The 288,358-nt window shown below is 40.5% G+C and overlaps 1 protein-coding gene across 1 annotated transcript; it reads left to right on the top strand.

Annotated features, from left to right (window-relative positions):
* Positions 1–70,567: 70,567 nt before the first annotated feature.
* On the top strand, positions 70,568–286,694 carry LOC126248666 (early endosome antigen 1-like). Its single transcript, XM_049949885.1, has 16 exons — positions 70,568–70,724; positions 105,656–105,803; positions 114,739–114,824; positions 137,806–137,854; positions 192,798–193,014; positions 194,795–194,977; positions 228,882–229,038; positions 229,111–229,376; positions 230,076–230,223; positions 242,237–242,455; positions 250,724–251,065; positions 251,158–251,379; positions 255,036–255,221; positions 266,932–267,073; positions 282,428–282,603; positions 285,730–286,694. The coding sequence occupies exons 1-16, from the start codon at positions 70,683–70,685 to the stop codon at positions 285,952–285,954; spliced, it is 2,808 nt and encodes a 935-aa protein (XP_049805842.1). The 5' UTR covers positions 70,568–70,682; the 3' UTR covers positions 285,955–286,694.
* The last annotated feature ends 1,664 nt before the right edge of the window (positions 286,695–288,358 follow it).

Here is a 288,358-nt window from a genome sequence, read left to right as displayed (position 1 = left end):
TTTGGTTATAATGGGATCCGCAGCACGCGGTACGATAAGTGTTGATTACCACTTGAGCTGCTGTTGTGAATAACGTGTTTGTGGACTAGTAGTCAACGCCACGTAGCGCGAACGCAAAGCTATAATATCAAACCCATCCTTTTCCTTCATCTTCTAAGCCGTATACCGTCTGTCTGCTAACGGCACCAGTCTGACAGAAGGTAAGAGACAGTTTCGTTCATTTTCTAACCAGCCAGCATTACAAAAATCTTGTGGAAACATGTTTGTGATTGGGTTCATGGGTGTCTGTCATGGTAAGACCAATTTCAACGCCATCTGCCAGCGGCCACTTGATACAGACCGGCGTCCGCCCAAGTGATGGCGACGCATTAGGCGTAGATCCTGTGATCTCCATCGGACTTTTCCGTTCTGGAATTAGTAAGTATAACATAATACAATGTTTCAGCATGTTCCGTGGCGATTTTGCATGGCATGTTGCTATAAGCGTATTTAATTATCGTCTTATTTTGTTCGAGTTTATAGTGTAGCTCGTGCCATGACAATTTGAATATTTCTCATTTTTGACGTCATAAGGAGTGTCGTTGCTGCATTAGAAAACGGACTCTAAAGCGGAGTAACTGGTAACATTTGTGCAGCGTGTTCTGTTTGTGTTTAATAAAAGGGTGATAGCAGTGGAGGCAATTCGAAACACCTGTGCACTGTATGGAAAGAGTACTATCGAGAAAGTCAAGTTGTATCGTTTCAAGAACTATCGTTTTGAGGTAACTTAATCACCAGATTTAGAAATACATACAGGAGTTGATGATGGACGTTTCTGCCATTTACTACTATGGTGTGCGACAGTGTATCCGGCAGATGTGACGACCAATTAACTATTATGCGACACTTGCCTTTAGTAGTCATATTGAAGTTAAAAGAAAGGAAGGAGGATTACGGTACAACGTCTCGTCGAAAACGAACTGGGAAGGATGGGAAGGAAGTCGTCTGTGCCGTTTCGAAGGATTGATCTTGGCATTTGCCGTAATAGATTTAAACAGACACCATAAGCCTAAATCAGTTAGACTGACGCTGACGATTTGCTATGTTATACGGCGCGCAGACCACAGCCGCCACAGTGGTATAACAAGCTTGATAGAAGACAGATTAGAAGATGTGGTGGTATTCTCCCAAACTACCGATCGAATTACACATTCCAGAATGTAACTGCTGTTCAAATGGCTCTGAGCACTATGGGACTTAACATCTGAGGATCTGAGGTCATCAGTCCCCTAGAACTTAGAACTACTTAAACCTAACTAACCTAAGGACATCACACACATCCATGCCCGAGGCAGGATTCGAACCTGCGACCGTAGCGGTCGCGCGGTTCCAGACTGAAGCGCCTAGAACCGCTCGGTCACGCCGGCCGGCTGTAACTGCTGTCTACGTGCACAAAGTTTCAAAAATCGTTGACACGCAGTGATAAGGGAATTAATCTGCTTGAAGAGGCGTGTTTGGAATACGGCATTGCATACACAAGAAATAAAGATCTTCTAGGACGTTACGCTGCAGACTGAATTTTAGCTGATAAAGCCAGGATAATACGTGCAAGAATGGATTTTGGTTTAGGACAGCGCACTGCGGCATTTGCAGTCGAAAAAAACATTCACTGTAAAATTAAGTTTGGCTTGGGTGCGAACTTCAAGCAAGTTACGAACGCTGTCGTGTGCTGGAGAAGAAGAAGAAGAAGAAGAAGAAGAAGACGATGAAGACGAAGAAGAAGAAGAAGCCAGGGCGTAGGATGTTTAAAAATCTGTATCTTGACAGCGATGTCTGCAGCTAAAACTGCCCTGAACCATAAAGGACCCGTTAAAGCATCCCGGGCTATGCCGATACCCAAAGACATCAGGCAGAATTATCCCCTTCCTCATTTTTGCCCTCGCAGGTCTCTCAGCGAGGAGTTCACTGGCGAATGCTGCTGCGGCTATTGCAAGAACACTCAAGAACGCACAGAACTCCCAGGAGCAGCTAGAGGAAGCATGAAGACATAACCGCATGATGGAAGCAGCAGCCATTGGAATAGGAATCCATATAAGAACGAACTAGGTCTTCCCATAAAAAAAGTCCTTCGCCTTCCTACGGGATAGAGCGCTTACAAATAGAAATCTGCTCAAGTGTCTTAGGAAAACTTTCAGCATTCCAATATTTCGTGGTGTGTTTATGCGAGATAAATCACCGAAGACTATGTGGAAATCCAGAGAATGTGGTATTGTGGATTTAGATGGAGAACTATGAACCCACTCAGGGGCATATGTTAAAAAAAATACAAATAACGTCTACTGTCTCGACTCATTTGGTGGCCTGCAACTTCTGGAAGAATTACAACGATACATCAGTAGCAGAAGACGAGTGTTCTACATTTTTCAACGCTATCGAGACTTTAATACATACCTGTGTGGTCATCTATGAATCATGCCCCTCCTAAAGCCGTCGGCACACGGTCCGTGGTGTCGAACGTCAATGTTGAGCGTGCCGACTTCAACGTGCTGCTGAACGTTCAGGAACGATGCGACTTGTGCCTCCGGTATGTCGGCCCCAACGTGGTATACGCGATCGCAGCGCACCCCAGCGGCAGTTGTGGGATGTTTCTAGCTCGTAAATCACACAGTTTACTCAACGCGCACGCGTAAAACTCCCACGTTAGCTCTATTAAAACGCACATTTCCTCATCTGTCCATATGCTAGTCACGTTATTCTATATGCAATACACACAAATAAGAACTTCAATACCCATGTACATGTTTTCAAACAAAAAAGAAAGTACCATACCCAATCAGTAAGGACACAGGCTTATAAAAGTTTCGTTACAAACAGTGCCACACAAATTTGCAGTAGTTCTCCACATAAGATAAACATTATTTTACCGTTCCCACATTTTACTAAAACCATAAGGTCATTCTTACTTGATCAGTGTTCCTACCCAGTAGCAGAATCTTTACAACATGTGAATTGCGAAACTTAAAAGGAAAAGGAACAAAATATCTTTATACAAGTAGCTCAAGCTGTCCTGTAGATTAAGCCAATCGAACGAACTCACTCCTAAAAAAAAAGTAAACTTATATTTACGTAACATCAAATGTTGTGGTGTATACGTACATAAAACTAATAATAAAGCATCAGAACCTATTAAAAACGCGAATGTTAGAACAATATATATATATATATATATATATATATATATATATATATATATATCGACGTTGCAGGACGCGAGTCACTACTATATTGACGCTACTCACTACGCTAAACAGACAACAAACCATTTATGGCCAATCCTAACATCTTGCCACTTGCTAAAAGCCTTAATCGTAGCTATGTTACTAACTGAAATTTAATTATAATAAATTCTACCACGAACAATGTGTTTTTGGTTGATCCTCAGTATGTCGCCGCCTTCAGATGGCATACTCTCATAATACGCAAGTTACAATAATTCTTTTGCCACGATTATGATGTTTCCCATTATTTTATTGCAACTAATCACACGGTTAACAGTGGGTTTTCGAGTGATTCTCAATTTGTAGGTGCTCAGAAACCGCATATATACATATAGTCTTGAACTGAATGCCAATATGACGCATCACAGTTCTGTGCTGAAGGGAGTGGCGTGCATGTGACGTAGGTGGCGTTGTGCTATCCGATTGGTCAACGCTCAGACGCAGAATATGTGACATGCTAGATATTGCTCTGCACGTTCGGAAAGAGTGCCGAACGTACTATTCCACGCTACGACGTCAGAAACTCTACACGAAGAACGCTCAACGTTCAGATGCACAGTCCGTGTGCCGACGGCTTAACGTTTACAAAGAATGGTGTATAAGGAGATGTACTAAACATCCATTCACCAGTTGAGGATCAGATGCATTATCCTATAACCTGACTTTAAAAGAACAATCGTCAGTATTACATACGAATTACTTCCCACCAATTGATTTAAGCACTGGAAAATGGAGAATTGCGCTGACTGGGATGGAGATATATAACAGCATCTCGAAAATCTTGGAGGGTAACAATAAACTGCATCTGGAAATTAATGGTAAAAAAATGTGGAAATTGAACCCAGTGTATTAGATACTGATGATTTAAACGAAGTTTTATAACAGTCTGGAAAAGGGATCGAGTTAGTGAATGCCGGCCAGTGTGACCGAGCGGTTCTAGGCGCTACAGTCTAGAACTGCACGACCGCTACGGTCGCAGATTCGAACCCTGCCTCGGCCGTGGATGTGTGTGATCTCCTTAGGTTAGTTAGGTTTAAGTAGTTCTAGGGGACTGATGACCCCAGAAGTTAAGTCCCATAGTGCTCAGAGCCATCTGAACCATTTTTTGAGTTATGTGTAAACATCAATTCACTTAAATGACACAAAAGGGCAGTGAACGCAACAACTGGCTTTAACTGCTAAGACACAATAGCACAGGTTTTGAAGAAGGATTCTAAGTTTAGTAGCCCTGCATCAGGCGAAACCCATGAGTTTTGAGTTCTCGTACAGATAAGTGATTCAGACTGAAATAAAACTTACTTTAATATCGATAACTAATTAAATACGTGTATTAACATGTTCTTTAAGATTACCATTGAAGGTTCCACTTTGCGTATTTTTCCAGAAACGCATAAAGGTCATAAAGTAGAGTTACTGCCATACTTTTGTTTACGTTTAGGCGCAGTGAATATAAAGAATCCCATTTAATTGTTCTTTTTTTTCTTTCCAATAAGTACAACACATCCCTTCATTGTTTTAATTCTTATTTGCGAAACATACAGTTGTGAGTAGTCCTAATTTTCGTAAACATGTTTTCTAGTTCGGAAATTTAACTGACTTATTCTCAATAACGTATTATTTTTACCACGAGTGAAAAGCGTTTGACTTACCATATAATTGTTAGCTCTTGGGTCTGGTGTGATGGATGCAGTAGTTTTTCCCTCTGGGGTAACAGTAGTGGCGTGGGAATTGGGATATTTATAGCAGAAATAGGAAGATAGTGGAACAAGAGGGAAAAATCGCTGCACTTCATGCTGAGTTAGGTCAGAATGGGAAAATTCTGGACAGGTTAAGGAGGGAGAAAAGTAAAGAGACGTAGGACGTGTTAGTGGGTAATAGAAGCAACAGCCTTAGAACTTTGTCAGACAGCTTTGTGCTGTTGCTTCAGTTAGAAACTGACGAGCCTCAGGCAGACTCAGGCATAGACAGCGTACAACAATCTTTCAGTGGAAAACTGAGGAAGACTATAGGGAAGTCACCAATGAAAGAGAAAATTTCGTTGGTAGGTAGTTCTCATGCCACAGGTGTAGGCCAACTTCTGCAGGATGAATTAGGGTCAGAATACCAAATCACCAATTTTTTTAACCTAGTGCTGGACTGGGTCAAGTGAAAGAAGATTTAGGTTCACTCTGTAAAGACTTTACCAGGGAAGACACTGTGGTTATTGCGGGTGTGCCAGACAACAGTACTGACAGAGATCCTGGGTACAATTTGGAGTATAACCTGGTAAAGATTGTTTCAGCATCGAGACATACCAGTGTGGACTTTGTGTCTCTTCTGAGACGCTATGACCGACCTCACTTGAACTCTGCTTTCAGGAGAGTTAATTTGAAGTTGGAACAGCTGGAATGTCTGGTGTCACATATTGGTGTGGTTCCTGTTGGTTCTCTCAGTAAGTGGTACTGGGCATGGCCTATATATATCTCAATAGGAAAGATAAGAGTAAACTTGTTGGGCCACTATCAGGAAATTTAAGGAGGGTGGAGGGGGGTGGAGGGGAGATGCTGCTATGAGTGGTAACATACCAGTGGTTACAGATGTTGGAGCAGGAACTTTTTAGGATAGATGGGAAAGAAAGAAGTCAAGTTCTAACAAAGGCTGGGATTGAAGAGAATCTTCAGTTTGAGAAAGAAACTAAACAGCATAATTCTGGTACAATGGATCAGCAAACACAGCTGTTGGTTAAAAATGTTCACCAGTCAGAGGAAATTTTATTTCCATCCCATTTTATCTCAGTCAGTGTGAAATTCCAACAATCTTTAGTGCATCGAAATATTCGAGGGCTAAAAATAAAATTAATGAACTACTTAAATGCAATTATGAATTAGGGTCATCCAACCCTGTTGGCATAATCTATCTCTCTAAATTTCATCTGACCACAGATACAGATGTGATAAGTGTTGCAGAATTTATATTAGTTCTCACTTTTGTAGGGAAGAAATGGAGGATGAAGGAGTTGCCACATCGATCAGGAATTGCTGTAAATTTAATAACATAGACATTAATAAATTTTGCTGAGAGCAACATATGGAAAAATTTCATAATAAATCATGGATAATAGTAAGTGTATACCAAGCATCAACAGCTAATTTTAATCTGTTCATAAATCACTTTAAATCTCTATTGACCTATTTAACAAAAAAATAGTGAAATGGAAATGGCTCTGAGCACTATGGGACTCAACTGCTGAGGTCATTAGTCCCCTAGAACTTAGAACTAGTTAAACCTAACTAACCTAAGGACATCACAAACATCTATGCCCGAGGCAGGATTCGAACCTGCGACCGTAGCGGTCTTGCGGTTCCAGACTGCAGCGCCTTTAACCGCACGGCCACTTCGGCCAGCAAAAAAATAGTGGTTGCTGGTGATTTTAATCTATATGTTCTTGAAAACTCTTCCACTAAGAACGTATTGCAGTCAGTAGCATTGTCAGTCGGCTTATTTCATACTGTTAACTTTCCAGTTAGAATAGCTAAGGGCTCAAAGATGGCCATTGATAATATTTTTACAGAAATGCCTAATGAACAAAATTATATTATAAAATCAATAATAAGTAGGCTTTCAGACCATGAGATGCAGTTAATCATAATCAGAATTTTTATTGTCTCATAACATACAGAGTTAAATCACAAGACTTAATGTACAGGGGACTTGTCAACACTGCAATTACAATTTACATGTATTACAGAAACAATAATTATCAATTTATAATTTACAGAGACTATGTATAGCCTAACAACAGTATTACTGTAAAAAGAGAGAATCATTATTACACTCACTTATTAGACATAAAACTTCTAAGCTTAATTAACAAAACGTTTCAGCCACTTGCTGTCTTGCTCAGATTGTCATATTATCATTAAGAAATTCTTCTAAGGAGTAATATCATTTCTGTACTAATAATTGTTGCAGTTTTTGCTTTAGTTGCCCCATCTCCAAGCTGAGAATTTGTTTCTTTTTTAACATGTTGTAAATTTGTATACCCATTTGTTCTGGGGCTTGTGCAAACAGTTTTAACCTATGAGTGGGAAGCATGAAATTCTCCTTGTTCCTAGTACTGTATTGATGTTTAAAGTTATCGTCTATGAATAATTTGGAGTTTATGAATACAAAAATAATCAGTTCATAAATGTACAAAAATGGAGCACTTAATATTTTTAAATTTCTTAACAGTGGGCGACAGGATACTCTCAGTCTCACACTAGACATATTTCTAAAAATTCATTTTTGTAATTTTATGATTCTAGTCATTTTGCTTGTGGCTCACCAAAAAAATAATGCCATACCTTATTTCTGATTCCAAGTAGCTACGGTAAACTATTTATCTTGTCTCCATGCTAGTTGAATATGACAGTACCTCCATTGCAGATGTCAGACTGTTTCATTTACTTCGCTAAATACTTTATGTGTGAAGACCAGGATAGATTTTGGACCAAATGCATGCCTAAAAATTTAACACAGTCCGCTTCTATCAGTTCTTGGTTTCTAAGACTAATGTGGAATTCTTTTACCTTAGAGTTTTTAGATTTAAACTTCCGCTAAAATTAGCCCAGATTAGAACAAAGTCTATAAAAAAGCCATATATTACTTAAGAAATAAAGGTATCCTGTAAGACAAAAAGGAAACTATAAGATAGTAATACAGACATCAAAGAAAATGCATTGTCATAAAAGAATAAGCACATCAGATAACAAAGAAAAGTCAATATAGGACATAGAGAAGGAAGAGACTGGTAAAACAGTGATGAAGAGGAGCACATAGCATTAAGAGTAAATGATACATTGGTAACAGATGTGTGCAGTGTTGCTGAACTTCTCAACAAGCACTTCATAACTGTTACTGAAAAGATGGGTTACCCTGCTCAGTAAATGCTGCCATGGAATATCTCACATCAGTCGCTACAAATAACTACAATGATATGAGTACGACTCTTCTAACACCAGCAGTAGTAGTGTCCACCACAAAATCCTTAAAATAAAAAGAATCCAGTGGTTATGATTATATATCAACTAAGTTGATTAAACACTGTGCCTCTGAGTTATGTGACATTTTAAGTTATTTGTGTAACCAGTCTTTTCTCACTGGAACATATCCTGAATGGTCGAAATATGCAGAAGTTAAGTCTTTGTATAATAATAGATATAAAGAAATACCATCAAACTTCTGTCCAATTTCACTTTTGCCCACATTCTCAAAAGATAATATACGGTCGTCTTCTTGACTGTCTGACCACAAATAAAATATTATCCAAATCACAATTCGGATTTCTTAAGGGTTCTGATATTGAGAATGATATTTACACATACAGTGAGAATGTAACCTGTAACATTTATACTTAATCACTGTACTTACAAGTAAATATTACGATCATGGTCTCAGTTGAATGACATTCAACAATGAGTGAAGTATCGGAGATACACCCTGCTAACGGATGTGGCTCTGGAAATATAAATATCGTTACCATTCTTATGACTTGACATACTCTTCCCTTTGCTATCACAGCATTCCACGTCAAATCCATAAATTCCCTATGACTGGACATAGTCATTTCCTTTGCACATATCGAAACACAAACTCATACTTTATAAGCCTGATGCTCAAGGCGAACCTATCACGCATCCCCTACTACTAAGTATAATACTTCACCAGTAACTGATTGCTGGCGATACGAAATAATACTGAGCGAAAATCAACGATTGGTGGACATGTCTCATAAGTTTTTCTTGCGAGTGGTACCACTGTGTCTTAGAAAGAGAGACGTAATCGTCTTACAAACCACTAGATAATTTTAAAAGAACATGACCATTTTACTATCACAAGCAGTCCTGCTTCTACAGGTGCACACAAGTATCCATGTTAAAAGCTATACTGGCTTTATAAATCGAGGTATGGAATTACCTCCAAATGAATTGGTTTTTCCAGACAAATACAGCTACATTGAATACACACCAGCAGTGTGCTTACATGTAGCCCACGATGCAACCTCGTCATAAAATTGCTGAATTTTGAAAGTGATTCGACTAAGGAACGTGGTGATGATGATGATGATGAGTCCGATACTTCTTTACAGAGAGTAGGGGAGCGACGCGGGAGACCCGCGCCGCCTTACTAGGCAAGGTCCTAGTGGAGGTGGTCTGCCATTGCCTTCCTCCGACCGTAATGGGGATGAATGATAATGATGAAGACGACACAACAACACCCAGTCATCTCGAGGCAGGAAAAATCCCTGACCCCGCCGGGAATCGAACCCGGGACCCCGTGCTCGGGAAGCGAGAACGCTACCACGAGACCACGAGTGGTATGAAACCGCTATTTGCAACTCCCTCACGCCGCCACTAGATGTTTCTCCAGTATTTGTAACGTATTCTGTCTCAATACCATGTCACAGGTTCTACAATATATCCACTGGATTATAGGCGATGGTTGATTGAGAAGGATCACAAACAGTAGATGGTGTACTGATTGAGGTCATAAGAAATGTACACAGCCTTCTCAGATCTCTAGTGTTACGCTATCCGCTAGAAATGATGTCTCTGATTTGGAGTCATGTCTTTCCATTCAACCACATACCTGCGTTGGACCCTATGGAAAAGTCCTTTAATGATTACAGCCACTAGTGAATCATATTTCTGGCACTCTCATACCTCGGAACAGGCCACCTTTCTCGAATCTATCTGCTACAGTAAAATTCCAACATGGTTTTAGGTAGTCCCTACGCATCTTGTAACTGCTGCCATTTCTGCAGCTTTGTGCATGTGTTCGATCCAATATAAGTAGGAACTGAGCAGAAGTCAGAGAGAGCCATATCCACCACCTTCTGCCACCCGTGTAGAAACAGAGTGACCTCAGTTAGTGTGACAGGAGTATGTTTTGACCATTCGGTGGAAATGGGAATAAGTTGTTGTAGCTCTGCCAACAGTGTACGATGTGTAAGGTCAGTGCCAAACAAAGCCTGCTCCTGCAGCACAAGATAGTACAAAAGAGAGTAAGGGAACTGGGAGGAGGACGAGGATTTTGCTACTGCGTTGTGGTGTGTCCGAAATTACATACAGATACTACAGTCCGAAGCTGATCTGCATCCCTTAGGGCCCATTCGCGTCTATCACACCAATATGCTATCTTCGTTATTCTGAACCATACAACAGAGAAGAATTATGAACTATAAAAGCTCCACTAACTTCATCCGATAGAGAACTGGATAAGACTTTTACTACATCTCTCTCCTTCCATATATCGGAAACAAATACCATCTGCGTGCTGGCATCGAGCACATGTGACAATCCTATTAAATATAGAGGTATTGATCCACTGTACAGACCAGTTTAAAGTTTCATCACATGTACTGTAAAAGGATGACCGTATTCCACAAACTCTACTATAAGTCAGAGAGACCCCCCCTGTGACTCTGTATCATTGTTTGAAACATTGTTTTTTTTCTGTTGTAACACGCCTCGTGCACATCCATACATTCTGTTTTTTCTGACACAACTTTGAGGTCTGTGTCAGGTTCTAAACGGACATTAACACTTTCTGATCCATTGCTTCTCACAGAAAACTAGACGTTGCACAGTATAAGCCATGTTGTTACTGCTGCTGTCATAAAACACCACACACACTGGATGATTTTAAATAAAAGACAGTTACAACTTAAAGAAAATGGAAGAGTTTGGCGGTGTTGTGAAGAGTTTCCAAACTGCAGTCCGAAAGTGATTGATAACCTCTACATTTAAACTCATCTGTCACAATGACGGAATAGCTGATGGCTCTGCGTTCCATTTTCACTGATTCCTCATACCGCTGTCACATAAGCGATCACTGCTTCGGTGCTAGCCATTCCCAGAAGGTGTTGCCCCTCCACCAAAACTCTTTCTCCAACTCAAACAAGCGATGTCAACCAATCATTATGTGGTAACCAACGGTGTACCAGTGGATGGATGGGGTGGAAAAGACACCCTCAATGTACTCTAATAATAAGCATCACAGTTGAAAGTGCAGACAATTTTAGAAATTTTACAGTAATTTCTACACCGACCAATGAAGCGATAGCATGTTTCCCCAATTTCAGTATCATAGCTAAACTGCCCCTTCTCTACTTTGCGAGTGTCATTGCGAATTTAGATAGGAGACTGTGCAGTACGTCCATTCATTGTTAATTCTCGAACACATACATCATTAAAGTATACCAGACAGTGCTCTACATAGTTCTAACATCTTGCGCATAGTGCATAATTTACAATCTATCTCTATGTGGATGGGAGTCACAGAGCATTCTCGCAGTCTTAGGATAAAATTAGAGACTGAAAGATCCCCTTGCACTGTCTTTGACCAGCCCACCCTGCAGCGCCATTACCGATTTAATCGGCAGCCGACCAGATGTAGACTGCTACACTCCACGTCTCGTGACTGAATGGAGCTTGCCAAGTCCTACCTGTCCAAGTGCACAAGATTTCTCCAGATGCACCCATGTCGAGGAGGTTAACACTTCTTATCGATGTATAGTAACAGATTTCAAAGTGTTGTGTTGTAATAGCAGACGGTTAAGAACAACAAGAAACAGGTGATTTTTATGCACGATGGAGCTCCATATGGGTGGAGTTTGTAGCATTTTACAGAAATCAACTACGCTATCAATTTTAAAGTTTTGTTCTAGTGTCTGCGATCAGTACCAGGAGGGTATTGGTAAGAGATAACATAAACACTTGCACTCCTAAGGCTACACAGTTCTGCACTTAAAACAGGCTATAATGATAGATCGCTTGAGTTTCTGTCCTATCAGTCGTGTGGAATGCAGCGCTGTTAATATTCCAATGTAAGAGATATATTTCCATTGCATGACATACATCCTTCTTGCAGGTTTCTCTACTATAAATTATGGCAACGTACTGTAAAACGAAAAAATTACTTCCTTAAAACCGTGGCTCTGTGTGATACATGCACAATATAGCTTTACAGAGATGTATAGCGTCCACTGTCCACATCCGATCATGGTTCAGAAATTATACTGTGCCCACATCAGTCCTATATAAAATGAGTGTTAGTAATGGAGAATACCTCTTACAAGGAAACAAATAAACGCATAGCAGCAGCGTGCAACATGTGAAATTACAAGTCATGCCGCCGCTAACTCTGTAAATAGCACATCTGTCAAGCAGATGTATACATGGGGATTGCAGTGTCTCACAAACACCTATTGGTAACTTAGTTATGAAACTGAAGTATCGATTTTACACCAAAGATGCGATAGGGGAATGGAGTGCATCGCGTAAATCTTCGTTCGTTTAGAGGAATGTGTCACGTTTCATCACATGTGAGATGGAAGTCCTCTGATGACCCAGAGGTTTATTGTTAACGATCACAAGTAGACACTGCTCTAAGACCCACACAGAACAAGCGGTTGTATACGAGTCGAACACAGGCTATGTCATACAACTGATGATTCCTGACATAACATCAGGAAAAAATTGTCAACTGACCTGCAACAACTTCTCTCTCTCTCTCTCTCTCTCTCTCTCTCTCTCTCTTTCTAGAATGCATCATCAGTCTACCATCAAACAGTACCTCGCTACAACACCATCTCAACCAACCACTCCATCCACTCTATGTCATCCTTTAACACAGATGCAACTAAGTTTAGAGGCAGATGGTTCTCTGTCTTCCTGAAAGGCGTCAAATACAGTATTCAACTCGCGTGTATCACTGTTACCTCAATAGACATACAGTAGAATGCTGCCTCAACGTAAAAAAGTGACTGTTTCCCTGGTTCCCTTCGCTTCCATGTCGACGTTTTCTCGGATTCCTCTTGCTGTAGCATTCTTGTTCCCATGCACAAACTGTTCTGCGCCAACCAGAAGACATGCAAGTACTTCCTCAATTTCCCCACATTTCAGTGTATATACTCTCGATTTATACGTGTTTCTCGCAATTCCATCGATTTTATGTCAGTTCTACCCATGCAATCATGACATAACCTCTCATTCCATGTTCTAAAATTGCTTGTAAATGTAGTACAGCTGCCAGCCAGCTTGAAGGAAGAGGTGGCGGTCGGATGACTTAGGTTAGTGGAGGTAGCCCAAGTGACCTATTTTTACGCCGTTTTCTTAGGTTAGTGGAGGTAGCTGTGGTGTATTGCATTTTCCTACTGGAATTTGAACTTCTCGCCATTTTCTTTGGGAGGGGAGTCGGGAGGGCATGGATGTGTGTGATGTCCTTAGGTTAGTTAGGTTTAATTAGTTCTAAGTTCTAGGCGACTGATGACCTCAGAAGTTAAGTCGCATAGTGCTCAGAGCCATTTGAACCATTTTGTGTATCACGGAGAGATTTACTATTGAAATTTTGGGACAGCACTTTTCAGGAGAAGTCGGACAACATATTACTTCCCCCCACATACATCTCGCATATTGACCACGATGAGAAAATTCGAGAAATTAGAGCCAATACAGAGACTTACCGACAATCATCCTTCCCACGCACTATCCGCGGGTGGAACAGGATTGGAGAGATCAGATAGTGCTACCGAAAGTACCCTCCTCCAGACACCATTAGGTGGCTTTCGGAGTATGAAGTCGATGTAGATGTGAAGGCCTGTAAAAGATAGAGGACCTGTCTGATGACATGATAGAAGAAGAAATGAGAATCGATATGGAAGATATTGTGGACCCAGTATTTTAATAAGAGCTCAGCACAGCTTTCGAAGACTTGTGATCAAATGATGCAGAATGGAATTTCTTCGAAATTTATAAAATCGTTGGGGGAAGTGTCAACCCAACTGCTATTCAAGTCGATTTGTATAATCTATGATACTTGAGATATATCATCAGATTTTTCGAAAAATATCATCCACACAATCCTAAAGATGAAGGGACAGATAAGTGTGAGAATTACTGCACAATCATCTTAAAAATTCATGCATCCAAGCTGCTGGGTGGAAAAGAAAGCTTGAGGATCTCTTACATGATGATCATTTTAGCTTTCGAAAAGCTTAAGGCACCAGAGATTCAGTTCTGACATTGCGATTAAAAGTGGAAGAACAGCTTAATAAAAATCAGCACGATAGGATTTGTCGACCACAAAAAACGGTTGACAACGTAAAGTGGTGTAAGATGTCGAAATTCTGAGAAAAATGGGAGTAAGCTATAGTGGCAAGCAAATAATGTATAACATTTACGAGAACCTAGAGCGAACAGTAAGACTGGGAGACCTAGAAGAAATAATGTCGGGAATAAAAAAAGGGTTCAATAGTAGGATTAAAATTCAGGGTGAAGGTATATTAAAGATGAGATTCAGTGATGAACATTGTCAACCTCAGTCACACGGGAGGTGAGTTACCTGTTGAATGGAATGAACAGCCTAATGAGTATATAATATGGACTGGGAGTAAACCAAGGAAAGACAAAAGTAATAAGCGAGTAACAGAAATGAGATCAGCGATAAACTTAACATCAAAATTGGGGGCCATGAAGTAAAAGAAGTGATGGAATTCTCCTACCGGTACCTTAAAAGCAAAATAACTCATTACAGATGAACCAAGAAGGATATAAAAAGCAGTCAGAGAGACTATTCCTGATCAAAATAAATCTACTAGAATTAAACATAGGCCTTAATGTACGTTTGGAATACAGTATTGTATGATAATTAATCATGGACCGTAGGAAAGCAGGAAAAGAAGAGAATCGAAGAGTCTGAGATTTGGCGTTGTATAAGGATACTCAAAAAAGGTGAAAAAATATGTGTTTGAAATCTTATGGGACTTAACGGCTAAGGTCATCAGTCCCTAAGCTTACACACTACTTAACCTAAATTATCCTAAGGACAAACTCACACACCCATGCTCGAGGGAGGACTCGAACCTCCTCCGGGACCAGACGCACAGTCCATGACTGCAGCGCCTTCAGACCGCTCGGCTAACCCGCGCGAAAAAAAAAAGGTGAACTGATAAGATAAGAGATGAAGAGGTTCTCTGCAGAATCGTTGAAGAAAGGAACATCTGGAACATGTGCTGGCGTACACTGGCGCCAGGACAGCACGCGGCATAGATGTTACGAGAGTATCGTTAGAGACTAACGACAAGACTCAGCCGCCGGTACTTAGGATCGCCGCGGCAGACCGGAGGGCCAGTTTAGTCAATTAGTTCGAGCCTATTAACATTGAGGCTACATGGACTATACAGAATAGAGCTTGTACCACAGCACATGGAAACTTAAGTAGCTCTTTGCTTATGAATAAAGAACCTAGTTATTAATTGCGTGCAGTTTGTGTAACAGAACGAGGATACCAGTCACCAACCAACATCCTCTCCTTGCTTCCCATGGTACAGCTCTACAGAGACAACGAGACGACATAATAGCAGCTAAAGAGAATACAACAGTGGCGACGAGAACATTTCAGTGACAAAGAATGTGCTTGCTTCTCTTGTGTTTCAGATTGCAGGGGTTTCTAATGGCAAATTTGTTGTCGTGCTCTTGCATGTATTCCAGGAGAGGAGCCGCAGAACTTATCAAATTTCTCTTTTAAGACGCTTTGCTTGCTTGTTTTTTCCTATAACGTATTTGTGTAAACCATGGCTACCCTGCACCCTCCACTCCCTGCCCCCGCGTCACAGACGCAGACGGCCAATGTGATGGATCTAACACAAGGTTTCAGTTTCAGAACCAACAAAGTACTGCCTTGCTGACGACGGTACGTCAACTTCTGGCTGCACAAGCAACAGCGGCCGCACAACCGACCGAACGACACGCCCAACAAGTGCTGCAGCCCAACATACCTACGTTCCGGCAATTTAAAACACAGAAGAGGAATGGCACGAATATCTGATACAGTTCCAAGCTCATTGTGCAGTTCATCACGTTCAAGATACTATGAAGCTAAAATACCTTCTTTCGATTGCGGGGTCCCCAGTGTTCAGGTTAATACAAAAACTATTCCCAACTGCGCCTCCCGGCGAACTCAGTTATGTCGAAGTTCAAAATGGTTCAAATGGCTCTGAGAACTATGGGACTTAACTTCTGAGGTCATCAGTCACCTAGAACTTAGAACTACTTATACCTAACTAACCTAAGGACATCACATACATCCATGCCCGAGGCAGGATTCGAACCTGCGACCGTAGCCGTCGCGCGGTTCCAGAATGTAGAGCCTAGAACCGCTCGGACACTCTGGCCGGTTATGTCGAAGTAATCACTACATTAACCGAGTACTATTACCAGCCAGTTCAAGTAGCTGCAGCCAGATATCAGTTTTTTCGTTTGCAGAAAAAGCCGGAACAGACGTACCGTCAGTGGCATACAGAATTAGCGGGCACGACTAGGAAGTGTAAATTTAAGTGTAGTTGTGGAAACTTTTACAGTGGCCTCATGATTCGAGACCCTATAACATTCAATGTCCCCGATAGTAAAATTCGGGAACGGTTTCTAAAGTACTCTGATCCTTCACTTCCCCAAGCGTTGCAAATCTTAGAGCAACATGATTCGGGTGCCATTTCGGCCGACAAGTTTGACCTGGCCCCGGTTTTTCGGGTCGAGTCGCCCCTTGCTCGCGACCGCCCCAAGCAGCCACAACACCGAGGCGTACACAGCCGCGCGGACAGCCTCGAAAACATGTAAACAGACCGGTGAACTTAGTGCAGTCATACCCTAGATGTTTTGCTTTCCATCACGTAACGCAACGTTACACGTGTGGGAAAAAAGGCCATGTCCAAGCAGTTTGCAACAGCACAAACACTCCAATTTTGGGCGCTCACAGAAAAAAAAAAAAAAAGAACAGGCTCGTGCACATGCAGTGAACGTTGTTTTCCAAACCTGCAACAGGTTCTGTCTAACAAACGTCAGATTCAGGTTGTGCCTAACTTTCGCCTTAGTGCAGTGTAGCGACGTTCTAACATGCTATTTGTCTCATTAAGCATTGCTGGCCGTCGCGTGAACTTTCCGTTAGAATCAGGTGCCTCAGTAAGGTGCTTAATCGTGCCACGTACGAACAGTTAGGCTCACCACCCCTTTCTAAATCTAGCAAGCACCTCACTGCTTACAACGGACACGATATTCCAGTGCTTGGACAGTCTAGTTTGCCTGTCATATCCGGCCGCTGTGGCCGAGCGGTTCTAGGCCCTTCAGTCCGGAACCACGCTGCTGCTACGGTCGCAGATTCGAATCCTGCCTCGGGCATGGATGTGTGTGATGTCCTTAGGTTAGTTAGATTTAAGTAGTTCTAAGTCATAGGGGACTGATGACCTCAGATGCTAAGTCCCATAGTGCTTAGAGCCAGTTGAACCAGTTGCCGCCGGTCGGAGTGGCCATGCGGTTCTAGGCGCTACAGTCTGGAGCCGAGCGACCGCTACGTTCGCAGGTTCGAATCCTGCCTCGGGCATGGATGTATGTGATGTCCTTAGGTTAGTTAGGTTTAATTAGTTCTAAGTTCTAGGCGACTGATGACCTCAGCAGTTGAGTCGCATAGTGCTCAGAGCCATTTGAACCATTCTGAACCAGTTGCCTGCCATATGCAAATCTCGCACCTAGACATTGAGTTTTACGGTGTTGAAATCAAGAGACAGTGCGAACGTTTTCGGTTTAGATTCCTTTGATCTGTTTGGCCTTAACATCCAAGACTATGTACTTCCCATATCGGCTCTTGATCCGAAAGTCAATGTAGCTAGCTTGCTTAAAGAATTTCCTGAAATATTTTCCGAAGGATTGGGAAGAGCTAATAACTTTGTAGCGCATGTTACATTGAAAGACAACGCACAGCCCAGTTTTTTCCAAGCCCGCCCTGTCCCCTTTGCCTTACGAGACAAAGTAGCCAGCGACTGAAAGAATTGCAAGATAATGGTGTAATTGCTCCCGTTAAAGCTAGTTAGTGGGTAAGTCCTCTAGGTTTGTTGCCTAAGCCTTCTGGCCGCATTCGCATTTGTGTTGATTTCAAGTGTCTACAGTCAACCAACAGACAGTAGCTGACACTTATACTTTTCCTCGCCTTAAGGAACTCATGGACAGGCTTCGTGCAGGACGTTACTTTTCTAAGATAGATTTGCGTGATGCCTATTTGCAAATTCCACTGGATGAAGAATCACAGAAAGCGTTTGTTGTAAATACACACGTATGACTGTTCAAGTATTTACGTTTGCCCTTCGGCAGTTCTTCTGCACCCGCCATTTTTCAACGTTACTTGAAACAGCTGACTGCAAAATTGCCACTTTGTTCAAATTACCTTGACGATATTGTTATCTCAGGTCGTACACCAGAGGAACACATTGCCAATTTGCGTGCTCTTTTTCGAGTGTTGTCAGAAGCAGGACTCAAGTGTCGTCTCGAAAAGTGCGACTTTTTTCAAACTGAACTACAGTACTCAGGTCATTTGATAAACTGTCAGGGTGTACACTCCCTCCAAACCCATTTGCTTGCAATCCGTGACCTGCCTTTCCTCGCAATGTGTCTGAACTGTAGTCAGTTCTAGACAAGATGACATACTACATTCGGTTCAAATGGCTCTGAGCACTATGGGACTTAACATCTGTGGTCATCAGTCCCCTAGAACTTAGAACTACTTAAACCTAACCTAAAGACATCACACACATCCATGCCCGAGGCAGGATTCGAACCTGCGACCGTAGCAGTCGCGCGGTTCCGGACTGAGCACCTAGAACATACTACATTCGGTTCATACCGAATGCGGCTCAGTTCGCGGCTCCATTGCATCGCTTTCGTCGCAAACATGTGCATTTTGTGTGGTCTAAAGACTGCCAAGACGCATTTCAGAAACTCAAAAATGCTTTGCTTAGTGACAGATGTTTAGTACGTTTTGACCCTGCAAAGCCAATAGTTTAGCAAGTCGACGCTTCTTTCTACGGAATCGACGCTGTGCTTTCGTACAGAATTGATGCACAAGACAGACCTATTGCTTTTGCTGCAAAGTTGTTAACTGAAACTCAATGCAATTTTTCTCAAACTGAAAAAGAAAAATGGTTCAAATGGCTCTAATCACTATGAGACTTAACATCTGAAGTCATCAGTCCCCTAGACTTAGAACTACTTAAACCTAACTAACCTAAGGACATCACACACATCCATGCCCGAGGCAGGATTCGAACCTGCGACAGTAGAAGAATCGCGATTCCCGACTGAAGCGCCTAGAACCGCTCTGTCACAACGGCCGGCCTGAAAAAGAAGCCCTTGCTATTGTGTACTGTGTGACAAAATTCCATCACTATTTGTATGGTTGCGAGTTCTATTTAGTAACAGATCATAAGCCATTGCAGTCCTTGTTTCATCCGACAAAGCCGGTTCATAAGCGCACTGCTCAAAAATAGCATAACTGGGCTTTTCTGCTTTCGCAGTATCAGTATGAAATTGTGTATAGACCTGGGGCAAAGATGGCAATGCCGACGCTCTATCTCGCCTTCCCATTGGCCCAGACTCTGATTTTGATGCGTCTGCCGTATCTTGTTGCCAAACCGATGCGCAAGACACTGAATTGCTGGAATCTTTTCCCTTGAACCACAGAAAAATTACACAGGCCACGGAAGCAGGCAGACCCAGGCCTCAAGACTTTGTTTCATTACACTTGCACGTGTTGGCCTCGTTCATTGAACAGTATCCAGAACTCACTTGAGCGGCGATATGTTGCACGTCGGCATAGCCTTTCAGTTCAACAAAGTGTGATTCTAGTTCAAAATGTCAGCGGACCATCCCGTGTGCTTATTCCCAAAGTGCTACAAAAGAATGTATTGCGATTGCTCCCTCAAGGACATTGGGGAATTGTTCGAACTAAAAAATGGCTCTGAGCACTATGCGACTTAACTTCAGAGGTCATCAGTCGCCTAGAACGTAGAACTAATTAAACCTAACTAACCTAAGGACATCACACACATCCAATCCCGAGGCAGGATTCGAACCTGCGACCGTAGCGGTCGCTCGGTTCCAGACTATAGCGCCTAGAACCGCACGGTCACTCCGGCGGGCGTTCGAACTAAACAGTTAGCGTGTCGGCACTGTACTTGGCAGTGCATTGAACAGATGACTGCACAGCGTCGCGCATACGCAGAGAACCAATCCGCTCCACCACAGACATTCTCAGCTTGGCATAAGACTGAATCGCCATGGCAGCGAGTGCACGTAGACTTTGCTAGCCCATTTTGTAACACTTGTTGGCTCAAAGTGGTAGACTCTTTTAGCAAGTTCCCATTTGCGGTGCCTCTGAACTCTACCATGTGACATACCACCATTCAAGCGTTGCCCTCAATATTTTGCATCGAACGTTTGCTGTAAGTACTTGTGTCGGACAACGGACCACAGTTCACTTCATGTGACTTTGAACAGTTTTGTGAATACAATGGCAGTCATCGTCTGACAAGTGTTACAAACTGGAAAATCACAGAACAATTAGATACAGCTCTCAACTGGTAGAACATATAATAGACATTAAAATCCCTGACACAGAAACATTGCTATCCTGTAGAAAGTATGTACAGTTACATCCATGTTAATGAAATCATAAAAATAACTGAAGAAAACCTGAAAACACACAACCAGCTACCTTATGAACACAAAGATGAAACCATAAAATTACTACAGTTAATAATACAACAAAATTATTTTGAATTCAATCACGAATACTACATACAAGAAGGAGGTTTACCCATGGGCTCACCTATCTCAGGAACAGTAGCCAACATTTTCATGAATCACATAGAAAAACTAATATTTGAAGTCATAATAACAAAGAAATGGCTACAACGTCATCTACTGGTACAGATACATGAATGACATAATATGAATGGGAGATGAACCTAAAAACAGAATGCAGCAACTACACAAAGACATACTGTACACAAAAACATAAAGTTCACAATAGAAGATGAACAAGAAAACTCTCTCAACCCTTTAGACATAACCATAAAAAAAGACGATAACAAACACATTCGAGCTATACATAAAACCTACAACAAGTGACATTATGTTAAATTAAATTTCAAACCACCCACAGAACCACAAACAAGCAGCAGTCAGATACATATTAAACAGGATGAACAGTATCCCCTATACACTTCTAATTACCAAAAAGAGTTAGCCATTATAGGACAAATAGCATTAAAAATGGACACAAACATACAATGGTAGAAAAACTAAACAAAAAACAAAGAGACAAATAAGGAAGAAAATTAACCAAGCACACTAACTCGTACAACTTGCACTAGCACAAAAAAATTGCATACAATGACCTACCACAACAAATTCACTCATAAAATAGGAAACATATTCAAAAAACAAGGCATAAGCATTGCTCACAAATCAAACAATTCCACACACATAAGCACATCCCAAAACTGAAATCAAAACTAGACAGATACCAGCAATGTGGTATCTATCATATCAGATGCAGACATTGTGAGAAGATATAATTGGAATGACTGAAAGGACATTTGACACAAGATATAAAGAACACACCAGAGCATTCAAATATGGTACACGACATTCAAAATTTGCGGAACATCTACAATAAGAACACCATAGACCAAGAAATATTGAAAACGATATCAATATCATAAAAATCACTAAAGACCAACACCTCCTTCCTATCCAAGAAAATTTCCGCATACAAATGCATTAACACAAAAATAAACAGTTGCTCAATGACCAGATAAATATTGCAAACCAAACTCTATATAGAATAATTGATGAAATCACATGAAAAAGAAAAGAGACTTTTCCATCCTTCTCCCCCTCCCACACTCCCACAACAACCCCCCCCCCCCTTGTCCCCACTCACAGTTTCATTTCACCTCTCACTTCTCACCTTCTCCTCTAACCCTCACTCCATCACACTGCTATATACTTATGTCCACTCATCATGGATTCTCCTCACAAAAAAATCTCCATCGCTGTTCCTTCTCTACTCTTACACAGTGTATAAATACACAGAAACATACTTAAATATAATTACACACATACAATAATTTAATTTAAAAAAGAATATTTGTAGGTCAAAGACAAAATAGTGGAAAGGTAATGTTGGCAACACTACAAAACACAAATATCAACACATACTTGGAGTACGAAATGAAACAGAATACAGTGGTGTGCATAGAAGTGTGTTGCGAGAAATGGATAGTGCTGCAGAACATCCAAAAAGTGGACGAAAATTACCAGTGTCTAACATAGAAAAACAGCGACTTGCTAGCAGCCGGCATTTTTCCGATGTAAGCGAGAAAGCAGCCGAAAAATCATTGTAAGTACAAACCAACCTATTTTTAACGAACTGTTTTTCGATCGAAAAAGTAAATCAAAATGTAAATAAACGTAATTACAGACCACTGGTGATTCTTTACCTCAATAAAGCGGAACGATTCTGGTGAAAAGATAACGCATTTTTGTAGTTGCAACGACAGATCAAAAATGCCCTCATTAATTATAAAGCAACTATGGACACAAATGAAGAATTTAATGTCGCCTTGTCAAGCATTTCCAATTGGCTTCTACTACCATTTTAAGAAGATTCACTTTAATTTGTATAAAATAGTTGAAACCATCAAATTCAATAACCATCGTAAACGTAATGATCTTATGGCTAAATACATAAATATAATGATCAAAAACAGTTCGAAAGCAACAAAACTTGTCAGACAGGCCGCTAAAAATGCCTGACTGAAACTCGAATTTAAATCGCTATATACAAAGAAATATTTGGATTCCGTAGAAATATTGGAACACGTGAGGCAATACTGACCCTACGACTTATCTTGGAAACTAGATTAAGGAAAGGCAAACCTACGTTTCTAGCATTTGTAGACTTACAGAAAGCTTTTGACAATGTTGACTGGAATACTCTCTTTCAGATTCTGAAAGTGGCAGGGGTAAAATACGGGGAACGAAAGGCTATTTACAATTTGTACAGTAACCAAATGGCAGTTATAAGGGTCGAGGGGCATGAAAGGGAAGCAGTGGTTGGGAAGAGAATGAGACAGGGTTGTAACCTATCCCCAATGTTATTCAATCTGTATATTGAGCAAGCAGTAAAGGAAACAAAAGAAAAATTCGGAGTAGGAATTAAAATCCATGGAGAAGAAATAAAAACTTTGTGGTTCGCCGATGACATTGTAATTATGTCAGAGACAGCAAAGGACTTGGTAGAGCAGTTGAACGGAATGGATAGCCTCTTGAAAGGAGGATATAAGATGAACATCAACAAAAGCAAAACGAGGATAATGGAATGTAGTCGAATTAAGTCGGGAGATGCTGAGGGAATTAGATTAGGAAGTGAGACACTTAAAGTAGTAAGGGAGTTTTGCTATTTGGGGAGCAAAATAACTGATGATAGTCGAAGTAGAGAGGATATGAAATATAGACTGGCAGTAGGAAGGAAAGCGTTTCTGAAGAAGAGAAATTTGTTAACATCGAGTATAGATTTAAGTCTCAGGAAGTCATTTCTGATAGTTCAAATGGTTCAAATGGCTCTGAGGTCTATGGGACTTAACATCTGTGGTCATCAGTCCCCTAGAACTTAGAACTCCTTAAACCTAACTAACCTAAGAACATCACACACATCCATGCCCGAGGCAGGATTCGAACCTGCGACCGTAGCGGTCACGCGGTTCCAGACTGAAGCGCCTAGAACCGCACGGCCACAACGGCCGGCTATTTCTGATAGTATTTGTATGGAGTGTAGCCATGTATGTAAGTGAAACACTGGCGATAAATAGTTTGGACAAGAAGAGAATAGAAGCATTCGAAATGTGGTGCTACAGAAGAATGCTGAAGATTAGATGGGTAGATCACATAACTAATGAGGAGGTATTGAATAGGATTGGGGAGAAGACGAGCCTGTGGCACAACTTGACTAGAAGAAGGGATCGATTGGCAGGACATGTTCTGAGGGATCACCAATTTAGCATTGGAGGGCAGCATGGAGGGTAAAAATCGTAGAGGGAGACCAAGAGATGAATACACCAAGCATATTCAGAAGGATGTAGGTTGCAGTAGGTACTGCGAGATGAAGAAGCTTGCACAGGATAGAGTAGCATGGAGAGCTGCATCAAACCAGTCTCAGGACTGAAGACCACAACAACAACATACAAAGAAACAGACATTAAACGAAAAATTATATGAAATTCACCTTCAGCTAGTACAAAAATTAAATAATCCGGCTATTTTTGCTTCCATTGTGGAAAAAGTCGAAAGCTGCACATGCAGAGCTATAAACGAAATGCGACTAAAGCATAATATGTAAATTGAAAATCTCAAATTGTGCCACACGAAACCCCACAACAGCAAACACATTCACACACACAGTTTCTATCCTAAGGTGGACAATCTTACGGATGTAACACTAGATGAAAATGAAAAATAGCTCTTATAAAAAAGTCTAAAGCACAATGTTGACTCACCAGAAAATGAACAACATAGACAAGATCTCATTATATAATCTGAATATATTCTCACTATAGAAGAAAAAAATGAAAACAGTAGTGTAAACATGGGGCTAACTAGAGAGTTAATAAAATAAGAAAGTAAAAACATAGCAACACTGATTAAAAAAGAAAACAATAATTTCAAAAAAATTATGATGAAACACAGCTTAAAAAGTTAAAGAAAGAACTGCAAACAGAAAATGTCATTATAACAAAATCTGACAAAGGTAATAGTGCTGCCCTCTTGAAAACAAAAGAATACATTGAAAAAACAGAAGAATTCATCAGCAAAAACATCACAAAAAAGTTAAAATCAAACCCAACTTACAGATTTGAAACACATGTTAAAACACTAAGTAACGTAGACTACACATTTACAGACAGAGAGAATCCGAGACTTGTACAAAAAAAAAAACTCAAGCCCACAACATGAGATGTCAACCAAAGGTCCATAAAGAAAATTGTCCAGTCAGTCCAATAGCAAATTTCAGAGCAACTCATACACACTGTAACACCCCAAGAAACCCGAAAACCCAAATAAGAATTTCAACATAATTTAAAGTTTGGAACAGTGTTATCCTGACAGGTATGACAACTTTCACAATAATATAACACCTTAAGGTTTTTATGAACACCAGTTTCAATAATTACTGAGTATGTCATGATATAAAGGTAGAAAGAAAGAAAGGTTATTTTTAATTAGCTGTCAAACATCTCAGTAATAACTGCAAATCATTACGACGAAATTTAAGTCCAAAGTAATATGTTGGTCAGAGATAACATTTATTGTGAAAGAGAGTTGTAAACGCGGCGAAAAGGAAATTCAGTGGGTCTACAATGCTCGTTCATGGAAATCTTAGTCGCTTGCTGGCTTGCTTGTTATCAAGTCGTGAGAATGCACCGTTTGTTATAGTACTACAAACGGAACGCTACGAGATCGTTTCTATTTTAAAAAAAGTACTATAGCGTGATAGAGATGCGCGTACTTTGTTCTCAGTTATTCTGACTTGAGAACTTGAACTGAAGTGATATTCTGATAGTGTACGACGAGTTAATGAACTGTAATTATTGTAGATAGTTGGACTCAACCTTCATTAAAGTGAACAGTTACAACGAAGAATGTACATAGTATCAAAAACTGCAATACCTGATTAGCCTTGAGTAGGAAACATTAATACAGGGCTTAACAACTGGCCGGTTTTGAGCGCGAGTACTCGCGTCTGCTCAGGCACATGCTCGCGAGCAGGTGCAAGGTCGCTGAGTAGGGAGGGAGGGGAGGGAGGGGAAATGCGTGCGCACGTTTGAATGTGATCTCGCGTTCTTAGCAGATTTAACTAGCCATCTGAATGCTTTGAACATTTTACTACAAGGTAAAAATCTGCTACTTACTCATTTCATAGATCGAATACGAGCTTTTAAAATGAAATTGACACTTTGGGTGAGTCAGCTGGAAACAGGAAACCTAGCTCATTTTCCTAAATTATCATCCATGCAAGATGTTCACAAAGACTGTGAACGTTATTCACATAGTTTAGTTGATCAGCGCTTTCGAGATCTGACAGCACTAGACAGTGATTTTGATCTGTTCTCTCCATATTCAGCGAATATTTAAAAGATTCGTCCGGAGCTGCAGCAAGAAATTATTGACCTGCAGTGTGACAGAGAATACAGAGACAACTTTCAGAACAAGAAAAACATTTTGGAATTCTACAGACACTTCCCTCAGGATAGATTTCCTCGTTTGCACAAACTGGCGGCTACAATAATATCAATGTTCGGTTCCACGTATGTTTGTGAACAACTGTTCTCTGCAATGAAATGTAAGAAGACACGCTTGAGAAACGAATTGTCTGATCGACATTTAAACTGCACGCTACGCCTAAAATGCACAAGAACAATTACTCCGAACATAGACGCAATGGTAAAGGCAAAAAGTACAAGATAACCGAGAATCCCACACTTCAGTGACACCTTTTATTGTGTAACAGTTCACAAATTAATGCGAATGTAGAGGCATACACTAAGCTAATAAAATTATGTGGCACGTGTACATTCTCCTTTATTTGTTTCATTTGTCGCAGTAATAATTCGTGAGTGATATCCCCGCAGGTGGCCGCGGATTTACATTGACTGGCGGCAGCTGTTGTGTGCCCCACATGACTTTCCCCACTTTCCGCTCTGGTCCGGTAGTGGGGGTAGCGTGTTCGCGCTACTCCGTGCTCACGCCTCGCTGCTCACAGCTTGCTCCGCGAGCACGTATGTTGTGAAGCCCTGCATTAATACGACCACACGAAGATAATACAAAAACGCCGATTGTAAAAGTTGTCGTAATTGTCACGATCACCGACCTGAAAAGAATCGTAATTGATCTGATGCATCGGTGTGCGTTTGGTGTGATGATTATAAACTAGCTGCTAAGAAGGAAAAATAAAAATTGTTCATCAGTAATGGAAATCTCATGTGTTGGCTCCATCATAAAATTGAACTGTGTGGTAGTTGATGAGCAAAATTAATTAACTGTAATATTTTAATTGAAAGAGTGACTTGATGAACATTGAGCATTCAAAGGAGTGTTTTGCCGAAATAATATTACGACGCATTATAGATTATCTGTGCATTTGCGTCGTACCGTAGTTAACAATTCTTCCTAGCAACGTAACAATAACTACTGATACTGAACCGCAAATGAATTTTTCCTTACTTCAGTGGTGTGAAACGACGCCGGTGATGAATGATTCACTCGTTACTGCAATAACTAAGCTGAGAAGACTGTGCGGACTCGCAAACGGACTTTTATACATTACGCGAGGAACAATTTTCTTTAGAGTTTTTCAGGTGCTCTTCCACATTATCTGAGGGGGACAACCATCACTGCGCGTCGCGTCTCCATTCCACCGAGCGAGCTGTAGCAGTAGCGGCTCAACATCAACAGTGACAACAAAAGCGGAGAGGGGACATCACATCATTCTGGCACCTACAACGCTGGGCCTGACGACGCCAGTTGCTATCTCATCTAGAAGACGACGCAGAGCCTGATGACGCTAGCCAACAAATTATCGAGCGGGCGACGTAGTATTCGACGACGACATTTATACATTGTCTGTCCACAGAACAGGATTCAACGACGCCGGAAGACACATTGTCCAACGCTTCACACTAATTACGAGAGCAGAGACAACGGGTGGAACTGACGCCTCTACAGCTGCAAGGCGAGGTTTAACTCTTAATGATTTCGAGAGATCGACTGGGAGAGCGACGCAGTGCATTGCAGAGCTGTTCGAGAACACGACAGTAGCTGCCACCAGAGACGAGAACAACGACACAACAATCTCAAATAAACGAGAAACCGTAAGCACTCAACAGAATAAGTGATCATTCAAATATCGTACAGTTGAGTATTTTACCATAGTGGTAATATTGAACATTCATTGTGCTTGCGTTATGTAGAAGTAAAGTAGTGGTTGAAATATTGTAATAATAGTAGACTGTAGCAAACAAGAGTTACCATCATGTCTAAAAGAAAGATAAGATTACGTAGTGACACTGATAAAATCATTCCCAAATCGGGGGAAGGTAGTAGATCAATAGTCAATGTAGGAGGAGAAACCTTTACAGAATCAGATAAAGTAATTACTCCTAGTGTATCGGGTGTTGGAATAGGAAGTAAAGTTGTGGAGTTAGCAGATAATAATAATTCTGATACTAAGGAGGAAGTAGGTCACGAATGTATGATGAGTGTCGCACAGACCAGTTCCGGAAGTGTCGATGTACTCAGTGATATATAAGCAAAATTAAATATATTGGGTGATATGAATGCTAAAGTCAATGAACAGCAAGCAATATTAAATAGTAAATTCTGTGACGTAGATAAAAGGTTAACTGAACAACAAGCTAAGTTAGAAACTAGATTATCTAACGTAGATGCTAAGATAGTGCAGCAGCAAGCTGTTATTGAAGCCAATTTTAGGGAACAACTACAAATCTTTGAAAATAAATTTGCCAAACAGCAGGGTGAGGTAGCTAATAAAATTGAGGATGTTGAATCTAGACTAAGTAAATGGGATAAGGAGGAAGTAAAAATTATCGACCGTATAGATAAAATACAGGAAAGTGTCGGATATTTTATCAGAGCAATTTGGAATAGTATCAGAAAGTATTAATTCATTGGCAGAAACTAATAGTAATATTAAAGATCGTTTAAGTAAAATAGAGACTAACTCAGCTAAAAAGATAGATAATTGCCTATTAGGTCAAAGCAAAAAGTTCGAAGAAGATCTCTCTGAGTGGATAGAGCTTAAGACCGTAGAGATTGACGATAAGATGCGATCCACACTTGAGACTGCACAGAATGTAGTGGAAGAACAGGCCCAGAAGGGTAACGAGTTAATAAATACTTTTGTTAATGAATTTAAACAAATTGAAAATAAAACTTTTGAAGATTGTGTCGAGAGACATAACTCAAAAGGTAGTTTTCCGCGAACATCCGAGCAACAATTTGGTAGTGACTCTAAACCAGAAAATGAAAATATACGTAGCCAGTCAAAATCTAACTGCGAGAAGAAACGTCCGCGAATACAAATTAGCGCGTATACCAGTGAACCGTTTGAAATAAACACACAATCGGATATAGAGGCTGATCCCTATGTACAACGGAGTTGTATTTCTTCATTAAAGGTTGAACACAGTATTTTCAAGAGTAGACAATTCCCAGTTTTCTCTAGTGACAAGAATAACATAAACCAAAAGGTATTTATTAATTCTTTTGGACCGAGTTTGACAATATCTAATTCATAGTAGCTAAAATTGTAGGAGAAGCTGCATTGTGCGCCGCTGAAATAAGCGAAACCCGCAATACATGCTCCGAGTTAGAGAAACTATTCTCAGCAAAATATTGGTCATTAAGTCGACAAGAGCGTTTACGTAAAGAGGTTTATCAGCCTGAGTTTTACAATCCAAAGAAAGAGACCTTAAGACAATATTTTGAGCGTTATTTTAACATGTCAAGATATTGTACTAAAGCAATTTCGAGTCGTGAAGTCATTATATATTAAAAGGAAGATTATCGTTCAATATAAGAGAGAAACTTATTCACGTACCTGATAGTGATGTAGAGCAATTTCTATCCTTGATAGATTCAATTGGTATGTTCATCTACATCTATACTCCGCGAGCCACCTTACGGTGTGTGGCGGAGGGTACTTATTGTACCATTATCTGATCCCCCCTTCCCTGTTCCATTCACGAATTGTGCGTGGGAAGAACGACTGCTTGTAAGTCTCCGTATTTGCTCTAATTTCTCGGATCTTTTCGTTGTGATCATTACGCGAGATATATGTGGGCGGTAGTAATATGTTGCCCATCTCTTCCCGGAATGTGCTCTCTCGTAATTTCGATAATAAACCTCTCCGTATTGCGTAACGCCTTTCTTGAAGTGTTCGCCACTGGAGCTTGTTCAGCATCTCCGTAACGCTCTCGCGCTGACTAAATGTCCCCATGACGAATCGCGCTGCTTTTCGCTGGATCATGTCTATCTCTTCTATTAATCCAACCTGGTAAGGGTCCCATACTGATGAGCAATACTCAAGAATCGGACGAACAAGCGTTTTGTAAGCTACTTCTTTCGTCGATGAGTCACATTTTCTTAGAATTCTTCCTATGAATCTCAACCTGGCGCCTGCTTTTCCCACTATTTGTTTTATGTGATCATTCCACTTCAGATCGCTCCGGATAGTAACTCCTAAGTATTTTACGGTCGTTACCGCTTCCAATGATTTACCACCTATGGCATAATCGTACTGGAATGGATTTCTGCCCCTATGTATGCGCATTATATTACATTTATCTACGTTTAGGGAAAGCTGCCAGCTGTCGCACCATTCATTAATCCTCTGCAGGTCTTCCTGGAGTACGTACGAGTCTTCTGATGTTGCTACTTTCTTGTAGACAACCGTGTCATCTGCAAATAGCCTCACGGAGCTACCGATGTTGTCAACTAAGTCATTTATGTATATTGTAAACAATAAAGGTCCTATCACGCTTCCTTGCGGTACTCCCGAAATTACCTCTACATCTGCAGATTTTGAACCGTTAAGAATGACATGTTGTGTTCTTTCTTCTAGGAAATCCTGAATCCAATCACAAACCTGGTCCGATATTCCGTAAGCTCGTATTTTTTTCACTGAACCTAAGTGCGGAACCGTATCAAATGCCTTCCTGAAGTCCAGGAATACGGCATCAATCTGCTCGCCAGTGTCTACGGCACTGTGAATTTCTTGGACAAATAGGGCGAGCTGAGTTTCACATGATCTCTGTTTGCGGAATCCATGTTGGTTATGATGAAGGAGATTTGTATTATCTAAGAACGTCATAATACGAGAACATAAAACATGTTCCATTATTCTACAACAGATTGACGTAAGCGAAATAGGCCTATAATTATTCGCATCTGATTTATGACCCTTCTTGAAAATGGGAACGACCTGCGCTTTCTTCCAGTCGCTAGGTACTTTACGTTCTTCCAGAGATCTACGATAAATTGCTGATAGAAAGGGGGCAAGTTCTTTAGCATAATCACTGTAGAATCTTACGGGTATCTCGTTAATGGTGGACGCAAGACAATGGCAAAACAACAGCAATAATTATTATTCTAGGAATAATGGAGGTAATTGTCAATGGAGTCAGAATAAGCAGAATAATAATCATCCTCCAGACTTCAACCTAAATAACAATAATCCTCAAAACGGTAGTGGACAGATAGTTCATGTGCCAAAGTATAATCAGAATTGGAATGCGAATTACAATTATGCGTAGAAAATAATAATCGAATGGCAGGACCAAGTGGTTTTCAAAGGGTGAATTTGGTATCAACGAGTTGATGAACTTGAATTATTTGAGATATTATAGTTGGACTCAACCTTCATCAAAGTGAACAGTTACAACGAAGAATGAATATAGTATCAAAGACTGCAATACCCGATTAGCCTTGAGTAGGAAACATTAGTACGACCACACGAAGATAATACAAATATGCCGATTGTAAAAGTTGTCGTAATTGTCACGGACACCGAACTGAAAAGACTGCAATACCTGATTAGCCTTGAGTAGGAAACATTAATACGACCACACGAAGATAATACAAAAACGTCGATTGTAAAAGTTGTCGTAATTGTCATGATCACCGAACTGAAAAGAATCGTAATTGATCTGATCCATCGGTGTGCAAGTGGCATGATGATTATAAACTAAATGCTAAGAAGGAACAATAAAAATTGTTCGTCAGTAATGGAAATCTCATGTGTTGGCACCATCATAAAATTGAACTGTGTGGTAGTTGATGAGCAAAATTAATTAACTGTAACATTTTAATTGAAAGAGTGACTTGATGAACATTGAGCATTGCCGAAATAATATTACAACGCACGAAAGCAAGATAGCATTATAGATTATCTCTGGATTTGCATTGTGCCGTAGTTAACAATTCTGCCTAGCAACATAACAATAATTACTGATACTGAAACGAAAATGAGTTTCTCCTCGCTTCAGTGATGTGAAACGACGCTGGTGATGAATGATTCACTCAATACTGCAATAACTAACTAACTGGGCATAGTAAATCATCATAAAACCATAACAGACAATTAAAATCAGCAGTTCGCATTGCTGAGAAGACTATGCGGACTCGCAAATGGACTTTCATTCATTACGAGGGACAATTTTCTTTAGAGATTTCCAGGTGCTGTTTCACGATATCCAAAGGGAACAACCATCACTGCGCGTCGCGTCTCCATTCTACCGACCGAGCTGTAGCTGTAGCAGCTCAACATCAACAGCGACAACAAAAGGGGAGAGGGGATGTCACAATACCTACTAGCGAAACAAATGCAATCACAGCTCACCCAGTATTATAAACTAGAAAATCATAGAACAATTAGATACAGCTCTCAACTGGTAGAACATATAATAGACATTAAAATCCCTGACACAGAAACATTGCTATCCTGTAGAAAGTATGTACAGTTACATCCATGTTAATGAAATCATAAAAATAACTGAAGAAAACCTGAAAACACACAACCAGCTACCTTATGAACACAAAGATGAAACCATAAAATTACTACAGTTAATAATACAACAAAATTATTTTGAATTCAATCACGAATACTACATACAAGAAGAAGGTTTACCCATGGGCTCACCTATCTCAGGAACAGTAGCCAACATTTTCATGAATCACATAGAAAAACTAATATTTGAAGTCATAATAACAAAGAAATGGCTACAACGTCATCTACTGGTACAGATACATGAATGACATAATATGAATGGGAGATGAACCTAAAAACAGAATGCAGCAACTACACAAAGACATACTGTACACAAAAACATAAAGTTCACAATAGAAGATGAACAAGAAAACTCTCTCAACCTTTTAGATATAACCATAAAAAAAGACGATAGCAAACACACATTCGAGCTATGCATAAAACCTACAACAAGTGACATTATGTTAAATTAAATTTCAAACCACCCACAGAACCACAAACAAGCAGCAGTCAAATACACATTAAACAGGATGAACAGTATCCCCTATACACTTCTAATTACCAAAAAGAGTTATCCATTATAGGACAAATAGCATTAAAAATGGACACAAAGAAACAATGGTAGAAAAACTAAACAAAAAACAAAGAGACAAATAAGGAAGAAAACTAACCAAGCACACTAACTCGTACAACTTGCACTAGCACAAAAAAATGGCATACAATGATCTACCACAACAAATTCACTCATAAAATAGGAACATATTCAAAAAACAAAGCATAAACTTTGCTCACAAATCTAACAATTCCACACAAAAGCACATCCCAAAACTGAAATCAAAACTAGATAGATACCAGCAATGTGGTATCTATCATATCAGTTGCAGACATTGTGAGAAGATATACATTGGAATGACTGAAAGGACATTTGACACAAGATATAAAGAACACACCACAGCATTCAAATACGGTACATGACATTCAAAATTTGCGGATCATCTACAATAAGAGCACCATAGACCAAGAAATATTGAAAACGATATCAATATCATAAAAATCACTAAAGACCGACACCTCCTTCCTATCCAAGAAAATTTCCACATACAATTGCATTAACACAAAATAAAAAGTTGCCCAATAACCAGATAAATATTGCAAACCAGACTCTATATAGGATAATTGATGAAATCACATGAAAAAGAAAAGAGACTTTTCCATCTTTCTCCCCCTCCCACACTCCCACAACACCCACCCCCCCTCGTCCCCACTCACAGTTTCATTTCACCTACCACTCCTCACCTTCTGCTCTAACCCACACTCCATCACACTGCTATATACTTATGTCCACTCATCATGGATTCTCCTCACAAAAAAATCTCCATCGCTGTTCCTTCTCTACTCTTACACAGTGTATAAATACACAGAAACATACTTAAATATAATTACACACATACAATAATTTAATTTAAAAAAGAATATTTGTAGGTCAAAGACAAACTAGTGGAAGGGTTATGTTGGCAACACTACAAAACACAAGTATCACCACATACCTGAAGTACGAAATGAAACAGAATACAGTGGTGTGTATAAAAGTGTGTTGTGAGAAATGGATAGTGCTGCAGAACATCCAAAAAGTAGACGAAAATTATCAGTGTCTAACATAGAAGAACAACGATGTGCTAGCTGATGGCATTTCCCAATGTAAGCGAGAAAGCAGCCTAAAAATCATCGTAAGTACAAACCAACCTATTCTTAACGAATTGTTTGTCGATCGAAAAAGCAAATCAGAATGGTAAATAAACTTAATTAGAGACCACTGATGATGCTTTACCTTAATAAAGCGAAACGCGTCTGGTTAAAAGAATAACGCATTTTTGTAGTTGCAACGACAGATCAAAAATACGAATTTTAACGAATATGTGTGGGAAAGATTGCCAAACATAAGTTTTTTGGTAAGAAATGCACTAGCTATGGGTGAGTTTCATGTTTTAATGATGGTGTACAAAGCAGGAAATTTGTTTTAGGGAAAATGGAAATTAAGCACAGAGTGAACTGCGTCATAGCTTTGTATGCGATAGACAGAGAGTTTGTAGGGAAAGCAGATAAATCGTTTTTGGATGTGATAGAATCAAGGAGAGTGCATTGTAGGAATGAGAAAAGGAAGAAAACTGATTTAGAAAACGAAAAAGAAAGTGCTTATGGTTCTGGAGAGCTCTAAAACAATGCCAAATACAAGCAGAAACCTAAATAGCAATTTTCCGCAAAACACAAATTTCTGTAACTTGGTACATGTAACATCCAAAATAAATATCCTGTTACTTTCAAACTTGGTATGCTTATTAAATACAAACTCATTAATGCAAAACTCTAGAATTTTCCGAATCTATTAAAAACTATGGTAAAAACTGAGATAATTAACTATAAAATGTTTCTAAACATGAGGTTTAAAATGTAACAGCTCTTTCAGTTTTTCATAAATTAAATAAATTCTAGAGTTTAATACACCTGTAAGTATGGTTTGTATGCTGTGCAAACTTCATCAAAGAAACTCTCTTACTTATGAAGAAAAGTGTAGCTGTAGCAACAAATGCAGCCAATAGTAAGTGAAAAAATGATGAAATTTCACATGTAAAAAAATTATTTTGTTATCTTTTTTAACTTCCACTGCTATGAGTGTGAATCCTGAATCACTTCTGGTCATGCTGACAAAGTTTTATGAACTTCTTTGTAAAAGTATAGACAGTGGAAATTAAAATGTCCTGTCGTGCCTCTCCTGCTCCAAGTCGGCCCGTTTGTCGTCCTACCCCCTTATCTTTCTTCGAGTGTTTCTCATACCTTCAATTGCCTGATGAAATTAGTATTAGTGGTTATCAGCAAATTGTCGTACAACTTCATCAAAGTTTTGAGGCAAGGTTTCATGTCATGTGATGTCTGCAAAACAGATTAAAATTGTTTAGCACACCAGTTACAGTTCTACCAGATATTGTTCATTGAGAAATGCAATTAGAACTAATAGATTTGCAAAACAGCACACTGCTCAAGAGCAGATATTACAACACCACAAATTTCGTAAGATGCTATCGCGATCTTTATGCAGAAGATTTTCCCAAATTACACAGCCCCCAACTGACATCATACCTATGTTTGGCTCAACATATGGTTGTGAACAACTGTTTTCTATAATGAAGAGAGAAAAGACCGAGCTGCACGACCCAACACTTAAGAGTATTCTGCATCTTTTGGCAGCTCGAGGACTGACACAATATTTCATTAATCGTGAATAAACAGAGATGTATTTCTCAAACTAAATAAAATGTTCGTATGTTTGGCTTGTATTAATGTTTTTTTTATTATAATCAGTGCACCCTATATATCCTTGTACATGGTTTCCTCCATAGCCAGTGTTTTGCGCCCAGTGCTGCATGTAAGCTGCTTACCCAGCCCTGTCCACCTGTGACATAGCGTGTGTGTGCGCAAGCTGTTTACCTCATTCCTGCTGCCATTGCCCCTGACTGCTCGCAGCTGAGCACTCGATACGGTACAGCGTGGTTTAATGGATGCATCTTACTGCCCAGAACACATCTCCCATTACCTCCATATCACTTCCATTGATATACGTCACCTCTCATATTATTCACATTAAATTGTAGATAGTTCAAGCTATCTCCACTACTTCTTTGTGACTGGTAACACTGCCTCTGCACATCTCCTGCACATCCACAATTAAAACATTTTACATTCGACAAAAACATTATCATTCGATCCTTGACACATGTTGACAAATCGATTTCCTCATACTCTAATGCTAATTCTAACTGCTGCATGGGGATCCTTAGTCACACCAGTACTCACCCTCCTAGACATCTCTGGTGACAAACCTCTCGGAAAAACATGAAGCTCACGTTATTTGGCTTCCTGTAGCAATACTTTGTTTACCTACACACTCTGCATTAACTCATAAGTATGTACATTCAGTTCCCTAATCCTATCTGCAAAATCTTCAACTGCTTCATTATGCCTCTTGCAAAACACACTCAACCACTCATGGAAAAGCTGTGCATTGTTTTGTTTCCTATATCTTTGATCCAATCCTCATCTGGGTTATTCAAAAGTCTCTGCCTTGTACATCACCTCTGTGCACCACACAGACTTCACATCTCCCGATAAACGTAATCTTGCTATCTGTAATAATTACCTATTTGACCAACCCCATACGTCAGCTTATGATCTCAGATCCTACACAAACGCTAACACATCCTCAGACAACCTATCAGAAAAGGGGGAAACAAGTTATCAACAGACACCTCTATTCTCTCATTTTTCCCTGCCAACTTTTTTATCTGAAACCACTGTATCTGCCCTTAATTGAGAGCTACCTGAATCACCAATGACTGTATAGCCCTCTCACTGGTGACACCTAGTGTCTATGATTTTGCTGTTAAAACACTGTTACTAATTTCTATGACTCAGAATTAATAATCTAAAACAACACATAAATAATAATTCACCTATAGCCCTGATAGAACACTCCATGGCTACGTGCACTATCAACCTGCTTCTTTTGTCTAATGATGAGCCAACTGGACTCTCTACAGTGTCTAGTCATGTGCCCAGAATGATTACACCTAAACAAAAAACTGTTACAGACTCGATGAAAGGGGCAGAAAGTATTGGAACAACCTGTGTTCTAGCACAAAGTACCGTAAGCCAAGATGGAGACCGTGACGTCACACACACACCCCCAGGGACGTCAATCAAGATGGCGGATTTTGGCGGGAAGTTTGAATTTTGGCGGGAAAGTGCCACGCCCCCGTCGCCCAGAAAAATGGCGGGAAGTTCAAATTCCAACATGATAATGCGTCACACCTAAGAAACTCGAGGGAAGATAGGTCACTTGCGCTTTCGCTACCAACCTAAGAAAATTGTGGGAAAGAAAGGACACTTGTACTAACCACAGCCACCCATTCGGCACTTCTTCCTATGAACTGGCGCCAAGTTTGAATTCTGGCAGTAAAGAAAGGTCACTTCTGCTTTCGCTACCAATGTAAGAAAATTGTTGCAAACGAAGCACACCACGTTACCACCTCTTCCTAGGGGTTGTTGGTAAAAGGACTCAGCCTGCACTAGGCTGATGGAGAGGGTAACGAATGTACTTAATTTATTTGGGGTGGGGGGGGCAATTTATTTAGGGGTGGACTATATTATTCACAGAACACACGCTCTGACATGTCCCACAGCATACAGACCTGCAAACTATTCCTACATAAATCGTGTATAAGACTCTACACACACATGTTTGCTAATTGTAAACAGTAAAAAATAACCCATTGCACAGCCTACAGACATGTAAACCGCTCGTAAATAATGCAATACATTTACGACCACATAGCCGAAAAAACCAGAGGTTGTAGAGAGTTTCAGGGAGAGCATAAGGGAACAATTGACAGGAATAGGGGAAAGAAATACAGTAGAAGAAGAATGGGTAGCTCTGAGGGATGAAGTAGTGAAGGCAGCAGAGGATCAAGTAGGTAAAAAGACGAGGGCTAATAGAAATCCTTGGGTAACAGAAGAAATATTGAATTTAATTGATGAAAGGAGAAAATATAAAAATGCAGTAAATGAAGCTGGCAAAAAGGAATACAAACGTCTCAAAAATGAGATCGACAGGAAGTGCAAATGGCTAAGCAGGGATGGCTAGAGGACAAATGTAAGGATGTAGAGGCTTGTCTCGCTTGGGGTAAGATAGATACTGCCTACAGGAAAATTAAAGAGACCTTTGGAGAGAAGAGAACCACTTGTATGAATATCAAGAGCTCAGATGGCAACCCAGTTCTAAGCAAAGAAGGGAAGGCAGAAAGGTGGAAGGAGTATATAGAGGGTTTATACAAGGGCGATGTACTTGAGGACAATATTATGGAAATGGAAGAGGATGTAGATGAAGATGAAATGGGAGATAAGATACTGCGTGAAGAGTTTGATAGAGCACTGAAGGACCTGAGTCGAAACAAGGCCCCAGGAGTAGACAACATTCCATTAGAACTACTGATGGCCTTGGGAGAAACAGTCATTACAAAACTCTACCATCTGGTGTGCAAGATGTATGAGACAGGCGAAATACCCACAGACTTCAAGAATATTATAATGATTCCAATCCCAAAGAAAGCAGGTGTTGACAGATGTGAAAATTACCGAACTATCAGTTTAATAAGTCACAGCTGCAAAATACTAACGCGAATTCTTTACAGACGAATGGAAAAACTGGTAGAAGCGGACCTCGGGGAAGATCAGTTTGGATTCCGTAGAAATGTTGGAACACGTGAGGCAATACTAACCTTACGACTTATCTTAGAAGAAAGATTAAGAAAAGACAAACCTACGTTTCTAGCATTTGTAGACTTAGAGAAAGCTTTTGACAACGTTAACTGGAATACTCTCTTTCAAATTCTGAAGGTGGCAGGGGTAAAATACAGGGAGCGAAAGGCTATTTACAATTTGTACAGAAACCAGATGGCAGTTATAAGAGTCGAGGGGCATGAAAGGGACGCAGTGATTGGGAAAGTAGTGAGACAAGGTTGTAGCCTCTCCCCGATGTTATTCAATCTGTATATTGAGCAAGCAGTAAAGAAAACAAAAGAAAAATTCGGAGTAGGTATTAAAATTCATGGAGAAGAAGTAAAAACTTTGAGGTTCGCCGATGACATTGTAATTCTGTCAGAGACAGCAAAGTACTTGGAAGAGCAGTTGAACGGAATGGACAGTGTCTTGAAAGGAGGATATAAGATGAACATCAACAAAAGCAAAACGAGGATAATGGAATGTAGTCAGATTAAATCGGGTGATGCTGAGGGGATTAGATTAGGAAATGAGACACTTAAAGTAGTAAAGGAGTTTTGCTATTTAGGGAGTAAAGTAACTGATGATGGTCGAAGTAGAGAGGATATAAAATGTAGACTGGCAATGGCAACGAAATCGTTTCTGAAGAAGAGAAATTTGTTAACATCGAGTATAGATTTAAGTGTCAGGAAGTCGTTTCTGAAAGTATTTGTATGGAGTGTAGCCATGTATGGAAGTGAAACATGGACGATAACCAGTTTGGATACGAAGAGAATAAAAGCTTTCGAAATGTGGTGCTACAGAAGAATGCTGAAGATAAGGTGGGTAGATCACGTAGCTAATGAGGAGGTATTGAATAGGATTGGGTAGAAGAGAAGTTTGTGGCACAACTTGAATAGAAGAAGGGATCGGTTGGTAGGACATGTTTTGAGGCATCAAGGGATCACAAATTTAGCATTGGAGGGCAGCGTGGAGGGTAAAAATCGTAGAGGGAGACCAAGAGATGAATACACTAAGCAGATTCAGAAGGATGTAGGTTGCAGTAGGTACTGGGAGATGAAGAAGCTTGCACAGGATAGAGTAGCATGGAGAGCTGCATCAAACCAGTCTCAGGACTGAAGACCACAACAACAACAGCCAGACAACTCTTAAATAATAATAATAATAATAAATCCATTTAAAAAATCGTCAAGAGGAGATGTTAACTGTACCTTGTCCGGTATCAGTATGTAGCAGCAGTGGTAAAATTTAATTTTAGTTAAACTGGTAAATATCTTCCTTGCTTCCAACATTCTTGTGAATCTCGTATGTATTTGATAATGTGTAGGCAACTTTGCTTGGGTCGGGTGCGGGGGCTCATATTGGTGTGGTTCCTGTTGATTATCTCAGTAGGTGGGACTATAACAGGCACGACCTACATCTCAACAGGAAAGGGAAGGGGAAACTGGCTAGGGTAATGGCAGGAAATTTAAGGGGGGGAGGCACTGCCATGAATGGTAAAATACCAGTGGTTACGGGTGTTGGAGCAGCACCTTTTTTAGGATAGGTAAGACAGAAAGATGTCAAGTTCTACGAGGGGTCAGGATTGAAACAAATCTTCAGTTTAGGAAAGAAATTAAACAGCACAATTCTAGCACATTGGATCACCAATCACAGCTGTCAATTATAAATTTTCACCAATCGCCAGAAATTTTATCTCCACCAAGTTGTATGGTGGTGGTTGTTAGTGTTTAACGTCCCATCGACAACGATGTCATTAGAGACGGAGCGCAAGCTCGGGTTAGGGAAGGATTGGCAAGGAAATCGGCCGTGCCCTTTCAAAGGAACCATCCCGGCATTTGCCCGAAACGATTTAGGGAAATCACGGAAAACCTAAATCAGGATGGCCGGAGACGGGATTGAACCGTCGTCCTCCCGAATGCGAGTCCAGTGTGCTAACCACTGCGCCACCTCGCTCGGTCCCAAGTTGTATCTCAGTCCTAGGTAATTGCATTGATGAATTAAAGTCACCCAACCCAGTTGACATAATCTGCCTCTCTGAACACCATGTGACCACTGGTAAAGGAACTAGGCCTAAGCACAATGAGAAACTCAGACAGGAGAGTACTGCAAATGTTAGAATAAGGAAAGGTTCTCATAAAAGTATAATTAAAAATAATGTAAGTATATTTCATCAAAATATTGGGAGTTTAAAGAATAAAGTAGATGAGCTTCTGGTTTGTTTAGAAGATTTAGAAGCTGAGAATGAAATAGATATACTATGCCTGTCTGAGCACCACATTGTTACTGATATGGATAAGGTAAATGTAAGTGGATATAAGCTCTCTGCACATGTAATGAGAGAAAATATGGAGAAAGGAGAAGTTGACATATATGTCAAAAGTTATCATTGTGCAAAAAGTATAGAAACAAAAAAGTTTTGTGTAGAGAAACATATAGAAGCATGTGCCTGTGAGCTTAAATTAAATAAAGGCACATTTATAATTGTAACTGTATATAGGTCCCCATCAGGAAATTTTCATCTATTTCTGAAAAATTTGGACTCCTTGTTGTGCTATCTGTCAGATAGGGGGAAGCAAATTATTATTTGTGGGGACTTCAATGTAGATTCTCTGAAAGAGGGTAATAGGAAAAATGACCTTGAAGTATTACTCGGTTCTTTCAATTTGACACCCGTTATTGATTTTCCTACTCGGTTGGTAAAAGATAGCAGCTCACTGATAGATAACTTCTTTATAGACCAAGATAAGTTTAACCAGATAAATGCTCAGACTGTTGAGAATGGTCTTTCTGATCATGGTGCACAGCTAGTTACAATATATGACATAGCTCCATTCAGCAATACTAAACAGTCCTCCAAAGTAGTACGTTCAGTCAACGCTTTAACAATTGCAAATTTCAGGGAAAGCTTACAGGAGTTAGACTGGGATGAGGTGTACCGTGAACCTGATGCCAATTTAAAATATAATTTATTTCATGACATTTTTGTAAATGCATTTGAAAACTGCTTCCCCAAGAAAATAGTTAAATATACTCGTAAGAAACCTTCTAACAAACCATGGCTTACTAAGGGTATAAAAATATCTTGTAACCGGAAAAAGGGAAATGTATCTGACAGCAAGAAAGAGTAGTGACCCAGAAACTATCAAACATTATAAAAACTACTGTGTTATATTAAGAAAAGTTATTAAAAAATCCAGGAGTATGTGTATCATGTCTGAAATCAGCAACTCTGATAATAAAATTAAAACAATTTGGATTATTATTAAAAGAGAAACAGTTCAACCAAGAGCAGAGGAAGACAGTATTACCATCAAAAAGAATGAAAACTTTATGAACAAAAAGTAAGAAGCTGAAAATGTTTTTAATAATCATTTTCTAAATGTTGTGGATATAGTAGGATCCAGGTGTTCATTAGAAGATGCTAGGCTGTTAATGGAAGAGGCCATACCTATGCAATTTGATACAATTGAAATCTCACCCACTTCTCCCTCTGAAATTAGGAAAATAATAAACTTGCTTAAAAGCAAAAACTCACATGGAACTGATGGCATTTCCAGCAAAATACTAAAAGCTTGTCCTCAACAGATAAGTAAGATTCTCAGCCACCTGTGTAATATCTCTCTGGAGCAGGGCATTTTCCCTGATAGACTGAAATATGCTATTGTTATACCTTTGCATAAAAAGGGGGATGGATCTGATGTCAACAATTACTGTCCAATCTCCCTTCTAACAGCTTTATCCAAAATTTTTGAGAAAGTAATGTATTCAAGAGTAGCTTCACATATCTGTAAAAATAAAGTACTAACAAAATGTCAGTTTGGTTTCCAGAAAGGTTTTTCAACAGAAAATACCATATATGCTTTCACTAAACAAATTTTGAATGATCTGAACAACCAAACACCACCCATTGGGATTTTTTGTGATCTCTCAAAGGCTTTTGATTGTGTAAATCATGAAATTCTGCTAGACAGGCTCAAGTATTGTGGCATGAGTGGGACAGTGCACAAATGGTTTAATTCGTACCTAACTGGAAGAGGGCAGAAAGTTGAAATAAGTAGTTCTCATAATACGCAAAGATCAGCACATTCCTCAAACTGGGGAACTATCAAGAATGGGGTTCCACAAGGGTCGTTCGTGGGTCCTTTGTTGTTCTTAATACACTCCTGGAAATGGAAAAAAGAACACATTGACACCGGTGTGTCAGACCCACCACACTTGCTCTGGTCACTGCGAGAGGGCTGTACAAGCAATGATCACACGCACGGCACAGCGGACACACCAGGAACCGCGGTGTTGGCCGTCGAATGGCGCTAGCTGCGCAGCATTTGTGCACCGCCGCCGTCAGTGTCAGCCAGTTTGCCGTGGCATACGGAGCTCCATCGCAGTCTTTAACACTGGTAGCATGCCGCGACAGCGTGGACGTGAACCGTATGTGCAGTTGACGGACTTTGAGCGAGGGCGTATAGTGGGCATGCGGGAGGCCGGGTGGACGTACCGCCGAATTGCTCAACACGTGGGGCGTGAGGTCTCCACAGTACATCGATGTTGTCGCCAGTGGTCGGCGGAAGGTGCACGTGCCCGTCGACCTGGGACCGGACCGCAGCGACGCACGGATGCACGCCAAGACCGTAGGATCCTACGCAGTGCCGTAGGGGACCGCACCGCCACTTCCCAGCAAATTAGGGACACTGTTGCTCCTGGGGTATCGGCGAGGACCATTCGCAACCGTCTCCATGAAGCTGGGCTACGGTCCCGCACACCGTTAGGCCGTCTTCCGCTCACGCCCAAACATCGTGCAGCCCGCCTCCAGTGGTGTCGCGACAGGCGTGAATGGAGGGACGAATGGAGACGTGTCGTCTTCAGCGATGAGAGTCGCTTCTGCCTTGGTGCCAATGATGGTCGTATGCGTGTTTGGCGCCGTGCAGGTGAGCGCCACAATCAGGACTGCATACGACCGAGGCACACAGGGCCAACACCCGGCATCCTGGTGTGGGGAGCGATCTCCTACACTGGCCGTACACCACTGGTGATCGTCGAGGGGACACTGAATAGTGCACGGTACATCCAAACCGTCATCGAACCCATCGTTCTACCATTCCTAGACCGGCAAGGGAACTTGCTGTTCCAACAGGACAATGCACGTCCGCATGTATCCCGTGCCACCCAACGTGCTCTAGAAGGTGTAAGTCAACTACCCTGGCCAGCAAGATCTCCGGATCTGTCCCCCATTGAGCATGTTTGGGACTGGATGAAGCGTCGTCTCACGCGGTCTGCACGTCCAGCACGAACGCTGGTCCAACTGAGGCGCCAGGTGGAAATGGCATGGCAAGCCGTTCCACAGGACTACATCCAGCATCTCTACGATCGTCTCCATGGGAGAATAGCAGCCTGCATTGCTGCGAAAGGTGGATATACACTGTACTAGTGCCGACATTGTGCATGCTCTGTTGCCTGTGTCTATGTGCCTGTGTTTCTGTCAGTGTGATCATGTGATGTATCTGACCCCAGGAATGTGTCAATAAAGTTTCCCCTTCCTGGGACAATGAATTCACGGTGTTCTTATTTCAATTTCCAGGAGTGTATATATTAATGACTTGCCATTCTATATTCATGAAGAGGCAAAGTTAGTTCTCTTTGCTGACGATACAAGTATAGTAATCACACCTGACAAACAAGAATTAACTGATGAAATTGTCAATAACGTCTTTCAGAAAATTACTAAGTGGTTCCTTGTAAACGGACTCTCACTGAATTTTGATAAGACACAGTACATACAGTTCCGTACAGTGAATGGTATGACGCCATTAATAAATATAGACCTTAATCAGAAGCATATAGCTAAGGTAGAATATTCCAAATTTTTGGGTGTGTCCATTGATGAGAGATTAAATTGGAAGAAACACATTGATGATCTGCTGAAACGTTTGAGTCCAGCTACTTATGCAATAAGGGTCATTGCAAATTTTGGTGATAAACATCTTAGTAAATTAGCTTACTACGCCTATTTTCACTCATTGCTTTCATATGGCATCATATTTTGGGGTAATTCATCACTGAGGAATAAAGTATTTATTGCACAAAAGCGTGTAATCAGAATAATAGCTGGAGTCCACCCAAGATCATACTGCAGACATTTATTTAAGGATCTAGGGATATTCACAGTAGCTTCTCAGTATATATACTCTCTTATGAAATTTGTTATTAACAACCAAACCCAATTCAAAAGTAATAGCAGTGTGCATAACTACAATACTAGGAGAAAGGATGATCTTCACTATTCAAGATTAAATCTAACTTTGGCACAGAAAGGGGTGAATTATACTGCCACTAAAGTCTTTGGTCACTTACCAAATAGTATCAAAAGTCTGACAGATAACCAACAAGTATTTAAGAAGAAATTAAAAGAATTTCTAAATGACAACTCCTTCTACTCCATAGAGGAATTTTTAGATATAAATTAAGAAAAAAAGAAAAAAACAACACAAAAATATTAAAAATATAAAAAATATAAATAAAAAATAAAGAAAAACAAAAAAACACAAAAAATAAAGTTGTTATATTAACTTAAGTATGTTCTTAAATTAACCTAATTATGCCATGTATTGGAAAATTCTACTCGTTCCACATCATTACGAAATATCGTATTCATGATCCATGGAACTAGTATTAATCTAATCTAATCTAATCTAATTGTCAGTGTAATTTAGCGATCTGTGCAAAATAACGACAGAAAGCCCCAGAAAGGTGGATGGTGCTTCGATGCCGGCTGCATCACTAATTTGGCATGTACGAGGGCTATCCACAAAGTACATTACGTTTTGAAATTAAAAATAAGTAAAGTATTGGAAAATTTTTAATTATATACAGATGAAAGCCACACTTAAATACTACGTTTCTGCATAGTTGCCATTTAAATTAAGGCACTTATCGTAGCGATGGACGAGCTTGGAAATTCCTTCGTCGTAAAATTCGGCCGCCTGCGCCTTCAACCACGTGGTTACCTCTTCTTGAAGCTGTGCGTCGTCATCTAAACGCTGCATAGCCAACCACTTCTTCATTGCTGGGAATAAGTGGAAGTCGCTCGGTGCCAGGTCGAGACTGTACGGCGGATGAGGAAACAACTCCCACTTAAAAGATTCGAGAACTTCACGAGTGGCATTTGCCGTGTGGGCCCGGGCGTTGTCATGAATCAGCAAGATCTTTGAGCCCAACTTTCCCCTGCGCTTGTTTTGTATTGCTCTTCTGACAAGGGAACCTCCCCATCGCACCCCCCTCAGATTTAGTTATAAGTTGCCACAGTGGATAGACCTTGAAAAACTGAACACAGATCAATCGAGAAAACAGGAAGAAGTTGTGTGGAACTATGAAAAAATAAGCAAAATATACAAACTGAGTAGTCCATGCGTAACATAGGCAACATCAAGGCTAACGTGAGCACAGGAGCGCCGTGGTCACGTGGTTAGCGTGAGCAGCTGCGGAACTAGCGGTCCTTGGTTCAAGTTTTCCTTCGAGCAAAAAGTTTAATTTTTTATTTTCAGACAATTATCAAAGTTCAGGCACTCTCACATAATCAACTTCGCTCTCCAAAATTCCAGGACATGTTCAGATTTGCTTGGACATATGCAGGATTTGACGGTCTACACACGGAAAAATTTGAAAACGTAAAAAACATATGTTTTGACAGAGCACAGAGAAAAGTGTGCGAGTGTGAGACTTTTGGATTCATTTCTTGCGGTTTATGTGACAAACTCTTATGTTTTTATCACTTTTTTGGGAGTAATTATCACATCCAAAAGAAACCTAAATCGGGCAACGTAGAAGAATCTTTTTACCCATTCGCCAAGTTTACAAGTTAGGTGGGTCGACAACATATTCCTGTCATGTGACGCACATGCCGTCACCAGTGTCGTATAGAAAATATCAGACGTGTTTTCCTGTGGAGGAATCGGTTGACCTATGACCTTGCGATCAAAAGTTTTTGGTTCCCATTGGAGAGGCACGTCCTTTCGTCTACTAATCGCACGGTTTTGCGGTGCGGCCGCAAAACACAGACACTAAACTTATTACAGTGAAGAGAGACGTCAATGAACGAATGGATAGATCATAACTTTGCTAAAATAAAGAAAACTTTTTCGCTTGAGGGGAGACTTGAACCAAGGACCTATCGTTCCGCATCTGCACACGCTAACGGCGTGACCATGGCGCTCCTTATCTGGGAATGTCCATGATGTTGCCTATCTTCGCGTGGACTACTCAGTTTGTATATTTTGCTTATTTTTTTATAGTTCCACACAACTTCTTCCTGTTTTCTCGATTGATCTGTGTTCGGTTTTTCAAGGCCTATCCACTGTGCCAACTTATAACTAAATCTGAGGGGGGTACGATGGGGAGGTTCCCTTGTGAGGTTGTGCAGAGTTTGGCAATACCTTTGACTGTTTATTGTAGTGCCAGTAAATCCACAAAAATCACACATTTTCTGTCCCAAAAGACAGTCGTTACGTGGTTGAAGGAGCAGGCGGCCGAATTTTACGACGAAGGAATTTCCAAACTCGTCCATCGCTACGATAAGTGACTTAATTTAAATGGCAACTATGTAGAAATGTAGTATTTAAGTGTGGCTTTCATCTGTATATCATAAAAAAAATTTCCAATACTTTATTTATTTTTAATTCCAAAACGTAATGTACTTTGTGGATAGCCCTCGTACATTCGATAAGAGCCAATCAGAATTCTCGGTTGATTGTGGTGGGATATAGGAGGGAATATTTGCGTATGTTGAGAGCTGGAAGGGTACCACATTAGGAGTGTTGGGAAGAGTGAATTCGATGTTATTTTCGTAAACAGGTTCAGTCATGGGAAGAATTTCCGTGCACACAAGCTGAGACATTTAGAAAGTGAGCATTAACTATTTCTGGGTCATTATACACTTTCCGCGATGTTGACATGGGTGTTATTTTTTTACAGAGCCATGTGACGTAAGAATAACGTTGAGAACGTTTTAAATGGCGAGTCGTCACGCTGGAGGTCGGGTACGTGTGATTGAACGAGTGTGTCAACATGCTCTGTGCTATTCTGCCTTCAATGGTGAAGACAAGTGGCGCCTGGAGATGCCTCCAATATAAGACTGGCGTGAACGCGCTGTGGAATGCTATGACAGTACAACGGTGACTGTATAGTGGCATGCAACTTTCAGAGGTGTTTGACGACGCTCGTGGGACCCGAGCTGCAGCTGCCTCACTTCGCGGTGGTATGTATCTACGCGAGGTGAAGCGTCAGTCAAACGTCACTTATGGTTCGTTATAATCGCTAAGGGGAAGCAGGTTGTGCTATTGTGGAATGGAATTCTGCAGCGTCTTCGCTGGCCCGCAGTTAGAGTGAGGGTAGCGAGGAACATCACACACGCGCAGTTCTGCTTGGATTGCACGCTATGTAAATAAGCCCCCGGTCATTAACGACGCTTACATACAACTTTGGCCTGCGTTCGGCTGCAGCTCGCGGTTGCGCTTGAGGGATACGTCACTTATTGCTACCTCCTGTGTACTCTAATGGACAGGGGGTGGTGGACTGTGCTTGCACACGTTGATTGCATTATTTCGGGAGCGGGTCTGTAGGCCGTGATATGCGTTATTTGGACAGTTTACGAGTACTTAGCGTGTCTACACATCACTGTGCTGTATTATTTATGAGCAGTTTGCAGCTGTGTACTGAAATTATTTCGTAAAATTAGGAGTTGTTTTCGTATCTGCAGACTGTGCATTGTGACGCCAAACCATTTTCCCTCACCATCTTAGTTTACTTCACGAAAAGGATGACAGCATCCTCTGTTGCTGGTACTGAGTACTGGACCTCGTGAAGAACACACTGTTTGCCGCCATCAGGGATAACTGTACTTGCGTCATCAGCTGGTGTCACGGAGGCGTCCTCTGGTGGCGACAGACTGTACTAAGACAGTTGGGGCCTGGAGCTCGTGGTGAATGCACTAGGTGGCGCCATCTTAGATTACGCTTGCGTCATCACCAGACGTCACTAGAGTGTCCTCTAGTGGCATAGATATGAACTAAGTCAGTTGGGCTCTGCATTCAGTGGCGAACACACTGGGTGGTGGTGCTGCCTCTAATTCTTTGGATGGATTATTATTATTATTATTTAAGAGTTGTTTGGCTATATGGTCGTAAATGTATTGCATTATTTACAAGTGGTTTGCATGTCTGTAGGCTGTGCAATGGGTTATATTTTACTGTTTACAATTAGCAAGTGTGTGTGTGTAGAGTCTTATACACGAGTTATGTAGGAGTAGTTTGCAGGTCTTTATGCTGTGGGACATGTCAGAGCGTGTGTTCTGTGATAAATATACTCCATCCCTAAATAAATTGCCCCCCCCCCCCCAATAAATAAAGTACATTCCATCCTCTCTCCATCAGTGCAGGCTGAGCCCTTCTATCAGCAACCCCTAGGAAGAGGTGGCAGTGTGGTGACTTAGGTTGGTGGTGGTGGTGAGCTTCACTTGCTACAATTTTCCTTTCTTTACTGCCAGAATTCAAACTTGGCACCAGTTCGTAGGAAGAAGTGCCGGATGAGTGGCTGAGGTTAGTACAAGTGTCCTTTCTTTCCCACAATTTTCTTAGGTTGGTAGCGAAAGCACAAATGACCTGTCTTCCCTCGATTTTCTTAGGTGTGACGCATTATCATGTTGGTATTTGAACTTCCCAGCTTTTTTTCTGAGCGACGGGGGCATGGCACTTTCCCGCCAAAATTCAAACTTCCTGCCAAACTCCGCCATCCTGATTGACATCACTGGGGGTGTGTCTGTGACGTCACGGTCGCCATCTTGGATAACGGTTCTTTGCGCTAGAATGCAGGTTGGGGTTGGGTGACGTCATCGCCGCCATCTTGGATGACGTCACTGCCGCCATCTTGGATGACGTCACTGGGGGTGTGTCTGTGACGTCATGGCCGCCATCTTGGATAATGGTACTTCGTGCTAGAATGCCCAAGCAAATTTCACTATGTTCAACACACAGGTACTAGCCACTTATGTCTAGAATTCCGCTTCGGACACAACTCCGAAGAGTGCAGCTGCACTCAAGGGTGAGTGGTGGTGGTAACAGGCTGGAGGACCCAGTGGAAACCCTGCTGATAACAAAGATGACTTTTATTCAGTCTCGCTACATTTTTGTCATGACTTGGTGAGGCAAAACGCACCTCAGTCTGATGTCTTTGGCCAACGGTGACATATGGGTGGTGGCTTTTGCCCCAATGAGAGGATGCTGTGTAGGCTCCCCACAATGCTGATGGCAGGCTCATAGGTATCTAGTGGTCTCTGTAGACCATGATTGCAGCATAAGCAGCGTGCTACTGCTCCATCAGTGATGATGCCTGGGATGGCCCCTTGGCTACACATACAGCCACCACAGTACCGTTTGAACACTGCTGTACATGAGATTCAACCCACTGCTCCCTGGCGGAAGTCATATAGTGACTGGTGGTGTGATACTAAGTCCCAGGGGGAACTCACTGCAGGTGGCTGCAGATGTGGATGGCAGCTGGCGATGCTGTGCCACCAAGTGCCATGAGGAAATTAGTGTTGGTGGCAGCAGGTGCAGCCTGGTCTCAAGCCCATGGCTGCTTCTTGCAATAGCGAGTTGCGTCACTGTTCAGCATGGCCTTGATGTTGTGATGGTGCTGTTCGGCTCTGGTGATGGGAAGTGCTCCTGACTCGAAAGTCAGAGGTATTTATATTGCACCGAGCCGCATTTGTTTCAGTAAAGCCTGGTACCTACTAATGTTGCCTATGACAAGAGGCTTGTCATGGTGTAATGACATAGACTTGCCCACTATTATCATTACCACTGTGTGGTGCAGCTCTCTGCTGAGTATGGCTAGTTTCATATCACAATCCCCTTATGTGTATGTGATTCAGACCCATATATCACACGTATGGCGACTACTGATGCAATACATCACGGTCCTTCTCACTACTTCTCATTACTTTTGATAAAACTCTTCTTACTCTTGCTAAAATATTAGGTAGCGACTGTACCGTATGTGACTGTTCATAGCAATGTTAATTTAACGTAGTATTATTATTCATATATCCATAAATTATTGTAATTAACTAAATTTCTGACATGTCTCCTACACACAAAACAAACGAGCTGCAAAAGTGTTTCATGATTTGAATAAAGCATAATTTACAAGAAAAGGCAAAAAAATGAATCCAGGTCAATCAATAATGCTGAAAAACATCCAGAATACACCCAATAACAGCGTGCAACCTAATTAATCACAGTTTATGACGTTGAAAACTAGAGCATTGTGTACAGCTGTTTGAATTAGCTTCTTTCTGAATCTGTTTTCAGCTTTCCCACAGATGTATCGTTAACTAAAGCAGCTAATTATTTTATAAAACCTAAGTGTAATGATACTAATTTATAGTTTTGTATATGATTGTGCCATTCTCATTATGGAATAGTTACACTGTTTATTGTTAAACTTTTTCTGGGAACGTTTATTACAAAATTGTTCATATTAGATAACTGAGAGTCCATGACTGACTTTGTTTAAGCTACTGGCCTTATCTGGGATACTAATAGGAGAACAAGATATTTTTTATTTCATGTAATGACAGGAATTTTTTTCCTCTGTTGGACCTACTGCACATAGAATAATCTCATTTTCAGTTAAGATTACTTTTCCTTTCAGTTATAATTAATTTCAATTAAAAATAGTACTGTAGTTGTATAATATTCATGACTTCGATGGTACTCTGCTTTCTACAAATAAGTTAAAGTTTCTTATCCAGATTTTTGTTAAAATTTTGTTGAAGTCCCTGCTTAACTTTAATTCACTTTCATAACTTTGACTATATCTTTAAATCTTTCTACAATGTCAAAAAGCTGCATTTTGTTCCATGCCACATTAACACTCTGTGGCTATCAGATGATTTCCTTAAACCCTGTGTTATCAGTGACTGAAATAGTTCGACCTGTCATTTTCTTCACTGTTTGCATAACACCAAAGTAATATCTGTCATCAGATAAAATGATGCAAACTGTCTGTTTACATAATTGTGGGGTACCTTTCCTCAGTTTCATTTTATTAGCATACCTCTGAAACCCTCCCCCCATGAACCATGGACCTTGCCATTGGTGGGGAGGCTTGCGTGCCTCAACGATACAGATAGCTGTACCGTAGGTGAGAGCACAACGAAGGGGTATCTGTTGAGTGTTGAGAGGCCAGACAAATGCGTGGTTCCTGAAGATGGGCAGCAGCTTTTCCAGTAGTTGTAGGGGCAACAGTCTGGGTGAGTGGCTGATCTGGCCTTGTAACACTAACCAAAACGGCCTTTCTGTGCTGGTACTGCGAACAGCTGAAAGGAAGGGGAAACTACAGCCGTAATTTTTCCCGAGGACATGCAGCTTTACTGTATGGTTAAATGATGATGGCGTCCTCTTGGGTAAAATATTCCAGAGGTAAAATAGTCCCCCATTCGGATCTCTGGGTGGGGACCACTCAGGAGGACATCGTTATCAGGAGAAAGACAACTGGCGTTCTAAGCATCGGAGTGTGGAATGTCAGATCCCTTAATCGGGCAGGTAGGTTAGAAAATTTAAAAAGGGAAATGGATAGGTTAAAGTTAGATATAGTGGGAATTAGTGAAGTTCGGCGGCAGGAGGAACAAGACTTCTGGTCAGGTGAATACAGGGTTATAAATACAAAATCAAATAGGGGTATTGCAGGAGTAGGTATAATAATGAATAAAAAAATAGGACTCCAGGTAACCTACTACAAATAGCATAGTGAACGCATTATTGTGGCCAAGATACACACGAAGCCCACACCTACCACAGTAGTACAAGTTTATATGCCAACTAGCTCCACACATGACGAAGAGATTTATGAAATGTATGATGAGATAAAAGAAATTATTCAGATAGTAAAGGGAGACGAAAAGTTAACACTCATGGGTGACTGGAATTCGATAGTAGGAAAAGGAAGAGAAGGAAACGTAGTAGATGAATAGATGAATATGGAATGGGGGCAAGAAATGAAACAGGAAGCCGTTTGGTAGAATTTTGCACAGAGCATAACTTAATCATAGCTAACACTTGGTTCAACAATCATAAAAGAAGGTTGTATACATGGAAGAAGCCTGGAGATAGTTGAAGGTTTCAGATAGATTACATAATGGTAAGACAGAGATTTAGGAACCACCTTTTAAAGTGTAAGACATTTCCAGGGGTATATGTGGACTCTGACCATAATGTATTGGTTATGAACTCTAGATTAAAACTGAAGAAACTGCAAAAAGGTGGGAATTTAAGGAGATGGGACCTGGATAAACTGAAAGCACCAGAGGTTGTAGAGCGTTTCAGGGAGAGCATAAGGGAACAATTGACAGGAATGGGGAAAAGAAATACAGTAGATGAAAAATGGGTAGCTTTGAGGGATGAAATAGTGAAGGCAGCAGAGGATCAAGTAGACAAAAAGAAGAGGGCTAGTAGAAATCCTTGAGTAACAGAAGAGAAACTGAATTTAATTGATGAAAGGAGAAAATACAAAAATGCAGAAAATGAAGCAGTAAAAAAGGAATACAAACGTCTCAAAAATGAGATCAACAGGAAGTGCAAAATGGCTAAGCAGGAATGGGTAGAGGACAAATGTAAGGACGTAGAGGCTTACCTCACGAGGGTAGGATAGATGCTGCCTACAGGAAAATTAAAGAGACCTTTGGAGAAAAGAGAACCACTTGCATGAATATCAAGAGCTCAGATGGAAACCCAATCCTAAGCAAAGAAGGGAAAGCAGGAAGTGTGCTCCCTGCCGCCGTTGGATAAGCAGCTGCCAGCAGAAGTCGTATACTCCTAGCTCACTTATTTGTTACATAGTTTAATTCTTAATTTCTTTACGTGTTTTTGGTACTTGCATTGTTTAATTCATAAATTTCGGGCGTATTATAGTATTTGAGAGTTGTAGCATCGCGTTTTAGTACCTGAATAGTGTAAAATCGCGTAGGCTCCTTCCGCCGCCGAGCAGTGTGTCAGCAGTGCCCAAGTAGCAGCATTACTGCATTTACTAGGCAATCTTGTATTTTAATAACCATTTAAATTTTGTGCCGATTTGTTTGTGCTCCCTGTAGATTAGTTCAGACGTTCCTTGCACAACAGTTTTTAACATGGATAGGGACTGCAACTGCTGTGTTCGGATGCAGGCTGAGTTGGCATCCCTTCGCTCCCAGCTTCAGGCAGTGGGTTGCTTCGGTCACACAGCTTGAGGCTGTTGCCAATGGGCATTACTGTGGGGGTCCGGATGGGGGTTTGTTGGGGACGGCCAGCTCGTCCCACGCATCCCCCCATTGGACTACGACTGTGGCTGCCCGGGATACTGCCCACATTGAGGCTGATACCTCACCTGTGGTAGAGTGGGAGGTCGTCTCGAGGTGCGGCAGGGGGCGAAAGATATTCTGGAGGGCTGAACGGAAGGCCTCTCCAGTTTGTCTGACGAACCGGTTTCAGGCTCTGTCTCCGGCTGATACTGATGTTCGGCCGGAGATGGCTGCTTGTCCTGTTCCAGAGGTTGCCTCTCAGTCTGCAAGATCCAGGCAATCGCAGAGGGTGGGCTTACTGGTAGTTGGGAGCTCCAACGTCAGGCGCGTAATGGGGCCCTTAGGGATATGGCAGCAAGAGAGGGGAATAAAACCAATGTGCACCCCGTGTGCATACCGGGGGGAGTCATTCCAGACGTGGAAAGGGTCCTTCCAGATGCCATGAAGGGTACAGGGTGCACCCATCTGCAGGTGGTCGCTCATGTCGGCACCAATGATGCGTGTCGCTATGGATCAGAGGAAATCCTCTCTCGATTCCGGTGGATATCTGATTTGGTGAAGACTGCCAGTCTCGCTAGCGGGATGAAGCAGATCTCACCATCTGCAGCATCGTCGACAGGGCTGGCTGCGTACCTTTGGTACAGAGCCGAGTGGAGGGTCTGATTCAGAGGCTGAGACGGTTCTGCGACCGTGTGGGCTGCAGATTCCTCGACTTGCGCCATAGGGTGGTGGGGTTTCGGGTTCCGTTGGATAGGTCACGAGTCCACTACAGGCAGCTAGCGGCTACACGGGTAGCAGGGGTTGTGTGGCTTGGACTGGCCAGTTTTTTAGGTTAGATGGCCTCGGGCAAGTACAGAAAGGGCAACAGCCTCAAAGGCTGCGGGGCAAAGTCAGGACATGCGGGGACCAAGCAGCAATCGGTATTGTAATTGTAAACTGTCGAAGCTGCATTGGTAAAATACCGGAACTTCAAGCGCTGATAGAAAGCACCGAAGCTGAAATCGTTATAGGTACAGAAAGCTGGCTGAAGCCAGAGATAAATTCTGCCGAAATTTTTACAAAGGCACAGACGATGTTTAGAAAGGATAGATTGCATGCAACCGGTGGTGGCGTGTTTGTCGCTGTTAGTAGTAGTTTATCCTGTAGTGAAGTAGAAGTGGATAATTCCTGTGAGTTATTATGTGTGGAGGTTACACTCAACAACCGAGCTAGGTTAATAATTGGCTCCTTTTACCGACCTCCCGACTCAGCAGCGTTAGTGGCAGAACAACTGAGAGAAAATTTGGAATACATTTCACATAAATTTTCTCAGCATGTTATAGTCTTAGGTGGAGATTTCAATTTACCAGATGCAGACTGGGACACTCAGATGTTTAGGACGGGTGGTAGGGACAGAGCCTCAAATGACATTATACTGAATGCACTATACGAAAATTACCTCGAGCATTTAAACAGAGAACCTACTCGTGTAGATAACATCTTGGACCTACTGATAACAAACAGACCCGAACTTTTCGACTCTGTAAGTGCAGAACAGGTAATCAGTGATCATTAGGCCATTGCAGCATCCCTGAATATGGAAGTTAATAGGAATATAAAAAAGGGAGGAAGGTTTATCTGTTCAGCAAGAGCAATAGAAGGCATATTTCAGACTACCTAACAGATCAAAACGAAAATTTCTGTTCCGACACTGACAATGTTGAGTGTTTATGGAAAAAGTTTAAGGCAATCGGAAAATGCGTTTTAGACAGGTACGTGCCGAGTAAAACTGTGAGGGACGGGAAAAACCCACCGTGGTTCAACAGCAAAGTTAGGAAGCTACTGCGAAAGCAAAGAGATCTTCACTCCAAGTTTAAACGCAGCCAAAACCTCTCAGACAAACAGAACCTAAACGATGTCAAACTTAGCGTAAGGAGGGCTATGCGTGAAGCGTTCAGTGAATTCGAAAGTAAAATTCTAGGTACCGACTTGACAGAATAGTTCTGGTCTTACGTTAAATCAGTAAGTGGCTCGAAACAACATAACCAGACACTCCGGGATGATAATGGCATTGAAACAGAGGATGACACGCGTAAAGCTGAAATACTAAACACCTTTTTCCAAAGCTGTTTCACAGATGAAGACCGCACTGCAGTTCCTTCTCTAAATCCTCGCACAAACGAAAAAATGGCTGACATCGAAATAAGTGTCCAAGGAATAGAAAAGCAACTGGAATCACTCAACAGAGGAAAGTCCACTGGACCTGACGGGATACCAATTCGATTCTACACAGAGTACGCGAAAGAACTTGCCCCCCCTTCTAACAGCCGTGTACCGCAAGTCTCTAGAGGAACGGAGGGTTCCAAATGATTGGAAAAGAGCACAGGTAGTCCCAGTCTTCAAGAAGGGTCGTCGAGCAGATGCGCAAAACTATAGACCTATATCTCTGACGTCGATCTGTTGTAGAATTTTAGAACATGTTTTTTGCTCGAGTATTCTGTCGTTTTTGGAAACCCAGAATCTACTCTGTAGGAATCAACATGGATTCCGGAAACAGCGATCGTGTGAGACCCAACTCGCTTTATTTGTTCATGAGACCCAGAAAATATTAGATACAGGCTCCCAGGTAGATGCTATTTTCCTTGACTTCCGGAAGGCGTTCGATACAGTTCCGCACTGTCGCCTGATAAACAAAGTAAGAGCCTACGGAATATCAGACCAGCTGTGTGGCTGGATTGAAGAGTTTTTAGCAAACAGAACACAGCATGTTGTTATCAATGGAGAGACGTCTACAGACGTTAAACTAACCTCTGGCGTGCCACAGGGGAGTGTTATGGGACCATTTGCTTTTCACAATATACACTCCTGGAAATGGAAAAAAGAACACATTGACACCGGTGTGTCAGACCCACCACACTTGCTCCGGACACTGCGAGAGGGCTGTACAAGCAATGATCACACGCACGGCACAGCGGACACACCAGGAACCGCGGTGTTGGCCGTCGAATGGCGCTAGCTGCGCAGCATTTGTGCACCGCCGCCGTCAGTGTCAGCCAGTTTGCCGTGGCATACGGAGCTCCATCGCAGTCTTTAACACTTGTAGCATGCCGCGACAGCGTGGACGTGAACCGTATGTGCAGTTGACGGACTTTGAGCGAGGGCGCATAGTGGGCATGCGGGAGGCCGGGTGGACGTACCGCCGAATTGCTCAACACGTGGGGCGTGAGGTCTCCACAGTACATCGATGTTGTCGCCAGTGGTCGGCGGAAGGTGCACGTGCCCGTCGACCTGGGACCGGACCGCAGCGACGCACGGATGCACGCCAAGACCGTAGGATCCTACGCAGTGCCGTAGGGGACCGCACCGCCACTTCCCAGCAAATTAGGGACACTGTTGCTCCTGGGGTATCGGCGAGGACCATTCGCAACCGTCTCCATGAAGCTGGGCTACGGTCCCGCACACCGTTAGGCCGTCTTCCGCTCACGCCCCAACATCGTGCAGCCCGCCTCCAGTGGTGTCGCGACAGGCGTGAATGGAGGGACGAATGGAGACGTGTCGTCTTCAGCGATGAGAGTCGCTTCTGCCTTGGTGCCAATGATGGTCGTATGCGTGTTTGGCGCCGTGCAGGTGAGCGCCACAATCAGGACTGCATACGACCGAGGCACACAGGGCCAACACCCGGCATCATGGTGTGGGGAGCGATCTCCTACACTGGCCGTACACCACTGGTGATCGTCGAGGGGACACTGAATAGTGCACGGTACATCCAAACCGTCATCGAACCCATCGTTCTACCATTCCTAGACCGGCAAGGGAACTTGCTGTTCCAACAGGACAATGCACGTGCGCATGTATCCCGTGCCACCCAACGTGCTCTAGAAGGTGTAAGTCAACTACCCTGGCCAGCAAGATCTCCGGATCTGTTCCCCATTGAGCATGTTTGGGACTGGATGAAGCGTCGTCTCACGCGGTCTGCACGTCCAGCACGAACGCTGGTCCAACTGAGGCGCCAGGTGGAAATGGCATGGCAAGCCATTCCACAGGACTACATCCAGCATCTCTACGATCGTCTCCATGGGAGAATAGCAGCCTGCATTGCTGCGAAAGGTGGATATACACTGTACTAGTGCCGACATTGTGCATGCTCTGTTGCCTGTGTCTATGTGCCTGTGGTTCTGTCGGTGTGATCATGTGATGTATCTGACCCCAGGAATGTGTCAATAAAGTTTCCCCTTCCTGGGACAATGAATTCACGGTGTTCTTATTTCAATTTACAGGAGTGTATATAAATGATCTAGTAGATAGTATCGGAAGTTCCATGCGGCTTTTCGCGGATGATGCTGTAGTATACAGAGAAGTTGCAGCATTAGAAAATTATAGCGAAATGCAGGAAGATCTGCAGCAGATAGGCACTTGGTGCAGGGAGTGGCAACTGACCCTTAACATAGACAAATGTAATGTATTGCGAATACATAGAAAGAATGATCCTTTATTGTATGATTATATGATAGCGGAACAAACACTGGTAGCAGTTACTTCTGTAAAATATCTGGGAGTATGCGTGCGGAACGATTTGAAGTGGAATGATCATATAAAATTAATTGTTGGTAAGGCGGGTACCAGGTTGAGATTCGTAAGGAGGGTCCTTAGAGAATGTAGTCCATCAACAAAGGAGGTGGCTTACAAAACACTCGTTCGACCTATACTTGAGTATTGCTCATCAGTGTGGGATCCGTACCAGATCGGGTTGACGGAGGAGATAGAGAAGATCCAAAGAAGAGTGGCGCATTTTGTCACAGGGTTATTTGGTAACCGTGATAGTGTTACGGAGATGTTTAGCAGATTCAAGTGGCAGACTCTTCAAGAGAGGCGCTCTGCATCGCGGTGTAGCTTGCTCGCCAGGTTTCGAGAGGGTGCGTTTCTGGATAAGGTATCGAATATATTGCTTACCCCTACTTGTACCTCCCGAGGAGGTCACGAATGTAAAATTAGAGAGATTCGAGAGCACACGGAGGCTTTCAGACAGTCGTTCTTCCTGCGAACCATACGCGACTGGAACAGAAAAGGGAGGTAATGACAGTGGCACATAAAGTGCCCTCCGCCACACACCTTTGGGTGGCTTGCGGAGTATAAATGTAGATGTAGATGAAAGGTGGAACGAGTATATAGAGGGTCTATACAGGGGCGTTGTTCTTGAGGACAATATTATGGAAATGGAAGAGGATGTACACTCCTGGAAATGGAAAAAAGAACACATTGACACCGGTGTGTCAGACCCACCATACTTGCTCCGGACACTGCGAGAGGGCTGTACAAGCAATGATCACACGCACGGCACAGCGGACACACCAGGAACCGCGGTGTTGGCCGTCGAATGGCGCTAGCTGCGCAGCATTTGTGCACCGCCACCGTCAGTGACAGCCAGTTTACCGTGGCATACTGAGCTCCATCGCAGTCTTTAACACTGGTAGCATGCCGCGACAGCGTGGACGTGAACCGTATGTGCAGTTGACGGACTTTGAGCGAGGGCGTATAGTGGGCATGCGGGAGGCCGGGTGGACGTACCGCCGAATTGCTCAACACGTGGGGCGTGAGGTCTCCACAGTACATCGATGTTGTCGCCAGTGGTCGGCGGAAGGTGCACGTGCCCGTCGACCTGGGACCGGACCGCAGCGACGCACGGATGCACGCCAAGACCGTAGGATCCTACGCAGTGCCGTAGGGGACCGCACCGCCACTTTCCAGCAAATTAGGGACACTGTTGCTCCTGGGGTATCGGCGAGGACCATTCGCAACTGTCTCCATGAAGCTGGGCTACGGTCCCGCACACCGTTAGGCCGTCTTCCGCTCACGCCCCAACATCGTGCAGCCCGCCTCCAGTGGTGTCGCGACAGGCGTGAATGGAGGGACGAATGGAGACGTGTCGTCTTCAGCGATGAGAGTCGCTTCTGCCTTGGTGCCAATGATGGTCGTATGCGTGTTTGGCGCCGTGCAGGTGAGCGCCACAATCAGGACTGCATACGACCGAGGCACACAGGGTCAACACCCGGCATCATGGTGTGGGGAGCGATCTCTTACACTGGCCGTACACCACTGGTGATCGTCGAGGGGACACTGAATAGTGCACGGTACATCCAAACCGTCATCGAACCCATCGTTCTACCATTCCTAGACCGGCAAGGGAACTTGCTGTTCCAACAGGACAATGCACGTCCGCATGTATCCTGTGCCACCCAACGTGCTCTAGAAGGTGTAAGTCAACTACCCTGGCCAGCAAGACCTCCGGATCTGTCCCCCAATGAGCATGTTTGGGACTGGATGAAGCGTCGTCTCACGCGGTCTGCACGTCCAGCACGAACGCTGGTCCAACTGAGGCGCCAGGTGGAAATGGCATGGCAAGCCGTTCCACAGGACTACATCCAGCATCTCTATGATCGTCTCCATGGGAGAATAGCAGCCTGCATTGCTGCGAAAGGTGGATATACACTGTACCAGTGCCGACATTGTGCATGCTCTGTTGCCTGTGTCTATGTGCCTGTGGTTCTGTCAGTGTGATCATGTGATGTATCTGACCCCAGGAATGTGTCAATAAAGTTTCCCCTTCCTGGGATAATGAATTCACGGTGTTCTTATTTCAATTTCCAGGAGTGTAGATGAAGATGAAATGGGAGATATGATACTGCGTGAAGTGTTTGACAGAGCACTGAAAGACCTAAGTCAAAACAAGGCCCAGGGAGTAGACAACATTCCAATAGAACAACTGATAGCCTTGGGTGAGACAGCCCTGGCAAAACTCTACCATCTGGTCAGCAAGATATATGAGACAGGTGAAATACCCTCAGACTTCAAGAATATTATAATAATTCCAATCCCAAAGAAAGCAGGTGTTGACAGATGTGAAAATTACCAAACTATCAGTTTAATAAGCCACGTCTGCAAAATACTAACACGAATTCTTTACAGACGAATGGAAAAACTGGTAGAAGCCAACCTTGGGGAAGGTCAATTTGGATTCTGTAGAAATGCTGGAACACGTGAGGCAATACTGACCCTACGACTTATCTTTGAAAATAGATTAAGGAAAGGCAAACCTTCGTTTCTAGCATTTGCAGACTTAGGGAAAGCTTTTGACAATGTTGACTGGAATACTCTCTTTCAAAGTTTGAAGGTGGCAGGGGTAAAATACAGGGAGCAAAAGGCTATTTACAATTTGTACAGAAACCGGATGGCAGTTATAGGTGTCGAGGGGCATGAAAGGGAAGCAGTGGTTGGGAAGGGAGTGAGACAGGGTTGTAGCCTATCCCCGATGTTATTCAATCTGTATATTGAGCAAGCAGTGAAGGAAACAAAAGAAAAATTCGAAGTAGGAATTAAAGTCCATGGAGCAGAAATAACAACTTTGAGGTTCGGCGTTGACATTGTAATTCTGTCAGAGACAGCAAAGGACCTGGAAGAGCAGCTGAACGGAATGGACAGTGTCTTGAAAGGAGGATATAAGATGAACATCAACAAAAGCAAAACGAGGATAATGGAATGTAGTCGAATTAAGTCGGGTGATGCTGAGGGTATTAGATTAGGAAATGAGACACTTAGAGTAGTAAGTGAGTTTTGCTATTTGGGGAGCAAAATAACTGATTATAGTCGAAGTAGAGAGGATATAATATGTAGACTGGCAATGGTAAGGAAAGCGTTTCTGAAGAAGAGAAATTTGTTAAGATCGAATATAGATTTAAGTGTTAGAAAATCGTTTCTGAAAGTATTTGTATGAATTGTGGCCATGTATGGAAGTGAAAAGTGGACGATAAATAGTTTGGATAAGAAGACAATAGAAGCTTTCGAAGTGTGGTGCTACAGAAGAATGCTGAAGAGTAGATTGTTAGATCACATAACTAAAGAGGAGGTATTGAATAGAATTAGGGAGAAGAGAAATTTGTGGCACACCTTGACTAGAAGAAGGGATCGGTTGGTAGGACATGTTCTGAGGCATCAAGGGATCACTAATTTACTATTGGAGGGCGACGTGGAGGGTAAAAATCGTAGAGGGAGAACAAGAGATGAATACACTAAGCATATTCAGGATATAGGTTGCAGTAGATACTGGGAGATGAATAAGCTTGCACAGGATATATTAGCATGGAGAACTGCATCAAGCCAGTCTCTGGACTGATGACCACAACAACAACACCTTTGAAAGGTTCGGTAGTGTATTTATACGTAGATTTCAGAAGATTAGATTAGAGTAGATTAATGCTAGTTCCATGAATGATGAATACGATATTTCGTAATGTTGTGGAACGAGTCAAATTTTCCAATGCATGACATAATTAAGTTAATTTAACAACATAATTAAGTTAATATGACAACTTTTTTACCTTAATTTATATCTAAAAATTCCTCTATGGAGTAGAAGGAGTTGTCGTTCAGAAATTCTTTTAATTTCTTCTTAAATACCTGTTGGTTATCTGTCAGACTTTTGATACTATTTGGTAAGTGACCAAAGACTTTAGTGGCAGTATAATTCACCCCTTTTTGTGCCAAAGTTAGATTTAATCTTGAATAGTGAAGATCATCCTTTCTCCTTGTATTGTAGTTATACACACTGCTATTACTTTTGAATTGGGTTTGGTTGTTAATAACAAATTTCATAAGAGAGTATATATACTGAGAAACTGCTGTGAATATCCCTAGATCCTTAAATAAATGTCTGCAGGATGATCTTGGGTGGACTCCAGCTATTATTCTGATTACACGCTTTTGTGCAATAAATGCTTTATTCTTCAGTGATGAATTACCCCGAAATATGATGCCATATGCAATCAATGAGTGAAAATAGCCGTAGTAAGCTAATTTACTAAGATGTTTATCACCAAAATTTGCAATGACCCTTATTGCATAAGTTGCTGAACTCAAACGTTTCAGCAGATCATCAATGAGCTTCTTCCAATTTGGAATATTATACCTTAGCTGTATGCTTCTGATTAAGGTCTATATTTATTAATGGCGTTATACCATTTACTGTACGGAACTGTATGTACTGTGTCTTATCAAAATTCAGTGAGAGTCCGTTTACAAGGAACCACTTAGTAATTTTCTGAAAGACGTTATTGACAATTTCATCAGTTAATTCTTGTTTGTCAGGTGTGATTACTATACTTGTATCATCAGCAAAGAGAACTAACTTTGCCTCTTCATGAATATAGAATGGCAAGTCGTTAATATACACTCCTGGAAATTGAAATAAGAACACCGTGAATTCATTGTCCCAGGAAGGGGAAACTTTATTGACACATTCCTGGGGTCAGATACATCACATGATCACACTGACAGAAACACAGGCACATAGACACAGGCAATAGGGCATGCACAATGTCGGCACTAGTACAGTGTATATCCACCTTTCGCAGCAATGCAGGCTGCTATTCTCCCATGGAGACGATCGTAGAGATGCTGGATGTAGTCCTGTGGAACGGCTTGCCATGCCGTTTCCACCTGGCGCCTCAGTTGGACCAGCGTTCGTGCTGGACGTGCAGACCACGTGAGACGACGCTTCATCCAGTCCCAAACATGCTCAATGGGGGACAGATCCGGAGATCTTGCTGGCCAGGGTAGTTGACTTACACCTTCTAGAACACGTTGGGTGGCACGGGATACATGCGGACGTGCATTGTCCTGTTGGAACAGCAAGTTCCCTTGCCGGTCTAGGAATGGTAGAACGATGGGTTCGATGACGGTTTGGATGTACCGTGCACTATTCAGTGTCCCCTCGACGATCACCAGTGGTGTACGGCCAGTGTAGGAGATCGCTCCCCACACCATGATGCCGGGTGTTGGCCCTGTGTGCCTCGGTCGTATGCAGTCCTGATTGTGGCGCTCACCTGCACGGCGCCAAACACGCATACGACCATCATTGGCACCAAGGCAGAAGCGACTCACATCGCTGAAGACGATACGTCTCCATTCGTCCCTCCATTCACGCCTGTCGCGACACCACTGGAGGCGGGCTGCACGATGTTGGGGCGTGAGCGGAAGACGGCCTAACGGTGTGCGGGACCGTAGCCCAGCTTCATGGAGACGGTTGCGAATGGTCCTCGCCGATACCCCAGGAGCAACAGTGTCCCTAATTTGCTGGGAAGTGGCGGTGCGGTCCCCTACGGCACTGCGTAGGATCCTACGGTCTTGGCGTGCATCCGTGCGTCGCTGCGGTCCGGTCCCAGGTCGACGGGCACGTGCACCTTCCGCCGACCACTGGCGACAACATCGATGTACTGTGGAGACCTCACGCCCCACGTGTTGAGCAATTCGGCGGTACGTCCACCCGGCCTCCCGCATGCCCACTATGCGCCCTCGCTCAAAGTCCGTCAACTGCACATACGGTTCACGTCCACGCTGTCGCGGCATGCTACAAGTGTTAAAGACTGCGATGGAGCTCCGTATGCCACGGCAAACTGGCTGACACTGACGGCGGCGGTGCACAAATGCTGCGCAGCTAGCGCCATTCGACGGCCAACACCGCGGTTCCTGGTGTGTCCGCTGTGCCGTGCGTGTGATCATTGCTTGTACAGCCCTCTCGCAGTGTCCGGAGCAAGTATGGTGGGTCTGACACACCGGTGTCAATGTGTTCTTTTTTCCATTTCCAGGAGTGTAGATTAAGAACAACAAAGGACCCAAGACTGACCCTTGTGGAACCCCATTCTTGATAGTTCCCCAGTTTGAGGAATGTGCTGATCTTTACGTATTATGAGAACTACTTATTTCAACTTTCTGCCCTCTTCCAGTTAGGTACGAATTAAACCATTTGTGCACTGTCCCACTCATGCCACAATACTTGAGCCTGTCTAGCAGAATTTCATGATTTACACAATCAAAAGCCTTTGAGAGATCACAAAAAATCCCAATGGGTGGTGTTTGGTTGTTCAGATCATTCAAAAGTTGATTAGTGAAAGCATATATGGCATTTTCTGTTGAAAAACCTTTCTGGAAACCAAACTGACATTTTGTTAGTACTTCATTTTTACAGATATGTGAAGCTACTCTTGAATACATTACTTTCTCAAAAATTTTGGATAAAGCTGTTAGAAGGGAGATTGGACAGTAATTGTTGACATCAGATCTATCCCCTTTTTATGCAAAGGTATAACAATAGCATATTTCAGTCTATCAGGGAAAATGCACTGTTCCAGAGAGCTATTACACGGGTGGCTGAGAATCTTACTTATCTGTTGAGAACAAGCTTTTAGTATTTTGCTGGAAATGCCATCAGTTCCATGTGAGTTTTTGCTTTTAAGCAAGTTTATTATTTTCCTAATTTCAGAGGGAGAAGTGGGTGAGATTTCAATTGTATCAAATTGCATAGGTATGGCCTCTTCCATTAACAGCCTAGCATCTTCTAATGAACACCTGGATCCTACTATATCCACAACATTTAGAAAATGATTATTAACAGTGATCAACAGTTCTTTTTAAACACATTTTTAGAACTTGTATAGTCACTTTATGAGCTGAGAAACTATATTATGTCATTTGCTGTAGTACTTATGTATAAGACTGTCCATAAATTTCTGATTGATCGCTGTTTCACTCGTTTTTCCATTTCAATAGTCTCATGTAGAGTGGATATAACTGCTCCTGCGAGATTAATACATTAACTAGTTGATTTCCTTCATTACAATCGCTTTGGTCAATCTGAAAGTTCCTTTAAAGAGCCCTATGAGAATTTCTAAATACAAAGAAATATGTCTTATTGCTTTTTTTCGTGTACTGTCAAAAATAGTTTCTTGCTGGTAATTCACACAGGAAACATAGGATTTTTATATACTTTATGCACATCTATGACTGACATTGAAGGTACTAAGCGATGTCATATATTTCCATTGGTCCTCAAAGTACATTAAAAACGTTTATTTTTGTATAAACAAAAAATTGCTGAAAAATGTTCTGTATATTAAAATAAAAATGGTTTCCTTTTCTGTTAATTCACATATGATATTCACAATTTTGCCTAGACAGTCCATTCTTTTGAGAGTTATTTGTTTCCCTAGGACATAAACTCTGAAGAGCCAAAGAAACTGGTACACCTGCCTAATATCATGTAGGAACCCCGTGAGGATGCAGAAGTGCCGCAACACGACATGGAATGGACTTGACTAATGTCTGAAATAGTGCTGCAATGAACTGACACCATGAATCATGCAGGGCTATCCATACATTCAGAAGAGTACGAGACGGTGGGGATCTCATCTGAACAGTATGTTCCAAGGCATCCCAGATATGCTCAATAATGTTCATGTCTTGGGAGTCTGATGGCCAGGAGAAGTGTTTAAATTCAGAACAGTGTTCCTGGAGCCAGTCCGCAGTAATTCTGGACGTGTGGGGTGTCACATTATCCTGCTGGAATTGCCTAAGTCTCTCAGAATTCACGATGGGAAAGAATGGATGCAGGTGATCAGACAGGATGCTTATGTATGTGTCACCTGTCAGAGTATATCTATACATATCGGGAAGCCTGCCGAAGTGGCCGTGCGGTTCTAGGCGCTGCAGTTTGGAACCACGAGACCGCTACGGTCGCAGGTTCGAATCCTGCCTCGGGCATGGATGTGTGTGATGTCCTTAGGTTAGTTAGGTTTAACTAGTTCTAAGTTCTAGAGGACTAATGTCCTCAGAAGTTACGTCCTATAGTGCTCAGAGCCATTTGAACCATTTTGAACTTATCGGGAGTCCCATATCACTCAAACTGCTCATGCCCCACACTATAACAAAGCCTCTACTAACTTGAAAGGTCCCCAGCTGACATGCAGGTTCCATGGATTCATGAGGTTGTCTCCATACCTGTACACGTCCACCTACTCGACACAATTTGAAACGAGACTCGTCCAACCAGGCAACATGTTTCCAGTCATCAACAGTCCAATATTGGTGTTGATGGACCCAGGTGAGGCGTAAAGCTTTGTGTCGTTCTGTCATCAAGGGTATACGAATGGGCCTTCAACTCCAAAAACCCATATTGATTATGTTTCGTTGAATGGTTGGCACACCGACACTTGTTGATGGTCCAGCATTGAAATCTGCAGCAATTTGCGGAAGGGTTGCACTTCTGTCACATAGAACGATTGTCTTCAGTCGTCATTGGTCTTGTTCTTGCAGGATCTTTCTCCAGCCCCAATGATGTTGGAGATTTGATGTTTTACCGGATTCCTGATATTCACAGTACACTCGTGAAATGGTCATACCAGAAAATCCTCACTTCATAACTACCTCAGAGATGCTGTATCCCATCGCTCATGTGCTGACTTTAACACCATGTTCAGACTCACTTAAATCGTTATAACCTGCCATTGTACCAGCAGTAACCGATCAAACAACTGCTCCAGACACTAGCTGTCTTACATAGGCATTGCTGACAGCAGTGCTGTATTCTGCCTGTTTACATATCTGTATTTGAATACGTATGCCTATACCAGTTTCTTTTGCGGTTCAGTGTATATGCCCTGCCTGAACTTCAACAGTTATTCAATATGCAGATGTGCTACTTAAGGCTTTTACATTGTGATACAGTAATGTTAAGGCATTCATATATTCTATGTCCGCACAAGACTTACCATAGAAATTTTCTGGAAATTTTTACAATAGCACAACGTTTAGAGATATTGTTTGTCTTTCCTTGCTCAAAAAGTGGCATCTTACTATTTTTTCTATTGTGTCTGCCTCAGTAGTGTAGTGTTAGTGTTACTGCCTACCGTGTGGGGGCCTGGGTTCGATTCCTGGCAGGGGACTTCGTGTTGTGTGTCCTTCATCATCATTTTTATCATCATTGACTCGCAAGCCGCCGATGTGGCGTCACCTAAAAAGGACTCGCAGTACAGTGGCCGAACTCCCCAAAATGGGGCCTCCTGGTCAACAATGACATACGATCATCATCTAATGATTATGTTGATCACTTCATACTGTTGTGTCTGTCTCTGTTAAAATTGCCATATTTTTTATGAAGCACATGTAAGTAACACGTTTAACCCAAAATCTTTCTCATAGTAACATGTATTGCTATAGGGATAAACGGAACATAGAACTAATTGATTAATTTATAATCCATCATTCAATGAGATCTCCATTCATGGTAACCACTATGACAAATACCACCAACAGGGATGGGATTTGTAAATTTTTCAGGATTATTTCATAATTTACTTATGTATTGGTTACCTAAATTGTCATATAACTGAGTAATATTCAATTTCATGTGTCTAAAGTGTGAAAAAATGAACTCATACTTCTAAAAACCAAATAAGTTTCATCTATTTTGTTAAATATTTAGCCTGAAATTTGTGAAATAATTTCTCCCAGATTTTTGGTGACTGACCCACATTGTGATTTCTCAGTTTTTACATGACTTTTCTGATATGAAAGAGTGTTCTAAAGACTAAGATGTATGTTCAAAGGAAATATTTTGTACCAGAATATTAAAAATTAGGTTCATTCGCCAAAATACAGAAATCAAATCAAAAAATGAAAAGAAACTTGCCTTCAAAACGAAAAACCAACAATTTTAAAAATTATTTATATCAAAAAAAGTATCATATCAAAAATAGAACAATTGTTACAAAATCCATGGTAATTATTTTAAGTCAGTATTAACATCCTACTGAAACAACACAATTCAATTCTGGTATACTGAAGAAAGTTAACAATACAGGTGGCGTTTCATTTTTGATTATATTCTTCCATTCATATTCTGAGGAACCTGCTTTCACAGTCCCTTTCAAGATTATCCTACACTTCTCAATACAGGTAGTAGTAGATCCTTTCATATCATCAGCAGGCAATTTCTGTACCATGTATCTAACATACATAAATTTACCTCAGTTCAATGCCTCCTTCTATTATGATGTTTTATGAATGAAGTTTTCAATTTATACATAACTGAGTATTTCAGTCAGATTATTATATCCCATTTTCATTTCTTCAAGTTCAGTTGAATCATCACTATAATTCCAGACTACAGCTTTCATAGGATGTCCAGCGTTATTGTTTGGCTTTCCTTTGTTAGAATCTTTCCTAAATACTCCGTTCACAGCCTTGCCATGAATCTTAACTACTTCAAAATCGCTACATTTCCTCTGTAGCTCTATTAAGTAGATATGTGCTACACTTCATGGAATCTGAAATCGAATTTTGCTTCACATTTTCCCAAATGTTTTCTAGTAACTTCTTTAGAAGAGAAGAGAACCCGTCTTTACGATTTACGTATATTCCAGGACAGATGTCATCCAATTATAAATGCGAAATTACCTCTTTCACTTCTTTCTCACGTATTGATTTATTAGAGAAACATTACGTTTCTGTATTAAAACACAAGCTGACTGTTGCTACCTCTAGTGGAAACTTCCAAAAATTTAAATATTTTCTCCAAAAAAAAAAGGTAACTCTATCATCTAACTGAGTGCTGGTTTGAACACCACAGTGCTTTACTACAACATGGTCCTATTGGAAGTGATATACTGTTAGCTCCTTCCAACTATAAAATGTTCAACATATGTTCTAGAACTCATGGAACAGCGTGAAAATCAGAGTTCCTCTCAGATTTGCCCCGAAAAAATTATATTTAAAATCACGCACAGTAAAGCAAAGTTATCAGTATGACCAATCTCACCTAAGTTAATGGTAGTGTTTTGTTGAAAACCACTCCAAGACATATAGTGAGTGATAACAAAAATTTTATATTAGTTGAGAAAGTACGTCCATGGATTAGAGTGGATTCCATCTTGTTCCACATGAAAAGAAAAAAATGATAGAAGTCGTATAAAACTGCCGGTTTGTAGACATTGTTAGATAAATTTCATCATTCCAAAATAAAATACAAGTGTACGTTTACAAAAAGAAATTAACGCAAGCTGGGAGAAATATATGGATATACACGTCCTTTATTCTGTAAGATATGGAACTAAAACTGATACTACTCTCAGTGATATAGTTATCAGAAGTACACAGAGATAAACAGTAAATCTGATCGAATTCTGGAATCTGTTGAAGAAAAGTTACGGCGAGGGCAGTAGAGAGAGACGTCTTCGGAGGACAGTTGGAGCACATAAAACGTCAAAAAAATTTGGATTGTGTAACCATGTTTTTATCGTTGTTGTAATTAGTACGCAACAATATGAATAGTAACATCTTTGACAATTATATATCTGAGCAAGTGATCACTGGTTTGAGCGCTCATTTCTGATGTTTGTAAAAGACTCTGATCGGAGTGTACTGTCACTTGTTTGCAATTGTAGTGTTTGAAATTGATTGGTGTGTTTGATGTGTACAGATTGTGAAAAACAATGTTTGATATAAAGAACATAGTTAACAGGATAAGAGACAGGGTAAGTTAAGCTTCAGGTTTTATACTGGTGTGTCGTTTTACAATTTTACACTGTGTTGACATGATAGAATATTTAATACCTTGAATCGATGCTTAGCACAGAACTGTTTTATTGTACATAAATAGAAGCCATAATGATGCACATTTCAGTCGACACTGTAACTATCTATTACAAACACGATGAAAACCGTACCGCAGGTAGGCGTTGCCTGAAAGGCTGGGTGTTACTTCTGACCTTTGCGAATAAAATGGTTTTTCTGGGGCAACCTCTTTAAAGTCAACATCTGTATTTTACACACCCTTTACGAAAAATAAATTAAAATGTAGGTAACAGTGATGTTGGCCTATGTTTGTCGCCTGCATCCATCCCCCCTACTCTTGTAGACGCATCTCTATTGTATACTCACGTCCATATGCAAAAAGGCTTGCCTGAAACGGTATGTTACCCAAGGGCATTGCTGATATAGTGTACCTCACTCTGCAGTTTGCTACATGTCTGCTTGTTTCCTCTGGTGAATATGAACTGGGACAGCATATGATTTCATTTCTAGTTCTGTATTCTCAGGGATGTTCTTAATGTGCATTTCCATGACAAATTTTCTCCATGCCATAGGAGCACCTCAGTCTTAGCTCCAGCGTGTGTGTTATATGTTTGGCTAGTTTGATTATGCTGTAACTTAATGTATCATCACTGTTGTGATTAAGTTAACAATGACGCACACTGTTCTGTCTGTGAGGCACCTGCGACTACAGCCTATTTTTCTGGTATTGTCTACAATCTTGCGTCTCACTTGCCCCTGCTGTTCAGTACTTTGAAACTGCATGTACAATAATCCTGCTATTTAAAAGCCAGAAAAATTAGAAGTTCTGAACCTAACACCTGTTGACATTGAAAAATCTTTACACCCCAGGCTGGAAATATCTAGCAGTAAAATTACCTTTTTCCTTATGATCTTGTGAATTGTCCTTCTGCAGATAGTGATGCAAAGATTTGACTAGTCATCAGGAGAAACTATGTTTGAATCATATTGGGCCATCCTTATGTAAGGTGTGCTTCAGTGATTTTAGACATTGCGCAGATAGTTACTTCAAGGATGCAGAGCATGCTCATTTCCTACTGACACTGCCATACTGTGTATCAGAATGATGCATAATTGTCGCTGATGAAATCTCCGCATAATTATCGCTCATGAATTCTCCACACATTCAGTGATTTGAGTCGTGTGGCTACATGGTATCCGTTAGGTCACTTGCATAGTTACGAGGAGTTTGTCATCCCTGCTTAATCAGTAGATGGGCCCCACAATTGCAGATTACATGTAGAGAGAAACGGACATCCTTTCATTTCGTTTATTCATTAATATACAATTTACATTGTATGATTGTTGTCCAGTGTGTGTGCAATGCTTACATTTTCATAAAATATGAAGGCAGTATTTCTTTATACATGCCCAATATTTATGTAGTGTGCAGTTCAAGAATTTACACCATATGCAGAAATATATTGCATGCAAAGGAAAAGTCATGCATGTCACTGCAGTACATCCCATACACACTTATTATATATGTCACTGGAAATTTGTTTTACATTTGTTTTGTTTATATGCTTGGTGGCACTTTTTTGTGTGAAAAACCTCACTTAATTTATGTTGTCTCTCTGTCTTATTTCAAGCCTTTGGTTGCAAATATGCTAATTGTGTGGTTCCTGTATTGGGTTCACAGAAGTCTCTGTTGAATGGTGCTGTACTGTTTGTCATTAAAATGAGAATTATCTCATAGATGTAGAAACTAGGCACAATTAATATGTTGAGTTCTTTAAATAGGCCTATAGGTTTACAAGATTCCCAATTTTTTTTTTTCTGCACCTTTTTAAGCTTTGAAATTCTTTTAGAATGTACATCTGTTGCTTCTCACTACATTGGTATACAGAACAAAATATGTGGTAAGATGTGTCTACAGTACATTTAAAGTAAGCATCCTGTATTCACTGTATATGACATTTTCTCCATCAAAAATATGTTTGGACTTACTTCTTGAGTAGATCTTGTCAATGAGCTTCTTGTATTCAGTAATTCATCCCTCTCTATTCCCAAGAACCTATTACAATCAACGGGTCGACAGAAGCGTCCGATCCCACGCGTCGGCTTTGACCCGTGACGTAAGGGTGTTGTCGTGTGTGACGTCATGACGGCGCGGAGTTTGGTTTGAGTGTGGCTGTCTCCAGTTCTGTTTTATCTTATTTTATTTACTTTTCTGATCTGTTCGTTCTATCTTGTGAGATTTTTTTTTAATTTAAAAACACTTATTACTTACTTTAATTATCTGTTTCCTCCAATTTCTGTTTTAGTTTATTATATTTATCTTTCTGATCTGTTCGTTCTATCCCGTGAGGGTTTTTTTTTTTTTTTTTTTTTTTTTTTTAAGACAAAAAACACTAATCAGCTACTGAAGCATCTTTATCTTCTATGGGTTGCAGGGGTTACGACCCCTGGGGAGGTGGGTGGGTATTCATGCATGGCTGTCTTCCCTTACACGTTGTAGCTACGCAAGGTGTCTAAATTTGTTTATATTTAGTTTGCCCCCCACCCAAAACACCCCATTTCCCGCGCTTGTCCCGTTATTGTCATTAGGCTTCTTGTGGAAAGTGTGTGTGTTTGTTTTTGTCTCCGCCATATTTGTGACATCATGGGTCAAAGCAGATGGGCGGGATCGGACGCTTCCGTATTTCCCAATCAACTTCTAGGTCTTAACCCCAATTCGTAAGAATAAAATTATGCGTATTGTCAATTCTGTATGCTTGAATTTTTTTCTGTATATTGTTTTCTTTTCATTTATGAATAGATTATATTTCCTGAAATATATTTCTACATTTGCATGCCCTCAGTGGTTTGCCTTTCCATATCCTTTAACAAGTCACTTCACGTTAGTAGGGATTTATACTCATCATACAGAGTTAATGGATAAATAGGGTTATTTAATACTAGTCATCAGCTTGGACAAGTGATAGGAATCATACAACAAACATTGTAAACAACATAAACCTTTTGACAGTGCTAATAGCTGAACACTGAGTAGAAGTAGATGTTCATTGCAGTAAGAAATAGAATGCATTTTTATGCACAAATATTAGTTTTATTTATCTGAAAATTCAAAGCTTCCTTAGCTTTAATGCGTATAATATGTTATCTTAACACATAATTAATTAATTAATCTATCAGTCATATTTCATAGGGCCTTGTGAACCAAAGTGAGTTGGTCATGGCACAAGTCGGTGCATAGTTTGCAGAATGCTAATTAGAGAATTGACAAAGAAAGAACTAATAAAACAAAAAATTGTGAGAGTGTATACAAATAACACAATTCAGAGAGAAGTTCTTAACTACTGTGAGGATCTTCTGTACAGAATATGGAAGTGGTGTGCCAGAAGGAAACCTTTAATCTTGGATTTGAATACCTGTGGTTTATTGCTCAGTTTATTTCCGTTCTGCTGGAAGCTTAATGAAAGTGAAACCTGCTCAATAAAGCACACCTTTCTGCGCAATGTTTAAGGAAGTGTTAGCAAAGTGTTTATTATTTTTCTATCTAGTGTTCACTGAATGAGTGTTGCATTACTTTCTGTATGAGTCAATATTGTCAACAACAAATTCCATGACAGAATATGTGTACAGGGGTTGCAGTGTTAGAGTTTCACAAAAGGTGAACAATGGTGTTCATGAAGTTTATGTACTGACATTGCAGATCAGTTTGACCTCTCATTTCTGGGCTAAGAATATTCTTGGTAAATGCACAGAGTTGCCTCAGAATATAAAACAATACAAGATAATAGAGTGAAAGTAAGCAAAATAAACAAGTCTCTGTGTTTCAGTGTCGGAGACAGTCGAGACCATTCTTATGGTGAAGAAGAAGGTTCTGTACAAGCTCTTCAACATGATACTACCAAGAAAGTCTTCCCTCCAACATCTGTCCAAAGAATTTAAAATGTTCAACTTTACTGACTGACAAACTTCAGAAAATAGAATTTCACTTTTACAAGAGTTCATTGTAAGCAACTGTTGCATTGTGTTTTGCTACAGTTAAGTGTTAATTTATTCTCTTAAAGTCACACGCTGATGTTGCTGACTACCCTATTAGCTACATCATTTACATTACATTCCATGTCTTTCACATTAACACCTGTCATTTGCAAAGTGAACAGTTTTTGTGTTGTATTTAGTGGCAAATTGTTGACATACATGTTGGTTAAAACATGTAAGGATGTTGCAGGATAGGTTATGTTGAAAAATAAATGTTAAGAAAAAAAATCGATTCCATGTGCGATTTCCGAGTTAATTGGCATTAAATGTAGCCAATCAGGCAGTTGTGCACATACATTCAAGTGGTGTGCCTGATACAATTACTGTTAGTTGTTTGCATAGTGTAGATTATAACGTACTAGAGTGCTCAGCCTTTGACTTAGGTTCGATCCTTAATACCATCCCATGTCCAAGTTTTGTATACTCTCATGTTCAGTTTTAGGAAACCAAACAAGAGACATTTGGCAACACTGTCTCTGGCGAGCCGCATGAATTTGCGCACCTAACAATCTGGTTAGCTAACTTCAATTCTAATTAACTTGGAAGCATCACAATGTATTGAATTTATTTCTTAACTATTATTTCTCAGCACAACAAACCCACCAGCACCCTTAAAAGCCTCGCATTCAGGAAGACGATGGTTGAAATTCACGTCCAGCCATATCCTGATGTAGGTTTTCAGTGATTTCCGTAAATCGCTTCAGGCAAATGCCAGGATGGCTCCTTTGAAAGGGCATGGCTGACTCCCTTCCCCATCATTACCTAATCAGATGGGACTGATAACCTTGATTATTTGGTCCCCTCCCCCTTATCTACCAACTGTTTGTTGACACTATAGGACAACGTCCTGCTTCCTACTTTCCAGATATGAAATTAACCATTGTTGAGATTTTGACCCTAATCCCATAATGTTACAATTCATACAAATAGATTTTATGGACCTCACATTCTTACGTTTCTTCATTCATTGAATGTTGTTGCTCATTATTATTGATCTGGTACTGCTGTGATGTTTCAGTGGATATATAACACTTTCATTGATCTACAGTGTGTAGAATGTTGACTTCAGCAGTAAAAAACGAGTTACATGACTTTTTTGTTTTGAAATATAGCGAATAGGTACCTTTCCTTGTTGTTCTTTCAGTGTGTAGGCTGAAGTCTAGTTTCATGCAGCTCTCCACCCTAGTCTATCCTGTGCAAGTCTCTTCATCTGTAAATAATTATTGTAACCTAGGTCCTACATCCATATGAAACTACTTTGTGTAGACGAATCCTTTTCTACAATTTTTAGTCCCCACACTTCACTCAATTACCAAATTAATGTTTCATTGATGCTTCAGGATGTTTCCTACCAATGAATTCCTTCTTTTAGTTAAGTTACGTCAGAAATTTATTTTCTCCCTGATTTGATTCAGTACCACCTCATTAATTATTCAGTCTACCCATCTAGTCTTTGGCATTCTTGTTTAGCACCAAGTTTTAAAAGCTTCTATTATCTTCTTGTCTCAGCTGCTTATTGTCAGTGTTCCACAACCATAAGATTGTGTACTCCAGACAAATACCTTCAGAAAAGAATCCTAACACTTCAGTTTATGTTCAGCATTAACAAATTCTTCTTTTTTAAGAAATTATTTTATTGTCTTTGTCAGTCTGTATTTTATATCCTATCTATTTTGGTCAGTGTCAGTTATTTTGCTGCGTAAATAACAAAACACTTTTTAAGTTTCACGTCATTTACTACTTTTTGCTACTCCTTTCCCAATATACTTTCTTCAACCTCACTTGATTCATTTCTTCTGTATTCCAGTACCCTTCTTTTTACTTTTGTTAGTATTATTCTTATACCTTACTTTTCAAGTCTCCATCTCTCTTCAAAGTCATTGGGTAACATCATACATTTCTCTGGAAAGCAAACTAATCAGATCTTCCTCTAGGCCATTTTCTGCCAGTCCTTTCAGCTTTCTGTGGATAATTCAAGTTAGTATTTTGCAACCATGATGTGCTAAACTGATTATTAAGTAATACTGGAACCTGTTTTTTTGGAATTGTAGTTGTTATAGAATATTTACTGAATGATCTTTACAACTTCGATGATGTATATTTCAGAAATAGGGATAAGTAGGAAGGTGCACTTTGCGGCATAATGTTCTCACACATCCAAACTATTAGTAGCCTTTAACAGACTTCAGTGTGTGTGCCATTTGTAGCACGTGGGATATCTGAGCAATATTCCAGTTCCTAGCATGGCCTCATTAACATGTACAATTGTTGCTCTAATTTGAGCTTGCAGTCCTGCTGGTCGACCTTCAGGGTCTGGTGGACAGAATCCATCACCAAGTCCCAAAGAGAAAAAAAATCTAGTGGGGTTGTGCCTGAAGACCTTGGGGTCTAGGAAATGAGTCCTCCTCTGCTGATCCAGTGGCCTGGAAATGTGTTTCTAAAGCTTTCTTGATGATCGAGGCACAGTGAGTAGGGGCACCATCCTGCTGCAGCATGGTGCGAGGTTTCAGTTATTCAACCCATGGAAATGCAAACTGTTCCAGCATGTCCAGATAAACAGTTGACTCCTCTGCAAAGAAAAAAAGATCCACCACTCAATCATGAAACAGGTCACAGTAGTAAACGCCTAGAATAGGGCCAGGTATGATGGGAACAGAAGAAGTTGTGTCAGCTGTTTGTGTTAGGCAGCCAATGAGAGAGCAGCAGGCAGACGACGTGCTTCAAAGTAATACATTCGGAATAAAGAGTGAAAAATTGCTGTAAATTTGATAGCTCCTTGCTTGAGTCACTCCTATTTAAACTGTGAGCTAGTATCTGCAAACCAAGGACAGTGTCGCAACCCATGATATATTAAAAAAAAAAAACAGTGGAATATTTCTCTGCTATGTGTTGCTATGCAGTCAATCTGCATGAGCACACTGAGTAAGTGGTTCAATGTTTTTTAGTTTAATCATGGGAGAAGGTAGGTGGATCAATGTTTATTAATATATTGAATGAAAGACTCTGTTGTTAATAACCATTGATTCACCTACATTCTCCCATGATTTAATTATAAAACATTGAACCACTTGGTGTGCTCATCCAGATAGATTGCGAAGCCATTTCACCACCACATTAGATACGGTTTTGTGTCTCTGAAATCAATTCTTGAGACATGCAGTAATGGATTATGTTGCTGTGCAGAACTAAATCACTTGGATCAGTCCACTTTATAGTACTTGTAGCCATTATCACACACAACATTTCTCTTGAAACTCACTGATAAACCAAAAAACAGCAAACAAGACAGTGGTTTCAATGTTGTCACAAGAAGTACATTGCTTCACTTCACACCCTCTCATTGGTTATGTCAAAGAATCATCCCACTGGTTCTGCAAACTGACTTGTTGCCAACTTATGAGCAGTAGATAAACACCACCGTGACTACTGCTGGGCCACATATTGACTTCAGCCAGCACGTATTTACCATTTCACACAATTTCCATGCTAAAGTGGAGGTTCTCAGACCCCCAGATTCTCATATTGAGTTGGTTTACCTTCCCAGTCACATGAAAGCCAGTTACATCCATGAACATCACCTTTTTCTGATAGTCTGGAGCATTGTTGATTATACTCTGATTCTCAGCTGCAAATGCTTTAAGTGCTCTGGTCATCAAGTTGAAGTGCTTGCAACAACTGCACCTTGTAGACATCAAACTTCCATCTCTTGTGCAGCATCCTGTGCAACGTGGTTGGTGGTAGTTGCAACTGTCGAGAGACTTGAGGGAATGATTTGGTTGTGCTTTGGACAAATGTCTGTTGCACCCATTCCACAGCTGCATCACTTGTGCTCAGATGCCTAGAACTTGTTTTCCTCATGACATTTCCATATTTCTTGGACCTCCCGTACCACTGTCTGATGGTTGGACACGATGGTGGTGTGCTTCTGTAATGTGTGCAGAAGTTCTGCTGGGCCTGGCAGATTTGGTCTCTATCGACCATTCCACTAAATAAATAAATACGAGATCAAAGCTGTTTTTGAACAGCCTGTATTTTTATTGGTATGAAGGTATCTCAGCTGTCTCATATATCTTACATACTACATTGAATAGATGGTCACTTCTCCCAAAGATCTTAATAATTCTGAGAGGATGTTTACTACTCTAGGGACCTTGTTTCGACTTGTGTCTTTCAGTGCGCTCCCATCTCCTTTCCATCTGCTTTCTCTTCCATTTCTCAGTACTCTCTTCAAGTTTGTTTCCTGTGTATAGCCGTTCTATATATTCCTTCCACATTTTAGCCTTGCCTTCTTTGCTGACTGCTTGATGTTCTTACAGCTGCTTCTTCTTTCTCCAAGTGTTTCAATTTTCCCAGAAGTAAAACTTCAACCAGTAAAGATCGCTGTTGTACAGCATTTATTGTGATGACCAATTTCAGCAAACTACGTCACCATCATCAGATCTTCTGGAGTTCATCACAGATTTACTGAAATGTACTGCAAGAAGATCTGATGATGACAATGTAGTTTGCTGAAACCAGTAATTACAATAAATGCTGTACTCTCACGATCACGTGGAATTGCGATGGTTTTTTCCACTACCTGGCTAAGCTTTACACCTGCTTTCTGCATTGTCCTACAGGAAACATGGTTCCCGGCAATGCGGACCCCTGCCCTCCATGGTTATAAGGGATATTATAGGAACCGTAGTGACTATAATAATGTCAGGTGGAGCTTACGTCTGGGTCCTGAACCCGGTATGGCTCTTGAAGCTGTAGCTGTCAGGATTAGGATGGCGCAGGAAATAACTGTCTGCAATGTATATCTTCCTCCAGATGATGCAGTACCCCTGAACATATTGGCTGCACTGATTGATCAATTCCCTAAACATTTCCTACTTTTGGGATATTTTAACGGACATAATCCCTTGTGGGGTGGCGCCATGCTTACTGGCCGAGGTAGGGAGGTCGAAAATTAACTGTCACAACTCAACCTTTGCCTCTTAAATACAGGTGGCCCCACACATTTCAGTCTGGCAAATGACACATATTCGGCCATTGATCTCTCTGTTTGCAGTCCTGGCCTTCTCCCATCTATCCACTGGAGAGCACATGATGACCTTTGTGGTAGTAACCACTTCCCCATCTTCTTGTCACTCCCCTGGCGTCATGCCCACGGACGCCAGCCCAGATGGGCTTGGAACAAGGCAGACTGGGAAACCTTCACCTCTGCTGTCACTGCTGAATCTCCCCCAAATGGTGCCATCAATGTTGTCATTGAGCAGGTCACTACAACAATCATTTGTGCAGCGGAAAACGCGATCCCTAATTATTTAGGGTGCCCCCGTCGAAAGACAGTCCCTTGGTGGACGCCGGAAGTTGCCGAGACAATTACTGAGCGTCAGCAAGCTCTACAGTGACATAAGTGGCACCCCTCCCTAGAGCACGTAATAGCCTTTAAGCAGCTCCATGCCTGTGTTTGACAGGTTATAAAATGATGGAAACTGGAATGTTGGGAGAGGTACGTGTCGACCATTGGGTGCCATACGTCACCTTTCTAAGACTGGAAGAAGATCGGACATCTTTTTGGGTACCAGACCCCAACAGGTGTCCCTGGCATTAACTTCAATGGTGTGTTATCTACCGACACACTTTACTGAGCACTATGCTCAAGCCTCTGTGTAGGAGAACTACCCCCCCCTTCCCCCCCCATCCAGCCTTTTGCTCCCTCAAACGGTGGATGGAAAGGAAAGTCCTCTCGTTCACTACATGCCACAGTGTACCCTATAACACCTTATTTACAGAGTGGGAGGTCCTTAGCACCCTTGCACATTGCCCTGACACAGCTCCTCGGCCAGATCAGATCCACAGTCAGATAATTAAACATCTCTCATCTGACTACAAGCAACATCTCCTTGTCATCTTCAACTGAATCTTGTGCAATGGCGTCTTTCCATCGCAATGGCGGGGAGCGCCATCGTTTCGGTGCTCAAACCCAGTCAAAACTCGTTTGATGTGGATAGCTACCAGCCTATCAGCCTCACAAACTTTCTTTGTAAGCTGCTGGAATGTATGGTGTATCAGTGGTTGTGTTAGGTCCTGGAGTCACGTGGCGTACTGGCTCCATGTCAGGGTTGCTTCCGCCAGGGTTGCTTTACCACAGATAATCTTGTGTCCCTCGAGTCTGCCATCCAAACAGCCTTTTCCAGACACAAACATCTGGCTGCCATCCTTTTTGACTTATTTGAAGCATACAACACGACCTGGCGACATCATATCCTTGCCACATTGTATGAGTGGGTTCTCTGGGGCCCACTCCCGATTTTTTTCCAAAGTTTCTTGCCACTCCGTACTTTCCGTGTCCAAGTCGGTGCTTCCCATAGTTTCCCCCGTATTCAGGATAATGGTGTTCCGCAGGGCTCCGTATTTAGTCTCTCTCTCTATTTTTAGTGGCTATTAATGGTCTAGCAGCAGCTGTAGGGCTGTCGGTCTCACCTTCTCTGTATGTGGATGACTTCTGCATTTCGTACTGCTCCTCCAGTAGTACTGAGGTTGCTGGGCAGCAACTACAGGGAGCCATTCACAAGGCGCAGTCATGGGCTCTAGCCCAAGGCTTCCAGTTTTTAACCGCGAAGTCGTGTGTCATGCATTTCTGTCAGCGTCGCAGCATTCGTCTAGAACCAGAATTCTCCTTAATGACGATCCACTCACTGTAGTGGAGACATATCAATTGTTAGGACTGGTTTTCGATGCTCGATTGACTTGGCTACCTCACCTTCGTCAGCTTAAGCGGGAGTGCTGGCAGCACCTCAGTGCCCTCCGCTGCCTGAGCAACGCCAGCTGGAGTGCAGATTGCTCTATGCTGTTGCAGCTCTACAGAGCCCTTTTTCAATCCCGCCTTGACTATGGGAGTCTGGTTTATGGTTCGACGGTGCCCTCAGTGTTGTGTTTACTCAACACAGTGCACCACTGTGGTGTTTGCCCAGCGACGAGAGCTTTTAGAACGAGTCCAGTGGCCAGTGTCCTGGTGGAGGCTGGAGTTCCTCCATTGAAGGTTAGGTGTGCACAACTGCTTGCCAGTTATGTTGCACACATTCGTAGTTCTCCTGCACATCTGAATTACCATCTCCTTTTCCCAACCACGGTGGTTCATATCTCGCATCAGTGGCCCAGCTCAGGGCTTAGGATTGCGGTTCGCATCCAGTCCCTTCTGTCTGAACTGGAATCCTTCCCATTACCACCTCTCCTCGAGGTCCATTCACGTATGCCTCCATGGTGTACACTTAGGCCGCATCCTTTGGTAGCGCCCATCCAGGAGTCAGTCTATGCCCTGGAATGGTCCCATCATTCAATGGTGTTTGTGTGGACCCCAGGACATGTCGGAATCCCAGGTAACGAACTTACCATTAGGCTGGCCAAACACCAAACAGGCTACGTGGAAACTGCTTCTGGAGATGGGCATCTCGGAAATTCAGCTGCGTTCTGTCTTACGCTGCAGGGTTTTTCAGCTTTGGGAGACAGAATGGCATAACAGTACGCAGAACAAACTGGGTGTCATTAAGGAGACTAAAAATGTGTGGAAGTCTTCCATGGGGTCCTCTTGCAGGGAATCAGTTGTCCTTTGCTTGCTACGCATTGGCCATACGTGGCTAACATATGGATACCTCCTCCGTTGTGAGGACCCACCTCGGTGTCGCTGTGGCTCACAAATGACGGTTGTCCACCTCTTGCTGGACTGCCCACTTTCAGCCACTGTACGGCGACAATGCCTCAACAGCAGCTTTAGTTCTACGTTTTATTTGTGATGGTGGGTTTTATCATTTGATCTAAGTTATAGCACATATCCTTTATCCCCATGTGTCCTCCACCCTAGTGCTTTTAGGGTGGAGGTTTTAATGCGTTTCAGAGTGGCTGTCTTCTCCTTTTTATTCTCATAGTCAGCCAGACATGGTAGTCAGCACTCTTGTTTTGATGTCTTCTACGTGTTTCTTGCGTCTCTCTGTGGTTTCCATCTCTGGTTTTGTCCATTTTAGTGTTTGTTGCCCTTCTGTCATTCTTGCGGTTTTCTCCTTTCTTCCAGCTGTGTTTTGTATGTCGTGATTATTTTACTCCCACCCTTGTGGAAGTATTTTAATCTGAACGAGGGACAGATGACCTAGCAGTTTGCTCCCTCTGCCCCTCTTTTAAACCAACCAACCAATTACATTTTATGAGCAGTGCTGTCCATGTCAAAAATTGTTTTAATATCTCCTGTGGTGCTTCATTCAGCATATTGAAAAAATATTGAAGGATAGACATTTTTAATTGTTTACCCTTTTAGTATCTGCAGCAGGCATGAAAACATTGCCACTCAACACGGTTGGTATAGATACAGTACTTCATGGGCCGATGGTGGCTTTGTAACAACCAGGGAAAGGAACCCAGTGAGAGGAATGAACTTCCCATGCAAAATGATCTGTGGGGAGAAGAGTATCCAAACCCACATAAATATGCGTATGGCAATATATTCACCGTGCGGCTGGTGCAGGTAACTAATGACTAAGCGCATGACAACAGTTGGCACAAAGCATGAGGCGAGGTTTGCAGCTGTTTAACTCTGACCATTGGCCTGCTCTGCTGACTGCCATTCGCAAGTAAACAGTCAGTCAATCAGTGGGTCTGCCCATACAACATGATGCGTGCGCCCTCCATGGCGAGTATCCAAACTGTTCCTCTGCTCTACCCATGCAAGCTCATCTGCCTTCATCGCTATGTCCACTGGCAGGCTACCAAAGCACTATAAAAGCTGTTAAGTAACTTTTGGCTGTCTAGTGTCAGGCTCTGCCCATTTTCACAAGCCATGTGTTTTGTATTTGGGATCTACTTGATGTCAACAGTTTTGTTTATGTCAGCACCCTTTAGATGTAGTTCACATATTCATTATCCAACAAGATCTGATCCATGTGACAACAGTATTGCACATATGATGGGGAATTTGTTCTCATTGGAATTCACTCCAACAAGAACAGATTCTGATCCATGTGACAACAGATCATGCTGAATAATGAAGATCTGAGCTACATCTAAAGTCTGATGACATAAATACAACTGTCCACACCAAGTGTATCCCAAACACAAAACGCATGGCTTGTGAAGATGGGCCAAAGCCCAAAACTAGTCATCCAGTAAACAATTAGCAGCTTTAGTGCAGACAATTAAAAATATGTTTTCTTCACTATTTTAGAGCTACAAGACATGGCATATTAAAAACCTTTATATTTGTGAAACTTGATGAAACACGCACCACAAATCAGTGTTTGTTTGTCATTTGTTCTGTTAATCATGGTTTTCAAGGATCTTGGACAGATCAGTAGTACTCAAGGAATTGCCAGATGTGGGTTCTGTAAATAAAGCTCGTTTATAGAAATCCCTTTTTAATGTTCCTTCAGTGAGACTCAGTTTTTTTTTGACAACTAGATGTAAGACGCTGTTCCATCTTTATTTACTGTAGAGGATATAATTAAAAATTTTCAACTTTTCATTTTCTTTAGTGATTTACCACATTATTTAGTTCAATAATTCAACCTCTTCTTGCATGTTCATACACATATGCTAAATTTGCATATATTGAGCATGAAGTACTGTACCTTTGTACAAAATACTGATCATGGGCAAATATTTTATGTTTTGCAGCAGTTTCTGCTAACATCACCTTTCTGTGAACGGTCTCAGAGGTGCTATTAGTATTACTTGCTACATGATTTTTACAACATGCTTTGTAGTGTGTGCTAGGAAGGTTTGAGTTCAGACAGACATTCTGTGCTCTGTGATCATATGAAACTGTATCATATGGTTTCTTGATTTGAAGAAACTTGCCATCATTTTGTGTGATGTCATGTACAGACTTATAGTGAATGACTTGGATGAGCAAAGGTTTGCATGATTGCAGCTATTGGAATTAATGCAGATTTCTAAAAAGGAGTTGTGTGGTCATCAAACTACTCATTGTATGTGAGCACAAAGTGTGTTCCATAATACCACAGTGGACTGCATCTCAAAAATGCACCCTGCCAATCATTTTGCAGGAAAATGCTCAGGCAAATATGGGTGTGACTGATTTGTTCGATCGATGGAACTGGGAAGTGCTGTACTGCACACCACACTCCCCAGACTTAAACCCTTGTTACTTCAATTTGATGCTTAAATTGAAGGAAGTGCTTCATGGCATCCATTTCAGAATTGTTACAGAGATTCATTGAGCAGGAGACCACTCCACTTATATTATCAACACAATTGGCATTGCTAAGAGTATCCTACGACTTCCATGTCACTGGCAGTGGTTTGTGCAAAATGCTGGTGACTACTCTGAATAACATTAAAACTCTGAAACTTGTATCTACTGTATTTAAGTTGTAAATAAATAGTCACCACTATTGAAGTTTGAACCTTCGTAAAATAATGTTGTGCTATACTTTATACCGGCACTACTTAGTGGTCATTTCGTTTTGCTGTTTCACTCCACGGTGCTTTTTCGGGGAGCTGTCACTTTACATCATATGTGAACATTCAAATTATTAACTTATAACTGTATGTGCAGTATGCCATTCTGGTAGGTGAATCTGAACTTTACTTCACTTTGATAATGTATCCAATGCGCAGGGATACAGGATTTGTTTGCTGACACGATAGGAGAAAAAAAAAAATGAGCATTGATTGTGAAGCCATAGAGGATCCAGTATTAGTCATTTTGGCAGTGTTTTAGAAGACCTGCAGTCAAACAAGGCAAGCAGGGCAGAAAGTATTCCATTGGAATTTCTAAAATCATTGGGGGAAATAGCACTCAAATGACAATTCAAGTTAGCGTTTGTAATCTATGAGAGAGGAGACAAACCATTGACCTTTCAGAACAATATTATCCATACAATTTTGAATATATCAAGGGTGGATAAATGAGGAAACTATTGCGTAATTAGTTTAATAGGTAATGTCTTCAAGTCACGGGCAGGAATAATACACAGAATACTGGAAAAGAAAGTTTGAGGAGCTAGTAAATGATGATCAGTTTGGTTTTAGGGAAGGTAAAGATTCCAGAAAGATATTTTTGAATTTTTTGATAATGCAGGCAAGAGGCAATTCCATAGGATGTGTAGACCCAGAAAAAGTGTTGGACAATGTGAAACAGCACAAGTTGTTTGAAATTCTCAGAAAAAGAAGTATAAGCTGTAGGACAAGATGGGCAATATGCAATATGTACAAGAAACAAGAGGGAACTAAAGGATTGAAGACCAAGAGAGAATTACTCAAATTAAAATTGGTATAAGGCAGAGATGTAGCATATCTGCTCTACTGTTCAACTTACATATTAAAGAAGTGATGAAGGAATTAAAAGAAAGTTTCAGAACTGGAATTGAAATCTAGTGTGAAAGGAAATTGATAAGATGTGCTGTAGACATTGCTACATTCAAGACCTGCTGAATGGAATGAACAGTCCACATATAACACAGAATATAGATTGACAGTAAACAAAAGAAAGAGGATGAGTAGCATAAATGAAATTAGTGATAAACTTGTTTAAAGGCATAGAGGAATATTTTGCGTGGTATTGCAGCAAGCTATAGAGGGGTTAGTCTCTTATGCCAGTTCAAAACTTTGTTCAATTTTGAGAATTTTGACCAAAGATGGTTCCAAAAGTCTTATCATCTAAGTACTTACTTCTGTTTTGGGTATGTAGTAATAAACCAGTCCTTGATTAGGAAGTCAACATTCAATTGCTTGCATTGTCCATTTGCACACACACAATTGCGAAGTTGACTCAATCCTTTAAGCACAAGTACCTAATCATGGTAAGAGTTATTGCAATTTTTGACAACAATAGCATAAGTATTCATTATGCAGCTATAATACTCTCCAAGACTTCATTAATCTTGGAGGACGACAAGCTATTGGGATTGTCAACGGGCTTCAGTATCCTAAGAAGGTACACTACTTCATGAGATGAGCTCGACAAAAATAACTATTTTTGTACATCAGAATTATTTACCTTGCAAGCAGTGAAATTATGTATGTGAGCTCGACAAAAATAACTGTTTTTGTACATCAGAATTATTTACCTTGCAAGCAGTGGAATTATGTATGTTTGTATGTTGTTGGTACATGTACTTTTGGCAGTCCTCAGCGTCTTCTTGAAATGATGGGAATGGTGGAACCATAGATGTCAGCAAGGATGTTGCAGACTGTGCTATGAAATATTGCTGTTAACATGACCATGTGCTGATGGTGTTACTTCTCTTGAGCTATGAACTGTTTTTGTAACAAGGCTATTTGTTGATACCAGGAATTTGAATATCATTTTTTCCATTGTGTAGCACTTTGGTTTGTACAATCTCATCACCATTGTAGAAATGTGGTACATTTTTTTTTTTTTTATGGAACACTATACACAAGGACAGTTTGCACAGAGTAAAAGTCTAATGCACAGAACAAGGTCCAGATGTAGTCATTGGTAAACAGTAAACAAGAACCTGGCCAATACGGCAAACCATAGCAAATTTGTAGAAGCACAGTAGCAGTAGTTAGATAAAACGTTACTGGTAAACTTGCTGCATCAAATTTGGATGAAATCCCAAAGCTTTTAATGACTATGGCCATCATCATCATTGCCAGAGGCTATATGTCTGACTTGTGAAACTGGCAACGCTCCCACTTTTATGCCCAAAGGATGACATTTGATAGACTTGATTATGTCATTGTGACATCATGGAAATTGTGCATATTGAGGTGGCACCCTCTCTGTCCATAGATTGTTTGCACTCTCTGTCCAGCATTCTTACCACATCACCACTCACATTAAGCGTTAAACTACGAAAAGTCTTCCTCTGTGTTCTTTCTTTATCAAGTGCATGCCTTGCTAAGTGCATGGCTGTTGTCTCTATTGAAGTTTTTATCACAAATTCTAATTTCCACTGTGCTTCTCTAATCACGGAATCCAAATAGTTGGAAACATGGACCAGTATCTTCATGTGCTCAAACATAAGCTTGTTTTTACTTAACAGGCCATGCTCAGACACTGCTAATTTTTCAAAATTCCTGTACTTATAAAAGTTGGAGCCTTGCTAGTTTCACAACAGTCTGACATACTACCTTATGACCCTGACGGAGGTAGCCATTGAAAGCTTGGAATTTTATCCAAATTTGATGTGGGAAGTTTTCCAAGAACTTTTTATCCCAAGGCTCCACCATCAAAGACTTCATAGCTGTAGCTGTACAGTAATTATTGTCAGAAGAACAGCCAAATCTTAACTAGTGAAACTTAAGAGTATCAACATGCACATCTGCTGGAGCTTGCCTTCTTACACAATTGTGGAGACCATGGGTGCCAAGCTATCTGTCTGCTGCATAGAAGTCCACTATCAGTGCATGTATGCAGAATTGAGTGCCACCTGAGTGTAATCTGTCAAATTTTGTCGTTTGCATTGAGGAGCTAATGGATGCAGCACATATAATACACACAGATTTTGTTGCGATGTGCCCAGATATGATTGATCAAGCATAACAACACCTTGTGCTGTTAAATTAGGACTATCAGACATGAACATTTTTAATATAGTCAATCATTTCACTTTCGCAAGGTCCTGGGACAGACAACTAGTGCTCGGTGATACAAGCATTGATCAAAAAGTTTCTGTTAGAGGTCATTGGTGTGACTTATGTGCAATCCAGCACAACTCTGATTCGGGTATATAAGCACTAACATGTAGGCAAGGGGTTAATGTGGCCTTCGAATGGAAACATTTTGATTGATCTTTACAGATAGGACAGAAGCTACTACTTGAGAAAACAATTTGACCGAAAAAGTGCTGTTCAATAGTTTTTTCTATCACAAGATTCGATTCATTTGATTATTTGATGTATTGCTCTGTGGAAGAGATTATTGCTGTTGCTGACATTAACAATTCGTTGCTGATATTGTTCTTAATGTAAGTCCTTTTTTGTCTACTTTTGTTCACTGCATTACATTTGCTCATATTGAGTCCAACTGGCAGTAAATGCATGGAGTTTAATTTCCTTCAAGTCTTCTACGCTTAAACAGAAGATTTATAGGGGTACCAACTCTCTATAATTAACAACACTGTATGTGAACTGTGTTGGAGAGCTGCTACTGATGTCTGCCAAGTTATTAATGTATATTGTGCACTTTGTAGTCATGTAATGCTTTTTTCAAGATAAGAGCTGCTGTCGCATTTGTTTCTAATTTACAAGAAATTCCCACCCATTCTCATATCCATCCAAATACTTCATAAGCTTATGACCTGATTCGTAATACTTTTTCTGGTCTCAGCGATACTAATCTAAATAAAATAATTTGTCAGGCCCTATGGGTAAGATACTTATTTGAGCAGCTTTCTGCCCTGAGGTGACTAGATGGTTCGCTCTTGCATACACAGTTGTGTGCATGATAAATTTTATCACTATGGCTGCCATCAATTGTTGACTGCATACTTAGAGCCACAGCATTCATTGTAAGGTATCATTAATCACACTCATGCAATGTCATTACAACAGTATGTCTGCAAGCACAAGTATATGTAGCATTATTTTTGAGACATTCTTGATGCGTGTTTTCAAACAAAACAAATTCACAGACTGAAACAGTTTGAGATTAATCTGTTCCAGTAAAGAACTATTAATGACAAAAAGGAGCAAAGATGTAAACTTAAGTGATTTTTTGCTGCTCAGAAGAATAGTGTAGCTTTCTTTCCTGCAAAGCAAATAAAAGTTTGTTGCAAAGATAGTTTATGAACAACCATTATTCCCTTCAAGTAATTAAAAAGAAAAAAAAATTCCTGGAGCTGGCAAGAATACCAGATGGCAGTCATCACTGTCAACTTGGCGCAAAAGGAAATATTCAAAGTTAAGCGACACATTTGTCTCATTTTTACAATATGGTACTAACAATTGCCACATGAAGCACATACCAGTAGGGTATAACTGTGCTGGGACATTTCAAACAACAGAAAACGATAGCCTCCTTGTTGCCACTGTTATAAGCAACATTTTAGATCTCTTAATTAGTGATGAATGTGCTTTTGGACCCATTCGTTCCAAAACGAGCCAGGTGGCACAGTGGTTAAGACACTGAACTTGTATTTAGGATGAGACTGACTGAAATCCCCCATATATTAATCCAGATTCAGATTTTCTTATTAATCTCTAAATTAGGGTGAATATTGAGGTAGTTCCTTTGAAATAAACACATTGGATTTCCTTCCCAATCATGTTCAGTTTAAACTTGCACTCAGTCTGTAAAGACCTCATCATTGACAAGATCTTTCCCCTCCCTTGAAAAATCCACATTGGTTTTAACAAATGAATTGTTTAGACTTAAGCAAAGACATTTATTTCGGGTGCAACCTCTGTTCTTAAATTCTGTAGCTACTGCATCAGTCGGCAAATCCCTATTACATACACTCCTAAAACTGAAAGTTGCTTGTACTCACTTTCAGGTAAAAGCAATAATACGACCTGTTGAGTTGGGACAGTAAGTGGGAAGTTTTTGAACCTAGTAATAATTCTGTGATGTGTCATTGGCATGAGATTGTAGTTGCTTTTAATCTTTATATACAGAAGTGAAACATGGACAGTTAAAGAGTTTAGACAAGAAGAGATTAGAAGCTTTTGAAATGTAGTACTACAGCAGAATGCTGAAGAATAGATGGGTAGATCACATAACTAAAAAGGAGGCACTGAATAGAATTGGGAAGAAACAAATTTGCCACAACCTGACTAGAAGAAGGGATCGATTAATAGGACACATTCTGAGATGACAAGGGATCACCAATTTAGTATTAGAGGGAGGCAAAGAGATGAATACCATAAGCAGATTCAAGCAGATATAAGTTGAAGTAGTTATTCATAGATAAAGAGATTTGCAAAGGATGGAGAGCTGCATCAAACCAGCCTTTAGACTGAAGATCATGACAACAACAACTACTACTACTACTACTACTGCCATCTGGATCACACCTTTAATTTAATTCTGTAGTGGACTGTTAAGGGGATACGGAATCGGATTTTGGGTTAAAAAATCGAATTTTTTTTTATTGGCGTATTATATTCTGCCATGTTTCCTCTTTAAAATGACGTATCATACATAGCTCTACTACAATTATAACTATTTTATTTTTATATATTTGTGAGATCGGGTATTGCGCTTTAGTTATACACGTCTCTCGTGGCTGACCATGAACTTTTTGGCAGTACCTTTAAAGTGACATGAATTCAAATATCCCGGTTTCCAGCGACTATTTATACACTAGTTGCCCGAAAATGTTTCTCTCTGGTTTCCTCAAGTTACTCTTTGACTTTGTGGCGGGACTGTTTTGTAAACAGTGTGATATAAGAAAGTAGTTGTTGTTGAGTTATTTCGTATTTAGTGCTTCATTTTTCGCAGTGAAAATGCCTAGAGCTAAAGCAAAAGTATTTAAAAAGCGTGTGAACTGGCAAAAGAAAAGAAATAATGATTCATTAGCAAAGCAAAGCAGTTCATCATCATCACTGTTGGAAAATGTGAATCCACTTATTACTGATTTGCCGAACAAACTTACACCAAATGAAAACAGTGCTTCTCATAAAAAACTAAGAGATTTGGAAGAGAAATATAATTTACTTGATAGAGGGAATGAAGTTTTTGAACTCATTGATACGAATATATTGTGTGAAGCTCTTGAAAACAGTTTGTGCTGCAAAAAATGTCATGGAAACGTTTCTCTGAAAGTAGAATCCCATGTTGGCCTGGCTGCCCAGTTTAATTTAATATGCAGTGTTTGTAAATACAGCTGTAAGTTTCCAAGTTCGGTTTCAGTAACTGTAAATAATGGATACAAGAAAACTGAACTTTATAGTGTAAATATTAGGTTAGTTTATGGATTGCGAGCAATTGGTAAGGGCAAAGCAGCTGGTGATATGCTATGTGGTGTTCTAAATCTTCCAAGTGCACCTTCAAAGTTTGAAGCTTACAATTATGTACTAGGATCTGCAGTTGAAGATGTAGCACAGAAGTCAATGCAGGTTGCTGTGGAAGAAGCAGTGGAAGAAAATGACGGCAGTCGTGACCTCACAGTGGCGTTTGATGGCACGTGGCAGAAAAGGGGCCACACCTCCAACAATGGTGTTGTAACAGCAACTAGTGTTGATACTGGCAAGGTTATTGATGTTGCAATAATGTCTAAATACTGTAGGTGCACAGGCAGGCTGAAAAATGAACACAGTGATGACTGTATTGCTAATTATTATGGTAGTAGTGGTGGCATGGAGGTTGCTGGGGTGAAGAAAATTTTTCATCGCTCTTCACAGTGGTATAATGTTCGCTATGTCAAATATCTGGGAGATGGTGACTCTAAAGCATTCAAAGAAGTTTTGGAAAGCAAACCATATGGGAACAGTGTAAATATAAGCAAACTTGAATGTATAGGACATGTGCAGAAGAGAATGGGTGCCAGGCTGAGAAGGTTAAAATCAGTTATGAAAGGGAAAAAACTAGATGATGGGAAAACCTTGGATGGCAGAGGAAGATTGACTGATTCCATAATAGACCACATTCAGAACTGCTATGGCCTTGCAATCAGGCAAAATACAGGCAATCTTGAAGAAACGAGGAGAGCTATATGGGCTTTATATTTCCACACCGCATCCACGGATGAGCATCCACAACATGGTTTGTGCCCCAAAGGTGAAAACAGCTGGTGTAAATACAATAGGGGACTAACAACAGGAGAGAAATACATTCACCACCACAGTCTACCATCAGCCATCATGGCAGAAATAAAGCCCATTTTCAGAGATCTGGCTGACAGAAGTCTTCTGATGAAATGTCTTCACGGAAAAACGCAGAACCCCAACGAGTGCTTGAATAGTGTGATATGGCATCGTCTCCCAAAAACAGTGTTTGTCGGAATTAATACACTACATTTTGGTGTGTATGATGCTGTGGCAACCTTCAATCTTGGAAATATAACTAAATGCCAGGTCCTTCAAAAGTTGGGTATGTGTGTTGGTTCCCGTACGGTACGTGCTATGTTCTTTTTAGATCAGCACAGACTAAGGCATGCTGATAATATAATCAAGACATTAGTGAAAAAAGCAAGACAGGTGCAGAGGGGTGCCAAAAGAAGACTTGAAGATGATTATGAAGACTGTGAAGGGGGTATTAGCTACGGATCAGGAATGTTTTAATCTTCTTTCTCCGTTTCCCGTAAGTTTACTTTTTACTTCATCTAGGAACATTATCTCAGGTACTGGTCAACCTAGAAGTCTGAAATTTTTATGACGTAGTGACATAGGTCCCTATTACATACTGAAACAACGATTTTTTAATTACTTGATTTACAAAAGACTTAGGGGTGATAGTCTAGTAAAAAGCGATGGAAAAAATTTACTTAAAAATAAATGTACAATATCTCTGTAAGAAAATACTTTGACAATAAACTGTTGTTTCAGTATTGTTGTAACATATGAATGCACATACAGTAAAATTTTTACCTCTCTGTCTCCAGTAGTTTGTGAGAAAATGTTCCCTATAGTAGGCATATATTAACATTGCGGGGATAGGTGATTCCGTATCCCCTTAAGGCAGCCAGTCCACAGTGAAGTAGCCGAAAGGGCATGCGTCAACTCACGCCGTCTGGCGTTAAGTCTGGAACAGGATTCGTAATGAATGTGATAAAGAAAAGAACGTAGCTACTAGAACACTTAACTTTTATATCGTCCTTTGGTATACAGCATTCTTGATGATAGAAGTGAGACTCTTTAGATTCATGAAGTAACTAATGGCGCCTTGCTAGGTCGTAGCCATGGACTTAGCTGAAGGCTATTCTAACTGTCTCTCGGCAAATGAGAGAAAGGCTTCGTCAGTGTAGTCGCTAGCAACGTCGTCGTACAACTGGGACGAGTGCTAGTACGTCTCTCGAGACCTGCCTTGTGGTGGCGCTCGGTCTGCGATCCTGACAGTGGCGACACGCGGGTCCGACATGTACTAATGGACCGCGGCCGATTTAAGCTACCACCTAGCAAGTGTGGTGTCTGGCAGTGACACCACAAATTCCAGTCATGTAACATATTTTGGCAAACAGGCATCACAACTAGACTCTTTATTAATGGTAATGAGGGTATGCATCCAAGTATATTGGATGTACTGCTCATCACTAAATCAGGAACGTATGTATAAATGAATTTAGAGACAATGGTAATGGTTAGATCTTTCAGGGTTTGCTATAACCATTCCACTATGTAGTTTGTGCTGTGAATTTCAGCCTGCTCTGATATGATGGCTGCAGTATTCCACTGTACTTAACACTGGCTCTGAGCATCAGTATCACACTGTGACAGAGTGGACACATTGTATGCTGTCACTGGAATATTTTATGTATGAGATCACTAGTCTAAAAAGGTACATAGTCAAAAAATACCCGAGCTACTCAATCAAGCAGTAGTATTGAGAGTATACCCGTAACTCATAAACATCGTGTAAAAGTATTGTGTGAGGTAAATAGAGATATGCCATTGGAGGAAAAGGATCCAGTTCTAATTGTCATAGGGGTTGATTGTAAATGTGTTGAATTTCAGTGTTGTTGCACACAATATTTTTAAATGTTTGCATAACAGAGATAGGAGAAAAACTACCTCCAGAGATCCTAACAGCATTAACACACAGAAAACTGCATGAAGGAATACACAAAAAGACAGTTGGCAAAGAACACAGTAAAGAAAGCTGCAAGAAAATGACACAATAGCCAATCAAAATCCGTGTACAAAAAATCTGCAAAGGGGGAGTGAGAGGAGACAAACTGAAATGGAAAGTTCCTCTGATGCTTCTTCTGCCCCATTCTCTTTCCTTGGTGATCTTCTCTGACTGCAGATTAGAAGCTGCATGCCTGCTTCATAACTTCCACTTGTAAATGGTGATGGGAATGACATGAATGCAACTGCTGTATGAATGCTGCTCATATGGAATCCATGGATGAGGAGAGCACTGTTCCTTGCATATAAACAAAAGAAATAGAGACCTTATGTGACCACAAACAAGCACTTTTTGGATTAAAGATGACATCATGACAAATGCCTCATGACAAATTCCACCAACTACACAGTAACACAGGGAAAAACTAAACGTGAGGAAACATTGTGTTACTCTTCTCAAGGTGGAATCCCAAAATATATTCTCTTTTTGTATCTTTACTATGTTTACTTTCATGAAATCTGATTGCGTTGTTGTTGCTGCTGCTGTTGTTGTTGTTGTTGTTGTTGTTGTTTTAATCATTTGTGAATCACATTTACGTGTTGTAGTGTTACAGTTTAAGAACAAAAATAATAATTCATATACAGGCAGCTAAGATAGGTCAACCAAAATATATCAAGAATATGTAAATATATCAAAATGCCATTTTTCTAAGTTATGGTGAACAACATAGTGAATTTTCTGACATATGCAAGTAATTTTTAACATTTATGTCTACCAAATTATGACAACTTTTTTATACAGGGTGTTACAAAAAGGTACGGCCAACCTTTCAGGAAACATTCCTCACACACAAAGAAAGAAAATATGTTATGTGGACATGTCCGGAAATGCTTACTTTCCATGTTAGAGCTCATTTTATTACTTCTCTTCAAATCACATTAATCATGGAATGGAAACACACAGCAGCAGAACGTACCAGCGTGACTTCAAACACTTTGTTACAGGAAATGTTCAAAATGTCCTCCGTTAGCGAGGATACATGCATCCACCCTCTGTCGCATGGAATCCCTGATGCGCTGATGCGGCCCTGGAGAATGGCGTATTGTATCGCAGCCGTCCACAATATGAGCATGAAGAGTCTCTACATTTGGTACCAGGGTTGCATAGACAAGAGCTTTCAAATGCCCCCATAAATGAAAGTCAAGAGGGTTGAGGTCAGGAGAGCGTGGAGGCCATGGAATTGGTCCGCCTCTACCAATCCATCGGTCACCGAATCTGTTGTTGAGAAGCGTACGAACACTTTGACTGAACTGTGCAGGAGCTCCATCGTGCATGAACCACATGTTGTGTCGTACTTGTAAAGGCACATGTTCTAGCAGCACAGGTAGAGTATCCCGTATGAAATCATGATAACGTGCTCCATTGAGCGTAGGTGGAAGAACATGGGGCCCAATCAAGACATCACCAACAATGCCTGCCCAAACGTTCACAGAAAATCTGTCTTGAAGACGTGATTGCACAATTGCGTGCGGATTCTTGTCAGTCCACACATGTTGATTGTGAAAATTTACAATTTGATCACGTTAGAATGAAGCCTCATCCGTAAAGAGAACATTTGCACTGAAATGAGGATTGACACATTGTTGGATGAACCATACGCAGAAGTGTACCTGTGGAGGCCAATCAGCTGCTGATAGTGCCTGCACACGCTGTACGTGGTACGGAAACAACTGGTTCTCCCTTAGCACTCTCCATACAGTGTCGTGGTCAAAGTTACCTTGTACAGCAGCAACTTCTCTGACGCTGACATTAGGGTTATCATCAACTGCACGAAGAATTGCCTCTTCCATTGCAGGTGTCCTCGTCATTCTAGGTCTTCCCCAATCGCGAGTCATAGGCTGGAATGTTCCGTGCTCCCTAAGACGCTGATCAATTGCTTTGAACGGCTTCCTGTCGGGACACCTTTTGTTCTGGAAATCTGTCTCGACACAAACGTACCGTGCCACGGCTATTGCCCTGTGCTAGTCCATACATCAAATGGGCATCTGCCAACTCCACATTTGTAAACATTGCACTAACTGCAAAACCACATTCGTGATGAACACTAACCTGTTGTTGCTACTTACTGATGTGCTTGATGATACTGTAGAGCAATGAGTCGCATGTCAACACAAGCACTGAAGTCAACAATACCTTCCTTCAACTGGGCCAACTGGCGGTGAATCGAGGAAGTACAGTACATACTGATGAAACTAAAATGAGCTCTAACATGGAAATTAAGCATTTCTGGACACATGTCCACATAACATCTTTTCTTTATTTGTGTGTGAGGAATGTTTCCTGAAAGTTTGGCCATACCCATTTTTAACACCCTGTATATTTCAGTGGAACAGTACAACTTTTTTCTGATCATTTCAAAGAGCCTTCAGAGGACTTCAATGGCTTAACAAATGTTTAGCATGATCATGTAGTAACAAGACATGAGTAGTACAACAGAAACCTCTGCCCCCTGCGCCAAACAGAAGTAAACATGCAACTAATGTAAAATTTGTGTGCTGTTCCCTATTGTGACTGTCATCAAGTGCTCAAATTATTGACCCTCAGCATTGCTCGAATGATTGACCTTGAGCAATGCACTAATTATTGACCTTGAGCATTGATACCTACTGTAAAGCAATTTTGTACAGACAAGTCTGTACACTGAATTCCATCTCTTGGCAAAACGGGGACCAACAATGTGATTCTTGTAAAACCTGAACCTCCCATTGACGGACCAAGGTTAATGTTTATCCAATTCACAGCCAGTGTGGATTTTCAATCGATAAGGAGTGCATATTGTGGAGACTGATTTGCTCTGGTTCACAAATGATGCTTCATCTGCCTCATAGTGACATGTGAATTGTGTGTTAGTGCTGCTAAAATGTTAGTTGCATTTCTCTTATCAGTTACTGTTCTTTTTCATTGGGCATATTCTCCATATTTATAGTTCCCTGCATCTCTTTTCAATAATGTTTGCGAAGACATATTGTGTGAGCTTGGAATGATTAAGATACTTTTCAGCATATAACCACAGTACTACGCTAACAGTTAAGCAGTATTTACCATAAATGAAAACCATATCCACTTTTTCACATATCATACATTGTGAAAGTCTGAATAGCTTCGTGAGCAAGTTGTGTGATTATCGCAACACCAGAGCAGAGATTTCTGGGATTAAAGGGTGCAGGTAAACATGCAAATTGTATCTGAGTCACATGTCTAGTGACACCTGGAATAGCAGGCAAACACCTCCAGAATCTCCTGTCCTAACAATGGGACTGTGGTTTGCAGTTCTGTTGCCCTGTTGCTACATGGTATTTTATTCTTCTTTATTCATCCAGGGATCATATCTGTGGTGAAAGATTTTCATTATAATACAGCAAATATAAAGAAGTCAAATATATTCATATGTACAATATGTAAGAACATTTTTACAAGAGTACAGCAGGTGTTTGGCCATGACCTTGCTGGCATTTGCCTGAAGTGATTCAGTGGAACCCTGTAAAACAGGTGAGGATGGCCAGTTAGAGAAAATCCCATCCTCCAAATGTGAGATCAGCGTCTGAACAACTTCACTGCCTGATTTGGTTGGTCCATTCTTTTGATTACAAACAGTTTACACAAGATAATTTATTAAAATAGTCTTACACTGCTTCTTCAAATATCCCTATGCTATCAGTGCACACATTATGGAACATGTTGGTAACTCTAGAACTGCAAATATGCTGGTATACCCCTTGCACTACCTTCAGTTTTTTCAGAAAACACTCCAGGTCCATAAACATGCTACTGTGGCCCATGCATCTCCATGCCCTCTCTCCATTGCATCTGGAAAACTGCATCAGCGTCATGTAATGAAGAATGAGGTGATGAACATTCTTAGTAGGGACAAGCTATGTAGCAAGAAAGGAAACAAACGGCTTACTGATCTCATTCAAAAGAAGACTTCATGAGCTGAGAAGCACTTTTGTGATTGTCGTCTTTGTTCAACATTGTCACAACTTATGACTGACTGGTCATGCATAAAAAGTGGAAAGTGCAAATAGAGATACAAAAGATATATACAATATTTAAAAATTTAACATTGGTTGATATAAGCTGTGTAGGAAGAAGAATCTACACAACCCGGGTCTACAATTCAACATTTTACAGAACTTAGTAATAACACAGATTCTAGAAATGATAAACCAGAAGTTGCATGTGCAGTGTAATGTTATAGAGGTCATTTCTCTCAATAACAAAAATGGCAAGTTCTTGGGAGAACAAATAATGAAATGCCATGTCAGTGAAGCAATACATCTGCAGGATAAGAGTGAATTTTTGGACAAGGTTTTTTTTTATTTTTTTAATTCAGTGAAAGAAATAGGAGACACACTTAACAAACCAGACATTAGTCCATCTGAGTTACTGTCCCAAAATTGGGGTAGACAGTCACTAAATACAAGCATGCTAACCTTCTCCGAAGTATCGCCTAGATTTGTACAAGGGGTCATAAAACAACTGAAATCATCTGATAGCTTAGATATATATGGCATATCATGCAACCTGCTAAAAAAAGTGTGTGATTGCATTCTGTACCCTTTAACCCATTGCATAAACAAGTGCTTACTTGAGGGATATTTTCCTGATGAGTTAAAACTGTCTAGGATCATCCCAGTATACAAAAAGGGAGATAAAGACTCTCCATCTAGTTACAGGCCTATTTCAATAGTATCCGCATTATCCAAGGTAATAGAATGCATCATGTACCAACAATTATCATCTCACTTTGAGAATCTTTGAATAATTAATGCTACACAATATGGGTTTAGGAAGAATCTGTCGACCATTGATGCAATCAACATGGTAGTCAGTTACGTCCTCGAAGTTTTTGAGAACAAAGGCTTTGCTCAGGTCTCATTCTGTTACCTAAGCAAGGCCTTCGACTGTGTTGAGCACACACCACTACTAGAGAAACAAGAATTCTACGGCATCAAACGAAACAGTTTCAGACTGTTAAAAGCTTATCTCAACAACTGTAAACAGGTAGTTTGTGTTGGTAAGGAAATGTCAAACATAGAAAATGTTAAAGTAGGTGTGTGCCTCAGGGACCTGTATTGGGCCCCTTCCTGTTTCTGATAATGATCAATGACCTCCCCTCGTTTATTATATCCACCACTGTATTGTAGGCAGATGATATGACTTTTCTTGATAGCAGTAACAATCTTAATGATCTTAAAACCTGTGCTGAAAATACACTCACACAGCATATTGGTTCAGAGCAAATGGTTTCCTGCTAAATGAAAATAAAACTGAGTAGATAATCTTCACTCTAAGAGACAAGCCACTATCTGATGACCCTAGTTCTGTTAAATTCCTGGGAGTTTATTTAGATGAACAGTTATACTGGGGCCAACATGTAAACTATATTAGTACTAAGCTATCTAGAGTAATTTATTTATTAAGACAACTCAGAAATTGTGTACCTGAAACATACATCAGATCATCTTATTTTGCATTTTTCCAAAGTATAATATCCTATGTCATTATCTTGTGGGGTAACTGTAGTCATATACATGACATCCTATTACTGCAGAAGAAAGCCATTAGGATAATTACAAATTCTTCACATGAGGCTCACTGCAAACCCTTATTTACTAAACAAAAAATTATGACAGTAATAAACCTCTATATATACAATGTCTTAATCTTTACGAAGAAGAACCTACAAGATGTGAAACGTAGAGAAATTGTACATTGTTACAACACAAGAAGCATCAAACACGCATACACGCCTTACCACAGATTATCAAAATCAATAAATAGCTATGAAGTCACAGGACACAAACTATTTAATAAGCTGCCACATGCTATACAGGATCCTCCTGAACATACATTCAAAGAAAGACTGCATGAATGGTTTATTGCCCATCCGTTCTATGATATCAATGAATTCTTCAACTATAAAATGCAGTAATCCAACAGATGACCCACTGTACATTTATTGTAATATAAGCTAAAATATTTCAGTAGTCAATACCTTATCACACTGTATTATAAATTGTATCTTCATTTGACATTGTCAAATGCTGTAATGGCCTAAAGACAATAAAATCTTTTATTATTATTATTATTATTATTATTATTATTATGTGCACTATTGCTATACTAGATCATTCCAATGGATGTGGTTCATATGTGCCACACAGAGACTTAAATTCACATGAGAATTATCCATCATTTTTGCATTATAACGTGCAAAGCTTACATACCAAAGTAGATGCTTCTGAATCCTTTATCACAAGATTGGATCCACATGCAGTTAGTGTTACAGAACACCACAGATCAGTAGATGACATTCATTATTTCAAAATAGAAGGTTATAGTGTAGCAACATTGATTGCATCAATGGTCGACAGATTCTTCCTAAACCCATATTGTGTAGCATTAATTATTCAAAGATTCTCAAAGTGAGATGATAATTGTTGGTACATGATGCATTCTATTACCTTGGATAATGCGGATACTATTGAAATAGGCCTGTAACTAGATGGAGAGTCTTTATCTCCCTTTTTGTATACTGCAGAGCACATAATAAAAGTGGTGGTGTTCCCATTTACTCCAGAAAAAAATAAACTTAACCACCACATAAGAAGTGCTGTGTGTGAACAAGTAGTGTATTGACATATAGTTCGATATTACAGTGCTCAAGTTCGTATTTAGCTCAATTTGTTTCTTTGTTGTAGGTGTGTGTAGTTCCACCTTCAGAATTTTTTTATATTTTCCTGACGTCATTTAATATAGTTTACAGTAAATAAAGATCAAGTCGTGGAAGTGTAAATCTTGTCATACTTGGGAGATACAGACATCAATGCTGTACATGACTTGTCAAGAAAGCAAACGTTTCCTGTATTATCTGGCTAAAGATCTACTTGGACTAGTACCCACTAGAATAGTTAATACACACAATAGTTCAGTTGATAATGTTATAACAAATTATGATCCCATCATCTCACCAGATATAAATTGTCACCTCTCAGTCCCTAGTGCTCAAATGTAATATCAAATTCAAATCAATAAAAGTGTATGATCTTAAGATAATATAATCTGAAAAGAACATTGCCATGCTAAGACATAGTTTAAGCTGGGACTCTTGGGAATCAGTTATTACTACTGGGATCAGTAATAAATGAAATGTTCTATGAATTTCTGACTATATATATTCCCATTAAAAGAAGTGAACATCAATTAAAAAATCCATCTTTATAATCTGTGCCATTAGATGTTAAGACAGAAAATCTAATGGAAATCTATATACCCTGCACAGACCAACAAACTCAAAGTTATATAAAGAACTGTACAAGCAATGCAAATGACAATTCTGCAAAGAAGTCAGGATATTGAAAGCAGAAAGAATGAGTCAACATATACAAAGCTCAGATAATGTTTCAAATTCTTGCTGCTCAGTTGTAAATAAAATTAGAAACAATTTAGTAGGAACTAAAATAAATAAAGTAGAATTAATTAAGTGTGAAAAATGGTAAAATATTTGATACCTTCTAGTTAGCAATATTTTAAATGATTGCTTATAGATACTGTCGAAAGTGAGGTCTGCATGAAACCAGGTGCACGACACACAGGGGCTGGACAAAAATATTGAAATAACGCGAGAAATGTGTGCTTGAACATAAATACACATGCTAGCCAAACCTGCAGGTTGTGTTGTATTGTGCCATGAATGGCACCTGTGCAATGTCTTCAATATGCTGCAAGTGTCAGTCATGGTCAGAACAGTGTCCTGTGTAGTTGTGAGTGCATTATGTAAGATCTAAGTGAATTTGAACATGGGCAAATTATAAGTGCTCATAAGGTGGCTGCTTCCATAAACAAGGGAACTGATGTGTTTGACGTTTCAAGAGGCACTGTATTGAAGAGTTATACTGTAAACAGGAAAAGTGTAATGTGTTGAATGGTCTTGACAAATGTTCATTGAAGAGGATTGTGATGAAAAATAAAACTACGGCAGCAAAACTTGCTGCAGAATTGAATGTTGCACTTATGAACCCTGCCAGTACCAAAACAACACGAAGGGACCTCCTTAAGCAGGGAATTGCAGGATGAGCTAGAATTCCAAAATCACTCATGGGTGATGTAAATGCTCTTAATAGAAAAGCATGGTGCCAAAGCAAAATAACTTGGTCTATGGAGTAATGGTAGAAAGTTATTTGGGCTTGAAAATATGGTGGGGGTTCAGTGATAACTTGGGCAGCCATATCATGGTATTCCATGGGCCCCATGGTTACTCTGCAAGGCCACATTACTGCCAAATATTATGTGACCATTTTGGCTGATCAGGTTCATCCCATGGTACAGTGTTTGTTCACCAAGTGTTCCACGGTAACAGGGCTCCTGCTTGCATAGTCCAGGACTGGTTTTGTGAGTATGAGGATGAATTGTTACATCTTCCCTGCCAACCACAGTCACCAGATCTCAATATTGTTGAGCCTTTGTCTTCAGCTTTGGAATGAAAGGTGTGTGATGCCTATCAGCCTCCATCTCTGTTACCGGAACTTGCCAATATTTTTCAGGAAGAATAGTTTAAGATTACCTTGGAAACCATGCAGGACCTGTATTTATTCATTCTAAGATGACTGGAAGTTGAACGCCAAGGGGTTTCCTACACTGTATTAGGGATGGCAATGTGTTGCATTGGTGGTATTTCCACATTGTTGTCAACACATGTACATTTGAGTCCACTAATGAACAGACATGCAGTATCTGTAGTATGTACTGACGACATTCTGCAGCTAATTAATAGTCTCAGAAATAAAAACTAAACAGGATTAGATGAAATTTTTCCATTTCTATTGAAGAAATGTAAAAATGAGCTAGTGAAACCATTAGTTCATATAATAAGCTGTGTTACTGAAGACAGTAAATTCCTTGACAAGTTGAAACTGACTGTTTTCAAACCCTTACACAAAAAATAAAAATAAAGCATATTCCAAATTACAGACTCGTTCTCCTAAACTCAACATTAACATACTGACTGAGAAAATAATGTTGAAAAGCAACTTGGAATATTACAAAACTACTGACACATTAGGTACTTTCCAGCATGGTTTTGGAACAGCACTAAATCTGCAGCAGTACATTTTGTCCATTATGTGCTTAAAAAAATAAAATAAGAGTTCGAAACAGCAATAGTATTCCTCGAGCTTTCCAAAGTGTTCAACAGAGTACATCATTCTGCATGGTTATCAAAAATTGTGGTGAGTGGTGTCACTGGCAAACTCGTGCATTTACTAAAAATCTATTTAAGTCAGGCATCTGTAAACAGAAAGAGGAGATGATAAAGAATAAGTTTTGGTTTTGGATTATTATATCTTTCTTTGTCTTACGGAATAGTACTTTGATGGCAGGACCTGACAAAGTAATATGAAAAGAATTTTCATACTGTAGAAGAGAGTCTTGAGGATTGTAGTGAAAATGAAACAAGAAACATATTGCTAAAGCCTATTTACTAGTTTTAATATGATTACAGTTTGTGCCATACATACGTTGCAAACCATTAAGCTAGTAAAAGAAGACAGTAAGGTCACAAATAGTGACATAAAAATTCACAACCATGACATGAGGCATGAAACAGGCTTAAATATGGTTAAGAGAAGATTATCTTTACCAACAAAAAGCCAGTTTATCAAAGGAGCTGTTTTTCATAATTTGCTACAAAATGATCTCAAGATGTTGACAGAAGATACTTTTAAAAAGTGACTTCAGTTATGGCAATGGCTTATCCATAAATGTCTGTATAACTTGGATATATCATGAAAATAATGCAAGCAACAATCCTTTTCATTATGGAATTAATTATTGTTGTACTGTGTGAATTATTGAAATGTAGAATGTCTCAAAAAAGCCCTTCTGTGTGCATGTTGTAATTTGCATATTGTTGACATTGCCACTGCATGTAAAATTGTGTGTTATGATTAGAAAAATAAGTTTAGTATTCAGATCTAAAGGACTAGCAGTCAGTTGCAAAAATCTAATTTACTGTGGATACGCATGTAGACTATAACATAGTCATCATCGGTGCATTATCAGAAGAGTCACACCTGTACCACCAACATTTCATAGTATAAAACTGTGAAAAATGTTGTGTTGTTTGTCACAAGTTTATACTCTGACATGTTGGTACCTGTGTGACTGACGGTAATGCACCAATGATGACTGTGTTAGTGTTGAAATGTAGATCTGCAATAAATTATGGACTTTTGCAACTGACTAATGTCCTTTAAATTTGAATATTCGACGATTGCTATGCACAGAGGCACAGTGGATTCAAATTTAGTTAAAATTTAGTATTATTTAGCGGTCATCAGTGTCGAAAGCCTTGGACAAGTATAAGAATGTGCCTGTAATGTACATGTCTTTCTCAAGAACCTAAAGTGTAATGCATCAGTTGTAACATTTGCATTCAGGTTGACTGAATAAAATTCCTGACTTAAAGGGTTCTTCAGTTTTCTATAATTTGAATGTCACACTTCTTTTAGTAAAGTAATACTTTTCGCTTCACGCTAAAGAGTATTGCCCATTTTCTAACATTAGATTTTTTATTCGATTAAAATATTAATCTTGTCAAGTTTTGCAGTGAACCTTAGACAATCTTTCTTCGCTGTATTCAGCAATGGTTTTTTTTATTAATGCAGTCATTAGTTACAAATGCCATTTGCACAGTTACAGTTTATGGGTATGTTTTCTCATACAGCAGCATTGGTGCCACTCAATTTGCCTAGTGTTTCAATACTCCCGCAGATTTCCAATTTTCTTTTGTGTATGAAAGACACACATATTACTTCAGTGATTTGTAGTTCCAAATGGTTCTGAATTTAATTTGCAAATTCCATGTAAATTTCACATAAACTAAATTTACAGTATGTTGTACCTGCTGACACATAAACCAGACCTACATATAGAGTCTGTCTTCCACATTCTAATGTTATTACGCCTTGCTGCAAGTGAAAGCTCTTTTTGTGATTGATTTGATTTTGCCTGTTTTCATTTTTTGTCTCAGTTTGCTCACAACTTCCAGTGTCACAATTTGCTAATAATATAGACAACATTTCAGTTCTCATGTGTTCTTTGTTGTAGGGTAGAGAATCTAATCCAGATTCTCCAGCACATGGGAAGGAAGATGCTGTGGGAAGCAGACAGGCAGCAGAAGGCTTACTCTGCCCATCATGCATGGAAGCATTTACATCAGTGGAAGCCTTGAGGAGCCATTATGAAAGTACCCATGGTACTGTGTCATGTTTTATATTATCTGATCCATCAAAATGAACAGTTCAATTCATGTTCGTATAATGTTTGTAAAATTCATAAAACAGTGTTTTCTTTGAATGGTTGCTGTCCTAATGTAGACTTCAGCAGTTTGATGCTTTGTGCTCAACAGTGTCAAAGATTATATGAAATGTAAATTGATTACTAGAGCCAGCATCACAATAATTGATTAAATAGAATCAAAACCGCTGTTGCGGTTTGGCTATCTTGTAAGAATGGTTGATGACAGGTGGCCAAAATGAATTTGGAAATGAACTCCCTGAGGTGAAGGAAGATAGGATGCCCAAAAAGAACATGAAAGGAAGTTGCTACACGACAGGCTCGAGAACTCGAGGAAGGAGACTGGCTGAATAGCAAGATGTGGAGAATATGTAACAGGAGCCAGCAGCAACTAAGAAAACACTTGTAATATGATGATGAGAATACATATTGTATTAATGAAGAATGACAATAATAGCCGGCCCCATCAGCTGGAGACAGTATGTTTTTGTGTGTGTGTGTGTGTGTGTGTGTGTGTGTGTGTGTGTAGTAGAGTAGCAATCTGTCCATTTCGTATTGTTATTATTCCATCATGGACTTTCCATTGTTTAGTAATAACTAACTGAAATAAAGAAAGAATCCAGAATTTTTGGAATTAACGTTGCTTGTTTAATGAAACAGAAGGAAAGCTGTACTTGGCATGTGAAAAGATGGATAAAATACTCTTAACACAGGGTAAAGGAACCCTAACATAGATAGACTGGAAAGAAAGAGCATAAAATGCCAGTTGTGAACTGATCAAAGAGGATAGATATACAGTCAGAGAGTACCGAGATTGTGCTAGGTGAATTTATAAAAATTATAAATAGGGGTCACCTGTGATAGTTGCGATCATAAAAATTAGGAAGCTGAATAATGGGCAGATATGAAGAATAGTTGTAGGATGTGGCCTATAGACAGGTCACAAAAAAGGAGAGGACTAATAATAATAAAATTACTTTGTTTGAAGTAGCAGCTGGAGAAGAAAAGACAGTCCACCATTTAGTCCTGAAGCCAATTGTATAGAACAAAGAGAAACAAAAGAGAAGGGTGTAAACAGTGAAAGAATGAGAGACTACATTCTAGTTCACAGATAAAATCAAACTATGGAAAGTCCAGGTTGGAATATCAACAATATTATGAAAAGGATAGATCGCTACTTACTGTAAAGATGACACATTGAGTTGCAGACAGGCACAATGAAAAGACTGTTGCACACTGAGCTTTTGGCCTGAGTCTTCAGAAAGGAAACACACATAACAGGCACACATTCACTCATGCAAGCAGACTTTATGCGCACGGTCTCTGGCTGTAGCAGACAGAGATAGTGATTGTGTGTATGATGTGTGCTTGCTTGAGTGAATGTGTGTGTGTGTGTGTGTGTGTGTGTGTGTGTGTGTGTGTGTGTGTGTGTCCTTTCTGAAGAAGGCTTTGGCCAAAAGCTGGCTGTGTAACTGTCTTTTTGTTGTGCCTGTCAGCAACTAGTTCACAGACAGCCTGTGAACATGCAGGACACTTAAACTTGAACTTGGTGATAATATATGAGTAGTTATCTACAGAAAAAAGTGCTAAACTAGTTTGTGGAACTCCTATACAGAATAGAAAGTGCATGTTAAAGGAAGCCTTTTTACCTGAATTTCACACACTTTAAGTTTACAGCCAAACTACTCCTCCTCTGCCTGTTGCAAATGAAAGCTGTACAGTGTTCTATGCAGTTGTCGTGGAAGCATTATCAAAGTGCAAATAATTTTTTTTCTGTCTTGTGTTTACTGATTGTATGTTGCAATATATTTTTAATGTTGACGTTCTGGTATGACAGCGTCAGAATACTAACAATGTAGGAAAAGATGGTTTGCTACTTACCTTAAAGATAGCATGTTAACTTGCAGGCAGGCACAATTAAAAAGACACACATAAGCTTTTGGCCACATCCTTCGTCAGAACAAGAAAGAGAAACAGATATCATTCATTCACACAAGCAAGCACACCTCACATACACATGACCTCCAACTCTGGCAGCTCGGACCAGAATGCCAGTCATAAGGTCATTCTCAGATGGGACTTCTTGCAGGCATCACAAGCTGTCATAGACTGTGGAAGATCGGAGCTTCAGATTCGTGTAGCTATTCAACAAGCACTTATAACAAAGACTGTGCTGAGCTGTTGTATGCCATTGAAGACATTATTATCCTGCCACCATCAGTGAGATGAGTTCCAGTTATCAGTCAAGATACTCATTAAATTGTGAAATATTCATTGATTGCAGAAAGCTACTCAGGCTCACAAAAGAAATTGAGCTGTCGGTGACAATAATATGCATTGTAGGTGGTCAAAGAGAACTTTTGATCACTAACTGTCACAAGCAGTCATGTAGATATATGTACGAGATGTGTGAGAAAAGTAATGAGACATATTTTTTATCTATCAAAGTTTTTATTTTTTTCAAACAATATTGTCCCATTTAAAGTAGTTCCCTTTGGTAGGTATACACCTGTGGAGTCATCCCAGTCTATGTAGCAGTGCTGAAAGGCTTCATCTGGTAGGGCATTTAACAAGTTGGTCACATTCTTTCAAATGTTTTCCAGAGTCCCAAACCGACGTCCTTTTACAACATTTTTCAGTTTCGGGAAAAGAAAATTGTCACAAAAACTCAGATCAGGTAAATAAGGGGGCTGTGGAACAGCGGGAATGCCTTTTGATGTCAAGTGATGATGGAAGTGGCCGTGTGACATGCGGCATTGTCATGATGCAGTGTCCACTTGGCTATAATGACTGGTTTCAGTTGGTCCACCTTTTTCCTAAGCCTTTCAGGGAAATCTTTGAAAACATTTGATTGACAGTGTGTCCCAGGGGAACAGTCTCAAAAGAGCACACACATGTTCAATGTTTTCAGTGACGAAAATGTAGATTTTTGATGTTGTAGGTCACTCTGACTGAGAGTCATCTTCAGCTTGTTCTCGGCCTTCCAGAAGTGATTTGTGCCAGTGAGAAACTTGTGCTCTTGATAAGGCATGTTTCCCATAGGCCTATTTCAACTTTTCAATGGGCACATGAACATATTTACCAAGTTTAACACAAAACTTGATGCATAACTTTGCTCTAAATCCCATTGTTCCATTTCGTAACACACAACAAAAACACATTTTCGTAACACACAACAAAAACACAACTTCATTGATGGCAATCTCAAAAATCGGTGATAGCTATATGGAGCTGAAATTTGGCCTGAGCATCTGGAAGGGATGAGCACACCAGTGTACACAAGTAGAAAAACATGGTGTTGCCATATCGCTTGCATTGCTGTTGGTCTCATTACTTTTCTCACACACCTCATATATGAAGACAGCTGAATTGGCCCAGGAAGATGAGCCTAGTGTCAGTGACAAAAAAAAATCATACTCCGTTACCACTGCATGCATTGCAGGTGAGGAAGCTATTACCAAACTGTATATGGGATCTTGCCTGATTGAGGAGCAACATTAGCGAGTAATAATTCCACATCAATTTTTTTATATTTTAAGATCTGGAGTAGGGGAAAAAACAGCTCAAGTGGCCCATGTTAAAGCACTATATCAACACTGGGGACCATCCACCAATTAGCCAGCACTTATATAGGATGAGTCACTAACTATTGTCACCAAGAATAACTCCAAAAGTATGTGGTGATGGTGGTGGTGACGATGATGCTGATGATGATGATGATGATGATGATGATGATGATGATGTCCCATACTCCGAGGAGCGTGGGGGACGATGCGGAAGACCCGCACCGCTATACTAGGCAAGATCCTAGCGGAGGTGGTTTGCCATTGCCTTCCTCCAACTGTAACGGGGATGGATGATGATGATGATGATGATGATGATGATGGACAAAAGTTGCATTTAAATGTACGACGTGTAGGATGAGTACGTTGAGGATATCTTTCAGCGTATAAGTCTCTAGCTCTCACTGAATTTCGTTGGCATTCTGCATAAATGAGAAGCATATCGACTTGTGCTTCGAAGGAATGCATCATTCACTTCTGGTTGATTCAACGATACTAGTCTTATCATTCCTATTAGTGTTGTGTTGCGAAACTGTGGAATGGTGCTTACATGTCAATGGCACGTTAGATGAATGCACTGTATTCAGCAAATATTTACTATTTGCATGGTATACAAGAGAAAATTGTCAGAGCATGTACTTGGATACGTTCCGAAGTGGTAAGGAATACCATTCAGTCCATGATAAGATGAGTGCAGCACTGCTTTGATACCAATGGTCATCACTTCAAACACCTTCTGTAAGTGGACGTTCATGCCACCTCTTTGACCTTTATTGACCTTCAAAGACCTTACTGTTACACATCATTGGATTTGTCTAGATAGCTGCTATCAGAAAATAAGTACCAAACTATAGCATCCCATTTAGAAAAACAAAGTTGACCTTCATATCTCTTGATGTGACCCCACCTAGCAACAAAAAAAATCAACGTCATATTATGGCCCCCGTGGTCCCATGCACCTTTTGTCCCACAAACTTTTCAGCTACTGTCATACTTTCAGAGTTATTCTAGGTGGAAATAGTTAGTGACTCACCCTGTATAGTGTGTCCCATCTGAACAACGAATAATCCATAAGTGTAGAAAATGTTGCAAGATAGAATCATTGAACCTTCAGAAAGCCCTTGGACATCTCTTGTGCTCCTTGGGAAGAAGAAGAAGAAGAAGAAGAAGAAGAATGGCACATGTAGTGTTTCTTCCTCAACTACCATTGATTGAACAAAATCATGAAGAAAGATATCTTTATTAGAGAACATAAACTGATTTGCGAAAATCACAGTAATAACCTTTATTGTCGAAACCAGTTTTGGTCATCTGTGTTAGCATCTTCAGATCCTGACAGACAGTTTATTGCATATTTCTTAAAATAGCAATAACAGGACTACTGCCATTTTAAGAAATGTGCACTAACTTGTCTGTCGAGATATGAAGAGGATAACACTGATTACCGAAACTGGGTATAGAGAATAAAGGTTATTGTTAGTGATCTTGACAAAGATCACCTCTTGCAGCTCAAACTGAGTAAGCTAAATGATCTCTATCCATTGCCGCATGTTGATGATGGCACCCTAGTCAGCTTAAAAGGAGCAAAGTATTTCTGAACTATGGACATACAGAAAGGCTACTGGTAGTTTGAGGTTGACAAGGCTGACAGGGAAAAGACTGCCTACATAATTAATGTTATGCCATTTGAACTGTGTGATGCTTCAGCAGCTCTCGAACGTATGGAGGACCACCTCTTCGACATCATCTTAAGTGGATGACATGCCTTTGCTGTCTAATTCAAAATGTCAGTTTTTTGAAGTCATTTGAACAACCTCTAGGCCGACTGACAACTGTGTTTCATTGTGTTCAGAGTGCAGGTCTCCACCTGAATCTGAGAAAGTGCCTCTTCATTTCCTGAGAAATAAAAAGCATTGGTATCCAGCTAATGGCAGTGGAGTCTATCCTGACCCAGAGAAAATAACATGCAGTCACAGATTTTCAGATTCCTTGGCACGTTCATGATGTGACAAGTATTCTTGGAATGTGCTCGTACAGTGGGTAATTTCTAAAGGTCTTTTGTATAAAGGCACATCCCTTGCAAGAACTACTGCAGGGAGGCGCCAAATTTTGCTGGATCAATGTGCAGGAAAGATCTTTCTTTGTCCTGAAGGAGGCACTAGCTTCTTCTCCAGTCCTGGCACTGTATGATGGGAATGCCGAGACAAGACTTCACATTGATGCTAGCAGTGTCGAGATAGGTGCAGTTCTTGTGCAGAATTAGGAAGATGCTGAAAAGATGATAACTTGTGCTTGCGGATTACTCTCCAAGTCTGAGATGAACTGCTCCACAACCTAGAAAGAGTGGCTTATTGTTGTTTGGGCCATCGACAAGTTCTGCCCATATTTATTTGGCAAACAATTCACCATTGTGATAGACCACTGTTCTCTGTGCTGGCTAACTAGCCTGAAGGATCTGGTGGGTCAACTGGTGAGATGGGCTCTGAGGCTTTAGGAATATGACCTCACAATGGTATACGAACTGAAGTGCAAACACAAGGATGCCAACTGCCTCTCAAGGAATTCTTTGGGGAACACAGCAGCATAGTGGAATCCCAAGTCATCACTGCATTTAATGACATTGCTGCTGAACAGAGGGAAGATCCACCATTGCTGAAAGCCATAGAAGCCTTGGAGGAGGAGAAACTGACCAAAGGAGGGTTCCAATTAATAAATGGAACATAATATAAGAGGAAATGTGATCAGATGGAGCAGAAATGGTTGTCATCATTCCAGCTATCCTGAAGTTATTCCAGACGCTCCAACATCTGGTGACCTGGGATTCATGAAGACTCTAGACAGAATCGGAAGCAGTTATCACTGGCCAGGCCCCTTCCAATCTGGTAGGTAATAAGTGAGCCATCATAAGGAATGCCGGTGATGGAAGCATGTCCCGTAATTACCTGCAAGACGTCTGGTACCAATACTACCTGCAGCAGCGCCGTTCTGCCAAATTGGAATCGACCTGTAGGGGGGGTTCCTGAAGTTGACAAACAGGAATTGTTGGATAACAGTCTGCACTGCCTCACATCCAACACTGTCACCAAAGCTATGCCAATTAAAGAAGCTATGATAACTGCTAGGTTCCTGGTAGAAGACATCATTTAGATGAACGGAGCAAGCCTGTGTGGTGATCCCTAATTGTGTAAAGGTTTTCAGTCAAGACTAGTGTCAGAGGTAATTTCATGTTGCGACATCACCCCCTGGATGTTAACTTCCTACTGCACACCGATGAATGGCCACACAGGATTCTTTAATAAAACACTAGCAGATATGCTCTTCATGTGTGTTGATGTCAAACACAGAGACTGAGATACAGTCCCGTTGTGACATTTGCATACAACACAGTGAAGAAAGACACTACAGGCTTCCTACTGTTCTTTCTGCTCCACTGTCACAAGGCCGAAACAACAATGGATACTCTGTCACATTTCAGCCTGACAATACTCAAGCCCTCATCACCAGGACCAAAGTAGCAAGGCAACTGGCTCACATATGGACCCTGGATGCCTAGGAGAAAGACTGAGAGTGTTATCATGCAAAGCACGGGCCAGTGAGATACAGCCCAGGGGACTTTGTAAGGATTTTCATGTCCCTGCAGGAAGTAGGACTATAGGAAAGGTTACTAAAGCGATACTTTTGTTTTGAGGCTGTATTGTATCCTTAGTCTTTTGTCAGATGTCAAGTATAAAGACAAGGATGATGATCCTTCATCATTAAGACAAAAATTCAGAGACACTTTCTGTGTTCTCTGTATAACACTGTACTATAATTCTGAGGCACAGATCGATGGGATGTTCAAGGGACTGAAGATTCATTTTATGACCACAAAGCTTCAGTGGGGGAGTATACCTTCTATACTCATTGTCGTGAATGCTCAATGACAACTTGCAGAATGTGGGATCTGCCAGTGCTACCATACAGAATACCATCTCACTGTAGTAGGCCTCAGTAAGAATTTCTGAAAGAGCGGGTCACTATTTTTATCCAGTAGAAGGAAGGAGCCTGCTGCAAACTGCTGTGCATGCGTTGTGATGTAGTGGTTAGCGTCACTAGCTGGCGTGCTGTGGGTCACCAGTCCGAAACCCAACCACCAGCAATTATTTGTTATTTATCATTTCTGCAAGGTTCTCAAAATATGTTGTGCTTTTAATTTTTATACATTCTGGAATATTCAATGTTTGTGTAAACAGCAGGCTACGCTGTCCAGGAGCTCAGTTCTTTTCTAGTTGTACATTGGTGTTCATAATAAACATGCCTATCTGCACTAAGTGTTGTCTTTCATTGATGGCCTTGCTTTCAGGTTTGGGCTTAAGTATGGTTATGATTTGACAATATTTTAAGCATGAGATTGATTAGTCAGTCTGTTCATGGCTCTAGGAAGCCATCTAGTTAGTTTATCACCAAAGGTAGTAAGTTTCACGTTTTGCAATGATTATGCTGGAAACATTACGTAAAAAGAAATATTTTTATTATTATACTTAGCATCTGGAAACAATACGTAAAAAGAAATGTTTTTATTATTATACTTAGTATGAAGACATATCATGATTTTTGGCTGCAAAGCTTATTCATATGCAAATACTTTCTGAAATAGTACTCTTCGTACATTTTGATGAAACTTTTTGGTAGTTACATGACACTAACTTCTGTTTTGGTGATGAAGGCAGTCCAGGACAATGAACAAAACAGTTTTCAGAATCCAGGGGTAAAGCAACAAGCAGCATTTCCCTCACACCAGGATATGTAGATGAATTTATGAATAATTTCTGTCATATGACTAATGCTTTCATAATTCTGGTCAGCTGTTGGACATTTATTTCCTGTTACTTTTTACTTTAGGCAGTTTACTTTCTCACCACATTATAGGAATGTGTTCTGTAGGTAACATGTCACATACCTGAACTACTGATATAACGTAAATTTTAGACAGACTGAGCAAACAGCTTTCACTTAAGACAACAGTTCTCCATTGCTCCTCCGCAGATCAATATGTGTTGTGCATTTGATCATGTGGGATGGAATGTGATACTGGTAGGTGTTATATTCCACCACATACCATGCTGTGGTTTGTGGGAGTATGAACGTAGATGCAGACGAATAAAAAAAGGTAGCAAACAGCACCCTCAGATATACAGCATCTTTTAGGTTTAGCAATATAAATGTAAATGAAATTATATAATGTTGAGCTATCCCTTATAATAATTATTGACATTTTACCAAGATTATCATAATTAATTGAGATTTTAAATTTACTGAAGACTATATGATCTGTCTTTCTTCTCTTATTAGCTGAGTTACTGGATACCACAGTACAGCCAAATGATACACGCTTTGAGACACTACATGAAGAAATTGGAGAAAAGTGTAGCAGACAGGTATTTTCAAAATATATATCTTAAGATAGCTGAATAATGTTTAGCATATGGCATGCTACTAATAAAGTTTAGTAAATATCATTAGTGTCAAATGGGTCACCATTCTTTTTTTATTTTAGTGGCTATGAATAATATTTTTCCAATAGTTTTGGATTTTGGATTTCAGTAATTCGCTTTCATTGTGAATCTCTTTTAATGCTTTTGAATTCAAGTGTGGTTAAAGAACAACAAATCATTCACTAGATATGAGGAAGAAATATCTGTATGTTATCATAAAGTTATAGCTTTACATCAAAGTTAGCCATTTTTTTCCACTTTGTGTAAGCTACTTTTATGGCAAACATTCCTTATCAAAAACAGTGTTTTCCCTTATGATTCTGTAACCATTTAGATACTATATCATATGTTACTGTTCAAAATAACATTGTCATCACTTGTAATTTCATAATATTCACTCGTTGTAACTGAAGGTAATTTATTTATTTAGTACTGAAATATAAATATTATTACAGTAATATACATAAATTACCTTGTGGATAACATCAGAAGTTCACTGAGGCTTTTTGCAGATGAGAGGTTGTAACAATGGGAAATTGTACTGAAATGCAGGAGGATCTGCAGTGAATTTATGCATGGTGCAGGGAATGGCAATTGAATCTCAATGTATACAAGTGTAATGTGCTGTGAATACATAGAAAGAAACATCCATTATTATTTAGCTACAATATAGCAGGTCAGCAACTGGAAGCAGTTAATTCCATAAATTATCTGGGAGTACTCATTAGGAGTGATTTAAAATGGAATGATCATACAAAGTTGATTGTCAGTAAAGCAGATGCCAGACTGAGATTCATTGGCAGAATCCTCAGGAAATGCAATCCGAAAACAAAGGAAGTAGGTTACAGTACACTTGTTCGCCCACTGCTTGAATACTGCTCACCAGTGTGGGATCCGTACCAGATAGGGTTGATAGAAGAGATAGAGAAGATTCAACGGAGAGCAGCGCGCTTCGTTACAAGATCATTTAGTAATCGCGAAAGCATTACAGAGATGATAGATAAACTCCAGTGGAAGACTCTACAGGAGAGGCGCGCAGTAGCTCGGTACGGGCTTTTGTTGAATTTTCAAGGACATACCTTCACCGAGGTGTCAAGCAGTATATTGCTCCCTCCTACGTATATCTCGCGAAGAGACCATGAGGATAAAATCAGAGAGATTAGAGCCCACACAGAGGCATACTGACAATCCTTCTTTCCACAAACAATACGAGACTGGAATAGAAGGGCAAACTGATAGAGGTACTCAAGGTACCCTCCGCCACACACCGTCAGGTGGCTTGTGGAGTATGGATGTAGATGTAGATGTAGAATTGCTCATTGAACCATTATCATCAGTGTATACCTAATTCTCTTTCCTGCTATCTCCCCTCCCGCCCAATCCTCCCCACCTCTTACTTCACTAACATTTTCCATTTCTCTTCTTTCCCTCTAATATTTTTACTTCCCCCCCCCCCCCCCCTCTCCCCAATAATGGCCTGTGCCCAATACAATATGGCTCATTGCTGAGAAGAAACCACTTACTGAAATTGTACGTAGATGCTGCAGCTCGCCTGTGGCTCAGTGACAAGCAAGTTACTGAAACCAGGCACTACAGCACCCAACATTATGTGACATTTGCAGAACCCACACCACATGCTTCAGTTTGTATAAATACTGGTCATCTGGCCAGGCTGATCATCAGATCAGAAAGTCAATTCAGTGGCTGCTGTAGTGTGGATTTCTACCGTGATGCTGCCACTGTGCGACCATCACTCTGACAGGCCTGCTGCCAGGAGGTCGAGCCAGAGCCTAGATAAGCCAAGGGTGAAACTGAGGCCCTCCAAGCCACCAGACCACCGGGTCTCTGGTAATCCATTGAGGACAGTCTGACAGCAGCCAGACATGAAGTACTTGAGTAATGAAAATTGAAACTGACAGCTGTATTGTAATTCAGACGTAATTTATTCAAAACATGCTACCAGGCCCCTGTATGTGGAAACATACATAGCATGATGGTAAAATATAATGACTGTACTGACAGAAAAAAATCACAGTTTATGACTAAAATGGGAATAAATCACATCAAGGTCTGAAACCTAGTATACAAATATTGTTGAAGTTGGATGTTACGAATGTTGGCAACATTGTTTTATGCCCACTACATATCCTGGAATTAGTAGAAACATCGGTGACTTGTTTCATTGTTACTTTGGAGATGTTGCATATTTATGGCCTGTTACTTACACAAGCTACACATATGTTATGGAAATGTGTTTGTGGACCGTAGGGATATGACTGGGTTGCTGTTTAATAATATCATCAGAGCATCTGTTTGTAGTTTTTGTGACTTCAATGCTATTTATATACTAGGTTTTAGACTTTGATTTACATTATAAAACGTTTAAGCAATATAAATTAGATGCTGAAATTTGTTTTGTTTGGGTACTGAGAGTATATTTTTATTATGTAATTTTATAATGTGATTTATCCCCATTGTATTCATAAACTTTGATTTTTGTTGTCAGTACTGTCATTATACTTTATCGTGCTATGTATGTTTCGATATACAGGGGCTTAAAGCTGACACTTTTTTGCATGGAAACTGGTAATATGTTATGAATAAATGATGTGTGAATTACAATAGAGCTGTCAGTTTCAATTTTTATTATTCAAGTAAACCACTGTGTGTCTGCCAGCTGCGCCACCTCACACCACAGCTGAGTCAGCACTGTTGGCCACCTGAGTATGCGTACATCGAAAGGTACTCTGCCGCCAAGCTGAGCTAGATCTAGCAAAAGCTGATTGTGTCACTTTTACACCGAGGACGATTGGCACACTACCACACTGCCTACTACTGTATAACGTGGCCATGAGCCACCAATACACTCTGTGTTGGTAAGTAAATAAAAATTTCTGCTGACAAAAATCTTTATTTGATTCACACTGACTCACCAGCTACCACCAGAGAATACCCATACCTGTTAAAAGTAGTGTCAGAAGTAGAATTTAAACCCATTCCCACACAAGTGGACTTGTAACAGGAGTGAGCAGTCTGTTGTGGAGGTTAATGGGACTCGGTGAGTCAGACAGAGGTTGTCATTGGCAGAAACCTTTATTTACATCCCAACAGTGTGTAACGGTGGCTCACGCCGATGTCAGTGCTGGCTGGACAATGAGGCATTGTACCTATGTTCCGCCTGTAGTGGAGACAGCCTGCTGTTGCTACATCTATCTCAGTTCGACAGTGTGGGAACCTTCTACATGTACATCTACACCTCCAGCTATGTGACTACTCTGCAAATCACAATTAAGTGCATGACAGAGGGTTCATTGAACCACCTTCAAGCTATTTCTCTGCCATTCCACTCTCGAACGTGTAGGAAAAATAAACACTTTAATCTTTCTGTGCCAGCTCTGATTTATTTTGTTGCAGTGATCATTTCTCCCTTTGTAGGTGGACACCAGCAAAATTGAAATGCACACCCAGTACGGAAGGACAAAAGGTGTGTGTGTGTGTGTGTGTGTGTGTGTGTGTGTGTGTGTGTGTTTGTTTGTTTGGGGGGGGGGGGGGCAGATGGCTGGTAAGGCAGATGGATGATAATCTTCGAGCTGGTTTGTTGGACACAGTGGTCCCAGAGTGGAAAGCCACTGAGCTCTCTTTAAAATTTATTTTATCGTCAGAGCACACAGTGCATGTATCAGTATTTGAGCAATACAGGAGAAGGCATACATTATTAAAAACATTTCTTTCCAATAAAACAAAGCATCAGGATAGTTAATTCCAAAGACCACTACAATTAGAGCTCTTGTGTTAGGAAAAACAATTTCCGTTAAATAGCTTATATTAAGTTTCTTGACTTCAATAAGTTCTAGGCAGTTACTCTTTTCTCAGAAGAATTCAGGTCCACTAATCCCAAAGAGCTGCCTCAGTTCTAACTCCACATAACTTTACAAATAGTTTGTTAGAATTCTGTATCCTAAATGGGTGCGACTGACCAGTGAAACAGGTAATAAAATATTAATAGAAAACAATATAACATTAAGTAAGCATTTGTAACTGACCAGTTAAACAGTTTGCTTTAAAATTTAAAGCAAATAACACAGCATCAAACAAGTAACCATTACTGCCCAGGAGGCCAGCTTACTTAAACAGTACCAGGCGTGGTTTTACAGAGAGAATGCCCAGTAGGCAGTGGTAGTCTATGAATACGAAAATATTTCTTAGACACAGATGGGTGTAACTGATGAGTAGAAGAAACAGTTAAATCCAATCTTTCTGAGAAATCTATGATAGTCTTAACCAAGTAGTACTCGTACATGGCACGCCAACTCTGTCAGCTTACACAAAGTGAAAGGCAGCATTTTATGTCACCTTTTCCAATTGACAATGCCTTCCCACACTGTACAAGGTAATTTCTGGAGCTGGGCAAATCAGAGAGAGCACTATGACAGAAAAATGCTGTTAGATTAAGCATAATATACATTGCCCATTTGCCACAAGGCCATTAATGAAAGACACTCTGAACACAATTGCGTTTAACATAGAAACTGCAAGTTACATCAGTGCCTTTCAAAATTTCAATACTAACTTAAGCATGGGAAAACAGAGGACACACTTGGCTTCACACTTCCCTTCACACTTCCCTCCCCTTCGCAGCTGAAAGATGATTTAAGTCTTAAACATAGACTAAGGTTATGACAAGCTCAGCAAACATCAAGGAACTCCTTTATAGAGTTCACAGATGCTCACAGGTGAGGCACAGTCAAAGCCAGATCGCAACCTTTGTTACAACTTGGCGCTAAACCTGACACCAGAGCCACAATCCCTGTGCCAGCAGACTTCCTTGGTCCGCTGCATCTCTTCCATTGACAGTGGCCACCCATCTCCCCTTACACTATCCTCCACTATGGACATGTACACAATGCCGATCCTCAAAGCTGGCTGCTGGCAACATGCTCTCAGTTCATTACAGCCACCTCTCTTCGTCTATCTGGTCTCACTTCAAACTTTATACTCACCACACAGCTCACACCCTCTGGCCTGCAGCAACGCATCAATATCTTTGCCTTTGTCAGTCATCGCCGGGCAAAACCAATGAACATGGATCAAAAATATTTTTGCATTCAGAAGAGAAATTTGGTGATTGGAATAATGTATTAAGATCCTGCCACAATGAAAAATGCCTTTGTTTTAATGAATGCCACCCCAATTTGCATATATCATATCATATTATATTATATCCGTGACACACTCTGCCTTACTTTGTGAAGCTTGAAATTTACAGTGGACTTCAATGTGAGATGATGTTCATGGTTTCCACAGTGAAATTCTGTCTTGAGATCTGGCAGGAAATCCAAAGATATTCTGGTTGTACGGAAAGTACACCAGCGGCAAGACACAATCAATACCTTCACTGCAGAGTAGCAATTGTAGTATCACCTATGATAGTGCCACTAAAGTGGTTACTAAAAACAGTTTTCTAAAAGTCCATCATCAAAGAATACAAAGTAAATGTTCTAGAAATTGAATCAAGAACAGCTGCCAACGTGAGTAACTTAGAAGTTCATGTCCACAGCATAGTGAAGCAGCTTAAATCACTTAATAAAGGCAATTCCATCAATCCATATTTTATACCAATTAGGTTCCTTTCAGAGTATGTTGTTACAATAGCTCCATATTTAGTAATCATACACAACAGCTCATTCAACAAAAGATCAATACCTAAAGACTGGGAAGTTGTGCAATCACACCAGTACTAAAGACAATAATCTGCTGAACTGCAGCCCTGTATCACTGAAATCAATTTGCAGTAGGATTTTATAACATTCTGAATTACTTTTAAGAAAACGATTTATTCACAAATAGCGTGGACTCGGAAAAGATCATTCTCGTGAACCACAACTTGCTCTTTATTCACACAAAGTAATGAATGCTATTGACAGCATATGCAGCAGACCGAGGAAGTCTGCTGGCACAGGGCTTGTGGCTGTGGCAGTAAGTTTAGCACCAAGCTGTAGCAAAGGTTGCGATCTGGCATTAACTGTGCCTGGTCTGTGGAACTGCAGTAAGTATTCTTGACCTTTATAAAGGAGTTCCTTGATGTTCGCCAAGCTCGTCATAACCTTGCACTTTGTAATGTGACTGTGTTTATGATTTCACGTCAGAACCATCACAGTTCATAGTAATTGGCAGCAAGTTATCAGGTAGAACAGAAGTGATATGTGGCATTCCCCAAAGAACTGTTATAAGCCCTATGCTTTTCCTGATCTATACGAATGTTTTAGGAGACAATCTAAGCAGCCCTCATGGATTGTTTGCAGATCATGCTGTCACCTTGTAACATATGCGTACTCAGGCAGGTGGCCAATGCTGGCTCAGCTGTGGTACAAGGTACCACAGCTGGGCTTGACCGTAGTTTATGCTGGCTGGCTGATTTGTGCATCTGCTGGTGGCAGAAGCCCAGTAGTTCGGTGGCTGGGAGGGTCTCAGCCCGACCCTCAACCCATCAAGGCAAGGACCCTGTGGCAGACGCTCTGGTCAAGTTGACCAGAATGAGATTTCCACTCTGCAGTGGAGTGTGCGCTGATATGAAACTTCCTGCCAGATTAAAACTGTGTGCCGGACCGAGACTCGAACTTGGGACCTTTGCCTTTCGCGGGCAAGTTCTCTACAAAAGAGCCCGCGAAAGGCAAAGGTCCCGAGTTCGAGTCTTGGTCCGGCACACAGTTTTAATCTGCCAGGAAGTTTCATATCAGTGCACACTCTGCTGCAGAGTGAAAATCTCATTCTGGAAACGTCCCCCAGTCTGTGGCTAAGCCATGTCTCCACAATATCGTTTCTTTCAGGATTGCTAGTTGTGCAAGGCTCGCAGGAGAGCTTCTGTAAAGTTTGGAAGGTAGGAGATGAGGTACTGGCAAAAATAAATCTGTGAGGACAGGCTGTGAGTCGTGCTTGGGTAACTCAGTTGGTAGAGCACTTGCCCGCTAAAGGCAAAGGTCCCAAGTTCGAGTCTTAGTGTGGCACACAGTTTTAATTTGCCAGGAAGTTTCTTGGTCAAGTTGATGTTTGCCCAGTGGCAGCATCATGATGGAAGGCCACAATACAGCCAGTGCATAACTGATTGAATGAACACCCTGGCCAACATTCTGTATTTATACACACCAAAGCAAGATTATTGTGTTGTCGCTGCCTCAAATGTCATGTATACCCCGTGCCAAAGCGTCCGTGGTTTCATTAAATTTCTAGTCACTGACACAGAGGCAGACTGTAGCACCTAAGCAGGTACAGTGACTACTGCTGTGCTAACTTATTATGGCAAGTGGCTTCTTTATGGCAACAGGTTCCCTTCCGTAAACTTTGCCCTTTGCCTCCTGCCTCTAATTTTCACATAACTCTTCCAGTTCACTCTCCTACTATAGTTCAACCAGAACCTACCCTATAGTTCAGCCAAGACTTGCCTTTCATCTGCTCCTGGACATGAATGTGTTCCCTCTGCCCCTCCCCACCATTCCCTGCCCCACCACTCCCTGCCCTTTACCTCCCACTCTGCCCGTCTCTCATTCCCTCTGCCAGTGCCCTGCTGCCCACCCCGCTGGTATTCCTCTGCCCAACCACACCCCATTGCCTCTTCCCTGACACGCTCGCCCCCTCTGCCACGCTGGCCCCTCTGCCACGCTCGTCCCCCCCCCCTCCCCTCCTCCCATCCTCATCCTCTGCCAGCCTGCCCCCTCTGCCAACTCCCTCCCTAGCTGATCCTTTGCCATTCACTCCCTCTGCCAGCCTAATCCCCCTGCTTGTCCTGTGAAACACCCACTTCTGTGCTGCTCTCCTGGCATATCTAGAAGGAACAGGACAAAACTTATATTGTAGCAGCAATCATTTATTATATTATTTCTGCTGTATGCTGATTCATGTGAATCACACTTCAGAAGTGACTAATACTGTCTTACGTGCCAAACATTTTATGTAGAAATGGGAGTAGGGTTGTGGTGCAATGAGTGGATGGATTTGCATACAGTAAATCCGCATCTATATAAACTTTGCTCAAACCATATTTCAGTGAGTGGCCATTGTGGTGTAGCGGGTAGAGTGCTTAGCTCCTGCCCTGAATGTCATGTCTAGTAGCTTGGATTTTTTGACCTTCCATTTCATCTAGAATACCCCTAGATCCTCTCATCCTGCTATTAAATTGAGTACTGGTGATCTTCAGGGGTAAAAGGTAGCCTGGATGATGTGTTTGCCACCCTCTTCCTCCAGTAAATACAGCAATTGAAAGGCTGCACTCTACCTGCACTCATGGGTTGAGTACCACAGACTTGGCTCATAATTCAACACTCCTTTGCTTGTGAGCAGATGTGTTGTCATGCTGATATGAAAAAGTTCACTTCCCAAATTTAGCTACAATATGGAAAACATACTGTTGTCTAAAATGCTTTTGCGAACACTTTTTTTTTCAGAATGAGATTTCCACTCTGCAGCAGAGTGTGCGCTGATATGAAACTTCCTGGAAGATTAAAACTGTGTGCCGGACCGAGACTCGAACTCGGGACCTTTGCCTTTCGCGGGCAAATGCTTTAGCAACTGAGCTACCCAAGCACGACTCACACCCCATCCTCACAGCTTTACTTCTGCCAGTACCTCTGTAAAGATTGAAAGGTAGGAGACGAGGTACTGGCAGAAGTAAGGCAGTGAGTACCGGCCGTGAGTCGTGCTTCGGTAGCTCAGTTGGTAGAGCACTTGCCCGCGGAAGGCAAAGGTCCCGAGTTAGAGTCTCGGTCGGGCAGACAGTTTTAATCTGCCAGGAAGTTTCATGATCTTTATTACTTGGTTGCTATACCTGGATACGTCTTGTTAATTATACTTCACTGTCTGTTGTGAGAAGAGTTATAAGGTGTAAGCACCTGTAGTGCACGTTGTGGGTAGTTACATGTAGTCATTAAGTGCTTGACAGCCTATGCTATCTGTATCTCTTCTATCAACACAAGCTTTTCTGAATTGTGCAGGTGGGAACCCCCACCCCACCCCTTGCAATATATCCTACATTCCTGTAACACTCCTGTCCTCCACCTTCACTAGTCTCTGTCCTTCATCTATCTATCCCCTTCCTTGCTCGCACTCCCGCACTGCAAAGTCTTCTATTCCAGTTCCTCTCTTCTACTTATCTCCTTTTCCACCACTTTTCAAACATGCTGACTGCACCTAACAACCCCACCTTGTCCTCATGTACACTTCCATAAACTACACCAAACCTTCCCTTATCTGTACCCTGCTTTACTTCCTCCTCCACCTCTCCCACCCATACCCCTGCCCACCCCCCCACCCCACCTATACTCCTGCCCACCCCCCTCCCCCACCCCTTCCCACCCCCTCCCCCACCCCTTCCCACACCCACACCCCTCCCCCACCCCTTCCCACACCCACCCTCTCCCCCACCCTACCCCTTCCACCACCTACACCCTCCCCCATCCCCACCCTACCCCTTCCCCCACCTACACCCTCCCCCACCCCTTACCCCATACACCCCCTCCCCTGCCTCTTCCCCTTCCCCCATCCACCCCCTCCCCTGCCTCTTCCCCTTCCCCCCTCCACCCCCTCCCCTGCCTCTTCCCCTTCCCCCCTCCACACCCTCCCCTGCCTCTTCCCCTTCCCCCCTCCACCCCCTCCCCTGCCTCTTCCCCTTCCCCCATCCGCCCCCTCCCCTGCCTCTTCCCCTTCCCCCATCCGCCCCCTCCCCTGCCTCTTCCCCTTCCCCCATCCGCCCCCTCCCCTGCCTCTTCCCCTTCCCCCATCCGCCCCCTCCCCTGCCTCTTCCCTTTCCCCCATCCACCCCTCCCCTGCCTCTTCCTCTTCCTCTTCCCCTTCCCCCATCCACCCACCCCTCCTCCACCTCTCACTTCCCTTCACCATCCCCCTTCCCCTCCACCTCTCACTTCCGTTCAACCTCCCCCTCCCTCTCACCCCAGCCTCCCCCTTATCCCTATCACTCACAGATTGATTCTCTCATCAGGTGTCATTGCTGTACACAGTCTAGCCTCAACAGCCAGAGATAGTGGTTATGTGTGTGAGTTGTATTTGTGTGAAAGTGTTTTTTTTCTGCTTTAGAAGGCCTTTTGGCAGAAAGCTTAAATGTATGGCATTGTTTTCATTGTGCTTGCCGTGACTCGATTTCTCCTGTGCATGGTGAGTAGCAGTCTATCCATTTCACAATATTGTCCTTATTCCAGCCTCGATTTTCCATGGTTTTTTCTTACATTAATTAACCAGAAATGACTTAGTTTACAATTTCTGTGACTATTTTTCTTTTTGTCCACCCTGATAGCGGAGTGGTCAGCGTGGCAGTCTGTTACGCCAAGGGGCCCGGGTTTGATTCCCGGCTGGGTCGGAGATTTTCTCCTCTCAGGGACTGGTAGTTGTGTTGTCCTCATTATCATTTCATCATCATCAGTGGAAGGCAATGGGAAACCAGCACTGAAATCACTTCACTAGACGCTCATGTGGTGGACCTCTCTGGTGAGGCTTCCCCCATTACAAGATCTGCCGTAAGGCAGAACACAAAGTAGTTTTTCTTTTTGCTCTGCATTTGACATGTCTCAATCATCTTGTCTGTTTTTTTGTGTGTGCTATTAATATTCTTGTTTTAGTAACAAAGTGGTACATAATGTTTTGAATGAAGTTAGTGATAGTTTTAGTTGTTGTTATGGTCTTCAATCTGGAGAGAGGCTTGGTGCCACACTCCAGACTACTGTCATACGCAAGCCTCTTCATCTCCAACTAATTAATGCAGTCACACATTTATTATAATATCTTGAACAAAAAATTTTGTTTAGTACTTACATATAACATATTTGTCAGCCAACCGTCTTCGTATAATTTTCCATTTTCAAAAATTTTGGACAATTCGCTTTGGCCTTTCACAGTGCCTGAAATCATTGTGACATCACCATGATTAAAAGTGTTTATTGATACCAATTTACAATGCCTGTTTTTAATGATGTGGTGGCTTTACAGTTACCTTTGGCTTCACTTTGAGCAGTGCACCATTGTTTCAAAGTATTTAGTTCACTCTGTTAGGTTAGATACTTTCATTGAAACATAAGGTATTTGTTTTGTGATGAGATGTTTTCTTAGTTATACACTCCTGGAAATGGAAAAAAGAACACATTGACACCGGTGTGTCAGACCCACCATACTTGCTCCGGACACTGCGAGAGGGCTGTACAAGCAATGATCACACGCACGGCACAGCGGACACACCAGGAACCGCGGTGTTGGCCGTCGAATGGCGCTAGCTGCGCAGCATTTGTGCACCGCCGCCGTCAGTGTCAGCCAGTTTGCTGTGGCATACGGAGCTCCATCGCAGTCTTTAACACTGGTAGCATGCCGCGACAGCGTGGACGTGAACCGTATGTGCAGTTGACGGACTTTGAGCGAGGGCGTATAGTGGGCATGCGGGAGGCCGGGTGGACGTACCGCCGAATTGCTCAACACGTGGGGCGTGAGGTCTCCACAGTACATCGATGTTGTCGCCAGTGGTCGGCGGAAGGTGCACGTGCCCGTCGACCTGGGACCGGACCGCAGCGACGCACGGATGCACGCCAAGACCGTAGGATCCTACGCAGTGCCGTAGGGGACCGCACCGCCACTTCCCAGCAAATTAGGGACACTGTTGCTCCTGGGGTATCGGCGAGGACCATTCGCAACCGTCTCCATGAAGCTGGGCTACGGTCCCGCACACCGTTAGGCAGTCTTCCGCTCACGCCCCAACATCGTGCAGCCCGCCTCCAGTGGTGTCACGACAGGCGTGAATGGAGGGACGAATGGAGACGTGTCGTCTTCAGCGATGAGAGTCGCTTCTGCCTTGGTGCCAATGATGGTCGTATGCGTGTTTGGCGCCGTGCAGGTGAGCGCCACAATCAGGACTGCATACGACCGAGGCACACAGGGCCAACACCCGGCATCATGGTGTGGGGAGCGATCTCCTACACTGGCCGTACACCATTGGTGATCGTCGAGGGGACACTGAATAGTGCACGGTACATCCAAACCGTCATCGAACCCATCGTTCTACCATTCCTAGACCGGCAAGGGAACTTGCTGTTCCAACAGGACAATGCACGTCCGCATGTATCCCGTGCCACCCAACGTGCTCTAGAAGGTGTAAGTCAACTACCCTGGCCAGCAAGATCTCCGGATCTGTCCCCCTTTGAGCATGTTTGGGACTGGATGAAGCGTCGTCTCACGCGGTCTGCACGTCCAGCACGAACGCTGGTCCAACTGAGGCGCCAGGTGGAAATGGCATGGCAAGCCGTTCCACAGGACTACATCCAGCATCTCTACGATCGTCTCCATGGGAGAATAGCAGCCTACATTGCTGCGAAAGGTGGATATACACTGTACTAGTGCTGACATTGTGCATGCTCTGTTGCCTGTGACTATGTGCCTGTGGTTCTGTCAGTGTGATCATTTGGTGTATCTGACCCCAGGAATGTGTCAATAAAGTTTCCCCTTCCTGGGACAATGAATTCACGGTGTTCTTATTTCAATTTCCAGGAGTGTACATCCAATTTCATTTTAGATTACTTTGTAACTAATATTATTTTAATGCCACTGATCATATTCTTGTTTGTTATGGTATTCTGGAGTAATATCTAAAGAGTATAGCACCCATGGTCTAGAGGTAGCATCTTTGATTCATAATCAAAACATCTTTGGTCCTGGGTTCGAATCCTGCTGCTGCTTAAATTTTGATTAATAATCAGCATTGGCGGCCAAAGACTTCTGGCATAAGAAGTCACCCTCATTCTGCCAACAGCCTTGTCAAACAGGGCAGAGGAGCGGACAGAGGTTCAGGGCACTCTCTTGTCCTAGGGGTGGAAAACTGCCCCTAAAGGCATAAGAATCAGCAATGATCAACAGCATGAGGATGCAGAAGGCAATGGAAACCACTGCATAGTACATGTGGCCTGTAATTGAAGAATTGTCATGATCATCCCTCCATTGGCTAAAGATTCCAGAATAGTCCCCATTAGGATCTCTGGGAGGGTACTGCCAAGGGGGAGGTTATCATGGAAAAAGATTGAATAACCAACAAATAATGATTGGAAGGATAATGTTCTACGAGTCAGGGTGTGGTATGTCAGAAGCTTGAACATGGTAGGAAAATTAGAAAATCTGAAAATGGAAATGCAAAGGCTCAATCTAGATATAGTAGGGGCCAGTGAAGTGAAGTGGAAAGAAGACAAGGATTTCTGGTCATATGAGTATAGGGTAATATCAACAGCAGCAGAAAATGGTATAACAGGAGTAGGATTCGTTATGAATAGGAAGGTTGAGCAAGGAGTGTGTTCCTGTGAACAGTTCAGTGACAGGATTTTTCTCATCAAAATCGACAGTAAACCAACATTGACAACGATAGTTCAGGTATACATGCTGACGTCACAAGCTGAATACGAAGAGATACAGAAAGTGTATGAAGATATTGAAAGGGTAATACAGTATGTAAAGGGGGATGAAAATCTAATAGTCATGAGGGACTGGAATGCAGTTGTAGGGAAAAGAGTAGAAGAATAGGTTACAGGAGAATACGGGCTTGGGACAAGGAATGAGAGTGGAGAAAGACTAAGAGTTCTTTAACAAGTTTCAGCTAGTAATAGCGAATACCCTGTTCAAGAATCACAAGAGGAGGAGGTATACTTGGAAAAGGCTGGTTGATATGGGAAGATTTCAGTTAGATTACATCATGGTCAGACAGAGGTTCTGGATACTAAGACATACCCAGGAGCAGATATAGACTCAGATCACAATATAGTAGTGATGAAGAGTAGGCTGAGGTTTAAGACGTTAGTCAGAAAGAATCAATGTGCAAAGAAGTGGGATACGGAAGTACTAAGGAATGATGAGATACGCTTGAAGTTCTCTAAGGCTATAGATACAGCAATAAACAATAGCTCAGTAGACATTATAGTTGAAGAGGAATGGACATCTCTAAAAAGGGCCATCACAGAAGTTGGGAAAGAAAACATAGGTAGAAAGAAATACAAGTCGGTGAGAAGTGAAATAAATAGGAAATGCAGGGAAGCTAAGCTGCAGGAAAAATGTGAAGACATTGAAAAAGAAATGATAGTCGGAAGGACAGACTCAGCATACAGGAAAGTCAAAACAACCTTCAGTGACATTAAAAGCAAGGGTGGTAACATTAAGAGTGCAACGGGAATTCCACTGTTAAATGCAGAGGTGAGAGCGAATAGGTGGAAAGAATACATTGAATGAAAGCCTCTATGAGGGGGAAGATTTGTCTGATGTGATAGAAGAAGAAACAGGAGTCGATTTAGAAGAGAGAGAGGATCCAGTATTAGAATCAGAATTTAAAAAGAGTTTTGAAGGACTTAAGGTCAAATAAGGCAGAAGGGATAGGTAACATTCCATCAGAATGTCTAAAATCATTGGGGGAAGTGGCAACAAAATGACGCACGTTGGTGTGACGAATGTATGAGTGGCGACATACCATCTGACTTTCAGAAAAGCATCATCCACACAATTCCGAAGACGGCAAGAGCTGACAAGTGCTAGAATTATCGCACAATCAGCTGGACAGCTCATGCATCCAAGTTGCTTACAAGAATAATATACAGAAGAATGGAAAAGAAAATTGAGACTGCACTAGATGACGATCAGTTTGGCTAGAGGAAAAGTAAAGGCACTAGAGAGGCAGTTCTGACATTGCGGTTAATAATGGAAGCAAGGCTAAAGAAAAATCAAGACACATTCATAGGATTTGTCAACCTGGAAAAAGCATTTGACAATGTAAAATGGTGTAAGATGTTCGAAATTCTGAAAAAAGTAGGGGTAAGCTATAGGGAGATACGGGTCATATACAATATGTATAATAGCCAAGAGGGAATAATAAGAGTGGATGACTAGGAATGACGTGCTCATATTAAAAAGGGTGTAAGACAAGGATGCAGCCTTTCGCCCCTACTGCTCAATCGGTACATCAAGTAAGCAATGATGGAAATAAAAGAAAGGTTCAAGAGTGAAATTAAAATTCAAGGTGAAAGGATCTCGGTGATATGATTCGCTGACGACATTGCTATCCTGAGTGAAAGTGAAGAAGAATTACATGATTATTATTTATTTATCGTGTCAGAAGCAACTAAAAAAAAAAAAAAAAAGAAAAAAGAAAGAAATAATATTAGATACATTACTACATACATACATTATGGTTTATAAATTAAACTAGTCAAGAATGAAATAAATGATTACACACAGATTGTGTTTTAAAACATAAGGTAATTTTAATCTTTACAGTGGATGCCCAAAAATTTGCAACGTCCAGTGCACTTTGTGTAGCATTTACGAGGTCCTCCATGGTGCACACAGTTGGAGGTAATGTGCATTGTAGTAGATGTGTTGATGTCTGCACGGCAGTTCCGCAGTCACACTGGAGAGAGTCCACCTGGAAGCCCCACCTCTCCAGATTACTCTTGGATCTTGTGACAGAAGAACACAGGCGGTTGAGTGATTTCCATGTGGACCATTTCTCTGTGTGGCCTGGGGGAAGAACTTCTTGCGGGATCAGCCACTCCTCCAGATGCTGGCATCTGACCTTCCATCTCTTCTCCCGGTGTTGATGTCGAGTGTCAGTGAGTGGTTCTGTACTGTGAAGGAAGCTCTTTCTAGACACAAGTCTTGGCTGTGTCGGTTGGTTGCCATGTAGTGGGTGGGCTTCGGATGTTAATGCCTTCTTCATTTCACTCCATGCTGCTGTATCTCTTCGGATGTCCGGAGGGGGGGGGGGGGCTATGCCAGATAAGCAGTACAGTTTTTCCACAGGTGTGGCTCTTAGACAACCCGTAGTGATACGACATGTCTCATTCAGAGCAACATCAACTTTCTTTGTATGTGTAGATCTGCACCATACTGGGCAAGCGTACTCAGCTGCAGAGTAGCAGAGGGCTAATGCGGATGTGCGCACTGTGTCTGGCTGTGCTCACCATGTTGTTCCAGTCAGCTTCCTAACCACTTTGTTCCTGGCAGCCACTTTTTGCTTTGTTTTTAAGCAGTGTTCCTTATATGTAATAGCACGGTCCAGAGTGACTCAGAGGTATTTTGGAGTCTTGCAGTGTTCTAAAGAGGTTCCTTCCCAATCTATCTGCAAGGTTCTACTAGCCTGTCTGTTTTGGAGGTGGAAAGCACAGGTCTGGGTCTTAGGAGGATTTGGTTTCAATTGATTGTCCCTGTAATATGCAGTTAATTCTTTCAGAGCATCAGTTAGCTTCCGCTCCACCCTCTCAAAACTGTGATCTTGTGCTGTGATTGCTCGGTCATCTGCATATATGAAGCTTTGTGTTCCTTCTGGTAACGGCTGGTCGTTGGTGTATATATTGAAGAGGGTGGGTGCGAGTACACTGCCCTGTGCAACACATATTTCTGCTGCCTCCATCTGCTTCTTTGTCCTTGATATTCCACAAAATATCTTCGGTTCTGCAGAAGATTTCTAATTAGACAGGTTAGTTTGTAGTCCTTGGTGAGGTTGTATAGCTTCAGCAACAAGAGTCTGTGGTTGACAGTGTCGTAGGTGGCTGAAAGATCTATAAACACCGCTCCTGTTATCTGCTGCCTTTGGAAGCCGTCCTCTATATGCTGTGTCAAATTAAACACCTGTGCTGTGCAGCTCTTCCCTTGTCTGAATCCTGCCTGTTGAGGGATCAGTAATGGTTCTATCATATCTGTAATTCTTTGGAGGATCAACCTTTCCAATACCTTATACAGGTGGCATAAGAGGGAGATTGGCCTATAGCTTTTGGGGTCATCCCGGTCTTTCCCTGGTTTATGTATAGCTATAATTTTTGCTTTCCGCCAAGATTTTGGTATCTTGCCGCTCTTGACACAATTATTCATTAGCTCGAGTAGCCAGCACTTTGCGCCTGGACCAAAGTTCTTGATCTGTTCACTTCTTATGTCATCTACCCCGCTGCTTTTCCGACTTTGCACTTATTTAGAGCTGAGTCGAGCTCATTCAAACTGAATGGTCGAGACAGAGTGTTTCTCTCTTGTTCGGGCTCCCTTTCCAGGATTCGTCTCCCGATTTTACTGGTATGGTCAGGTTTACCATTTTTCAAAAGCTGGTGTGCGATCTGGTCTGCCTTCACATTTGTATGCATATTGGGTTGGGAGGGATCATTGTTAAGGTGTCGTAACAATCTCCAGGCCTTTTGACTACTTCTACTCATCTCACATTCTGTCATCAGTTTAATCCACTGTTCTCTCTTCGCCTCAGAGATTGAGGAGAGAGTGTTTTGCGCAGCCAGATAAGTCTCCTCGCTATAAGGGTTTTCTTCATATAGTCGATAGTATCCGTCCAGCAGAGCAGCTGCTTCAGGTGTCACACCCTGCAGATACATTGTCCTACACCCTCTTGGAATCGATGCCCGGGAGCAATGTTTGACAGTTTGAACAAAGCTGTCATACTCTTCAGGAATAGGTCGCACAGGCTTAATCTCCTTGTCCAGCATCTTAGCAAATTTTTTTTCCAATCAGCTTTCTTGAAATTGTATCTCCGTTTGAAATTCACATCCTGTGACCTTATTGCTGGGAGAACTTGACACAGTAGTGGTCTGTGTTGCGTCTTTGGTATGGGCGAGCACACGGATTTGGAGCAAAGCTGTGTGATGTCTTCACTCTCAAAGAGGAGGTCAGGGTTAAATCCACATTGCCACCTGCCACTGTTGAAGGAAGGGGATAGCTTGCTGTCATGTATAAGAGACAACTGGCAGGATTCAGCTCAGGAGAGGACTGCCTCCCCATTTTCGTCATCTTCAGAGTATCCCCACAGTATCACTGATTACTACAGACATCTACATCTACATCTACATTTATACTCCGCAAGCCACCCAACGGTGTGTGGCGGAGGGCACTTTACGTGCCACTGTCATTACCTCCCTTTCCTGTTCCAGTCGCGTATGGTTCGCGGGAAGAACGACTGTCTGAAAGCCTCCGTGCGCACTCTAATCTCTCTAATTTTACATTTGTGATCTCCTCGGGAGGTATAATTAGGGGGAAGCAATATATTCGATACCTCATCCAGAAACGCACCCTCTCGAAACCTGGCGAGCAAGCTACACCGCGATGCAGAGCGCCTCTCTTGCAGAGTCTGCCACTTGAGTTCATTAAACATCTCCGTAACGCTATCACGGTTACCAAATAACCCTGTGACGAATCGCGCCGCTCTTCTTTGGATCTTCTCTACCTCCTCCGTCAACCCGATCTGGTATGGATCCCACACTGATGAGCAATACTCAAGTATAGGTCGAACGACTGTTTTGTAAGCCACCTCCTTTGTTGATGGACTACATTTTCTAAGCACTCTCCCAATGAATCTCAACCTGGTACCCGCCTTACCAACAATTAATTTTATATGATCATTCCACTTCAAATCGTTCCGCACGCATACTCCCAGATATTTTACAGAAGTAACTGCTACCAGTGTTTGTTCCGCTATCATATAATCATACAATAAAGGATCCTTCTTTCTGTGTATTTGCAATACATTACATTTGTCTATGTTAAGGGACAGTTGCCACTCCCTGCACCAAGTGCCTATCCGCTGCAGATCTTCCTGCATTTCGCTACAATTTTCTAATGCTGCAACTTCTCTGTATACTACAGCATCATCCGCAAAAAGCCGCATGGAACTTCCGACACTATCTACTAGGTCATTTATATATATTGTGAAAAGCAATGGTCCCATAACACTCCCCTGTGGCACGCCAGAGGTTACTTTAACGGCTGTAGACGTCTCTCCATTGATAACAACATGCTGTGTTCTGTTTGCTAAAAACTCTTCAATCCAGCCACACAGCTGGTCTGATATTCCGTAGGCTCTAACTTTGTTTATCAGGCGACAGTGCGGAACTGTATCAAACGCCTTCCGGAAGTCAAGAAAAATAGCATCTACCTGTGAGCCTGTATCTAATATTTTCTGGGTCTCATGAACAAATAAAGTGAGTTGGGTCTCACACGATTGCTGTTTCCGGAATCCATGTTGATTCCTACATAGTAGATTCTGGGTTTCCATAAATGACATGATACTCGAGCAAAAAACATGTTCTAAAATTCTACAACAGGTCGACGTCAGAGATATAGTTCTATAGTTTTGCGCATCTGCTCGACGACCCTTCTTGAAGACTGGGACTACCTGTGCTCTTTTCCCATCATTTGGAACCCTCCGTTCCTCTAGAGACTTGCGGTACACGGCTGTTAGAAGGGGGGCAAGTTCTTTCGCGTACTCTGTGTAGAATCGAATTGGTATCCCGTCAGGTCCAGTGGACTTTCCTCTGTTGAGTGATTCCAGTTGCTTTTCTATTCCTTGGACACTTATTTTGATGTCAGCCATTTTTTCGTTTGTGCGAGGATTTAGAGAAGGAACTGCAGTGCGGTCTTCCTCTGTGAAACAGCTTTGGAAAAAGGTGTTTAGTATTTCAGTTTTACGCGTGTCATCCTCTGTTTCAATGCCATCATCATCCCGGAGTGTCTGGATATGCTGTTTCGAGCCACTTACTGATTTAACGTAAGACCAGAACTTCCTAGGATTTTCTGTCAAGTCGGTACATAGAATTTTACTTTCGAATTCACTGAACGCTTCACGCATAGCCCTCCTTACGCTAACTTTGACATCGTTTAGCTTCTGTTTGTCTGAGAGGTTTTGGATGCGTTTAAACTTGGAGTGAAGCTCTCTTTGCTTTCACAGTAGTTTCCTAACTTTGTTGTTGTACAACAGTAGGTTTTTCCCGTCCCTCACAGTTTTACTCGGCACGTACCTGTCTAAAACGCATTTTACGATTGCCGTGAACTTTTTCCATAAACACTCAACATTGTCAGTGTCTGAACAGAAATTTTCGTTTTGATCTGTTAGGTAGTCTGAAATCTGCCTTGTATTACTCTTGCTAAACAGATAAACCTTCCTTCCTTTTTATATATTCCTATTAACTTCCATATTCAGGGATGCTGCAACGGCCTTATGATCACTGATTCCCTGTTCTGCACATACAGAGTCGAAAAGTTCGGGTCTGTTTTTTATCAGTAGGTCCAAGATGTTATCTCCACGAGTCGGTTCTCTGTTTAATTGCTCAAGGTCATTTTTGGAATAGTGCACTCTGTGTAATGTCACTCGATGCTCTGTTCCTACCACCCGTCCTAAACATCTGAGTGTCCCAGTCTATATCTGGTAAATTGAAATCTCCACCTAAGACTATAACATGCTGAGAAAATTTATGTGAAATGTATTCCAAATTTTCTCTCAGTTGTTCTGCCACTAATGCTGCTGAGTCGGAAGGTCGGTAAAAGGAGCCAATTATTAACCTAGCTCGGTTGTTGAGTGTAACCTCCACCCATAATAATTCACAGGAACTATCCACTTCTACTTCACTACAGGATAAACTACTACTAACAGCGACGAACACTCCACCACCGGTTGCATGCAATCTATTTCGGCAGAATTTATCTCTGGCTTCAGCCAGCTTTCTGTACCTATAACGATTTCAGCTTCGGTGCTTTCTATCAGCGCTTGAAGTTCCGGTACTTTACCAATGTAGCTTCGACAGTTGACAATTACAATACCGATTGCTGCTTGGTCCTCGCATGTCCTGACTTTGCCCTGCACCCGTTGAGGCTGTTGCCCTTTCTGTACTTGCTGTTATGGAAGTTCCTGGGTGGTGTCAAGGAAAATGCAGCCGAAGGGGGCTTATACATAGAAGTAACCACGCAGTTACTCAGCTCCACTGAGATTACTTCGATGTTATTTTCTACGGTGCAGTGAGCACTGAGTATCTGAAGCCCTGGTCTTACAAGTATAGCACTTCCATACTGAGAGTGCGGTGTTTCTGCAACTAGTTTTATGCCCTGTATTTTTGGTCGTCTCTGTCGCTCATCTCTATGCGTCTCTTGTTTACACAGGACGTCGCATTTTTTGTCACGGCATAGGTTGGATAACAGGTGTTCTTTGGCTGATGATATGCCTTCAGTATTTATAGATATGATAGTTAAAGTTGGCTCTGATAAGGACCATTTATTTACTCGCATGTTTGTTTGCTTCTGGTGTGAGAGAATCAGCCGTCTAGGTATACCTAGACACCCAGGGGACGCCCGGATGTGTAAGGCTTAGTTGTCAGGACACACCCTTCGTGGAGGCTTCTCTCATGTGCCCCAATTACATGATGTGCTGAACAGAATGAACAGTCTAATGAGTACACAGTATGAATTGAGAGTAAATTGGAGAAAGACAAAGGTAATGAGAAGTAGTAGAAATGAGAACAGCAAGAAACTTACCATCAGGATTGATGGTCATGAAGTAGATCCAGTTAAGGAATTCTGCGACCTAGGCAGGAAAATAACCTGTAGTGGACGGAGCAAGGAGGACATCAAAAGCAGACTAGCTATGGCAAAAAAGGCATTCCTGACACCTAGAAGTCTTTGAATATCAAATATCGGCCATAATTTGAGAAAGAAATTTCTGAGAATGTACGTCTGGAGTACAGCATTATATGGTAGTGAAACATGGACTGTGGGAAAGCCAGAACAGAAGAGAACTGAAGCATTTGAGATGCGGTGCTACAGACGAATGTTGAAAATTAGGTGGACTGATAAGGTAAGGAATGAGGAGGTTCTACGCAGAATCGGAGAGGAAAGGAATGTGTGGAAAACACTGATAAGGAGAAGGGACAGTATGATAGGACAACTGTTAAGAGATGAGGGAATGACTTCCATGGTACTAGAGGGAGCTGTAGAGGGCAAAAACAGTAGAGGAAGACAGAGATTGGAATACGTCCAGCAAATAATTGAGGACGTAGGTTGCAAGTGCTGCTCCGAGACGAAGAGGTTAGCACATTTTCATGGCGGGCTGCATCAAACCAGTTAGACTGAGGGGGGAGTGAGCCTTACGCTTTCTTTTGCTGATTAGCATTATTCCTTTATGTGCCTAAATTGTTGGAAAATAGTAGTTAAAAATTAAAGTTTGGGTGCTGAAGAACAATAGTGGTGTAATAAAATATTACAGACAGGCTTTTATCACTTGTGTAAAGAGTTGAAGCCCACGATAATGATTATTTGAAAGCAACTAATTTTCCAAAACACTAAATTAAATCACTATGTCGTATTGAAAGAAATAGTTAACAAGTTTTGTTTTTACCCAGTTATATCCTGAAGTCCAATATTAACAGGTAATAGACAGCATGAAACAACTAGTTGTATTAAATTACCAGATGTGAGTGAATATTTTCAAAGAGAGTATGTAGTGTGTTTGAGTCTTTTGCAGTATAATTGCTATTGCCAGCACGAGTGTAAAATTTCAGCTCAATAGGGGTAGTGTCATTGCGACAGAAGTGTAAGACTTTTATTCAGTGCTTTGGGAAATGTAATGTATAGGAAACAGGATGCAAAATAGGCTTAGCTTATGGTATGCTGTTATTTTTACAGTGTCTATTTCTTTTGTGTTGATTAAACACAATTTTGTATCAAACCTGTTGTTTATTGTGACAAATGTTATTCTTAGTTTTTGTTGCTACTGCTTCTCATAAGTGTTACTTATTTGCTGGAAACAGGAAAGAGGAAGAACTAAACTTGCCACTAACAATGCTTTCACAACAAAAAGCAAAACATATTCCATACAAAAATCACTGTTTATTTGTTACAAAAATAACGGACATTCCAAAGATAATGTTATGAAGAAATTGATAGGGTGTAGATCAAATACAGCAACACTCAGTAGTTCATTGTAGTGGAAAAAAAAATTTGACAGAGACTGATTACTAAAATTAATGTTGTGTGTGTGTTTTAAGCAGTATCTTATTTTTAGGTATCAGAATTTCTGTATGTGTTCTATAAATTAAGTCATAAATGTTTCTTTTAAGTGTTTTGATGGTTCTCTAAGTGGAACATTGAATTTCAGGATGGCGTTCAAGTTCTCAGAGGTAACAGTGATGTTGACCAGGACATAGGTAAGCATTGGGCATTGCATGTGGCAGTTAATAAACCATAAAACATGTACTAATCATTACTTCAAGTTGTAAATTTGTAAAGCCACGAGTCTTGCCTGAAACACACTTTTGTAGTAGTGTTGGCACATACTTCAGTAGTCACTGTTGGTAGACAACTTATTTGGTGTTTCAATAATGGGAATTCTTGGATAAAAAGAATAACCAAAAATGAGAAATAGCTACAGGCAAGTGATAGCTGATTGACGTGTGGTTCATAGAAACTTGTAAGAGCACAGAATTATTACAAGCATTAGAGCCATGCTGGTGCATACGTGCACACACAGACATGCATGGCACGGGGGCACATGGGTGAGTGTATGTCACAGGTATTTTCTATGACTTGTCTAGAGCAAATTGACACATGTGGTGCAGGTGGCCCACACACAGTGTGTGTGAGGAGGGAGGCAACAGGCATGTGGCCTTGTCACGCCAGTAAAGCTTTATCACAACGTATCGGCACTAATGGGACTGGCAAGTGAACAAATGCGTTCAGAATTAGAATTTCTTTTTAGCTGTCAATTTTCCATTTTTTCTATGGAGGAGCTGTCTGCTGTATACCTGAGATTCATGAATTGTGACCACATTGTAATGAAATTTAAATTGATAATCAAATATTGAATAATATTGAAGGCCATTGTTTCAGCTATAGAACTTTATATTTGTGTGAAAGAATAGCTGATGAAATAATGCTCCCTTTGAGTTAGCGGCGACACCGAGACATATTTTGAACAGAACAAATTAAAAAGATTTATGTTGAGGAGCATAACAACAGACTTTAATTGCCATCCGTGTTTGTAATTAGCAACAAAACTTAAATCCAGCTTCACTAGCTTTCGTAACTCAATCTAGCACTCATTACAGCTGATAATATGTACAGAAAGAGAAAGGAAGTGTAAGATGTAGTGATGAGAAGAGATGGGTACCATTCGAATAAATTTCGACCTGGATAATTATTTGAATATGTAGATCATTTAACCAGATTTATTCACCAATAAATTATTTGTGACATAAATAACGAATAACGTGTAATGCCATCATATTTTCTTTGTTTACTTCTTGTAGTATTTTTTTCCTTGGCTCAGTGCAGTTTCTGCTTGATAAATAACTTATTAATAATTAGTCTGGAAGTGTCTTTGTGGCTCAGTGGCTTAAATTCCAAACTACAAAACTAAGGCCAAAGGGGCCTATCCCCGGTTGGTCCTAAGATTTCCTCTGTTACTTATCGCTTTTTCCACCTATAAAAATGGCAGTAATTACAAGTCAAGTTGCACCGTATTCTGCAGTACATGTTGAAATGTAGAACCCCCTCTAATTGGCTCTATAAGTCTATTTGGTTTTGGGAAGAAGTCTAAGGGCGCTCGACTGTGCACAGTAATGCACTGCAGTGCTGGAACAAACCTTCGAGTAGAGCACAGCTTTACTTGATTTGTAGCATAGTCAGGAAACCACAGCTGCCCAGTGTGCAGGCTGCAATGTAACGTCGTCGTTTTATTGGCTGTCGCAGCCTGGCTATTGCAGATGAGCTGCTGAGTGTGTTACAGCCTTATTACAGTACCAACTCGGCCCCATTCAACTGTGTCTGCACCTGCCAGTATGTCTCCACCTCCCATTGCTAACATGTGCAAGAACTATGTAAGCCGCCAATGATGAGAACACAGCCAACAAAAACTATCAGATATACATGTCTGCTTGGTATAATTACTCAATTCATTCGTGTTTGTAGTGCTACAAAATGAGTGAACTCTGAGCAAGCTTGCCATTAGAACATGGAATAGTTTTTTGATCCGACAGGCATCTACTCAATTATAGGCTTGGAGATTCAAAAATATAGAAGGAGGCACTGGGATTAGGTCCATAAAGGTTCATAAAATTGCAGCACACTTGCAGCTTTTGTATAATGAAAGTTCCAGAAGACAATTGAAAGACGACTTTTGTCTTTCTAAACCAAAGCAATTATTGCAGCAGTGTGTTATCCATGACTTAGAAACAAGTACCACATTTCACCCGTATTGCTGATTGCCGTTTGTGGCCAAGTGTGCCTCTCAACAACATAGAGAGACATAACAGCAAAAGAAATGTCAGAGAAAATCGGTCACAAGTTTTGAGTGATATCATGGCATAAACATGAGATTTTATTTGGAATGTGATTTGACAAGTGAAGTTAAAGTAGAATCACAACAGCAGGAAGGATTATTTCTCAGTTTTTGCTGATGAAGATTCTGAGTTAGAAGAGATATATCATTATCGTGATTAAGGAGGAATTCAGGTGTGCATTAAATGTGTAGAACGTATTTTCTTTAGTGCCACAATGGCAAATCTCCAAAAATTGAAGAAAGTTTATGATGTGATGTTTGAAAACAGTTATTTTTAGTTGAAAACTAATTTAAAAGAAACAAAAAGTATGTTTGTTTAATAAATTACAAAGCACAGGAGCAATAAATCGCACTGGATTTCAAATTTATGTGCTTTCCTTAACACATTTTATTCACGGATGACAAATAAATGTTTTTATTTGTGTAAGTGAATAATGTTTTGAATATTATTTGTTATTCATTAATAATGAATAATAATTTATATCTGTATTTGTTATTTGTCATGCACATAAATTTCACCCAAGTTCAGTGATAAGTAAATCACATCGCACATGCACACGCTGCAGACTTCCAGTCCATATGAGAATGAGTGCAGGTGCATGAAATCCATGTGGCTGCAAACAAGCAGCTGGTGTACATCCACTCATGTGGCTGTAATAACATCAGTAATCTTCGGCAACTTTCACCAGTGTTAGCGTAGTGTATTCGTGCTCTCATTTGCACATTGCAGGCACATGTGGGCCACAGGTCACATGCTTGCAGGGTTCTAGTATGATGGGTGAGTGTATGCGAAAGATCTTTTATGCAGGTTGTCTTCAGGAAAATGAACCATGTAGTGCAGGTTTATGGGTCATGATAGTGTGTATTTTGTGTGGGTGGCTGAACACTACATTGGGTAATGAGGATTGTTCTTTTGGGTATGTTGTTCCTTACCTTAGGTCATATTGAGAGGTAATCAAAGTATTGATGAAGGATGTGGTTGACATTTTCAAGGGTGGGGTGATAAGTGGATGATTGAGCATTGACTGGTTCTAGTGGGGGTGGCTGTGTTGGTGTAGCAGGAAGAGATGTGAAAAGAAATATTTTTCCATGTATTGTTGGTGGCTGGTGCATTTGATATGAACACAGGTTTTTGTGGTGCCATCTGTGAGACAGAGATTAAGGTAGCTCCTTGAGAAAGACAATGTGAAGTGAATTTGGGAGTAAATATTGACGTTTTGGAGGAAAAGAGTGTCGGTTAGACCGTCAGCGAGAGCAGCACCGTTAGTTCCTGCTACTAATAAGGCGAGTACACCGTTCACTTGTTACATATTTTTACAAGCTTCAAACAGGAGCGACTGTAGTAATGGATAGGAACTGTGATTGTTGTGTACATATGCGAGCTGAGTTTGCGACCCTTCTCTCACAGCTCCACGCTGCTTTGGCTTCCGTCACACAGCTTGAGGCTGCTGCCTAGGGGCGTCACTGTGGGGGATCAAACGCGGGATGCGAGGGACGTTGAGCACGTCCCGCGTGTCCCCCCGTTTGGTCCACTGCTGTGACTGCCCCGGGTACTGCCTGTACTGAGGTTGACCCTCACCCATGGTCAAGTGGGAGATCATTCCAAAGTCTGGCAGGCAGTGAAAAACTCTACGGGGGGCCGATCATAGGGCTTCCCTGGTTTGTTTGATTAACAGGTTTCGGGCATTATCTGTGGCTGACGATGTCTCTGAGCCAGATGCAGTCATCCACCCTGTGCCAGAGGAAGCTCCGCGGCCCGCAAGATCTGGGCATTCACAGAGGTTGGGTTTGTTGGTAGTGGGGATCTCCAACGTTAGGCGCGTAATGGGGCCCCTTAGAAACATGGTTGCCAAGGAGGGGAAGGAAGCCAGTGTGCACTCCGTGTGCATACCAGGGGAGTCATTCTGGATGTGGAAAGGGTGCTTCTGGATGCCATGAAGAGTACAGGGTGCAGCCAACTGCAGGTGGTTTCTCATGTCGGTACCAATGACGTGTGTTGCTTTGTATCAGAGCAGATTCTGTCCAGTTTCGGGCGGGTAGCGGAAGTGGTGAAGACTGCCAGTCTTGCTTCCGAGATTAAAGCAGAGCTCACCAACTGCAGCATCGTCGATAGAACTGACTGTGGTCCTTTGGCGCAGAGCCAAGTGGAAGTTCTGAATCAGAGGCTCAGGCAGTTCTGTGACCGTGTAGGCTGCAGATTCCTTGACTTGCGCCATCGGGTGGTGGGTTTCCGGTTCCACTTAATAGATCAGGAGTCCACTACACACAGGAGGCGGCTACACGGGTGGCGGGGGTTGTGTTGGAGGGACTGGGCGGTTTTTTAGGTTAGAGGGTCTCAGGGAACCACAGAAGGGGCGTCCATCAGAAAGTGGGCAGGTAAAATACAGTAAGGTAGCTGTAGAAACAATTGGTATTGTAGTTGTAAATTGTCGTAGCTGTGTTGGGAAAGAACCAGAGCTCCAAGCCCTAATAGAAAGCACTGAAGCTCAAATAGTTGTAGGTACAGAGAGCTGGCTAAAGCCGGAAATAAGTTCAGCCAAAACTTTTTCATATGATCCAACAGTGTTCAGAAAGGATAGATTAAATACAGTTGGTGGTGGAGTATTTATTGCTGTCAGAGGTAGTTTGTCTTGTAGTGAAATTGAAGTAGATAGTTCATGTGAAATAATATGTATGGGTAGAGGTTATACCTGACAATTGGCGTAAAGTATTAATTGGGTCATTTTACGGACCCCCCCAACTCAGAAGATATAGTTGCTGAACAGTTAAAAGAAAACTTGAGTATCATTTCAAATAAGTACCCCACTCATACAATTATAGTCGGTGGTGACTTTAATCTACCCTCAATATACTGGAAAAATTAAACGTTCAAAGCCGGTGGCAGGCATAAAACGCCATCCGAAATTGTACTGAATGCTTTCTCAGAAAATTATTCTGAACAATTAGTTCATGAGCCCACTCGAATGGCTGTGAGAGCATACTTGACCTTTTAGCAACAAATAATCCTGGACAAATAGTGAGTACTGTGACGAATACAGGGATTAGCGACCACAAGGCTGTTGCTGCTAGGCTGAATACCGTAACACCTACAACCATCACAAAGAAACGCGAAGTATATCTACACTCCTGGAAATTGAAATAAGAACACCGTGAATTCATTGTCCCAGGAAGGGGAAACTTTATTGACACATTCCTGGGGTCAGATACATCACATGATCACACTGACAGAACCACAGGCACATAGACACAGGCAACAGAGCATGCACAATGTCGGCACTAGTACAGTGTATATCCACCTTTCGCAGCAATGCAGGCTGCTATTCTCCCATGGAGACGATCGTAGAGATGCTGGATGTAGTCCTGTGGAACGGCTTGCCATGCCATTTCCACCTGGCGCCTCAGTTGGACCAGCGTTCGTGCTGGACGTGCAGACCGCGTGAGACGACGCTTCATCCAGTCCCAAACATGCTCAATGGGGAACAGATCCGGAGATCTTGCTGGCCAGGGTAGTTGACTTACACCTTCTAGAGCACGTTGGGTGGCATGGGATACATGCGGACGTGCATTGTCCTGTTGGAACAGCAAGTTCCCTCGCCAGTCTAGGAATGGTAGAACGATGGGTTCGATGACGGTTTGGATGTACCGTGCACTATTCAGTGTCGCCTCGACGATCACCAGTGGTGTACGGCCAGTGTAGGAGATCGCTCCCCACACCATGATGCCGGGTGTTGGCCCTATGTGCCTCGGTCGTATGCAGTCCTGATTGTGGCGCTCACCTGCACGGCACCAAACACGCATACGACCATCATTGGCACCAAGGCAGAAGCGACTCTCATCGCTGAAGACGACACGTCTCCATTCGTCCCTCCATTCACGCCTGTCGCGACACCACTGGAGGCGGGCTGCACGATGTTGGGGCGTGAGCGGAAGACGGCCTAACGGTGTGCGGGACCGTAGCCCAGCTTCATGGAGACGGTTGCGAATGGTCCTCGCCGATACCCCAGCAGCAACAGTGTCCCTAATTTGCTGGGAAGTGGCGGTGCGGTCCCCTACGGCACTGCGTAGGATCCTACGGTCTTGGCGTGCATCCGTGCGTCGCTGCGGTCCGGTCCCAGGTCGACGGGCACGTGCACCTTCCGCCGACCATTGGCGACAACATCGATGTACTGTGGAGACCTCACGCCCCACGTGTTGAGCAATTCGGCGGTACGTCCACCCGGCCTCCCGCATGCCCACTATACGCCCTCGCTCAAAGTCCGTCAACTGCACATACGGTTCACGTCCACGCTGTCGCGGCATGCTACCAGTGTTACAGACCGCGATGGAGCTCTGTATGCCACGGCAAACTGGCTGACACTGACGGCGGCGGTGCACAAATGCTGCGCAGCTAGCGCCATTCGACGGCCAACACCGCGGTTCCTGGTGTGTCCGCTGTGTCATGCGTGTGATCATTGCTTGTACAGCCCTCTCGCAGTGTCCGGAGCAAGTATGGTGGGTCTGACACACCGGTGTCAATGTGTTCTTTTTTCCATTTCCAGGAGTGTATTTAAAAAAGCTGATAAAAATGCTCTTAACACCTTTTTAAGGGACAGTCTTCACTCATTCCGATCTGATCATGTAAGTGTAGAAAACTTGTGGAATGTTTTCAAAGAGATAGTATCAACAGCAATTGAAAGATATATACCACATAAATTAATAAGTGATGGTATTGATCCCCCATGGTACACAAAATGGGTCAGATTGTTGTTGCAAAAACAACAAAAAAAGCATGCCAAATTTAAAAGAACACAAAATTCCCAAGATTGGCAAAGTTTTACAGAAGTTCAAAATATGGCGCGTACTTCAATGCGAGATGCTTTTAATAATTTCCACAATGAAATTCTGTCTCAAAATCTGGCAGAAAACCCAAAGAGATTCTGGTCATACATAAAGCACACCAGTGGCAAGACCCAATCAATACTTTTACTGTGCGATAGCAACGGTGAAGTCACTGATGACAGTGCCACTAAAACAGAGTTACTAAGCACGGTTTTCTGAAGCTCCTTCACCAAAGTAGATGAAGTAAATATTCCTGAATTCCAATCTAGAACAACTGCCAAGATGAGAAACATAGAAGTAGATATCCTCGGTGTAACAAAACAGCTTAAATCACTTAATAAAGGCAAGGCCTCCGGTCCAGATTGTATACTAGTCAGGTTCCTCTCAGAGTATGCTGATAAAATAGCTCCATATTTAGCAATTATATACAACCACTCACTTACAGAAAGATCCATACCTAAAGACTGGAAAGTTGCTCAAGTCACATCAATATCCAAAAAGGGATGTAGGAGTAATCTGCTGAATTACAGGACTATATCACTAACGTGGATTTGCAGTAGGATTGTGGAACGTATACTGTATTCGAACATTATGAAGTACCTCGAAGAAAACGATTTATTGACACATAGTCAGGACGGATTCAAAAAATATCATCCTTGTGAAACACAACTAGCTCTTTATATTCATGAAGTAATAAGTGCTATCGACAGGGGATGTCAAATTGATTCCATATTTTTAGATTTCCAGAAGGCTTTCGACACCGTTCCTCACAGGCGTCTTCTAACCAAACTGCATGCCTACGGAGTGTGACTGGATTCATGATTTCCTGTCAGATAGGTTACAGTAATAGACAGAAAATCATTGAGTAAAACAGAAGTAATATTCGGCATTCCCCAAGGCAGTGTTATAGGTCCTCTATTGTTCCTGATCTATATTAATGACATAGGAGACAATCTGAGTAGCCGTCTTAGATTGTTTGCAGATGATGCTGTCATTTACCATCTTGTAAAGGTCATCAGATGATCAAAACGACTTGCAGAATGATTTAGATAAGATATCTGTATGGTGTGATAAGTGGCAATTGATCCTGAATAAGGAAAAGTGTGAAGTTATTCACATGAGTACTAAAAGAAATCAGCTAAATTTCGATTATGTGATAAGTCACACAAATCTGAAGGCTGTAAATTCATCTAAATACTTAGGGATTATAATTACAAGTAACCTAAATTGGAATGATCACATAGATAATATTGTGGGTAGAGAAAACCAAAGACTGCTATTCATTGGCAGAACAGTTAGAAGGTGCAACAGGTCTAGTAAAGAGACTGCTTACACCACACTTGTCCGCCCTATTCTGGAGTATTGCCGTGTGGTGTGGGATCCGCATCAGGTGGGACTGACGGATGACATCGAAAAAGTACATAGAAGGGCAGCTCGTTTTGTATTATCGTGAAGTAGGGGAGATAGTGCCACAGACATGATACGTGAATTGGAGTGGCAGTCATTAAAACAAAGGCGTTTTTTGTTGCGACGGGATCTTCTCATGAAATTTCAATCACCAGTTTTCTCCTCCAATTGCAAAAACATTCTATTGGCACCCACCTACATAGGGAGAAATGATCATCACTATAAAATAAGAGAGATCAGGGCTCACACAGAAAAATTAAAGTGCTCGTTTTTCCTGCGTGCCATTCGAGAGTGGAACGGTAGAGAGACAGCTTGAAGGTTTTTCATTGAACCCTCTGCCAGGCACTTTATTGTGAATAGCAGAGTAATCACGTAGATGCAGACGTAGAAAGGCCAGAGACAGCCCTTATCAAATCATGAAGATGTCCTTAATGAAATCAGACAAGAGGTTTTAGTTTTGCTCGGGAATAGAAAGGATTGCTGTAGGGTGTCCATAAACGAGTTAGCATAAGATGGTACCTCTGTACAGATTTCACTATGTAGATGTTTATGAAGGCTGATTCACAAAATCCTTGTTTTGATTTTTAATTCTATATTGTCCCTGTTGACTCCTTATATGCTGATACAAATTCATAATTTTGTTATGTGGCACTTTCTGGTCCTTATTTTTATTAGTAAGCCACTCAACAGGTATCTGAAGTACTGATAATTCAAGGAGGCAGGCAGTTTTATGTCAAAGAATGAGTAGTATACACAAACTGCTAGCGGAACCATGCAAACATTGGTAGTTGTAATGATTACAGTCATGATGTTTTCATAATGCTTGCCGCGGTATTGCTGGACTTGCTGGAACGTTCGTTCTGCAGAAATTCTTCCTCTCTGTGATGCTGTAAGTTCATCTAGTATGTGTAATAGGTTGGGATTGAAGGCATTGTTTAGGAAAGGAAAGTGTTGCTGACACTTGTAATGGTTTTTCCAGCTAATGCAACGCAGCATTTGATAACTTGATCTTGGTTGTACCGGTAATTTTTGCTGGAAGACAAAACTGCACTCTCGCTCTATCACAAGTTGTACCATTTATCGTTGTACTACTGTTTCTTAGTTCTACTTTTGTCAGGGCTCTGGATTTTCTGTTCATGTAACAGTTTACAATTACAGTTTCTGTTAGGAAAACTGAATAAATCCAATGTGTCCCACTCTCTGTAAATGAGATTGTGGGCACAGCACTTCTCTCTGGCACTGTCATTCCATTTTCCTTAAAAACAGCTGTACCTCACATGCTTGTGCATTAGTCTGTGTTACTCTGGTTGGGCAAATTGTCAACACTTCCTGAGTTTGTACTTGTATCCATTTGCCTATAATTCCTCACTCTATTGGATGTGGGTGAACTGTAAAACAGTGGTATCATGCCTTCACTGTCAAAACTTGGATTGATATATGTAGTTTTGCTCTATCATTTCTGAATTCAGCTGTTGCCATATGATAGAATAGTGCTGAGTTCTTCTCAGTTAATTCTACGATGTTTGTTCAGGCTATTCACCAAAGTTCACAACATCCTAGCTATGGTCATTTGTCTGTTCAGCACACTTAACCGAGTCTGTGCTCTCTTTAGGTTGTTTTTTATTGTCGGCATAGTATTTCTTGTGTACTGCATTAATTTCATAGTCAGCTCCTGTACCATCTCTGTATTACTTAACACACTCTACTCCTGGTTTGACAGCTGTATTTGTCCCACTTTGTTATTCAGATTTTGTATGTCTTCATTGCCTGCTATACAAAACACTATTTTCAGTAAATCCCTTCCTGTGTCCAACTGTCCTCTTCTTCATACTAATGTCTGTGGTACTACTCCTGTTAATTGATTCAGCTGTATTCCCAATTTCCCGTACAAGAATCTCAACTCTTGATACTCATCATGTATTTCCTTTGGAACTTCCTCTCTCTGCATTTCCTTGTGTAAGTCTGAGAATACATCTTGTAACCTGCAAACCTCATATTTTGCTTCCCATACATCAAAAGTTAATATCAACATCGACTGTTGGCTAGTTCACATTGAATCTGCCTGCCAGAAGAACAATATTCCAGAATGTAGACTCTGGTTCTGAACTGTATTCGACAGTTCTCATGGATGTCCAAGTTGGCGTGCCACATAAGAGAAAGAAACCTTTATCAGTTCCTTCCCTCATCTGAAAATACATACACACGAGGGGCGGAAAACTATAAAAATCACCTCTACCCTACTTATTGACAAATAATGAAAAAAAACTGACTTCCAAACCCCTTGATACATATCTCACCAATAAATTTATGGCAACACTTCACAAAATAAAGACACCAAATCTACACAATAACTCTACAAACAACATAAGGACCTGATCAGAAACTACTTATTCTGTTGTCTTGAGGTACAGAGTTTGCAACTGTATCATCACTAGGTAACCATTTCCTAACTTTACCAGACTTTTTGTACTGATACAGCTAATGGGACTTGCAACAGTGCATCCACAACTCCTTTGAGTGACTTGTGACTCTGTTCTCATGAACAGTAGATGTTTTCATCAGCAGTTGTAACTTAACACATACTGGTTAAGTCATTTTAGTGATTTGATGTGGACTGCGGTACTTGGTTAAAAACTTCTTAGTTTTAACTTTCGGCATATATAGGTTAGTTAACAGTACTCGCAGACCATTTCTATACTGTGGCAGTTTCCCTACATGTTCCCCCCATCATGTACCTGACATTTTAATGCTTTTGTATTGGCTCACTTCACTCTTTGCCAAACTTCCTGTAAATGTTTTGCAAATTCCTTTACTGACTCACTATAGTTTCAAGTTTGGCTTTATCATTTCAAAGGGAAATGGAATCTGTCTGCCATAAACAACCTCGTATGGTGAAAGATTGGTACTAGTATGGACTTTGCAGTTGTACGCCAAGACTATGAACTCAAGGTATGTGTTCCAGTCATTGTGGTGGCTATTCATGTAGTGGCTTAAAATTTTTTAAATGGTTTTTTGCACTTGCCCTCTTCGCCCATTTTCTTGTAGCTGAAAAGAGCTTGTTTCAATATGGAGTTTTCAGATGTGAAGTACATGACACATCTCTTTCATTAGATCTGATACTAAGTTCATACTCTGATCAGTGATTATGATATCTGGTACACCAAACTTGAGTATCCAACTATTTAGCATTTCTTGTGCTACTGTGTTAGCATTTTGGTTCAGAATTGCTATGTATCATGAAAAATGTGTGTTATTGCTTTTATATACTTACTCCCTGCTGGTGTTATATTAAACAGCCCTAAAATATCCAGCCCAACCATTTCGAAAGGTTTACATGCCTCTGGCAATCTTTGTAATGGAATTTCTTGGGGACCAAGGTCAGCCCTCTGTGCACAAGATAGGCAGTTTTTCATATAAAGTTCTACATTATGTCTCCTGGTCTTCCACCAGAACTTCTCAGAAATTTGTCTATCCATTGTTCAGCAACCACTGTGACCCAGTAACATGTGGCCATGCACCTGTTGCAAAATCCTATCCATGAACACCGCCAGAACCACCATGCGTAGTCCATAACATTTTGATCTGTAAGCCATCTTGTGTCATGAGCTGTGACTGTGACCTGAATATGTTTGTGCCTTCAGCCATTCAATGACAGGTTTTCCTAGTGCTTGGAGCACTCAGAGTTTCCTGTTTAATGTATCTACATTTGTATACTTTCTACCTTGTTTATGAACAACTTGACAGTTGAATTCACTCAATTTAAGTGCCTATCTCGCCAGTCTACTAGAAAGATCTTTTAATATCAACTACCATTTGAGCAATGCATGATCTGTTACTAACTTAAATTTCTGACCATGCAGATAAGTGCTAACATCTCCTTTTCCGCAGTTGGGTAGTCTCACTCCACCCTGTTTAGTTGTCTCGACACAGAAGCTACTGGGTGTTGTTTACCATCTATGTTTTGACTTAGAATACAACCAATCACACCATTGCTGGCACCACATGGCAAGTTGAACTCTTTCTCTGAGTCAGGAAATATCAGTAATGGATCTGATATTGACACTTTTGTCAATGCCTCAAATGCTGTTTGACACTCTGCTGACCACTCAAAATTTTACATCTATCCTTAATAAACAATTCAATGGTTCTGTGATTTCTGCAGAATACCAAATGAATTTTCGATGATAATTACATAGTCCAATGAATGATTGTACACACATAAAAAAAAGTTTTGCATCACCACGGTTCCCAGAACTCCTGAAGACGGATGTTGACTGTGGATATTGTATCACAAACACAGTCCCTTTGTCTGTTCAGAGATGCCACTAAACATGTCCAAAGATGTGAACGGCCCTGCATGAGCAGCGCCTATTAGATGGAGGGGGTCCGACTGCCGATCTGTTCCAGTCGTTCCATGAGGAAGGAGGTACATGGCTCGTGTTGTCTGTAGTTCAACCATGCCTAGACAGTCAATACTGTGGTTCAATCGTATCCCCATTGTTACTTTGTGATAGGAAGGGCTCTCAACAAGGGAAGTGTCCAGGCGTCTCGGAGTGAACCAAAGTGATGTTGTTCAGACATGGAGGAGATACAGAGAGACAGGAACTGTCAATCTCATGCCTCGCCCAGGCTGCCCAAGGGCTACTAGCGTAGTGGATGACCACTGCCTATGGATTATGGCTCAGAGAAACCCAGTCAGTAATGCCACCATGTTGCATAATGCTTTTCGTGCAGCCACAGGACGTCCTATTACGACTCAAGCTGTGCACAATAGGCTGCATGATGTGCAACTTCACTTCCGACATCCATGCCGAGGTCCATCTTTGCACCACGACACCATGCAGCGCAGTACAGATGGGCGCAACAACATACCTAATGGACCGCTCAGGATTGGCATCACATTCTCTTCACCATTGAGTGTCGCATATGCCTTCAACCAGGCAATCATCGGAGACGTGTTTGGAGGCAACCCGGGCAAGCTGAACGCCTTAGGCACACAGTCCAGTGAGTGCAGCAAGGTGGAGGTTCCCTGCTGTTTTGGGGTGGCATTATGTGGGGCCGATGTACACCACTGGTGGTCATGGAAGGCACGTAACGGCTGTACGATACATGAATGCCATCCTCCGGCCGATAGTGCAACCATATCGGCAGCATATTGGTGAGGCATTCGTCTACATGGATGACAGTTCACGCCCCCATCACGCACATCTTGTGAAGGACTTCCTTCAGGATAATGACATTGCTCATCTCTAGTGGCCAGCATGTTCTCCAGACATGAACCCTATCGAACATGCCTGGGATGGATTGAAAAGAGCTGTTTATGGTCGATATGACTCACCAAGCACTCTGAGATCTGCGCCGAATCACTGTTGAGGACTGGCACAATCTGGATCAACAGTGTCTTGAAGAACTTGTGGATAGTATGCCACAATGAATGCAGGCATGCACCAGTGCAAGAGGATGTGCTACTGGGTATTAGAGGTACCGGTGTATACAGCAGTCTGGACCACCACCTCTGAAGGTCTCGCTGTATGGTGGTACAACATGCAAGGTGTGGTTTTCATGAGCAATAAAAATGGCAGAAATGATGTTTAAGTTGATCTCTGTTCCAATTTTCTGTACAGGTTCCGAAACTCTAGGAACTGAGGTGATGCAAAACTTTTTTTGATTTGTGTAGTTGCTTTGTTGTTTGTGGTGTCTAGAAGTCGTGGACTGCTGACACTAATTGGGAATTATTTTAACACCTTCTCCGCAATTACAGGTCTGAGGTAGTTAACTTCTGTTCCTTACGGAATGTTATTTATCCACGCTGAGCTTCACATGTGCTGTTTGTAGTTTGAGTTATACTATTCTAAACATCTCAAGTATTCTTCCTTATCTTTCAAGAATATTATTATGTCATCCAAGTATACCATACACTACTTAGGCTTTAATCCACGAAGTACTCCAACCAACAATCTCTGAAACGTAGCTGGTGCATTATTGAGTCCAAGTGACATTCTGCGATACTGATAATGGCCCCATGGTGTTTCAAAGGCAGTTTTCAGTCTGTCCACTGGAACTACTTGTAGTTGGTGACATCCGCTGCTTAGATCCACCGTAGAAAACTATTTGCATTGGCCTAAGTTATCCAACACCTCTGTAATACTGGGGATGGGATATGCATCAGCGACAGCTTTCATGTTCAAGGATCGGTAATTGCAACAGAATCTGTATTTTGTAGTACCGTCTGGTGATTTTGTTCGGAACAATGGCCTTACTTGCGTCCCACGAACTATCACTATGTTCTATTATTTCTTCTGCTAGTTGCAGATCTATGAACTCTTCCATTAGAGGATGGAGATACTGTGGGACATGGCATGGTTTTCTATAGACCAGAGATTTATTGACCATGGTCATACAATGTTGTGCAACAGGGGTTGCTGGTTAATGTGCCGTCTGTGTTAAACAAATTCATGAAGTGTAGCATAAAACTTCCATTGCTTGTCGATCACTGCCTTGTAAGTGATTCACTTTTTTTGCGTAATGCAGGTGCCCTGATGGTTTGCTTGTGGCTTTGATCATCACAAGACCTACCAGTGTATCCAAAACTTCCAAAGTGGCACTCATTAAGCCCTTTGGTAGATTAACTTCATCTATGCCAAAATTATCTAGGCTAACAGGAAAAGTAAACTCACCATTTATACCATTTTACCAATGCACAACACACTTCTGTGCACAAAGCAACACAGTTTATCTAATTTTTCATTACACTTTAGTGGTTCCCTCACAGGCAATATTTCTTGTGGTAAACTGGTACCTACAGTAATCCAAACTAACTTCCCTTTACCTGATGGTGTGTTATCGAGGGAACTGATCTGCAGCATATGAGTTCACAGTATCTAGTCTGCTGCTAATGGATTCACAGAATGGTGGTACACCCAACACTGATTTTGCTTCCCATGACCCCCATTTTATCTGCTGTTACATTGCTTGCAATGCTTTTAATTGCCTGTGTAATTCCTCATTGTATTCTTTCATCCAAGGATTAACTGCCAATAACTTGGTTATTTGTTCCAATAATGTGGCAACAGACTCAGCTGTAGTAGCTGTATGTGTGTTAGGTATTCTGTGTATTCTACAACTGCCATTACAATAAAAGAAAAAATGGGAAAAACTGCACTTACAGTCCACACAAAAAATAAAATAAACTAGTTTTTACACCAAATCAAGGCCCAACAGGATTCAAAACAGTCCTTTGCCAAATGCCCAAATCATCTACAAATGTCATATCTATCTGACACTACTTTAGTGCACAGCAACTTGTGCCATGACAAATTACAGAATCTAAACCTCACTAGCATTAAATACGTTTATCTGAAATTATTCATAAATGGCGACAAGTCTGTGGCTTAAGAAATGACACTTTGAAGGTTCTGTTGATGCTTTGTCCTTGGTACACGAAATCCAAAGAAAAGTGTTCGCTCACTGGACTGCATTGCCTCAAACTACAAGTCCCGACAGGTGATCACAGCTGATGCTACAGGTGTGGTCCGACTGCCACCGAAGCCCTGAGGTGACGACCAATTCTGACACCAGTTGTGGAGACCCATGAAGCTATGGTCTCTACAGGCACAGGATGCCAAGCTCTGAATGCAGGAGTGTGGTCAGAGGGCGTCAGTGAAACAGTATTGACTGTAAATACATTTACCTTCAGGATTTGTACAGTGCAAATAGCTTCTCCGTGGCATTGACCAAAGGTCGCAGAGTGGTGCATGCGGCCAGGAATTCCTGACTCACACAGATCAGTTGTGTCAAAGTTGCATGCCTGTGGTCAGGAATTGCAACTTCAGTAGGAAATGGAGTCATGCAGGATACCAATCCAGAGGTCTGCAGGCATTGTCTGCACAGCCAGGATGGTGGCAGTGTGGTGTGCTGCCGTACCAGGACACTCTTGAAGGGAAAATAGTTACACCCCCACCCACCCACCCACCCACCCAAGGTCAGTGGCCAACAGCTCCACATGGGATGATGGCCATGGAGTGGAAGTATGTCCTGGCATCCCAACAAGAGAGAGCCAAGACTCTCTGGTAACTGCTCACAGTTACAGCCAGGAGGCCAACATGATTCTGCCTCTCTCGGACAGTGTGTGTGGCTGGCACCTAGCAGGTCACCCTTAACTGATGCCCAGCAGGATGCTGGTCTACATCTACATACATACTCCACAAGCCACTACACGGTGTGTGGCGGAGAGTACCCTGTACCACTACTAGTCCTTTCCATTCCTTTTCTACTCGCAAATAGGATGAGGGAAAAACGAATGTCTATATGACCCCATATGAGCTGTAATCTCTCTAATCTTATATTCATGGTCTTTACACAGGCTGTACATTAACAGCAGTAGAATTGTTCTGCTGTCAGCCTTAAATGCTATTTCTACAAATTTTCTCAATAGCTCTGCTTGAAAAGAATATCATCCTCCCTCCAGTGATTCCCATGTGGGTTCCCAAAGTATCTCCATAGTGGTTGTGTGTTGTTTGAACCTACCAGTACAAATCTAGCAACTTGTCTCTGAATTGCTTCGATGTCTTCCTTTAATGGGTCGCACTAGTGTCCTATAAGCGGTCTCCACTACAGATGAACAACACCTTCCTAAAGTCGATCATTCACCTTCCCTACTGCAATCCTTATGTCCTAATTTCACTTCATATTGCTTTGTAACTTTGTACCTATATATTTAATTGACATGACTGTGTTAAGCAACACACTAATAATGCTGTATTCAAACATTATCGGTTTGTTTTTCTTACTCGTGTGCATTAACTTGAATTTTTCTACATTTAGAGCTAGGTGCCATTCATCACATCAACTAGAAAATTTGTTTAAGTCATCTTGTATCCTCCTACAGTCAGTCAACAATGACACCTTCCTGTGCCTGACAGCATTTTCAGTGAACAGCCGTAGACTGCTGCATACCCTGTCCGCCAGACCATTTATGTATATAGGAAACTAGCTGGTACACAGCGCGTTGTTGCCGCAGAAGAATTAATTATGTAAATATTGTTCAAAATTTGAAAGAGTTATCATTTTTAATTAGGAATGATAGAATGAATGATATTTATTTTATTGTTGATAATGCATATATGTATCAAAATTGAATGATATATAAAGGAGAAGCATAAATGAAACTCAATTTAATTTTGTTGCCTTATAGAGTCCTGCATGACCAAGTAAGCGAGCACAAAATACGAGACGGGGCAAGCACACCCTAACTGGATAGGCTGCCCGCACTAGTTTTTATGACCGAGCATAGATGCCGTGACCAAATACGTAGCACATAACTTCAAACACATTACACGTGTCACTATCCGTGTGAGACTGCAGCCAGTACGAGCTTCTCATTTGTGTTGTCTCTCTCTCTTTAATCATGCTGCGCGAGGGAGCCAGTGCAGTAAGACATAAGATTGAAACCAATGTTTACACATTGAAGAAACGGGAAGGTCTAAAAACCCAAGTATGGAGTACATTTCTGTTGGTTGTAGACGAAATCAGTGCATCTACTGGGTACGTATCGAAGCATAAACTGCTCCACATTATTGTGTTTCCAGTCGGAAACCACTCATTTAAAGAAACACAGTTGCAAGGAACCTCACAAAGATGCCGGCAGTAATAAAAAATAGTATTACGGCAAGGTGTGTTGCAATGTGTGCTAAAGATATGAGACCTTTTAATGCTGTTTCAGGTGAAGGTTTCAGAGAACTAGCCCAAGAATTAATACATCTAGGTGTGCATTATGGAGAAGTTAACGTGGCAAATGTCATGCCACATCCCATTTCTATAAGCAGACATGTCAAAGAACAAGCTGATGCAACACAAAACAGCATAATGCCTTCTGTTATTGCAGAAGTTATTAATAAAACGTGCTGCGACAGTTGGTATTACATTAACACAGATTGGTCTCTTGTGAACAATGTTTGTTTTACAACAAAATTCCCGGCCGTTAAGAAGACGGGAGTAAATATTATAAAAGAAATTGAAGAGAGGATGGCTGATAGGGACATTTCGCCAGCATGTTGCACAGTTTTGTTTTTGTCTCCGACCAGGGTGCCAATGTAATAAATGCTTTGGAAAATCACGAAAGGATTCCTTGTGCTGCTCATTGTAAAACACATCACTTAGCCATACTTTCGATGAAGATAACTTCTTGTTAAATCATGCCCTGAGCATCGCATCAACAATAAATACTGCAAACTGCATTGTAAGGTACAATAAGAAAAGTGGCCTCCGCTCATCTTTGAAATCGTCGTTGAAACAAGAGGTCTGCACATGCTGGAACAGCTTGTAAACTATGCTGGAATCCTTACACACTCAGTACAACGAAGTTGCTGCTTTGCTGACAGTAAAGGACTACGCTTACTGATTGCAAGGTTATGATAATAAGCTTGCTGGAGAAATTGCGCATTTTCTGAGACGATTTAAAGAGGCCACAGATGAATTAGAAGGCGAAAAAGAACCGACAATCCAGTTAGTTCTTCATTGGTTTCACAAACTGCAACAAATTTGCAATGTCAATGACACTGACTGTCAGGTGAGTGATTACTGCAGTTAAAAGCACTGTTTCTTTATGATATGCGATAGATTTATAATTAACTAGTGTAATTAATGTGTGCTAACAGGTACGTAATTTTTATCATGAGGTACAAAGGATTAAAAATCGAGCCTTGACTTTAGTTTGTAAGAAGATTGTGATCACTTCCTGACATAAAATTGCTATGTTTCTTTGGCCATCTTTCCGTAACCTTAATATGCTTGATATAAATGAAAAGCAGGAAATTCTTAGCAATTTGCGACAAATGTGTGCTACTTATGCAGGTACAACATGCAATCATTAACATAATCGTTTCTGCATAGTTAGTGGATAGTGTATTATAGAGAAACGGGAATGTTATCATTCGTATAATATTTCATTAGCGTAAAGCACCTCGTCCTTAGGGGAATGTTTCGATGATTTCCACATAAGTTCTGTATTACTTGTCTCTTTTGTTTATTGTCATACATCCTTCGAGTACTGTGCCATCATTACCCAGAAAGAGAGATCGTTTCAAGAAATGGAGGGACAACAGATCATCCGTAGCAGATGAAGTAGATCTCTACATTTTAATGCACCCCGGAGATGATGATGACATCTTAAAGTGGTGGAGCAGACATGAAACAGATCTGCCATGCCTGGCTGCAGTTGCAAGACGTATTTTATCTATCCCAGCAACAAGCGCACCTAGTGAAAGATGCTTTAGTAAAGCTGGCATGTTACTAACAAATCGCCGCAGCCTGTTAAATCCTGTATTCTTTCTTTATGTAGATGGTTGTCTTCTAGATTACAGGGACAGCACTTATTTAATGTTTCCTATTAATGAAAGGAAAAATATATCTTCTGTTTGGAAATGAGACTCATCTTCTATCCGCGATTGTATTGAAATATCATTTTAGTTTCCAAGTGCTTTATGAATTTAGCTGTGTCACGTACCCGTTCTTGGAAACGTTACTTTTGTATTAAAAGAGAGAGAGACAGAGATAAATACACTGTGTGTGTGTGTGTGTGTGTGTGTGTGTGTGTGTGTGTGTGTGTGTGTGTTTTGAGAGAGAGAGAGAGGTGGGGGGGGGGGGGGCTTTGGATGTATACAGTACAGTGCAGCGAGCCGGGGCGAGGCAAGGTGAGACGTCAGCGGTGACCGGTTATGCTCAATTATCCGCGTGTCCGGAATCCGGACAACAGACATAGGGCGAGTACGTCGAGTTGAGTCGTGTGGGACCCGACACGATCAGCTCGATCCCCCCGTCAGCAGGCGAGCCGTGACCGGTCAAACATTGAGCGTTGCAGCACTCTATTGCCTTAATTATTCAAGTGCTTTAGGGGACACAATATTTTTTGTTTTTCTGTCTTCAGCAAAAAGAAATAAATTTCTTGACTGCACAACTTGTGAGCATGCAACATACAACTGGCCATGTGAAAAACATGGCTTTACTAGATTCAGTCCACACACTTGAAGTGACTGTCCTTGTACCTTGTTGATGGCCATTGAGAATACAAGTCAAATGGGGAAATGCACTCATTTGAAATCGAATGGCATATCGTTGGGATCGATGGGAACACACAGAATTGAGCACATCTTCTTTTGACTTTTGATTAAAAATAGTTGCCTCAGTGACATTCGGCATCAGCTTCTTTGCAGTGAGTCTTGTTCCATTACACATTTGAGATGGATTAATGTTCTGTAAGAGAGTAATTGCCACACCGACTTTGAGTGACAAGTTCTGCGCTGCACAGCAGGAAGATCCAACAAAAGTAAAAACTCATCCGCATTCATGAGGCTGTCAATCAATTTGTAGGTAACAGAATCACCTGCAATTTGTCTTTGAATTACGTGGTAGATTGCATTGATATCAATGTTTCTTGGTGCCAAGTAGCAAGTTCGCAAAGCCATTTGTGGAAAAAATTTCTGAATGAATTGTTTGATGGATGGCACAATGATGCAAAAGTTCAATAGAAATTAAATACTTTTGTGGTAGCACCGACTGGTGCTTTTCCTTCATCATTGTTCAGTAGCTTTTTTGAAAATGTAGCTGCCGACCCACTGCACTGCAAATGTACACTCATATTGTTCTTTAATGTGAGTTTCTGCACATTTCTCCAGAGATGTGATGCTTTACAACAATCATTGAACTCATTAGTTGGTGTTGATGTGTAGGTATCACTGGAAGAGTTCATCTAAAGTCTCCAGATAATAAAATGAGAGCACCATTGAATGGTTGTCCATTTGATTGTAAATCTTTGAGTTCAATCAAGTGCTTCAAGTAATTTCTTATAAGCCATTGTGCATTTGTCCCAACCAATGACCTTACAAAGTTTCATAACTTCATTTATGCCAGATCCTTTTGAAATGCTACATGTTGGAGCTTCTGAGAAGTGCATATACAATGGCAATTTGAATGCCAAATGCCATCTAATAATGTAGCCACAGTACCGGATGAAGCAAGAGCCAAAATAATTTCATTTTGTGATTGAATGTGAGCCAATGGCAAACTGATGAGAAATGTTTTTCCAGTGCCGCCAGGCGCATCAAGGAAGAACAGACCACCTCTGCCATTTGACATGGGATTCGTAATCGTGTCGTAGGCCAATTTTTGTTCTGCAGGCAGTAGCTGTTTGTATGCTTCAACAAATGCACACAAACCATTAACATTGTACTACTGTTCTCTCACTAAATTGTGATCATAAAGGTCAAGTGCAGAACACTGTGGTGCAATCATGCCAGATGAATGAGGTCTTTGTTGTTGATGGTTAAGCACACGTCCGCAATTTCAACCAAAGCTTTCCTGAAAATATTGCCCGAAAAATCGATAGAATTGTAATTGTTAACAGTATGAACATGATCAAAAATGTCTTCACTCAGATCATCTCTGAATTTTCCCCACAGTTCTCTTGGGTTGAATGACAAACATGTGGCAAAATAATTGCAAATAATGTTCCAATTTCTCGTGGATGACATGTGGCATATGCATCTGTGTTGTTCCCAGTGTTGCTAATTTTCAAGCAAATGAAGAGTTTGTCAAGTTTCTGTGTGTGTCTGTCATTCTATGCCATCAGCTGTGCTCAAATTTGCAAATTAAGTAGGACGTTTGACATTAACCAATGGCATTCTAAAGTAATAACACTCAGCATTATTTGGATGTGTTGTGTAAATATGGTCCATTGAGTCAGACAAATACAGATTTTGATAGCCTTCAACACGCATGCCTTGCTTATGTCAGAATTTCGTGGATGTAGCAGTCCACGTATAGTACTTTGGAATTTCTGTGTACAGTAATGTCTTGGCAAATACATCTTCCTCACACAGTGCAAAAAAACCTGTAAGTGTTGTGTGCACTGTTTCAGCAACAACATTTCGTGCAGTGTCTGCTGCAAAATAGACTTTGTCCATTTTCGAGATGAACACTGAGATCAACAACATAAGGATGGCAACTGTGGATTGGGAAACTCAAAATATGCCAAACAGCCTCATTGCTGCTGTGCACTTTAAATGTTTTCAATAACAGTGAAGAATATGGCACAATTCATCTGTTGTTGATTTTAATGTCAACATTTCTCGTTCTGATTGTTGTTGTATGACCGCCATCTTCAGGTTTTTGGCATCTGTATTGTGGATATCTGTCATCACCAGTGTGTGTTTCAGGAAATCACCTCTTGGATACTTTTTTGTGCATTTGTTGTGGAGTCATGGTGCATGATCAATGCACCATGTTTTTTTGTCACAATATCAAGCAGAGGTGGAGCTTCTTCATGATTAGGAATTTCTGCACAGATAACATCATCAATTTGAGCTGCGTGTATTTTTATTTTAAGCAAATGAGAATATGAGCACATGGAAGTACTCTCTTTTGCCATTTTATCGCATACATCCAGCAGCAAGTTTCACCATAAATGTGATTCTTCACAATTAAGTCCATCAATTAGTGAGTTTTTGCATGATTATTCACACTGTCAAACCATGTTGATTGGATGGATGGTGATTGTGTGCTAGAAGTTCTTTTATCTCATCCCATGCTGAATGGCACATAAATGTGAAGGAAAAAGTCGGGTTGGCCATATGAACTCACACTTCATAGCGTGTTGTGCATATTCATGCATATAACATGGACTGTCATTGAAAGTTGCTCTAAGTATGACAATTTGCCAGCATCGGAAACATTTCCATTGTTTGCAATTGCATCTAATAAATGAATGTATTCTTTTGAATGCAACAATGTTTGATTTAAGTGAATGAGTAACAAATGTTTGGATTCAATTTCGGCAGACATTTTCACCATGTATTGATGAAATAGTTGATTGCATTGCAGGATATGATGCATTCCATTCTGATGTATCATTGTGTGGTAATAATTCATTGCTGATACTTTTTATTGAGAATAAAGAAAAAGAAAGAAAAGAAAAATGTAAATTACACTTACAAATGTTTGAAAGTTAAAAAGAAAATATTATTTTCATTTGTTAAAAGGGAATAAAGATATCAGTATTTACCTGTAATTGGATTAGCTTGAATAATATTGAAGATATATCCATCCTGCCTCTCCCAAAAAATTATATGCAGTACTTCAGCACATCATATGATCGATGTTTTTCAGCGACATGTTGAATTGTATTATTCCATCACTGAAGAAATATATCATGTGTATCACGTTCTTCACCAACTATGAAAGTCACAACTTCATTGACAGTAGGTGTGTTGTTGTGTCTGGCATGCTGTCCTAGTGGTGTTTTGATGGCTCATATTTGAATACTGTAATGATCCACCAGTATGGTGCCAATTGAAGTTTTGAATAATTTTATTAATGCATTGTGTTGGTGGAAAAGTATTTGCCAATAGGATATAATGTGGTGTTTGGTGCCTGGAATTGCACTGCATTGTTGATCAACTTGTGCATCATCACTCATAAAGTATGTTTGTAGAAATTTATGTTCAGCATCAGAAATGGGTGAAAATTAACCAACAATATGATATATTGGCCCTTTTGAAAGTAGGCTTTTACTGATCTTGGAAAACTTTGTTGACTCTGAAAGATGTCATTTAAAGTGCTGAAGTGTATTTGTAATGTTCTGCAAAAAATGTTTGCACTTAGGTGAATCACCCAAAAGTAATGACAACAACGGATCAGATGGTGGATGTTATTCATGCAGCACATTCCTGGTGTTTCATTGTTGAACTTAAGTGAAGTGCAACAGCCACACACCTTATCCATTTTGCCAATATTTATAATGGCATGTAAACTGCAATCATAGTTGACATCAAATTGAAATGCAGCAAGACTCAACTCAAGATGTACTGCATGTCGACATTGAGTAGCTCATGAACATTTTCTTTCAGTTCTTGGTGCATGTTGGTCTTCTGATTCTGATGCATGTGATCAGATAGCTCGTAAATGTTCTCTTTCGATCCTTGCTGCATATTAATCTTGAGAATCTGACGCTTGTTAATGTGCAATTTGTAAATGATCTGTTTCATTGCTCACTTGTCATTACTCATTTGTTTGGGATGCTCAAATTCACTTGTTATATGTGCTGCACTGGTAGATCTGCTAAGTGATGAGCATTTGAGAGGCATATTTTTGACAAAGCAGTTAACATGATACACACTTATATAACCAAAATATCGTTTGTTGGCTCACTGAAAAAATAGAAACAATACTGTTTGCACTGAAAAATTTTGATTAGATATAATTCACATTTATCAGTATTGAAGTGAGTAACACAATAAAACACTGATTTGTTTGTTTCTGTCACATTCATTCCCTTCTCTTTCAAATACATTTGTCGGTACGATGCATGGGCCACCTACTGTAAGTTAATTTCACTATGCCTATAACCTTCACATAAGTGCAAGCAGTAAGTTCATAAAGTTCTATCACAATCACATGAACAGTATGGCAGCACATAAAATATGAACAAACAAACATTGATTTTTATGTATTAGATAACAGCGGTCCTATCACACTTGCCTTCTGCACTCCTGACGATACCCTTGTCTCCAATAAACACTCATCATCGAATACAACATGCTGGGTTCTGTTACTTAAGAACCCTTGAGCCCCTCACATATGAGGAACCTAATCTGTATGCTTACACCTTCCTTGAAGACACTCAGGTCATCACATCAGTGGCAGTAATGGCATTCCACAGCAGGAGAGTGCATCAGGCTAGCATCTTGTAGTTGGAGGCACCACATTAATATTAGGCAGCACATCATGGAACAGCCTTGACATGGGTTTTCTGTAACTCATTAGACAGTCATGCTGACTGATGACTGACTGCTCACTGCATACAGTACAGAACAGAACAGCCTTTGTGCTTCAGAAGTTCCAGTATTTATGCTGGTTATCTCATGCTGAAGAAGTTATCGAGCTGTGGTGATTAACTGTAGCTTTCAGCTCTTCAGCTTGGCACTTCCTTACATATCAGTGGACTGAACGTTATTCCTGCGTATGATTTACATGTTGTTACAGCACCTTGATGTGCTGTCAGGATGATGTTAAGATTCTGTAATTCTGCTGCGTTTGCACTCTGTGCTGTCTGATAGTGTGTGGAGTGGCAGTTAAAAGTAGGTTGTTCACAAATGAATAGATCTGAAGGAACAGTTCACTAATGTGAATGGAAGGGCAGGGGAACAGTTTCTAAGGAATGGCCATTCACTGTTCATTTCAGTCATTCCAGGAGCGAAAATGGCCAGTCGTCATTCCAGGAACAGTTGCAGCCTGTCTCGTTCCTGCTTCCATCTTGTCCTTTTTTGATTCCACTTTTCATTTCAACTTTTTTATAATAATATAACTTTTATAAAAATTAACTTGAATGTGATATACACTTTTTTCATGTATCAAAGAAATTTACTTCTCTCTTCAGCATTTTGATCAACAATAGAACAAATTTTTATCACAAGGCAAGTGTTTTTTTTTTTCCATCCGCTTAATTTAATGACAAGTTTTTAAGATAACTTTTTTTTTTTTAGCGTAAGAAAGTTTGCATAAAATTTGTGATTTCTTGCAAGTCTTCCAAAAATAAAAAAAAATTCAAGTTTGGTTTTCTTCCATAAAAAAAATGAGTTGGTTATGGATTTGGCTACATGGGAAAAGGGGAAGGGTTGCCTCTCCATTTGAAATACCATAGAATGGGATAAAATCATATGTACTTATCAACTTAAAAAATATTGTTCAGAAGGACCTGTTTTAGCAGAAAGCTTTATTACTTTCAACTTAGTTATTAATACCACAATGCTGCATTAGCTTTAATAATACAATCTATAAACCTACTATTTACTAAGCACTAAACACACTTATTCTTCAATGAAGTGTCTTTTTCTTTTTTGCCTTGGAACCTTAAGGGGCTACACAGTATATGCAGCTTCCAGTCCTTGGTCCCCTCCCCCGCCCCTGTCCCCCTATGAACTTGTCACCTGTGTCAGTCAGATAATTCACAGCATTTAGTTTGGTAACTAGGTGTAGAGCACTGACATCTTTGTTTACATATCACCCTGAAGAACCTGTTGTAAGGAACTTGTCACTCAAATCAAATTGTTTAAAAGTACCCTATTTTATTAGAAACAAGCATTTCAGTCCCATTAGTCATAATTTTTGGCATTTGATCAATTCCTACTTGAATCCTTATGTATTTACATCTCTTGCTTCTGCTCCACTATTCAGTATACTGACTGTTTTAGTTTTTTCTTTGTACATCCATATTTGAAATGGAAGACAGTGGGATGTCAGCTGGTATAAATTTATATGAAACATGAAGAAATTCCTCCAGCTGTATTTAAGGTGTCAATTTTATTTTGGCAACTAGTTTTAACAGTGTAACAACGTCACCTTCAGGCCCATGCACTTGTTGACATCAACTGTGTGTGGCTGGTACTAGAAGTCAGTGGTCAGATATTGTTGTTACAACATTGAAACTAGTTGCCAAAATAAAATCAACACCTTAAATACAACTGGAGGAATTTCTTCATTTTTAATATCAGTTTTAGTTTTTGATTCAGAAGATTAAGGTAACAGAACAAGGGACAGGAACCATAAGTGATATTTCAGTTGTTAAGCCATATGCAGGATATCACTATTGACAACCGGATATACACATATGTGTAGTCTGTTCTTATGGCTCCAATCCATTTCACCAAAGAACATTATCAATTTCAACACATAAATGGTTTTCGCCATCCACCTTATGTGCTGGATACCTTTGTACCACGGAAGGATACTAAATAAGATGTTTCTTCAAAGAAAATTCGCAGTCAATTTAAAAATTATCGGTACAATCATCTCATATCTCCTGCCTCCTAGGTAACAACAACACTTTCTCCAAAGTGTTTTCAATCAAAACAGACATACCTCTAAAAGTGGTCATATTTTATGCTATTCTGACAGAGACTAATGATTTAACAGAAAGCCCCTTCATGCAAGTTTCATCTAAAACTTTTTCCTTTTCTGTAGTAAGTTAAATGACAGAAAATATGTGTAAAATTTGTGGCATTGAACTAGTAGTGTGTTTTTCTTTTCATGCATAAAATTAGCAGCATAGAACTAGTAATGGATTTTCCTTTTCTTCTTTTGTAAATACATTTGTGTGTAAAATTTATCTTTTAAGTACGTTAATAAGTAATTTACTGATTTATTGATTTTTCTCATTCATTTTGCTCTCATCTGTTAGGCTGCATATGCTCACTCAGAAGTTCTCTTACTCAAATATCTTATGACTGATTCCATGCATGTACCCTGGGGTACTTTTCAACTGCTGATTGATCAAAAACTGGGTATCTTTTTTGATTGTAAAGATCATTGAAGCAATGATGCTTGCTAATTTGTCAAGGTTTCAGAAGAAAAGGCCTTGTTTCATTTCACTTGTGAAGTTTCAATGATCTCCTAACACATTTATGTAGTTGCTGCTGTGGTTACTATGCAAACCTTCTAACTTTAGTACAAAGTTTCTCAGCTCCTTTGTCAGAAGTCATTAATTTTCCAAGTAAATATTCACTTCCCACACAGTATGACACTTTGATGCGTAGTTAATTTACGCATCCAATAATTGTGAAAGAAAAATATTAGTGTTGATTTGACACGTGGTAGTTTGCTTCCAATTATTTCATGATTGTAATTCTCGCACAGATATATAAAATTTTCTGTAAACAAATGGAAAACCAAGACATTGTACTTGCTATGACTACAAGCTTCCCTTGAAAGTGAATGACAAGTGTAGTTGTCTGTGCTGGGTTATAAACAACTTCTTTAGTTCATACTTCTGTTCAGTTTGTCCTACCCTCTCTCCGCCTAGCTTGTGGTCACTGGCCTGTCACATCACCCAACTAATGTGAAGCGTTCTGAAACTACATTCAGCCAAAGAAATCAAAGTAAACAACCTGTCTACATTAGGTAGTCGATGATTTTATCATGCAGAAGTAATACTGATGCATACTTAATAATTTTTTGGGATATGTATGCAAAATCCATATAGCACACAATTAGATAAAAAGGAATGGCAAACGAGTAAAAATTAATGGTTCCCAAAGGGAGTGATCACCAGTGAAGTAGTTCCCAAAGATGTAAAAGTTTGCCCATCTCGAATGGGAATGCCCCAGTTGTGTGATCGGTAATTGCTTCATTTCCTTTCCTTCCTGGTTACATTCTTATTGTGACACTGTGTTCGGGTCTGCCTTGGCTCAGTCTTTGCTTGCTGGGAGAAAAAGACTTTAAAAAATTGTTCACCCAGAGTTCATTTTTGTGATGCAACAAATCTTATAATTTTAAAATTATGCTCCCATCTAATATACAGTAACAGTCAATTCATACCCAATCATTAGAATGTGTGTTGTAGTTAATTTATAGTAAGCATGTAAATTATAAGGATTAACAAGATAAATCATTGTAGATGTTGCATCTAGTTTACGTGCAATTAATAACTGGATCTATCAAACAATGGAAAATTCAGAACAGAATAACAACAATATTATGAAAAGGATAGACTGCTACTCACCATATAGAGGAAACATTAAGTTGCAGACAGGCACAACAAAAAGACTGCTGTGTTCAAGCTTTTAGCCAAAATGCCTTCTTCTGAAGTGGAAAACACTCGAACATTTACACCAGCACAACACACACACACACACACACACACACACAAAACCACTGTCTCTAGCCACTGTGGAATAAAGCTTTTTGGCCAAAAGCTTAAATGTACAGCGGTTTTTTTTTATTGTGCCTGTCTCCATCTCAACATCTCCTCTATACTTTTTTAACATTAGGATCTGTAATAACTTATTCGGAAACAGTAGCACACTGCACCATCGGGCATTCAAAGTATTATGTGGTGCTGTACTTAAATTAAGAGCACCAATTTTAGCATTTGATAGACTGTTAGTAATTCTTAACAATAGTTTGTTATAATCTAAGTGAGCACTCACAGCATGCAATCCATGGTACAACTAGTGGAGGGTTGCATTCATTTCACCACAAATTAAGTGAAATGTGTAATTAATTGCTTTAAAATCTGTTCAGTGAAAACTGTATAGCTAGTAATGATATTTTTTATATTATATTAATACAATTTTCCATTAAATTAGTTAATTGAATTCATTGTAGACTGTTGTTCAAGAGCTAATATTGTGTCCTTAACATCCAACAGATCTTAACCAGTTAAAGTTCAAAATAAACTATAAAAGATACTCCTTCCACAATAAAATTGGCCATGTTTGTGCCCAATTGAGGTTTTGTGTGACAAAAGGTTTTGGATGCAGTTAGTCTCTTGTTCATAATTAGCAAATGTAGACTCTATATCTGCATTTTGGCAACGATCCAACTGTTTTACCAAGTTTCTGTCTCATTATCCTTAACTGAATGAATTATGTCAATTTATGTTATAACCTTTAATCACTAATAAATTGCGTGGATATACAAACGTAGGAACAATAGCGAGTTATATGCTACCAACTCCGTATCTGTCACTCAACTCCCGTGCCGTGACATGCGGCCGGCGCCGTTCATAGCTAGGTAGCGCTCCCGCGCTCAGCCGAGCTGCGGAGCGCCTCTATCGCCATGTTCGCGTACTGACGTAGCGGCACTTTTAAATCTCGTGGCACTGTCACAACAATTTACTTCTGAATAACATTGAATTGTTGTTGAATTTTACTTAAATTGTGCTCAAGTACAATTTTAGCATTGCTTGTCGAAACTACCGTGACTGTTCGTGGTTCAGACACCATTGTGTGTTATCTCTGATACTATTTCTATGGCGTTAATGGAATACACTGTAGCAAAAATTAGAATGACGGTAAACATCTGTAACTAGTTTGATGTATTAAAGTCAAACAGTGAACATAAGACAAATGCATCTCTTGTGGTGACTTCTGGAAATAAAATTTAGTTACACTTTTGAACACTGTGTAACAGCTGCAATTTTATATTTTCATAACACATTCTCATCGACACATGGCTCGCAAAATTGACTCTATCAGGCACTTAAAGGCAGCCCAGCACTTTGTGAAGTCTTGACTGGCATATGAAGGGATTTGTACACTCCTGTTGCAGTAACAAGTGAAGTTTTTGCTTGATCATCTGAATGAATTGTCAGTTGATGATATCCACATGTTAGATCACAAACAGAAATAAAATGGCATCTACTCAAGTAATCCAGTGCTTCTACCGAGTTCAGTAAGGGGGAAACATCTAATGTAGTAAATGCATTCAGAGGTTGGTAATTGACACACAAATTGAACTGGTGGTCTCCAGAAACAGGTTTTCTTGGTTTTATAATTCCAGCTTCCAGTTGTTTTTTAACCGTTTTGTCTCCCAGCTTTCTTTGGCTGTATAGTATTCAATAAAGTTTTTAAATGATAGGTGCTGCATTTCCAGTATGTTTACAATGCCGAACCAAATGAGTGACAGGTAAATTCAAATATTCTCAGAAAAGATCTGCATTCTCCAACAAAACAGCTGCAAAAATCTTCTACTCATCAATTATCAAATGTTCTGTCTTCTGCCAAGTCTTTTCCTCATGACTGTGACATTTGGTATTTTGTTTGGAATTAGGATTACATCAGTTCTACTTGTGCTCAATACTTCAACAACTTTCATTCTATGCTACCGTACAACCTCTTCACTCGTCACGGTCATTATTATTACAGGGATCTTGCAACATTCTGTCTCACTATTGTAGTCATGCCTATACTTCAGGTGACATAACAAACACATTGTTATTTCCTACCTGGGGAATTTGCTGGAACTGATCAATTTGTACATTGACAATTCGTGATGACGGCTCAACTCCTGTAATTCTGAAGCCCAAGCTTTGTAAGGTTGGTGTGGGTGTTTCTGATAACGGTAAAATTCTACACGCATTACAATGACATGTTCTGTCACAGTAATAGGTTGAGAGAAGCTTGAACATTTCATCAAATAAGCTGGCTGGTTCTTGCAAAGGTACAAGTTGGTAAATGTGTTGGAAATGGTGGTAGTTGCACTGACGAGAAAGTAACTTGCCACAGAAACACAAATGCCACTTGATTGAGAGTGGTGGCGAGAGCTTTTTGCTGGGTAATGAAACAAGAGTATTTCTTCTGTCAAGATGTTTGTCGGGTGACAGTATTGATACTAACACACAGAGAAAACATAACCCTCACTCACCACCAAGTTTGTTATAGTAAGAATAAACATGATGTATGGAACATAGTACTTTATAGAGCAGCATTTAAGATACAGGTTGTGCATGGTACTGAACACATAGGCTGGATAATAGTAATACAGTGGAAAGAATAGGCCGAGCACTCGTTTTTGATCAGTTAAATAATGCTGTTTCTTTGGCAGCTCGCCAGAGCATGCCAGGGGCTGACACAGTTGGACTCTGTAAGCAGGCCTGTGAACTTTACGGATGTGCACTCTCTGAAATCGTGCACATCATGAGTGAAGGTACATCAGCCAATGTTGTTTGAAACTTTGTGGCCCCCTCCTCCAGTAAATGAGCTAGTAGCCCTTCTCAAATGACTTGCTTATTCAGAAGGCATTAAAAACTAGCTTACCCAGAATTTATGGAATGTCATTGTGGTCTCACAAGTGAAATGTGTTTTGTTTGCCCATAGCATAACATTTTTGTATCACTTGATTTGCTGTTCAGGAGCACATTAAATTTAAAATCCTACAGTTGTGTAAAACATGGAAATTTCTGCTTTGTTTTACAAAAATTAGTGCAATAGGTTATGTAGTTACAACAATTTTTATTGAGAAAAGAGGTAACATTTATGATAAAAACCGTAATTGATTACCAAAAAAATAGTAGTATGAAAAGTATCACATTTTCAAACAGCCTTACAACAATATCATTAAAAGTTACAAAGGAATAGTAACACTGATAGACTAGTAAGGTAAAGAGGTGTAGAGAATTTGGTGCAAGTGTACTTGCAGTTGATTTTCCCCCTTTTTCCAAGAGAATTAAAATTTCATGTACAGGAACATCCAGTTGTAATTTTTAAATAACGGGTGACAAGAGCCTCATAACTGGAGAACATATTTCTGATGCCTTTTTCAGTACTGTTAATGTAGTAGAAAGAACTCTTTCAATTGGAGTGTGAACAATGATTGGTGTAAAATATTAAAAAATCAGTAAAACATTCTTGATCATTACAGATGTTCATTTTGGCTGGTAACCAGTTTTTGTCTATAATGTAGACCATCTTCATGCTGTAAGCACTGTAATTCAGCAGTAATACATATTCAGAAGGATTTCTATAAAAAGATATGGTGGCGTGTCAAAAGCATCTAGAACAAAAGCTACTGTTGTAGCAAAATAAGATGTTACGCTCATGATTGTGGCTGGTGGTGGTGTACGGAGCAAGATTCCTAAGAACATGGATGTCAGCTGCTGAATAAGGTTGCATTACTCGAGAACATATACTATAAGCCCTGCGCATCGCATATGGCATTATGTATTACAGCATTGACAACCAATCATGTACTTATTAATGTGAGGTGTGGTACATTAAATGGTATAGTTAAAATTAAAAAACCAAGGCCGAGATTCAAACCCAGGTCTCGACCTTGGCACAAATTATCATTTGTCTCTCCAGTCTATGTATGTACATCATGGATATTTGTGGCCTGAAAAAGGTCTCTGGAACCATATAGTTTGATTTGACAGTAATATATACAAATGTTACATACATTTTTTTACTTGTGTGTCTGATGCGTATATTGCACATGGGCCATTCCCTACCAAGTGATCTAATTTCGGAAAAAGTTCCTGCATAACCATCATGGACTATGCTGAGATTTTGCATGAACATTCGTACCTATTCCCAGTGAACATTCGTAAAGTTTTACTTTCTCCAATTTAATGCTTGCAGAGATATAGTCATTTGTCTGATCCGATAGCTCAGCTATCAACAGTGCACTCATGAGTTTTTGTCACCTTTGAGACACGTCGTCTCTGGCGATATTTTCTTGAAAGAAACAAAACTAAGTCATCTTGTACAACTTTTTGCTCTCTCTTAAGCGAAATAATAATAAAGCGATTTCCTGAGTGATTTGCACGTGGACCATGTGAAGCAAATTTGGCTGAAAAAATAGACACTAAAAAAAAAGTGAAATTCTGGAAGTAATTATGAGGTACACCTGTAACCTTGCACCTAATAAATTACCAATACAATGTCTTAGAATATAAAACTTCATTCTCCTACTGCTTTCCAATAGTTTACAAAGTGAGGGTAAAGTTGGCGTTTTTTCTAAAAAGCTGATGACTAAGAAATGAACTTGAGTCAGAGAAACTGAAAGCAAGTTTTTCTTTTGTTTTCTTTTTAGACATCTGTACAACATTCAGCTCTACAAAACTTTTTTTATAATAAATGAAATGGAATAATGAATCCCTTAAAAATAGTTTCCTTTTTTATGGCTCTAATCATTTGAGGTAATCACATTTAAAAAGCGTAATTTGTGGGTTCTGTGTTATGAAAATTTCTTCCCATACAATCCCATCAGTGACATCATCTGCCAGCAGTGTAGTTTTCCTCATGACATTCTACAGCAAATTAATGAAACCTGTAAAAAATTCAAGTATCGTGAAACAAATGTAAGCATAGGGTCCTAGAAAAGATCTCCAAAGATCCTAGAAAAGATCGCCAAAAGGCCTCTGAAACTTACAGAACTGTATCATCAGCTTGGGATCCTATGTGAGGAAACCCTTATCATATTTGGGAACCTGTTGTAGAGAAATTCACCCCTGGCATCTGTTCCACAGCTGTCGAGCATGGCCCCCACGGTGATGGGGATGCTGGTTTTCTCACTTTAAATGAAACCAGCAGTGAGTAAGGCACCCTGGACCATACCAACACATGTACACAATTTTTCATTAGTACACTAGTGTTCCACATTAACCACAAACTATGCGAACACAAAGCACACTATACCTTAAACTAGAGTTAAACTACCACATCAACAGCATAACACAGTAAAAAGACATACTAATAATTATCTATAAAATGAATCTATTCCAAAAAAAGTCAGGAAGACTGCTGTGAACTTCCCCAAAATTTACCCAATGTAGCAATAGTGTAAAATCTGCCGGCTATTTATACAATGTGTGCTGCAGCTGTTATGCAACAGTCTTACTTCTATTATCTCCACTGCCTTGGTAATACACAGTTAAATCGTGAAGTTTATAACTGGTTTGATTCTGTAGTTATAGCAGAAATTACACTGAAACATGTCACGATGAGTCATTGTAAAAAACACTCCTTTTCTGAAGTTTTTCCTATTATTTGGATTTTATCTCACTTCTTAGTCATCAAGACTTTGGTATTGCTTACCCCCAGAGGGTACTAAACAACTGTAGAACACAATAAAAGATGTCAGATTTAATTTGAATGCCAGGAAAATATGGGCTTGTCGTTTTTATGGTCATATATGCTGGCATGCCAGAACCAAATATAGTTTTTAGGTGTTATACAACATGGTCTTTCTAATGATAACAGTTTTAAAAAGTTTACAGAAGACACTTTTTTTGTAAAGGTGAGCCAAAAATAGCCATTTTTGGCACTTTTTAGAAAAATTGTCAATTTTGCCCTCATTTTGTAAACTATTGTAAAGCTCTCCTATAGTTTACAAAATTAGTGCAAAGCTGACAATTTATGAGAATTAAATTTTATATTCTAAGGCCTTCTGTTGAGTAAGTTATTACATGCAAGGCTTCAGGTGTATCCCACAATTGCTTCCAGAGGTGTAAACAGATAAACTGTAAACCTCCCCCCCCCCCCCCCCTCAAGTGTATATTTTTTCAGCCAAATTTGCTTCAAATTATCTATATGCAAATTGCTCAGGAAATCGTTTCCTTATTATTTTGCTAAAGATAGTGCAAAAAGTTGTACAGTGTGACAGTTTCTTTTCTTTTCTTTTTATTTATTTATTTATTTTTTTAATTTTTTATTTTTTTATTTTATTTATTTATTTATTTATTTTTTTGAAGAAAATATTACCATATTATGTTTCAAAATCACTGAAGACTCGTGGGTGCACTGTAGATTGATGCAGTGTGGTGGACAAAGAGATGACTGTATCTCCAGAAGTATTCAATTAATGATCATGAAATTGTACCAATATTCAATGGAAACATGTGTGATTGTTCATGCAAAATTTCATCAAAATCTGTGATATTCATGTGTGAACCTCTAGACCACTTAGTGTGTAATGACCCATATACTAAATATGCTTACTTTCACATGGTTGACAAACTGTTCTCTACAACAGTTATTCACTTTTCTGCTGATGTAAGTAACACATATTTTACTTATGCTAAATGTGCTTCCTTTATTACATGAGTTTCTGTCTCCAGTATTTTCTCTGCCTCGTGATGACTGGGTGTTGTGTGATGTCCTTAGGTTAGTTAGGTTTAAGTAGTTCTAAGTTCTAGGGGACTGATGACCATAGATGTTAAGTCCCATAGTGCTCAGAGCCATTTGAACCATTTGTCTCCAGTAAACATGGTGAAGATTTTACATTTTGTTTTTGTTTTTTAAACATTTGGAGGAACTTACTTTCATGTTATCGCACACAGAATTTGTTTATAAAGCCATTGCCCTATTATATTATAGGAAACATTCTGTGTAATGCTAAGCAGTAGAGTGAGATTTTGAAGCCAGCACTTGTCAAAGTTTTATAATCAAATTGTTCGACCATAGTGTACAATCCTTGCGTGATCAGTTCAGCTGTTTCTTCTGACCGCTCTAGCCACTCTAGGCCAGATTATGGCAGTCAGTTTCTATGTTACTGTCATCTGTTGAACCTGAAACATGGTGATTAACTTCCAAGCTATTAGATAGCTGCCACCTCCTCAGCATTCAGTCCTTTACCACGGTGTCTTTGGTGGGCTGTGCTGGAGCATAACTATTGATATTGGCAAGCCATTGCCATGGTAACCAATACAGCAATACTTTCAGTGAGTTCATACAAATGCCCATGGAGAGCAGTCTACACACAAAACTGATCAAATCATGTCTGTTATTGCATTTCTTTATTTTAAAAAGTTGTTTTGCACATTATGTATGTAGTTTTTGTTCTAATTTTTGTCTGTTTTTCTTGTAAATTTTAACTGTACCATTTAATGTAAAATATCTCAAACAATAAGTACATGATTGGTTGTCAGTGATACAATGTCATATGCAATGGGTGGGGCTTACAGTACATATTTGTGAGTAATGCTGCCTTATTCAGCAGCTGATGTCAGTGTTCTTATAGATATTGCTCCATCCACTGCCAGCAGCTGCCATCATGTGTATAAAATTTTATTTTGTTGTTATTGCAGCTTTTATTCCAGATGTTTCAAACTGTGTTACCATCTCTTTTTACAGTATTCTCTCTGAATATCTATTACTATTGTATTGTATTGTATTGCAGTGCTTGTGGCCTGAAGGTGTTCTAAGTCCACAGCTACTTTTATTTAAATTTATTTTACATACAAGTGTCAGCTGTATTACAGCTTTCTTTGATTTGCACTGCTCCTGCCCCCCTTTTTATCAGTTTTGTAACTCTGTTATTAGAACTCAGTGAATGTCTGTATTCAGCACCATGTATGCTTTTTTGGTGTGTGTGTGTGTCATAATACAATACATTTCATTTTAAACTACTGTACATTTATTTGCTATAACTATGTATTTAGAATTGTGGACTTAGTGATACAAATATTACTTCTCATTAAATTCGTTAAATTTTTTAAACTCGGTTATTCATTTCTTTCTTAACAACGTGTGTTGTAAATCATCTGTGCACTGGAAGTTTCTTAGTTTCTGATCTTCACATTAACACTGTATTGAAGAGGTCAGATGTGTTGGTTGTGATAATGATGAATATGCTACTGTTTAAAGACTCATTGTGTAACTGTGTAGTGACGATAATTATTTGTTAATAAGCTGGGAATGAATTTTATTAACTATTACCTCATCCCAAAGTAGCATTGTACAATACTCATAGCTGTTAATTTGATTTGCCCCTCTGCACTGTTGTTAACTATGGCATGATGGAATTTGCTTTTTGTACTGACAATAATGATCCTGCTGTAGCAATTGCTGGATTTGTTGTTAATGGAAGTGACCTGTAATGATACCAGGGTGAAATTTAAAATTCATTATTAATAGAAGTCCATGTCTATAGATCTATCTATTTAGGCTATGTACTACCAGAAGCTATCTCAATTTTAATGTTTGAAATTAGTAGTTCAGAGGGCTGTGGTTCTGAATATATGGAAGCAGGAATGATAGTTGGGAAGTTCATTGAGAACACAGTTTTGTAGCAGCTCTGGGGGAAGGGATTTTTCTGGGAGGGGGGGGGGATGATTTAACTTACCCCATTGCCTCCTACATTCCCTTATTATTAGACCAAAGAGTGAACAAAACCGACAGTTTTCTGTTACTGCCTTACACCATTTGTTTCATTCATCTCAATCTTCTTACAATTCAACTGTGTCTCTTATTACAATTGCAGGAATTTTTTGTAAGTTTCATACAGAATATGTCACTGTCAGATTGTTAGTTTCTGTGGAAAAAGTTAATGTCATCATTGAATCCTATAAAGAGGTGTTCTATTTTTTCTACAAATTTTTGTATTGAGAGTTTTGTAAAAGGCAAGTTACACATGTGTTAGCAGGTACTCACCCCAATTTATTTACATCAAGAAATATATACAGGCTGCTCCTAAAAAACAAAGCAGGCTAACAAAACTCCATATTCCAAAGCAAGATTTATCAGTCAATTGATGCATTGACATAGGTTATATCTGCATTCGAGCTTCTACAACATATCTCTCACAAGTATCCCTGTTTGCCACATCTGTGGCATGTTGTGCTCTGATAGGGGCACATGCTGCATGTGTGGCAGAGGGACTTATGTATATAGCTTGGCAACAGCAGTGCCACTGATGTGGCCCATCCTCCACAAGTGTGGTTGTTAATGAGGTCACCTGGGCCGTGAAACAGTGGGTCCCTGCCAGAGGTGGTGCGACATCTCGCATTACCGGTGATAAAGAGCTGACAGCCATGACATCTTTTTCCATCATAAACCCTGGGCTATGTGGGTAGTTTTGTAAGTGTGAGCTATTTGCATTATTTTATGGGGTGGGGTAAATAAAAGTGACTTGGAGAACAGAGTTCTAGGGTACAAAGAACACAGCAGGGGAAAGGTAATACAGTACTAACCTGACTATTACAGATGTTGAAAGTGACCACCAGTCATCTCTTGGCACATTTGGGCTCTGGCCCACAAGTTGCTGTAGGCAGATCAAAGCTGGACTGCTGGAGTTGGTACAGTTTCATCCAAAATGTTCTGCTGCAGTTGTAAATACTATGATGGTTGTTGAGATACACCTTAGACCTGAGCGCTCCCCACACACAGTAATTGCATACTGACAAATCAGGTGACCTGTGTGAACAGCTATGGCAACGACCGGACTGACCTCTGCTACCAACTCTGTCAGGCATGAATATTGTGTAAATGTACTCCAAGGTTCAGCTGGCTGTATGGGCAGTTGCTCTATCCTTCTGGAAATAACTGCATGTCTTTTCCTTTTCCATTAATCTTCCACAAATGGTTTCAAAATCTTGACAATGTAACATGTCAAAGTCAGCATCTGATGAAAGAAGATGGGACCAATAATACCATGTGCAGACACTGCACACCACACCCTACCCCAACCTTTTGATCATGCAGTGGTGTTTCGTGGAAGTTATGCAGATTCTCTGCTGCCTAGAACCTATGACTGTGTGAGCTGACATAACCACTTGGGTTAACCCAGGCTTCATCAGACATAAAGAACAGATCCATGTCCATTGTTATCTCAGTAAACAGCCACTCACAAAATTGAAGACACTGAGGAGTATCTGCTAGTTTTAATATAATAACAACAGGCACTCGATAGGGATGCATGTGCAAGTCCAGTTGGAGTGTTCATCAGCATGATCAATGTGATATGCCTGTCTCTTGCAGCCAGTTTCAGATTGATTTGGTAGGACACTCAAGCATTTTCTCATGAAATGTAGCCACATTTACTGGTGTGTGGGCACGCTTCGAACTGTTTTTTGACTTGTTCAAAGCAGATCCTATCTGATGCCATTTTCAGACTAAGTGTTGCATGACACTTTTTGCTGGCACTTTGACACTATTAAACTTCACAGCAAAAAACTGACCATAGCATTTCCATGACTTTTTTTTATCACATAACTTTCAACAACAAACACCTGCTGCTCCGCTGTGAGTACCATCATCCCCTCTGCACTGCTCCACTCACACTGACCCCGCCTGCACTCTGCTCTTATCTGGTGTAGACCACATGGTGGACATACACATGATGTGCATGTCACAGGTTGTGGTTATTTGCATACATTCATATCCAATGGTAAACACTCATCCGGGCCACTTTTATTTGCCCCACCGGGCTTAAGAGACGAATCAGAGTTCCTCAGTGCATAATTCCTCACTTCCAGGTCAGGGATAAGACACACAGTAACATCCCTGATTAGGGAGTGTTCATAATTCTGCCTGCACAGTCATTTAAAATTGGAATTCAGTCTCAATTTCTGCAGGCTGACTTCTAATATGGCTGCAATAATATATTTCTTCACTAAAAAAGGTTCTTATCATTAAAAAAATATTCTGCACAACTTCATTTCCAGTGGATTCACTAATGGCTCTACTTTTTGTGTTAGATATACAGTTTGGAGTTTCCTGGCAAAAATATGGCCTTTCTTCCATCAGAGTCAAAAATGTGACAAGCTAAAAAATATAACTGCAGTCATTGGTGATAAGCATCCCACTCTTCACATTTTGCATTAAATAATGGAAAACGTGTTAATATGGGTGATATGTGAGACGTTCCTGCTATATTTGCTAATACTTGCATTGCCTGTAATATATGTCATTAGCTCATGATAATTCTGTGCATTTTGTGTTAATACTGGTTATAAGTTTGCCATGATTGGAAAACACACACTCTGGCCTAATTAAAAAAAATGTTAGAGGTATGTTTTGTATGCTTCATGAGACACAAGTCGCCGCCACTTTTACAAATGAGAGTTAAGAGATAACAGGGATGCAGCCCGGTTTATTGATCATGAGATACGTACAGTCTGCTCTTCAGAGTGCAAGCTGACTATATATTCTAAGCAAAGTCCAGTGCACCATTTCACAGTTGTGCCTATGACAGAGTCCACAGAGTAGCACCTGACCCAAACCGGTAGCAGGCTTGTCATGCACTCCACAGAGCATTTCACTAGTGGCTCAGACTGGCCCTGGTCTGGCTTATATGCCAGATTCTAATGTGGTCTTGTCAGAGGGCACTCCTGGTGGGTAGTGTCCTTTGGTAAGTGGTGCCACAGTGGTTAACAGTAATGTCATGCCAGCTAATTGGTTTCCATAGTGACCTCAGACGTCATGACTACTGAGAATATTTTATTAATGAATGCCACCATTATAAGAGGTATGTCATGCCATACTGGTCTGTAATACCTTAGACATTATTATTTAGTCATGCATGCAATTGGTCAAATATAGTGAAGGCAAAATTGAGGTTTCTTTGAGTTTGGTTAGTTTTGGAAAGTATATTGAATATTAAGAGTGTGTTAGGTGCATTGAGAGCAGCAGCATCCCAAATATACGCCACTTTGAGCAAACTATCATCTGCCTCTGCACCATGCTGTCTGCTTCATACCTTTGTGGTGGTATATGCTTCTGTTTTGTTGCATTCCGTACATATTATCACAGACTATTTTGAATTTGTGAACATATTAGAAGACCAGGTGCACACTGTGGTATAGACTTTCTTTGATTGTGAGGTATGATTTTGAGGGTGCCATCGTCTAAAGTAACAGTGCCTCAGTTCAAACTTATGTCTCTGTTCAGAGGACATTTAATAAACATTGTGGGTAAATGTCAACATGGACATCAAGTAAGGTGATGCAGTAGTTAAAACATGGTATTTACTTTACAGAGAAACAATACTTATGATATATAATTCCCATGCTTTTCCTTTATCTCATGAGGTTTAAATCTAGAATAGTTCCTCTAACAATATCAGGTCCATTCCTTTCTCTGTCATTGTTAAAGATTAGCATTAGCCCAGATTGGATGATTTAAATGCTGACAGAATGTTCAACTCTTCCTTCATTCTCTTATGTTACAGATCATCTGCAATCGACTGTATAGTCGAGTATCCAGTGTAAACTTCCTATTTTCACCATTGCTGATATAACCAGTTGCAGTGCAGTGTTGAAAATACTCCAGAAAAATTTCACATATTATGTTGATTTATTCTGCAGTATATTATTTTATCTATGAACACCACAATTTCTGAATTCACACTATTTCCTGCAAAACGTACTAATATAAGTAGTACTGAATGTCCATGCTAAAATTAGAGGCAATGAGTCAGTTTATAGCCTACATATACCCACATCAAACCAAGTTTTGCATCACTCTGGTTCCCAGAACTCTTGAAGATAGATGTTGACTGTGGATATTGTATCACAGACACAGTCCCTTTGACTGTCCAGAGATGCCACTAAACCCACCCAAAGATGTAAACAACCATGCATGAGCAGCACCTATTAGATGGAGGGGGTCCGACAATGAATCAGTTCCAGTCATTGCACCAGGAAGGAGGTACACGGCTCGTGATGTCTGTAGTTCAACCATGCCTAGACGGTCAATACCGTGTTTCAATTGTGTAGACATTGTCACTTTGTACCAGGAAGGGCTCTCAACAAGGGAAGTGTCCAGGCGTCTCAGAGTGAACCGAAGCGATGCTGTTCAGACATGGAGGAGGTACAGAGAGACAGGAACTGTCGATCACATGCCTCGCTCAGGCTGCCCAAGGGATACTACTACAGTGGATGACCGCTACCTATGGATTATGGCTCAAAGAAACCCTGTCAGTAATGCCACCATGTTGAATAATGCTTTTCATGCAGCCACAGGACATCGTATTATGACTCAAACTGTGTGCAATAGTCCTCAGTACTTAGGGTACCCTCCGGCACACACCGTCAGGTGGCTTGCGGAGTATGGATGTAGATGTAGATGTAGATGTAGATGCCGAATGGACCGCTCAGGATTGGCATCGCATTCTCTTCACCATTGAGTGTCGCATATGCCTTCAACCAGGCAATCGTCGAAGACGTGTTTGGAGGCAACCCGGTCAAGCTGAACGCCTTAGACACACAGTCCAGTGAGTGCAGCAAGGTGGAGGTTCCCTGCTGTTTTGGGATGGCATTATGTGGGGCCGATGTACGCCGCTGGTGGTCATGGAAGGCACATAACAGCTGTACGATACATGAATGCCATCCTCCGGCCGATAGTGCAACCATATCGGCAGCATATTAGCGAGGCATACGTCTACGTGGATGACAGTTCACTCTCCTATCACGCACATCTTGTGAATGACTTCCTTTAGGATAATGACAGTGCTCATCTATAGTGGCCAGCATGTTCTCCAGACATGAACCCTATCGAACATGCGTGGGATAGATTGAAAAGGGCTGCTTATGGACAACGTTACCCACCAACCACTCTGAGGGATCTACGTCAAATTTCCATTGAGGAGTGGGATAATCTGGACCAACAGTGCCTTGATGAACATGTGGATAGTATGCCACAACAAATACAGCCATGAGTCAATGCAAGAGGACGTGCGACCGGGTGTTAGAGGTACTGAGGTGTACAGCAATCTGGACCACCACCTCTAAAGGTCTCGCCGTATGGTGGTACAACATGCAATGTATGGTTTTCATGAGCAGTAAAAAGGGCAGAAATGATGTTTATGTTGTTCTCTATTCCAATTTTTTGTACGGGTTCCGGAACTCTCGGAACCGAGGTGATGCAAATCATTTTTTGATGCGTGTATATGATATGTTTGAGAGAGCGGCTCCTAGCTGGTCATTTTCAGTCTGCTAAATAGTCCACTGGCTTAAATTTAATAAGAATGAACTACAGTAGTTTTTAACTCTACTCTTGTAACTAGATACACTTCAATGTCAGTTTCTTAATCTGTTACCAGTACCTTATTGAATCACAGTTATTGATATTAATTGTGCTGATACATAATTGGATGGAGTTGCTGATGTTCATCAGCAGTGGAAAGTGTTACATTCTCTGATGTATCCATAAAGTCGGTGTAGTGTGCAGCCCATCATAAGATGATCCATCTGTGCATCAGAAGTGAGAGCCATGTAGTGATGTGGCCAGTGAACATTCAGTGTTTGTACAGTGTTTTAATGACAGGTCTGTGATCCCTGTTGATGTGCTGCTGTTGGGGTCTGTAGCAGAGTAGTTTCCATGGGCACCGCAATCATATTGCCTTCAACTTCCAGAGGTGTTTTGTATTCAGTGTCCTATAACCTTCATGATGTTGAACAATATATTTTACTTCAGTTAAAGTAAGTTTTACTTTTATGTTAATTAAATTAAAATCTCCAAAAACTCTGAGGACACAAAAATAAATTGTATGAGTGCTGACAATGGGCAAATGGCCCAATACCAGTCTGGCAAAAATAAAAAATAAACGAGCAGCCTTGTCTACATATAGAATGTTGTTTATAAGCTTCTAGAACTGTAGCATATCCTGGCTCTAAGACAAAGACATACCAATTCCATATTAATCTTGTTTATTTGGAGATTTCTAATATTTTTATATCTGGAAGCATTATTTGATCCTAAAGTTTGGTCTCAGTACTTAACTTTCCTACACATGTGGATAAAGACAGTAGGACCTTAATTCATAATGTTTTCTTTGGTGACGCTCAAAGCAAAAAATAACTGTGTACACAGTAACATATGCTCTCTCTGGTCATGATGCGCAATTAGGATAAATAAGATTGTGCTTTACAGTGTGGATACTCCTAAGTGGAAATGAGTTAGAATAAGTAATGATGCCAGGACAAATGTTTTTAAAAATAATTTACAAGAGATGACCCAGGATGAAAGTTATAATGAACAAAATGCTAACATTATATTTAATCTATTCCATGAGAAATTCATATCATTATTTGAACATAGCTTTCTGCCTAAGCTAAACAGAAATGACAGTAAAGAATTATGTAAAAGACCATGGGAAACTACAGGGATTAAAGTATGTGAAAGGAAAAGGGAAACTATCTGTTAGCAAGAGCAAGTAAAAATTGTACACTACAAAAGATACTCAAAATTACTAATAAAAGTTATTAAAAATCAAAGAACTTGCACATAATATCAGAAATCGGTAATTCTGGCAACAGATTTAAGGCTGTATGGAATGTAGTCAAATGAGAGACAGAACAACTAGCTGCAGAACGGGATAACATCGCGTCTGAACCGAATGAAAGAGTTATAAATGATGAGTCACAGGTAGCAGATATATTTAATAATCGTTTCTTAAATGTAGTAGAAAGCATAAGGACAAACAATTCAAGAGAAAAATCACAGCAGCATGTTGAAAAAGCAACTCTCATAAAATTCCATCATACTAATGTATCTCCAACTTCTCCTTTCAAAATTAAGAAAATTATATATCCAGTTAAACATAAAAGCACATCTGGTTTTGATGGAGTTTCCAATAAAGTACTAAAGATTTGTTCCCATATAATAAGCCCTGTCTTACCTGAAATATGTACTGCATCACAAACTCAAAGCATTTTTACAGAAAGACTAAAATATGCCATTGTCAAACCCCTCTTTAAGAAAGGTGTCAGTAATTACCGATCTGTTTTACTGTCCACATCATTTTCCAAAATTTTTGAGAAAGTATTGTATTCTAAACTAATATCTGAGCTGACCAACAATATTCTCAGCAACTCACAGTTTGTTTTTCAGAAGAGTTGCTCTACTAAGAATGTCATTTATGTGGTCACTCACAAAATTTTACAAGTGGTAAATAATGAAATAGTGCCAGGTGATATTTTCTGCAACCTATGTAAGGCATTTGGCTGTGTGAATCACAGTATTCTCACTGAGTGAGGTGGTGCATTGGTTAGCACACTAGACTCAGATTCAGAAGGACAAATGACAAACCCACGTCCAGTCATTCTGATGTAGGTTTTCCGTGATTTCCCTGAGTTGCTTCATACGAATGCCAGGATGGTTCCTTTAAAAGGACACCGCCAACTTCCTTCCTCATCCTTCCCTAATCTGATGGGACCAATGACTTTGCTGTTTGGTCCCCTCCCCCCCAAATCAACCAAACAAATAACCAACCAACCAATCACAGTATTCCCCTGGATAAATTGGAGTTTTATGGGATTGATGGTACAGCCAACCAGTGGATAATGTCATATTTAACCAAAAGAAATCAGAAAGTTGTAGTTCATAATTCAGCCAATGTAGTCTGTGGAAATTATTGTGCCTGGGGAGAAATCATGCATGGGGGTCCCCAAGGCTCAATCTTAGGTCCACTATTGTTCTTCATATACAGGGTGTCCATAATAAAAGTTCCAGTTTCAAAACACTGTAGAAAGAGAACCACTGCTCAGAATGACGTCAAATTTGAACAGCATATTACTGACGCAAGGGGAGGTGTTATGGAGGGGTAGGGGGAGGGGGGGGGAGAGAGAGAGAGAGAGAGAGAGAGAGAGAGAGAGAGAGAGAATTTGGCCAGTAGATGGCACTGGGAGCATCAGAATGTCCACATCAACAGTTGTGCAGCACATGGCTGTCCCTGTTTGCATCAAGATGCCCAGCATGACTGTGTACATGAAGGATCGTATGCTGCTGGTAAAGTACCCTGTAGAAGTAAGTTCTGGACACTCGGGGGTATGAAAAGAAGTCATTGGTTTAATGTCTGCTAAGGATTTGGAGGAAATGATTACAAAATTAAAAAAGACAGGTACTTCTGAAGTGCAATGTGTTGAGAGAGGAAAGCAGTTGATCTGCCCAAAGAGTGGACTTTCCTGCAAGCATAGTGCACAAAATCCTATGAAAAAACCTGCATTGCTATCCAAATTCACCCATGCTCAGGAGTTGCATCCTGTTGAGCTGCCAGCAAGGCAAATGTTTGCACTGGAATTTCTTTCTTGCATGAAAGTGAGCAATGAATGGCCATGCAACATTCTGTGGACAGACAAAGCCCATTTCCATCTTCAAGGACATGTTAATATGCAGAATTGCATAATATGAGCCACAGAGAATCTTCATGCACAACAACCAGTACCACTTCATTATTTAAAAGTAACTGTGTGGTGCAGGTTGATGCCTTCATTTATCACAGGGCTGTATTTTTTCAAGGAGATGAGTCTTGCAAGTCCTGTTACCTGTACCATCACTGGTAAATGCTATGAGAGCCATTTTTGCACCAACATCATTCCAAGCCTTCAACAGCGTGCATGTCTGGGTAGGATCAGTTTTATGGAAGACATTGTGCAGCCAGTGAAATGACAGCTGCAGGGGTATTCCAGAATGCTAGAATTATCACCCATCATTTCCCTACACTGCCCGTCCAGATCACCAGATCTTAATACGTGTGTCTTCCAGCTGTGGGGTTACCAGAAAGATGGTGTGTTCAGTGCTCCAGTTATTACAAATGTAGCTGAATTGAAGGCATACACTGAAAATTCATCCTGAATGTGAACCCTGACACACTCTGATCTGTTGTGGAACATGCCATTTCTCAAATTGAACTTGTAGTAGAAAGCTGTGGACAGATATTGAACATGTCTTCCACCAGTCTCATGACAGTTAGAAACTGATCTCATTTTGCTTTTGGTGCATTGTGTGGTGCCAGGAAAATTAAAAACTGATCTTTCCCATCCGATGTGGTACGACCTTGCCGTGGTGGATGGGCTTACCTAACTAACAGTGCCACAATTTTTCTCATCCGATGTGGTGTGACTTTGATGTGGTGGATGGGCTTACCTAACTGACAGTGGCACAACTGTTGACTGCTGAATTTGTGCAGTCATGCACACTGAAGAATACAGATCGTATAATGCACAATTCAAACCATAGTAATCGTATTTCGATTCATCTCTCATTTGTAGCTGACACCATTTACGTTAAGAAGCTTACATCATCATCTATTGGTAAAATTTTCATTACTGTTTTGTTCCTTGATGTTTCCCTGCTACATCAATAATATGCTGCTCAAATTTTACTTCATTCTGAGCAGTGGTTCTCTTTCTACTGTGTTTTGAAACTGGAACTTTAAATACGGACATCCAGTATGTAAACAACCTTGCATCTAATATACAACAAGCAGAATCAATTCTTTTTGCAGATGACACTATTACTGTAATCAGTCCAAGTATACATACAGAAGCAGAAGAAATTGACTGGTTTTCTGTGAATGGTCTCGCCCTCAACTTTAAAAAGACACCACATGTTCTGTTTTGCACATCTAGAGCTACTACACCAATGATAAGGGCAACACATAGTGAGGAAATAATAAATAGGGTGGAAACTTCTTAGGTGTCCATATTCATGAGAATTTGAACTGGAAATAGTACATTTTGTAACTCCTAAAACAACTTAGTTCAGCCAGTTTTGCATTTAGAGTCATTGCAAATATTGGTGAGAGACATATCACTAAGTTGACTTATTTTGTATATTTTCATTCAGTAATGCGGAATAGTGTTTTGGGGCAACTCATTTTTAAGAAAGAAAGTCTTCATTGCTCAAAAACATGCTGTAAGAATTATATGTGGTGCTCGCTCACTATCGTCTTGTAGGTATCTGTTCAAGGTTTTGAACCTTCTGACTACTGCTTCACATTATATTTATTCCCTCATGAACTTTGTACAGTTCAAGAGGAGCAATGGTGTACATAATTTACAATACCAGATGGAAAATATGACATTCATCACTCCACATTAAGGTTGTGTTTAGCACAAAAAGGAGTGCACAAAGCTGCAGCTAAAATTTTTATAACTCACCCAGTAATATAAAATCTGTGATTGACAGCAAAGTAAAATTTGAAAACACACTGAACAAATTTCTCCTTGAGAACTACTCCTATTCCATAGAATAATTTGCATTATTGTAATGTGTGAAAGGTGGTGGATAGGAATTACTCATTCACGTCTTATAAATGTTCAGAGTGTAGCCATATTTACAAATAAATCGTCTTGGGGTTGAAGCTCTTTTTTCCGTATTTGCTTTAACAGTACGTATGGTTTTGGATAGGGTCCGCCTTTAGCAAAACACAGTTTTGTTTTTTAACCCAAACCTGTTTCACTGCAGTTGCAGCATCTTCAGTGGGCTTTTATTTTTCATCTGTTAAAGATAAAGAATGTTCTTTACTGTTTGTATACATGTAACTATAAGTTTTCAAATCATAATTAAAGATATTTGAAAAACACACAAATTATGAATTCATACCTTTGTACCACATAGTGTGGTTTTTCCGGTGTGTTGTTTTTCTACAGTGACTGTTTTGTTCCACAGTTTGTCATCTGAAACCACTTACACCTTAAAGTAGATAAATTGTTTAAGCCAAAATTACGATTTGAAAATTGTTATTACTGTGCCTGAAATTAATTCTCTCTCTCTCTCTCTCTCTCTCTCTCTCTCTCTCTGTGTGTGTGTGTGTGTGTGTGTGTGTGTGTGTGTGTGTGTGTGTATTTACATAATGTTTTCTCATATGCATCACTGTCAAACACTATATATTCAGTTGTCACTGTCACTGTGTGTGGGTGTCAGAGCTCTATAGGTTGGTCTTGTGTAACAATTCTTTGAGGGCAGAGAACAGAGTTCCATTGCAGAGAGCTGTGTCTTCATTTATCACTTGTTTTCCTTCCACTATGGCTTTTTGTAACTGATAATTTTCTTCCGTTATTAGTTTTTGTGCGGGGGCTGTTGCTGCATTTGAGAATTTTCAAATCAGTATTGATGTTTGTTGGGTTATGTTGCTTGTCCATGAGGTGTTTCGCAAATGTGGAATGACAGCTGTTACTTCTTATGCTCTTCTGTGTATCTGATATTAAAGTTTCTGCTTGTCTGCCCTATATAAACTGATTTGCAGTCTTGACATGTTAGTTGGTAAGTAACAGATGTGTTGTGCTTGTATGTGCTTGTGTTGGTTGTCCTTAGTTTTCTCTGTGTTGAGTTGTCTGTCCTGTAGGCTATTTTTACCTCTTGTTTTTGAGTATGTTGCCTATTCTGTGGACTGCTTTCTTGTTGTAGGTGAGGATGAACCACTTTTTTGTCATTGTGGGTGTTTCTTGTTCATGTGTGCTCATATGTGGGTTCTGTGTGTTTGTAAGTTGATGAGGAGGCTTTTGTTTTTGTGTGTTGGCTGTCCTTTTTTGTTTTGTGGTTCAGTTTATCTATAGTGTTTATGTCATATCCATTCTCTACTGCTATTTGTCTGATTGTCTGTAATTCATTCTTGTAGCTGTTTTCAGTGAGTGGGGTTTTGTTCAGTCTGTGTAACATATATTGGAAGCCAGCTAGTTTGTGTGTCATTGGATGATTATAATCTTTGTGAATGGCTGTGCTGGTGGTGGTCACTTTCCTGAATATAGAGAATTGGTGTTGGTTGTTGTGTCTGTGTATTGTAAGTTCAAGGAAGTTTAACCTTTTGTCGTGTTCTGTTTCTATGGTGAATTTTGTTTTTGGGTGTACTTTGTTTATATCACTGTGGAATTGTTGGATGCGACTTGGTGTTTGATCTACAATGCATATGATGTCATCTACATAATGGTACCAGTATATTATCCGATATTGTTTGGGTCTTACTACTGTTTCAAATATTTTATTTTCAATGTGATTGAGAAAAATGTTGGCTAGGAGTCCGCTGACTGGTGACCCCATTGGAAGCCCGTCTTCTTGTGAGTAGAACTGATTGTCAAATGAGAAATAGTTTTGCTCTGTGATTAGTTTAAGAATGCTATTTCTTTTACATGGAGTTTGGGAATTTTGGCTTGTTCTTCTAATTGTTGTTTGATGATGTTGATGGTTTCTGCGTTGGGGATATTGGTGTACATGGATGTGATGTCAAATGATGTGAGTGTGGCTGTTGTGGGTATGTTGATGTCTTTGATTTGTTGTGTCAGCTCTTCAGTATTGTGTATGCTTCTGTTATTTGTGTATATGTAATGTTTCTGTAATTATGTGTACATTTCTCTGCCTAAGTGGTTTGTGGGTGCACTTCTGAAATTGACTATGGGGCGTATCGGAATGCCAACCTTGTGGAGCTTTAGTAGGCTGTTCAGTGTGGGTGCTTGGGGGTTCTTTTGTTTCAACCATTTTGCTTTCTGATTTGTAAATATGTGAGAGATATTTTTTAGGAGTGTTAGGGTATTTTTCTGGTACCTTTGAATTGGGTCACTGGTTAGCTTTGTTATGTTGTTGTCTTCCAGAAATTTTAAGGGTTTTTTCCTTGTATTCATCCTGTTTTATTATTATCATGGTGCTGCCCTTGTTAAGAAAGAAAGTGTGAGGGTTTAACAAGGAAACCAAGGGTTTACAGTCAGTAACAAGGAGAAAGTTGGAGCCATATAAAAAAACAAGAAATTTCTGGAGATCATAGACTACAGCGAGAGCCTCTTTTTCCACCTGAGAGTAATGTTGCTGGGCCAGAGTGAGAGATTTAGAGGTGAAAGCAGCAGGTCATTTGGAGCCGTCAGCATATCAGTGCACTAGGATCGTGCCGAGGACGTACTGTGAGATGTCAGTTACCAAAACTATGTGCTGGTCCGGAGAGGCCATAGCTGAACAGCAGGCTGAGAGTAGTTTGGATTTCAACATTTGAAAAGCACGTTCACAATCCAGGCTCCAGCAGAAAGGTACATTCTTGTGTAACAAGGCATGCAATGAGTGGGCCAATGTGTCCACCCCCACTAGGAATACATGGTAGTAGGGTGTCTTCACTGGGAAGGCCCGAAACTCCTTCATGGGTGAGGGGTGGGGAATAGACACAACAGCGGAGATGGATGTGGCAGAGGGCAAACCCTATCCAGCAAGACCTCAAACCCCAAATAAACAGTAGAAGGTTCAAAAAACTGAGATTTCAGGAGGTTTTACTGTAAGCCTGTGGACTGTAAGACAGAAAACAAAGTGCGTAAATTTTTCAAGTGATTGGCTGTGGAGGAGCCGATGACAACAGTATCAACCATGTAATTAATGCAACCTGGACAAGCATAGTCAGTTGCTCTAAAAATTGTTGGAAAGCAGCAGGAGTGCTAGCCACACCCAAAGGAAAGTGCAAATTGTTTACAGAGACCAAAAGAATTTTTCAGAACCAGAACTCGCCAGGACTCTTTGCCCACAGGAACCTGCAGATACGTTTCAGACAAATTAAATTTAGAGAAGTAATGGCCACCCGATATTTCCGCCAACAGTTCCTTCTTGTGTGGGGGAGGGTACATACCCATGACGACTGCACATTGACAGTAGTACTGAAGTCGCCACAGAGGCAATGTTTCTCCCAACAGCTTCCAAACTACGACTTGCAGAGATTACCATTTGCTAGCCATAACAGGTTGCACCACCCCTAGAGACTGAAGTCTGTCCAATTCTGCTTTCACTTGATCTTTCAGGGCGACAGGAATAGAATGCACACAACAAAAATGAGGCGGAGCCGCGGATTTCAAAGAAATAGGAGCAGAAAAATTTGTAGCACCCCCTATATCTTCCGAAAAAGATTCCAAAAACTCATCACACAGTATTTCCAGTTGAGATTACAGTACCTCACCAGACACAAGGAGAACTGAGTTGATAGAATATCCAGATGCCTGAAATGCATCCATCCCAAACAAGTTCTCAACACTGGCATCCACAGCCACTGGAAATGTAATGGAATGAACCACTGACTTGTAACAGGCAGCTGCTGTAACTTGTCCTAACAGCATAATGTTGTGTTTGTTATAACTGACCAGCTTCCGCGTGGGCAGCGTCAATGGCGGCAAGCCTAAACTCACATTGGTTTGAGAATTTAGTAACGTCACTGCAGTACCGGTGTTGACATGTAGCCAGAGCACGTGGTGAAAAAGATTTAACTTGATAAAAAACTTCAGAGAAGTCACAAGCATTGGAATCACACAGTTTATGTTCGTGTCTATATCCTGAGCAATCCTCAGCGAACAACACAAGGAAGAAATGTGGTCTTCCTTCTGGTAAGCATTACAAGTAGCCCAGTGCTTAGAGCACGCCGAATGTTTGCGCTGGAAAAAACAGAAAGGACAAGGTGGAAACAGAGAATGCTGATGCCAGCACTGTGGCAGTTGTGGCTGCTTTTGCCAGCCTTGATCTGCTCGGCACTGGGCCCACATGTTTGCCACTGCCATTGCCTCTTCCTCGCGTAAGCTGTCTGTCGTCCTAGTGGGCACATCTTATGACACTACTGCTATGTTGCCCCATGCTTCAATTTCATCACCCATGACCGAGAAACTTGAAAAAATTGTGCTCTTCGCAGAGCTTCTGCCAACAGGTGGTTTTCACAGAGTAAAGCCTTCTGGCGCACTTCCTTTTCCGGTATGAAACAGGTAATTGCGTCACACACCACAGTGTCTGCACGGGCATTAGTAATGACTTGACACTTACGGCTAAGGCCATGAAGTTCAGCTGTCGAGACTCTGTATGACTGCTTTGATTTCTTGCAGCATCAGCAGAATTCAACTCACACCACTCTGAGATGCCTTTGTTTGCAGTAGTAGTTAGACAATAAACTGCTCATGTTATCAAAGATAAGTGCTGCCAGTTCTTGTAAGAGGGCAAGCTGACACAGTAATTGATACACCTTAGGTGGAATCCACAAGAGAAAGGAGACTTTGCACAAATTCGATTGTGTCACACCAAAAGCCAAAAAATGCTGTGTGAGTTTTTTTTGTGAGCTTCCCAGTCTTCAGCTGAATCATCATATGGAGAAAAATTGGGTGTATGGACCAGTGGAACAGTTCCCTGTCTGTTAATGGAAGCCAGCAAAGTGGTCACAGCCAAAGTAAGCTGTTCAATCCAGGCCAGTAGCACAGTATCCATACTAAATAAACCTGATCAAATGGCACTTAAAGACTGTACATGCGGAAACTGTTCCAAACTTGTGGCTAGTTATTTAGTAACTATGTAATACACAAAACCAATCCAAATCACAGAAATATTTCTGTAGTCATAACCTGTGAACAATAATGGAAAAGCCTCTCAGGACTCCACATGACTCAGAATAGTAGGTGGGTGATTCAAACACACACGTGGCAATACAACACTCAATGCACTCACAAACATTAGTAGCAGGATACAGCAGCAAGCATCCCATCAAAGTTATTTATGTCATCTACAGTATTCTTCCCTTGCTGGAAACCAATTCGATTATTCAAAAGAATTATATATTTTACAATAAAATTTTGTATCTGAGCGGCATCTAGTTTGTCACACATTCTTTACAAGACTGGAAAAGAAGAATAGGATGAGACTGTTCTATATCTTTCCCTGACCCTTTCTTGAAGTGTGGTTTTGTTTTAGAGCTGATCAGTAGATCTGGTTAACTGGCGAGTAACTCTAGTTTCAAATAGTGTGCTCCCTCCGAATGCTAAGGTGGTTTCTTGGTGTGCACAAGCAAACACGTGTGTGTGTGTGTGTGTGTGTGTGTGTGTGTGTGTGTGGTGGGTTAATCCCCACCTACAATTTTTCTGCTTCACCGAGCTAGGAGATACTCGGTTACTTGAGTAATGCCCTGCTGAAGATTAACAGTGGGATCAGAGGATATGTAGATCAGACATATAGGGTATCCCAAATTCATTTATTGCATGCTCCTCATAAAACATTTAGTGTCATGTCAGTAGCAATTTGAAAATGTTATTTTAAAGCAAAGAGGATTTTTATTAATGAATAATTAGCCAAAAATAACTTAAAATTAATTTACTGTCTAACATTTGTTTTTCTGCCTCAACAACATTGTTAAATATAATGTTATAACACTTAATATATTTAATAAAAGCGGTATCTCATATTTAGTGTGTTGTCATTCTGAAAGGGTAACATTCTCCAGTAATGAGGATAATTTGTCACTCAGAAATTGTTGATAAATAGCACTACACATGTCACCCACAATTCCTGGTCACATACTCATGCTAAAGGGAACCCAATGTTGTGGGCTAATGACTGCTTGAGTATTTGCATCTGGAGTATGTTATCATGGTAACTTAGTATTCTTCTCTTTTGTGCATATTGCCATTTCTGTAAATAAATTGCTGTCTGTGAGCTGCAGAACTTAAATGCTCAGTACCATACATATGGAATGGGTAAAGTAGAAAACAGTTTTAATGCAATGACTGATTTTGCCGCCACATTTACTAGAATAAATACATGAACACAGCCAAGAAGAAAGGATCAATAAACATCAACAGGAAGACAGTGATCCACTGAATACTAAACATTCTTGGAACAAGTAAAATAGCCTATATCTCACAAGCTGTTTGTTTCCAGACATGTTAATAGGATTTTTCCTAGATTTCACCTGTACTCTCTTCAGTAAGAATATTCAACACTAACTGTGAAAGTAACACATTCTTATATTTATTTTTGTTGTATGTGTGTATGATTACAGGAAAGGTGTTGACAAGTACTGACATTCTGTTAATGTGTGTCTTGTTACAGTGGTGAACATGAATGATCCTGCTGAATTGAAAGAAAAATTAATTGAAACTTTGAAAAGCAAGTCATGGTTGGAGACGGAAAAGGAACAGTTGGAACAGAAAGCAGCTCATTTGGCAAAAATGAATGCTTCTCTTAAAGCTGCATCAGATGAATTAGAAAGCAACCAGGTTACACTGAGAGAGAGGCTCAAAGTTCTTGAAGCACAGTTGGCACACAGGTAATTTTTATTCGAAGTACCAGTGTAAAGGTTTGTCATTAGGGAATGTCTTATTTACAGCTAAGTTAAACATCTTGCATTACAAGCTGTGCACTGCCATTTCCATCCATTAGTAAGAATCAGTAATTTTTTAAGCTTCCGTCATATGGCCACAGGGTATAGTGTGATTAATCACTCCAAATCACTGGTTTCTAGCCATCTACTGTCTGATTGCATCACTCTTTAGATCACATCAAGCATCACTCAGCATTGACTAGAGAAATGTGTGGTTTATAAGGAGCTGCTCTCGACCCTTTTTCCCCATTCTTTTTGAGTGCCTATGTATTGGCTTTGGACTAGGTTGACTCATAATAGCACTTTAGAACTCAAGACTGATTCCTTCCACTGCTATCATGTGGTTTTGTGCTACCACCGTTTGCAATACTCGATGGTCCCTTTCTGTCATTACATGAAGTTTATCTAATCTTGGTTTAGCTGTGGTTGTTATTTCACATTTCCATGCCACAATCACTTTACCAACTGTCAACTCAGGCAGCTTTAGAAGGGTTACTCACATCCCGTGAGTAGTCTATGTTTGAAGTCACTGAGCTCTCCTGACTGACCCATTCTCCTGTTACTGTTTCTCTGCTGACAACACAGTACTCCCTGCCTCCTTTTATACTGACAGGTCCACGTCTCATATGCATCTGGTTGTCAGTGCTGCATTACATAGGGGTGTCTGGATACTTTTGATCATGTGCTGTGTATAGGAATACAGGGTGAATCACCTATCACTTGCACCGCAGATATTTCAGACATGGAAGGCACTACTGATACACAGTTTTCACAGAATTGAATTATAGGTATGCAGTTGGTTTATAACAGACACAAATTTTGAAATGAGACAGTGCCTATTGACAGTAAAATCCTTAAAGTAGCATAAATGAGGATGATGAGAATGTCAGTGGTGTTTGTTGCAGGAAGCTAGTGCAAGTAGTTTATAGGTTATCATATTGTGACATTATAAACACTGACAGCTGTGTGTTCCATCCTATTGCTTAGATGCTAGGTGACGATATTAGGTGTGTTTACATTGTGTTGTGTGTACACTGTGATTCCATTGCAAGGGTCCTGTCACCTTATTGTGTACCAGCATGAATGCCCACTCCTCTCTCTCTCTCTCTCTCTCTCTCTCTCTCTCTCTCTCTCTCTGGTGAGGGGGGGGCATGGTATGCATGTGCAAAATTCCTGTCTATCTGTTGCCTACTCCAAGGGAGAGGAGAGGAGGTTGAGTTTTAGATAATTGTCATATGTGCAAATCTTGCTGGCTGATGACATTTTTTTCTGTGTTATATTTATGTTTTATTTTTTGTACGTTTTCTGCAATAAACTGTACACACAATTCTTTAACAATAGGCAATTTTGTTCTTTTCTTTTAACACTGTTAAACAAGTGGATAGAATTCAAGTAGAAAGTATGTAGGTAAGTGGTTTTATATAAAACCTTTGGCTGAAAGGGGTGTTACAGAAGTAGATTTTGCAAGTGTATTATAGGTCACGAGGTGCAACATAATAACTATATGCGATTTAGTGGATTACTATGAGACATGCAGTATAAATTGGACACCATGGAGGGAGATGTAATTTGCAAACTTTCTTTTTATATATTACTTACATTCTGAAACATTTCTCACATTTTCTGTATAAATTGTAATACTGTAACATATAAAAAAGTGGAACAGTAGTTCAGAAATACATCATAACAAAAGAGCTGAACTTCACTAAAATCCTTCTGGTTACAGGGAGAGCATTGATGATGCTGCAGTTTTAAAGCAAGAACTTGTTCAGGTTCAGAGGATGATGGATGAATTGACTAGAGAGAAAGAAAAGGAGCGAGACATGCTACAAAAAGATTTGCAACATCTACAAGACAAGTATACTCAATTAGAGCAGTGGAACACGGATGCTTCAATTCATACAAGAGAGTAGTATTATTTTAATATTTTTGTCTATTGTATATCATTATAGTGACCAATATTTGTCTCAAGTATAAATGATTTAAAAATTTAAAAAAATTGATTATGTGTCTGTAGGATTCATATTTTTCCCCCCATACTCAAAGAACATTGAGAAAGTTTTCCAACACAGATCATTTCGTGTTTAATTCTTCTAAAATTAATTCTCAGTGCTCTCAGTGGATCACTTCATTCTTTGAAACTGTTCAAAAAATATTTGTTTCTTTTTTTCTACTATCTTCTGGCAGCTGACTACTTCAATTAGCCCTTTGGTTTGAGGAACCTGTCATCTGCAGACAGTTGCTGTCCTTTCATGTCTGGAAACGAAGACAAGGCCACATAATGAATTTTCATGGCTATAGGGAGGATCTTCAAAAACTCTGAAGCTTAATGTAGCCTTAGAATCCTTAAAATGTTTTGACTAATATTTTTTGCTATTGAACATAGTTAGGAAAGTTCTGAGAGACTGTAAATACTTTAGGAAAAGAGGAGACCACTCACTGAGCAGCAGAAGTATTGAGTTGTCAACAGACACACACGAAAGAGAAAGAAAACTTGCTAGCTTTATCTGTGTGTGTGTGTGTGTGTGTGTGTGTGTGTGTGTGTGTGTGACAAAGGATTTATTTCAAATGCGAGCACGTTTTCTTTCTCTTTTGTGTGCGCCTGTTTATAACTCAACACTTCTGCTATTTGGTGGTTGGTGTTCTTTACTTCTAAGCTATTCTTGACTGTTCTTAGGATTTAAAAAAATTCAGCCATCCATCTTGGCTGAGTGGTTTTAAGTGCCTATACAACTTCTGTATGTTAACTTGTTGGCTGAGACTTGGTTGGAACATCATGGCAATGAAGTTTCACAGTATTTAACATAGTTATTCACACAAATTAAGGTGTTTGTTTCTGGAAGAATAGAGAAATAAATATTGTAATAAACTGAATTTGTATGTAAATGTAAGATTTATCATGCAAAAATCATGGATCAACAAAGGCTGCCTAGAACTTAACCTCAGGAGGCTTAACTTCCATTATTGTTAATAGAAAATAGATAACAGCATTCCTGGATTTTCAAATATTAGTTGCCTTCATTTAAGAGGAAAAAATGAATCAATTGGTAATGACTGGATCTGCAGGTGTGGGCGGTACCTCATCACATGTGGATAAAAACTTATCTTAAAACCAGTCCATGGAAAGCCTATGGATTTCCAGTATACTTGAATAATAGATTTTTAGATATTGTCGAATGTACATGGATTTTTGGAACTGTAAATAAGTATAGGCTTGCAACTGAAATCTGCACTTACATTGCTGGAGAAAAAAATAATGTGCTCAATTTTAAATTCTTGAGAATCTGTAATTTCTTTTAATGTAACGGTGTACAATTTGGCTGTGATGCACTTGTTTCTTTTCTCAATTTTACATTGTGCAGTTTCCCTTGTTGCAATTTATGTGTTTGCTTAAACCTATCTGGTGGGACTATGAGCTGAATACATTGTTGCTTAACTAGTCGTCTCTCCACCCACCCCATATGCTGAGCAAGGTGGCACAGTGGTTAGCACACTGGACTCACATTCGAGAGGACAATGTTGAAATCTGCATCCAGCCATCCAGATTTAGGTTTTCTGCAATTTCCCTGAATTGGTCCAGGCAAATGCCACAATGGTTCTCTTGAAAGGGCACAGCCGATTTCCCGTCCTATCTTCGAAACATTTCGAGCTTGTGTTCTGTCTATAAAGACCTCATTGTCAACAGGATATTAAACCCTAATCTACCTTCTTTCTCCCTTCAAGTAAATATAGTCCAGTGGCTTTTCACTTAAATTATTACCGGTGCAACATCTTACTGTGTTTGTTACCTATAGCTCCTTCTCCATTGTTTTTGAACCTCATAAGATGTCAAGATGAACATTTCTGTGTGTTCCTTCTAAATAGCCCAACGGTTGCTCCCCATGTCCCCCCCCCCCCCCTTCACCACCACCCACCTCCTCCTCTGCTCAGCATCTCTAGCAATGAAATATAGAACATTTTAACTGTACTGATCATGTAAAACCTTTTATAGACAACACAAACACACCACAATTCCAAATTCTTAACATCACTGAGTGTTTATGATGAAGAAAGTGCTCTATCTCTTGTGTGCTTGCTGTTTATAGAGAATTAAACACTGAGGTCCTTCTTCCATCCTGTTCTATCACTGATTGAGGTGGCACTGGACTTACACTTGGGAGGAATGGATTTCAAACTATTGTCCACTCCTCCAGATTTAAGTTTTCTGTTGTTTTTCTTAACCACAAATGCTGGGATGGTTCCAGTAAAAAGCGTACAACTAACATCTTCAACTTTTGTAGTCCTGTCTTCCTCAGTTGCGTCTAATATTACGGTATATTGATAATTTTTAATTATGGACCGTCAGACAGCAACTGAATAAAACACAATATTAGTGCCATACACGTTTCGCCTTTATTTTCTGCAAGGCATCATCAGTGGCCTGGAATATGTACATATGTTAGCTATTTTATTTACATTTTTGTCACTATGCCTATAGGTTATAAACAGTTCTGGTGGTTGGTATTTCCTATTAAGTAGTAATGTTTTGAACTGTACTTACAGGTTGCGTGGACAATTTCTTACATATTATGCTCCTGTTGCATTTTTGGTGTTGTTGTTCTTCTTCTTATGAATGCCAATTTGCGGTTTTTTCCACATTCCACAGCACTATGCACTGAACGCTTGTTTTAATGCAGTGTTTTGGTTTCTGTTGCCGACTGTCAAATGCTTTTGTCAGAGATCGAATGTTATTGCCAAACTTATGAGTGTAACTATTGAAGTATCTATGGTCTGTTCATGTGTGCGTTAGTGTGTGTGTGTGTGTGTGTGTGTGTGTGTGTGTGTGTGTGTGTGTGTGTCCAGATGGTGTGGGGAAGAGTTCTTTTGTTTTATGTTATTTCCTTTATTAAGTGTAGTAGGGAGCTTGTGCTGATGTGTGTTTGTTCATTTATCACATGTTTGTTTTCTGCTTATGGCTTTCTGGACGTGGAAGTTTTCTTGCGTTTGTATAAGATGTTTGTCATGGATGCTTATTCTCATTATTTTCATTTCTTGTTCCATGTTTGTAGGATGATGATTGTAGTGTTTTAAATGCTCTGCAAATGTGGAATGGTTTGTTTCGTACTTCCAACATCTGATATGTTCTTTGTATCTTGTTTCAAAATTCCTGCATGTCATGCCAATGTATACTGTATCACAACTTTGACATTAAAGTTTATATATTCCTGATTGTTGGAATTTGTCCCTCTTGGTAGCTGGCTGGCTTAGGTGTGATTGAAGGGTTTGCCCAGCCTTATATGCTATTTTGAAGCCCTGTCTCTTTAGGATGTTTGCAACTTTGTGTGTTAGTTTGTGTGTGTAGGTCATGGTGTACCATCTGGTTCTTTTCTGTATGGTGTTGTCATTGTGTGTGTTTGTTGAGTGTGTTTGTAAGTTTTCAGCTTGTGAGTTCTTTTGTATTCTGGAAATGTTGTGTTTGTTTTTTATTTGTGTTTTTATTTTTTTGATTTAGCCTGTGTACCACATGTGTGCCATACCCATTGTTCTTAGCTATTGGTATGATTGTACTCATTTATTGTTCATAGTTTCTCTTGCTGAGTGGGATTCTGTTTAATCTATGTAACATGTGTCTTAGTGCTGCAAGTTTCTGGCTGTGGGGGTGGTTGGATGTGGAATGTATTATTGTGTCTGTGGCTGTTGGGCCGGCCGGGGTGGCCAAGCGGTTAAAGGCGCTACAGTCTGGAACCGCGCGACCGCTACGGTCGCAGGTTCGAATCCTGCCTCGGGCATGGATGTGTGTGATGTCCTTAGGTTAGTTCTAGGGGACTGGTGACCTTAGAAGTTAAGTCCCATAGTGCTCAGAGCCATTTGTGGCTGTTGGTTTTCTAAAGGTGTTAAATGTACAGGGTGTTTCAAAAATGACCGGTATATTTGAAACGGCAATAAAAACCAAACGAGCAGCGATAGAAATACACCGTTTGTTGCAATATGCTTGGGACAACAGTACATTTTCAGGCGGACAAACTTTCGAAATTACAGTAGTTGCAATTTTCAACAACAGATGGCGCTGCAAGTGATGTGAAAGATATAGACGACAACGCAGTCTGTGGGTGCGCCATTCTGTACGTCGTCTTTCTGCTGTAAGCGTGTGCTGTTCACAACGTGCAAGTGTGCTGTAGACAACATGGTTTATTCCTTAGAACAGAGGATTTTTCTGGTGTTGGAATTCCACCGCCTAGAACACAGTGTTGTTGCAACAAGACGAAGTTTTCAACGGATGTTTAATGTAACCAAAGGACCGAAAGGCGATACAATAAAGGATCTGTTTGAAAAATTTCAACGGACTGGGAACGTGACGGATGAACGTGCTGGAAAGGTAGGGCGACCGCGTACGGCAACGACAGAGGGCAACGCGCAGCTAGTGCAGCAGGTGATCCAACAGCGGCCTCGGGTTTCCGTTCGCCGTGTTGCAGCTGCGGTCCAAATGACGCCAACGTCCACGTATCGTCTCATGCGCCAGAGTTTACACCTCTATCCATACAAAATTCAAACGCGGCAACCCCTCAGCGCCGCTACCATTGCTGCACGAGAGACATTCGCTAACAATATAGTGCACAGGATTGATGACGGCGATATGCATGTGGGCAGCATTTGGTTTACTGACGAAGCTTATTTTTACCTGGACGGCTTCGTCAATAAACAGAACTGGCGCATATGGGGAACCGAAAAGCCCCATGTTGCAGTCCCATCGTCCCTGCATCCTCAAAAAGTACTGGTCTGGGCCGCCATGTTGTCCAAAGGAATCATTGGCCCATTTTTCAGATCCGAAACGATTACTGCATCACGCTATCTGGACATTCTTCGTGAATTTGTGGCGGTACAAACTGCCTTAGACGACACTGCGAACACCTCGTGGTTTATGCAAGATGGTGCCCAGCCACATCGCACGGCCGACGTCTTTAATTTCCTGAATGAATATTTCGATGATCGTGTGATTGCTTTGGGCTATCCGAAACATACAGGAGGCGGCGTGGATTGGCCTCCCTATTCGCCAGACATGAACCCCTGTGATTTCTTTCTGTGGGGACACTTGAAAGACCAGGTGTACCGCCAGAATCCAGAAACAATTGAACAGCTGAAGCAGTACATCTCATCTGCATGTGAAGCCATTCCGCCAGACACGTTGTCAAAGGTTTCGGGTAATTTCATTCAGAGACTACGCCATATTATTGCTACGCATGGTGGATATGTGGAAAATATCGTACTATAGAGTTTCCCAGACCGCAGCGCCATCTGTTGTTGAAAATTATAACTACTGTAATTTCGAAAGTTTGTCTGCCTGAAAATGTACTGTTGTCCCAAGCATATTGCAACAAACGGTGTATTTCTATCGCTGCTCGTTTAGTTGTTATTGCCGTTTCAAATATACCGGTCATTTTTGAAACACCCTGTATGTTTGCCATTATCTTTTTTAATTGTAATGTAAAGAAAATTTATTTGATTTTCTTTTTCAAGTGTGAATTTTATGTTCTGATGAGCTTTGTTTATTTCTGAATGAAGTTCATCTATTTTTTCACTTGGCTCATCTACCAGACAAATAATGTCATCCACGTATCTGTACCAATATATGATTTTGAAACTTTCATGTGTGGTTATCTTTTCAAATATCTGATTTTCTAGGTGACTGATGAAAATGTTTGCTAGTGTACCTGATATTGGGGATCCCATGGGCAGTCCATCAGTTTGTGGATAATATTCTTTCTCAAACTGAAAGTAATTTTGTTCAGTTGTCAGTCTGAGCTTATCTGTTATTTCTTTTATTGCGTCTGTGGTGAGGTTGCTGTGGGACGAGAGATTTTGTTCTATGATTTCTATTGTTTCTGTGATAGGGATGGAGGTATACATATTTTCTATATCGAATGAAATGAGTCATGCTGTGTGTGGTAACTGTATGTTCTGTATATTTTCTATTAGGTTTCCTGTGTTTATCACTGTTCTGTTGTTTTCTACTTTATAGTGTTTTGTAACTAACTTTTGGAGGTGTTTGGCTATGCGGTATGTTGGGGCTTTCTTGAAGTTGATAACAGCTCTCATTGGCATTCCGTCTTTATGTACTTTCGGTTGACTGCGGAGTGTTGGTGCTTGTGGGTTTTTCTGTGTTAAGTAGTATTTCTGTTTGTCTGTGAGTGTGTGTTCAATGTTTTTCAGTGTTCGTTTCACATTTGCCTGGAATCGTGTAGTTGGATCTGACTTCAATTTTTGTATACAAATAGCTAAGAACAATGGGTATGGCACACATGTGGTACACAGGCTAAATCAAAAAAATAAAAACACAAATAAAAAACAAACACAACATTTCCAGAATACAAAAGAACTCACAAGCTGAAAATTTACAAACACACTCAACAAACACACACAATGACAACACCATACAGAAAAGAACCAGATGGTACACCATGACCTACACACATAAACTAACACACAAAGTTGCAAACATCCTAAAGAGACAAGGCTTCAAAATAGCATGTAAGCCTGGGCAAACCCTTCAATCACACATAAGCCAGCCAGCTACCAAGAGGGACAAATTCCAACAATCAGGAATATATAAACTTGAATGTCAAAGTTGTGATGCAGTATCCATAGGCATGACCTGCAGGAATTTTGAAACAAGATACAAAGAACATATCAGATGTTGGAAGTATGAAACAAACCATTCCACATTTGCAGAGCATTTAAAACACTACAATTATCATCCTACAAACATGGAATAAGAAATGAAAATAATGAGAATAAGCAACCATGACAAACATCTTATACAAACACGCAAGAAAACTTCCACATCCAGAAAGCCATAGCAGAAAACAAACATGCGATAAATGAACACACACACATCAGCACAGGCTCCCTACTACACTTAATAAAGGAAATGATAACATAAAACAAAAAAAAAAACCTCTTCCCCACACCATCTGGACACACACACACACACACACAGCCAAAAAAAAAAAAAAAAAAAAGTTATACCACACCAAAATACAGACACACACACACAGCACAAAAAAAAAAAAAATTAAATATCACACCAAAACACACACGAACACACACACACACACGTACACCCCCCCCTCCCACACACACACACACACACACACACACACACACACACAAATGCATACACGAACAGACCACAGATACTTCAATAGTTACACTCATAAGTTTGGCAATAACATTCAATCTTTGACAAAAACATTTGACAGTCGGCAACAGAAACCAAAACATTGCATTAAAACAAGCGTTCAGTGCATAGTGCTGTGGAATGTGGAAAAAACCGCAAATTGGCGTTCATAAGAAGAAGAACAACACCAAAAATGCAACAGGAGCATAATATGTAAGAAATTGTCCACGCAACCTGTAAGTACAGTTCAAAACATTACTACTTAATAGGAAATACCAACCACCAGAACTGTTTATAACCTATAGAGACAGTGAAAAAAATGTAAATAAAATGGCTAACATATGTACATATTCCAGGCCACTGATGATGCCTTGCAGAAAATTAAGGCGAAACGCGTATGGCACTAAAATTGTGTTTTATTCAGTTGCTGTCAGACGGTCCATAAGTAAAAATTATCTATATACCGTAAAGCGTACAACTAATTTCCTTCCCTGACCTTCCTCCAATTCGTGACTGTTCTTGGTCTCTAATGACCCTGGTGTAAATCCTAATTTTTCTGCTGTGTATCTTGCATAGAATATTTATTGCTGATATGTTATCTGTTCGTACTCTCTGATTCTTCTACTTTGCAGATATTGTTCCCATGCACCATGAGCTGGATACATTTATGCCATGGCTTTCATTGTTTTGCCCTTCTTGAAAGACTATTATACCATCTTATCCTCATTTCACTTTTTAAATGTTAGGTGTTTAGTCTTTGCATTGTCTTCTGTTCTCATTTCCAGTTTTAAAAAGATTCAAAAAATAGGCACCAATAGAAAAATTACAGCTATTCAATAAATTACTTCCACAAATAATAAACTCCACACTAATCTTAACAGACAGTGAGAAGTTTTAGCTATATCATAAGCTCATGTTAGTCAGAATGTAGATAGCAGTTTTCAACCAGCAGTTGTGAGTACAAGTTGTAATTTACTGGTAAGTAAAAGTTATTTTAATTCTAAGTACTGGTTTGGATATTTTCCAGTATTCTGTCTCCCCAGAAGGTTTGATCAAGACATTTATGTAGGAGAGCTACTAAGCAATATGACACTGATTTCAAAAAACAAGTGAAAGATTGAAGCATTTCATCAGGCTGTGAGGTGTATGTAAATCTACTCTTTGCGAATCACTGCAAAGTGTCTGGCAGATGGTCTTTTACATTATACCTTATCTTAAGTATTGTTCACATTTCATTCACAGATGGAGCATGGAAAGAATGATTATATACCTCAGGGCAAGTTGGAATTTAATTTTATGTGCATGATCCCTACCAGAGCACTATGTAGGGTGCTGCAGGATATTTCTTCATTCCTCGCTGAAAACCTGTTATTGAAACGTTGTAAGTAGCTTTTCATGAGATAATCACAACACTCCTTAGACAGTCTGTCAACATTTTTTGTGACAAAAATGACCAGCTGTGCTTCAATTGTTTATATATGATTGATATTCACTGCCAGTCCATTCAGGTAATGACCCCCCCGCCCCTCATACTTGAACTGTGATTCTGCATAGTCATTCAGGAATTTTAAAGGCGCATCAACTGCAGTTTATGTGTATCTTTCCAATGAACTAACACCTGTCAGTTGCATTATCTTGCTGAAGTGCTCTGATCATTCCATCTTGTAACCCCCATACACTGTTACACCTAAAAGTTTGAGTGGCATGACAAACTTTTCTCATTAACCTTATAATAAAAGACTAATGCTGCACATTCTAATCCAGTAGTCAATCATGGGACTCTTGTGGTGTTCTCCTGACACCACTTCATTTAGACAGATATATATTGCGTGGAAATGGTCTAAAGTTATGACTGATGTTATACCCCAAACTGGTATTGTATTTGATGTATGGCATTGATCTTGTCATACTTTCCCATTTCTGCGCCTGTAGATAACGCCCTTCAAGATAACGTAATACAGTCTAACTGTCAATAAATACTCTGCTTAGTTGCAAATCCTACTAGATGTAAATGTATGTGTATGTATATTGGAACTAAGTTGATGTCTAATTGAAATTTTTCAAAAATGAGAAAATAGGCTCCAACTGGTTTCTTTGGGCCATTGATTATTGAATTTATGTTTGATTTCAAAAGATTTTTTTTCCTTTCCTTGGACTGTATAGGACCTTCACCATAGTTAGTCATTCTATCAGATCTGTATTTTCTAGAGGGGTAATGCGTGTCATGTACATGGCATTTGATGAGCTACTCATGCCTCCTGGCACCTGCCTAATAGCAAGCATGTCATGGAACTTTGTCCTCAGTGACAGAATTCGCATTTGGTGAACCTCTCTCTCCTGAACTGGGAACTGGTAACTGGTGTGCACCATCAGTCCTCTGTAATCATTTGGTATGATGGTGGTACACGATGTATTACAAGAAATACGGATCTTGGCTTAACCATCTGGATCATGAGGACAGGACAAACCTCAATTGGGGGAAAAAAAAAGAGCCAAACACTCAATATCAAGGTGTGCTTTGTGTTCATGGAATGAGACAAAACAGTCGATAATGGGCAACCCCAGGGACAATTGTAGCACCTCAGTTAAATAAGGCTTACCGAGGCAAGTGGGTTCTGTTTGACTGGGCTCTTAGTTACCTAGCTGCTTCTAGGACTTAAGTGGAAAGCAGTAATTTCAAAAATAAAACTCACAGTTGAGCCAGTGGGCCACTGGTGAGCACTTGCACCCAACCCAACAAAACTTGTGAGAGTAGCTCTCCTGTACACATATACAGAAATAAGGGACAGTTACAGTAACAGGACACAGTCATGTCAAAATGTTTTTATGAAACGGGAGAGGGCACCTTTTGGTAAGAAGCCCAGAGTTTGAGGTTCTAAACTAACATGTAGTTGATTGAAACTGCCAGTTCTGGACAAGCAACAAATCTACTGAAATCTGATAAACTTCATGAATATCCCATTGTAGCTTAACTGCATAAAACTCAAAACACCAACAATGGAGTGTTGTCATGTAAGGAACTGTTAAATGAAGTACTCATAACTCTATAAAAGGAGGGAGCAGCGAAGGTGTGGTACATATGTGCAGAACATAAGGAAGAGCGTGAAGAATAACCTTGAAAAAACACCTGCATTACTTTTAATGTTCAACCCTCAGGTTTTACCCTATCACATTAAAAATAATTTCATATGCTAAAATGTCCATCTATATGTACTAAATCTGTTGTGATGCTTCAGTCATCAAAGACTTGGACACGCTGCAGTTGCATACAGTGCAAATGCTACTTGTGAATACTGTGACCAAGTAGCTTGTGAATGACTGTAGGATGCACATTCTCACTGGCATGTGTTAACTGCTTCAACTAACATCTGATTTGAAGTGTAGGGTGTCCAGAAAATATAGAAGAAAAGAAAATGCAAGAAATAATTGACACAAAACATGTACTGTATGCTGAAGCAAAGAAATTATTGAAACCATGCAAACTCAGTCACACACATCCCAAGTTACACTTTCCACTAAGCTGACGCCTGCAGAGAACCAGTTTTGAGGACTTCAGATGCTGACATTGTGATGCCAAAATCCCCAAAAATAAAGATCTCACCTACAATGATTGTTGCACTCAGTATTGGATCTTCCCCCTATTTCTTCCGAAAAGGAAGAGTTATTACAAAGACAAGTCAAAGTGCAATCAAATAGAGATGGGATCATTTGAGACCAAATCATCAGCCACCTCTGTCACTAGAGATTTGGAAATGGAAGTGATCAGTTTAAAGCAAGGCTGGCCATGGTGTGTCAAACCGTATGTGAGCAGGACATATGGGCCAAGGCTTGGTTTTGCTCAATTGGCATTTCATGCAACAATCAACATCCATAAAATACTAGAATGACTTTACAGAAATTACCCAACAGTTGACATAATCGTTTTGCATATGAGCTAAGTGACAATCTGGTTGTTGTTAAATAGCAATATGCACTTATACAGATGGTGGTAGTATTGCATACACAATGTATAAAAGGGCAGTGCATTGGCAGAACTGTCATTTGTAATCAAGTGATTCACATGAAAACATTTCCGACACGATTATGGCCACACAACGGGAATTAAGAGACTTTTAACGTGAAATAGTAGTTGGAGCTAGACTCTTGGCACATTTCATTTCAGAAATTATTAGGGAATTCAGTATTCCTATATCCACAGTGTAAAGAGTGTGCTAAGAATACCAAATTTCAGGAATCACTACGGACAATGCAGTGGTCGCCGGCTTCGCCTCAATGACCGTGAGCAGCAGTGTTTGCATAGAGTTGTCAGTGCTAACAGACAAGCAACACTGCAGTAATCAATGCGGGATGCACGACGAACATATCCATTAGGACAGTGTGGTGAAATTTGGCTTTAATGGGCTGTGGCAGCTGATGACCGACACAAGTTCCTTTGATAACAGAATGACATCGCCTTCAGCACCTCTCCTGGGCATGTGAACATATTGCTTGTATCCTAGATGACTGGAAAACCATAACATGGTCAGATGAGTCCCAGTTTCAGTTAGTAAGAGGCGACGATAGTGCTCAAATATGACAGAGTCCTCTGGTCCAAGTGAACCAATCATTGACTGGAAATGGCTACTTGGAGGCCATTTGCAGCCATTCATGGACTTCCTGTTCCCAAACAATTATGTAACGTCACAATACCACTATTGTTCGTGACTGATTTGAAGAACATTCTTAATTATTCAAGCAAATGAACTGGCCACCCAGACTGCCCGACGGGAGTCCCATCCAATATTTATGGAACATAATTGAGAGGTCAGTTCATGCACAACTTCCTGCACTGGCAACACTTTTGCAGTTATGCACAGCTATGGAGGCAGCATGACTCAGTATTCCTGCAGGGGACTTCCAACAATTTTTTTAGTTACATTAGATTCAGTTCTCATTCTACAGACCCAAAAACGAGATGATTCTTATGGGTGTGGAACATGTCAGAAAGTATAACATAAAATACATAGAACATTTGAATATAATACTCACTTCCCTGATCATTTGTCAGGAGATTGTCAAAATATGTGAATACATAACAGTAAACTGGAATTGCTAATATTTACAGAATTAATACACTGTTAAAATGAAACATTGTTCTGCACTTTTAATAAATTTATCATACATAAAATACCCCTATCTCGACTGTTGTGACCAAGTGATGTCAAAACTGAAATGTAACCAAGATTTTTACTTAAGCTCATCTAACAGTCTTTGTTAAGATATTCATCTCTTAAGTAGGATGAGTTTCCTATCAAAAAGTCTTTCAAACCCTGTTTAAACTATGCTTTATTTAAAACCAAGTTTTTAATGGTTTCTGCCAATGTATTCAACTTGTGTGTTTCTGAGTATTGGACCTCTTTATGGACCAAAGTAAATGATTGTAGGTCTTTATGTAGGGTATTCTTATTCCTAGTATTCATAATGTGTATTGAACTACTGGTTGGAAATAGAGACATATTATTTGCAACAAATTTCATTAAGGAATAAATATCCAGAGAAGCAGTGATTAGAATACCTACTTCCTTCAACAGTTTTCTACATGATGTTCTTGAATTTACACCACAAATAAATCTTATTACATGCTTTTGCACTCTAAAAACCCATACGCAGATTGATGAGTTACCCCAAAATATGATCCCATATGACATAATAGAATGAAAGTAAGCAAAGCATGCAATTTTTTATGTTTATATCTCCTACATCTGACATAATTTGCATTGCAAATACGAACATATTCAGGCGCTTCACCAATTCTATGGTACACCATTCCCAAGTGAATTTATTATTGAGTTGTAATCCCAGAACTTTAACACTGTAAACCTGTTCTATCTGCATGTCTTCATATGTTATACCCATACTGGAAGAAAATTTCTTACAAATTCTGAAATGCAAATAGTGGGTCTTTTCAAAGTTAAATGACAGTTAATTAGCTTTGAACCATTTATTAATGTCAGTGAAAATTTGATTATCTGCCGTTTCTACATCTGTACTTGACCTGCTGTTTATTACAATGTTTGTATCATCTGCAAACAAAGCAGACTTAGTGCCTGGCAGTGTAACACATAAGAGGTCACTAATGTACACAAGAAAAAGCAATGGTCCGGAACCTTGAGGGACACCACATATAATTAATTCCCAATCAGATGAAGACTGATTGCTTATTCCATGGGTATTTTGGAATGATACCCTTTGTTTCCTGTTAGTTAGGTAAGAGTCAAACTATTTTGCAGCACTGCCAGTGACACCATAAAATTCTAACTTACTTAACAGAATGTTGTGATTCACACAGTCAAAGGTTTTCGACAGGTCACAGAAAATGCCAGTAGCCTCTAATTTGTTATCTAATGAATGAAGTACATTCTCAATTTACATGCGAATAGCCTTCTATGTATCAAAACCCTTAAGGATCCTAAACTGTCACATGGACAATATTTTGTTTGCAGTTGGAGGCTTAAGAAATCACTTGAACATAACCTTTTCAAATATTTTTGAAAAAGCCAGCAAAAGTGAAATTGCTTGATGGTTTGATGGTGTCTCTTTCTGCCCCTTCTTGTAAAGAGGTGTAACTTCAGACATATTTTAGCCGGTCTGGAAATGTTCCACTCCAATGTAGGAAAAGTAGTAGACACTACTGGCATTGTCTGTGACATGTCAAGAGTCTTTGAAAGTAGCAATGTGTCTTTTTCATACATTGTTGATATTCCACTGAGAAGAGACTGATTACACAAATAACTTAAGATAGATCTCAACTCAAATGAACACTCTTTGATTAAATTTGTAAATATGTTTTCATAACCTCTAGAATATTCTGATTTTAAGGATGTTTTGATGGCTACTACTTCTTTGGGAGAAGTGAACATCATTTCCATTTTACTTGAGTTATTTGTAGAGATTGGTCTCAAATATTCCATTGCACTGTTTACTGAATCTGATAACCTCAAGCTGTCAGTGACAGAAAAATGTACTTGTTTAAGAGATTTGCAACACTACATGCACTTGTTACGAATGTCTCATTTATTTTTAGAGCTATCAGTTCATCTTCCATTCTGGACCCATCTGTCTCTGTCTTCACTGTATTCAATGTAGTTTTCATTTAATTGCCTGATGTAATTATCTTTTTCTCATAATAAAGCTGCTTAGATTTCTGGATTACTTGCTTCAATATTTTGCAGTATTCTTTGTAATGCATTACAGTGCTAACACCAGAGCTGTTCCTAGATGGTAGATACAGTTTCCTTTTCATTCCACTTGATACTGTTGTTTCTTGTGTAATCGATGGTTTATTTTTAGACTTCTGTTTGATCTGAGTTACCTTACAAGAAAAACAATTTTCAAATTACAAATTAACTTTATTAATGAAAGCTTTGTATTTTTCATTTGAGTCAGAGGTATTGTAAACATCTATCCAGTTTATGTCTTTGAATAATCTCCTAAAATTCTCAGTGTTTTGATTAATTTATTACTTCAAGAATCATAAAAGAAGTTTGTATACATGGAAGAAGCCTGGAGATACTGACAGGTTTCAGATAGATTATACAATGGTAAGACAGAGATTTAGGAACCAGGTTTTAAATTGTAAGACTTTCCAGGGGCAGATGTGGACTCTGACCACAATCTATTGGTTATGAACTGTAGATTAAAACTAAAGAAACTACAAAAAGGTGGGAATTTAAGGAGACGGGACCTGGATAAACTGAAAGAACCAGAAGTTGTACAGAGTTTCAGGGAGAGCATAAGGGAACAATTAACAGTAATGGGGGAAAGAAATACAGTAGAAGAAGAATGGCTAGATTTGAGGGATGAAATAGTGAAGGCAGCAGAGGATCTAGTAGGTAAAGTAGAAATTAGGGCTAGTAGAAATCCTTGGGTAACAGAAGAAATATTGAATTTAATTGATGAAAGGAGAAAATATAAAAATGCAGTAAATGAAGCAGGCAGAAAGGAATACAAACGTCTCAAAAATGAGATCAACAGGAAGTGCAAAATGGCTAAGCAGGGATGGCTAGAGGACAAATGTAAGGATGTAGAGGCTTATCTCACTAGGGGTAAGATAGATACTGCCTACAGGAAAATTAAAGGGACCTTTGGAGAAAAGAGAACCATTTGTATGAATATCAAGAGCTCAGATGGAAACCCAGTTCTAAGCAAAGAAGGGAAAGCAGAAAGGTGGAAGGAGTATGTAGAGAGTCTATACAAGGGCAATGTACTTGAGGACAATATTATGGAAATGGAAGAGGATGTAGATGAAGATGAAATGGGAGATACAATACTGCGTGAAGAGTTTGACAGAGCACTGAAAGACCTGAGTTGAAACAAGGTCCCGGCAGTAGACAACATTCCATTAGAACTTCTGAAAGCCTTGCGAGAGCCAGTGCTGACAAAAGTCTACCATCTGGTGAGCAACATGTATGAGACAGGCGAAATACCCTCAGACTTCAAGAAGAACATAATAATTCCAATCCCAAAGAAAGCAGGTGCTGACAGATGTGAAAATTACCGAACTATTAGTTTAGTAAGTCACGGATGCAAAATACTAACGCGAATTCTTTACAGACGAATGGAAAAACTGGTAGAAGCCGACCTCGGGGAAGATCAGTTTGGATTCCGTAGAAATATTGGAACACGTGAGGCAATACTGACCCTACGACTTATCTTAGAAGCTAGATTAAGGAAAGGCAAACCTACGTTTCTAGCATTTGTAGACTAAGAGAAAGCTTTTGACAATGTTGACTGGAATACTCTCTTTCAAATTCTGAAGGTGGCAGGGGTAAAATACAGGGAGCGAAAGGCTGTTTACAATTTGTACAGGAACCAGATGGCAGTTATAAGGGTCGAGGGACATGAAAGGGAAGCAGTGGTTGGGAAGGGAGTGAGACAGGGTTGTAGCCTATCCCCGATGTTATTCAATATGTATATTGAGCAAGCAGTGAAGGAAACAAAAGAAAAATTCGGAGTAGGTATTAAAATCCATCGAGAAGAAATGAAAACTTTGAGGTTCGCTGATGACATTGTAATTCTGTCAGAGACAGCAAACGACTTCAAAGAACAGTTGAACGGAGTAGACAGTGTCTTGAAAGGAGGGTATAAGATGAACATCAACAAAAGCAAAATGAGGATAATGGAATGTATTCGAATTAAGTCGGTTGATGCTGATGGAATTAGATTAGGAAATGAGACACTTAAAGTAGTAAAGGTGTTTTGCTATTTGGGGAGTAAAATAACTGATGATGGTCAAAGTAGAGAGAATATAAAATGTAGACTGGCAATGGGAAGGAAAGCGTTTCTGAAGAAGAGAAATTTGTTAACATCGAGTATAGATTTAAGTGTCAGGAAGTCGTTTCTGAAAATATTTGTATGGAGCGTAGCCATGTATGGAAGTGAAACATGGACGATAACTAGTTTGGACAAGAAGAGAATAGAAGCTTTCGAAATGTGGTGCTACAGAAGAATGCTGAAGATTAGATGGGTAGATCATATAACTAATGAGGAGGTATTGAATAGGATTGGGGAGAAGTGAAGTTTGTGGCACAACTTGACTAGAAGAAGGGATCGGCATCAAGGGATCACCAATTTAGTACTGGAGGGCAGCGTGGAGGGTAAAAATCGTAGAGGGAGACCAAGAGATGAATACACTAAACAGATTCAGAAGGATGTAGGTTGCATTAGGTACTGGGAGATGAAGAAGCTTGCACAGGATAGAGTAGCATGGAGAGCTGCATCAAACCAGTCTCAGCACTGAAGACCACAACAAAAACATTACCCTTCCATACTCAGATACAAGTGAGTTTATACCCTGACAAGTTTCAACAGGTAACATAAGATGGTGCATGTCATGATGAGATATCCCATTTATTGTTGGTTTTGTTATATGACTTTTTTCCGAAGATTTGTCTAAAAAGATATTATCAGTAGCAGTTGAAACATTGTCATGCCCTACTTGCAAAGTTCATGTAGGAATTGAATGACAATGTTATTGATTGCAATAATAGTTCACTGACAGAGCTTTTCAATAAATCCACATTAAAATCACAACAAACCATTTTTTTTTCTTTTTTTTCTTTCTGTGAGATGGGACAACAGAGCTTCCAGATTTTTTATGAAGAAATTAAAGTTTGCTGAAGTATTTCTGTATATAGTTACTATTATAAAAGACTTATTATGAAATACTACTACTTTTGCACAAGCTTCTAAGTGCTGCTCTGAGCAAAATTTATTAATATCACTAGTCTTGGAATTAAAACAGTTTCTGACAGATTTGCCAACTCTTCCTTTCTCCATATTTTGTCTACAGAAGTAAGAGGCTAACTTAAATCTTGTGAAATTTAAGATATCTATGCCAGTGGTCACATGATGTTCAGAGGGGCAGATGATATCAACTGGTTTGATCAACCCTAATTCTTCAGCACAAATAAGCAACTCATTAAGCTTACCCCTCAGTCCCCGGATATTCTGATGCAGTAAGGATAACTGATTTTGTGCACTGGCTTAATTACAACTGGATAAACCCAATTTTTCTGTCAGTTTCAATTAGTGGCTGTTTGCATGAATTGTGTACATTAAAATTTGCTTTCTGACTGCCTGTTTTATCAATGTTAGTGTAATTTTCAACCTATCTCTGAAAATCTTTTGTCTCTGCCCTTCCCACCCTAAAAAAAAAAAACCTGCTGTTCTGTCACTTGTAACCACTGGTACTTCACCGCATGTGATAATGCCCCCCCCCCCAAATTAGTTATTTTCTATTAGCCCAGACAGTTTTCCCTTCTCTTCTCTTCTCTTCTCTTCTCTTCTCTTCTCTTCTCTTCCCTTCCCTGTTGAGGTGAAGGCCGAGGTTAGTATAGTCCCACCTACTGATAGTCAACAGGAACTACACTGATATGAGACCCCACACCTGGTCGAAGCAGCTGTTCCACGTCTAAATTAACTCTCCATGCTGTGTTGAGTTGCTGCACTTTGCCAGGCAAAAGGAGGTCCGACATATTATTGGGAGGCATTCCATGACTTTTGTCACTCACCCCAGTGTATACTGAATGGTCCAAATAGGGGGACACTATTGGCTGTTCCATTGGAATTAGCCAACCGTATCCTCAGAATCTGTCCCACAAGTGAGTTTAACATATTTCTTACTGAATTTATAAAAATACGATAGGAATTACATTGGTCAGTTAATAGATACGATTTAAGAAAGCTCCCAAAACCTCAACCCTACACTAAATTACATGTTTTTTTTTTTTTTGTTAAATCTGCTGTTACCTTCCACAGCCCTATTAATGAACATCCAGTTATGTGTGGCGAAATAATAATAATACCATGTATCTACCTACTGGGGGTCTTATCCTGAAAAAAGCCATTAAGATGAGAATGTGGAACAACTTTAACTTGGATAATAGCTACACCCTTAGTTGTGCACGGAAATGAATGTTTGATACCGAAAGATAACAGAGAAATCAGCTGAGTTAACTACAGTCTAACAGAACCAAATTTGCTACTAATGTCTTCCATCATACAACTTGATATAATCTTCGGCAGCATCTGGAAGTTGAGTGACCTCATGACATGTCCATAACACAATTCGGCCAGCTAAATAACATACCACAGGGACGACAGACAATGCCTGACGATGATGCAAATGAAGTTGTTGACAGCTTGAGTTAACATACAGATTTGATGCTGCAAGAAATCCATAAAACATTTATCCAAGACAGTTGCTGTGAAAAACTGTGTTCTCATGAAACTTTGATTGGCCCGCATACGACATTATCAGCTGCTTGTGTGCTTTACTTAACAAAGAGTCTTTTATACTAGATGTCAGGATGCAGAGTCTCATGGCATTACCATTGAATAAAATGTTCTTGGGCTCCCAGTCATGTCAAGTAGTTAACACATCTCATGATTTTAACCAAGCTGTCCCTGATTGTTGCCAACTGAAATGACTGCTGATGGACTGCTGTCAGCTGTGACATCACTGGTGCTCATGGATATATGTGGGTATAAGTTGACACTAAGTACCGTGGACCTACTTTGGCCCTATTATCACAAGATCTCATGCCGCACTGAGCTGCAGGCCACAGTTTCCATTAAGGGTGTTGTCAGTGATTTTCATTTCAATGGCATCTTTAATTACACAGTCCCAGATGCCGTTAGTGCAAGCAACAACAGAAATTCCATAAAACTGGACACAGTGACCATTTTCTACAGCATGCTTAGATAAAGCAGATTTTTTTGTGTAGTGTAGGTGATAAAACCTCTTGTGCTCATTCTGCTTTATTCTACAGTGTACACTGTTTCTCCAACATAAGATTGGGCACACTCACAAGTTGCCTTGTAGACTCTAGATGTTCCTACCCTGCCACATCTTTTAGTCTCAGTAATTCCCAGGTATTTGACACAACTCTCAATATTTCTTCAGTTTTGTCTCTTCGTGGCAGGTGGCTTATCTTTCCCAACATGGAGCCACATTTTCTTTACTGTTCCTCATTGGTGGTCATTTTGCAATCCTTGCTGGAGATCACTTCATTTATTTGTTGATCATTGTGCCCTTGTTTCTGAAGGCCTTGCGTACATGTCTCAGCTCATAGGCATCTGATGATGATCTTGCATGATATACCAATTTATGTAACACAGTGCACTTCTGTGCTGGGTGATGATGGCTGATGACATGCAAGTACAGATCAGTGCACATTGCTGTTCTGCAGACATGGTGGCCAAGGCATATGTTTCGTTGCAGCGTACGAAGATCTGAGAAAGGGCGATACACATTCACCATTTGGCGTGTTCACTATGGAAGTAGAAAAAGTCTATGCATTGTCATTCCTCAGTGTCCTCATCCACTGCAATCGAAATGTACGTGTTGGCCACAGCATCTACAGAAAATGTATGGACACTGATCTCTACTTGCATGCCATCACCACCTGCTCAGACAGGCACTTTTTTAAAGATGCGGCAGGTATCAGAACACCTGGGGCCAACAAGACACATTGCGAGTGTGGCCTGCAACTCAAAGTGGTGTGGGATCCAGCAATCACAAGGCTGAAGTGGGCGCATTGATTTATCGCATAGTCAACATATTCCCATCTATTGTGATTCTGTGAGTACCAGTACATCACAGCCAGCAACTAGAAAACACAAAGGGCCTACCAGCAATCCATCATCAGTGATTCTGCTTGACAATGGCCAAGATAGTTACAGGCTCGTGGTATTTTAACTGCTGGATGCGGATAGAAGCCTGAGAACATTTTATTCAGTCATTATTGTTTGATATTGTATCTCTTTCAATACTGTTAATGGTTATTTTAACAATCATCATCATCATCATAATTGACCTTCATGTCGGTGCGAACACCTTCAAAGAGAGTCAGTTGTATGTGGTGGTGTACAGATGGATCAGTTTTGAATGTCATTTATAAGATTATTTTAATCTGTTGTTGAATTATTAAGCACTCCTTGATTTATTACTGCATACAAGCAGAAAATACACTGAAGAGCCAAAGAAACTGGTACACCTGCCTAATATTGTGTAGGTGCCCCGCGAGGACGCAGGAGTGCTGCAACATGACATGGCATGGACTTGACTAACGTCTGAAATAGTGCTGGAGGGAATCAAAACCACAAATCCTGCAGGGCTGTCCATAAATCCGTAAGAGTACGATGGGCTGGAGATCTCTTCAGAACAGCATGTTGCAAGGCATCCCAGATATGCTCGATAATGTTCATGTCTGCAGAGTTTGGTGGTGAGCAGAAGGGTTTGAACTCAAAAGAGTGTTCCTCAAGCCACTCTGTTGCAATTCTTGACTTGTGGGGTGTCACGTTGTCCTGCTGGAATAGCCCAAGTTCATTGGAATGCACAGTGGACATGAGTGGCTGCAGGTGATCAGACAGGATGCTTATGTACATGTCACGCGTGAGAGTCATATCTAGATATATCAGGGGTCCCATATCACTCCAACTGTGCACATCCCAAACCATTACAGAGCCTCCACCAGCTTGAACAGTCCTCTGCTGACATGCAGGGTCCATGGATTCATGAGCTTGTCTCCATACCCATACATGTCCATTCACTCGATACAATTTGAAACGAGACTCGTCCAACCAGGCAATGTGTTTCCAGTCATCAACAGTCCAATGTCGGTGTTGGCGGGCCCAGGCGAGGCGTAAAGCTTTGTGTTGTGCAGTCATCAAGGGTACACGAGTAAGACTTCGGCTCCGAAATCTCATATAGATGATGTTTCGTTGAATGATTCACACGCTTAACTTGTTGATGGCCCAGCATTGAAATCTGGAGCAATTTTCAGAAGGATTGCACTTATGTCATGCTGAATGATTCTCTTCAGTCATCATTGATCCCGTTCTTGCAGGATCTTTTTCCAGCTGCAGCAATGTCGGAGATGTGTTGCTTTACCAGATTTCTTAATATTCATGCTACACTCATGAAATGGTCAGATGGGAAAATTCCCACTTCATCGCTACCTCGGAGGTGCTGTGTCCCATTGCTCATGCGTTAACTATAAAACCGCATTCAAACTCAGTTAAATCTTGATAACTTGCCATTTTAGCAGTAGTAATTGATCTAACAACTGCGCCAGACACGTTTTGTCTTATATAAGCATTGCCAGCCACAGCACCATATTCTCCTTGTTTACATATCTCTGTATCCGAATATGCATGCTTATAGCAGTTTCTTTGGCACTTCGGTGTATTTACTAGTAAATTTACATTGTTGACAAAGTTTTCAGTTACTTCAGCAGATGTGTCTGGTAGCTTTCACAATGGCTCAACTAAAAGTTTTAGTATACACTTACAGGCACTAGTGATGATTATGTATGCAGGTTCAATTTCTAGTTAATTTGATTTTACTGTTTAACAAACTTGAATGAATCTCCCTTTAAAGTCACACTAATATGATATTCCAGACATCTTAATACAGTCACTTTGGGATCTGGGCCAATAATTGTAGCCTCCCCCACTGTCTCTCAATATAGGAAATGGGATGTGAGTGTGGCATATTTCGCTGGTAATTCCCTTTGGGGACTTCGACCACCTAGTGCAACTCTTGTTATTTCACTACACTTCAATGACTTGATTGTAAATGATTATCTCCATTATATCTGCTATCTGTTGGACACAATTTGTTGGGGTCCAAAAATAATTTTTTTTAAAAAAAAAAACAAGTCAGCTATTTGATGGACTATTTTCAAAACTTGAACACCTTCAAAATAGTGTCCAACAGATATAATACACTTGTGCCCATGTTTGTCTCCAAAACACTTCCCTTTCAGGTTTCTTTAGATTGTTTGGGATAGAAAAAAGTGAGAGAGGAACTAGATCTGGTGAGTCAGGTGGGTGAGAAACCATTGTCATTTGGTTTCTGGCCGAAAACTGCCATACGCTCTATGCTCTGTATGCAGGGGAGGTGTCTGATTGCCACAATGCAAGTCGTTTATTTCTCATGGCTTCACATAATCATTTTAGCATTTCAGGGTAGTAATGTTGGTTAACTATAGTACCCTGGGGAACAATTTCATAGTGGACAGAAAAAAAAAAAACATTGTCTTCATATGAGATCTCACCTGCCTTGCCTTATTAATGGAAATGCCCGTTGGGTAGACCGTTTGCCTGGTGCAAGTCTTTCGAGTTGACGTCAGTTCGGCAACTTGTGTGTCAATGGGGATGAAATGATGATGATGATGATGATACCAACAACACAACACTCAGTTCCTGAGTGGAGAAAATCTCCGACCCAGCCGGGAATCGAACCCGGGCCGTTAGGTATGACATTCCGTCACACTGACCACTCAGATACCAGGGGTGGACTGCTTTATTAATGATAAAGGTGCTTTCCACTGGCTGGGTTGTTGCTTGATTTCTGGATCTTATCCCTAACAACACAATTTGTTGTCCATGATGACTTTTGGGTCAAAATACGGATCAATTTCTGACTGTTATTTCAGTTCCTGGCACAAGTGCAAAAGATTGACTCTGTGGTCGTCAGAAAGGCCATGCAGAACGAAGTTTGCTCCAACACATTTTGTCTGTAGATCTTCACTAAAAAATTCTTTGGCATGAAATCCACAGTGTTCCAGTCCTTGCCAGCAATTCATCAGTTGTTCTACAGTGATCAAACGTAATTGCAACATGGATTTTTTCAATGTTTTCATCTGTTTTGGAAGTCAAGGGACATCCCGGTTGTGATTTACCTCCAACTGACATTTTACCACCTTTAAAATGAGAAAACTACTCATAAACCCTTGCACGGCTCAAGGATTCCTGCCCATAAGTCATCCAAATCATTGCAATAGTGTCTGCTGGTGATTTTCCTAAGAGGAAACAGAACCTGATGTTAACGTTGCAGTGCCTGTGTTGTTCTGATTATGATGCATGTCCAAAGGAAGAGGCACTGTGGCGACCACAGCCATTATGAAACACATCAAATGAATTTGGAATTGCGAATATGGACTACCATCAACTGTAGAATGGTATGACGACAATGAAAATTTTTACCGGACCGGGACTCAAACCCAGATTCCCCGCTTATCACGAGTGGTCACCTTGCCATTTGACCATCCATGCATGACTCATGGTCAGATGGTAAGGCAAACACATGCAATAAGCGGGAAATCCGGATTCGAGTCCCAGCCTGGCATAAATTGTCATTGTCGTCTTTCCATTCTACAGCTGATGGTAGTTCGTGTTCGCAATTGCGAATTCATTTGGTGTGGACCTGGTGCTATGTTGTTGATATTTAATGTCTGCCACTGAAAAATCACCGAACACATGAAACAGTGCTTATGAAAACAGTTACTCTGAGAACACGAATATTTCCAACTCAGTACTGCTAGGGCAACTGATACAAAATGGCATCTAGTGGAGGCACCTAATGGGAGAATTTGGAACTATTGTTCTAGCAGCGGTCAGAAAAATTTTCAATATGTTAGGGTCCCCCCCCCCCCCCCCACACTCTCTCTCTCTCTCTCTCTCTCTCTCTCTCTCTCTCTCTCTCTCTCTCTCTCTCTCTCTCTCTCTCTTATATATACTGAACAGAATTGAGCATCCCCCCCCCCCTCCCCCAAAGTCTTATTTTAGAGGCATTGTAGAGACTCCTGCAAAATACTCTGGTTTAAGGCATTACAATGTATATTGTGACAGAATTGCCAAAGCCCGAGCCAAATACATTACATCTAACTCGTAACCTGACTAAGACATTCAGTTTTAGAGGATTTTTCCATATTGGATTTTTTTTTTAATTTCAGTTTCAATGATTTTCTGGCAGCTGCTGGAAGGAACTGAGTATGAACCTTAGCGATAAATTTGTAAACTTACTTGCTGATCTTGGTGCTTTGCAGCGTTTATTGCTGCCTGCAGCATTTATTGGCACAGAATAGTTCACACATACAAATGAATGCTAAGCACTGGTCAGTGCGTGCTAGCTCATAAAATGATCAGAAAGGTTACCACTTGCTTCTGTGATTGAAAGCAAAGTTCATCCACAAAATATAGGTAAGGAATTCAGTACAGAGTTGAACACTCAATACCCCATCACAGCACACATCCTAGTAATGAAGTCAAGGTTCCAGAAGCTTTTGATACATCCGTGATTGCCAGTTCCATCTGTTCATTTGGCTTATGTCTGTCTCTTCTATAATACAGGATCAACCCACATAATGCATCCAATGGCACCATCACAGACCAATTTCTTCATAATACTGATAAGTTATTAACTCTGATTGGATGCCTCCTGCCAAAAAAACCTGTCAACCCATTTTGCACTCGGTTTATGAGCTGCTGTAATCTTTGTGGGATACGAGATAAGAAATCACTCACTTACTCATTCTCCCTTTCAGGTATCTCTACTTCCTCTTTGAGAATACTATCCCAGAAGGCTAGGACTGTTGCAACATAACCACACGGCAGACTAATACATAGACAGCAGCTTTCAATTAAGCAAAGCCTGTGACTTAGCCTTGAGTATGACCAAAGCCCAGCTGCAGTCTGCATGGAAATCCACTCCCATTTTTACAACTGAAGAAGACGAGGATGCATTGTCACTTTTCCAGTAGAGATTTGTTTCCAGCACCAGCCACGGTGCTACTGACAACCCTGTATTGACTTCCAATGTCCTGCTTCCTCCACCACTGAACCAGGTTTACACCCAGACGTGGCTGCCTGGAGGCTGCAAAGGAGAGGGGGAGGGTATAAAGGGGGCACCCAGCAGATATTAGTCATCAGGAATGCCTGAAGATTGCAAGAAGTCGACTTGCCAAAACATCTGACCTACCCTGCAGAGTACTGAAGAAATAGCCAAGATTTCTCTACGAGAAACTTCACCAGTGAGCCAGTTAGATTTTATAGACCACCTAAACTCCCCAAGGAAGGAATGCCTTTCCATGCAATTGTTAGCATCATTAGTGAACCAACATATAAATTAGCTAAACATGTGACAGCAGTGCTAACTAAGCCTTTTTGTGGACAAATGCCAGTACCACATATGAAATTCATTGCATTTAATCCAGCAGCTCCAGAACTTGTGACTGGGCCAAAAATACTGTATTATGACCATTGACATGATGTCCCTCTTTATGAGGGTACCTGCAAGAGACCATCTAAGACTCATAGAAGAAAAGATTGTGCCAGAAATAATAAGCCACTTGAATTCATGCTTACATCAATCTGCTTTCTGTTTGATGGAAATTACTATGAACAAATAGACAGAGTAGCAATAGGCTTTCCACTATCGTCAATGGTGGCCAAATTGTTTATGGAGGCATTTGAAGAAGCACCCGTGGAATCTGCAGCCTACAAGCCCTCATGCTTTCTTCAGTATGTAGACAATACGTTCGTAATCAGACCTCTCAGATATCACCTTCAAGACTTCCTGCAACATATAAATCCACTGCACCAGAACATTAGTTTCATGATCAACATAGAAGGTAACAATCAACTTCCATTTCTAGATGTGCTTGTCAGGCGAATACCAGAAGGCACACTAGGACACAGCATTTACCGTAAACTGAAACATACAGATTTGTACTTGCATGCCTCTTCACAATGAGAGGGTGTCCTAAGCGCAGTAGTGCACAGAGAATGTGAAATCTGGGACCATGATAGTCTGGCAGCTGAGTTGCAGCACTTACGAGCTGTGTTCCTTGTGAACAGTTACAGCAACTGTCAGATACAGCATGCCTTAAGATTGAAGAAGTTGAGTCCGCAGCCTTCTGAAGATAAACGGGTTACAGTGTTGATTATTCCATATATGAGGAACACATCAGAGGAATACTCGGGAAACACAACATCAAGTATGTGTTCCACCCACCAACCAACAAAAAATCCTTATTGGGAACAGTCAAGGGTGACCTAGGACTCGAAAAACTGGGATCTACCACATCCCTTATGTAAGAGAATATATGAAGGCCGGACTATCCTGACAGTATAGGAGATATGTATTGAGTATAAATGCCACACAGACCATGTAGAGCTGACAAAGCCTGCTGTGGCAGAACGCTGCATCTCCCGTGGACGTACCATGAATTGTGATGAACCAAGTTTTTGCAGAAGATTGAAACCTTTTTGGGAATGTATTCTCAAAGAGGCAGTAGATACATGACTACATGATGGACCAATAAATAAAGACAGTATTTTTCAAATAAGTGAGGCCTAGGATCCAGTCTTGAGCATGATCAAAGCACAGTGGTAATCAGTGTGGAAATCCGTTCTCTCCATGACAAATTTAGAAGGCAAGGACACATTGTCACCACACCAGCAGAGATCTGCATCCAGCACCAGCCACAGCAGCACTGAGGACCCTGAACTGCGCCTTTTGGGTGATGCCATCTGGCTGAATACCCGAGAAATATTAAAGATGTTACTACACTGGGGAAACATAAAACCACATAACGACAATGATATTGTCTGAGTAATTTGCACAATAAGGAATGTCCACTGTTTGTTATTATTGGCATTGTTAAAATACCACTGGAGCACTGACTTGTTGATTGTCATAACCTCCGTAGACTGGTCATTATAACTGTAGCTGAAAATATGTTAATAGCCCATTGTGGTGAGGAAACACATTAGAATGACTTGGTCTTCTTACTGAACAAATTCCTTTTTGAAAATGTCAGACAATTGAAACTCCAGATAGGAATATCAACAATATAGGAAAATACAGATTGATACTTACAATAAAGGAGACATGTCAAGTTGCAGACAGGCACAATTAAATGACGTTCATATAAAGCTGGGATGCAACCAGCAATCTGGAGGGGGCCGGAAAGGGAAAGGAATAGTAGATCATGGTTGGGGAGGTAGACAAACTGGTCTAGTGGAGTGTGCAGAGACTAGACTACCAACAGGCACTGCATCAGAAAGTTGTGGGGCAGGAAGTTGGGGGACAAAAGAATAGGAGCAGGGAAAGATGGGCTGATGCATTGGCGGAGGGCTGCAAATAAACAGGTTGGGAGGATGAGACTTGGGAGTAAATGATAGGACAGAGGGGTGGAAACTGTTGGGTGGAGGGTGTGCGTACAGTATGTTATCGCAGGTTGAGGGTGGGATAATACTAGGAGCAGAGAATGTGTCGCAAGGATAACTCCTATATGTGCAGTTCAGAAAAGCTGAGGGTGGTGGGAATGATCCAGATGGCCCGGGTAGAGAAGCAGCCCTTGAAATCATGTGTGTTATGTTCAGCTGCATGTTGCACCACAGGGTTGTCTACTTGGCTCTTGGCCACAGTTTGGTGGTGGGTGTTCATCTTGGTGGATAGCTGGTTGGTAGTAATACCAATATAACAAGCTGTGCAATGATTGCAGCAGAGCTAGTAAATAACATGGTTGCTTTCACAGGTGACCCTGCCCCTGATGGAGTAGGATAAACATGTGACAGGACTGTAATAGGAACTTCTGGGTAGGTGCATTGGCCAGGTTTGCACTGGGGCCTCCACACGGATATGATCCTTGTGGCTAGGTGTTGGGATTGGGAGAGGCATAGGGATGGACTAGGATGTTGCGGATGTTGGGTGGGTGACAGAACACTGCTTTAGGAGGAGTGGGTTGCATCTTGGATAGGATGTCCCTCATTTCAGAGCACAATTACAGGTAATTGAAGCCCTGGCAAAGGATGTGGTTCAGTTGTTCAAGTCCAGGGTGGTACTGGGTGATGAGGGGGACACTCTTTTGTGGCTGGTTCTTGGGGATGGTGGGAGGATTGGGAGTGTGAGAGGAAATGGCACGGGAGATCCATTTGTGGACTAGTTCTGGGGTAGTTCCTGTCTGTGAAGGCCTTGGTGAGACCTTCAGCATACTGAGCAAGGGAGTTTTTGTCAGTGCAGATATGCTATCCCCAGGTGGCCAGGCTATATGGGAGGGATTTTTTGGTGTGAAAGGGATGACAGTTGTCAAACTGCAGGTACTGTTGGTGGTTGGTGGGTTTAATGTGGACAGAAGTGCAGATGGAGCCATCAGAAAGGAGGAGGTCAACATCCAGGGAGGTGGCATGCTGGGTCGAGGAGGACCGCATGAAGCGGATGGGAGAGAAGGTGTTGGTTGTGAAAGAATGAAGATAGAGTGTCTTGGCCTTAGGTCCAGATAATGGAAAATATCATCAATGAATCTGAACCAGACTAGTAGTTTGGTATCCTGAAAGGCTAGGAAGGTCTCCTCTAGATAGCTCATGAAATAGGGGTGGCATAGGAGAGTGCCATGCAGTTACTCATGGCTGTTCCGCAGATTTGTTTGTATACCTTCCCTTCAAATAAGTAGTAGTCGTAGGTAAGGATAAAGTAAGTTAGGTATATGAGGAATGAAGAAGTGCGTTTGGAGTCTGAAGGACGTTGGGAAAGGCAGTGTTCAGTAGTGGTAAGTCCATGGGTATGAGGGATGTTGGTGTGTAGGGAGGTGGTGTCAGCAGTGATAAGTAGGGATCCATGTGGTAAAGGGGCAAGAGTGTGTAGAGTGAGTGAAGGAAGTGGTTGGTGTCTTTGACGTGGGAAGCTAGATTATGGGCAGTTGGTTGGAGGTGTTAATCAATGAGAGCCAAAACTCTTTCAGTGGGAGCACAATAACCAACCGCAATGGGGCATCTTGGGTTTTTGGGTTTTGGGGAGCGTGTAGAAGATGGGTGTGTGGGCTGTCATAGGGGTGATGAATGAAATGGATTCAGGGGAGATGGTATGGGAAGGGCCTAAGGCCTTAAGCAGGGATTGGAGTTTGTGTTAGACTTGAAAATGTGCTTTGTGACAAGGATAGGGATACTTTACAGAAACAAGGTATGCCTGATTACTTTAAAGAAATGTGGGTAGAAAAATCATGGGGATGTACTAGACCTGGCTTGAGTAGTTCAGTAAGTTCTGTGCATAGTGAATCAAGGTAGTCCAAAGGTAATTCTGTTGTAATTTTAAGGACTTAGTCTAATATTTGGAAACAACCATATGTCTGAAATGGGTCTAGATGAAAAATATTTTGAAGAGAGTAATAAATAAAACCAGCATAGAAAGCTAGGTAGCGCATTACTTGCTTGTTCATGGTATTTTGAACACAAGCACCAAGGAAAAACATTTTTGTTGTGGTGACTTATCTCCCCTCCTGTAGTATCGTCAAGGCCTTCTCCTGAGGCAAGCATTACATCTATACCTGAACTGGTTGTGGTGTTTTTGGTAGGTTGGTGGGTTATTAGGTCTGTTAATAATCATTAAATTAGTTTCTTGCATCCATTTATCTAGTTCCCTAGTATTAACAGTGTTACTAGTCCACAAGATAGAAAGATAAAATTGAATTCATAGTCACAATACATTTTGTTATGTCTGTCCCTGCTGTTGTCATATGGTCAAGTATTTGCATATGCCTTCCTTATATTGAACATATATTTGTTATTGTCAGATTCAGATCTGTATGCTTATCGATAGCTTCGAAACTAACCATGTGCTCATAGTAAAATCCCTATATTTAACACACATTTGTTACCGTTAGTGTTGTAAATGTGTCAATAGCTTTCAAACAAACCATGTGCTTGTTGTAAACTTGACATAGCTTTAAAGTTGTCAAATTCCAGTTGGACACAAATACAGCTTCTTCATAGTCCTGACCTTCAGTTAACCCATAACAACAGAATTAAATTTTTGTTAATTATTTTCACATTTATTACTTTTATCTTGTTTGTTACATTGAAAAGGAAGCATTTATAGTGGAAAAAGCAATTTTTACCTTTATAGTTTTAAAATAATACACCATGCATATACCTGTATGTAACACTAAGCACTATTGAGAGCAAAATATACATTTATATGAAAAGGTTATATATTTTTGAACTCAGTGAAGCAAATTAAAAATTACTACAAATTGCAAATCAGAAACAAAAACAACAAATTACTTTACATGATAAGCAGCAAAACATTTGACATATAGTTCCACATTACATCTCTTGCACTGGCTTTTCCAAAACATCATCATCTTTTTTGAGCTTTTGTATTTTCACAGTTTGGTGCTTTATTCCATTAAACCAGATCTCATTTGCTACAGTACTGGAGTGCAGGATTGGCTTAGGCCCTTTCAGTGGCATCACATGCCTCCTTAAGTACAGCTGAACACTTTCTACTCGAAAAATTTCATGAGAGATGGTATTTTTGTGATACCCATCCAATATATGGTAGATTTGAGATTTCCCCTTCCTATTGAATAAGCACACAAGAGAAGAACTAGTCATCCTCACTCTAATACTGTGTAAAATCATTTCTAGCCTTGATAATGGCCTCTGTTTGTCAAGGAAGAGTGCCCACAAGTTTTTTCATGTATGCATATCCAGCCATTGATTGATTATTAGATCCCACAGATCTACCAAGATTACTATGTGTCACCTTCTGTTCCAAACGTTTTCTAAGGAATTAAGATTGAGTAATTTAGTGTACCAGTTGAGATAAGATAGGGTGCCCTATTGTTGATCAAACCCAGGAATGCAAATGTGTAGCGCTGTGAACATAACCTGTCATCATCTTAGAAGATGGGATGTCGATAGAATACTTATCATAAACATGTAGAATAAAAATGAACAGGGGGTAATTGAGAATTTTGAAATAAGCATCCTTGTACATGTTCAAGGTAATCTGAATCAGTGGGCCCAAGTTACGATACTAAAAACACTTCCAAAGCATTACACAACTATGTCTGGCCTGATCTACATACTCCACACACTACAGATTAAATACATTACTGGGCCATCGGAGCACTTGACACCTTGCATCACTTGGAAAGAGACAAAATCGCAACTTGTTGGACCACGCTACATGCCTCCAGCCAGTTACTGTTCAGTTTCTGTGTTGCATGGCCCAATGAAGACATACACCTTTATGTGCCACTGTGAACATTGGCCTTATGCAAGGCACCCAGCTCCAGATATCCACTGAGAGCATTTCTATTCGCAATCTTTGCTTGTAATCTGGCTGAGATGGACATTCATTCACCAACATTAGCAGTTCCTGTTGTTTTGGAACCAGTTGTTATTGGAAACACATGAGACACATCTTTAGTCCCTGCCGGACAGGATCTTTTTATGGCTACTGTTCTTACTCTGTGTTACATGACTGCAAGTGGTGCTCCATTCCTTGTGTAAGAGGCAGTCAGATGAAAATGAGACAGAGGGAAAAAAAGCAAGTAAACTGTTTATTATTTCAGAAGTAATTGCCATATCTGTTAATCCATTTATCCCTCTGTGAGACAAGCAGTCAGTGGCTTCGTTGAAAAATGTTTGTAGTTGCCTGTGGAACCACAGTTGCACCCTGGCATGCAACTCTTCGTCCAAATCAAATTGACAGCCACATACGTCTCTCTTCAGGGCTCCAAAATTATGGAAATAGTGCGGGGAGAGATTGGACTGTACGGAAGATGTGCACCTACGTTCTCAACATTGTTTAGAATACACTGCAGAAGTTTTGCTGGGAAGGCCTTACACATCCGACACATTGTCCCAATCTCTCCCTATGTAGTTCCCATGTTCTTGGAGCCCTGAAGAAAGATGTTCATGGTCTCCAGTTTCCTTCATACAAAGAAGAGCATGCCTGGGAACACTTGTGGTTCCATAGAAAACTGCAAACATTTTTCCATGAAGGTGCGGACCAGCTTGTCACACAGTGGGGTAAATGTATTAACAGATATGTCAATTACTTTTGAAATAATAAATAATCTGTCTCATTTTCATTTGACTCCACTTTATAGGTGTGATGGGCAGTCTATGTTCATAAACTGATGAATTGGGCAACTTCGTTCATGGTATGGTCATGGACACATCAAATCACAATAGCTTGTTTCTACCATTCCTTCATGTCTCTGTGTCGGTCCATATGTCTGTGCTGATTCCATACAAATGACTGTCACTTACACACCACTTCAATGCCACCATATAGGTCAGCAGTGGAGGGTCATGTGACTATTTGTTACCAATTCTTTACTATCTGCAGCACTCCAAAGTGACCAGTGTGCTCCTTTAAGAGCGCTAGTAAAATTTTGTCTGGTGATCATCAAATTTGTTCTCTTTTGTCACACTTACTAGCTGTTTCATAACCATTGCTTTGCGTGTGGTATTTTTAACTGTTCTATAACATTTTAATTGGATCAGTGTCCCTTTTACTACCACAAATGCCTTTTTCCCTTTGGACTTATTTAAGAAATGTCATTTGTTAAATGCCCATGAGCCTGAACAAGATTTCTGTACGTACTATCCAGGTCGTATGTTGAACCTTGCCTTGAATATACCCACATAGAAAGTTTGGACACTTTTTTACATCCTAAGCTATGTTTCTCATGTTTGGCAGAGTTTGGTCTGTGGCCTCTGGTACTAGAAGTGTACTGCCTACCTTGAAGATGACATAATCTCACCACATATCTGTTAGCAATAAGGAGAACGTCCACTTTCTCTATATTTGCTAGTTTCCTCCCAAAATTGATGCAAATAATCTTATTGTAAAATGCTGTTAGTATTTGCTTTATTTCAGTTAGATTTTAGCTTCAGAAGAATCTAAAGTTCATTAGTCACTGTAGGTTGCCCATTTGGTGGTTTCCTCCTTTTACTACACACTATTTCCGTCTGCAAATGAATGCAGCCTATTTTTCTGTCACTTATGAAATCTTATGATAATAGCACTGATGGTCAAAGCTAGACATCCCATTTTCGACAATTACCAAGTTTTCAGATTCAGTCTTGCCCCAGTAGCATTAGCATCGTGGTGATAATCTCATTTCTCACATCTCTGGCAACTGAAAAGAGAAATGTTACTTCATATTTTTGTGACATGTTGCTATTTAAAGAACACTGATGCCACATTGAAATGTCTTCAGTAATTTTACTTTCCTGTAAATTTTTGTCTTGATTTCCATGAAATCTATTTTTACTGCAGAACTTGGAAAGACTGCTTTTATAAATAAAGGTATAGTAGTACCTACTTATGTCTACATAATTGTTATCCACGCTGCAAGTTAAAAATGTGGGTTCCCATTGCACTTGTAGCATGAGTCTTTGCAAATCTTTGAATACCGGAAATCAGAGAACTTCATAAAAAAAAAGTACTTAGTTTAATTTTAAGATGAAGTTTGTTTATAGCCTGCTCACTGTACCATACTTACACTTCACAATTTGTTATTTCTTGCAGAATTGAAGAACTGAATAAGAAATTGAGCTTGAAAGACTCTGAATGTAGTAGCATACTGAAAGAGCTTGAGAATTGCAAGCAACAGGTGGATGCTGGAAAAGAAAAAATAACAGTTTTGGATTCTGAGTTATCGGAACAGAAACAGAAACTGAAAATGGTAAATCTATCAGTAACCATACAATCTTCACTTTTCCATTACCCACGTTATCTAATTGTGTATTTTTTACAGCTTCAAGAACAGCATGAGGAATTGAAACAATCACTGAAAAATAAAGATCAGTCGTTTTCTGAAATAATAGAGCTAAAACAGAAGTCTATTGATGAATCTATTGCACAGCTGAAAAAGATGAAAGAAAAACTTGAGCATAAAGATAAAGAACTTGATGAATTACAAGTCAAACTCAAAAGCAGTGTTGAAGAAGAAAACAAAACTAAAGCAACATTGACCAAGTTAAAACAGAATTATAATTCACTGGAAGCTGAACTGAAATCAAGGTAAGGATGATACGTGTAGCAATAATTTGGTAAATATGTAAAATAATTCTAAATTTTATTGTACTGTAAGGGTTATAATACAAGACTTCTACAAAACTTGTAGCAGATGAAAGTTTCAACTAAGTGTAAGCAAGTGCAGCATAATCTAAGTTGAAAAAAATCTCTTATATGTTTTGAATTCAGCACCAATTACAACTTTGGAACAAGGCTGAGATACTTAACTTGGCCTTACAGACTTGTTAAAATGGAATTATTAAGTAAAGATGCTTTGTGCCATTTCAGTGTGGGAAATGTTAGGAAGTAATTATGCTTCATGTGAATGGCTGCTTCTAAATTTAGGGAACCTATGTTCACAAAGAATTTGAGGAACATTATGTTACAGACACACATATTAAGTGAGAATTGTGTGATAAAATTTGTCATAGCAAGACATATTTAGAAGCATAAAAGGAAGTTGTATTTCCCCTGTTCAGTGAAAAGCAATCTCATATTGCTTGTAACAGGCTCTGTCTGTAATAGTCGTACTGTATTTTATGAAGAATAAATGTAGATGATGTAATCATAGCTTATGAACTGCCTCCTTAAAGATGCCAAATAGTTTTTCATTACTGCAGTGATTAAAAATAGATCCCTGGGTGCTTTATTTTTGGTTTTGATAGTCTTGCATTCGAGTGAAGTTGCAATTATATCCCTTTGCAGAGACTTCAAAATTGAAGAACTGAGCTCCGCTTTGAAAAAAAGTAAAGAAGTTAGTGCTAAGCAGGAAAGTGAACGTGCGGAATTAGTTGCTAAAATTCAAGCTGGAGAAGGTGCAAAAACAGTAATTCAGCAACTGACTCAGGAGACGGTAAGTTCCTTTACTGTTAAACACAAATTGGAAACGGAACTTAAGCTGTGAGATGTAACTATTACAAATATATTTATACTGTAGTGTTTTATTTATAAAGCAGTCTCAATATGCCTTCGTTAAAAAATCTTTGGAATCAGTTGTGTTGTTATCACGTTGAATGAAGGGCTGCATTGATTTCAAGCATGTCTTTGTAAGAGACCTAGTGAGTTTTCTGGCAACCATACTTAAAATATGACTTTCACTTTGCTCTTTAATTGTAGTGTTTCAGTGAATTTCATGAATTTATGAGAAAGATCTCAAAAATCACCCACCCCATCTATCTTTAATAGAAAGCTTTACATTATTTCACCAATGAATTGCTTGTTTGTTCGGTGTTACATCTACTGGGTAAGAACTAGCCTATTGTCATTACAAATTTGGTTTATGAGACTATAAAGTGATACATTGTTTGTGACTGCCTTAATTAACTGGTAAATAATATGTTCTGTTGTAAAAACTTGGGAGGTAGGAAGAGAGCATAATTAATATTTGTTGACTATAAAATTTATGCTTTATAACAGTAAATAAATGTGATTTAGTAATTCCAATTGCATCAGAGAGTAAATTATCTAATAATGTGCACTCTGAACAAATTTGGAATGCTTGCAAATGTATGACATTTAGTTTGTCATTGAGGGTGATTGCAGGTAAGGTATATAATCCTTTTGGATGAAAGTAGTTGTACTAAAAAGCTACTAGAGGCATTTTAAATGACTGGCTCGTGTTCAAGTTTTATCTGAATTCGTCTCGTACTGGAACCCTGTGTTGATTTGCCTGTTCCCATATTCACTATACTTTTGATAATAGTATTCATTGAACACAAGGAAAAAAATCCCTATTTTGTGATTTCAGATTAATAACAGCAGTTGTCAATTCATAGAAGAGCAATGCATTATTATTTTTCCTTTAAGAGCTACACTGTGTGTTGTTAAAATTGGGGCAGCTCCCTAAAACTCATGAAATGCAAATATGTACATTGTGCTGTCAGTCTGAAAAAATTAAACCATGTCTTATTTAGCCAGTACACTCGCATAAGAAAGTAAACGTTGTGTGTGTGTGTGTGTGTGTGTGTGTGTGTGTGAAAGCAATAGGGTTCATATGTAAAATCTATGATTAAGTTGAGCAGACTAAATTGAACAGGTATTAGATGTGCCCTAACCAAAAAGCTTTGTTGAAGATATATTATCTTAAAAAATTGGGTTTTTGGCTTCAGCATGTTTTCTGCAGCTCACATCTTTTGTCAGACAACTGGAACCAGGGGTTTTTAGGCATCTGTAGCTTAACTTATAATGAGTGTCAAGTGCAGTGCTAAAAAGGTGTGGACATATTTATGCCTAGTAAGTGCAGTAGGAAACAGATTTCGGGTAACCCGAGCAGTCAGCATCAAACTTTCATCTTTATGAACACAACTGTGGAGTACAAATGGACAAAATTCAAGACAAGTTTGTGACAAGCAAAGTCATAAGGGATGGGAAAGACCCGCCATGTCTCAACAGCTCATTAGAAAGATTATTCTGAAGTACAGAGTGCTTCACCACAGAGTTAAACGTAGCAGAAACCTTGCAGAAAAACAAAATCTGAAGTAAGCCAAAATGAGTGAAAGTATAGCTATGTGTGAAATGTTCAACATTGTAAAAATCTAGCCATCTGATAGAAAATGATAAGAAATTCTGGTTTTTCATTAACTCGATAACTGTATCAAAGCCATTTGTCCAGTCTCTCAGTGTCCATGTTGGCACAGGAGGATGAAAGAGATAAGGCCAAAAATACTAAATTCTGTTTTCAGCTATGGTCCAACGAGGAAGGTGGTAGTGTGATTCAAACAGTTGTCATTGTACAAACACCAAAATCCAAATAAGCAGCCACAGGATATAAAGTCCTACTAAAATCACTTAACAGAGGAAAGGCAACTGAACCTGATGGAGTAGTTGTGCAATAATTCATAGAGTATGTGAAGGAAGTTGCACCTCTTCTAGCAGCAGTCTGTCATAAGTCAGTGGAGGAGCACAGGTGGTTGGAAAAATACAAAGGTCATTTTTTGATTTCAAGAAGGGTCTTCAGACAGATGCACACACCTATAAACCTACGAGGTGTGATCAAAGACTGATGGGAATTTTTGTTTCTCTTTGAGAACCTTTATTTATTCAACATCAACTTTCTCCCCTTTAGAGTAATTCTCCTCAGATATAATACACTTGTCGCAGTGCTTTTCTAATCTTGGAAGCACTTCTGAAACTCACTTAAGGTTGTGGTGTTCAGCTTCTTCAGCGATTCTGTTTTTGTCTCATCAGTGGAGGCAAAACAACATTCTTTCATGGTTCTCTTCAGCCTCAGGAATAGAAAGAAGTCACAGGGAGACATGTCCATGGCTGAGACAACATAACAGTTTTGTTTTTTGCCAAAAAATCACAAACAAGTATTGAGGTGTGAGCGGGAGCATTATCGTGGTGCAATTTCAATGGTTGGTTTTGCCACAATTCTGATGATGATTTTCTTTGGATTGCTTTACACAAACAACCCAAAACTTCCAGGTCATACTCCTTATTGACCATACGATCATACGGCGAGAACATTTGATGCATTATCCCATTGTAATAAAAGAAAAGAGTGAGAAGAACCTTCACATGTGATCAAACTCGTCAGACCCCCAGCCCCCACCACTGTCCCCCAGTCTTGGCTCTTCAAGCAGTTTCCATTGGGGATGATTGGGCTTTGGTTTCGACTTCGTATCCATATGCCCATGTTTCATCATCTGTTATAACCTTCTTTAGAAGTTCTGGATAATTGTTGACTTTATTCAACAATTTCTGAGTGATTCCTACTCAACATCATTTTTTGTTGAAAGTCAACAGTTTTGGAACAGACTTTACTGTTCCTTGTTTCTTGCCCAAAACATCTGAAAAAATTGCTTGGCATGAACCAGAGGATATGCCGACATCATCAGCAACTTCTCGGATGGTGATTTTTCCAGGACCCTTTTCCTTACTTCTTCCGCATTGTCATCGGTAATTGGTGTGGTTGGGTGTCCAGGGATGTCGTCGTCTTCAACATCTTCTCAGCCCCCTTTGATGTTTGTACCTCTTGTAAACTCTTGCCTTACTCATTGTAGATTCATCAAAAACCACAGTCAACATTCTGAATGTGGTGGTGCACTTTATGCCATTTTCAAGCAAAATTTAATGAAAATTCTTTGTTCCATCTTTTTCGAAAGTAAAAATTTGCCAAGCACTCGAACTGTCACCTGTAAACTAAATATTCAAAACAGCTGAAAATGCAAACATACATCAGGAACATGTGTACCGATGAGATAAATAAAAATTGCAAATTGGTTGTATGAAGTCCACAAAATTAAAAAATTCCCATTACTTTTTGATCACACCTCATATATGACTGACATAAGTCTGCTGTAGAATTTTGAAACACACTTGATGCTTGTTTATTATGTCCTTTCTGGAAACCAAAAGTATCTGTAGAAGTCAACTTAGATCCCGAAAACAATAACCATGTGAAACCCAGCTCACTCTGTTCATCCACAAAACCCAGAAGGCAGTACGTGTTGGTGGTCAGGTTGGTGCTGCTTTCTTTGACTTCCAAAAGACATTCAATACAGTTCCCCAGTGCTGCCTAAGAACAAAAAGCAAGGATACCTTTGTGATTGGATTCAAGAATTCCTTGCAAATAGAATACAAAAATCATTCTGAATGAAGAGAAAATGTTAGACTTAAAAGTAGCTTGAGAAATGTCCTAAGGGAGCGTTATAGAACCTTTGTAATATATATAAATTGCTCGGATAAGCTCATTGATGCTATTGTCTTCCTAGAAAATCCTTAGTACAAGGATTGGCAGTTCACTCTCAATGAAAACAAATGCAACACATTGCACATAAATAGCAGGAAAGACCTGTTATTGTTTGATTGCTGAACAATCTGTGGAAAGAGTTACATTCATTTAATATCTGGGACTGTGTCCATAGATCAGATTAAAGTGGTGCAACTGCATATAACTAATTACAGGGAAGGCAGGTGCCAGATGAGAGTAATTGAAAGAATACTCGCAAAGTGTAATCCAACCAATTTTAATTGACAGAATTGATGGTCATCACAGAGCTTCCCGTTGATGGCCACATGTTTGCTTCACAGCGCAACCTCTCACATCTGGCACTGAACCATGCCAACCGACATGGGAAACACAATAGTATGTTTAAACTACACCATGATTCAAAGAAGGGATTTTGTCGTCATGTGTTTGCAAGTTCATTATTCTGAACTGATATTGTTTCCTTCCTCCAACACTGTCAAAAACCCTTCCTCTACAGGAAGAATGAAGAAGTCTTGAACAGCCTGCTGATGATGAGATATGGCTCATGAACAGAATGGCTGGACTCAGAGGAAGGTGATTCAGGTATCTGATCTTGAATTGTGTAATGCCTTTGGCAGTTATAGAACAGATGGTGTGTTGGCAAACATAGCTCACCATGTTAAGACTGTCAGTCAACACGGGAGAATGCTGCAACAATATGCGGGAATAATAACTAATATGGTAAATGATGACATTCCCATCCTGAAACTAAGTTAAACAGTTTTGTCTTTCTAAATGTGTCCATGCACAGTTTAGGTAATAAGGCCTTAGTTTTCAGAAAGATCAAAATCAACAGTCATCACGTTTGAGAGCTTTAATACTCATCCTTTTTTCAGTTTTACCCTATTTAATAAGACTAGAGATAATATTTACTTCATACAAAAATTAGAGAATAACATTATAATACAGGTAAGAATAACACACCATGTAGTTATAATCAAAATCCAACTCTTATCATTAACTAATTGTGCACAGATGTGTTTTCTTGAATAGAATAAAAGTTTCTTTTCTGGCAACTGTTAGGCAAAAGAAATGTGCATACATCAAAGTGTGTCTTATTCAGTTTGCACAGTGCAAAAGATTTGTTCATTTTGAATGGCTTTATGACATTTGTCAATTGATACACTGTCAAGACTGCCTGTATAATAATATGAAATTATATGCAATAAGATTATCCAACCACAGTGGCTATGTGCCTGTGGTAGTTTAGGAATGGACATGTTGCTGTGGATTTGGATTGCTTCTCATGATACATAACCTAATTGATGCTACCCAATATATTCATATTATGGGTGGTTTTATGATACAATCAGTGTGAAAATTATGTCCTGAAGGATTAATTTGTTTCCAGCAGGATCAGGCCTCAGTACACATGTCAACTATGGTGCAACAATGGTTTGCAGAACAGAAGGAGATTTCTCTTTTTGAAAGGCCTCTTCCTGCACCAGATCTCAGCCCCATTAAAAATCTATGGCTAGAGACAAAACAGACCATATGAGAAACCAGACCTGACTCTGCATATTGGAACATTGCCTTAGCTGGCTAGGAGGAGAGGGCAGAAATTGAGATATTTATTACTCACCTTGTACTCATTTCCTCACAGTACACAGATGGCCACTGAAGCGGAAGACCTTTGGTCAGGATTTTAAGTGGTAGAAAAACCACAAGCTGTGCACCTTTGATGACAAAAAAATTGTATTAAGAACTGTGAACTGTTACTGTTATTTTGGTATTCTTAATAGAGTAAAAAAATTTGCTCAATAAAACAAAAAGGGAAAAAAAAAACAATTGCCAAATGTGATGTTTGATTCAAATCCTGCCATTGCTCCTCAGCTTATTTGCCTGTCAACTATACCATCGAACTATGACATCAATAATATTGTGTGCTGCAGTATTCAGGCATATTTTACTGTTATTATGCGATTGACTACACCTCATGACTTGAATTTCTTTTTTCATGTATGAAATCCTAGGGATTACACACAGCAGTTTTTATTGTGTATTTTTAAAGGATACATGTTTCATGCTAAGTGTCAATAAAGTATAACTTCCTCAATTACACTCTTGCAAATATAGGTGCACTGTACTTTTATTGGCAGTACTGTACACCTTATAATATGGTTTGTTCTTGCATAATGTGGCAAGCAGCTCAAATTTCATTTGTGTGCTATTAAATTCCCATGTTGCATATAGTGTCCTTGGCCCAGAATGGTACTGTAAATACAAAATTGTGGAATCCTCACAGAAACAATTTTAACTGGAAAAACAGTTTTCCACAAGGAAGTATATTAAGCTTCACAGTTTGCTATCATCCTCCGTAGCTTAAGATAAGTGAGCCAACACAGCGGCCTGAATTCAGTGACATTTTTGCTTGATTTTGCTCCTTCACCAACCGTGTAACAGCATCATGTCTGTTGAAACTGATGTTAAATATCTGTGAGACAAGGGCAGCGCATACAGTATTTAAGTTTTAGGCAGCAACAACAATGTGGGTATGCTTCCACAATTCACAATACACATTTAGTCCACCTACATTGATAGTGATGGGCACTATTCTAGGTGTGAAAAAGTCTGTGAGGTTTCTGGAGCTTTCATTTAATTACTAACTTATATGGATACCACACCTAAGGGACTTAAAAACAAGCTCTGTTAACAAACTAAACATGTTGAAGCACAGGACTTGCAAAGCAGCCGTTATTTCTTCTGTGGGTTTACAATGCTTTAGTGTGGTCCTGATAAGACTGTTGATGCCGGCTTTATGTATAAACAAGGACTATGTTTCTGAATATCATAATTGCCAGTCCCAGCCTCTATGTCAATAATAAGGAGTACCCATTAATCATCTGATGGCATGTTGTCATGTTACGTCATGCTCTAAGGATGTTATTTAATTGACAGTCTCTTTCACCTGTTTGTGTAACTGCCTGTGTAAATAGCATTCTTAAATTGTGTACAGTTAACTGTCAGTTGGGATCCTTGCAGAAGTAAACATGGTGACATTTGGTGAGGACAAGGGAAACTGGGCCAAGGTTGCATTGGACATTGGCACTGGTTGATAACAAGGTGCAGAATTATTTTGAACTTAGAAATGAGTACAAGAGTGATAACACTACAGACTATATATTTAAGAGATTATTTTACATTTTAAATCAGCACCACAGCTCTATGCCAATCTACAGAAATGGGTCTAAGCAGAGAGACAACTTTGGCTGCTCTTCGGTTCACCCCACAAATCACTGTCTACAACTCAGAATATGCAATAGTAAGGGCACTAAAGCAGCTAAGATGTGTTCGAGCTACACAAATTCCTCATGTGTTTTCTCTGAGTGAATTGCATCCAGAGAAGTAGGTGATATTTTGCCAGCTACTAGGACATGTGGGGCATTTTACACAATGGATGGCCTATGCAGCAACGAAGACGGTCTGCACAATACTTTTAGTGTCGAGGTGTAAGACCCTTTTCTAATGCCCAAGCTTTTGAGTCACAGGGCATGTGTTGGACTGGAAGAAAAGTGTCAGGAAAGTGAGGGTCAAATAACTGTGGCAAGTAAAAGTGATTATCCAAAAGTGACCAAGGAAGTGTGATGAAGTGCTTCTTACTTGCCCCGTGATATGCACAATCCTGTGGTGGAATAACTTTATGAGTACACTATGTATTAGGTCATTATGTTTTATATGCTTACAAGAGGGTATCCCTGCAATTAGCTATGAACTTGGCCTCGATTTTAGCAGAGGTTGGAGAAGTGTATAGAGATTTTAAAAAATTTGAGGGGCTCTGGAAAGCCCTATCTTTCCATTGTTAAAATAGCACTTGTAAATTACATGTTTTCTCAGAAAGTACTTGAGCTTCAGTTGTTGAGGATGGATTATCTTCATCTCCTGCAAACTCCTCCTCCAGCTTCCTCTTTGTCCTCCTCTTGTTTACACTATCTAGTATTTCTAGGCTATTTACAGCCCTGTCAGCAGCCAAAAGACATTCCTTGGTCTAAAGCAAGCATCGTTCATACCATTTTGAAACCTATCTTCATTCCCATATTTTGAAATACTTTGCACCTTACAACATTGCCATCATTGAAAGTAGCAACAGTATCATACACATCAAAGTGAAGTGTTTCTATTCCAACAAACACAGTCTTGGGGATTCTTGACCATATAACACTATTCGCTCTTTCATTGGGGTTTTGCGTTTTTCCATGAACACACTTTTTCAACAGTTCATGTGCTACTAAGTCTCTGAAAATAGGTTTTATCACCTTCATTAACACTTCTGGCAGACTATGCTTATGAGTGTACACTTCAGCAGTTAGCTATCTCTTGTTGTACGTACACCAACTGTTTTCTCCTGTGGGATGCAAGGAACGATGAGGACTTTCACCAGTTGAAAAAGTACGGAGGGGGGAAAAAAAAGAAAAGATCCCAACAGCCTTCTCCATTTTGTCGATACTGTGTGTCTTACCTAATAGCCACATCATAATAGTTTTGTATTTTGTCATTTATACTGTCAGTTAACCTTTCCTTCCCATTCAACCCTTTACCATCACTGAGCTTTTGTTTTTTGTACGAAACTTTCAGTTGCCAAAGTCTAGATCCCATTCATTTCTGTACATGTCCAAGACACTCAAATTTCCGCACTACGTCATTATCACCATAGGAATTCAGTTCTTGAGTATGTTTGAAGCTTATAGAATCACAGTGTACATTCTGGTGGCAGATACTACACCATGAAGAGATGTGTCCCCGTTTATACCAAGTACTATTGAATCCTGCAGTCAAGTCTGTTACATCACTGCTTTCTATTACTGACTCTTCCACAGCTTTCTTCATAGATTCTATACCGATATCTTCTACTTTAGACTCTATAAATCTATTATAGTTCATAAACTTGGTTGGGGGATTTGGAAGATTCATCATGCCACAGAAAACTGCACCTGCAGTAGCACCCTTACCAATTGTACACAGGGCACAAACAGATCTAATGTCGTGTTCATGGATTTTGCTACCATTTTCTTCATTTGGAGTCACTTCGACATTGTTCCACAAGGTGGTCATGTATGAACACTTACCACAAAGTTCCATTTCACTGGCAAGTTCTACGTGATTTTTTATAGATTGTTCCAGACCGACTTCACTACACTGAATACATATTACACAGTTTGAAAAAATTCCGCTGGGAACTGACATATCAAATATTTCATTCACATTCGATTCAACCATAAAACAATCATACTTTTCATTAACTGAACCAAGCTTCCTCTGCTACGTACTTTCTTTCTCACTTTCATTGCAGTAGGCCGGTGTACCAGCAAGAGTAGATTCACACACTTGGTTATTGTCTTTATTGTTTACTGTAATAACACCTACCTTTGGCTTTCCAATATTTCTCCATTTCGTGAAAGCCTACAGAGGATTTCTAGACACTTTATGTTTACCCATGATTATCCTTCAGTAAAACAAAAACTTCAATGAACAGAATTCACTAAGAATAATCTCAGGATTCCAAAAGAGTAAATAAACATGAAACACACAACAATTGAGTAAGCGATATGTATCGAATTATCACAGGTTAGCCCCAACATTTATTTTCTCTCACATCAATAAAATGTACATGTGAGCATGTAGCTTCACGAGTACAACATTTGACAGCAACAGTGGCACAGTGGATCATGCCCATGCAGAATTATTTCAAAAATATTTTTAAAATAGTTGTAGTCTTCTGAACTGAATAAATTATATGTCAATTGAAAGGGGAAAGTCTGTAGATTTTTAAAACACAAAAAAGTAAAAATTACACATTTCATGATTTTTAACCTTTCCAAAACCCCATAATAGAGCACACATTTTAACTTATTGCATATTGGCAGACACTTTCACTTTTTCAGTATCAGTGGTCAACCAGCCACTTATGAGGGAGAAAAAGTTGTTAACACCCTCTATACTTCTTCAGTGTTCATTTTTAACTAAAAATCATTTTGTTTGAGCATTAACGTTTCATGAAATTATGATGGTGTGTGCAGGAGTAAGAGTATGTGCACTTGTTCATGCACTTGAGCCTGTGCAGAGTGCCATCCAACGATTTTGACATATTTCAGAATGGCAGGCTCTTACCCATTGTTTGTACCAATGGTTAGCCAGTCACATTAACTTGAAATGGATTTTTGATTTGGAAGTTCTTTATTTACTTGTTTATTTTAAGCTTGAAAATGTCTAACCTCACTTGTTCATTGAGTGCACTAGATCCAAACCAACTCTAATTTACAGTGAAGATATTAAGTAAATCATTGCCTGTCTAAGGAGTACATGGAATAATCTAATTACTCCTTTATTTCATGTTATATGATAAGAAATAAATCATCTCATACAAAGTAATAGGTTGATCACACATATTGTTGACAAACTATTCCTCATATGGATGATATCTAAAAAAACTTTGTTTTGCAAAAACTGTTGCACAACACTTCTGACAAAGGCGGCCAGAGCGCTGTAAATTTGTAATGTTTCAAAAAAGAAGGCTTTATTTTTTAAAGAAAAGTTGGGTTGTACTGTGACTTGCAATTGATGTAACAAAGATTCAGCACAGGCTATCCTGCAAGTAATGAATGACACTGCTTTGTAAGAACTCAAAGAAAGGACTGACACTCAGAAACTATATACTACAAGTAACTGATGTCAACTGAAATGCTTGTGGAGACTTCTTTAAAATGATTACATTGAAAATCATTAATCCTTATTTTAGGAAAAGAACCTTGGTTTTCACATTCCTATAAAACAGTGAACAACACAGTGTTTCAACATAAGATGGTGATTATAAACCTAGGGTGTCCAACCTTTTAGCTTACCTGGACAACACTGCGAGAAGACAAGTGTTTTTAGGCCACACATAATATACTTAGCACTAACAAAAACCACTGGGGGGGGAGAGGGTAATAGTGATGGTCAGAGGTATATAATTAACACATTTAAGTAATTTAGAATTTATTAATTTATGATTTTTTTTATTTTAAAGAAGCAAGATCGAATTATTTGACATTTCATGTATGATATTTCATTATTATGCTCATTTCTTGAGCTGCATGTGGGCCATGGGTTGATCACCCCTGTTATAGGCGTGTATTTCAGATGCCTAGAATTTAGTTTTACTAATTACCTGTGATGGATAAACATAAATATGCTGGCACCCTGACTTTTGATGTTTTAGACAGCAAAGTACAAATAAGCATGCTGTAATTCCATTATTTGCAACTGACTAACATCAGAGTGATTCCTGCAATCTGCAGCGGCGTGTATACTGCTTGGAAACTTCCTGGCAGTGAGTCCCTTTCTGGCATAACTTCCAAGAAACTGCAATTTAGAAAAATAACATAACAGCATTATAAAATTGAAGTGTGATTTCACAGAGTATTTGACTTATAACTATGATTGTGAACTAAGTTTGCACGACACTGTGTGTGCATGTGTGTAAATGAAAGGAATGCTGTTTCTTTCAGTCATTTTCAACTACATTTAGGAAATCAGTCTCTCTGCCTAGGCTCCACAACGTTTCCGTGTGAACTTGGCCCTAGGTAGTCACAATGATATCTCTCAGCGGCAGCCATTATCTTTCCGAATGAGCCACAGATAAGTATAAAATTGTTCAATCTTGGAAATCTACTAGCTGCTGAACATTTCTTTGGACATCCAGCTTTTTAAAAAAAAAATAGATTCATCCAGGGGTGACAGCATTTCTATGATAATGTAGTGTTTCAGTGTCCAACTGGAAAAGAAATTTGTATCTCTATTATTCTGGTGAATATCCAACTGTGCTTTGTGCAGTGTAAAGAAAACTATCCTGTGCTATGGTACTTCAAAAAAGAATTGCCCTGGCAGATGCACCATACCATATGACCCTGTTAGCCCATAAAGATAACTGCTTGCTCCACCAAAAACTGGCAAAATGATTAACAGATCTGGGGCATTTCCAACAATGTCTATATCACACATCATCTTTGTTATCTGTAATTAAGATCCTACATGTTATAACAGTATAAACAGTATTTTAGAAAAATACTTAGGTTTAGAACTTAAAAATTTGATATTTAGCTGTATGTACACAGTAATTAATTTTTAAATGTTCCAGACATCATTACAAGAGAAAATGAAATCATTAGAAAAGAAGGAGGACGAGAAAAATAAATATGTCCAGGAGTTAAAAATGCGGATTCAGAATGTTACAACTAAGTACCAAGAATGTATGAAGGAACTGGAAACAAAAGAAGCAGAATTAAAATCAATGGAAGGATCCTTGGGGACAATGAGCAATAATGCATCTGAGTTGCAGAGATCTTTGGAAGAAAAGGTATGTAAAATTTTGCATTCTTGTGAAGAATCCATTTAAAATGTTGAAAATAGCAATTTTACACAACGTGTTGTTAATATATTTCTAAATGGTTCTCTCTAATGCAATCAATGTATTACTGTTGAATACACTTCATGATTTATTGTTGAAGTGAAGTGAAATAGGAGCCCGATGTGTGAACATGGTATTGCTTTTCCTGGTGGTAAAGTGTGAATTTAATTTAATTTTATTCTGCTCGTATATAAAAAGTAATTATTTGGAAATTTGTGGTAAGTTCTATGGGGCCAAACTGCTGAGGTCATTGGTCCCTAGGCTATTTATTTGTACCATGATGTCCGTAAAAAAGAAGCAATTCTCCTTTCTTACGTCCTTCCTTCCGTATGCCCAGTTATAGAGTGTGTCTGAACTTGTTAGCTCCGTCTGACAGCGTCCTTTCCTTCTTTGCCAAAATCTCTCTGCGAATTTGCTATGTTGTTTCTTGTGTTCCTGTGTCCATTATTTTCCAGTGGTCATTTTAGCTTTCTCCATGAATGTGTGATTTGCAGCAAGGAATTCAAAGGCTTTGCTTTCTCCAATGGTATCATCTGTGGTGATCATTTCTCATAAGCCCCCTTAATTTTCTTCTAAAGAAGTGATTTTTACCTTATTTAAATATATTGTATTAAGAATTTTTTTAGTAAATCTAGTACTGTCCATTCTGCACGTGTGACCATAGAATTTCAAGTGTCTTCTACGTATTGCATCAGTGAACCTATCAGTTGCTGTGTATATGTCTGCAGTTTTTTTCCCTTTAATCAATATACCGTTTGTATTAATGTGACTATAAATTTCTCTGAGAATTTTTTGCTGTTCCTCTCCACTTTCATCAGCTTTTAGTGGCTACTGTGAAATATAGCTTTCGTGGCATATAATGCTTCGGGCAAAACAGCTGTCTTGTAATGTTGAAGTTTCACATTAAAAGATATCACTCATTTATTGTAGCACTTTCTTGTTATTCTGTATGTTTTCTTGAGTTTGGTGACTCTTCCTAAATTGGCCAGTCCAGATGGTACTATGATTTCTTTGAGATATTTAAAAGAAGACACATATGAAGTTGTCACATATTTCATTTGTGTTGGGCTTCTTCTGATACTTTTATGTAAATTTTTCCATCAAATGATTCTTCTTATATGATATTTGGAGGCCTGTCTCTGATGCCATCTTGCTTAACTTCGTAATGGCATACTTGTCTTACTGAAGATAGATAGATCATCAGCAAAAGCTTCACTTTGATTCTCGTATCTTACACTATGTTAAACAGAAATGGGGAGAGACCATCTCCTTATCAAACTCCTCTAAATGCTTCAAAATGCTCAGTTATTTCAGTAAGAAACTTCACTTGAGGTTCTGTGTCTGTGAGAGTCTGTCAGGTTAGTTCACTAATCATCCTGCCTACTCTGAACTCTTCTAAAGTGTCCTAAATGGTTTGCCTGCCAGCAGAGCCATACACTTTCTTTTGAGCCTTAAAGTTGACGAATGTGTTGGGACTTTGATGTATTCTTAAAAATTATTACCTTCAGCAACCAAATTTGCTTGTCACACGATCTACCTTTCCTGAAGCCTGCTTAATACTCAAAAATCAAATGTTCTGTTTACTCTTGAACCCTGTTTAAGAGAGTTTTGGATAAAATCTTTTATATAACTGGAAAAAGAGATTGTCCTCTGTGGTTATTGATGTCTTTCCTATCACTTGTTTTATGCAATGTATGTGTAACAACTTTTTTCCAGTGCTTTGGAATTGTTCCAGTTTTCCATTTTTTTTTTAAGAGTACAAAAATTCTTCTTATGGGTTCATCTTCTTCTATTTTTGACATGTGTGCAGTTATGCCATCCCCTCTAGGTCATTTTCTATTTTTGTGAGATTGAATTATCCCACTTGTTTCTTGGTGTATACCCAGATAGATCCTCATAGAATGTCGTGTAGAAATTTCAGGTGTTGTTTTCTTGAATTCATACTGTATCTCTATGAGATTGCTTTTGTCGTAGGGACATTTTTTGCAGGAAATCGTTTTTTGAGGTTGATTTTTGTATCTACAAGGAGGACTCTCATCTTTCAAATGTGTGTTGTCCATACCATTGACTCCATACCAATGATCACTCATCGACAACTTCATCACGAATTGTCAACTATGTTTATGTTTCTAGGTTGTCTGTCATAATTTAGTGGCTGATGCCTGTACTGTGTTGTGGAGGTCTGACCACTCCTTGGGATCTTCTTCTTGTATATCACGAGTGAAATCATCAGCACTCTTCTCCAGACAGTCTGTATTAACTCTAGGTAATCATTGCCCTTAAATCTGGATCTGTTTGGGTGGAACCTAATTTTGATTTGTGTTAAGTTGTGATCTGAATCAATGACTCCCTTCTGTACACAGACATTTTGAACCTTGTACATATCCTTTCCAGAAATTGACACATGACCAATCTGAAATTCCACTAATAATGAGTTTGGCGATTTCCACATTTTCTCTCTGCATAGAGGTCTTGCAAACTGTGGAGACACAGGACTCCATGCAGATGATGAACAAAAGCTTATTAGACATTCTCCATTTTTATTCATCCATTGATGCACTGGGTGAATTCCTACTATTGACAAGGATTTCTTTTCCATGCCATCTTATGCCTTAAAATCACCTAATAAGCTTCTCTTGCTTGTCATCCTCTAGTGTTTCCTAAAAATCTACTTTCTGAAGATTTTTCTTGCTATCACTATTAATGGGGCATAAGCTTTGTTGCTTGATTTCGCTGTATGGACTGAAAATCTTTCGTGTGGGGATGTAAGGTCATCAACTGAATCTCGAATTGTTTTCCTTACTGCTCTTAAAGTCCAAGTATTGATAAACTGCCTTTGATTTTTACTGCTTGTTGTCCTTTAAATATCCTGCAGTTCTCGAAGTTGAAATGGTTTTCAACTAGGAAATATGTTTCATAAATTAGTAGGATCTCAGTGGCAAATTTTCTAGGATGTCAGTCAATTGTCTAAGTTTTCCAGTTTTTGGCAGGGTCCTGATATTAATAGCTCTTGAAAAGTTCTTTTTCTTGGGATGAAGAGATTTTGAGGAGATCTGATTCTTCTGTGTGTGATGTTCCCGATGCCACAGAATCTGATACTCAGAAACAACTGTACTTCCATCCAGGGCCTGTACAATTGTATTGGTACCATTAGTTCCACCATGACGATTTTACAAGTTGAATGCATAATGGAGAGTGTTCTTTAGAATAAGAACACAGAATTACAGCTTGATTGTTGGGATCAAGAGGGGTGTCTAGATGTTCTCCAGCTAAGTTGTGTTTGGTCTGGTAGAGCTAGTTTAGTTTGCTCAAGTTTTCTGGCATTCCTATCTGCTGCCTTCCACGTGGGAGTACCACATCTCCCCCTGCTATGACAGTGCAACAGGCTCATGGAAAAAAGAAGCAGGTAACTACATACATTTCTTTTTGTTACATGTAAAAAAACCTCTATTTGAAACTGATTCAAGGATTGTTCAGAATGTGTAAACCCATTTATAAACACTTCACATTCAGAATTTATTTTCTGACTTACTACACTCATGCTCATAAATTAAGGATAACTGCAGAATCTGGCACTACACAAAACTGTCACTAATAGCATAGGCACACAGGGAACACACACGACACAGATCTGTAAGTCCACGGTATCAGTGATAAGCTGAAAAAACCATCCCGAAACAAATGTGCTACAAAACGCCACTGTTTCCTGCGTATGTACCCCGACATCAATATGGGATATGATCACCATGCACACGTACACAGGTCACACAATGGGTTCATATACTCTGGACCAGGTGGTCGAGCAGCTGCTGGGGTATAGTCTCCCATTCTTGCACCAGTGCCTTTCGGAGCTCCTGCAGTGTCATAGGGGTTTGAAGATGCGCAGTGATATGTCGACCAAGAGCATCCCAGACGTGCTCAATGGGGGTTTAGGTCTGGAGAACAGGTAGGCCACTCCATTCGCCTGATATCTTTTGTTTCAAGGTACTCCTCCACGATGACAGCTCAGTGGAGCCATGCATTATCATCCCTCAGGGGGAAGGTGGGACCCACTGCACCCCTGAAAAGGCGGACATACTGGTGCAAAATGGTGTCCTGATACACCTGACCTGTTATAGTTCCCCTGTCAAAGTCATGCAGGGATGTACATGCACCAATCATAATCCCACCCCACACCATCAAACCACGACCTGCATACAGGTCCCTTTCAAGGATATTAAGGGGTTGGTACCTGGTTCCTGGTTCACTTCAGATGAAAACCCAGTGACAATCACTCTTCAGACTATACCTGGACTCGTCCGTGAACATAACATGGGACCACTGTTCCAATGACCATGTACTGTGTTCTTGACACCAGGCTTTACAGGCTCTCCTGGAATGCACCTTGCAGGTCTCCGGGCGAATAAACCAGGCCTGTTTGTCGTCTGTAGACTGTGTGTATGGAGACAACTGTTCCAGTGGCTGCGGTAAGCTCCCGAGCAAGGCTAGCTGCAGTACTCCATGGTCGTCTGCGGGCACTGATGGTGAGATATTGATCTTCTTGTGGTGTTATACACTGTGGACATCCCGTACTGTAGTGCCTGGACACGTTTCCTGTCTGCTGGAATTGTCGCCATAATCTTGAGATCACACTTTGTGGCACACGGAGGGCCCATGCTACGACCTGCTGTGTTTGACCAGCCTCCAGTCGGCCTAGTATTCTACCCCCCATAACGTCATCAATATGTGTTCTTTGAGCCATTTGCAACACACAGTCACCATTAGCACATATGAAAATGTCTGCACTCTTACTCACTGCACCGTACTCCGACATGCACCAACACACCTCTGCGTATGTGGACTGCTGCCAGCACCACCGTGCAACGACCACAGGTCAAATGCACTGCATAGTCATACCCCGAGGTGATTTAAACCCGCAAACTGACAACCAGAGCATTGTTTCGCCATGTATCAGCATTATCCTTAATTTATGAGCACGAGTGTGTATGTCGATAACATTATCTTCATCTATAAAGTGTTTCGAGCAGCCATAATATCTGTGATTTACTGTGCTTTGTTGACATATGATTTTTTAGGACTTTAGACTCTTATAGACTTAAAACAGTGGCAGATTGGCAGTGCTGTCTTAGTTGGTTTATTGGTGACAACATTTGCAGTTATACTATGGAGCTATCATATGTAGTTTCATGACATCATGTAGGGTTCATTTAAATATTTCATCTAATAAATGCAGTAGCTCAGAAAATAAAACTTACTGATGGAGGTAGTGAGTCATAGAAGAAGATTATTATATCTGATACAAATTAGGCTGCCATAAGAGTAACTGCTGATTTTGTACATCTGAAAATCATTGTTCACCAAATAACAGTACACTGAAAACTTCAGGTAATGTAATGATTTGGGATGTCACGACTTTTCAGTGAGCCATAAGATCACACTAAATGTGAAGGTTTCAAGTAAGTACTGAAAAACTATTTTAGGTCCTGTGTTCATTTCATGGCACATTGATTGTTCCCAGTAGAGACTTTCATCTTCCCACTCACACAACTGGAGATATCAGAACTACATGAATGAGATTAATGATAAAGTAATATGTTCTCCTTCATTTCCACATTGCTGGTTATTAACAGTCATTTTGTTCTGCTTTGCACCAATTACTGTCTTCTAGCATCTCTCAAGAAACTGTAACAGTTTATTTGTGAAGAATGACAAACTCTCCGTGACCACCAGTAAGCATCTAACATATACTGCTGGGGGGGGGGGGGGGGGGGGGGGGAAGTTCCATTCCATACTGGGCACTAGTACAACAACCAGTTATGAATTTCTTGAAATAAGACAGTGTCGGTTGCAAAATCTCTTTTATTTGCAGGAACTGATGCATTTCACCCTTTTGGGGCATCATCAGATTGGCCTAGGGATGAAAAACGACAACAGTGAGGCATATACAGATTAAAGTGGGTAAATAGAGTTAATATGAATACACAGAAGACGCAAAGTTCCAAGCTGTGCAGCCAACTCTACAATTGACCATAACTGTGAACTTGTTTAAAAATTAATGTGGAAAACCAACATTGTCCATTAATGCCCACATATGGCATTAAGATAAAATTTTATAAGGGACCATTGTCCTGTCATCATGGGATGAGTTAAAGCATTACAGAACCCAGAATGTGGAATACAATGCCGAGTATAACTACAGTGCCCTCTGGAGAGGAAAAACTATCACAAACCAAAAAAAATTTAAGAAATCTTACATGAATGGAGCCAACTGTGTTCCGGCGTACTCAGCATGGAGCATTGCGTACAGCTGACAAATGGATAATGCAGTTGGGAACAAGATACATCAGCCCTCCAAGCTGGCCACGCAAACATAGAGCCATAGAGGCAAGATTATACGACCATAATAGCAGACATTAAAGGTAGATGGCATTGGCTACCCAATGTGCTTACAAAAAGTGATTGCATAACTAAATTACATATGTGGAAGACAAATTCGGTAAAACAGTGTATTATAAAGCAATAAAACTTAAAATGATGCTAAAACATTAGTCAAACCAATTAAAAGAAAAGGAATAAAAAAGGTAGCATCACATTCACAATAAAAACTATTGGTGGGTTGGAATAGTGGGTACCATAATATCATAATAAGACTGGTTTTTGCTAATCAACTGATCATTCAATAAAATACATTTTCCTGTACTGGAATGTTTCAGAATTACAATTTCCTCTAAAAGATTTAGCCTTTCCCCTTTGCTAACGGCATGGAGTACATGTAATTCTGTTTAACTTTTCCATACTGGTTCGAAATTTCCTACCAGTCTGGCCCACATAAGAAACTTCACAGTTGACGCACTCAATTCTGTAAACTCCGGATTCAGCGTATTAGTCTTTACTAGATATTTCATTATGTATGTACCAATGCTGGACTTTGTCAACGAAAATATGACGTTCAAAACATATTTTCTGAATAGATTTGCAAGGCCATATTATAAGGTGACTACAAAAGGGATTTTAACAAATCTAGTGTTCTTTGCTAACAGATCTAATGGAAGTTTAGATTAATCAGGTTTTTTTGACACTGTTACTGATAGCAATATACTTAATGTTAGTTAATTCTTTCTAAATAGAAGACTGACTAAGGGAAGTTATGTGATGCAGTGAATCATTGATTTAAAGCAGCTTTTCTTATGACAATATGAATGACAAGAAGAGGAATGAATATGAAATCACTTGTTGTTGGTTTGTGAAATATGTCAAATTTGACACTACCTCCTAGTTGTAATTCTAGGCCTAAGTAATTGATATTCTTGTTGTCATCCATTATCTAATGAGTGAAGGCCATCTGAGGGTGTAGCGAGTTAAAATCTTCAACCAGACATGGGACCTCATCCACAGTACCATCAAAGATGGTAAAAATGTCATCGACGTAACACCTATAGGAAAGTATCTGTTCGGATATAACTGTATCATTCTTCTTAAGGTAGCCTCCTTCTAAATGATTAACAAAAACAACAGCAATAAATCCTGCCAGACAGCTACCCATGGCTGAGCCCTTGTGTTGCTCATAAAACTGATTATTGAATGAAAAATAGTTAGATGAAGTGATTAATTTAATAAGTGAGATGGTTTCAGTGATCTCATCTACTGTGAGCTGATGCTGTCTAGGAAGACTGTTTTCAGTGAGGCTAATAGTCTCATTGATGGGAATATTCATGTATAGATTTTTAATATCTAAAGACAACAGAACACTGCCGGGAAAAAGGTTTTATCACACAATAGACTAACAAGATCTTTCCTATTACAAATAGCAAAGTTTTCTTCAAAAACAACGTTTTGTTGTAACAACTGCAGTAAATATTTAGAAATCCGTTCTTCTGAGTTCCCTATCGCGTTAGAGATTGGGTGAATGGGATAGCCTGGTTTATGAGTCTTCACTTGCACACTTAGCGTGGGTCTTTAGGGTTCATGACTTTCAACTTTGTGGTGACATTAGGACCTATGATATTAGACCTATGATATGAGACAAGTTATTAATTCTGTAGCATATAATGTGTGGCTGTGTGTTCCCTTGTTAACCGTGTTTGGCCACTGTTGCACTAGAAATTGAACATACCTCTCAGTAATGATTTTGTTACTGAGTGTTGAGAAGAGTATCACTAAACCTCTAGTTAACTTCATATATTATTCTAAATGACATTGCAATTCTAAACCCTGTAGGAGATGCAGATTGAAGAACTGTCGTCATCCATTGAGCGTTGCAGAATGAACTCAGCAAACATGGAAAGTGCTCTCTCAGAACTTAAGGAAACTGTGAACATAAAATTCCATGAAATTAGTGTTTTGAAGGAAAACAATGAAGGTCTCATTAAACAAAAGAAGGACTTGGAGATAAAGTTAAAAAAACAGGAAGATGAATTAACAGCAATCAATTCAAAGGCAGAAGAATTGAATGAGACGCTTTCTCAGAGTCAGAGAGCATTAGAACTTAAGGAAGAGCGAATCCATGGTTTAGAAACTGAACTTAGTGCAAAAGAGGATCAAATCCAAACTCTGACAGCAGTAAGTAAGAGTCTGTAGTAAATATTTCAACTTTTGAATGCATTAAGCGTGAAAGCTAAAAAAAACTATAAACATGTTTTAATCTTTTACAGGAGAATCAAAAATTAACTGAAACAGTTGAGAATCTTCAAAGAACAATACATACTAATGAAGAGTTTATCCAAGCTATTGGGATTCAACGAACTTCTTTAGAGACAGATTTGTTTGAACTCCAGAAAAGTATGGCTGAATTGGAGACAGAGAAGAAAAACAGTGAAGAAAGCTTTAAAACAGAAATTGCAGCTCTGGAGAATTCTCTGCAGGCCACACTTTCGGTAATTATCACATATAATGGACCATTTGATCTGTACTTTCGTGATTCTGTACCGCATCCCATTCAAATCTCTCAGGTACTGATGTTGCATGTTATGTTTTCCGCCTACGCTCCTACTACCCAATCACTGCTCCCAACTATTGTTCCACCTCCGTTCCCCACCCACACCACATTCCCCCTCCCACTGTCATCGTCTCTCCCCTTCCCCAAGCCCCACTCAACCTCCCCAAGCCTCGCCCCCAGCCCACACTTCAAACCTTGCACCCAATGCACCGTGACTCGCCGCGCCCCGCCGTGACTCGCCGCCCCCCCCCCCCCCCAGTGCCTCGCCGGTCCCCCCCCCCCCCCGTGACTCGCCGCACCCACCGTGACTCTACCTCCTCATCCCCCCTACACATGCCCCCTCACAACTCCCCCTCCGTGCTCTTCCTCCAAACTCCCACCACATTCCCAACACACTCCTCACTTCTGCTCTCCACTCCCACAACAGTTTCTCCCTTATCACCCAGTCTACCCCCTCACCACTTGCCACCGGCACACCTCTAACTTGCCCTCACTACCTCTCCCAACTTGCCATCACTATCCTCTCTCCACTCACCTCTACTACCCTTTCCCAATTCACCACCACCACCACCACCACCACCACCGGCACCACTCTATCCCCACTCGCCCCCACCCCCTTCCCCACTCGCCCCCACCCCCTTCCCCACTCGCCCCCACCCCCTTCCCCACTCGCCCCCACCCCCTTCCCCACTCGCCCCCACCCCCTTCCCCACTCGCCCCCACCCCCTTCCCCACTCGCCCCCACCCCCTTCCCCACTCGCCCCCACCCCCTTCCCCACTCGCCCCCACCCACTTCCCCACTCGCCCCCACCCACTTCCCCACTCGCCCCCACCCCCTTCCCCACTCGCCCCCACCCCCTTCCCCACTCGCCCCCACCCCCTTCCCCACTCGCCCCCACCCCCTTCCCCACTCGCCCCCACCCCCTTCCCCACTCGCCCCCACCCCCTTCCCCACTCGCCCCCACCCCCCTCCCCAACTCGCCCCCACCCCCCTCCCCAACTCGCCCCCACCCCCCTCCCCAACTCGCCCCCACCCCCCTCCCCAACTCGCCCCCACCCCCCTCCCCAACTCGCCCCCACCCCCCTCCTCAACTCGCCCCCACCCCCCTCCCCAACTCGCCCCCACCCCCCTCCCCAACTCGCCCCCACCCCCTTCCCCAACTCGCCCCCACCCCCTTCCCCAACTCGCCCCCACCCCCTTCCCCAACTCGCCCCCACCCCCCTACGTCTCCCCACTCGCCCCGTCCCCCTACGTCTCCCCACTCGCCCCGTCCCCCTACGTCTCCCCACTCGCCCCGTCCCCCTACGTCTCCCCACTCGCCGCGGCCCCCTACGTCTCCCCACTCGCCGCGGCCCCCTACGTCTCCCCACTCGCCGCGGCCCCCTACGTCTCCCCACTCGCCGCGGCCCCCTACGTCTCCCCACTCGCCGCGGCCCCCTACGTCTCCCCACTCGCCGCGGCCCCCTACGTCTCCCCACTCGCGCCCCACCCCCCTTACCTCTACCTCTCCCCACTCGCGCCCCACCCCCTTACCTCTACCTCTCCCCACTCGCGCCCACCCCCCTTACCTCTACCTCTCCCCACTCGCGCCCCACCCCCCTTACCTCTACCTCTCCCCACTCGCGCCCCACCCCCCTTACCACTACCTCTCCCCACTCGCGCCCCACCCCCCTTACCACTACCTCTCCCCACTCGCGCCCCACCCCCCTTACCTCTACCTCTCCCCACTCGCCCCCCCTTACCTCTACCTCTCCCCACTCGCCCCCCCCTTACCTCTACCTCTCCCGCCCCCCCCTCTTACCTCCACCTCTCCCGCCCCCCCCCTCTTACCTCCACCTCTCCCGCCCCCCCCTCTTACCTCCACCTCTCCCCACTCGCGCCCCCTACCTCCACCTCGCCCCACTCGTGCCCCCCCACCTCTACCTCGCCCAATCGCAGCCCCCCTACCTCACCTCACCCCATCGCAGCCCCCCTACCTCACCTCACCCCAACTACCTCACCTCACCCCCTCTACCCTCTCCCCACTTACCACCACTACCACTACCACCTTTCCCCACTCCCTCCCCCCTTCCCCACTCCCTCCCCCCTTCCCCACTCCCTCCCCCCTTCCCCACTCCCTCCCCCCTTCCCCACTCCCTCCCCCCTTCCCCCCTTCCTCCCCCCTCCACCCCTTCCCCACTCCCTCCCCTTCCCCACTCCCTCCTCCCTTCCCCACTCCCTCCCCCATGCCCCACTACCTCCCCCCTTCCCCACTCCCTCCTCCCTTCCCCACTCCCTCCCCCATGCCCCACTACCTCCTCCATGCCTCACTCCCTCCCCCCTTCACCATTCCCTCCCACATGCCCCACTACCTCCTCCATTCCCCACTCCCTGACACCTCTCCCCACTCCCTCACACCTGACCCCACTCACTCACTCCCCATAACCCCCCCCAGGCCCACTTACCCTGCACCCACTCACCCCCTCCCCATAACCCCCCAGGCCCACTTACCCTGCACCCACTCACCCCCGCCCCCACCCCCCTGTCCCTGTCCCCACCTACCTCCACCACCCAACCCCACTCACCCCCACCACCCAACCCCACTCACCCCCACCACCCAACCCCACTCACCCCTACCACCCAACCCCACTCACCCCCACCCCTCATCCCCACTCACCCCCACCCCTCATCCCCACTCACCCCCACCCCTCATCCCCACTCACCCCCACCCCTCATCCCCACTCACCTACTCGCTCGCCCCCTTCCCCACTCGCTCGCCCCTTTTCCTCTTTCATCTCCAGCCCCTCTGCACCTTTGCCACCCACCTTTCACCACACACAACCGTGCCACTACCCACCTTCACCACTCCCCTGCCAACATCCCCCATTGCCGTTCCCACTCTGGCTGCCACCACTGTCTTGTCCACCATCACTGCGCGTTTCACCTGGCTCTGCCCCGTCCCTCACTGCTCCTTCCCCCCTTTTGCAGATAATGTTACTTTGTTCATTGACATTTGTTCGTACTGTGTTCTAATTTTTCTTTATGCATGTATTCCAAATACGTCTTTTTCTTATGAGAATTATTATTTGTTTTTATTTAAGTTTGGTCTTAATGGTAAAATTTCTATCAGACTCCTGCTTGTACTGTATGTGGTTGTCTTTCTGTCATCTACACCTGGTGCTCTCAAGTACATTGCCTTATGCACTTCGCATTACTAAACTGTTAGTATAAGTACCAATTTTATTAAGCTTCACAATATAAAATGGTTTGTTCAGTGCTTTTTAGTCCTCCCCCTCTCCACCACACTCACTCCTGAGTATTAGTTCTTGTTTCCTGTATTCCTTGAGTTGAGTTATTGCTCCTGGGTTGTCATTTAATATTCTCTTGCCTGCCGATTTATTTGCAAGATTCTCTCTACCTGCCCCTCCCCCTCCCCTTTTTTTGTACCAAGACTTACATGGCTTTCTGAGAATATGTATTTCTCATGTCTAAATTAGTAACAGCCTAATGTAATTCATATAAAATAAACTATGTTCAATTGTACACATTTTTCATACAAATTTTCTTTTTGCAACTTATACCAATATTAAACTATGACATGTTTGTAATTCCAGGAAACTCAGTCTCTAAAACAGGAGCTTGAACATGTATCTCAACTTAAGAATAAGCTCTCAGAAGAGTACAATGACCTGGAGAAAGCTAGGGACAGTGAGGTACAAGCAATGAAGAGTGAGTGTCAGAAGCTTCAGTCTGAAATCGAAAACAAAGAATCAGAAAAAAGTGAACTACAGGACGGTCTGGTAAGCATTGTTGGGATTGTTTTTAATTAATTATTGATGTGCAGTTTTTTTGACCTCCTGTTACTCGAAGGCGCAGAACTAACAGTGAGATTAGCAGCATTCTTTATAAAGATGGAAGGGAAATGTTAAAATTCCTAATTTTAAAAGTAATTCAAAAGAATTTTCCATTTTTTTGGGTTTGATTTCTTCATGTACACATCAGTTTCTAACAATTAAACACCTGTTTATGTTAGATGTCAGCAAGTGGTTCAGTCACACACTACCCGTCTGTACATCAATGTTGTGGGTAGCAGAACAGTTTATCACTGACAATAGTTAAACATTGATTGGTAATTTTGTTTAATGTTGTACCCTACACACTATCGATTTGACAACACATTTTAATGTGTCTGAATAAACCAGTGGCCACATTGATTCTGTAGTTTCATTTTTTTGGAAGGTTAATGCAGAGTGCCTTTTTTTGTTTCATATGCCACTGGATGCAACACAAATTATTCTTTACTTGCTCAATTGTCTAGTCAAGTTTAAACTATTTTAGAACTTATTCACAATTGCTACAAGCCAGGAGACAGTGATGTGCAACTTCACCCAGTAAGTTGCAAGCCGATAAATTCCAGAGCATGGAAAGTCTGTTGTGCACAAGAAACACACAGTCTCAGTTGCATCCAAAACTGGATTCTAAGTCTGAAGCTAATCAGTTAACACAATAAAATAATGCTCCATAAAGGAGTGCTTTGTGTAAGCATACGAACTACTTTCTAGCTGGAGAGCAAGTTTATTTAAAGCAGCCAAGAACAAAAGGATTTGCCCATCTGAGTTGCGACTTTGTGGCCTCTGCTGCCACAAAGTGCAGTGACTATGCTCCACTCCTTATCAAGAAAACTTACCAATTCCACCTCCGTATTGTTGGCTGCTTGTGGAATATCCTTCTCACACTTGGCAGGAATATAATATTCCTCCCCTCTTTAACTGTCCTAAATGGTAATGGGACCAACAACAAAAGGGAGTTGCAGATGCAGATATCCCCTACAAGAGCTTGAGCAGCATAGGAGGCGACACTGTTTTGTGTCATTCACTTTGTTCAATGGTGGTAACAGAAACTGGTGGGGGGATTAAGTAGAGTGTCATGGCAAAAAGTGAACCATGCTGGTGCTGGCCACCACCATCACTATAGGAGCCAAAAACTGTATGGGATGAGAGACTGTCTCATTTTCCATGGGCTGCCCCTGTTTCTGCCAGGACTTTGTTGTTTCGCCACTGAAATATGTGGCAGGAGCTGGGCTCATGACAGGGTAGAGCTGCCTGTGACAATTGCAGTCACAAGGTAGGACTATTCTGTTGATGCCACAGTATGCTGCTGGGTGTTGACATAAAACCAGAATACTTGTTCCCAAAGTTGGCTTAGCCGGGGCATTACATTCTGCTGATGTTGGAGCCAAAGCTGATTTGGTCCTGCCACGATATCACATTTGACACCCTCTATGTTCAACATCAACGCCCAGCGTTGACACCAGAACTTTTGCTGAATATGCAAGCCAAGGCAGGGGTGCCTGACCAGTAATTCAGATGCATTTGGTGGACCAGGTATGCAACGTCGGGCGTAACAGCTTGAGTAACTTTCACGCTCATCACATAGGTAACAGTTCAGCTGGGCAGTGACCATCAATAAGGAGGACATACTTGTTCAATGCTAGGAAGTGAGTAAGAGCTTCCTCAGAGAATGTCAGTCCTGCAACACATGCATGCGAAATTGTCTGCTTCTGGACAGAGTTTTTCACCATGGCCCAAGCCAAATATGAAAACAGGTGCATGTGGATTTTTTTGTACCATTCAAAGGACCATGTGACTTCTGCATCTGAGTTCGGGTCAGCTTCCATATTTGCCACCAGCAAAGAGGAGGGGTGGCCAGTGAATAATGCCTTTGCACTGTCAAAACTGGCAGTATTCAGATGCAACAAATTGGGGACTACTATCAGAGACTGTCGTATGAGGTGCAGCTTCTATTGCAAAGAAATTAGACAGGACCTGAATTATTGTAACAGTGGTTGTGGAAAATATTCAGGCCACATAGGGAAAATTGGAAAGGGTGGTTACTACCAGAAGCCACATTGTGGCTTTGAACAGTCCAGCAATATCCACTTGCACCATGGCAAAAAATGCTGTACTGCTCAGACCAATTTTGCACACTTGCATTGCAGGACTGGACGGTTCATTCTATCTGCACAGCTTTTCTCAGCTGGCAAATATGACATCTTGGCATGGTCTTCGTGTGCCTCATTGTCCACGCTAACACAGCAGGTGGTGGAGGACTTGGGGCCAATGTGCTGGTGGTATAACAACTCCACACACTGTATCCAACAGCAGGATGTTGTCAACAGCATTAAAGTGGTTTCACAATACATTCTGAAAACAGAGTAAGAGCCACTGACAGTATGTTCTGGCAACCCTGCCGAATTGAAAACAACACCCTGCATCATGAACCATGACTAAGATGTCAGCAGTCATATCCTTTATGTTTTCACCAATGGGGAAGTTAACAGCCTCCTGCTTATAGAAGTCCACCTCTATATGTCACAAGACCCTATAGCTTATTCTGTGTTGAACTTCAAAGTTTAGTCACGGTAGTGCAGTAAGTGGCTCCATTTATTGCTGTCCCTTGCTGCGTAAACTTGACTAACAAGACTCCATGTCCATAACAAAACACAGTTGCCTCAATCTTGTGTGTTGAGATTGTCTGCTTGGTGATAATGTTATCTAAAAATTGATCATCTTCCTTGTGATATCAGCCCTAAAAGTCAAAAGCACAAACTATTCTTTCCATTTTCTGTTCCTCAGTGTGCTCCCTGCCGCCGTTGGATAAGCACCTGCAGCAGCAAGTCGTATACTCCTAGCTCACTCATTTCTTACATAGTTTAATTCTTAATTTCTTTGTGTGTTTTTGGTACTTGCATTGTTTGATACATAAATTTTGGGCGTATTATAGTATTTGAGAGTTGTAGCATCGCGTTTTAGTACCTGAATAGTGTAAATTCGCGTAGTCGTTTGTCTTTTGTTTTTGTTTTGAACGGCCAGTGTCGGTTGGTCACAGTCAGTGTGCTCCCTGCCGCCGTTGGATAAGCACCTGCAGCAGCAAGTCGTATACTCCTAGCTCACTCATTTCTTACATAGTTTAATTCTTAATTTCTTTGTGTGTTTTTGGTACTTGCATTGTTTGATACATAAATTTTGGGCGTATTATAGTATTTGAGAGTTGTAGCATCGCGTTTTAGTACCTGAATAGTGTAAATTCGCGTAGTCGTTTGTCTTTTGTTTTTGTTTTGAACGGCCAGTGTCGGTTGGTCACAGTCAGTGTGCTCCCTGCCGCCGTTGGATAAGCAGCTGCAGCAGCAAGTCGTATACTCCTAGCTCACTCATTTCTTACATAGTTTAATTCTTAATTTCTTTGCGTGTTTTTGGTACTTGCATTGTTTGATACATAAATTTCGGGCGTATTATAGTATTTGCGAGTTGTAGCATCGCGTTTTAGTACCTGAATAGTGTAAAATCGCGTAGTCTCCTTCCGCTGCCGAGCAGTGTGTCAGCAGTGCGTTAGTAGCAGCATTACTGCGTTTACTAGGCAATCTTGTATTTTAATAACCGTTTAAATTTTGTCGATTTGTTTGCGCTCTCTGTAGATTAGCTCAGACGTTCTTTGCAAAACAGTTTTTAGCATGGATAGGGACTGCAACTGCTGTGTTCGGATGCAGGCTGAGTTGGCATCCCTTCGCTCCCAGCTTCAGGCAGTGTTGGCTTCGGTCACACAGCTTGAGGCTGTTGCCAATGGGCATCACTGTGGGGGTCCGGATGGGGGTTTGTCGGGGACGGCCAGCTCGTCCCACGCATCCCCTGATCGGACTAAGACTGTGGTTGCCCGGGATACTGCCCGCATTGAGGCTGATCCCTCACCTGTGGTAGAGTGGGAGGTAGTCTCAAGGTGTGGCAGGGGGCGAAAGACATTCCGGAGGGCTGAACGGAAGGCCTCTCCAGTTTGTCTGACGAACCGGTTTCAGGTTCCGTCTCAGGCTGATACTGATCTTCGGCCTGACATGGCTGCTTGTCCTGTTCCAGAGGTTGCCCCTCAGTCTGCAAGATCCGGGCGGTCGCAGAGGGTGGGCTTACTGGTAGTTGGGAGCTCCAACGTCAGGCGCGTAATGGGGCCCCTTAGAGAAATGGCAGCAAGAGAGGGGAAGAAAACCAATGTGCACTCCGTGTGCATACCGGGGGGAGTCATTCCAGATGTGGAAAGGGTCCTTCCGGATGCCATGAAGGGTACAGGGTGCACCCATCTGCAGGTGGTCGCTCATGTCGGCACCAATGATGTGTGTCGCTATGGATCGGAGGAAATCCTCTCTGGCTTCCGACGGCTATCTGATTTGGTGAAGACTGCCAGTCTCGCTATCGGGATGAAAGCAGAGCTCACCATCTGCAGCATCGTCGACAGGACTGACTGCGGACCTTTGGTACAGAGCCGAGTGGAGGGTCTGAATCAGAGGCTGAGACGGTTCTGCGACCATGTGGGCTGCAGATTCCTCGACTTGCGCCATAGGGTGGTGGGGTTTCGGGTTCCGCTGGATAGGTCAGGAGTCCACTACATGCAGCAAGCGGCTACACGGGTAGCAGGGGTTGTGTGGCGTGGACTGGGCGGTTTTTTAGGTTAGATGGCCTCGGGCAAGTACAGAAAGGGCAACAGCCTCAAAGGGTGCGGAGCAAAGTCAGGACATGCGGGGACCAAGCAGCAATCGGTATTGTAATTGTAAACTGTCGAAGCTGCGTTGGTAAAGTACCGGAACTTCAAGCGCTGATAGAAAGCACCGAAGCTGAAATCGTTATAGGTACAGAGAGCTGGCTTAAGCCAGAGATAAATTCTGCCGAAATTTTTACAGAGGTACAGACGGTGTTTAGGAAGGATAGATTGCATGCAACCGGTGGTGGAGTGTTTGTCGCTGTTAGTAGTACTTTATCCTGTAGTGAAGTAGAAGTGGATAGTTCCTGTGAATTATTATGGGTGGAGGTTACACTCAACAACCGAGCTGGGTTAATAATTGGCTCCTTTTACCGACCTCCCGACTCAGCAGCGTTAGTGGCAGAACAACTGAGAGAAAATTTGGAATACATTTCGCATAAATTTCCTCAGCATGTTATAGTCTTAGGTGGAGATTTCAATTTACCAGATATAGACTGGGACACTCAGATGTTTAGGACGGGTGGTAGCGACAGAGCATTGAGTGACATTATACTGAGTGCACTATCCGAAAATTACCTCGAGCAATTAAACAGAGAACCGACTCGTGGAGATAACATCTTGGACCTACTGATAACAAACAGACCCAAACTTTTCGACTCTGTAAGTGCAGAACAGGGAATCAGTGATCATAAGGCCGTTGTAGCATCCCTGAATATGGAAGTTAATAGGAATATAAAAAAAGGGAGGAAGGTTTATCTGTTTAGCAAGAGTAATAGAAGGCAGATTTTAGACCACCTAACAGATCAAAACGAAAATTTCTGTTCCGACACTGACAATGTTGAGTGTTTATGGAAAAAGTTCAAGGCAATCGTAAAATGCGTTTCAGACAGGTACGTGCCGAGTAAAACTGTGAGGGACGGGAAAAACCCACCGTGGTACAACAACAAAGTTAGGAAACTACTGCGAAAGCAAAGAGAGCTTCACTCCAAGTTTAAATGCAGCCAAAACCTCTCAGACAAACAGAAGCTAAGCGATGTCATAGTTAGCGTAAGGAGGGCTATGCGAGAAGCGTTCAGTGAATTCGAAAGTAAAATTCTATGTACAGACTTGACAGAAAATCCTAGGAAGTTCTGGTCTTACGTTAAATCAGTAAGTGGCTCGAAACAGTATATCCAGACACTCCGGGATGATGATGGCATTGAAACAGAGGATGACACGCGTAAAGCTGAAATACTAAACACCTTTTTCCAAAGCTGTTTCACAGAGGAAGACCGCACTGCAGTTCCTTCTCTAAATCCTCGCACAAACGAAAAAATGGCTGACATCGAAATAAGTGTCCAAGGAATAGAAAAGCAACTGGAATCACTCAACAGAGGAAAGTCCACTGGACCTGACGGGATACCAATTCGATTCTCCACAGAGTACGCGAAAGAACTTGCCCCCCCCCCCCCCCCCCCTTCTAACAGCTGTGTACCGCAAGTCTCTAGAGGAACGGAGGGTTCCAAATGATTGGAAAAGAGCACAGGTAGTCCCAGTCTTCAAGAAGGGTCGTCGAGCAGATGCGCAAAACTATAGACCTATATCTCTGACGTCGATCTGTTGTAGAATTTTAGAACATGTTTTTTGCTCGAGTATCATGTCGTTTTTGGAAACCCAGAATCTACTATGTAGGAATCAACATGGATTCCGGAAACAGCGATCGTGTGAGACCCAACTCGTGTTATTTTTTCATGAGACCCAGAAAATATTAGATACAGGCTCCCAGGTAGATGCTATTTTTCTTGACTTCCGGAAGGCGTTCGATACAGTTCCGCACTGTCGCCTGATAAACAAAGTAAGAGCCTACGGAATATCAGACCAGCTGTGTGGCTGGATTGAAGATTTTTTAGCAAACAGAACACAGCATGTTGTTATCAATGGAGAGACGTCTACAGACGTTAAGGTAACCTCTGGCGTGCCGCAGGGGAGTGTTATGGGACCATTGCTTTTCACAATATATATAAATGACCTAGTAGATAGTGTCGGAAGTTCCATGCGGCTTTTCGCGGATGATGCTGTAGTATACAGAGAAGTTGCAGCATTAGAAAATTGTAGCGAAATGCAGGAAGATCTGCAGCGGATAGGCACTTGGTGCAGGGAGTGGCAACTGTCCTTTAACATAGACAAATGTAATGTATTGCGAATACATAGAAAGAAGGATCCTTTATTGTATGATTATATGATAGCGGAACAAACACTGGTAGCAGTTACTTCTGTAAAATATCTGGGAGTATGCGTGCGGAACGATTTGAAGTGGAATGATCATATAAAATTAATTGTTGGTAAGGCGGGTACCAGGTTGAGATTCATTGGGAGAGTGCTTAGAAAATGTAGTCCAGCAACAAAGGAGGTGGCTTACAAAACACTCGTTCGACCTATACTTGAGTATTGCTCATCAGTGTGGGATCCGTACCAGATCGGGTTGGCGGAGGAGATAGAGAAGATCCAAAGAAGAGCGGCGCGTTTCGTCACAGGGTTATTTGGTAACCGTGATAGCGTTACGGAGATGTTTAATGAACTCAAGTGGCAGACTCTGCAAGAGAGGCGCTCTGCATCGCGGTGTAGCTTGCTCGCCAGGTTTCGAGAGGGTGCGTTTCTGGATGAGGTATCGAGTATATTGCTTCCCCCTACTTATACCTCCCGAGGAGATCACGAATGTAAAATTAGAGAGATTAGAGCGCGCACGGAGGCTTTCAGACAGTCGTTCTTCCCGCGAACCATACGCGACTGGAACAGGAAAGGGAGGTAATTACAGTGGCACGTAAAGTGCCCTCCGCCACACACTTTGGGTGGCTTGCGGAGTATGAATGTAGATGTAGATGTAGAAGCAGTCTGGGAACCCAACATCCACACTGTTTGTGAAATCGCAACTTTTTAGGGAGAATTTTGTGCAAAATTGTTCTACCCACACTCCGAAATTTGAGTGCTAGAGTTGAGATTGTGAACCATTGGCCTTCATGATTCTTTTCATCTGTGGCTTTGACCAAATCGTTTGAGATCAGTAATAGTAGGCCTGATCGCAGCTCACCATGGACACTTTTCCATCCAGCCATGTAATCTCTCCCTCGCTTATGTACTTTGTTATCACTCATCATATTGGGCTCATATGCCTCACTTATTTGTCAGTGAAGTTCTGCTGATGCAGCATTCTTTGCTGTCAAAAACTGAATCTTTGACTGTATTTCACATTCAGTGGGCTGATCATTTGTTTTAAACATTTTGAACTGGCACTGTAGACAGCACACTGTGATAATACCAAAAAGGCACACTGGAAGTTGGTGCACATGCGCATTTCAGTTTTCACATGACATTCAATTAGCTATGGCGATTCAGACCTTACTCATAGATATTTCATTTGATTTGACGAAGGCATTTGATTGTGTGGACTGTGTAATACTTTCGCATAAGTGAGAACATTATTTAATTAGGAAAAGTGCTGAACAATGGTTTGCTTCATAACTGGAAATTAGGAAGCAGAACATAGTCCTCCAGTGTAAACAAACAGGGAATACATTTGAATCTGACTGGGATCATATAAAGTGGCAGGTGCCCAGCATTATGTTCTGGGTTAATTGCATTTCTTGATATGTATCAATAATCAGCCACTAAACATGAAACTGATAGAAATTTTTTCTCTTTGCTGATGGCAAAAATGGTATTTTGAAAGACATGTAATGTAATGTAAATGATCTAGCTAATAGGATAGTCAGTAACATCAGCAAAATACTTCAAAGAGAATGGATTAACAATTCAACTACAGCAAAACAAAATACATACAATTTATGTTCTGGAACACTTACAAAAGCAAAACTTTACTGTCCCAAATGGTCATTAAAGTCAACCATTTTAGATTCTTTAAACTCTGAGGGTAGATGAAAAGCTTTAATCGAAGTATAGTGTTCAAGATCTTTTGCAGAAACTGAATGATGCAGTCCTCTCCACTGACTCTGGTAGTGAAACATAGAACTTACTTGCTTACTCTCATACTATTATCTAATTTGGTGTTATATTTGGGGGCAACTCTGTGCACATACCAAAAATACTCTTAGCACAGAGGAGGACAGCCAGGCAGATCTTTGGTGTCAGTTCAAACCCTTTCTATAGGCCACTGCTCTGGCATCTCAAAATTCTAACTCTGCCATCCCTGTACATATACTCAATCATAGGATTTGTTGTTGATAGTATTGACTCATGTAGAAGAAAGTGCAATATTGATTCAGAGAACACTAGATCCCCAAAAGTGATTTGTACTTGGTAAATAATTTCTTAAGCATTGTACAGGAAGGTGTGCACTATTCAACAGGTTTCATTTTCAGTAAGCTTCCAGCAGAACTGAGAAAATGAGTGATATACAGCAAGTCATAAAATCTGAATTGAAAAGTTTCCTTTGAAACACTCTACTTCTATTCTGTACAGGGTTCCTCACAGTAGGTAGGATCTTTTCTCAGTAATGAGTTATTTACTCGTATACTCTCTCATAACTTTTTTTTGTATTGTACTAATGCAGTAGATTAAAACTGAAGAAACTGCAAAAAGGTGGGAATTTAAGGAGAATAGGACCTGGATAAACTGAAAGAACCAGAGTTTGTAGAGGGTTTGAGAGAGCATTAGGGAACGATTGACAAGAACGGGGGAAAGAAATATAGTAGAAGAAGAATGGGTAGCTTTGAGAGATGAAATAATGAAGGCAGCAGAGGATCAAGTAGGAAAAAATATGAGGGCTGGTAGAAATCCTTGGGTAACAGAAGAGATATTGAATTTAATTGATGAAAGAGAAAATATAAAAATGCAGTAAATGAAGCTGGCAAAAAGGAATGCAAACGTCTCAAAAATGAGAATGACAGGAAATGCAAAATGGCTAAGCAGCGATGGCTAGAGACATATATTTCTAGGGGTAAGATAGATATTGCTTACAGGAAAATTAGAGAGACCTTCGGAGCGAAGAGAACCACTTTTATGAATATCAAGAGCTCAGATGGAAAACCTGTTCTAAGCAGAAAGGTGGAAGGAGTATATAGAGGGTCAGTACTTGTGCAATGTACTTGAGGGCAATATTATGGAAATGGAAGAGGACATAGTTGAAGATGAAATGGGAGATATGATACTGCGTGAAGAATTCGACAGAGCATTGAAAGACCTAAGTCGAAACAAGGCCCCAGGAGTAGACAACATTCCATTAGAACTACTGATAACCGTCGGAGAGCCAGCCCTGACAAAACTCTACCATCTGGTGAGCAAGATGTATGAGACAGGTGATGTACCCTCAGACTACAAGAAGAATATAATTATTCCAATCCCAAAGAAAGCGGGTGTTTACAGGTGTCAACATTACCGAACTATCATTTTAATAAGTCATGACTCTAAAATACTAACACGAATTCTTTACAGACAAATGGAAAAAATGGGTAGAAGGTGACCTCGATGAAGATCAGTCTGGATTCAGTAGAATTGTTGGAACATATGAGGTAGTACTGACCCTATGACTTATCTTAGAAGATAGGTTAAGGAAAGGCAAACCTACATTTCTAGCATTTGTAGACTTAGAGAAAGCTTTTGACAATGTTGACTGGAATACTCTCTTTCAAAAATTCTGAAGGTGGCAGGCATCAAATACAGGGAGTGAAAGGCTATTTACAATTTGTACAGAAACGAAATGGCAGTTATGAGAGTTGAGGGCCATGAAAGGGAAGCAGTAGTTGGGAAGGGAGTGAGACAGGGATGTAGCCCATCCCTGATGTTATTTAATCTGTATATTGAGCAAACAGTAAAGAAAACAACAGAAAAATTTGGAGTAGGCATTAAAATCGACGGAGAAGAAATAAAGACAATGAGGTTTGCCGATGACATTGTAGTTCTATCAGAGACACCAAAGGACCAGGAAGAGCAGTTTAACAGAATTGATAGTGTCTTGAAAGGAGTATATAAGATGAACATCAACAAAAGCAAAACGAGGATAATGGAATGTAGTCGAATTAAATCAGGTGATGCTGAAGGAATTAGATTAGGAAGTAAGACACTTAAAGTAGTAGATGAGTTTTGGTATTTGGGAAGCAAAATAATTGATGATGGTCAAAGTAGAGAGGATATAAAACGGAGACTGGCAGTGGCAAGGAAAATGTTTCTGAATAAGATAAAATTATTAACACAGTATATATTTAAGAGTCAGGAAATCTTTTCTGAAAGTATTTCTATGGAGTGTAGCCACCTATGGTAGTGAAACATGGACGATAAATATTTTAGACAAGAAGAGAACAGAAGCTTTTGAAATGTGGGTAGATCACGTAACTAATAAGGAGGACTGAATAGAATTGGGGAGAAGAGGAATTTGTGGCACAACTTGACTAGAAGAAGGGATCGGTTGGTAGGACATGTTCTGAGGCATCAAGGGATCACCAGTTTAGGACTGGAGGACACCATGGAGGGTAAAAATTGTAGAAGGAGACCAAGAGATTAATACACTAAGCAGATTCAGAAGGATGTAGGCTGCATTAGTTACTTGGAGATGAAGAAGCTTGCACGGGATAGAGTAGTGCGGAGAGCTGCATCAAACCAGTCCCTGGACTAATGCATGTGTTTATAAATTTTATAATTAGCGTTCTGTAAACTATGTACTGACTCATTTTATGACCAAGTAACTTTGGCTCACATGACCCCACAGAACTTGATACATGAATAGGTAAATAACTCTAACTTAAATGTCAGACAAAGAATAAGATGTGTCTTTGTTTGTGAAACCATCACTTCAGAGCTATGAAGGTGAAGCTTAGATTGACAGGAAAAATTTTCATTTTCTAATTTTTGTTTGAGGGCTTCATTTGTTGAGAGAGACAGTAATAGAATTTCATGCTGTTAGTTATTCATAGTGGCAGTATTTTGTGATTTTTCTTTTTGTGATTTCATTGAAAAGTGTGTCTAGAATATATTGTTCTGCATTATCTGTTGTTTCAGCTTTCTGCTGAGAGAAAAATTTCTCAACTTCTTGATGAACTAAAAGTCAGCAATGAAAGTTTAATAGCTGCAGAGAGAGCTCATTCAGAGAAAACTGCAGTTCTTCAAACTGCTCTTGATGAAGTTGCAGGAGAAAAACTTGGTATGTCATTCATGAGCCATTATAGAAACCTTTCTTCATTTACATTATATGTTAAAGAACGAGCCTTACCTGCTGTACTTTTGGATGTAATTTCTCCAAATAATTTTGCTCCTAATTTCTTGATGAATAAATTAAAGAAATCAGTATCTGTTGGTGACATATTGTTTATTAAAAATCATTATTAGTTTTGACTTTGCAGCTGTCATTAGTTCTAAAAATTAAAAACGTAAACAAAACAGAGTTTCAGCAAAATATTTAAAGGAAAGAAACAGACATTAAATCTGTGAAAAAAGTTAACATGTTACCCTCTAAGTACAGCAGTGACACATAGGTTTCTAGTCAATATTGAAAAGAATAAGAGTAGAAAGTGCGTACATAAAGATGGAAGTTAAGATTTTCAGCACTGTGTCTGTAAATGTACAATTCCAAAGCTTCTTGCTTTATGTATTGACTGTGTGCCTGTTGTTGATGCTGTACTCAGTGGGTAACTTCTTCACTTTTTTCCTCGACATCTAATATGTCCTTCTTGTTTCATTAATATATGGATATGTTTTTCGTTAACATTTTTAGGTCTTATGATGACTTCAAAGCCAAAAACTATCATGAATTTTAGTAAAGTAAAATGTGGCAAAGACCTCATTTCACTTAAATGAGTGCTATAAAGTAAGAATTTTGAGTTTCTAAGGATATGCCATACATGAATAAAGTTCATATATGGGTTATATTCATATCAACATTTTTGTTTAAATATGAATGTCAAGGTGTGAAACAAGAGGAGTAACTTACCTCTTGAAACTAAAAGTTGTACTTCGTTTTTCTTCATCTCACTCATGGTGTAGAGGAAAACTGTTCACATTCTGTACAAATGTCATGTGTTAACAAGAAGATTGCATTGTCAGCAATACTGGTATATTAAAAAGATGTGACCACTTATTGCTCCCAATTGCAGATTCATTACTATTGTAGTGCCATGTAATTTGTGATTTTCACATATATACACACACCTCATGTTCATGAATTCTCATCTGTCTTCATCCTTTCAAGATATGAAATTAATTTCTAAATGTGTTAGAAATAGTTAACTTTGTAACATTTCACATTTGTTCTCATACAGTATATATTTTTGAAAGCTGTGGTGCAGTGCAGCATAGTGGTTAGCATCACTGGTTTTTGCGCTGCATGTCACCAATTCAAACTTGAACACCAGCAGTTATTTGTCATTTAATATCTATCATTTCTTCAAATACCTTATGTTTGTATATTCTGCAGTATACGATGTTTAGCTGCACTCTCTGTCCAGGAAGCCAGTTCTGTTCTGGCTGTATATTAGTGTCCGTAACAAAAAGTACTTTCAGTTCTAAGTGTTGCATTTCATTGATGACCCTGCCTTCAGATTTGGACTTGATTTTGGCTTTGACATGACATGGTTTGGTGGAGAAGCTTGGTACTTCAAAACATCAACATGACCTTGTCTACAACTAGGGAATGTAAAAGCCATTGCCTGCAGGGACGTTGTTCCTAATATCTTTATACGAAGGACTCAGATGGACTCCAAAACAGCAGTAAGTCACCAGTACATCAGGTATCCATCATTGTTTTCTGTAGACAATGGTCAGGACCCAGCAAAATTATTGAAAGGATTCAGCTGAATTGCCAAATACAGCAGATGGGATGACATTATGTGTTTGGCAGATTGGCAATTTTACTTGGATCGCACAGCCTAGCAATGGTTTGAGCAGTTCAATAGCTGGGACAAATTCCAGGTCAAATGTAGGAAAACATTTGGCAACAATCAGCATCTAGCCTGCTTTGTGGAAGAACAACTGCAGGACAAGTTTTGGCCCTATACCAAATTGTGAATACGAATATGACAGAAGCCAAAAAAGTCACACTTCATGAAAGGCGTTGCACAAGACATGTACCAAGCTCTTCTGGTAAAGGATGCCACAGTGACCAAGGAATTTTGGTGGTGCAGCACATTGAGGAAATGCAGTAGAAAAGTGTTGCACAAAAGGATATAAATATGACCTACTGCCTAATGTGGTCCTTAATGGCAGTTCTGGAAGACCTCTGTGAGATCACCTCTGTCATATGGCAGATAGTAAGATAACAGATACAGCAGTATATGGCAGCCAGAAATGTTGCTCCAAGTACACAAGAGATAGCAGTGTTGAATGTTGACCCCATACATCAGGAGGTAATAGAGAATGATGAAAATGAGGTGTATCAATCTTAAGCAACACTCTCCACCACTAGCCAAACATACCAGGAAGAATGGAGTCAGCCACCTTGTACTTATGTTGCAGCCATCAAACAACAACTCAGCATCTGACCAACACAGGTACAACCAACTCCTATGCATAGTATAATTGTCTGTGTAAGAACAGACATTTGGAGGACAGAGGAAAAACAAGCTGTGTGCTTCCTCTGTGGGCACCCTGGGCATGTTGTACACTACTGCAGAGAAAGAATGCACATTTTCAACAACTACTACATCACCAGACACCATCCATCATGGCAGTTTTATTCACGCTAGTCAGCCACTGATGATTATAGTCAACCTGTGGGGCAAAGCCTGTTGCTGTATCCAGGATAAGGTTATTCCCCAACATGCTGTAGTTGTTCCCCATCATGGTACAGAGGTGCTAGCTGCACACCCAGCTTCTGAATAAAGGAAAACTAAGCAAAGCAACCATCTGGTATTTATTTATTCTTCTCTATTACAGTCCATTATTTGAAAAGCTAAAATACGCACACTTTCTTGTATAATAATAAATTTATATATTAACTACTTATTTCTGATATTTATATTTTTAATACTAAACAACTACTACCACTACAGTACTATAACAAACCCTTAACTAGTAACCCAGCGACTAATACTACTTTAAGCATGACAGAATCTGTTCTCTGTTTTTTCATTTATTTCACTGTACTTAACCTGTAGGTGGTTGTCCCTGCTAGTGGATCGCCCTCATACTACCCTGGTCAACAGCAATTGTCTGCTGAATTCCTTGGGCATTGGGCAGCACTTCAGCAGCATTTCCTCTGTAACAAGTAATTCCACCAATCACTGTTACATCTCGGAAGTCCACATGATCACTTGAACCAACACAATGCAAATTCTTGAGAAACGATTTGATTCAGTGGTCATTGACCTCAGTTGTCTTCTCTCCATCTGGAGAGTATGTTGTCTAATCAGGATGGCAACATGTTAACCTGTGGTTGAATGCCTCATGAAGTCTTTCTTGGCCTCCTCAAATACTGCGGCTGCAATACCATCCAAGATGTGCCAGATCGACTCGCTTCTTAGTGCTGCTTTGCAATCCAACATCCTTAATGTCTGACAGCCATTACCTGCCACCTCATCATAGAGCATACAGCCCCCACCCCAATGTGTGTTCTAGTGTGCCCACACTGCTGCAGATGCAGCTATCATTCATCTAACTTTTGATTTTGTTTAGATAGCATATGGGCCATGACCAGTCATGTGATGTATCAGCCCACTCGATGGGTTAAGAAATCTCATTTTTAGTCTCTCCCTGATGTTAGGGAGAAATTTGTATGTTCTCCTGCCTGTGCCTGAAGTGTGCCATTTATTTTGCTATAGTTGCAATATGTGATCTTCTACCAACTTTTTCGTATTGATCTTAGTTCCAAGCATTCTTCATACTTCCATGTGATTGCTGTTATTTAACTATAAGGGGCATTCAAAAAGAAATGAGCCAGGGCACAATTATAGAAACCAGTATATGTATGTTAGAAGTATTGACCCTGGCTGTTGAGACACTTGTCCCACTCAGACACAAGGCGGTGAATGGCTGTCTCATAAAATTCCTTGGGGCTGCGACGTTAACCAGTTCCGCACATACAGCTGGACGTCTTCATCTGAGGTGAATTGTTTGCCCCTCAGAGCCTTTTTAAGGGGGCCAAAAATGGCACCCTTCTGATTCACTTCATGCAGCACGGGACAACAGTGAATGTCGAGCATCACTTGCAAACCTTGACCACCCTTTGCCAGGCGATCAAATCAAATCAAAACAAAACGACCAGGCAATCTCACCAGTGTGGTCATTCTGCTCCTCGACAATGCGAAGTCTCATATGGCCAACACAGTCACGGGACTCCTGCAGAAATTCAAATGGGAGGTTGTCGGCCACCCTCCATACAGTTTGGACCTCTCTCCCTGTGATTACACCATTTTTGGTCCCCTTAAAAAGGCTCCAAGGGGCAAACGATTCACCTCAGACGACGACGTCCAGCTGTATTTGCAGAACTGGTTAACATTGCAGCCCCGGGAATTTTATGAGACACTCAATCACCACCTTGTATCACAATGGGACAAGTGTCTCATTAGCCAGGACCAATACTTCTAACATACAGGTACTGGTTTCTATAATTATGCTTCCTGCTCGTTTCTTTTTGAATACCTCTTATAGTATAAAAGGACCCCCTTTCCAAAATTCTAGGTCCAGTGGGCATATTCCTAGAATTACTAACAAAGCATCATTCAGGGTAGCACAGAAGGTGCCCATTAATCGCGGTACCACTCCTCATTGAACTCTCCTCGCTAACGAGGCCGGCTTTACTAGCTGTACTCTATGAACCTAAATGCTTGCGCCATATCCTACAACTGATGCAAATATCGATTGGTGGTATGTTCTGACTGTTTTCAAGGGAAGCCAAAATTGCCTGTTTGCAATGGTTATAATTTTATTCATCACATTTGTACCTTTTCTGCCTGCTTTCTCTATATGATGTACAAAGTTAAATGTTCATCCAGAAATACCCCTAGACATCTCATTGCTGCACTTCACCTGATTGTTACGTCATTTAATTTTATTGTAGTGTTCCTTGCTAGATTCCCTTCCAGCAGGAGGAATGTTGTTTTGTAAGGTGCTAATGACAGTTTTAACACTTCAGCACCAGCCCTGAAGTTCACGGAGTGCCGAATATATCGTATGATAAACCTCTTCCTTCAAAAACATTTCTACCGCCTCTGTGTTACCACATTTCTACTAAGATTGCAGTACAGTACACTTGAGGTGCTTATTTGCTTCCAACACCCGGAGTGGAATGCGTAAGTTCTAATAAAAGTTCACCAACCTGTAGTCTTCTTCAGGTGTTGTCCCCTGTGCAGAAAACAACACAAAGCCATGATTGCATAATCTTGAGGCTGTAAGAAACTGTTTGTGAGGAACTGTTATTTTAGAAATGATTAAATTTCCAATCAGTTTGTTTCTGTGGGATGCCACTCTTTTTTTTTTTGGCAGAACACGAGAAACTAACTGCTCAGTTACATTCCACATTAGAGTCACAAATAATTTCTATTCTTCAACAAAGTAATGAACCGCATATCACTGCAGTTAGAATCATACTATTCTCAACTACATGTCCGTACAACCATACATTGCTAATAAAGTCTTAACCTGACACTGGCCACAGCAGATAACATGTCTGTCCTCCGAGGCTTCCCAACCAGCTCTCACATTTACTACAAATCATACATTATTAATAAAGTCATGTCCGAAAGAACAGATACCATCTTAGTATATATAAAGTTAAGGCTCACCGGCCATTTGACCATCTTCTACTTTTGTGTGAATGCACAAACAGTGCCCGAACTCTTTACAGGAATCGGCAACGCACCGCAAGTAATGAGTATAATGGGCGGGAGCACTATGAATGTAGTGCGGGACAATAAGTTGAGAATCTGGGTTTCGCGGGAGGTGTGCCAGAGATAAATTCCTGCAGTCGTGCTATCCTCTGTGTCCTCGGTGGCTCAGATGGATAGAGCGTCTCCCATGTAAGCAGGAGATCCCGGGCTCGAGTCCCGGTCGGGGCACACATTTTCATCTGTCCCCGTTGACGTATGTGTTCATTTCATTGTAAAGTCTTAATTGACACTGACCATGGCAGACAACATGTCGGTCCTCTGACACTGCCAAACCAACTCTCACATTTATAAACTAGACATTGCAAATCAAGTTTTAACTGATACTGCGATGGATAACATGCCCGCCTCCAAGACTGCTGAACCAGCTCTGCTCTTACAGCTGAACCACTTCGCCCGCCATCTAAGTTAGGCATGATCCTAAGATCACTGAAGTGCTTCGTCTGCCTTTTCATTAAGCAGTTGTTTATAATTCTGTTGATTGTTAATACTAGTGAAATAATGGAATGATAGCATGCTATTGAGAGATGCTTTAATTTGAAATGCAAGCAAATACACTCTTTAGTTTGTCTAATATTAATAATAGAAGATTACCATTCTTCTGCACAACTTCTGAACGCAGCAGCCAATCGCGGAGGAGGACCCCAATTTAGGCAGTCTGTATTGAACAAACCATCTGTCATTGGTACCTCACACCATATTGTTACTGCTGCCTTCTCAGTTGCTCTAAAAACAGCTACTTGTAGCTGAATATGATAGCTGCAAAGCCAGAAATATTACACCACCTATGTTGTCGCTGTCATGTAATTTCTGTAGCCTGGGCTCCAGTGCTACATCCCAAAACCCTGAATCACACACACACACACACACACACACACACACACTGATTCCTGCAGATAGTGTGTTGTTGTTGTCTTCATTATTTTCTTTCCAGGGATATTAAAAAGTGTGTCACCTGTGGCAATAATCTCTCAGGCAGTTGTGCAGTGCTTCTGGACAATCCAGCCCACTAACGCAACCAAAGTTACCAAAAGCACCAACAATATCAGTCGTCATTGCTAGAGCATACATAGAACGAACATCTGTTGCTAGCAGAATTGCTTTGTTAATTGTGTCGTCAGTCAGCTTGCTTCTTCTAAACAAGTACTGGTAAGGGCTCATCCTGTGTAGCAGTCTGTGATCTCATAATCTGTTGCATAATTTTTTCAAATATTGTGACAGGAAAATTCAAAAAACAAATTGGTCTGTAGGATTTTGGTATCATCTAATCCTTATCTTACCCTTTACTAGTTATTACCACTTTAGCATTCTTCCATGGTGCAGGGACCCATCCTTGCAAGACACACTTGTTGTACAGTTCACACAAGTAACTATCTAATTGGTTATCTAGGGCTTGTATTATTTCGGCAGGGATCCCATCCAGTCCTGGAGACTTTTTTCTTTTTCAGTCTTAAAATTATTTATGTAATTTCTTTTTGTGTGAAAGGGTACACAAGTTTATTGTTTCTATAGTCTTCCCATAATATTTTTTGTAACTTACACTGATCCTCTGTCTCACCCCCTTCTCCATCATCAGGAAGTAATGTTTCCATTAGCAGGGCAGGTGACTATTCCCAGCTTTCTGTTACCATCCCATCATCCCTTCTGAGCATGGATAAGATTGTTAATGATTGCATTTTCTTGCAGACAATTTTATATGTTATACTCCAGGGATTAGCTTCTAAGTTAGTCTCCACGAATTGTTTTGATTATTCCATTTTTGTTTTCCATAACTCCCCCTTAAAACATTGTTTAACATGCCTGTATCTATGCAGTCTCCGGACTCTCTCGTCTTGGGTTATGCTGCTCTGATATAACTTCTTCACTGTTTTTCTTTCATGTCTTAATTTCGGCAGCACCTCAGTCCAGGTGCAAGGTGCTCCTTTAGAATGACATAGTCACTGTCAGTCCTTGCTCTTTAACATATACATTTTCACCCAGCAGTAGACTTCCCAGACACTGAAATACCCATTTAGTTCTTCCCAATTATCATCCTTGAGGTTGTATTTGGGCCTTAAGGTCACATTGCCAGTGGCATTTAGTGTATCATATTGTGATCACTCAGTGTCATTCCACACTCAACTTTCCAGACTTTTGCATGGCACACCACCACCGTATTTGCTTAAGTGATGTCTATATTTGCGGTTGCTCTGACCCTCACTTTGTAGGTAGGGAGACTGTGAGGTGCATTCAGTACCTGTAGGTTGAGTTCTATAATGGCTGCTTCTAGTTGTCTTCTGCCGTCATCAGCCAGGTAGCTATGCCACAATACTGACTTCACATCTGCATCAGTGGAGTACACAAGAAGCGTAGTTAGTCCTAGATGAATAATGTCATGTAGTCTTAGCAGACTCATCGATCTCATCACTGAATTGAAATTACATGGAAACCAGCATGTAACTGTCTGTACTGGTTAACATTTCCTTGCAGATTACGTGTTCTGAACAATACTGTGATATTTTTGTCACTTCTATGACCTTGTTAAATACTATTATTGCTGCCATAGGGTGTTGCCCTTAGGTGACTATCTGGGCAGTTATTGGCATACTAAGGACCTTTCCTGCCTGAGGATATGGTTCTTGGAATTAGGGACAATGGTTATATATTGGACAATCTTGCCCTTCTCATCAATAATCCAGAGCTATATGACCATGCATCATCATGATGTGCTTGTACAACTTGTCTAAGGAGAATGATTCATTTCTTCTGACAGAATCCTGTTTTAGTAACTTCTCCAGTTTTTCATCTTCTGTGGGCAGGTTGTTCACTTTGGGATGGAGTATATCTAAGAAATCAGTTACAGAAAAAGTAATATACCATATTTTACAGTTTTAAATAACATTTTTACAATCAACTTCAATATGTGATCGTCTAGTTTTGAGCATTTGCAATCAGTCCTCTATTTGCACATTTAGTCTTCTTATTCTTCTCTCTCTCTCTCTCTCTCTCTCTCTCTCTCTCTCTCTCTCTCTCTCTCTCTTTTTTTCTCCAGCTCCTCTTTGCTAGCCCGCCAATCGCGAATGGTTTTTTTCTGTTTGTGGAGGGCTGAAATTCTGCTCAGCTGCTCTGTTTCCATGTTCTTTTGCATATGCTGCAAATTTCAATTTATAGCCCGCATCATATGAATACCTTTTTTTTTCCATTATGAAACTAGCTACTAACAAAAGTATTGTACTGTTACTGATAACATAAACCTCTTTCAATTCAAGTTCACTTGCACCTTAGACTGTAATGATGCATTATAAGCTAAACAGTGTTCTGGGTTTCTGATGGCAGGGCTGGAGAAGGGCGATGTCAACAAACTTGTGAATCCCTGCAACTCATGTTCATCGCATCAGTACACTGATACAGATTTCCCGCAGAATTGAATATATGGCCATTTTTAAGACTGACAGGAATTTTAAAGCAAACACTGTAGATTTTTACATTAACACACATAAATTTTGGAAGTAGTTTTTTGAAGAAAGGAGTGCATCTTATAGTCCGTAAAATATGGTGCTCCCCTTCTGGATGTATATTGCATACCAGATGTCTTAACCCAGTTGTAAGCGTCATTGGCTCTTCCAGCCATGTGAGTTACATGGCATTCTCTATGTTTTCATAAATCTGTCATGGATCTGTTCCGATCTGTGTTTTATTGGTTACTTCTCTGTTGTAGGTGTTTGTTTCCTATGCAAACTGGCTCTGAGTGTCGTACTGTATTTTTTGCAGAGTCACGTACTACATTGGTGAATCTTTTTGTACACCTGTAGGCAGAGCAGTATTTGCCTCAGGTTGTGTGGTGCCGCATTTTATGTACAACAGCACAGTTTGTGTCACCAAATCCTGATCATTTGTATAATGTGTCACTCCTATATCCACCTGTGATCTTGCATCTCTGTTATAACACATAGTTCTAAATTTTCCCCAAAAAGTTCTTTCCTGCTTTTTGTACGTGTGTGATGCTCTAGTTTGGTCTGTGTCATGTGCTCTTTTATGTGGTACTTACTAATCACTTTTCGCTGAAATTTCTCACTCTTTCAGCGTCCTTCCTCATCCTTGATTGTGATTTATATTTCTTACATAGACAGCACTTGATGGTGTCATTAGAGTCCTCATTGCTTTCTAGTGTTGTGAGATGCCTATCCATAATCCATTCTTAAACCCTGCCTTGTTAGGAGGGTTTGATATGTGTAACAGTTGTTTTTACCCTATATTTACATGGCACACACACACTGCTGCTTGTTTGATTTTATTGCAGTCTTTTTACGGCCATATTCCCCATAATGTCCACAAATTACTGCTTGTTTATCCCAGTGTTTTGCGAAATGACCAAGGTCTTGGCACCGAACGCACTGCTCATTAATAGATAGTCTTTCACTGAAACCGAATGAAACCCAAGATATCCTTTTTGTTGCTTCATGAGGGCCGTTCTAACCTCAGAACTGACTCCAGTGACTTGATGGACCACTTTTCTTCCCATTGGTCCTGTCTTGAATCATACTGTAAAGCCATTTTTGAAACTTTTAGTAAGTTCATCGTCAAAGTTCTGCATGTATATTGTGTCTTTGCATCTGTGCCATGTGGGATGTTGTGCAGTATCATTAAAGGTCTCTCTTTCTTAGGCTGTTCTCAAATCAGTGTCTCTTGTACCTTTTTATGGTTCATTATGTTTTCCGTGTCACTTTGTGTAGCAGTTTCCAGGATGACTACAACAGTATTGGTTTGCTTTATCTTCCACATACAATTTTCCTCAGGTATGTATGTGAGACTGCCACAGTTACCAAGATGTCAGGAAATTTCATTGATGTCATCATGGACAGCCAACCTGTCCAGGCACTAGTTGACTCAGGGCTCCGTTTTCTGTAATGTTGCACAATTATTATTGTCAACTAAAGAAGACTATGTTCTGTGATACAAAAGTGATTTTACTGAAGGCACAAATGGGAATATGCAGCCAACAGGAATATGTAATGCAAAAAGACTATTAATGATAGAACACAGCAGGTCATTCATAAGGTTATTATTGGATGGGATGTTGTGCATGGATCACAAGCAGTCATAGACTGTGGAAGATCACAGCTCCAGATTGACAGAACTAGTGCAAAAAGCACATGACAAAGATTGCCCTAGGTGATTGTTTGCTGTTGAGAAAACTGTTATCCCATCATCCTCAACAAGACGAGTTCCAGTCATCAGTTGAGATGCTCAGTTAAACTGTGAAGCTTTCGTCAGTTACAAAAAGCTTCACAGGCTCACAAAAGAAATTTAGATGTCAGTGACAACTATAAGCAGTAAAGAGGATCAAGAAGTGCTTAGAATCACTAATTATCATGAGCAGGCACAACTCGTCCCTAGAGGTACATGTGTAGGAGCAGCTTAGTGTCATCAATGAAGAATTGTGCTCCGCTGCCACTACAGATAATACAGTGGAGGAAGCGACTATTGAACTGCCAATAAGATCTGGCCTGAATGAGGAAAACCCTTGACGAGTATTAGCCATTCTGCACCAATTTTCAGATTCTTTCAAATCCTTAGCAGAGATAAGGCAGACCAAGTGGCTCATGATAAAACACCATACCAGCACTGGGGATCATCCACCAATTATCCAGCACGCAAATAGTGTGTTGTCATCTGAACAATGGATAATCCAGGAGAGAGAGTGGAGAAGAGGCTGCGAGATGTCATCATTAAACCATCAGAGAGCCCGTGGTCCTCTCCTGTGGCCCTCGTGAAGGAGGGGGGTTGTACATGGTATTTCTGCATCGACTGCTGATTACAGAACAGAATCCCAAAATCATGAAAAAAAGATACTTATCCATTGCCGCACATTGATGACACCCTAGACTACTTGAAAGGAGTGAAGTATTTCTGATGGCAAGTGACAAAACGAAGTTGACAAGGATGACCAGAAAAAGACTGCCTTCATAACTCTTGATAGCCTCTAGAAGTTTCAAGTTATGCCGTTTTGGCTGAGTAATGCTCAAGCCATTTTTGAACTTGTGACTGACAACCTGCTTCAACATCTTAAATGGATGACATGTCTTTGCTATTTGGATGACATTGTCATTTTTCCAGAGACATTTGAAAAACATCTAAGCTGCCTGACAACCATGTTGAAGTGCATTCAGACTTCAGGCCTCCACCTGAGTCCACAAAACTGCTTCTTCACCACACAAGAAATAAAAATCTGGGAGCATGTAGTGGATGGCAATGGAATTCAGATACAATAAGAGAAGTCACAGATTTCCTGACCCCTCAGCACATTTTTGCTGTGAGAAGTTTTCTCAGAATGTACTCATACTACTGGCTATTCATAAAGGTTTCTGTACCAAGGCGCCTCACTTGAAAGAACTACTGCAGAGAGATGCCAAATCTTGGAACCAGGTACAAGAAAGATGTTTCCTTGTCCTTGAGGAGGTGCTAACTACTACTCCAGTACTAGCATTCTGTGATGAAAATGCTAAGATGACTACACAATGATGCTAGCTGTTATGGGATAGGCACAGTTGTATTGCAAATTCAGATAAGTGCTGAAAATGTGATAACTTATGCTTCCAGAATACCATCCAAGTTCAAGGTGAACTACTTTACAACCAAGAAAGAGTGCCTTGCAGTTGTTTGGGCTATCACCAAGTTCCAGCCATATTTATTTGGCAAACCATTCACCATTGTGATGGACCACCATTATTTATACTGGCTGACTAGCGTGAAGGATCTGTTGATTCAGTTGGTTACATGGGCACTGAGGCATCAGGAGTATGATGTCACAGTGTTATACAAAACCGGAGCACAAGGATGCTGACTGCCTTTCAAGGAATCTTTTGGCAGAACACAGCAGTGTGGATGAAATCTCAGTCACCACTGAATTAAATGACATCGCTGCCAAACCAAGGGAAGATCTGGTACTTCTAAAAACTACAGAAGCCTTGAGGAAAAATGATACAGTGAAGTAGAATTCAAATTAATAAACTAATACAACTCTAATCCAACAGAGCATAAATGGTTAGTCATCATGCTAGCCCATCTACGGCCAGGTAACCTCAAGTTTTTCCATGACGGTTCAACATCTGCAGACCTGGGATTCATGAAGACTCTATATTGGATCAGACATTGGTATCACTGGTGAGGTCTCTACCAGTTTGCTAGACACTGTGTGAGCCACTGTAAGGAATGCCATTGATAGCACGTGCCTTTATCATCTCAGAGGCATCTTGTACCATTCCTGCCTGCAGCAGTGCCATGTCACAGCACTGGAATCAACCTCTTAGGGAGGTTCATAATGTTGATAAAATGGAATCAATGGATAAAATGGAATCAATGGATGATAGTCTGCACTAACTACATCACCTGCTATGCTGTCACCTGTGGCAAGTGCCAAAGCTCCAGAAATTGCAAAGTTCCTTATATAAGACATCATTTTGATGTGTGGAGCACTTTCTGTTATGATTGCTGATCTTGGAAAAGTTTTCCAATGAAGACTATATCAAAAGTAATTTCCTATTGCAGCGCACCTACAGGTTGACAACTGCATACCATCCATAGACTAATGGACTCACAGATAGCTTTAATAAGACATTGTCAGATATGCTCTCAGCATGCGTGATGTCGAACAGAAATACTGCCCACCATAACAGTCACATACAACAAAGCGAAGCAAGACACTATGTCACAAGGCTGAAATGCCAATGGGTACAGTGTTCCCATTTCAAGTGGATGATACTCGAGATGACCACGTGAGATACCTCACCACCAGGACAAAAGGAGCAAGGCAGATGGCTTGCGTTTGGACCCTGCACACTCTAGAGAAAGACTGAGAGCAATATAATTTCAAGCACTGCGCAGTGAGATACAGTCTTGGAGACTTGATATGTATTTTTGTGGAACTATTGGAAAAGTTACTGAAGTGCTACTCTGGGCTGTATTGTCTCCTTAGTTACAGATGAAGTCAAGGATTATGCCTTCATCAAGAAGACAAAAGTGCAGAGATGCCATCCACGTTCTACATATGAAGCCTTACTATGGTCAGGAGATGCAGACTGATGATGAGTGATTCAAGGATGCTGAAAACCCACTCATTAATCAAGAAGCCTCAGTGGAAGGAGCTGCCTTTGATGTTCGTCACTGTGAAGAGGGTCAAACATCATGACCAGAATGCGACGGTCCACCAGGACTGTCATACAATATCTATATCCAGCGTGCTCCAGTCAGCTCCAGTGAGAATTTCTGAAACAGAGGGGAGGGAGTAATGTCGCTGACTGTAGTATAGTGTGACCTAGTGATTAGCGTAGCTGGCTGGCATGCTGCCATTCACTAGTTCAAACCAAACCACCAGAAGCTATTTTTAGTAAGTATTAATTGTTTGTGGAAGATTCTTTAAACATTGTATGTTTGTATATTCTGGAGTATTCTATGTTTGTATAAATAACTGCACTCTTGTTCCAGGAAATCAGTTCTGTTCTGGCTGTATGTTAGTGTTGGTAATAAATGTGCTTTCAGTTCTAAAGTGTTGCACTTGATTGATGAACCTGCCTTTATATTTGGTCTTGATTGTGTCTTTCATGTGATCATATGACATGGAAAGGGGAGTCCTAAAAAAAAATTTTTTTTTTGTGTGTTTATTTCATCCTGAAACACTTAATTGCTCTTCACAAGATATTGTATACATGATAAATACACGAAATGTTTTGAAATTCTTTTTTACTGCCATAATAATAATAATAATAATAATAATAATGATGATGATGATGATGATGATGATGATGATGACTTGTTTAAAAATTTTGTCAGTCAGCTACAGTGTGACAATTAGTGCACTACATGAAATAAAAGTAAATTAGATACAAACTACAGCATGCACACACTTTGTTCAACATGTAAACATAACTACAGATATTCAGATTTAGGTCATGACACGTTTGATATGCCTGCCGTCATTGATGGTGATGTGGCACAGACAAATAGTGAAATTCTGCATGACCTGCTGAAGTGTTGGAACTTCGATGCTGTCGATGACTTTCTGAATGGCTGTTTTCAGCCCAGCAATGATTTAATATAGTCCCACAAAAAGGAGTTGCAAGTGTTCCAATCTGGAGAATATGGTGGCCTATTGAGGCTAATGCTAGTGGCCTCCGGGTACCCCTGAGCCAGAATATGGTACCCAAAATGATCCTTCATTACTTTTAAACACTCTCCTGCTTCGATATGGTTGAGCTCTGTCTTGCATGAACCGCATCTTGTCAAAATCAGGGTCACTTTGGATAATGGGGATGAAATCATCTTCCAAAACCTTGACATATCATTCAGTATTCACTGTGCCATCAAGGAATATAGAACCGATTATTCTGTGACTGGACATTGCACAGTCACCCGTTGGGGATGAAAAGACTTCTTGATCATGAAATGCGGTTTCTCAGTCCCCCAAATGAGCCAATTTTGCTTACTGACAAACCCATCCAAATGAAAGTTGCTTCATCACTAAACCAAACTACACGCGCATAGTAATTTCCATCACGCACTGCGGCCAACCATGTAGTTTGAACATCGGAACACAAACTGTTGAGAAGTTATGATGATTTGATTTTATATAGTTCTATAATTGTCACCATATATATTCTAATATTAGTACCTGTAGTGATATATTAATTTTTTCTTTTGGACAGTACTTGAAGCTCAATTAGAAGCAAGTCAACGTGAACATAAAACTCTTCTTCAACGTTTCTATACTACCTCTGGTGAGATGGAAAACTTGCGCCACACGATTATAGAACTGAGGCGGAAACTGGATGAGAGTCAGGCTGCACTCCAAGAGCTTGGGAGAGAAAACCAGACATTACAGGTTGGAGCTTATAGAACATTATTTCAGATCAAAATGTTTGTACTGGATTTTACATTGTAGCAAAACTTTCACAATGTTGTGGTAAGCATTGCAGTTAGAACAGTCGTATTTCCATCATGAAAGGCAATTATTTGTTAAAATGTAAAATATCTCTTTTGAAAAAGCTTTTAATTGCATAAACCATGTACATATATAAAAATTAAAATTTGATAACTAGACTAGTGTCAGTTGTCAAGACAACCATTCTCAAATCATGCTTTTAGCAGACACAAGTTGAACAAAAACTGGGGATACCAGTAAAAACCATATCATACAATAACCTGAACTTGTATAAGAGACAGGTTCAGTGAAACAAATTTTCGTTGTAGCAGCACAATAAAAATGAGACTGATTCTACACCATGGGTAATAAAATTGTAGTTAAATGTAAAATATAAAAATGTGATTGTTACGCCACATAACTTGGCGACAGCAAAATAAAATGTTTGTGTGTCCATTTGGGATAACTTGAATAAGTGTGTGAGTGAATATTCTTATCAAATGGTAAAGGATCCCAGACTAATGAGCAGTTCTCAAGAATCAGTTGAACAAATATTTTGGAAGTTATCTCCTTTGTGGATGAATTGTGTTTCCTTAAGATTTTTATTTTTAAATTAATCTGTTTTCCTGGGTTTAGTTGTCATTCCATCTTAAATTATGTCGGTGTATGTCCTTAGTTACTTCGTAGTTGTGAATGTTCCCAGTTACTACTCCCAGTTAACATGTGTGATTCCATGATGATGATACAAGCTTTCATGGTTCATTTGAAAGGAAAGCAGTATCAATTTTAGGTAAAAAGTTATGTGCAAAAATTGTTCTGATACCTCTGACAGTGGACCTCTTCTATTGCAAGCTCTTTGCTTTCCATATTTGGGGAGCCGGTAGTATGGAGCAAATCAAGAAAAAATTGCCTAGGAAACGTGAGCTTTGAAATGTGTACCTGAGGAGCCATGATCACTCCTCCTGTGGAAACGACGTGTTTCACAGTAGCAAAGATGAAAAAGTGATCATAGCTCTAAAGGTAAGCACCCTAGAGCCCATGTTTACTGGACTTTTTTTCCTTGTTTTGGTCCATACTACCTCCTCCCAAAATATGGAAAGAAAGCACTTGCCTTAGAAGATGTCCACTGTCAAAAGAATGGTTTTCACTTACAACTTGGCCATTTCTTGACCAGGGTCTCTTACCTCAAATTCATACATTAACCATTCTCCACCATCTCTTTAAAGTTTGTAACATCATCATAGAATCACCCTGTACATCTAAATGACTTCTCTGCAGTGTGTAGGCATAGAGTTCATAAACCACTTCGAAACAATTCCTCAACCACTCCACTTCCAAATAGCACTTGGGAAAAATGAACACCTAAATCTTTGCATGTCAGCTTCGATTTCTTTTATTTTATCATAGGTGGGTGTCAACAAAATATTTTCACATGTGGGTGAGAAATTTGGTGATCAAAATTTCATGAAAAGCTCTCATGATGATGAGAAAATACCTATGTTTGAATGATTGTCAGTCTAACTCACTCACCATATCCATGACATCCTCTTCCCTATGTCACTATAATACAAAGTACTGTTATCCTTATGGGTAAGTTTTCAAACTAGTTAACACTAATGCCTACCAGTTTCTTGGTAGTGTGCAGTTGGAGTGTGTACCTTCCCAAACATCTATCAGTTTCCCAGCCCCCTATCCCCATCCTCAGTCCTTCTTAGTCCCTCTTAAATATAACTCCAACCCTCCTTGTTGTCATCATTGTCATCATCCTCCTGCTCCTCCTCCTCCTCCTCCTCCTCCTCCTCCTCCTCCTCCTCTCCTGCCTCCCACCCATTCCACTACACCAGCTTCTTACTCATTTTAGTTAGGTTTATAGCCCTTTTCCATTGTTGTTAAGGCACTGGATTTCATTTGAGAAGAGCAGAGTTCAAATCTCCATGCCATTATTGAGTAAGATTTTTTTTTTTTTTCTAACTTATTTAAGACAAATACTGAGAACGTACCTTTCAAAATTCGGTGACTGATTTACTGATTTCCTGCAGCATTCTCCTTTAGTCCAAACATGTGTTCCGTCTATATGATCTCTTCGTCAATGAGATGTGAAATCCTAATCTTCTCTTCTCTTCTATCTCTTTCGCTAACTTGCCTCCCCAATCTTCCCATACTCTTTCATCCCTGTATTCTTGTGTGCAGCATGCAGATGCCCTGCCTACACCAAAATGTTCCCTCTTCTATCTCCACATGCTCACTCTTTCCCTCCCTCTAAGAAAACAACCACTCACCATAATCAAATTATACAGTCAATATTTGCTCGCTCTCTCTCTCTCTCTCTCTCTCTCTCTCTCTCTCTCTCTGTCTCTATTCCCTCTCACTCCCCACCTCCCCCTTTCTTTTCATTTCAGCACTGTCATATTATCAAATATAGTTTCCAGAATTAGTTTTCACTCTGCAGCAGTGTGTGTGACAATTGAAAGTTTCTGGCAGGTGAAAACTGTGCACCAGTCCAGGACTTTGTCTTTCGTTAGCAAGTGCTCTACTGACTGAGCTGCCCAAGTGTCTCTCACAAGCCACCCTCATAGTTTCACCTCCACTTGTTCCTCTCTCGTACCTTACAAACTTCACAGAAATTCTCCTGAATAACTTAGAGAACTATCACTCTTGGGAGAAAACATTAAAGATAATTGTTCTGGTGGTATGAGGACTCTGGTGGGTGAGTAAACTTCCAGCACAATGAAGTCTGTGAATAAACTGAGGAGCAAATGACAATATAATTAAAAATTTGTTTACAGTTCATAACAGGAAATCAAGTATGACACGTTCTTTCTGAAACTGTACTAGTTAATAAGTATTTAAACAATATTGAGTGTTTGGTGTATCACAGAGGACTTCCTACGGCCGATCAAAGTAATGACTAAGAAGTTTTTCAGTTCCAGGCTTAAGTAATGATACTATGTCAAATATTCTCTGAAGTATGTATGAGTAATTTATGACATTGCATAAATTCTAAGTGCTTAATGAACAATGTACTAAGATTAATCCATAAAATTGACCGATAATCATCTCCTTTCATTTTCTTTGTTTGTAATTCAGCTGGACCTCGAAAAGTTGACTGGGCGCAAATGGACTGAAGATTCGGATGCTCCGCAATGTGCTCAGTGTAACAAAGACTTTTCAATGATAGTGAGGAGACACCATTGTCGAAATTGTGGACAGATATTTTGCAATGAGTGTTCTTCAAAACTGGCACCTGTTGGGAACAATAAGAAACCAGTCAGAGTCTGTGATAACTGTTACAATGAAATTATGAATAAATAAGTCTTAACAAGCTACTGACACAATGGCTGAAACATTTATTGTTATGAATGGTGTTTGGTATTGTGTGGATAACTTCTTGTACCAGTGTAATATTAGTTAATATTTATGAATGTTTCATAAGAAATCTTGGTTACTCAAAACTCTGCATTGCAGAGAACATAAATTGTTCTTGGCCATGGTAGTACAGAAAAATTAGATTTTCGTGCTTAACTATTCACTGACAGCGCTTTAAATTTTTTATGTCGTGTGTTTATCTAACGAGCTGTCAGCTATTTCCAATACAAAAGCTTTAAGGACTGTGAACTGCCACTTCATGTAATGAAAATGTGACTCTGTGTACATTTTAACGGGCACTGATATTATATTTCATCTATGTGTTCATAATGAGAACCCCTGTGCCATTTTGGTAATTTTTTGTACAAATTTAATTTATTTAATGTGTTATATTAATTTTAAAAGTGATTCACATGTTTATGAAGTCAGTAACATAATTTCATATGTATAATCCATATTGAGCCTGGTGACATATATTGTGCTTACATACAGGTATTTGTGCTACATCAAGCTGAGGAAAGGATTATTATTAGTCATCAGTCTGTGCTGCTAACAGTTACGATAACAAAGGATTTGTTTACAACTAACAAGCTCCCATGTAATGGGTAAAAGTTACACAGTGCTCTATGCTGTTAATTCAGCATAAATTAAACAGCTGTTGTACAGTATATTGCAAAATATTTTTATGATTGTAATTTTTGTTACTGTTGTTGTTCATGATTTCATTGAAAATTAAAAAAAATATTTTAATATTTTGTTTGATCTGTTAGTTACTTATTCCAACTGATTTGTATAATTTCCTTTGTTGATAATTTTACCTGCTCATTAGTACTTCACGGCTATGTGGTACATTTATATGATTTAACACCAATATCGAAAGGAGAAAACGTGACAACTCACCATACAGCTGATACATTGACCAGATGAACACACAATATGACAACTGTATAGGAAATTTTTAACATTTACCCCTTTTCATGCCTTTTTTTCCCACTAAGGCACTTCGATTATCGTATTTAACACTAATTTATGAATTAACAACACATGGACAGCCCAGGCAAGGTAATGGAATCAGGAACAGATGAAATGTGCTCATTAAACACATTCTTTGCATCTGCAAAACATTACCTGTTCGTGGTGATTAGTAAACAGGGGAAAAAGTGTTTACTCTTTTCCTTGTTTCTACAGCTCAAACTCAATTGAATAAAACTATAAGGATGCACAGTTACACAATGATGTCATGTTATATTCAGTTTTCATAAAGTGTATGAAAAATACATTTATAAAAAGTATTATGGCTACATTTTTATCATTGCAATGATTTCTTGGTTGCTATTGGTGCTTGTACATATGAAAGAAATCTAAATTCCTACAAGCAGTTCTCATAATAGCCTATATCGTTTCTTCAGCTACATTTAATTCATGTGGAGTCAAAATCTCATAAGTTCTAAATTTTTCTCACTTATTGAAGGTAAAAACCTCGGCACAGCTGCCTGAGTAATCTTACAAAATTACTATCATTTATTTCCTTTCATATTTAATTTGTTTGTTCATATTCTTATACATAATGCAGCAGCTAACTGTGTTAACATGGTAGCTTGTTCTACAACCCCTCTTCCATTCTGGTTTTGAGCTAAATAGGCAGGCCAACCAATGTCTCTGGCAGTATAAGTTGTGATTAAAAGCTGTGACGTAGGTGTCGATTACAGATCAAAGGCACCTTAAAATTCACTTTGTTTTTAGACTAATTCTCCATCTGACTAGGATTAAAATAGGTGTAGATAAGTCTCCAAAGTACTGGTATGAGACTGCAAAATTTACTCCCAGCAAATGGAATTCTTAAGGTTCTAGTAATTAACTATAGAAATAGAAAAAAAAGTTACTTTAAAGTATTTCTGAAAATCATCAGGGGTCCTATAATACTTGGTACTGAAATTTGGATAAAACAAGAAATGAGAGCATTTTTCTGAGCAAGGTAACAGAAGAACTGCTGAACAAAGTAAAGTGTAAATCATAGGGCTTCAGCATGAAACTCCAAATACTTAATTGAGACACTCGAACTACACATTAGAAATATCTGAAAGTCTCTTTCACAACATCAAAACAATTGCTAGGGTGTACTGTTGGCCCTACCTTCCATGAATGATTCGCAGTGACTTGATTTTAGAAATTGGTTAAAGAGCTTTTATCCCCATTCCTGAGGAAGAGCAATGCACAGATCTGGAAGAATACGCATGGTGTACAAGAAGCTGTAATTTGTATCCTAAATAAATCTCAGATGCACGCTATAAATTTCTGATCTTCATACATCACGGGCCATGTCCTTTGACTGTGAGAATTTTATCCACCA

This window comes from Schistocerca nitens, chromosome 3, assembly GCF_023898315.1.
Source record: "Schistocerca nitens isolate TAMUIC-IGC-003100 chromosome 3, iqSchNite1.1, whole genome shotgun sequence".
NCBI classification, from domain to species: Eukaryota; Metazoa; Arthropoda; class Insecta; order Orthoptera; family Acrididae; genus Schistocerca; species Schistocerca nitens.
The sequence above is the reverse complement of the archived record's forward strand: the minus strand, read 5'-3'. Positions and strand labels throughout refer to the sequence as shown.

Bases quoted from the DNA above. Each gene is read 5' to 3' on its own strand.
- LOC126248666 (XM_049949885.1), top strand. From the start codon at position 70,683: ATGTTTGATATAAAGAACATAGTTAACAGGATAAGAGACAGG. The intron at 229,377-230,075 runs GTAAGGATGATA...ATCCCTTTGCAG, and splicing joins GAAGCTGAACTGAAATCAAG to AGACTTCAAAATTGAAGAAC. The intron at 251,066-251,157 runs GTAAGTAAGAGT...AATCTTTTACAG, and splicing joins AAATCCAAACTCTGACAGCA to GAGAATCAAAAATTAACTGA.